Below are 288358 nucleotides of genomic sequence, written 5' to 3' on the forward strand. Positions count from 1 at the left end.
TCCTGTGAAAAACACGTGTGTCCATTTTTTTTTTCAATTTTCGTATTTTTACATGAATGCTGTTTCCGCGTTACAGACATCGCATTAATGTCAAAATTAAAAATGTTTCCAAAATTGGACGTATCTGTAAGGGTTTTTCACTATACTATATATATATATATATATATGTATATATATATATATATATATATATATATATATATATATATATATATATATATGTATATATATATATATATATATATATGTATATATATATATATATATATATATATATATATATGTATATATATATATATATATATATATATATATATATATATATATATATATATGTATATATATATATATATATATATATATATATATATAACGCACAGATTTGTAAAGTTTTGATTGTTGTAGCTGTATGTGAGTGGCATTCAAACATTCATAATGTTGTATGACTGCGCAAGTTGACATTTAATGTCTACTGCCCCCAAGTGGCCGTAAGTGACTCTAACAATTCTAAATGGTTTATTTGCTGTTTACTTCATTTGAAACAAATGTAGCAAATGCAGTGCATATTTTTGAGTGAAAAGTATGGCTTGAAAGTATAAAATTGCATTAAGAAACCAGGCATTAAACATTCACTTAAATGTGGGCACTAAATGGCAGGGCTGTTTGTTACCCCACATTGGCCACATCCCTGGTGCATATGAAACTGCCTATGTAATTACGTTAGCTTCTAATAAAATATCCCCTCAATAAAAGTCCATTCCCTATGAAATTACCTAAACTGTAATGAATGAATGGCAATGTGTGTATACATCATCATGTGTAACAATTTGGTGTTTGCAGCATGTGGTGTGAGAAAGAGTTTTTCATTTACAAAGAAAATAGTACTTATTTATGTGGTTGTTATTATAATAGATGCATATATATGTATAATATTTAAATACATTAATGCATTGCAATTGTAAAATAATATACACACTTTAAACTGTTTGTGTCGATGAGCACATACCATGTTTATTCGATTTGTTTCAGTGGCATGACATGTTGGCATCATTAAGTAACAACTGCTCATAAATGCCAGAATGGCAGGGCCATGTATATTGTGTGTTTTAAGCCTATAGAAACACATAGGTATTGCCATGACAACACTTGCATGTTGGGGTGCTATGCCTATAGAATATAAGCTTCTAGACAGGTAGGCACAAAGTGGGCAGCTCTGCCCGAGGCTTGAAGCCACTCAGCTAATAGGGCATCTGGCACGTCCCCATCTTCAAATCCATCACGCAGACATCAGCACAGCTCTAGAACAAGCCCCATCCTTTTTTCCTCCATCCTTTCTCTTCTTTTTCCTATGCCATTGCTCCAGACAATCATCCCTGCGTGGCATGTAACTGAAACATACATCATGCCCCCCAGAGGGAGGGGCCACCGTTGCTGGCAGCTCTCACACTGATTGACTTGGCAAACATGCTGACTCAGACGCCGGGGGGGAACCGTTTCCAAACGGGCGGCAAGGATGGGCGTGAATGGAGAGAAAGACAGTGGAGGGCGCTTGTTGGCACACGAGGCAAAAGTGCGTTTGTGTGACGAATGTGGGAAATCTTGCATAATGCAGTGTAAAGATACATTTCCCTTCTCCATCTTCTCCGCTTATCGTCGGCAATCGACATCCGTGTCTTTTACTGATAGAAAGTAGATTAGTTTAAGATTGCTTTTCAAAATAAAAAGCACTTGTGTATAGAAATACAGAAAACAAATACTGATGATCATGTGATCTGTTCAAAAGTTCGGGGGCACTTAGACATATTCGGATGAAATTTTTTTTTATCCCTATAAAGATAAATACAAAAATAAATTAGAAATACAGCCTATACATTGTTCATGTGGTAAAATCAACAACAACAAAACAAACCAGTTGTGTTTCTTTAAAATTAATTTTCATTTGTAAGTGGGCCCCAAACCTTTAATGATAAATTATATACACAATTTCCTGTTTTCATAGAAAACAGAAAATTATCTGAGTGATGCCAAACCTTTGGATGTTTAAAAAACATGAGCAAGAATATCGTTTGAAAAAGGTAACACGTAGGCTACATCACATACACAATTACATAATCGCTGAATCTGGGAGACTGATACACATCTAATTTGCCAGTTTGCATGATTTTTTTTTTCATACTTATTTTTCTAGGCAACAACCAAACCAATGGTGCATGATCACCCTCATTCTTTTATCTTGGCCGTCAGCTCTGTCAGATGGAGTTTAAACATTCTGGTCCTTCGGGATATCTGGTTCACCGCAGAGGTTAGAAATGATCTCTGGGACGTGAGGCGAAGGCTGTAAAAGTGATAGAATCTCCATGCAAAAAGTGGTGTATGCCTAATTACAACGAAAAAGTACCCGTGATCTGATCTTACCTTTTATGGGCTATTTCATCTGTTTCCTGCCCGTTTTTCTTTCTCCTCCCCCCAGATAGGCAGACCGCTTATGACACTAAACCATTTACAAATGCTCTCTCGCACAATTACCTTACTTGGTAGTTTTAATATGAGCAAAGCTTTGGGATGATTAAAAAGAAAAGTGAAGTGAATCCTCCATGTGTGCATGTGATAGCTGCTATCAAGAGCACTGATAGTACTGTACAGTACTCTGAGACCATCACTAGCTTTATTGTTTGAAGGAACTTTTCACAGGAATAATCTATGACATTGGCAAACACTAAAAAGGACATTTACAGTATAATGACCATGACACAATGCCCCCCCCCCCCTTTATACACCACAGTGATATCTGAACAATCAAAGCATAGTATAAACTTGGAGTTTTAAGAGGTTTCAAATTAAGGAGCATGTACTGCTTTTCACTTACAGAGCCTTTTCGTCCTTATAGTACTTTGACATTTGATTTTGATTCGTTCTATGATCCCTCTTGTAACACAAAACACTTGTATCTTTAATCATATTCTCTCATTAATATGAGTGGAAATTGCATTAATCAATTTGAGACTTCCAAAAAAAACAAAAAAGATGCAAGTTAGAAGCTAATTAGCATTAAGCTAGTGGGGCATTGCTTAGGCAGTTGTTTGGCTGTTATTAAATACGCAAAGTGTGATTCCCCTTGTCTCTTAAAAGTGTCATTAAAAAGTGCCAAGCCTCTTTTTTGATGATTTGTTCATTATTTGCGAAACTGCCGCATATTGTAAAGTGTGTTGAGTTGAGTTCACTGCCACCTTAAAGCGCTCATATCTCAAGCCTGTGTTCGCAAGTCCAACCACGAAAATTGGTCGAATGATGGCTCACATCTTGACAATTTTTTAAGTGGAGTCACTCGTCTTGACTATGCTTACAATTATATCAGTTGTCCAACTAATACGGAGTCCCTAAACATGGAGGTACAGTATTCCGTGTAAAATATCTATAGGCCTAATTCTAAATTATAGATGGCACATTTTTGTGAAAACTCTTAAAATCGTGCCACTTTTCAATCACATCTTGATTTGCTTATTATACTTGCGGACGTAAGGTCACTGCACAGTGGTCCACGCAACTGTACAGGAGATGCCATTTTTAAATCTTACTTTGTATAGCCGTACAATATGGAGGTCTGATGTAGTAATACAGTGGCCACCCAGAGTTTAAAGGATGGATGGCCTTCCTGTGCCTGTTTGACTGGAAACAGGTGTGTGTCATCTGAAGATGAAGGTCTCACCGATAAACATTATTGGAGTACATCTGCAGCCTGTCACAACACAGGCTGAGCTGGAGCAGCCCCCCGTCCATCCATCACCAACACCAGAGGGAGAATGTGTGGTGATTTCCATCCGCCACTGCTGGGTTGTTCCCCCATCAGTCACCCTCGGGATGCTGGGATGCGTGCACATTCGGCCCAGGCACCTGCCTGCCTCTGCCAGACCGCAACCACCTTTAACCGCTAGCAAAGGGAATGCTCCAGTGCACTTGAAAAATGTCGTATCTCTCCTTTCTCTCGCAAATTCATTGCACACAACGCTGCACACGATTGAAAGACAATTCAAAAGAGGTGTTCACAATTTTCCTTTTTTTTTTTTATTATTACTTGGTTCATTGATCAACATATAGCCATCAATGAGACTTTCACTCAGGACATATAATACAATGCAAAGACACGCTGAACTCTAGTGAATACATTCTACCACAATATAGCACCACCAACATGGCGACTTGCCAGCAGGCAGGGAAAACAGAACACTGGTATAAGTCACCCATGACACCCAAATAAATTTTCTTGTTAAAATTATGTTTTTTTTCATTTTTTAAGACAATATCAATGCTTAAGGTGGTTCAGAACAAATATTTACACCAGTCAATGTTATCATTTACAATAAGTAACAATCTTTACCAGCTGGTAACCCAATTAACACATTCGAGTTTGTGCCTGCATTATTTTTGATCTACCACTCTACCACTACAACAAGGAAGCCTCTAATGTGTTCAGAATGCCCACAGTTTCATTTAGAAATTCAAAACAATTACAACAAATGAATAAAGATATCCTACATATTTCAATCCAATAAACAAAGGCAATCAGATACTGAAAAGTACTTGCAGGAAATAAAATCATCTGAATCTAGATCGATTTTTTCAAGCAGACTATACACCTACTTTAAAAATGTATCTGGATACAGATGATTTTATTTTGTGAAACTACTTGACAAAATAAAATTGAGTAAATTCAACCATTTTTTCAGTGTACTATACATACTATACATCCACTTAAAAATGTATCTAAATCCAGATGATTCTATTGTGTGCAGTAGTGATTGACAAATGAAGCTTTATGAAGCACTTGTGAAAATGTTGGACTCCTCTAGATGGCAGTCTTGGTTTTAAAGATGCAGTGGAAATGTAATAAATTTCCCTTGTACTAGTCTTCATTTTTAACCCATGAGCACCATCTAGAGGAGTTAAAATATCACAAGTGCTTCATGAAGCTTCATTTCCCCATCACTAGTGAGGAGCAACTTAACAAAATAAAAGTGGGTAAATTATATACAATTTTTTTGCAGTGTAAATCTGACTCCATAAATGCTGCATGTCCTGGAATTATTACATCATGCACAGAGTTGTGGGGAGCCAATCATAGCTGATTGGGTAAAAGGAGGGGTCCAGTCTGGACAGATGGCCAAACAATCACAGGGCTTCAAAATGTATTCATTCGATTACTTTCCACTTTGATTAAGCATACATTAAGCTACCCCCCTTATAATGGCTTATCAAGATAAACAGAGCAATTAAATGGGAACAATTTGTGGTACTCTGAGGCCGGCTCACAGGTCAAGTTGATTGGTTGATAGTCTTGAGCTCCAGGCTCAGTGATGGAACACCACTTTCTGATAGACGAGTCACACAATTCCAGATCACGTTATGACCCGTGTGAAGCTTCCAAGAGCCAGCCAAGCCCTGTGTTTTAATCTTGGCGTTTATACAGTTTTACTGCCCACTCTTCCCTTTCTCTGGGACACTGAAAAGTTCAGCTGTCCTTGTGGTTGGTGAAGCAGCGCTGAAAGAGATAAGAAATCGGAAAAAAACAAATCGAAAATCAAAAACAAATGTTCTTTGAGGATGTAAAATGAAGACAGACCCAAGTCTGACTCCATGCTGGGTGCGCATTAAAATAACCGTCAGGAGCAATAAGCAGTTATTGAAAGAGACAGAGTGAGCCAGGGAGGGTCGGTGTGTGTGTGCTGGTGGTGTGTGTGTATGTGCTACCTTCACCACAGGTGGGCCCCAGCCAGGTGAGTGGGCACTGACAGCGTCCAGTCACCGCATCACAGCGGCCCCCATGAGAACACTGGCAAGATAGAGAGCAGTCTGGGCCAAATCGGTCCCCACTACAGTCTGAGACAGAGCAGACAGAACGATGGATGTGAATGATGGAGGAAAAGTTGTTCTTTATTCTAGACACGGTTGTTCGGTATTCTAGACACGTACGAATAAAGAAGATTTTCTGAATGTCTTCTTTGCTTTATCAGTCAATGTACCTTTTTCACACCTCTGTCCAGTCCTTCCTGGAGAACAGAGGCAACGTCCAGTGGATGGGTCACATGAGCCACCTGAACAGTCACATGACCTTTCACACTTTTCGCCAAACTTGCCAGCGTCACAACCTGAGCAGCAAAAAAAAGAAAAGCCAAAAAAACCTCTTTATTTCTTCAGACACAATGTCCTTACTCACACACATATGCGCTAGTGATGGACAAATGAAGCTTCATGAAGCCCTTAAGATCAATCTTGACTCCTCTAGATGGTGCCTGGCTCAACAGCTCCCCAAAACCTAAGGTCGTCTTTGGAATTAACATTGTAAACCTGAAGTTTCCCAGAAATTTAACACCTACAAAATAATTCATATCTCAGCCCCTGCAGCTGACAGAAACATAATTTCCAAATAATTAGAGTGCTTATACATGTGGCTTTCACATAGGCCCAAGTTTATTAATCGTTACTGTTTCAATCGAAGATGTAAAAATAAAGTGACAGTGCAAGAGAAGCACTATTTTTTTTTTTGTGAGACTTGTTCCAAACAATATGAGCCAGAAGGTACGTACATGCAAAAGCAGAACGACTCCAGCATCATAATGCACGTCATCACTTACACTAGTTATGTTAAATTACAATTACACTTTATTGTTTTACTATCAACGGTGTTTAACTTTAAAAAAAAATATTTTGGATGGTTAAGAAAGTCAAAAAAGTGAGGCATAACTTTTCACATCACAACCTCATCATTTGTAAACAAAACTGAGTGCTTTTTTGTTTTGGTGTTTTACTATTAACAATTATGTTTTAATTTCACAATTCATTTTTGTTAATAAAGTTATTATGATGGTGACAGCAAATTGGAGCTCGACAAGCGTCCCAGAAGAGATTTTCCTCGGCGGTTCCACCGTAAATGCAAACACCTGACAGTGTAAATGTAGTAGTAGTGGCAATAACCACAAATGTATCGTCATGAGAAAGAAGTTTTCTTTTCTTTCTTTTTTTTTTTAACTGGTATGTGAGATTTCAATTACACATTTTGTTACTCAACACAAACACACAGGTAGAGCCAGCAATGTTTTTATGCTGGTTGTCCCTCCTGCTGTGACTGAAGTGGCCATTTAAATGCTCACACCGTGTGTGAGATCCTAGCAAGCAGGCAGGAGGGCTCAAAGATGGAAGTGGGACGCATTAAGCAGTGGGGAAACACATGTCTGTCATCAAATAACCAGTCCGTCTAGTCTCCCACCTTTCTCCGGGCTTGTCTGCCCACAGACATTTTAGAACTGTTCTCTTCATGCATGCTCACATCTGCCCATGCAGCATTACAAGTGGGAACCCAGTGGCTATACACTGGTAATCGTAGACATAGGTGGTATTTCTTTAAAGCACATGAAAAATTCATTCAGGCGAATAAAAATACTCTATTTTGAATTACAGAGTAAGAAAGCACTGTGTGCTCGCACGTATAGTTTTACTTAATACGTCTGAAAGGGAGTAGAAAGATGTATGAATTATTTATTCAGAAACTTTTCCACGCTTCAAAATATTACGAGTTGTCAGCTGGCTTTCTAAATATCAAAGAAAATAACAGTGCAGAATCGCCATTCATCACTGAATATGAATTTCATCATCCACCGTTGACGATTGCTTTTACTTAAGCCATTCTGACTTTGTTGTCACAATGTTGCGACCATTGTTTGTTTCTGTTTAGGCATTAAATAATGGCTTTCGTTGAGCTTTTCTGTAGGTAAATCCCATTTGCTTTTGGTGGTTTCTTACAGTTCGGTCACAGACGTTGTCTCCAGTTTCCTCCCATTTGTTCCTCATTTGTTTTGCTCCGCATTTTCATTGCAAAATTGCGTGATGATTTACCTTTGTTTCAATTGACATCTCTTGTGTCGGAGCCATGATTCATGTCAGTCAACTTGGTGCAACAGCTCTCCAACGTGCGATCGCTCCTGTTTTAACTGCAGACCAAAGAACAGATCTAATCTGATGCAGGTGTTAGTTTTGTGAATGGAAATTTACAGGGTGATTCCATATTTTTTCCCCTCAAAATTGGGTGATTCCATAATTTTTTCACTCTGCTTGGCCTTAACAATTAACTGTTACTGATGACCATTTTTTTTTTCTTGATTTCTATTAGTGTTTCTTAAAGCCAGAAAATTGCCAGTTGGAATGACTTTAGTTTTGTGTCATGTCTATGATCTGCTTTTTTTCTACAAAATTAAACAATTGGATGAATATCCTCCGAGATGAGTAAATCTATCATTTTTGCCAGCACTCTCTTATACAGGCCAGGCATTTAACACTAACTAAAACAGCATTTCTAACACACATTATCTTGCAAACCCAATAAAATGACATTGGTTATTAAAAAATAATTAAATAGTGGCACCTTTAATTGTTTAATTTCTAAATGCTTAATGCCAAACCTTACTCAATACATGAGTATAGTACCTCTAATGAGATTACCAAATAACATGAATTCAGTTTTACCCAGATCCCTCTATCCATCCGTTCTTTGTAGAAGTTGCCTTCATTAAGGTTGAATATTTTTGGAATGTGGGAGGAAACTGGAGTATCCGAAGACAACTCAAGCGAGCATATGGTGAATGTGCAGACTCCACATTGGAAGGCCGGGCCAAGATTTGAACCCAGAGCCTCTCGACTGTGTGGCAGAAGGGCTAACCACTCCAGATTTAATGATAATTCTTTTCTTTCAAACATTTCTTTTTTGGCATTCCTTGAAAATCTCTAGCTACTCTGCTAAATTCGGTCATCTGCACTAATTGCAATGATTTTGTACAAAAGCATCAGAGAGGAAATTATTCTCGGGTCTTCGTAATTAATTTTCAAAGTCCAGTAAACAATGTTTTTTAATTGAAATGATCTGAGTTCCATATAGTCATCGACATTGCTTTCAATGTACAAGAACAAATTCTTTCAGTCTGTGTTATAGTTATTCTAAACTTACAGATGAAGTCATCATACCAATTGACTGAGTACTAAAACTCAAGATCCTCAATATTTTTGATTGAGTTCCCATGGAGTGTTCTAGTAAGCGCAAAAGCAAGACTGGAAGAGACAGGTATGCTCCGTATCGACGCTTTTGTAGATATTAATTGTGGTTGCACAATTTTGTTTTGATGAACGTTTGACTTTGGTTTTGGACTCCCTTGGGAGTCTATTTAAAATATAGATCATCCATTTCTTTACTGATATACTGCATATGAGTCACTAAATGTTGCAGTAGTCCTTTGACATCAAACAAGTACTCACGGCTTTGGCACTGAGGCCCGTAGTAGCCTGGAGGACACACACATTCTCCTGTCATGTGATCACAGGTCTGCCCGGCTTTACAGTCACATGTAAGGGCACAGTTTTTGCCAAAATATCCAAGTGGGCATCCTAGAAATGCAATATATTGTATATTACTTTACCAAGAACATTTTTTTTCAGAGTTTAGCTGAGAAAATCACATTTACAACTAAGTTGATAATGGAAAAAACAAGCAGAAGTGTGGTTGCATACTATGTTGACAGGAGTGGCCGTAGTACCCAGTTGTACAGTTGCAGGTGCCAATGAAGCGGTCACATCTACCACCATTGAAGCAAGAACAGTCTTGAGAACAACTATCACCATATTTTCCCTGTGAACAGGCTACACACAGAAATGGATGACAAAACGCATTATTGGCATTCATTCATATATTTTTTAGCCGTGATACAGTGTGAACATACAATGCATGGACATTCAATATATTACGAATGATACAATTGCAATTAATGCATCTGATGCCATTTTGTATTTTGATTTCAAGCGGGCCCATGTTCCAATGTAGCATGAAATACAATCATGGAATAATGATGTTGTTGTTGTAATGATGATGTTTGACTTGGTGTAAAATTTAGAGTGTCTATTAGGGCTGCACAATATATCAAAAAAATATTGTGACTGTGATATTGGCCCGTGCAATAGGTGCGTATCGCAAAAATGTGTAATAAGTTTCAGGGGGAATCGTATGCTTTTATCAGACTTTGACAAAACCTTTAATGTATTTCTTTCATTAGATAATACATGTTATATATCGCTATTGCAACATTCAACAACCATATCACATATCACGTGCTTTTCCAATATCGTGCAGCCCTAGTGTCTATTGTAACTCTAACCTGTATCACAGTTTGGTCCGGTCCAGCCAAGGCCACATTTGCATTTACCATCCTTAGGATCACATTGACCACCATTTTGACATACACATTTGTGTCGGCACTGCAGGCCATAACGCCCCCTAGGACAGACTGGAGAAATATTGAGAAATTGTCAGGACAATGCAACAGCGATCCTGTGTCTGGGTGTGAACCCCCTCCCCCCCCGACCGCAGACAGCTTTATGCTACAAAATTGTCAGATGAGACGGACACATGACAACTCCTTTTGTTGGAATGCCCAGAGAAGCGGCACATCCATTTTTCCACCAAGCACACGGGCAACAGTCTACCAGAATAGGTTCCTCGGAGGCAGTCAAAACAAGGACAATAAAAGGACACCAGAACAATACAACAATCAGAAGATGGAACTTTTCAACAATAATTATAACTGTATCAGAACAACACGACAACTTTAATGACACTCTTTGACTGCAGTTCTCTACCAAGGCCTAACAAGCGTAAACACGCTTGTATGACTCATTTGATCAAAAATATCATGACATGTTGGCCGATAATGTTCCATGATACACAACATGTGCAAAAGAGATCACAAATTGACTTATTGTCTTACATGACTTGCAATAGATAACTATTTCACGGACACCAGGACAAGCAACAAAAATCAGAAGACAGTAGAACAATGCACCAACAATCAGAGGACAACATAAAGCCCTTCTGCAAGCACTCAGAGACAAACCCATTTATGTTTATTTAATCAACAAGTCATTAAAGAGAGGGAAAATAGTCACATTTGGCACTGATATAAAGAATAATCATGTTTCTCTGGGCAATTTAGTTAGAGAAAACAAAAAGGAAGATGTCTTTGATTTCCATGTGTATTTATTTGCTCCCTTGCCAAATCCAGTGACATGGAACACAGAAAACGAGCTACTTATAGGTCTCTGTAAACATTCAACAAGAGACATTTAAAAGTTGGTGAATACACATGTGCAAGAGGATAAAGAAGTGAGTACTGAGTGCATCCTGGGCTGGAAAACCCCGTTTACAATTGCTCAAATGCTGATAAACCAGATTGCATTCTGTTTCCCAGGAAAACAGTCGGTAATCATTAGAGGCCCAACACTAGAATGTGTTACTTAAAGTGTTTACTGAAGAGACTGATAAAATATCCAAGTTCAAGGTCCGACAAAAATCCAATTAGACTGACATTTTCTGTGAGGCAGACTCTCAGTCTTTTATACATTTATGCATTACTAAAACTATTTATTTTTAAAATGGACCAAATTCAATTTGGCCTCATGTCTTTTAACTGACTTGTCCCAGATACTGTTTAGACATACAACATTTCAGACATAAAATTAGGTTTAATCTGGTCTTTGCAGCGTCTAATTATGTAGAAGTACAAAAAAGGTAATGTGAGGATTCATCATTAAAAATCTCTTTGGTCATTAGTGATGGATTTCAGTACCTTGACAGGACTGGCCCATTGTCCCAGTTGCACAAATACATCTTCCATTTGTTGGGTGGCACTGCCCGTCTTCTCCACAAGAACACAATTTAGCACAGTCTTTGCCGTAGTACCCACTTGGGCAGCCTGCAGGGAGGAAAGGATCAATTAGTCATATGGTAACGTGAAAAATTAATCGTCAAATATTTTTTTCAGTGCAGTCATCATCCGCAAATATTTGGTCATTATTTCATATTTTGGAAGCATAGAGCGGGGAGCAATTATGGTTCCACAGACACGGTTACTCTGTCACCTGTCCTCTGTGGCTTAATTTGAGTCATTGTTTTTATTTAGATGATGCGAGGAGGAAGTCTGCATTGTGACTTGTCTGTATTGCTTGTCCTTGTGCAGAAGCAAGAATACAGTGCTCAAGCCTTCCTCTTACACTCATGTATACTGTAGACCAGGAAATGACCGTACCTGAGCAACTCCCCCACAGAAAAGGACAGGCGGTATAGAAAATGGATAAAAAGTGTAGACAAATAGATAAAGCGTAGAAAGGAAGGTGTTAAGGTAACAAACGTACGTGAGCTGCAGTCCGCTCCAATGAAGCCTGGAGGACAGTGGCAAGTCCCCATTCTGAAGTCACAGCGGCCACCATTGAGACAGCCGCATCGAGACTTGCAGTTTGGTCCATAAGTGCCTGAACGACATCCTGACGCGATACAGCCAAAAAAGAATACATGGAAGGAAGCCTATCAAGTCAGGAGTGGTATATGTGTTGAGTACCATAAAATGGGCTCAGACAGATATATGGTTAAAAATATGGCCTGTGACTGAAGGACCATAGGTTAATTCTCCCAATGCAAGGCCATAAAAAGCTATGGAATCCTTGAGCATTGCATTTCAATAGTCAAACACAAATAAAGTGGTCTTAAAAGTGTACTCACGTAACTCACAACTTGTCCCGTAGTAACCAGGTAAACAACTACAGTTCCCCGAAACGGGATGGCACTGCTGATGGTCTCCTGAACACTGGCAGGGCTGACTACAGTTGCTCCCAAACATGCCAGCTGGACAAGCTAACATAATACAACAAATATATATCACCATTTAGCAAAAACCCAAGAGAAACATGATTACTATATTAATCAATAAAACAACATACACTGGGTATAAAAAGTGTATACGTAAGCCCCTGTGCAAATTTAGATGAAAAAGGTTGAACATTTTTAGCTATAATTCCAAAGGTGCTCATTTTTACGTCCCCGTTCATGAGACTTTTTTCCCCCTCCAATTGAGTCGTACAACGTATAGGTCAGATTAATGGTGGAAAAGGTTTTTGAATTATAAATATTGGTCTCATATTTTACACCGCATAACATTGAATTTGAACAGAGGTGTGTAGACTTTTTTATCCATTATCCATTATACAATGTGTATTCAGTAGTGATGTGAAAATGAAGCTTCATCAAGCACTTGTGATATTTTTTACTTTTCTAGATAGTGCTCTTGGTTTAAAGACTGGTGCAAGGGAAATACAATTTCCGCTGCATGTTTATGTCAAGAGTTGCATCTAGAGGAGTTAAAAATGGTCACAAGTGATTCACGAGGCTTCATTTGTCCATTGTTAGTATTCAGTAGATATATTTCTGCAAGTCAAATAAGTTAAAACGTATAATTAGTAGATATTATTAGATACCTCGGGCAGCATTCAAATCCAACTGAGCTGCAATAGTCACATCCTTGTTGTATTTTAGAATCGTTCCATGCAGATGCACATATATACAAAACTGTTCCAAAAAATGTAACCTGCAATAGTTTTGATAAGCTTCTCATTGACCTTGAATGGAATATTTGTCTCATTTTTCAAAGGAAACACTTTGTATTTATTTTGAGAGAGTGTGACCAAGATTTAAAAAAAACATCCTAAGTGTACTCACACAACATCCAGTCATTTAAAAAGTGCAAAAGCAACAAAGAGGACTTCCAAATATCATGTGGTGTGTAGCAACAATAGCAAAAAAGTCTCTCTCACCCGCCTCACTTTACTGTGTGAACATATAGACTTTCAATATCAACGCAAAACTCATCAACAATTTCTGGTGCCCAAACCCAGATTGGGAACACTTGGTAACATTTTTTCACACACCCATTCATGCATTTCTGCCAATAACAAGAATAAATGCAATCCCGCGACCATCAGTCATAGTGCATGAATCTGTGAACTGAACATGTTTGTGGGTGAGATCGCCGCACTCAGTCAGGCAGCAGCAGGCAGCGTGGGGAACAGATAAGAAAGGACTCCAGACTAAAGAGGCAATTACGGAGCTGTCATTATGCATGTCTGCCTTCCAAAAGCCCTTATCCGCTGCTGAGGAGACAAAAACAATGCCTTCTGTTTTACTTGGCAACTGGTGTGTAACATTTATCAGATGTCTGGGGAGTATGTGAGGAGAGGAAAGGAGCAGAGGTGGTGTCGGGGGTGGGTTGGTACGTAAATGGTATGGACCACATGATGAAATATTGCATAAAGCAAAGTAACTGTGAGCATTTGCTGATGGTGTTGGCAAAGGAATACATAAAATAGTTCCCAGGTTTATAATGTAAAAGCATTTTAGTTGGTAATACAATAATGATATTAAAAACACATAGCAGATTGCACTGTTTTCTGAGTTTGGTTTGATGTTTTCAAGCTGAGCCGTGATTGGTCGTTATCTGAGCCCTGAGCAACTGTGATGCCATTTCCAGTTGACAGCAAGTGGCAAAATGGTCCTAAGGACATATCGGTGAAGTTATGGAAGCATCTTGGAGAGGTGTCTGTAAAACCTTTGACCAGGTTGTTTAATATAATTCTAGAGGGTGAGAAGATGACACTATAAGCACACTATAATGCTGAAAATATACAGGATATTGTAAATATGAAAAAAGACACACAATTAAAGTGGTATTAATTAAACAATAAACACATTAATGATCCTAAAGCTGCTTACTTTGTACTGTAATGTACTCATATGTGTCACAGCTATGTGATGTCACATAATGAGGTGCATCCATTTGTCCCTTCAATGCACTTTTCGAGATATGAATTCACGGTTTGGGACCACTATTTTTTGGGGGGGGGGGGGGGGGGGGGAAATAATCAAAACTATTAAGACAAAAAAATGAGAAGTAATAAAAACTGTTTTTACACATTTCACATAAATGTACTTTGTCAGAGAATACCTTGATTAAACCAAATTTGCTCCAGGGTGTTGGCTCCTTTCTCTAAACCAACCCTATTCCTAAAATGTTATTGCTAATGTCTCATTCTTGTGATAATTGAGTTTAAAGAGAGGATGTTCAGCAGTGAGGACCTCCCTCACACCCCATTTTAATTATGTGGCTTACATTACCGAGAATGGCATGAGGTCCTGCCCAGCCTGCGATGCATTGGCAGGCTCCTGTGATGTGGTGGCAGCGGGCACCATTCCTGCACTCACACATCTGGCCACAGTCAAGACCGTAAAACTGTCAGGACACACTATGGGTTGAGTTTAAACATAAAAGAGAAATGGCAACTTCACAGAAAATAAAGAAAGTTTTTTGTTTTTTTATTTGTCAATCCCTTGTCTCATTTGGCTCTTCTGCTACTTGTCTTCACTGTCTTACCACCGTGTGAAAATGGCTAAATCAAATGTCAATGTTAATTAAGCATTAGCGTTTAAGTGAGTTCATGTCACAGACGTGTGGTGAATCTGGGCACATCAAAGTCACCAGCAGCTCCGAGGCTATTCCCTTTTAGGGGCAAGAGACACACCATAATTTCAGCACCTGCTGAGTCTGCAGGCCCCATCAATGCACGACTAAACAGAACCAGGTTCCTGTGCCCACTTACACCTACATGACGGTCTGATGCTTGTTGAAAGCGTCTTTTTCTCATTGTCAAACCAAGAGACAGCGATTGTTCAAGAGTGAAGTTGGTTGACACAACAGTTTGGTCAATCATAGTCCAGGGGTGCCCAAACTTTTTGCAGGGAGGGCCAAATTTGGTGAGGTGAAAGTTGCTTCAATTTTTCACGGCATTTGTCGTGGTTTGCATGTTTCGTCTGGTAGTGACTCTTGATAATGAATTTCTTGAAAACAGCCACAGTCTCTTAGCGCAGACACAGTTGTTTTTTTTATTGCAGTGAAAAAATTTTCCTTGTGTTCCTTTGTCTGTCTCTCGTTAAATTATTGAGTCCACCTGTGCTTGTCATCCCGGTGCCTTGTGTTAGCCAACCAGCTTCCTCCTACCCTCTGTGTCTTGTCCAGGTGTTCCTCGTTGTATCGTCAACTTTAGTTGCCCGCTTTCTTTCAGTCCTTGTTGGTTCATTTGTCTTGTCTTGTCAAAGTCAAGTAACGTCCAGTCCTAGTGTTTGTTTAACTTGTTTTGGTCCGTGTTGGTTTTTTTGGACTTCAACAATTTTTGCTTTGACATTATCCCAGCACCTTGTTTGCCTTTTGTTTTAAATTAAATACTTTACATTGCACACCATTGTGCCTCCTGCGTTTGGGTCCTCCTCCACGAAAACCTGACACATTCTTTTTCTTCGCTATAGTCTCTCTTTCAGAAATGGTGTGGGAAGGGCCACACAAAAGGTTACGCAGTAGGGTGTTCACTCTGAGACCTAACACGACTTTGAGAGTGGCGTTTGCGGAAAGCAAGGAGCGTATTTCCAAAAGCACCCAACAGGTATGCTGCCACCTGGTGGTGAAATATAAAACACCTTTTTTTTTTTGCCTGTATTTGATACTGTGGTAAACACTAGTGACGGGCCACTCATTATTAACTTTAGGCCTGAGGCTGCGGGCTGGTAGAAGTTTGAACAAGGGCCACATCTGGCCCTGGGCCAGACTTTGGATATGCCTGACATAGTATACAGGCCGGTCTGCCTCTACTTTTAAACAGCCGTCCGTCGGCAAGTCCGACTAAACTTCCACTCGCATTACCTCCCGCCCCGGGCTACCGTCAGTGTTTCAAAAACGATAAAAAAAAATAATAATAATTTTCAAAAGACATCCTCCCTGCTACCCCCACGCGGCACATGTGACGAACACACACACATATATATGTGTGTGTGTGTATGTATATATATATATATATATATATATATATATATATATATATATATATATATATATATACATATACATATACACACACACACACACACACACACAATTATATTGTATTGGAAAAGTTGGAGAAAGAGGAGGTTTTGGAAAGAATCTGAACCAATTATCTCAGCGTTGAGCAGTTCTTCAATAGACGACCTCTTCTATCCATAATTGAAACAGTGGACCATGTAACCAAAGGAAGCCACAAATTGGGGCACACCAGAAATGTTGAGTTTTGGTGGTTTCATATACTCAGGGTGTTCCTTTTGGTTTTTACATTTCCTCCTTCCTCTGATGCTGTCCACTCCTACTTTAAACCCGCAGCCTCGGTGTGAGTGAAGTACACATCCCTGCAGGCATGCCCATCAGTGTGTTCCCACGCTGACAGCATGACGTCTTGGAGTGCATCTGCTGTGGTTCGGCTGTGATGTCGTTAAAGCTGTCCCGATGACGATGCTGTCATCATAAATGAGCTCTTAGGTTACACCGTTTCAAAAGTACTTGTTATTGTATGGAGTTTACTGTGACTGAAGTTTGTGGTACCATGGCTATGCGCCTGCCTTTTGGCAGATGCAGTCTTGTTTAGGAGAGCCTGTTCTCACAAGAATTTGGTTCAAAGGGTAATGCACACTAATGAGATCCACTCTTTTGGCATTACTTAAACATGCTCTGTTTTTATTGACCAGTTAGGTTAAAATAATGTTTCTTAATCCAAATTGGCTCTGAAATCATGGCATAAAACTGTTTTTGTGGCAACATTTTCAGCATAGCTGAGTATTTGCACTAGTTTTCCTCTTATATTGCTTAAAAATAGATCAGTTCAAATTTAAAATAGTGCTTAGCTGCACAAGATGCTACAGAGGCTAAAACAGATCCAATCGAATCCTGATGCTTAAGATCCCCTTCAACAAGGCACTGCAATCCCCTCAATATGCTAAAAAAATTTTAAATGCAGGAGGAGGAAAATTTAAATGAAGCTGCAGTGCCTCAAATCTATAGGGTCCATTGATGTACAGTATGTAACTTACATGTATTAATGTGGTCTGGTTTCTCGTTTATTCATACCAAGAGAGGATGACTAGTTTTCATATTAACCACAGAAGCCTGTGCAGAGTCTGCTGTTACTTGTTAGTTTAGAACCATCCCACTTCCTCTCTCAAAGTTTATAGGTAGGCACAGAAGAACTTCTCCACAACGACTACCACACACACTGTGTCATCACCGAAAGACTCCCTCTCTGGGCTAAATGAGCTCTTTAAGACGGGAGGATTATTTCCAGATCCCTGCTTGTGTAAGAAAGAGTGCTGTCAGCCCATAAAGCAGGTCCACACAGGACCACACAGTCGGGAAGAGGGGTCCACAGAAATAGAACAGAAAGAGAGAGAACAGAATAAAACGTCCTGGTGTCATTTAAGGTTGATACACTGAAGACAACAATGACATTGAGCCAGCGTGAGAGTGGACCAATTCTATTTACCACAAACACAAACTGCTTTGAATTGGACATCAAAGTTGCAACAGTTAGGACCAATGTCAGTACAACAGCCTGTTTCCACTGAAAACAAAGGCTCAGTGAAAAAAATGTTTCTGCCATTGTAACAAGCTTTCCGAGTCATGTACTCTTTGTCATGAATCTCATTATTGAATCATGCGTGTGAACTAAAATATCCCACTGAAAGGAAAGGCCATATCTTTCTATTTTGATTCTAGGAAAGCAAATACCCAATGAGATCTGGTCGGTCTCACAGCGCGGGCCTTTTTCTGATTTCTCCTGAAGGGAGAGGCCCGGCAGACTGAGAAACTGAACACCTCTGCTTGAGGGGAAAGGGCCTACAGAAAACAGAACCTAGACAAACTGATAGGCCTATTTCCACAGTAAGGTCCAATCAGAGTGACGTGAATCATTACAATGTTATGACTAGGGACAAGAGGCTCTGCTCTAATGGCGCATGGTCATGATTTTAGGAGGATCAATATCTACCGCTGAAGTGGTATGAAGCGCTGGGCCTCATGGTACATTTACAGTAAAGGTTAGTCAGAAGACCATCATTTGAACAACTCTATCCAATTGTTAAGACAGTTCGAATAATGGCACCAACCTGCCTGATTTCCCTCTGGAATGGATGACAAAATAAATTACAAGTAATGAATAATAATACGCATAATCAATACACATTGTATTGTGGAATTTGTGTGGTTTTGAAATTGTTTTGCCACTGACAAAACAAAGTGGACGTGATGCTAATTTGGGTTGTTTTGTATTCCATTTGAGTCGTGAAACATGAAAACTAAACCCGCAGCGCCCTCTGCTGGAATAAAAAATATTACTGTTACTTGCCAACTGTTTTTAGAGTGCACTGAACCAACATCACTCTTCTTACAGCACCCCTTTTGTTACTACTCTTATACATAATTTCACAATAATCCCATCAGATGAAGATGGGTAAAATTAACATAGAAATGTCCCTATTAATGATGTAATCCAATATGATCAACTCCATCAAACAACCCCGCCGCCACTCCAACACACACACAGAGTGCCCAAGTATCCAGGGGAACAGATGCAAGATGATATGGTCATAAAAGGCTTTTGACATTGTTTGCACATTCTTGCCCATAGATGTCATTCACACATTCCATGAATAGCAGAAAATGTCAAATATGCAAAGTAATAAGCTCAGGTATATGGAAATAAAGAATAGAAAAGTAGTGAATGAACCTTAATGGAAAAGCTGTTATGACTAAATACAAACACATGGTGGCAGCAGTTGCTACCTAAACCTCATAATGCACTGTAGTGATCAGCACGTGTAACTTCTAAAAGGAACTTACTTACTTTCTTCACATTTGGGTCCAGTATAGCCGAGCTCACATATACAGTGACCAGTGAGGGGGTCACAGCCCAGAGAGCTGTTTTGGCACTGGCATTTATTGATGCATCCTTGACCCCACGAACCAGATTCACATGCTGCAGAAGTTAAAAAAAACACACGTAGAGGTTTTAATATGTCAATAATGGCTAAGGATTGAACTTTTTTTTACCCAAACTAAATACTGAGATCTTTACTGCAATCAAGAAACTGTACCAAGATGTTCTTAAATTGACACATTTTAATTATGTCTATCTATATTTGTACTATTTATACTCTTAATTGAAATTCATGTTCTGCATTGAGTTGCTTTTGTAAATTGTGTCACCAAGGCCGAGTTGTTCAAAGGATATCCAAACGGTGTTTGTATAATGGATTCGATCAATTATAGGAAATGTGCTGTTGAAAACCAATACAAGAGCTCATGCTGTAGCAGCTTTAAGAGTCGGTTTAGGAGAATACGAAACCACAGTTTCAGGTGACACAATATTAGCTTGTGCATATGAGCTTAGCTTACTGTTGTGGCTGGTTAATGAATAACTTTGCTCTCAGATTTTATTCAGCAGCACAGAGACAAAAGAAACATAGTGTACATACAGTGCAGCATTTGATTAAAAAAAAAAAATAGAGTGTTGACCTTTCTATGAAGATGTATTCTAGTGGTCGAACACGGTATGGAAATAACACTGGCCAGACTTGCATTCCACAAAATAAATACAGTTAACGCACCAAACGAAACTTTATAGCCTTTCCTTCTCAATCACTTTTCAAACCCATGGGCACATATACAAGCATTTAGGTATGCAAACATTAAGCACACTTGTGGACACATGCGTAAGCAAAATACACATTCTCCCACAGTCAAAGTCTTGTCGCAGGTATTACAGTACTCCTTGATTATGAATCAAAAACACATGGAGGCGCCGTATGGTAATGACCCTGCTCCAGCAATTTTACAGTTTTTTTATTTTATCCAACTTTCGAGCCAAATGTTCAAAGCTAAAACAAAGATCATGTTTCTTTTTTTTTCTTTTTCTTTTTTTTTTACAATTGTGACACCGTTTGCGTTGCATTTGCGAGAAATATGATGAAGTTTGTTGTCTTACCCAGCTGACAACTCTCCCCATGAAGGCCTGCAGGACATTGCTGGCTGCACACCCCAGTCTTGGGGTCACACAACCCTCTATTTGGACAGTCACAAGGCTGTGCACAACCTGCTCCAAAGAAGCCCGGCTCACATTCTACAGTGGGACACACATACATACACAGGGGATAATATTTTGCAGTTTCTTAAAGCAGAAGTCAACCCCATTATTTTTTTCAAGAATATCTTCTATGCAGGCCCACTTGTTGAAACAAGGCATTCTGAGAAATGGTGCATTTGTGGAATAAGAGTTAATCCACCCGTTTTTAGCCATCTCCGGGGGCGGCCATTTTGTCACTTCTGTCGACTGAAATGACAGTGCTCAGGGCTCAGGTAGCGATCAATCACAGATCACCTGTTTTCTGAAGGTGAGCCATGATTGGTCGTTATCTGAGCCCTGAGCATTTGTGATGTCATTTTCAGAAGTGACAAAATGGCCGCCCCCTGAGATGTCTAAAAACGGGTGGATATTGTTGCTTAACTCATATTCCACAAACGTAATATTAATCAGAATGCCGTGTTTCAGGTAGTGGGCCTGCATAGAACATATTTTTGAACATAATATGTTTGGGTTGACTTCCTATGCCATTTTGGAGCAGTATACTATCTCAGTCACAAAGCTTTCTTTCTCTTTCGTCTCATACTGCGACTGAAGCTCTACTACTGCAAATAATGTGGATCTTTTTGACACTTCACAATTGAAAAGGTGATAAAGTAATGTGCTGGAATTCAGGTAATCGACATGTAAAAGTTAATCATGTAAATCTAATGAAGCATGCCTCCAGCATAGAAGGTATTGCTGCTGTGGCCTAACAAAATAATGACATATTGAGAACAGTTTTCCTGTGAAGGGATTATACCTTTCTCACATTGTGAGCCGTGGTATGCAGGCTTACAGATACAGCTCCCCATCTTGGGGTCACAGCCAGTGGAATGTTCTCGAACACAGTCACATTCCTTTGAACAGCCAGGGCCGCGCGTCCACCGAGGACAAGCTGAGGAGCAGAAGACAAGAAAATGTCAAATGTTGGTTTGGAGGATTTCAAGCGTCATCGATCTTCTCACAACGGTGTTTATCAACAAATCTGTAATTATTGATTTCTTGCATGATTTTATCTTGCTCTTGTGTTGCTTGGATGGTTTCAGCCCAAGCTTCATGCTTAACCTTAAATATGACATTAAACTGTAACTGATTCTTAGCAATGGTAGTCAACTTTATTTCAAGTCTAGAGCCACTTGAGGTCCAATATTTGCTTGCATCCAGTGAAAAAGCTGCAAATGTATACATTCCATTCTGGACACATGTTTGTGTTTTATTCATTTTAAGTTCAATGTGCTCTAGGGGAAAATGACCCCACCCACACACAAAACTAACATCTTAGCTATTCTCCCAAAGCAGTCTTGTAATACAAATACGTCCTTAAAGTATTTTAGAATGTTCACGTATCTGGGTAAAGGTTGGTCAGGAGTAAAATCTATGCTAAAGGTTGGTTAAAGGTTGCATGGAGGCACCTTTCCGAAGCATTTTTAGAATTCGTACAAGCTTTCCTCCAAGTACTTTGAGGTCATGTCGCTTGGATAGGAAAGGAAAGGAAGGTTCCTAAGAAAAAACTGAATCCGATGGGGCCTGTTCACTCTCGGGCTTCTCTTTCCAACCCGAAGCCAGAAGATGCCAGCATCACATGATGGGCAGGCTAACTTCACTCATTGGCCAGCAAACCAACCTTTACCTACTACACCACTGAAGTAAATAAAATAATAACACAATCAAAATTTGAACCAGTCTCTTTTCAAATACTCTTAAGTCAATATTTAAAATTACTATTGACACTTATGTACAGCAACTGTCAGCTAGTCAAAAATGTTTTTTACAATAATATGTTCTATGCGACTTCACTAGTCTAAACATGGCATTCTGATTAATATTGTGTTTGTGGAATATGAGTTAAGCAGCAAATCCCATCCGTTTTTACCTATCTCAGGGGGCGGCCAGTTTGTCACTTCTGTCGACTGAAAATGACATCACAGTTGCCCAGGGCTCAGGTAACGACCAATCATGGCTCACCTGTGTTCTGAAGCTGAGCCGCGATTGGTCGTTATCTAAGCCTTAAGCAACAGTGATGTCATTTTCAGTCGACAGAAGTGACAAAATGGCCGCCCCCTGAGATAGCTAAAAACGGATGGGATTTTGGTATTTGAGATGGACAAAAATGGGTCGATTTTGCTGCTTAAAGAAGAAGTCAACGCAAACATTTTTTTTTTCCAGAATACGTTCTATGTGGGTCCACCAGTTGAAACAGGGCATTCTGATAAATATTGCGTTTGTGGGATAAGTGTTAATCCATTCGTTTTTAGCCATCTCCGTGGGCGGCCATTTTGTCTTCTTTCAACTGAAAATGACATCACGACTGCTCACAACGACCAATCACGATTCAGAAAACAGCTCACCATTGCATTTTGCTGCTTAACTTATATTCCACAAACGCAAAATTAATCAGAATGTTTCAACTAGTGGGCCTGCTGGGAGCATATTCTTGAAAAAATATGCTTGGGTTGTCTTCCGCTTTAACTGATATTGCACAAATGCATTATTAATCAGAATGACATTTTTCGACTAGTGGGGCTGCATAGAACATATTATTGTAAAGACAATTTCTGGGTTGACTTCCACCCTAAGAAACGTCTACTACTATAATATACTACTACTACTCACTCAAGTATTGCTTTCAGGAACTTTATACAAGACAGGCCCCAAAGTTAGACCTTTGCAATAAAGTACAATAGATCAGTTAATGTGTTTTATACTAAACAGAAATGTACTGTATTACTAATTTCTACTAGGTTGTAATTACACACTTGAATTGGGACAAGGCTGTCTTTCTGCAGATATTGATTAAAATGTGTGGAAATAAAAGACAGATGCAACAGAATGTTAAATATGCATTGAAACATCCATTTTCATTCTTAGGATTGTGAAATGTACATGCAATCTGCCAAGACCGTCCCAATGCAGCAGCAAAAACTCCACTCCACCCTTGTTCTGCTTGACAGAGGCTTTGTGTGAGGTGCAGCTGGAGTCTCTGGTTACACCCTCTCCACCCTCCAAATGTCGCGCTGCAGGATGGAGCAGGCAGCTGTGGGAATCTGACAATATTTCTCAAGCACATTCTTCCACCATTCCGTTTGGTGCTTGCAGAGTGAGCCACTTTCATACCGAACAAAGAACTCCGGAGAAAGAAGTCTTCACAATGTCGAATCGGGGACTTAGAGGCGATCCTAAAACACTCGGGGGTGTCCACATGGTGACAGAGGAGCTAAGGAATCTTTACTACAAAAGACTGCTGCCGATAGAGAAGTACTATTCCTTCCATCACTATCACTCTCCGAGCTACGAGGATGCAGACTTTGACAACAAACCGATGGTGCTGGTGATGGGTCAGTACTCAACAGGAAAGACAACTTTTATAAGGTAACGCTCGGGATGCTGATGCGGTTAAACAGTATTCAACTCAATATATACAGAAAAGCACGTCGCAATGCCATCTCTCGTTTCAGATATCTAATCGAGCAAGACTTTCTGGGTGGCAGAGTGGGGCCGGAACCAACCACTGACTGCTTCACAGCCCTGATGTACGGCGAGGTGGAGGGAATCATACCAGGGAATGCCCTCACCATGGATCCCCAAAAACCATTTCGCAACCTTGACCCTTTTGGGAATACTTTTCTAAACAGGTGATGGGAAGCAAGAGAGGAGATGGAGGAGGGGTGCCGAATTTGTGTTCATAAAATGGACATTTAACTGTGTTAACAATAAATACTGCCAGGGGCAGTTGTGTGGTTATTGTGTAAATGCTGAGAGGTCAAGCAATTAATATCCATGATATTCTGCAAAAAAACGTAACCATTTTAACAGCCTAATTGCACTTTTACTCAATGGACCTACACAAAAAGAATTTGCAAGCAAAACATGTATTGGATATATATGCAAATATTACTTTTTCCCTGAGAAGATCCAAATCCTTTCCCCAGTGACCACATAAGGGCACCATATACTCTCATCGTATACATATATATATTTTTTTTTAATAAAAAGCCAATATGCTGCAATATTCACTTGGTATCCAGGGATTGATATGATATACACTCATTTACTTAACTCTTTGGACTTTTCACTTAGCAACAGCATCTCTGAGCATTCACATGCATTTCTAGTGGTAAAAATGTATAATCATTTATATGCAGATTTCAGTGTGTGCAGATGCCCAATCAGGTCCTGGAGAGTATCAGTATCATCGATACACCAGGCATCTTAACTGCAGCGAGGAAAAAACTAAGCAGAGGTGAGTTCAGATCCCAAATATTGGCTTCATTGTACAAATGAATACCTACATATCCAGTTTTTATCAAATTTTTAGTAAAAGCAGATGAGGCAAAGCAGGAATGTGAATGATGCAATACTTTAAAATGTTCATTTGATTTGTGACCGCAGAAGAGGAGGACAATTTGACAGAGTTGGAAGGAGATTAGCAGAAAGTACCAAAGCAGCCTCTGCTTTACTTTCTTGACAAATCCATCTGTGGGTGTAACTGAAATAGCTTGCAGATAAGGGCCTCTGGGATATATTACATGTTTCTCACTGTTCCTTGAGGCGCAGGGGCAGACCCCATTAGCATGGACGTTAATCAAAACCCTATGTTCCTGCTCCTAAGGCTACGACTTCCCAGCAGTGCTGCGCTGGTTTGCCGAGCGCGTGGATCGGATCATCCTGCTGTTCGACGCACACAAGCTGGAGTTTTCGGATGAGCTCACTCGGGCCTTTGGGGCTCTGTTTGGCTACGAGGACAAGTTACGTGTGGTTCTGAACAAGGCTGACAGGGTGGACTCGCAGCAGCTCATGAGAGTATATGGTGCCCTCATGTGGTCACTGGGGAAAGTGTTTAAAACCCCTGAAATTTTGCGAGTTTACATTGGATCCTTTTGGTCAGAGCCAAGGCACATGTGTGACCACTACCAGCTGATAGACTTGGAGGAGGAGGATCTGTTGGCCGACATAAGAAACCTCCCACGCAACGCTGCTGTGAGAAAACTGAATGACTTGGTGAAGAGAGCCCGACTCGTGAGGGTAAAATATCTGACAGTGAACGCATTTAATGATGCTCAGTCAGAGTTGATATTGTTTTAGTTAATATATGCTTTGTGGTTCTCTCAGGCTCACGCACACATCATTGGCTATTTGAAGCAGGAGATGCCAACTATTTTTTGCAAAGAGAGCAAGAAGCACAATCTGATCTACCAGCTTCCGGTCATTTTCACCAAGATCCAGCAGCAACACAGAGTTCCAGCGGGAGATTTCCCCGACTGCACCAAGATGCAGGTCACACTCAAATGCTGTAATAATAGAGCTTAACAGAGGCTAACCACTTTTGGAATGGCTAGCTAATGTCCCATTCATGACCTTGACATAAGCTTAAACCTAACCCAAAGCCGGTCAGCTATGAAATGCATTTGGAATATTTGCTGCTGAACAAAAGGTTTGGCCACAACACATGAAAATATACTCAGCCTCAAAGGGGAAGACAACCCAAACATAGTTTTTTCAAGAATATGTTCTATGCTGGCGCACTAGTTGAATGAAACAAGGAATTCTGATAAATATTGCATTTGTGGATAAGAGTTAATCCATCCATTTTTAGCCATCTCTGGGGGGGGGCATTTTGTAATGACAATCATGGCTCAGCTTTAGAAAACGCCTGAGCCGTGATTGGTCGTTACCTGAGCCCTGAGCAACTGTGATGTCATTTTCAGTCGTTAGAACTGACAAAATGGCCGCCCCCTGAGATGTCTAAAAACGGGTGGATATTGTTGCTTAACTCATATTCCACAAACAATATATTAATCAGAATGCCGTGTTTCAGATACTATACTTTTTTTGTAACACTGTATGCTTAGTGATATCCCAAATTTTCATGAGTGCATGTAGGATATGATCCGAAACGATATTATCATTATTAAAAAAAATATTAGATAACATAATCTAGGCTACTCCAACCATTGAACATTTACAATTTTGCTTTTTCAGGAGCAACTTCTGAGTCAAAACTTCTCAAAGTTCAAGAAACTGAAACCAAGTCTGATGGCTACCCTGGACAAACTCCTAAACACTGACATAGCTAAGCTGTTTCCCCTACTTCAGCAACAAGAACTTATACATAAATCCCTCCCTGGAGTTCTAGATGGTGAGTTCCTGGGAACGTTCAGGCGAGAGCATTATAAGAAGCATCCTTTCAAGGAAGTCAAAGACAGCGACGACAGTGAACGAGATTCGATTGAGTGGATAGTGGAGAGGCACAAGCCAAAGTACGATGAGATCTTCTACAACCTCAGCCCAAATGAAGGCAAACTTAGTGGAGCCAAAGTCAAAGAATGGATGACGACAACACTTCTGCCAAGTTCTGTTCTTGCCCATATCTGGAGGCTGTCAGATATCGATGCAGATGGTATGTTGGACAATGAGGAGTTTGCATTGGCTGTCCATCTTATTGAAGGAAAACTGGAGGGCCATTGGCTCCCACGTGAGCTGCCCTCTCACCTGTTACCTCCTTCAAAACGACTACAAATAAATGATGAAGGATCTAAATAACGCGTGCAGTATGGATCTATAAATAAGTACATTATTTGTATATATTGTTAAAAAAAAAAAGCATACACTAACAGTAATAGTTTTGTTCACTTTGAGCAATACATACAGAATCCTGAATGCATTTTATATGACACAGTTGTAATATTGTTGTATTAATGCTATAAATAAAAGATGACTTTAATAGTATTGTAATATTTGATTGCTTCCTGTGAGCTGCAGCACGAAAAGTCGGCGCTATAAAATGAAATTGGTACTCACGCAGATGGCAGTGTCGACCATATAATCCTGGGGAACACAGGCAAGATCCATATAAACGATGGCAGTGTCCATTGTTAGGACAGTTGCACTTTCTCATGCAATTACTTCCGAAATAGCCCCTTGGACAACCTGCAAACATGAATGATAGCAGAGAGCATTGGGATAATCAAGGGATATCATTTTAATGGGAATACAGTGAAACTGATGTTTATGTGAAGCAAAAACGTTTTGTTTGGTGCAGATGTGCGTGAGTTTGTGGACAAATACAAACCAGTCTCGCAGAGCAGACCTTGTACCCCCGGGGGGCATAAACACTTCCCAGACACAGGATCACATGTGCCTCCATTCCTACACTGGCACAGACTGTTACAAGTCTGCCCATAAGTGCCCTGTGGACAAGCTGGAAAATAATGTGGGTCTTGAGAAAAGTACCGGTACTTTGACAACATTGAGTAACGTAATGACAGCTAAATGAAAAACGATCGTATGCGTAAGGAGTTAAATACTGATCAATTAAAAGTACCATCCATTGACCAAAATGCATTTCATCAAATCAGCAGTGACAATCAAAATTTGAGGTTTTATAGTTTCATTTAACTATGCTAATCACAAAAGTGTTATTGTTTTGGTTGCTGTTGGTTTGTATGTTGATTAACTTGCTAGTGGGATTACGCAAAAAATACACAACGAATTTCCACAGAGGAAGTGACACGTTTAAAGGAAGAAACAAATAAAAACAAAATTTGAGGATTGGATAGTATTGCGCATAAGGATTAAAAAAAAAAATGGCATGAGCCTCATGGCTGACGAAATTTGAAGAGCACATTCAGCAAATGTACTTCTCGGGGATTCCATTACTCACACAGAACTGTCTCTAGGTCTAGTTTGGCAACAGATCTGTGACTTTGAATATAGAGAAGTGACGCGTTGGCCAACGAAAACCACATTCAATACTGGTGACAGTCAAGAATAGAGATGCAAATTGATTTACATGGTCAGTCACAAATTCTTCAATGGTGCCATTCATGGTATCTAGAAACATAAGTGGTACCGCCTGCCCGTTCGTGACTATTAGCTTTAGGTATAAACCAGGAAGCAGCCTCTGTGCCCTGCGACTGGCTGGCGACCAGTTCGGGGTGTAGTCTGCCTTCGCCCATTGACGGCTGGGATAGGCTCCAGCAACTCCCCGCGACCCTATATAGGATAAGCGGTTTGGAAGATGACATGACATGGCAGCCTCCTTTGCTTAGAATCACATGTAAGGCACTCGACAAATGTTCACTTTTGTTAACAACTTGGCCTTTGACGTCTTTCCTCTACTAAGTACCATCTTTGGTGTCATTTTTTTTGTATTGAGAACTCCTTGTGTAAGTGTACTGTGCATAAAGTGCCCAATGGCTGTGCATCCAAGCAACAAGAGGCACATTGGGAGTGTGTCTTCTGTAAACAATGTGACATTCTAATGGGCTTATCCCACGTGTCTTTCCCTTCATGAGAACCAGCATGACTCAGGTTCAGACCAGCGACAGCCATTAATCACAGGCGCGCATGGGAAGAGTGGACCCTTGCTTTTAAAGCCAGCAATGAACATCCTTGGACTACGGCTTGCTGTGGGCCATGGCCTTGGAAGGTAGTTCACAGATTGATTCCCCTGGTGCTTTTTTGTTCAGGACTCCATAAACAACCATCCAACCCACGCAGAAGAGCCAACGGTTTTTGATATATGACCCTGGATCGATGCACGAGGTAGGCTGCTCATGCTAAAACTGGACCACACTTCTATAGGTAGCTCAAATAGAACTAACAGATGGATTATCCCAAGAGGTGGGGAAGATGATGTTTTTTTTTTTTTTCGTGTGCGTGTGTACGTGTACATATTCATGGCCAAAACTAACTAGTTAAAGGATATAGGATAGTTAGTCTGGCAAACATGCTGCATATTCTTTGCCTGTTGCTGCTGTGTGTGAACTCCCCAAACAGCCTCTCTTAATCACAAAAGTGATCACTGTCAGACTCGTGTAATTCATAAAAAGTCAATTTTAACTATATTGACATTCCATTGAGAATCAATCCTAATTTGGATCAGGACCAAACTGTGCATGGCTGTGACTTCATGAATGTGAATTATACCATTCATAGTCATATTATCCATCCATTCATTATCTGAACCGTTTATCCTCATTTAGTACGAAATTGTTTTAAAATATATGTTCAAGCTTTGGTAGCGCATTTAAAAACCTCCAAAGCGACAAATGAAAAGAAATCTCTTTAAAGCATTTTGGAAAATATAGAGTGTAGTGCCAATGGTGTGTGATGCAAAAAGCAGATGTGACAGGCACTCTACATACCGAATACAACACACTGTTGAACTTACTCTCATTGCAGATAACGCCAGCCCATCCAGGTGAACATTCACAGCGGTCTTTATTTTCACCGCAGTCTCCATTTACACAGTCTTCACACCGCCAACTGCAGTCTTCCCCAAAAGAGTTATCCAGACACACTGTCAAGAATGTTGTCATATTGTCAGAAAAGTTCAACACCATTGGTGGATAGTCGATCATGTATTTGTTGTACCGATTTGGCTGTCCAATCTGAATTCTTCTCGCCGTTTTATGAAGCTTTCAAACTCTTCATCAGAGTCACCAGCGTCATTATCATCATCATCACTGCCATACGGGGAATGCAATGCTGCTGTGTAATGGAGAAGCTGGGGAACGTTACGGAAGAACAGCTCTGGAAACCTCGAGACTTCCAGCTGCTCTTCATCTTCTTCTTCTTCCTCATCCTCCTCATCTTCCACCAACTCTCCACCATACAAAGCTAACAAAGGCGACACAATGATCATATGTTAGCAATGTGATGTAAATTGTCATTAAATAATCAATTTAAATGTTATTTTTGTATGACTCACTAGAATTCCATGTGGATTGAAATATACACTTTATGGTTATAATCTCACATTGTTGCTATTGCTAATTTAAAGGGAGTCAAGTAGGTCGAAACAAAATCACGCCCTTCCTAGTTGGGCTACTTATAGAAGTAGAATTCATAGAATTAATGGAAATTTTTATTTTAAAATGTATTTATCAAAGAATTAGATCAAGGTTACTGACAAATGCAGGTGTGCTGATCTTGATCCAAGCGGAAACCATTTCGGCAAAAACATTCATATGTTCCCAGGGTGTTGACACAGTCATGGTCACAACCTGAAGTCTCTGCCAGGCACTCATCGATGTCTGATAGGATAATGGAAAAATTAAATTGGAAAAACATTAAGAGAGCGATTGCACCAAACTTAACATAGAAATAAAATGTGAGAGCAGATAACGGATAAATCACAACACATAACACAAACTAATTAATGAACCAATCAGGAGTTTGACTACAACCCTTACTTCCTGTTGAATCTTGACAATTCATCTTAAGATATTTTTTATGCTGGGCAGTTTGAGGAAGACCTTTTTTCTTTTACAGCATGTCTGTGTTCCGGTTCACAAATGCTATTCCATAAAGGTATGAATAGTTGAATTTGGTGTGTTGGGGAAATGGACTGGAATCTGACAATTAAAAACTCTTGAATCTTTGGAAGATTTTCCAGGCACACAAAAATATCTTGTTGAAAGCCTTCCCAAAACAGTTATCTTCTCATGGCTGCAAAGCGAAGACCAACTTTATGGTAGCTCCATAAAGTTTATAATCAGGGGTGTACATAAGTTGTGCGCGGGTGCGCTGATATTAAATTGTGCACCAGATTCAAGTCTGTCACTGCGCATTTGCGTATCAAGCATTTATCTCATTTTGGGGCACAGGGGTGGACGGTTCAAAATCTTGGCCTGAGTGGAAGCGAGAGGAACAGGTGCGCTTGTTTGCAACAAGCCACTTCCGTTCCACACACAAACACAAAACTGTTTTCACCGTCATCCCGCCCACATGAGCTGCGCCAATGACAAGACATTACGGACTATAGTTGTGCTCTTAAGTTAAGTAACAACTGTACTGTATATGCAGGGCAGCGCATTAAGCATTTCCAGGGCAAATATTATTTTCATCCACGTATTGTATTGTATTGTATTGTATAAAAACACATTTGTTTATAGTACTATTAAAAATAATAATAGTAATAGTAATCAATCCCAGAACTGCCACTGCCAGTGAGGTTGTTGGGTCGCAAAAAAATAAGCACCAAGCAACAACCTCTGGTACTCCTTTGAGAACCACAAAAAACAACTGGTATGTACATCATTGTTTAAAATGTGTTGAGGGATGAGATAGCGCTATTGTTTTTTTGTTTTGTTTTTCAATTCAAATTCCAAGTAATACAAGGACTGGGCTCTTGCCTTGAACGCTTAATTGAACAAAGGCCTTTATACAATGGTTTACTTCTTAGCAACCAACATTTTCTGTTATTTGTCACGGGATCTGGAATAGCTTCTGTTATTTAATGTTTTGGGATTTGGAATCACATTTCCACAACATAAAAAAACATAAGAAAGACTAGATAATACGCCAACAATCCAGACCTCTTACCGTCGCAGCCGCAGCCATCTGGGTTTTGTGTGTGGCCGGCTCTGCAGCTGCATTCGTAGCCGCCTGGATAGTTTCTGCAGAAGTGACTGCAGCAGGATTCTCCATTGACACACTCATCACTGTCTGAGGTAGGTACGCAGCAGCACATTGTAAGAGTCTGCAAAAAGTAGATGGTACATGAAGCTAAAAGAGCTTCTCACCTACACAGGTCTTCCTGTCCTGGTCTAGCTGGTAGCCATGATGGCAGGAGCAAAGGGGCCCATTGGTGGTGTGCTCACACTGATGAGAGCAGCCACCATTATTCTTCTCACAGCTGTTAACAATCTCCATCTCTATGCCTGGAGTGTACAAGCATGTTGGACCACAGAAAAGACACAACGTTTTCGGTAAATGAGGACAAATGAGTTTGGTTCGGAACGCTAGCAAAGGAGTCATGCAGTGCACGCGGAATGTCCTTCACCATTCAGAATGTGTGCTCAATGCAATGTTCACTGGCGGTGGATGAGTGTATCAGTTCCGTTGCTGCTACAATGTGTCACTCGTGGAGAAAAGATGTTGTCTTTACTCACGGTAGCACCGTTTTCCATCTGCACCAAGCTCAAAGCCCGGATGACACACACATCGAAAGGAGCCCAGCGTGTTGACGCATCCATGGGAGCACTTGTCATAACCTGAATTGCACTCATCGATATCTGTTAAAGACAGGACATGCACGGAAGTGTGTGGTTGGTAATTTCAAACACATTGGGAATGTGATACAAGTGACAGAAAAGCAAGAGTCACAAAACAGTGTAAGATCCTTGACAAAAACATCTTGAATTATTTAGCAGTGTAATGGACATAAGAATGTATTGGTAGGTCAGACTGGGATTCATGGTCATGTGCATTTCTGCTTGCATGAAATAAAATGTATCTGTCTTGGCAGGACTCAAATAAGCTGTACCTCTTGGCTCAGTTGAATACATTTTACTATGGAACATTTCCACTTACATAGACAGGCATATATAACATGATTACAAATTAAATAGTAGCGGCAAATAGGGCAAAATACGATTATACAGTATTTGTTTGAAGCAGCTTTTTGTAGCGAGAGAGGGAGAGATTAACCCAAACACATCTATTATTGTTCAAAGCTAAAATCGCAATTCTTCATTCACCAGCAACAACACCTGCAAAAATTATTGGGGGAGCGTAAAGTAAAGGTCCAGTACGCTGGAACAGATCATATATCACATCAAATATAGAATATTATTTTTCCACAGGAAGTAAAGGTAATTTACTTCATCATTTTCAGGGTCAATTATTGTATTTGAATTTAGCTAATTCTTAACTGTCATAGGTGCCTGAAAATTAGTTAACTGCTGTCAAATGAGAACATAAAAACGAGAAACTGTGTACTCACGCTTAAAGGGGGAGCATTAATGCAGCAGCCGTGGCTAACGTCGGCTTGTTAACAGTGCTTAAGATATCTTAGTAATGCTAGTTTGCATTGCTAGCACTGGTATATTGTTAAAGTTGGAGAGCGTTCTTAGTTGTTACAACTACGCACTTTCATAATTGCATGCCATATGTATCCGATCTGACAATACGACACTTCTGCATTTTTACAGATAAACCTTGCCAAGGTGTTGTGAGCATGAGGATACTTTCAGACATACTTTTGAACAGGTTCTAGCTATACTGTAGTTCAAGTGTTACAGTAAATCATCACTTTTGCCTTTACAAACATAATAATGATCAATGTTTGAGTGCTTTGTGTGCAATTGTCATGATAAAAAAAATAGACAGACATCTTATACTACGCCTCACTGGATCTACAGATGCACCTTATGTGAAGTGTACGATGAGTGTTTCGTATCTGATTCCTCACCTTCACAGCTCTTGCCATCTTCAGCCATTGTAAAACCAGATCGACAGCTGCATTGAACACGGCTATCCACTGAGACACACAGCTGTGTGCAGCCTCCATTCCTCTCCTCACAGGGGTCCCTCACTGCCACACAAACACACAGAGGATGTGGCCCACACATGCATATTCTATCATGGGTATCTTGTTGATTTACAGATTGTTTTTTCAAGGTCTGGTGGGGGAAATTAGGACTGACGACTTACATTCACAGTGTCTCCCATCCGTCTTGAGCTTGTAGTTCTTTCGACACTCACATTTGTAGTGATTGTTACCCATGTCGAGACATTTGTGCTCACAACCACCATTCAGCACCAAGCAAGAGTTCACAGCTTGAATGCAAAAGAGACATGCGCAAATATTAGCAATAAGAAATACATGTAAAAGAAAACATTTGTATAATACAGTTTGTGTAATAAAAAACATTTGTGGTGCCCTTGAGCGAGGCACAGTTCCCACCCCCACCTCAAATGGCGTAGCACTGTTTGTGCGCCTCATTCACTCTGAATCTCTTCTTGCATGCCTGCATGTGCCTGATCTGGTTTTCCATGTGGTGTGCCACACAAAATATTTGGAAGAGTAGAATAAATGATGAGTATAATAAATTAAATCAAAACAAAATAACATTTTGTTTAAAAGCAGAAAATAATATGTAAGTCAGGTACTGCTGGCAGTCCTAGTGACATTGTAATATTTCCATCCAATAACTGTGTACCAAATATGAAATATCACCTCTGTGCCTGAGATTTTATCGTAAGAAAAATGTTAACACTGATGACTTTAGCAGGCACAAACCTCAAACTCTTGGGCAAAGAGAGTACAGAAAAATGGAGAGAGGATTTCACTAAATTAAAAACTGTCCATGTTTGTTGTCTTCTGTTTAATTTTATAGCATAATACACTCTAAACTTGTGTATGTTGTTTGTCTATTTCCTGGACCTTGAGTCTGTAATGAAGCAAATCAATTCAATAACCGGACCTGTCCTGCACCAAGAAAATATTTGATACTATACATGTTACCCAAGCTTGACAATGTCTAACGGAAATTCCAGGAGTGTACCACGTCTCCTGACGAATTCACCATGTCAATTACTCTGGTAGGTCTATAGTATATTATACTCCTAAGTGCATGGGTTATGCGACCACCGAAACGCTGAACATCTCTTTCAGCCACACCCAAATGTCACCCTCTAAAAACAGTTGGGTTAAAAATAACACAATTACCCCAAAACCTTTTGAGGAAAATTACCACAATCAGATATTTTCTTTGACTCTCAATGAGACTTTTGCACCTGCTGGCAGGTATTCAGGTCTATATCTCATGAGCAAACTGCTCCAAATTGAATGGGTTCCTTCTTCAGACTGCATGTTTCAAGTCCTACCACAAATGTTCAAGAGTCTTTAGATAAGAACTCTTCAAAATAGACCAACGTTTTCCCATTATTGGTACTTTCGCCATATGTTTTCGGTCATTATCCTGTTGAAGGACACATGACCTGCAACTGATCTTTGTGATGCTGGGCAGCACATTAAGCTCCAGAATACCTTGACAATCTTTATTTCATTGTACCATGCACATATTCACGACACTCTCAGCCAGATGGAGCAAAGCAGCCTTAAAACATAACCAAGTCTTGTCCTACTTTCACAGACACTCTTCAAATCTGGTATAGCTAGAGACAATATTAATGAAGTTTGGCAAAATACGTGGTGACAGGTGTGCAAGTCTCCTTGAGGGTTACAGCAATTAATTGATTGTAGTGACTGCCTCAGAAGATTGTGGAACAAAACATTAAGTTCAAGGTACCATTATTTTTGTACATCTACTTTCATTAAGATGTATTTTCTATGCATTGGCAATTGTCTCTTTTTCGTTCTTAAACAGAACTGTACAAATATGGGATTTTTCCCATGTAATATAACGTGTAGTTGTTCTCATTCCCTAAACAATGTTTGAAATGTGTGTGCCAACGTAGCAACACAAGCTAGTGAGGAAAACTGCAAAACCTCTTACCAATGCAGGTCCGACCGTCAGTATGCATGCGGAATCCTTCACCGCACTCACAATGATAAGAGCCCGGTGTGTTGATGCACGTCTGCTGGCATCCCCCATTGAGCTCCGCACATTCATTGACATCTAAACACACACAAATGTACAATAATGATATTAAGAATAATCGGTGTAACTGCTTTGACGGCTGTGTTCCGACAAAAACATCATTTCTCTTTGACCAAACAGAATTTCAGTGAGAGGTTTTACATTTGAATTGATCATGATTTACACTCCAAAACCAGTTGGGTTAAAAATAACACAATTTGCATCAAAAATGGATTAGTCCACTACTTGGATCAATTTGACCCAATTTGTAGGTTGTTTTTTGCAGAAAACCACAAAAATGGGTAGTTTTGAAATCAGGCTGTTTTGTACAAAACAACGTGAGAATGTGGGTCAAATTGACCCAAATAGTGAATCGGTCCATTTTCAACCCAAAATTGTGTTATTTTTAACCCAACTGTTTATAGAGTGTAGAAATGATTGAGCTGTAATACTCAGGTTGCACCCTGCACAGGAGACACTTCTGCAGTAGTCTATTAGACTCATGCTCCTTGAAGACGGCTGTCAGATAGAAAAACAACACTGCATCCAAGCCTTCCTTTATATCTGGACAACATATCAGGGATCCCGAGGTTTTGATAAACCTACCCATTACTAATGTTTCTCTTTTGCGCTTCTTTATGGAGCTGAAGCAGATAGCCTGTATACTTCCCATGTCTGTCTGAATTTATTTGACATGCATTATGAAGTCAAACACAGATTTTGGAGGGGGAAAAAAGCTCACACGTGACAATATTAAATATTTTCTGCTTTTCACCTAAAAATGACAAAGCACGACTCAAAGACCCCTTATGATGAACACAAATTTTGGACTATGCTTTCACTCAACCGGACACGTTTGGAACCAGGCCTAAAGGTGGGGCTCGATGATGAGCCCATGGGGTCCAGCTGGGCTCAACCCGAACAGACAATATGGGTCCCCCTTCTCATGGGCTCACCATCTGTGGGAAGCCCCAAAGGGGTTAGGTGTACATGCACACTAAGGCACCAATTTAACAATACTTGCAGCAGAAAGAAAGCTGACTCGGTTAATAGACGTATCAGTGTCCCCCAGTGAGAGCATAAATGAGAGACAAACTTTTGTCTTGTTTTCAGAAGGCGGTGAGAGGTAAGGTCTGTGTAGCAGTGGCAGTGGTGTCAAAAGTGTCAAAGGGTGAGAGACACAAGGCCTGAATGGGACACTGCAGAGTCGTTTGGCTCTAAGCTGCTGAGCATGCATCAACTGTCATAAAAAAGAGAAACAACAGGTGGTTATTTTGATGGAAGGAAATGAAGTAATAACTCAACATTGGCCAATAAATGATAGCAGCTTCTTTCTGATTAACATAAAGACAATAAGCAGCAGTGTACAAAGACTTGGCTTCAATCATCTCTTAAGATCCCGCAAGCAATGATAACTTCCAAACTCCACAACAAAGATCTGAGAAAGTAGTCAGCGTTCCCCTAAAATAAGCTTTCTATCTCTTCCAAATAAACTTCACCACACATATACCGTTCATATATCACACAAAAAAACAATAAAAGAGGGACTTCACACAAACTGGGGCGTCTTCCGCTTGTCTTCTCCAGTGGTCGGCTATGAGGATTTAAATTATTACTCACGGACAAATATCCTGCCAAAGAGGTTAAAGGTCTGTGGGTACTTGTTCACACCTGGAACGCTGAGAAACAAATGGGCCTCACTCTACATATTTTTTTTCTGCCAGACTAAGAAAGTCAACTAGAATTTAGTTGACAGGTTTACAGAGCATTAGCTGAGTGTGTTTTTCATTCAGCATTTTACGGCCTGAAGTGTAGACAGTTAATCTGCAGCATGTCAATCAAAGATAAAGTGATGTACAGTCATGAATATAATAATTATATTCCATACAGCAAAACAGAAACCATTGTGGTTGGTTACTGTGGAGCATCCTAGTCGTGTACAAAGCTGGCCATTTCTCAAATTATCAATTCACAGATAAAGTCACAGCTGGTCACCTTACCTTACAGGTTGTTGAAATTTGAACAAAAGATATCTGTATGCATATGTGTAGTTCAAGAATGGCAGTGATTGATTGTACATATTATAAAGTGCTGTAATGTCCACTGACAGATTGTTTGCAGTCGTGCAAGAATGGCACAATGTTAGCTCGAATAAGAAACAATGCACATTCTAATGCAAGAAACAAACAAAGGTGCAACTTAAGTAGGGCATGAAATGCATTCACGTGAGTACAGTTGCCTCTATTTCATGTGCCGCCGTAAACTGTTGGTGTAGACTCCAAGTGCAACGTAAGGCAGGGAAAGCGACTGTCAGTGGCAAGAAAGCAAAATAGTAGGCATTAGGTCGTGGGCATGCTGGAGCTTATCCTAGCTGACTATGGGCAGTAGGCAGGGTACACCCTGAACTGGTTGACAGCCAATCGCAGGGCACACAGAGACAAACAAACATTCACACTCTCAATCAAAGGATTCAAATTAATTGTAAGATGTGATCTAACAACACACATATTGCCTTATCCACCACATCATGAACAATTGGAAGATGTCTGTGGTTGTCCATGTCCTCATCTACAGAAAGCCATTCTAAGGGAACCCACAAACAAAGTGAGAACATGCAAGCTAACAAAACTGATATTATTCCAAATGTGGTCCATATATAAATGTACCTAGAAAAAATGTTTAAACCCAACACCTGGATTGTTGATAACTTCAGAAACCAACTATACTTTCATTTTCCATACAACTTGTCCTTATTGAAGGGGAAATAAACACCAAACATTTTTTTTCAAGAATATGTTCCCAGCAGGCCCACTAGTTGGAACACAGCGTTCTGATTAATATTGCATTTGTGGATATGAGTTAAGCAGCAAAATCCACCCTGTTTTTAGCAATCTCCGAGGGCGGCCATTTGGTCACTTCTGCGACTAAAAATGACATCACAACTGTTCAGGGCTCAGGAAACGACCTATCACGGCTCAGCTTCAGAAAACAGGTCAGCCGTGATTGGTCGTTATCTGAGCCCTGAGCAGTTGTGATGTTATTTTCAGTCGACAGAAGTGACCAAATGGCCGCCCCCTGAGATGGCTAAAATCAGGTGGATTAACTCTTATTCCACAAACGCAATATTTATCAGAATTCCTTGTTTCAACTAGTGGGCTTCCATAGAACATATTCTTGAAAAAAATATGTTTGGTTTTCCTTCCACTTTAAGGGCACGGTTCAACAAGAGCCTAAACCCAGCTGATTTGGGGCGAAAGGTGGGGTAACACCCTGAATTAGATACCAGACAATGCAAACTTCACAGCCGAGATTACTGTGAGACACGTAGATGCGCTAACCACTAGAACTTCATCAACAAAGTAACAATTTGTTAATTATTCTGAATGCTCAGATGAGCAGACCTTAGTATAAAATGTGATTGTGCAAATTGGTTGTATCCTAATGTTCTTCTTACCTTGACATGATTTGCCATCAAGCCCCAACTCACTGCCCTCAGGACACTTGCAGTAGTAGCTGCCAATAGTATTGCAACAGTATCCTTCACAGCCTCCTTTGTCCACATCACATTCATTTATATCTGAAAGAAAAACAAATAATGAAAATGGTTTGATTCATTCCATAAGACAATGTGTCATCATTTATTCGTGTTTGCTTCGGAAGAAAAAACAAACAATACATTGCTTACCATTTTGTTAAAGATTTTATAGATAAATGAGATATTGCAAATGTTTTTTTAAGGGGAAAAACAAATACAAAGGAGAAGCATGCAGAAGAAGCATTCCAGATTCTGTAATTAAAGAAAACAAAATTAAATCCTTAACAACAAGACAACGAACTCTACATGAATCATGTTCAAAAGGGATAGAAAGAAGTCATAAAAGCTTTTTTTTAGTTGTACCGCCTACAATTTTAGACTAAGACTAAATGTTACAAGAAGAAAAAAACAAAAAAGAAACAGTCTGTTCTGATTTTGCAGGACATACAAAAGAAATAATCCATACGTCAATAAATAAAGTGGAAAGAGAACAATAAAGAAAAAATAACGTTTTTCTCATAAAACATCAGTACTTGGATTTATTTTTTCAATTTGGTTATTAGAATATGATACAGTCTCACACAGTTTACAGTTGGGTCCTCAACCATGCTAACTCACAGAATTGCTTCGTTTTGTTCGGCCGAATGTGGAGGCCAAACTTATCAGGTTTATCACTTAAAATCGCGTTAAAATTTGAAACGTGTGACGTTAAAATGTGATATCTCATTTTTTCTTTCTGGGGTGGCAGTAATACACTTTTCGTAGTTTTTTTTAACATAGTTTACATGTTAATTACTGATTACATCATATAGAGTTACCATATAGTACTTGTATGATTTAGAATTTGTTGACTTTATCTGCTGAGTGTTGAGGCTGTACCACCCTTTCACCGAGGGAGAGCTAAGAAACCGTTTGCTTAACCGGTAAAATGTACACTGAATAAACAAACAGCCTTGCTCTGTTTTCTAACGCAAAGGGTGATTTAACCCGAGGGGCCTGAATTTTTGTCACATTGCTCCACAGAGTCCTAATGAGTTTTTCATGTAAGCTGAATGGTATTTGTTAACAACGTCAAGGAACCAAACATAGATAAAGTATAGTGCCCCAGTGAAGGCATTTTTTAAATTCAAACCCAGGATAGGGATGATGCAGTTTCACTGACGGAAGACAAAATGGCTCTAAGAGCTAAGCACAAATCGATAATTTCATATCATGCATTGTCATGCAAAAAGACCCAAAACTGATTTTACGTTGGCAAAATACAAAAGGAAAAAAACTGTTAAAATATACAGATATGTATGATAATATTCTGCCAAAACATCAGCAGTCACAATTGCGGGGGCAAAAGAATCCGGTGTAGTGTTGTACAGTAAAGTAAAGTTTTATGGAATGCAAATACTAATGCCAAAATAAATGAGAATGATACTTGGGGCTCTAACTATATTATGCAGAAACGTGGTGCTACATGAAATTGCAGGATGAGATCAGCTAAAAAATAAATACCCTATTCTCAAAAGATTGAGATAAGACTCTGAATGCAGCACATAATTCATACGGTACTTGTTGATCATAAATGAAATTTTTAATTGCATTTTTCCACAGCTAAAAAGACAATGTATCAAAAACTTTGCCAGGCAGTTCTGTTTCTGAGTATCACCTAATGCATGACAACAGAGCTCAGGTATTTATTACTGCATTAATGACCGTAAATCTGATTATTTGAAATGAGCTCCTTCCTTCTTGTAATAAAATGGTTTTATTGAGTCAATCCATTACATTTGTCAGAAAAATGTACAGTCCATGGTACATGCATGCAAAGCACACTTACTGCAGGGGGTCCGCTTTTATGTGTATATTTTTTTTTCTGTATAAAGAATGCCACCCACATCAAATAATTTGGATACGCAAGGCAATGCATGCTAGAATTCGCATAGAAGTCCTCAGGTCACAGCCGCAATTTGGGCCAGTCAGTTCACAATAATTTCATGGGAAACTATGAAAACCAGACCACAGAGAACGTATCAGTTGTTGCGCACACAAAAAGAGGAGACCAAGAGCAGCAAAAAAAGCGGCACGCTGCGACAGTCGAGACTGTAGACATTCATACTGCAGAGTCCAAAAGCAATGCAACTGTGTAAACTGATGTTAGCATGTGACTTTATTTTTGCCATTTCTCGTCATGTATCTTTGAAGATTACAATAGCCCCTATCACACTGGCCATCTAATCAGGCTCTGTGACATCTTTTTCATGGCTCACTATCCTGCGTGTGGCACCAATGCAGGGCAGGAGGCATGAAATCGGCCCGCTAATTTGCCAACTTCTGATGTAGTATTAGAGTTTGTCCCAGATCTAATTTTCCGAATGTGTGAAGCCGCAATGACTGACAGTGTCCCGTTTCAACCAATTCTCTCTGAAAGGCATAGGTAAAAAAAAATGTGCCAGAAATGTAAGGGGCTACAGGCACAACAAAAATGAGGGAACAACATCCTCGTTTGTGGGTTACATAACTTGGTTAAGGGCACGTCAAGAAGTAAATCAAAAACTTGGGATAAAAAAACCTGAGACGCTTCCCCAAAATGAGTTTTTAAAGATCTAGATATAATGATCAGCTGTCACTTCCTTTGATGTAAACACACTAACTAGTGCATGCCATTATTCATGGAATTAAGTGTGTTCCAGACTCAAGTGGAAAGTAATGTTTTCAGCTGCTTTATGAATAGGGGTGATAACAGTTTCCCATCCGGTAACACGGACAACAGACAGCTGTTTAAATGCTCTTATGTTCTCTACAGACAAACTGATTCCAGATCCCTGTGTATATCATTAAGTCTTACTGGCATTCTATGTTCTCTACACTCCACTTCAGAATTTCTCAGAGAATCTCCACTCTTCCTCCATGAAAAACAACCTCAACGATTCAGGCAGCGGATAACTCTAAATGCCATTAGCCAGGTATCATTTCCCAACATGTATATCAGCAGGTCTCTGTGGTGTCTTTTTTCTCAACATTGTTAAGGAACATGGAAAGGATTGAGCTCGCAGATCAGTAGACGTGGGGAATTGCTTACTTTTCCTTAAAAAAAATTTTTAAAAGCAGTCATGAGAAAAATACTGATTCTTGGATCACTATATTGAATATAATAGAATTAACTTGTTTAGATGAACACGTTCAAACCGGCTGGAAGCCTCCAAGTACCTACTTTACAGATCTGTGATCTAAATGTAGTGAATTTTATATCATCCACCCATGGAGGTCTGCTTGCAGTTTCTTAGAAAGATGTCATTTGCGTCTTGACCTGCCACAGTACTCAAACAAATCTGTGTTTTCTTCTGCAATGTCAAGGACTATCAATTCGCCTCTCACACACGGCATTTAAAGGGAATGGGAGGAGCCGCTTCGATTGCTAGTGAAACAAGTCGGCTATGTTCACGTCCACAAAAGCTCAAAATGCCCTTTTTAAAAAGCAAGACACTACACCGGCTTGCACAGGTCTGCAAAAATATCAAAACTTAGTCTAGTCCGTCCCTGCGTAGATTTACACCGCACCTTGAGCCAGACTTGCACTGGACATGAAAAAAGAGCCCTGAATGTGTAATTTCATTTTGGGGACAGATTCAATTAGATTTTTTGATTTTAAATTTAATTTTAAATGTGGCGTACATGGTTAACTGTTCTCCAGAATTTCAACATAGTACACTTTCGCTGCATTTCCCTAAGATCATAATGAACACTCTGGCCCATTTCGGCAGCACACTGCTCCTTCAACGTTCTTATCATATACCAGCTAGCCAATGCATTCATGCGTTTGGAGAGATAACTGGGTGGTAACAGTGTAAAATGTGAGAACCTTCCTTCCATACGGCTGACGTTAAGACCAAAAGGAAGCCAGGAGTATCCAGAAGCAATTTTGACTCTTGCAGTTTCTGACCCATATGGACGGGCCATGATATGCTGGAAACATGTACAGTGGTCACACAAATCCATCTTTTTAAAGAAATCAACTGCTTGTGATATGGACCACAGGTGAAAAGTACCATCCAGTCAGTGACATTTGTACTAAAAGGACAAACATCTTTCTTGACTGACTACTTTTACTAGCACCATCAAAACATCAGCATACTGTCATATTGCACATACAAAGGCATGGCTGAGGAAGATGTTGGTGTAGCTGCTAGATTGGCTTCTATGCAGTCCCAATCCGTCCAATCAATAAATCTTGTATCTATTAAAACAAGGTCTGATGCATTCTCCAAGAAGGGGCTTTTAAGATGATCATTATCTGATAATTATGTGAACATTTCTATAAATAGCACAGTAGCAAACATTCAATTAAAATGACTCCATAATCCTTGCTATTTCGCTTGTGTCATGATTTTAGTAGTAATTAGATTTGAGCAAAGAGGAGCAAAGTGCTGCAGGGCCATACGCCCCTCGTCTATGACCCAACCCCTAAAGTTTATAGAGAATTGGGACACGTCTCGGTTCTCGTGAACGCGCATTTCTAGGGGGAAGGGACAAGACGAGATGTAAGGGGTGGTATTGGGATTGAGCCTGAGCAGTGAGAGACAATAAGTCACTGAAAATCTTCATGCATCTCTACTTCAAAAAGTTTATGAAAGTAGACGCTGCCAAAGTAGTGGTTAGAAGAAGTTTTGAAGACAGACAAAAGAGTCTTGCCATGATCAAAGCCATGTGCCTTCTGTCATTTTACATAATAAAAGAGCCCAAAAGTCTGAATGAGAATGAAAGGAGACAGTGATTTATTCAGAAAAAATAATTGGCACAGAAATATATGTATGATCCCCATAAATGTATGTTTTCATTTGTGTGACATCGGGCTGGGAGATACGAAATCATAGCATTATTTGACATAATATTACCAACAAAACCGAATTACATTTACATACATACACAACAAGATATCAGTTTAAGTTCTGTAGTTTATTATTATTTTTACCTTTTCACATCAGACGAGAACACTAGAACAGGTTTGCATGTACTGTACATACACTCTGCATATAAACAGCAGGTGTGTTTGATTTACTAGCATTGTAAATCAAACCTGTTCAAACATGAACTCTGCAATTGGGGTGAGAGGCGAGTCGATGAGAGACAGCCTAACTATTTAGATACAGAAACTGGATAAATTTAGCTCATGGTGGAAAAACATAAATAGGCCTATAGTTCAGTGTTGCTACATGTAATCAGACGGTATACTTCTTGGCTACTGTCGAGGTTCTCTTGAGCAAGGGACTGTCCCCACCCCACATTCCAAGAGGTGCAGCACCCTTTGTATGACATCTCTTTTTGCAGACCTGCATGTGAGTGATCTGGGTTTTTTTGTGTTCTGTGTTAATTCATCTAGCTCTATATAAGTATATTTTGCCTCTCCAATCACATAAAATGTCCTGATTTGAACCACCATCATGAATACCCTCAAAGGACCTGACTTTGTCCAGGTATTAACTCTAGGTTTTTGCTTGTAGTTTTAATTCGACACATGTCACAAAAGTAGGCCCACATGCAACATGAAGTGTTAAAAGAAGAACGTTGGAGGAGAAGAAGAAAGCAGACACCAAAGTAACACTTTTACACCTCTGGAGTCAAGGGAAAATCTCCACTTAATGTTCATTGTTTTAACACATTTTCATCAGGTGAAAGTTTCACTCTAACAAAAAAAAACATGTCTATTGAATTTACTATAATCTTATATAATATTGCACATAATTATGCATCTAAAGCATATGGACATATAAAATCACATTAACCATAAACTCACTACTACAAACCAAAATGTAAGTGCTATTAAAATATTTGACTATAACTCTACAGTATTTATTTGTAACTATGTGTGTAAATTGCTCTGTGTATAATGAATTTGGCAGAAGAGAGCCTAAATCTGTCCGCAGAGGTGAGAAAGAGAAACATTTATCGCTAAAGGAAGTCAAAAAGTGAGCCGAAACCTTAGAATGTGTGAAAGACAAACTCATAGAACTCCTGATCTAATCTGTCACTCCAATGTGCAAAAAGCAAATAGATTGGGTCAAAACAATCACAGCAGACAGCTGCCTCTACAACACGTGCTTGTGACATGTTGTCATGAAGAAGGTCTTTCGTTTGAAAACAGAAGCAGGCAAGCCCTCGCTCAGGTGAAACTGAGAGGATGGTAAAGGCCTTGTGGTGTGTATATTTTGGAGTGTGTATTTGCACGTGTGGTGGTGTTGTGTAGGGTGGGTGGCGGGGTCAGGGTAATGGGTGGACTAGCAATCGAATATCCTCAGGTCATTTTCAGTATTCCCAAGTACCTATATGTTCCCGGGAAACAAGTATTATACAGTATGTGTTTGTTTTTTGAATGTGGGGGTGCGATATGTTACTAGGCATTTTGTGGTTTAGGGTCCCAAGCAAGCTAAGCATTGTTGCTTTTTATTGCAACAAGACTCAGCAAAACTAAAACCTTCAAAGTAAACCACTAATTCTACAGAATTACTACCACCTTTAACAGCCAAAAGACCCCACAGGGCAACCTCCTAATTAAAACTTAAAGAGGAAGTCAACCCAAACATTTTCTTCCAGAATATGATCTATGCAGGCCCACTAGTTGAAATATGTCATTCTGATTAATATTGCATTTGTGGAATATAAATTAAGCAGCAAAATTCACCCACTTTTAGCCATCTCAGGGGGCGGGCCATTTTGTCACTTCTGTCGACTGTAGATAACATCGAAGTTGCTCAGGGCACAGACAATGACCAGTCATGGCTCACGGATCACCTGCTTTCTGCCGTTGAGCCATGATTGGTCGCTATCTGAGCCCTGGGCAATTTCGATGTCATTTTCAGTCAACAGAAGTGACAAAATGGCTGCCCCCTGAGCTAGCTAAAAACGGGTAGATTTCTCCAAATGCAATATTAATCAGAATTCTGTGTTTAGACTAGTGGGCCTGCATAGAACATATTCTGGGGAAAAAAATGTTTGGGTTGATTTCGTCTTTAAAATTATGCTACAAAAATGATGGTAAACTTCGATGATGAAGTGGTGGAAAAGTGTTGTACATACATTAACACTGATATTGACAACAATAGGAATCATAACTTACCATACTGGCATCTTGTCCCTTTAAAGCCTTTTGGACAATGACATATATGATCCCCACTCTCTGCACATCGACCGCCATTAAAACACATATCAGCACTGCATATCCCTAAAGGCGTGACACATAATAGTTGTTTTTTATTTAGAGTACGGATTGTATGGTTAACGGGTGCAATTATACACTGTATGATTTATTTAGGGGGTCACCGTGAAAATGTTGTATACTGATATTAAAATGCTGATACCCACTATGTAGACAGCCAGGTTCGCCATCCCTTTGAGTCCAACCAGGGCAGCACTTAAAAACTGTGTGAATATCTGTCCTGTACACTTGTCTGTACGTTGTGTAGTACGTTGTTCTGTGGAGGGCAAAATTGATGGTGCTTACTGGTTGAAAATATTAACATTTCACCATAAAGATGATTGGAGCAAGTAGTGACTCTCACCTCCTCTCATAACCTATACACCATCTGTGGCCTGTGCAGCCTTGCCTCCACACCTTCACCATGCGTGTAAAAGCCTGAACACAAGGCTGAGGGACCCCCAAAAGAGACATCTCCTGGTCGGCACAAACATTGGGCCTGAAATGCAGACAAAGATGAACAGATCTGTTGCTGATGCCATTAGTTTCACAAACTGATTAGCCATGACCTTTCACATGCTCAGTCTCAAGAACATCTTGTTGGGCACACATGTACCAATTTTTAACGGACATGATGAGGAAAAAACTGTGTCTGCCTACTGCTTAAATAGTGTTTGGTATAGTGTGTAGATGACCAATGCAGTAGATACCACACACATAACGATATTGTCAATCTATGACAATCGGAGGTTTCCTGACCTGTGAGAAGTCACATGATGTCCCAGGGCATCCAGAATGCCAAAAAATACAAAGGAGAAGAACGATTTTTGGGAGGAATTTTATTTTACAAAAAACGACACCAAGAACAGTAGAGCTTGGGCTCGCACCCAAAATCCCAGAACCGTCGCATTGTTGTCAAAGATAGAACCATGGTCATTTATTGCACCTTTTGGTGCTGTAAATGATAAATCCTTGTTGTGCTGGAAGCCGGATGCTAAGTGAGGTGGCGGTAATGCACCAAGAATATTGGTCAACTACCAAAAGGAAGTAAGAAGAAATCGAAGAAAAGTAGTTATGGCAGCTAATGTGTGACATATTGCTAGTCCAGCATGCGACATCCGCATTTACTATTTCCAGCGCCACTTTGTCGTAAATAGAGGCGGAAGTTTCAAATCCAATCGGGATTCGTTTGCTGCAGTCAACACGATTCGGCAACGGGGATTTTGGATGACAGTCCAAGCTCTAAATTTAAATATAAACAAGTCGTAGGACCAGCCAAATGAAAAAAAAAAGCTACTCTACGCTGTTAGTTTATCAGGTCACTACGTTTTGTTTCCAAACTGTTATTTGTATTTTTTACGTTTGAATGACTTGGAGGACATGTAGTAGAAACACTTCACGTAACCAGTTGCTCCCCTATTTATGTCAGCTAATTGGCTGCCATTCGATTCCATGTCACTATCATGGAATCTGTGCCACAGCCAAACTTGTTGACCCCACACATAAAGATTTGCCATTGTGAACAGAGAACATGTTTGGCATTTACGATTGTCTGTCCGACCATATTCAAAGCAGATCTGGGAAAAACAAAATACTTTTAGCTTGCCTGGTAACTGCAGTACAATGAATTTGCTGACTCTTCTCATCATTGTTTTTGTAGCTAATGACTTGTGAGACGTGTTACATGAACACTCAAGTTGATAAGTTGCTCCTCGATTTGTTTCTGGCAAGGACGGTTTCAGGAGACTTGCTAAATTGGCTATCATTCACACACACACACGCACACACACGCACACACAGCACATAGTTTGTGGCTCGGCTGAATTTCGAAATGACACATAAACAAACATAAAATACACAAACACATAAAAATATTGAACAGGCTTTAAAATGTACGTTAACGATTAGCGGCCTGACCGTTTTACCGGCACATTGGGAAGGAAAAGTCACTCTTACATATGACACCCCACAGTATGTAGTGAGCCCTCAGGATACGCTTTAGAGACTTCATTTAATCTGGCATTTGCTAACTTTGAAAAACATTCAAATTGGGCCCAATTGGTATGTATGCACCCCGCTTAATCCTCATTTAATCAAACAGTACAACACTCTGCAAAATGCAATGCACAAGTACATAAAATAGCAACTCTTAAAATAAATGTACATTTTGTCTAAAATATAAGTTTACATTGCTAATGACATGCATGCACAATTGCAAGTGGTTAATGACATGCATGCACAATTGCAAAATGGTTTGCATTGCCATAAGTAGAAAGCATCAATCCAAGTTATTACACGTTGTCAAGTATTCTTAACTAAGCAGGGACAATGTTCACCTCTACCCATCTGGCTCCAATTCAAAACAGCCTGAAGTTAATTAGAGGAAGTGTTCAGCGTTTCTTGTCATTAAAACGTTTCGTTTAAGCTTGCCTAACACACTATATTTATTTTAATACATGACACGACATAATACTTTCTAAAGGAATTCTGTTGGAAGGCACACAAAAGCCAGTAATTCAAACCGTAAATTTGTCATCAAGTGCGAACTCTAGTGGTCATCGGGTCAATTAAAACAATTGAATTTTCGATCAGTCAACGTGATGCTTGAGTCTAGCATACTGGACAATGGATACATTTACGAACACACGAACTCGCGCACGCGCGCACATCACAACCCCAACCCCACCCCACCCATATATATATATATATATATATATATATATAGAGAGAGAGAGAGAGAGAGAGAGAGAGAGAGAGAGAGAGAGAGAGAGACAGAGAGAGAGAGAGAGAGAGAGAGAGAGAGAGAGAGAATGTAATTGGACATTAAATTACTAATTTATTTAACTATAGTTTTCAGTCAACAACGTTAGCTAATGGATACTGCCCATTCTATTTTGAGACAATGTACTTACATTCCGAGATGCAATTCCAAAGATGACCCGGCGTACAAGGTGCTGAATAATATCAGACACAAAGTGAAAATGTCTGGGAACATATCTAAATAATTGTGCCAAGGAAGCCTAATTAAAAATAAAAAAAACTTTGTCCGTTACGAAGCCAATATAATCTTTGGTTTGCCGTGAAGCATCTGGGTCCATCAAATGAAGAACACGTTGACATTAAAATAATCCTTTCTTGAGACAATTGAGGCTCTAAAAGTCTTTAGTGCTCCGTCATGCGGTCCCGACGTGAGCTCGCGTTCGCTGTGAGAGAGGATGAAGGTCGGCGTCTCATGTCAACAGGTCTGCACGTAAGCGCACCACCCACAGTCACAGAGTGGCTTGCTTACCATAAGACCCAGTAACACTGGCCTGGAAATCGAGTTACACCATGAAGGCGATTACATTCCGTCTAGATAGATAGATGGATAGATAGATAGATAGATAGATAGATAGATAGATAGATAGATAGATAGATAGATAGATAGATAGATAGATAGATAGATAGATAGATAGATAGATAGATAGATAGATAGATAGATAGATAGATCTACATATTAGATATTAAATAATAGTATAATACCGTGGACATTTTTATATTAGTAGTTGAATTGGGGGAAAAAAAAGAGGCATACCACGATTCATGCATTATAACATCTTAACGCAGAGGGGAAATTTCATGATTACATGATGATACGTTGTTTCTGGACAATATAATTTATGTCTACACGGTTAATGAAAAAACTAATATGAATGATTCTTTGAGTTTTACTTTTTGAAATAAAGTGTAGGTACAATGTTATGATTTATAGAGGTGAACCTGGAGATTAATGGGAGTGCACAAAAACTTCAAAGAATATCCAGCTAAATTTGTCCATTAGACATGTTGTGTTTGATGGCATTATGTGACCATTCATAGCAGTTTTGTTTAAACAGATATTACATTGTAGGCTATCGAGATTTTTTTCAAAAAATCTCAGCCAATAAAATGTCAACAACCATATTCAGTCATTCACTTTGTTACTGGTTTTATGATTTGTCATTTTAATAGATGATGTAATACAATATCAATTTATATTGTTCAAAGTGGTCTCGTAATTTTTTGCAAGTGAACCTAATGTTTTGGAAAATTAGTTTACACGTACAACTTTGTTCGTAAAAACGTTTCTGCTTTCGATTTGAGCGGTCGTCTCCGTGACGTCACTTCCCGTGGTGATAAGGCCCTTTCCTGTCCTACTGAGCACGCAGGAGAATGAGAGAAGTTCCTCTTCGACAGCTCCAGTCTTTTGCAATTTTCACTGCTCTGTTTTATTCCCACACATTTGGGGTAAATGTGAAGGCTTTTTCGCGACTCGGGATCTTTATTCAGAAACATTTTGAGGAAATAGCTACCTTCAGCAAATGAGCAAAGGGTGAGAAACTGAACTCTCCGCTTCAATGGCGCTAATGCTAGCTGATCACTTAGCGTCATAAACACAGTTATGTAAAGTTTTTTTCCCTGAATGTGAGCTATTACAAAACTTAACTAAACGAGGGCACATCACTTCAAGCTAATCGCGTTTTATGTAAGTATTTGCGAATAGTGGTGTCAACAATTTGAGGGTGACCGCTATGTAGCAACCAATGCTAATGAGAAGATCATGACTTTTTCGAAATTGCCATCTTTAACTGCCTTGCAAAAGGAATTACCTGTCATTATTGCGATCGGCTTGATCTCTTTCATGAATACTTTCCCTGGCTCTTTATATGTAACTAACAGCTGCATCTAGTTTGTCCTTACAGTCCGTGCACTGTTCTGAAATATTCAGCTGACAATCAGCCTCCGTTTATAGTCTGTCAAGGGACTGTTTTGTTTTCATCATGTGATTTGTTTTTAAATCATACATTTTAAATGGCTCTCAATGACATGAGTACACTATCAGAATGTGAATATTAAATTGTTGCTGTGAGTCATGTGCTATGCATAATGTCAACATTGACTGTATGATAACTAAAGATGTCAGTCAAAAGTTTACTTAATATTTCTGCACAGCCAAATGAGCGGCGCAACATTCCCCTCTCCCATTGCCGAGATGGCAGAAATCAACCGCATCCACTATGATTTGGAGTACACCGAGGGGATCAGCCAGAGGATGCGCATACCTGAGATGCTTAAAGTGGCTCCACAAGGCCAGGAGGACTCCGGTCTTGGCTCGCAGCAGCTTCCTCACAGTGTTATAATGCAGGTCCCGGAAAGAATTGTTGTCTCAGGTCTGTCTACTTTTTTGTATCCTCGATATAACATCCAGGACTTCCTCTTAATTGCTTTGTAGTTGTGGTACAGTTGTTGACATGTACCATCCAGGACTTCCTCTTAATTGCTTTGTAGTTGTGGTACAATTGTACAAATGTACCAGCTACAACATGATGAAAAAATATATTCAAGAGGCAGTGATGGAGTGTTGACTTTGGAATTGTTTTGATACTTTTATTCACTGTTCATACACTAATATTAGGACTGTGATGATAGACCAAGGTTGACCCATTAAGGCCTAAAGCGCCTTTCTCAACAGCTCCCCAAAACTTAAGGTCTCCTTTGGAATTACCCTTGAAAACCTGAAGTTCTCCCAGAAATTCAACGTTTACAAAATGCCCCTGTAGCAGACAGAAACATAATTCCAAAAGAATTAAAGAGCTTAGACATGTGGCTTTCACACAGGCAGAATTTATTATTATTTACTGTTTCAATCAAAGATGTAAAAATAACGTGTCAGTGAGAGAGAAGCACTATTTTAATTAAAAAAAAAAATCGAGTGGTAATTACCATCCTCTATTCTGTTACAAAGACGTCAATATTGTAATTGTCTACAAACCATATCATATGACGTTCGACTGGTTCCACTGGTCCCTGCACGACATTGCATCATTGCAAACACCTGCTTTTACTTTGGAAATCGATTTTGTTCCTATTTTCTGACATGTTATGGACCAAACCAGTAACAGAATCGTGATTAATTTGTTTGTGCATCTGCACAATCAGTTTGGAATGATGTGCTGTTTTGAAAAGGGGAAATTATACCATGGTTTTAATCCAATTCATCAGTTAATTAATTATTAAAATGATTTGTTGTAGCCCTAATTCAATTTGTATCACAATTTCTGACCCACGGTCTTATGCATGATTAAGTGTTTTTTTTTTTGTTAGTTTTTTTTTTTAATTAAAAAAGTGAAAATAAAAATTATAGTATTTATATTATTAATATTTGTGCATTTTATGACATGCATATATATATATCATTTTAGTTACAATATATGTATAATTAATCAAATTAATTCGGTAACAGGACGTTTCTGGGCGCACTTTTGGCAAACAGTCTGTCTCTGGTCGACCACGCAATTTCCATCTCTGCTCTCACCCTGGTAGCTTAAATGTTACCATGCTAATGGCCCAAATTAGCTTGGAGGATCAGTAATTTCAGTTCTATTCATAGTTCTAGCTACATTTCCTCCACTCTTCTGCACTGCGTAGTTGAACTAGCATTAATGGTAGCCTCAGTTTTGCTTAGATGACCATCCCCAGAAAAAAGTCACATGACATGCAGTTGGAGGAGGCTTGCTAAAGAAATGTATCAGTCTAGTCTTAAATTAACTTATATGTGAGCTTCCATGGCTGTATCTGGAATTAAAGTACAAACTCTTGAGATAGAAGGAGCGTTTCGCGGTTCTGCCAAATACTATAGTTTTGAGTCTTAGAGTGTCACAAGTACGGTTTCGATGTCTGTGTTGTTACAGGCTTAAATGAAATACGATAATTCCTTTTTACTTCAGGTGACAATGATGCCAACCAGTTTTCAAGACCGAGAGACCTGGATTTAATCCAGTCAACACCGTTAGAGGCCTTGTCCCTGAAGACCCCACCGAGAGTACTCACACTCAGTGAGCGACCTCTTGACTTCCTGGAGGAGGAGCAGCATAGGGCAGCTCCAGAAAGTGATGCCGCGGTAAGTGAAAGAGCAATCAATCCTGTTCCATTACACGATGGGAAAATCAATTAAGCAAAATAAAACTCTGTCTTACAGTAAATCTTAGTCAGTCATTGATAATTGGCATTTGTTTTAGTTGCGGCCCCAAGGGCGATCGAGACGAGAACGCTCAGCTAGTGAAAATGCAGCTGTCCGGCATAGCAGTCAACTGATGCATAACGATTCAGCGTGAGTATTTGTTTAGTCATTGGTACCACACCCTTCTTTCACGCTGCATCTTTTTCCCGCTTCTTTCTGTTTTCATCTTTTTGCCATAGAGGCATTGTTGTCTTCATTGCCACATTATAATCATTTCAATCCTTTTTTTTTTTTAGTGGCGGGGGGGTCAATAATGCATTAAAACTTGTCTCCTCAATTATTTCTTTTGGGTTAAATAAGAACAAATTGTCAAAAGGTTTGTCATGTGTGGAATGTTTGTAATCGAGAAGGAAAGTGCCCCAGGATCATCATATAGAAGCGTTGAATGAATGCACAGTTGCTACATAATCCCTTTTTCCTAGCTCATGATTGAATGTTTCTTATGTTCTAATTAGGGCTGCCACAAACGATTGTTTTGCTAGTCGGCTATTCACCAACAGGAGTCGCGATTAGTCGACTAATTAGGTATATAAATCGCGGCAAATCGCAGCAGTAGGCTGCTGCTATTATAATAACCATAATTCGCTTAAAGCTTGAATTCTTTATGCACAAACTAATCGTAAAGAAAGTTAAGATGATAGTACATTCAACTTTGATTAAATTTAGTAATTTATACCATAATTCCTGACATTTTTATACAATAGGCAGCAACTTAAATTGATGGCTATACTCTGGCCTTAATTTTTTTGTTGTAATTGTTTAGTGTATTTTAAAATGGAACCAAAATATGAATACAAAAAGAAATACTTGCGTACATATTTCACTCTTCTTGGGCACCACGACTTTTTTTTAACATTGAAGTCATGAAATCAGAGGAGTAAATTGTGAAAATGCACTGTGCTAAAGAAAAGTCAAGTCAAATTTATTTATATAGCCCTTAATCACAGGAAAGTCTCAAAGGGCTTCACATATGCACCATTAAAACTAAAATTAACACTTGCAGTGATTTTTAATTTTGTCTTAATTTAACCTTCATCCAAAAGGTTTTTTTTTTCTTCACTAGTATGCATAATTTAAAAGTGCAAAATTGATTTACACAATCAAAATGTGGTATGCACTTAGAACAAAAAAATATATATATTTTGCACTATAACGTATATTACAGCAAACGCGTCGAGTATTCAAATGAATTGTCGACGTTTTTAATCGTCGGCGACATCGTGATTAGTCGACTAATCTTGGCAGCCCTAGTTGTAGTATGTTTTTCTCTTACTTCGCCGTGTAGGATCAACATTGCCATTTCATTTACCATGGGCACAGCATTCCTAAAAATGAATGCACGTGAGAGCTTGTAATTAGAATCCAATTCATTTGCCTTCTTCAGGCGTCCAATTTGCATGCCATCCTCCTGGCTGTTTTTTGTGTGGTGCTTTGGCTGTCACACAATCTTTTCTCAAAGCTATTCAGCACCGATGCAGAACTGACACATTTGAGGATAGTTCCTTTTCCTCATTTGTCTTCCCTCTCCTTCCCTGTTCCCTTCTCTCTTCCTGTTTCCTTTCCTTATTATTTTCTCTAAATTGGCTGCTCTAAATGGTTGCCTCCAAGCAGTGCAACAGCCTCCCCCCCAGCCACTCTTCACCCCCCTTCCCCTCCCACCGTGGCTGAAGAAGAACACAGCCTGTACAGCGCTAGTGGCGTTTTATCTTTCCTCCAGTGCACTACACGTCGGGCCTACCAGCAGGTCCTTGAGGTCTTGGATGAAAACCCTCGCAGGTGACCTCCCAATTGCCACAATCTATCATTCGGCCAGTAAAGAGAGCTTCACACAGCTAGATGGCGGTCTTATCTACCAGTCAAGCCCCCTCAATATCTCAGTTTTGATTAGTTAGATAGCATAGTAGTTTTTTTTTTTTTTTTTTTAGACATATGTAAAGCTATAGGGTTTTTAGTAATGGACCAATGCGTTAAGCATTTCAGGTGGAAAAGTCAGATGGCATATCAGTTTTCATTGTGTAATAAGTCTATTTAAAGTTAGGTGCTAGTACTGTGAAGTTGAAATGGCATTTGAAGTTTTACTTTTCAAAGGCGACGAGATTGCAGTGCCAACCAACACTGCAGTGTGCCGTAATGTTCAGCGTCAACTCGGTTTTGAGTTTTAACACGTTTCACTGTTGTCAATCATGCCACTTAAAAACAAATGGGGAAGTGCATATTAGTCAATTTTCAGGAACACAATTAGTGTGTACATACATTTTCTCATAATCCTTGAGGCAATAGTTGAAAATATGACTAATCTGGGTAACGTTCACTAACAATATTATGCACTGTGCATTACTGTATATTTATACCAAAATCATTATTAGTTAAGTGTACCTAACAAATAAAAACTGTTACCCGTTTTTTTAACTTCATGATATCCTAATTTGCTAGTTACACATGAACTGTGCCCCAGGGTTCCCTTAAAGTGTACTGTTTATTTACTGTTTGTGCCTTTCGTCGACAAAACTGACGTTCTAAAACTGTTACTGAAAATAAGATGGTCAGCGTACATACGGAAAATATTTATATTCCCACCCAAAAATTACTTGTAACGAATGCCTGAGCTAATCTTTAAGAGATTGGATTACCTTAAATCTTACTTTAGCAAAAGCAAACTCTTCCCAAACGAGGTAAATGTGTTTGGCAGGTGAAATAGATTCAACTAAAATTAAGGCCCACGCACATTGTTTGCAAATTGTCAAAACTAAAAAATATTTTTTGACCACTTTGGAAAGCATTGTCAAGAAATGTATCATTTAATTTGATTGTCTGGCCTTTGGGTGTATAGGTATCCTCATCCTCATTTATTTGCATGCTTTTGGAACTGTGCTTTGTGCAAGTGCTAGCTAGCGCTTATGTTTCCCTTTTTCCCAAACCTGTATTTCCTCCCCCCCTATAGAAAACCATCACTGCGAGGGGGGTCAGCTTCAAGCTCCAACCCCCTGCATGACTCCAGGTAACATCACGTAGCACTCAGTTTTCATCTTGTTCTTCTCCTTTAACCCATCCTTTCCCACCTACTCCTCTCAATTGATGCACCATTTGTCTTGAAACAAATACACAAAATTGCATAGACTGTTTACATGAGGTATGTCAAACATGTTTTAATATAGTCTGTTGTGCAACTGTTGTTTAAGGTTTGCATTATCAACATACGAAGGCTCTCTGGATGGGGGATCTGATGACATGACCGTTGTTGACGCAGCAACCCTTCGACGACAGGTTGGTTTCTTCGCAATGTGATCATCACTATTTTGTGGCTGAGAGAGCTGATCTGGCGAAAATGTACTGATTTCTATTTATTTCTTACTTTCAATCTGTAGCTTATCAAGTTAAATCGACGGCTCCAGCTTCTGGAAGAGGAGAATAAGGAGCGAGCAAAACGGGAGATGATCCTGTACTCTGTCACTGTAGCTTTCTGGCTCGTTAACACGTGGGTGTGGTTAAGACGTTAAAGTACATCTCTATTGCTGGCACCACTGCAAAATAAGTCAACATAATATCTCTATGCTGTGTGTGACATGTTACACTTGCGGCAACCTGAGCAAGACCATAGCCTATTGCACGACGCACTCATGTTTTCTTTGGTTTATTAAATATACAAGTATTGTACAGTTTTTTTATTTTTTATTTTGTGTTTTTGTTAGTTTTCTGTTTGTTTTGCTTTTAAATACAAATGTTGAGCAATGCTAAGCATGACTTGTAAATATGTATCACTTTAGAAAGGAGTAATGCTATATTTTCTTTCTGAATATAAATGTTGAGCAATGCTTGGTGTGTTACTTCTTGTAAATATGTATTGCTTTAGAAAGGTGTATTTCATTAATAAAATACAGCTCTGTTTACCAAAGGAAGAAAATGGAGCCGTGATACTGATGTGTGTACTGATTTGCGCACTTTGTAAAGCTAAATTGAAATACCAATATTAGTTGTACTTTGGCATATCATCTCAGGGCACGGCAGGCAGCTCAAGTTACCTCAACGTGGCCTCGCCGGTGCTGATTTTTGGTGAACAACGAAACATGAAAGCGTGACGTTTTGAGAATAGTTTCTATGAGAATAATACAAGACAGTTTTGATCTTTCTGTTGAATCTGGTTTCACAGAAAATAGTCTGTGAATTGAAATATTCATTCTCTTTGATGATTGGACAATAATTCCAAATTTTACTGAAGTAAATATCTGTTACATGTGTCGTAAAAAAAAGAAGACAGACGTTTTTATTTTCATATCATAGAGGTAGGTCAATGACCCTTAACTGATCCCAAAGATTAAACAGAGATTTCCTCCCCATATTAATCAAACTTTGTAATCAAGAGCAAGACCTAATTTCCATGTCTCTTATTTTATGCAGAATTCTCACGGTAATGGAGCTTAAACAGTCCCTCTAACATTTCTGACAACACTAAAAGGGACGTTTGTACATAATTCAACATAAAATGAGTACAGTACAAGCCAACAAACCTTAAGCTCTCTTTTCGAATCAGTGTTTTCTGTGACATAGTACAATACAAAATACACTCACAAATGTGAGCCACTTATTTTGAATACATTTGTCAATGCACCATTTTTTTTTCTTAATGTATTGTTGCAAAAATGTGTCCAGTACACAGCAATGACAGTCCAGCCAAGCTACGGGAGATGAAACATGCCATCAAGAGAAAGCGCACCCTTCAAACCTGAGACAATTGGAGCAGTTTGCTCATGAAGAGCGAGCCAAAATACCTGCTGAGAGGTGCAAAAGTCTCACTGAAAGTTAAATGACATTTGATTGTAGTGATTGTTTCAAAAGGTTGTGCAACGCAATGACGTACTATAATATTTGTCAAGACCTGTTTCACAAGTTCATTTATTCATATATGTTGAACCACAATTCAATTTGAAAGCAATGTTAATTTTCATTTAATTCTCATTTATTATGAACTTTGTCAGAATCAAGCTATTTCTGTGACCGCTGTGGGTTTTTCTTTCATTAACAGGGGGGTACCAACACTTTTGTCCACGTTTGTATCTGCCACTGGAATCTAGACACTGAGCATCCTACTTAACAACCTAAACGGGTTAATCAGTCAGATTGCGTCCTCAACCAAAGGCCACCTCAATTTTGAAGCTCCTCAATCAGGCAGTGTGGTTTAAAGGGCAGTTGTCTTGTTTTGAATTTTGCATCTGGTTCACAAGTGTCCCTATCTTCTGGATATATCAAAGATGAATCGGGAGCTTTGGTTGACTTGCGTAGACTTGAACACACGGGATTACCTGCACTAAAAGGGTCTACTTTTCTGACTGATTCACTCTCACTGTCATCCCCTGTAATTACTTCTATTCTTGGTCTCACTATCGTATAGGAAGAGATTTCTGAGATGTTTTCTGGCTCCAAATCTTCCAGGTCGGGCAGATCATCAACATGTAGTGGAAGAGTTTGTGGAATGGTTTCCAACTGCTCAGCATCCACTAGTTCGGTCACCAGTGGCCCAGGACTATGTGATGATTCAGGGGAAGTCGCTCTTATCAAAGGAAGTGGCTGACGTGCGATGTTCACTTCTTGCCCTGCGTTGTTGCTTAGAACCACTCTCGCTGGCTCTTCCCGATTATCTTCTTTGCGTGATTCCTCATCATATTCCTTTACTTCAAAGTATTGGTTTGGATGCTTTTCGTGTGGCAGCTGTTTTGTTTTGTTTTGTATAAACTCCTCATGAGCATCTAAGGTGTCCTGAACAAATACTTGCATTTTGTCTGAAGGTGGTTCCCCACAAGAAGCCTCTGGATTGATTAAAGTCTCGGTTTCATCTGAAATTGACCAGAAAGAGAAACATCTTTATATGTACTAAACACAATGATTTTTTTCATGTCACTTGAGTACTAGCATACATTTAAGACACACACAAATGTACCCAATTAAAGAGGGTCATCAGGAACATAAGGTGTGCAATAAGCCAGCAACTCGCGTGTTGAGGCATCGGGTGGGTAACGCTGGGAGTAGTCTAAGACAATGTCGACTGTCCCTATTTTTTCTGAGACCATGCGGTTAAACTAGTAACGTCACCTGTGAGGTAAGCACTAAGCCAAATGTGATGTGCATTTATATGGCTATGACATATTGACGATGCGCTTTGTTGATCTTGTTAAAGGGAAAGTCAACCCCCAAAATATGTTCTATAAGCCTTGACTAGTCTAAACATGGCATTCTGATTAATATTGAATTTGTATAATATGAGTCAGGCAGCAAAATGCACCTGTTTTTAGCCATCTCAGGGTGCGGCCATTTTGTCACTTCTGTCGACTGAAAATGACATCACAGTTGCTCAAGGCTCAGGTAATATTAATCAGAATGCCATCTTTAGAATAGTGGGCCTGCATAGAACATATTCTTGTAAAAAACATTTGGGGGTTGACTTACCTTTAATATTGATGTGCTACTCAAGGTCAAGGTTAACCCCCACCAAAACCTAATCAGCTGTGTACATTTTTTTGTTTAAGTTATGATTTTGTATATTTTAATATGTAGGGGCCACTGGAGATAGAGTCTGGGTCGACCGCACTAAGTATTCTACAAAAACAGGGAAGAAGTACAGCAGTCGACCCTCACACTATTCCTTTCAAACACAAAGAATTCTAAAAAAAAAAAAAAAACACTGATAAAAACATTCCGTATATGTTTTCCCATGAAAAAATGGTGGAAATGTGGGGGGCATCCCGGGATGTGTTTTGTGTGTGTGTGTGAAAAAAATTGAGATTTTATTTTTAGCCAGTATCGCCCATCGCTACCGGTTACTTGGCATACTCCAAACCATGTCTAGTTGAGTAATGACGTCTGATTTTTTGAGCGCTGCAACTTTCACTGTGCATTCAAGACATGTTGGGGTTTGGGGTGCCCCCTATGCTAAAAAAAAAAAGTATTGTCTCCTGTATTTCTTTTTGTTGGCTGTTCTTATTACCAACCTGTCTCATGGCACTTTGGAAAGATGAAAAATGTGCAAATCGACGTATATGAGTATTAAAACTGCCAACCTCTGTCACTATCCACTTTCATGCGTTGTTTCTCCTGGGCTTTCTTTCGAATCATTGCCAAAGCATCCAAGCCTTCTTGAATTTTTCTCCTTTCCCGTGTGTTCCATTGCTCTCTCGCCTTGCGTTCCTCCTCAATTCCACCAAGTGCCCAAGCCTCTGCGCACGCCTTGTCTTTGGGGAAAACAGGCCTGTCGTCGAGGAAGGTAAGCTGCTTGAGGCGGACAATCAGTGTCTTTCTGTAGTTGGGGATCTTTGTCACAACTTCATTTCCCATCAAGTTAAGGACTCTTAGTTCAGGCATGGCTTCAAGCACAACAAGAATACAAGGATCAGTTAATAGGTTGTGAGATAGATCCAGCACACTGATGGATAGACACTGACTCAGGTGCTCTATGTCCCCAATTGACTCCAGTTTGTTATGGGCAATCTGCAGAGTAGTAAGCTGAGGAAGGCAGGAAATGTTCTCAATAGTCTGTATGTAGTTATTGGAGACGTTCAGTGTGCACAAGCTTTTTAGAGGCTCGAGATTTTCCAGCTTGCGGATAAGGTTCTGCTGAAGAAACAGGGAGCGAAGGTCAACCTGTGCATTCAAGTTACCAATCTGTTGTAGCCCATTGCTTTCCAACCAAAGACACTTAAGTCCTGTGTACTCCTCCAAATTTTCAATGCTAGCGAAACCTTTAAAATGCAGATACAAGGTGTCATTCAGGCATGGTGTTGAGTAGAGTTTGTACTGCTTACAGTGCTCTTTTAAAAAAGTCTTGGTCATCCGCGGCCCTGGCTGCTTTCCATGTTCTTTCTTTTCTCCATGTCCATCCTGTATTGTGGCAACTTGAGCAGATGTTTCGCCGTCTTTAAGTTCCATTTGAATGGCTGTTGACGTTGACGTTCTATCATATTTACTTTCACCAACCTCGCCAAGCAACATTGTGCAAAAGGTGTAAGTGAAGAAAGAAATCCTTAGCCAGCTGTAGTTCATTCAATCAGCAAATGACTCAATGAGTAAGTTGATGTTTTTTGTTTCTATGGTAACGCTCTGGCTACCAGCCATTGTCACTTGTTTCCCGTCGGACTAGTTTAGCTGACGCACATCCCTGTCAAAGTAATAAGCATGGCGTCAGGGGTTATTCTTCGTCGAGGCGCGTTGACGTTTGGGACATACTGCCAACATTTGAGTTGGAATGTCACAGTCACGCAGGTTCGAGGGATAAAGCGTTGGATGAGGCCCTACACAAACCTAATGGCAAAAAAACTAAAGCTTGAAGGTCCTCCACCTCCGAAACCAAGGTGAAGCTAACGTCGGCTAAAACAACCTCGTTCGAAATCACATCAGGGGATGGATTAATTGTTACGTATTTACTTAACTCGTATTTATTCAACACGTAATGCTAGTAATGTGCAAATCTTTGTATTGCATTGTGGTTTAATTATCACTTGGTCTCGTGTGGATCGTGAGCATACAATCGTGTTTCCTACTAGCCCAGGTAATAAGTAAGCAATGATGCCCATTCAGAGCAATTTACGAAATTGTACGGAACTTAATCAAAAACGATGTCCAATATATCCCCATAGTCAATGCATAAGCGACAGTGCTCAGCATGAGCATGCTCCCCTTGATAAATTAAGATTTTATTCAATATCTCAATGAACATAACAATTCCAAAATGTGTCCAAAAAGTTTCATCAATTTAATGGATGCAAAAATAATAATACAGCCCGCAACAAAAACGACTATAGCTTGCATTTTGTATGACATCCATAACTTTTATGGACAGCACATGTCTGCTCGGCTTGGAATTAACAAGTTGTCAGTCTTTTCTCGGGGTAGACTTATTTTTGCAACATGGTCTTTAATAAATGCGTTAAGAAAATTACTTTTTTTGTATGTAACAATGAACAAATCTTGTTGGCATTCAATTGTTCATATATGTGGGAGTATTTTGTAGTATACTATCCCATAGAAAATCTTTATTCTGAAAGGAAACTAAAGGTGTTCTTACAAACCTGTTGGGGTGTACTCATTTATGCTCATCAGCACTGTATATGAATAAGCACATGAGTGTGTTTCGAGTGACATGTTTATTGGTGTGACTGTAGTTTGCACTTTTCAGCATTTACAGCTGCCCTGCTTCATTCTAAGAGATGTTGAAGAGTTTGCCCTCCACATTGGGCTAAATGGAGTAAATTGTTATACACATCGCTCAGCATCATGCATTGTACCACTATACCATATAAACGTCTAACAATGACAGGAAAAATCAAACTCAGCATTATAGGTACCAGTTTTTATACAGCTGTTTTATCTTGTATTGGGTCACTTAATACGTCCACTACAAGTATACCTTATTTCGATGGTTAGTGTAATTGTCACCCATATTTTATTTTAATTTGAGGTTAAAGGAATCGTTTAAATTTCTGCTTTTATACCTCATAACAATTTCACATAAAATATTCATTCCATGATTGCTTTTCAAAATACAACACGCTAATCAGCTACACATCTGATTTCTTTCAGATCTCAAAAGCCTAATTGGGATTACCATGCTGAGGTTCAGGCTTTCAGCACCCGCCTCCATGAAAACTTTTCCTTGGAGCAACTGAAAACAGCGTTCATAAATCCCTGTTACCTGCAGGCGGAACTGAAAAGAAGACAAGAGCTGGGCATGGACTCTGAAGTCACAGCTCTTGCTCTGAATGATAATATTGAGTTGAGTGCACAGGGAGATGCCTTCACAAAAAGCTTCCTTACTGATTGGTGCAGGGCTAGCTTTCCCAGCCTGCCAACAGAAGGGGTGGAAAGTGTTGTAAGACACCTTACTAGTGCAGCCCTAGTGAGCAATGTAGCTCGAAATCTTGGCGTTGAAGATCTAACCATGAGTTTACAATTCCCTATCCCGGACAATGTGCTTCATTCTACATTCATGGCAGTGATTGGAGCACTACATGAGAACGGTGGAACAGAGCGGACAGGATATTTCCTCAGGGTGAGAGTTGATCAATCAGTTCAAATAATGAGGTCAGAGATCTGTGTTTAGCTCTGTTGTCTGTTTGAAAACAATGTGTTGAATATAATTCCCTTCTCACGGGTTTATGTATCTTCTCAAACTCAGGATTTCCTAGTTTCCCAGTTAATCGGAAAAGACCTGTTTGATATGTGGACAGTGGTCAATCCTATGGGCCTTCTGGTGGAGGAACTAAATAAGAGGAATGTTCCCCTACCAGAGCCCCGCCTCATCAGGTCTGCTGGGTCCAGCACTGTTCTGCCACTCTATTTTGTTGGTTTATACAGGTATGTAGGTAGGTTTATTTACATATAACATATCTGATTTGTTTTTAGTTATTCTGTTTTCTTCATTTTATACATTTAGTGATAAGAAGCTCCTGGCCCAGGGTCCAGGTGAGACACTTATTGCAGCGGAGGAGGAAGCAGCTCGTGTGGCCCTGCGGGAACTCTATGGCTACACTGAGGACCGCAGACCCTTCGACTTTAGTCCACCACCACAGCATGAGCATCCTTTACTTCAAACAGTCAGAAGCAAATAATAAAACAAGAACACTTGGGTTGCTCCTCGTAACTGGAGAACATGTTCGCTACGTGAAATAATGTACTTATTTGGATCATTGTCTGTTTTGTGGTCTTAAAATGGTGAAAATGTCCCAGGTTTTGTATTCACTTTAAGAATACATGTATGAAAATGTTGTTGAATACATGTATGAAAATGTTTGCCCTGGGTAACTTACAGGAAAAATAATCAATGTTACAAAACTCTCTCCCATTGTACCAATGTAAATATACAATTGCAGTTATAGTCAGTTTGTGGCTTTTCAATAATAAAAAACAGATTTGCTCTATGCCTGTTCTTAAGTGATTAAAATCATGAGAACTTTATCGTGTTGATGATGCAGAAAGAAATCTGTATGCTATTGTCTAGTTTTCTTGCATGATAGTTATTTGAGATGGCATTTATAAGAAAAATGTTACACAGTTTTTGTTTCAGTACTGAATTGCATGCTTTTTGGCATGCAAGTATTGGCTAACTAAAATTACTTATTTCACCAAATATTGATTTAAATTCAATTTAAGTTCCTTTATCAAGCTAATTGTGAATATACAAGATGAAACATTCAAAAGGAATAAATAAATGCCATGGCAATTATTAGTGCACATGGGTGTTTTATTCGATTGGTGTTAGGAATATGAGGGGCCCTTTGGGGGAGGGGGAGGTGGTTAAGGAATTCCTAGACGCCAAAATGTTGAGAACCACTGCTATATTGGCTGTACAGTAAGTACTGTGAAAAAAACCCAAAAAGAACAACTTTCTCTATTGCTGCTGCTATGACGCGTTTACCCGCAAGATGGCACTACTTTGTTCGAGAGACCAAACAGTCGTAAAGGAGACAACAGTGCATGTCATTTAGGAGTAAATTGCTATTGAGTTTTCAATTTCGCTTCAACAAGTCAAGGTATTCAATTATTGATTTGTTAACAAAAGTAAATTAAGTCCACAACAACCCAAATAGCATTTGGGTGTAATAGTTTTTTTCAGGTAAGTGTTGTCAACGAATGCGGAAGTCTACGGAGGTTTCTATCTTGTTCAGACTGATAACTGATTTGACGTCTAGTGCTGCGTTCTCTGTCCTCTGAAGACCTGTTTATTACTGTACCTCCCGCTGTTCCACGGGGGTGGGCGGGGGGGGTGCAGTTCCAGGAGAGGGACCAAAATGGTTTTGTCATTTAAATTAACAGCACGCCAAGGCTATGGCTCAGTAAGTAAAACGATTCCAGTGTGTTGGGGGACCCATGCAGTGAAAGCTATTGAAAACTTTTTCAACATTTGAAAATTTGTCTACTGACTTAACAGTACGTTTAAACAAAAAACGGACGTACTGATGACGCCACAAATCTTGATAAGAGTTTTGCGAGCAAATAAGCAGCCGTTGCCGTTACTTCCCAAGTACATTAAACACACCATCTAAACTCCCAAGAGGAGTCGCCAGGCCGCCCTGTCTACGTCTGCGGAGCCACCCACCTTGCCCTCCCTCTCTGCCTGCCTGCCTCCCTGCCTGCCTGCCTGCCTGCTAAACGGGTTGGCAACCTTTATAAAGCACACACCTTTGTATCCACACATCAGGTCGCCTTATATTTCTTTTTCGTCGACTCGCCTTGTGTAGACGCAATCATGGCGGCGAGTGCGAAACGAAAGCAAGAGGAGAAACACCTGAAGATGCTGAGGGAAATGACGAGTTTGCCTGCTAACAGAAAGTGCTTTGACTGTGACCAGCGCGGCCCAACCTACGCCAACATGACGGTGGGCTCCTTCGTGTGTACCTCCTGTTCCGGCATCCTGTGAGTTACCAAGCCACCTCACCTCATAGTGGCATGGACATGGCGTGCCAACCACACAGCACAATGTTCAATTTAACCCTACATATGGTTGCCAGCAGCGGTTAGCTTACTAGCTACTGGCTAACTACGTCTGCTCGAGCATCATTGGTGTTGCTGAGAGTTGTAAAATAAAATAAAAATAAATGCACGTTGACGTTATATTGTCAATGTTGGTCTGACTGACAGTCGTCCAGTTTGACTTTGGCTTCTCATGGCAGCCGGTTGAACGAAGTGACATTTATACCAGCTAAGTCAACACACAGGGCGCCTGTTACCAGTTGCTTGTCAAACCTACCAACTGATCTTGCCAAATGTAGTACACGTACGTATAAAAAGATACAACCTTAACTGCACCAATCACTCTTTTTGGGTGTTGTCAAACGAATATGTATACAGTCGAGCATGTTTGAGTTAAAAGCTTGACAGTACAGTTGTGTAATCAAGCATCTGTAGCCTGGGATTTGGGATTAGTGAAGCGCTCACCGACGTGCATTGATAGCACTCGTTACTAAGGATGTGTTGTTTGTGGCTCTTAACTATTGTGGTCACGTCTAGCAGAAGTGCAGCATTCCTCTTGGTGGAATGGTTAGGGATTATTTCACGCCATAGTTATAGTTATGACTGCATGTAAAATGAAATAAATATAGCTATTCTTTAGTTAACAAAAGCAGTCGGTGACATTAAATCACCCCTGCAGCAACTCCTCTCTGTTTACCACTACTCAGAGTGGTGCTGAGGCCACAGCACCACAGCATCCATCCACCATCGCCACCACCTCAGCGTTGACAAATTAATTTTGAGGGGCATCAAAAACAGCCATTGACCTCGGGCTTCAAGTGTACGTCGCACACAACTCCCAATATTTTAGCTATATTATCAGTAATAAATCTATTAACGAATTATTTAGTTACATAAATGAATGAAAATAAATACATAGATAAAATCAGATGTAGTAGTTTTAGTACAAACAACAAAAAACACCTAAATAATGCAACAAAACTCGCAGCATTCTTGATGTCATCAGTGCTCGGATTAAAGAACAAAGCGGCTCGTATGTAGCTCACACTTGATTTGACTTGGCGGAAACCAAACTTGGCTTGTGAACATTACTTCTACTTTGTGTAGGTAAAGCTACACAATTTGAGTGTCCAGCAATCTATTTTCTATACCGCTTGTCTTCTTTAGGGTTGAATGTGAGCTGGACCTTCTATCTGCTGACTTGGGGCGAGGGGTTGTGGGTGTTTGAGATACACTCTGGACTGACCTCAAGTCTGTCGCAGGGCACATACGAGGTATAGACAAATAACCATTTTCACTCAAAGTCAAACCTAGGGAAAATTTCGATTCTTTAATTAACTGATTGATTGTGCTTTCTTCACTGTTACTCTGCGCTAGATGACTGTGGGACAATATACTATTTGTTGGCCATTTCATGTAGCAAATAAAGTGAACCAAAACATTAGAAACAACTCTCTTTCTCTCTCTCCTTATGATGAATTGTAGTTTTAAACCACAACAGACAACGATGTTAAACTAATGCCTCTGAGATAGTGTCATGCTATTTTTAATGGTAGAATTTGGGATACAGATGTGTCATGAATTGGATTATATTCGATTCGGGGTGTCCAAACTTTCTCCACCGAGAGACATAAAGAAAAATTGAAGCATATGTTTCGGTATCGACATTCTTCACCTTAAGTTTAGCAGGCAGGTGGTGGCTGGTGGCGCACGAGGTCGGTAGAGAAGACCACTTGTATTCGTTTTGGTTGGACTAGCCCATGTATATATCGTTATTTGTTTCCATGCCAATAATACACAGCCTGTTTCCTGGTTCACTGCTGCCGGTGCAAGTTTCAACTTTCCCTTTCATTTTGGAGCATTGTGCAGACTGCATACATTGTTGACGCTTTGCCAACTGTAGGAAGCTATCATATGAAAAAGGAAAAATAAAAGTGGACAGTGAAAATCAGCAATTCAAAGGACAGACTGAAGATTTGCATGAATTCTTCTTCCAACCAAAACAGGCTCATGTGCTTTATCTGCACAGGGACCATATAGGCCCTGTCCACATGGGGGGAAAAAAGTCGATGTAGTTGGTTTATAAAAAAGTTTCCCGGAAACACAAAATCATTTCAAGAAATTTGTGTCCACATAAGGTTCCATATGGATCAAACCTAGAAATGATAAACCTTTGCAGATATACTTAAAGTCGTTTCTGTTTGTGCAGCGGATTAGAGTGCTGTGTATTTTGGGTACACACAAGAAGCCATTCTCAAATGCAGAAATAATCAAAGAATATCTGGCTGAAGTGATGCACCCACTTATAAGGCAAACAAAAGAGGAAATGACTATGCTAATGTGTAGGAAAAATACGATTAGGTTTACCTGTTTATGACCTATGGAGTGTTGGGAAAGTTCATCTTCAACACAAACTAATTCCAAGTGTTAGGTAAAAAAAAAAAAAAAAAACAGGTTTGCTCAAGGTAACTATTTGGAAATGAACATAAATTGGAGGAAAATAAATTAACTTATTATCAGGCAACTCAATAATCTGTTCATCTGCCCTTCCTGTTCTGTTTATTCACACAGTCACTTGCTTGCACACGTCCTTCCTGTTTCATGGAATCACTTGGATTCCTCTTGACAATTATATGCATCTCTTAATTTCCCAACAGATTTGTTAGTTGCTGATAGAACATCACTTCTTTAACATTTTTTTCTGTACTGCATTTGCACGTGGGTGCTTTTATCCTCTCATTCTGCTCAAAACAGCTGTGACTTTTTTCCCCAAATTATCTTTGTCTCCCTCTAAATTGAAGACACTACATGCTAAAAACTAATTTTCGCTGTTAGCGGCCCGGCCTGGTCCTCATTCACTGTGAATAGCAGGGATCAGCTGTAAAATTTTTGGTTAAAAAAATAACTTTCCTATTCTATTCATAGAATGCATTGTGTGGCACAGTGCATTTAATTAATGAAGATATAAGGACGTTAATCCTTGTTATGTGTGTTTGTGTTACCATTAGTTGAATGTGTTTCGTATTTATCACGTTTTGTCGGATTTGTATTTATTTATTTATTTATTTAAACAAACTGTGACTTTCAGTTGTTCAGTTGTAAAGTAGTAACATCCTTGCACAACTTGCATCGCTCACCTTGCATTGCTTTTACAAAATCATAATTTGTGTTTTCTGGTTTGAATTTTAACAGCAGCATGAAACCACTCACACATAAAGAGCACATACACTCAGCACTTTCAGCCGTATTCAGAATTATACACAGTGTTTCAGTTATGTTTTTCATTCCCAACCTACAATGGAACATCTGAGTTGAGGCTAGTGGATCTCTTATTTGTTTGAATTTTTACACTTTTTCCCCCTCATAGGAGATAATAGAATGAATAATGGGTTCATTCGCGGATTCCAATTGTTACTATCTTAAAACCTTTATGAACTGTTCAGGCACTCTTTAAATATAAATGTAACATGGCTAAAAGTCATACAAATGCAACTTAATGGTCTAGTAAAGCTGACTTTGTAAGGGAATTCTGTAATACAATAAAGTAATACTATCTTAAAATTGAACGTCATAGTTGCGTGTCAGAAGTTATGCACACACTGTCCACTGATTGTCTGAAGCCTGATCTGATTGTAGGTCAAGGAGGCAGAATAGCTTTCTGTGTTGTAACCAGCATGTGATGTGCATGTGCAACAGTGGTGGAGATTGTTTTCTCGCTGAGACTTGCAAAGAAGTTGGCATTTTGCATGCCCCAACTTGATCTTTCGTCTACCGTCTTCGCATAGAGTTTAGCGTAACTTTGAGTAGCTACAGAAACATACATTATCTCGCTTGAATTCCCCTGCAACATAGTGACCAAATGCTGGTTTAATTGGTCTTGTATTGCTCTTGATATTACAGAAGTTGAAACATTGCTGACATGTGTCCAAGTTATGTTTTTGATTTAGTGACCCATATTTTTGGGAACATTATTGACACGTCAAGCCTTATTACAAGGGAACCAGTACCTTCCTCATTTGTTTGGCCCAATAATTGTGGTTGTTCAATGGGTGGAGCTGGAATCCGTTATGTAAACACATTCTTTATAAAGGTGGAGGCTTTTCCATGAGGAACTCCACTCACAATGTCTCTTTCGGGAGATTGGTATTTGGCAGGAAGTAACCCCACTTGAACCATGTATTATAGTTAGATTTACGTGAAAACAAGTGTCTTGTCATCTTGCAAATCCGCTTTGCCAAGCATCAAACTATGATTTTGACTTGTCAAAAAAGGGAAACAAGCAAACCTCTTATAATGGATGGCGAATTTATTGATTGGAAATCAATAGTTTACAGAACAATATTTAACGGATGTGTAACATGATTTGTCAATAGGAAAGTAAACCTATTTTGTGTGAAATTGCCAGGTTTTCTCACCCTATAACAGTGGCAAAATGGGCTGTGATTAAATTGGCCAATTATGGGCCTTAAATTATCGGCTAAATTTATGGGCCATTTGGCTGATGTTTGCAGATCGTTTTGACCTTTTATGTCTAACCATTTACAGCAGTTGTACCCCACTAAAAATGGTTTCATTATTCATTACACAGAAATCTATACCATAGCCTTGTATCCTTAGATTTATGTAATGATTTTGGTTAAGGTCATTCAAAACAAAGTAAATCTTCATTTTTACAAGCAGTGCAAGAAATTTACCTGGATGTCATTACTTTACACACAATCTAAAGTCATGGTCTATTAAAGAAGAAGTCAACTCAAAAATTGTCTTTAAAATATGTTGTATGTGCCCCAACTAGTCTAAACACAACACCTTTAACTTCATTATATAAAAAAAATGTATGCATTGTATATTTTTTTAAATTAATCTCCTGATTAACCATTAATCTGTATTTTTGTCTGCCAAAGTCAGCATTTGCCTAAAAAAATCCTCATCGATTGGGCCCATTACATAACATTGGTCATGGTGAAAGCAAACCATGTGAATGATAACGACAGTAAATAATTTATCAGACCCTTCTAGTATTTCACCAGTTTACATTATGACTCCATTTTGTGTAAAGCATTGTTTGGTATTTTGACAGCGTGTTAGTGTAGATTTCACTCCCTCGAGTACAGTACATCTAAGCATAATTTCAATTTGAAAAACACTTTGATCTTCAATACTCATTTTTCGCCTAGTGTTTTTTTGGTTTTGTGTAGAGTTACAGTATATATCCTTTTCTAGAAAATGTACACAGTATTTCAATAAATCTGATGCGTTACAGTATATATCCTTTTCTAGAAAATGTACACAGTATTTCAATAAATCTGATGCCTGCCATTTTTTTGCCCTACAGGCGGGGACTGAATCCACCCAACAGAGTCAAGTCTATCTCCATGACGACCTTCACACAACAAGAAATAGAATTTCTACAAAAAAACGGCAATGAGGTAGTTTGGCTGTCAAAGTTAAAAAAAAAAAAAAAAAAAAATGTCATGCCATCAGCTAGATTTCCATCCCCTCTTTCAAAAACTGCACATTATTTCAAACTGGCAGTGCACAAACAGATTGTTGCATGAACATCCAAGAGGTCTTTAGCCTTTTTCACACTGCACTTAGCACTGTCGACAAACCAATTCATTGTGTATGCAATGAGGGCACCTCGTAATGGAACGTGCGGTGTCTCAGTGTCCAGAGTTCTGGGCCTCGAGTGATGACATAATGAGGTGTTAAGAAGACACCGCTCCCTGCTTTGTCTTAAATATACCTTGAAGTGGTCTTTGTGGAACTGTAGATTCAACTCTCCCAGTTCCCGCCAAGCCATTAGTAAAGGACGCATCCATGTTGTTTCCATCTGCTTGTCTCCTCCTCCTCCTCCTTAAAAAGAGCAAAGCCAGAGCTTTCTTTTGCAGCAATGAAAGATACCTCTTGTCACGGTCTGGGCTACTCCTCGTCCAAACCAGTAGTAATAGTTTCCGTGTTTACTTCCTGGCAGACTGTTACGTCAGGACTTCCAAATATGGTTACGCTAGCATTGGGCTACATTGTCCTTCCGGGCTGCCGCGTAACCTTTTCTCACTGAGCAGGTGCAGTGTGAAAAGGGCTTTAAAGTAATGCATTTTGCTGTCAGAATAACAAATATTAGAGGAGGAAGAGTTGCGCCATGATCGAGTAAATGCGCACACAGCTGATCACCGTGATCGACCTCAAAATGATCACAATCAATGCTCTCGATCATTTCATTGCCCAGTGCTCATGGAAGGCCACCTTTTAAATAAGGATGAATGAATGTGGGCAAGCGACCTCATTCTTAGACTGATTAGAACCAAATGATCTGGATTTAACCCAAAATCATCATGAACTACAACACTTAACAAATGTTGGCTTGTGCAATTAAACCGCAAGTTTGAGCAGCAAGCCGCACTGTGCAACATGAAATGAGTCTTATCGCTCATTTTCCAACAGCGAGCATCCATTTATTCGTGGCTAGTGGCTACAAGGGACTGAATTTCAGGCTATCAATGCAATGCAGCGTCTGTGTGCCACTAGTGTGCGTTTATCTTATCTATTTGTCATCGTGATGGTGCGCCCATTGCAGTTACCATTGTGGTGTTTACATATGTTGAAAAAAAAAAAAAAAAGAATAGGAAAGTGTTGTCACACTGGTGGCTGAATAAAATTGGCCAACGTAGAATGAACGCAATTGTTACATAGTTGGAGCTGACTCACATAATTCATCACCAGTGACCATTCCCTTCCTCCTTTGTAATATGTGGCAGTCTTGGGGGAATTTAAATGTTTATTACAGAATCTCAAGCGTGCCATTCATACATACACTGTTCCATGCCATTTTACGTTTTTTTTTTAATGGCCATCCCTAACAAGCTACAGTTATTTTTTGTTTCACTCTTGCAATCCTCTGGAGAGCATTTGTATGTGTAAATTAATTTTCAGCACTTTCAGTTAATCATTTGAATCTCTTATCTTCACCCATATTCAAATTACTGATATATCATTTATTCAGCAGCAATTTCTGGAACGGGGAGTATAAAAAACACAGCATTGCCACTTGGGAGGTGGCATCTATTTAAAGCTGTAGCAAAGCAGCAGACTCAAGGTTAAAGCAGAGTCATAAATCCTCCAGAGCTGTTTTATAAATACTACAGCCTTCAAGTGGCCTTCTGTCTGTCCATAGAGACACTTGGCATAGATTGCAGTGGTGTGTCCATGTACACGCATGTGAGCGCACCACCAATATATGGCAGAAGTGTTTCTTTTAATGTGTGCGATATCACATGTGATGTGTGACATGAATTGCTTGATTTACAGTAAAACACCAATTCTGAAGGCACACAAAATGGAATCTGTGAATCTGACTTCACAGGAATTGTAAAAGGATTCTAAGTTAAGGGCTTGTTTAAGTCCTACACAACTAACTGGACAAGTACATATATTTTTGTGCATCAAGCGCCACATAAAATCAAGAGCTATGCCATGCACTGTTGGTCCAATTGTGAGTACACATTTCCTCACCTGCCCCCTAGAAAGGGGTGTTATGGGGTGGCTGCACATTTAGCCCACAACATTGATCATTCTCCCTTATGGAGGCGGCACTTCATCACCAAGACATCAGATTCCACAGATCAGTCTTGTCAGATTGTGCAGATCTGTGTTTGTGGTACATGCAGCTGACACATTGCCAATCAAAAATACAGTACCTGCCAACTTCACAGAGCAATACATTGTGACGCTTATCAGAAGCTAACACTGTTGGCTATTGCTTGTTACCAGGCCATCAAATTACAATTGTTAATTAGTGTGCAGATCTGTGTTTGTGGCGCATGCAGTGGACACACTGCAGAACACAAATTCCCTCCTACTTGACTAAGCAATCGAGTAGGTAACAGTTATCATCTGTGCATCCAGTGAAAGTCAACGCAGCTCTGTCCCCTTTTATATAATATGCTAAAGTAAAGCTAAACTCTGCATCTAGAATTAATTGGTTTTCTATTGTATGGATGTTTCAGGTATGTCGACAGATCTGGCTAGGCCTTCATGATGGGAAAAACTCATCAGCACCAGATTTCAGAGAACCACAGAAAGTCAAGGAGTTTCTTCAAGAAAAATATGAGAAGAAGAGATGGTAAGACACTTATAGACAATTATATCCTTGCATAAGAAGGAACCCTTGTGAGACGTGCACCTGAATTACTAAGAATCTAATTAAGACGACTGGTTCTATGACCAGCCAGTGCCCAGTCACAGCAGGTCACAAGTGCAGTTTAAAAAATGGATGTGTTGCATCTGGCGTAAAAGCTGTGCCGAACAAATCATGCAATTTGATTCGCTGTGGTGACCGCTGATGACACAAGCTTAAAGTGGCAACAATCACGCCATATTTACATCGAAGCATGTATGTGAATATTTCTATTATGTGTTTATGTAGCCAATACTAGTTGGTTTGTTGCATGCTTTGCTTCTCAGGTATGTACCTCCTGAGCAGGCCAAGGTGGTGGCGTCTGTCCACGCGTCTATCTCTGGCTCCTCAAACAGCAGCACCAGCAGCACTCCAGAGGTTAGACCTCTTAAATCTCTCCTCGGGGAATCGGCGCTGACCCTCCATCTCAGCAAGAACACCCCACCTAATCAGGTAAGATTCCTAAAGTACACAAGCTAAATTTGTTAAAGGATACCTTAGGGTCAGTGTCAATCAAAACTGAGCTCCTGTTTTTGTAAAGGATGACTTTGTGGAAAATTAGTGTTGGATTTCATTGAATGCAGGTTTAGTGCAACATTAGGTACACTCGTAGAACTTTTCCGTCAGGCAGGCCTATTTACAATTACATCTCTTGTCTCTTGCCAGTCTCCAGTGGTCAGCCGCGGGCAAACCCATCAACAGCATTACAAGAAGTTTGACCTCCTCAGTGACCTGGGTGGCGACATCTTTGCTGCCCCACCAAAAATGAGTGCAGGCGGCAGCTCAAGTTTTGCAAACTTTGCACATTTCAACAGCCACACAAGTAAGGGATAACATATGTAACTTCAATAAAACACGATTGATGTCGAAACATCTTAGCGGGAATGCCCTTCCAGAAATCATGAAAATTAGTTACATGCAATCATTCCATTTTCCATACTTAATTCTCATCTTTTAATGCTGCTCAGCATTAAAGCTCACATGGCATCCCATCCCTGATTATGGTACATTTATCCCCATAATCCTATATGCTTTTTTTTTTTTTTTTAAATCTCATATATGTTCTGTATTATGTTAAACGTCATTCTCCTCTCATTGTCTTTGTTGGTCTGCCTGTGTGAACATCATCGTGACCCCTCCTCCAGCGGCACAGAATGCCAACACAAATGCAGGCTTTGCTAATTTTGATGCATTCGTGGGCACTCCTGGGTATGTGTGTGGTTTCCCTTCAGCACCCCAAGCCCCATTCACAGCCGCAAGCACAGGTAGAACAAGTTGCCTTCACTGGACACATGCCCAACTGCATAATACCTTTGTAATTTAATCGTATGCAATGCCGTTCATCACATGACTAATGCAATATGTAGCAAAATATGTTTTGTAGCTGCTCTGATTGATTTTGAGACTAGAGTGCGCTTTAAGAATGCAAGTCATATCTTCTTTGTTTGGGCGGGTCTCAAAGCACGTGCTGAATCTTGTAAATAATTATTACGAGAATAAAGTAGCTCTCTTGTAGCATGTTGCATTTGTGATTGCCAAATCTGCCTTACGGTTCTGACGTTACAGGGTTTGAATGGCATTTGTGTATGCTCGTCTTGCTTGCGTGGGCTGTCTTTTGGCACTCTGGCTTTCTCCCACATTCAAAAACATGCATGTTAGGTTAATTGAAGACTCTAGATTTTGCATTTGTGTGAATGAGAGTAGAGTCGACCCTTGCATACTCGCGGGTTCACATATATGGAGACCCCCCCCCCCCCCCCATATTAAAAAAAAAAAAAAAAAATTGAGATTTTCCAGTAATGTTTTCACCATCAAAACCCCGCCTAAAATTATCTAGAATCGGCTCCAGCTCACCCGCAACCCAAATGTGGACAAGCTTTATAGAATATAGATGGATAAAGGAGTTCAATATTAGAATTTAGTACCTCTTGACGTATAACAGCAGCCTCTAGTGGAGATCCCAAACTTGTCATTTTTGCAGGGTGGAGGTCTATCCCAAGCTTGTCATTTTTGCAGGGTGGAGGTCTATGCGATCACTTTGTTGATAAATCTCACCTTTAAAGAGATTTGTTATCTTATCCCTCCCTAACAGTCTTCGACTTTCATTGTGCGTTCTGTTTGCCATCACTTTGTTCTGCCGGTTGGTTTCAGCTGCACTCTATTTGCTTTGACCTCTTAATTTTGTTTGTCTGTGCGCTTCTGGTTCAATTTATGTTTCTCCACCATACGTTTCTCATTGCCCTCATTTTCCTCCTCATTCCTTTTTTGATTTCTATCAATTGCTGCTTTCGGGGCCACCAGCATTCACTGTCCTCTCATCCAGCCGCAGTGCATGTGAGTTAGCAAGTGCTCTGCCTCGCCCGGTTGCATTCAGTAAGTCTTACATTGGGTTTGGCCTCTTTCATTGTCCAGTGTGCAACGTGTTGTCTACTATTTTCTTCCCGTCTTTGCACGGTTGCATGAAAACTTATGTGAACCCTCTGGAATTATCTGGATATCTGCATAGATTGGTCACAAATGATAAGGGTTTACTTTAAACAATACCACACAAACAAAAAATGAAGGGACAGAAGCGCAGACGTGAAGGACGAAGTCAACTTGGGAAAAAAAAATGGAATGACTCTTCATATATTGTAACTTTCTATTTGGACTACAAAACGTATGAAATGATGAATTGGTAAGAGAGATGTTTTCCTGTTGAGACAAAGATGAGATGATCAATTGCACATTTTATGACCAATTTGTGAAGAAAGGTTGATCATTCCTATGGGTTCTCTGACTTTTTTTTTCCGCAAATGTATTTATTTGTTCTAGCTTCAAGCTCTGCATTTAAATTGAAAGGACATTTAACAATTTCGCTGGTGGGAAACTGATAAGCCTGCTACTGTGGACATTGCATCAAATGGCAGCCATGTGAAACAAACTGAAAACCGCCCAAAATTGTTGTGAACTGGCACAGGAGAATAGATAACATTTACATTTATCAGTTTGGATTTGTTTGTGCTTCTCGATTGATTCGCAGTTTGGCGCTCAACCCAGGTATAACGCGCGTATTAGGAACGGTGCTGTTCTGCACATCCGTAACCGAGCGCAGAGAACAGATATACAGTACAATCCACTGTCCCCTCGAGCCTGACTCCTCCCCAACGTAACCAGTGTACTTTTCGCTCTTGTATGTTGTCACCAAGCACCAACAAGCCACGTCCCCTTATGACTCTACAATCTCTCTCTTTCATGCAGGCAGTGCTTCAGGGGGACTAGCAAATGCCAATTTTGCAAATTTTGACAACTTCCCCAAATCATGTAGTGCTGACTTTGGATCCTTCAGTTCGTCCTCCCAGAGTAACTCCACAGGAGCAGTCAGGGACACCGTACAGAGTACGAGTGTCCCTGCCGATAAATACGCAGCCTTCGCTGACCTGGATAACATGTTTAGCTCTGGCAAAACAGAGCAAGGTAAACCTTCCCTGTGTAGCCTGTTTCATAGAGCTCAGTTGTTTGGATTAGCGATTGTTGTCTGTATGAAAAAAGTGCAAATGTCACAACTAAGATAAATTTGGTGGCGAGTCAGGGCTGATGATAATCGCAATCCTGAGCAAGCCTTGTGCACTGGTTTTACTAGCGACTCTCTTTCGTTTGGAAAAGTTGACGTTCGGCGATGGAAAAATATTACATTTCTCATGTTTGCTCTTGTATTCTGCTCTATTTTTAATCAACTAAAATGGCAGGTATTCCCAAACCTTTTACCTTGTGCTTCAAAATGGAAAACACATCTCTTTGATCGGTTGGAATTTGTCATGCTAAATTGAGCCCACTGAGCCCTGCTGTTGTGTGCGTTTTCCTTCCAGGGGGCGCTATTCCTCCTGGGGTGAGTTCAGTTTCTACAGTGTCTCATAACCAACCGACACCGGGAACAGGAAGGGACCGCTACGCTGCTTTAGTTGAACTTGATACAGTTTTTGGCCCCCAAGCTCCCACCTCTGGTGTTTACAACAACAACAGCAGCAGCAACACACAGGGGTGAGACACCACGCTGCTTCTCAGTTACCATTCTGGCAAAATTTAACAACAATGTTTTCTTGGCCAGGGTTTCATTTAGCTCAGAGACTGGAGTATCCACAACACAAGCACAACAAGTACTACCTGGTATGGCTCAAACATTTGCGGGTGAGTAAAAATCGCAATTGCAATTGAAACCTTAAGAAATGTCATTAACCTCATTGTTGAAATCCTGTAAGCAGGATTCAGATGTGTTAACATAAAGGATATACAGACTACAAGTCTGCACTAATAGGAGATAACATCTGCTCCTTATTTTGGCTCTGTATGTATAATGTGGTTGCACTCTGGACACATCTTTATTTTAACACAGAGAAAGGGAATTGTTGTTCAACTTAATTCATTATGTCCTGGGTGTTGAGATCAGGGGATGTCGTGTATATGATCTGGTGCATATGTGAAGCCCTTTGAGACTTCCCTGTGATTAAGGGCTATATAAATAAATTTCACTTGACTTGACGTGTCCTGAAATTTGAAATTGTGGCAGGGTTGAAAAGGGAGGTACTACGTATTTTCAGGTTTCTGTTGTCAATGCTTTTGCCATGTACGTAATATTGATTACCTGTTATGCATCCTGACGATACTTCTTCGTAGCGGCCCAGCCAAATAATCCCTTTGCGACCGCTGGAGTCGCAGCCCCACCGACCAACCCATTCCAGAACAACAGCAGAGCCGCCACTGTGGCGGCGGCGGCGGCGGCAGCGGCAGCAGCAGCAGCAGGTTAGTCACCTTGTCCAGCAGAAGTGAAAAACCTCAAGTTCAATTCTGTTCCCTGCTCAGTTTCACAGCACACAATTGCCAATATGGCAACTGTTAGTTTCGAGTGTGGACAATTTGTCCTACACTTCAAGGTAAAAAGTCATTTACTTTCTCCTCATTTGATGTAATGTACGTAGATATTTCTTGACAATTTTCATTGCTTCCGGCTAATCATCAGTGTTACTAGCCAGAAAAACCTTTTAAAGTTATGAATGTTTTGCTTTTGAACCCTTCAGCAATATTTGCTATGTATTTAAACACTCGCAAACTTTCTGAATGAGTGATCGCCGTAGTAAGGAGCAATGTTCCCTCTACTTCTCTGACCCTCTCCGAACACGATGACGCTGGCGTGCACCACACACACACACACACACACACACACACACACACACACACACACACACACACACACACACACATTTCTACACTTATTCCTCATTTCCACCCAAGTTTAATCTACAAGCAGGACACCGCACCATTCCCACTTCCCATACAGTTGCAGTAGCGCAACCGAGGGTGCACACTCAGTTCTCTACTATAGTTTACTTTGACAGTGTTTAACCTGCTGCTATCTTGCTGTGTTGCAGCCTCATTTGGCACCGCCTCCATGAGTATGCCTGCTGGTTTTGGCAACAGTGCTGCCTTCAACCTCCCCACCAGCTTTAGTGGAACCTTTCAGCAGCCGTTTCCTGGCCAGGTGCCCTATTCGCAACCTACAGCGTATCCCCAGCAACTGAATGGTGTGTGTTCGTGTGTGTGTGTGGATAATGATGTATTAAGAGCCACTAAAGCTAAAGAATGACAGTGTCTGAAGGTTGCATTTTGTTCCGAAGAAGAAAGTGGATCCAACAACTGGAATATTTACTTGTTGTGCAGGTGGAGGATTTCCAGTCTTTGGCCAGGGCAAGCCAGCGGTGACTCCTTTTGGGCATACGATGGCTGGACCAGTGGTCTCCAATAACCCTTTTCTGGTTAGTAAAACAAATTAGTGTTACAGTGTGTTTTGTCTAAATATAGTTGTTCACATACAGTTGTAATAATAGTATTTGCCAATCATGTCACAAGACTCCGCATCATCTCAACACATTTAATATAATTGTGATGTGATTTTACATGAAAGAAATTACTAATATAATTTATCCCTACTTCAGTGTCGGTCAATAGCTTGTGCTCACATCTAGTCCCAGGCCTCCCAATGGTGCTTGAAATAGGTTTGAGGGGGAAGTCAACCTAAACTTTTTTTTTTTTTTTTTTTTTTTCAAGAATCTATGTTCTATGCGGACCCACTGGTTGAAACAAGGAATTCTGATTCATTTTGTGTTTGTGTAATATGAGTTAAGCAGCAAAATCCACCCATTTTTAGCCGTATCAGGGAGCAACCATTTTGTCACTTCTGTCGACTGAAAATTACACCACAGTTGCTCAGGGATCAGGTAACGACCAATCACAGCTCACCTGTTTTCTGAAGCTGAGCTGATTGGTCGTTAATAGAGCCCTGAGCGACTGTGATGTCATTTTCAGTCGACAGAAGTGGAAAAAATGGCTGCCCCCTGAGATGGCTAAAAACGGGTGGATTTCCCTCTTTAAAGAGTGTTGTGTTTGGGATTAGGTGCAGTGTTCAACATAAATGACTTCAAACCTGAAAGATTTGTTTATAAAACCTGTTATACTTCGATGCAAAAATGAGTGCAGAATTTTAGATTTAAACATTTCTGATTTACTAGACTTCAAACCATGTCTCTAAGCAACATTTTGAGAACTGCTCTTCAAAGTACTTCAAGGCTTTATATCTGACCTTGGTAAAAGTGTATGAACGCTGCAATTGATAATTGGGGACACTACACTGTCACTTGCACTTTTTGGATTGATTATTTTAGTAAAGAGTTATTGATTTGTGTGCATGTGTTTGTTCTAGGGTGCGGGTCCAACGCCGCAATATCCAACAGGAGGCTCTTCAACAAATCCCTTCTTATAGCATTCCATCACATCAGCTCCTCTTCAGGGTTGACGATGGGGCTTGCACCTATTTCACTGTTTTGTTTCACAGGTAGCTTTAAAATGCAACGTTTGTATAGATTTGTATTGCAGGTTGACACAAATGGACCATCCTGAGGTGTGACAGTCATGACACTGTGTAGGGTGACAAAATGTGATGGCGAGTGCCGAGGGAGAGGTTGATCCCCTCCTCCCCATTCAAAAAGAGAATGGCTCATCAAACTGGCTGAAAAGTATGGTTTTGCAAGGGTAGTCAATCTTTACGCTAAAATTCCGTGAATATTGTTTCCTTCAGCAAATCCACTCTTTGTGCATATCAGTATTTGTACACAAGGTTTGTTATAACGGAACTATTGCTTGGAAAAGCCAATGGATACTGCCATCGACATTGTTTGTTTTTGCAAAATACTTCTCGGTTAAGCGGACAAATATTGCATGTTCTCTTCACGATATGTGGAGAGAGAAAGAATGCTCTCTGCCAGGCCACGCCCCCACAATGTAGGCCTGGCTAACATTGTCATCCACATCCATGGCGGGATGGCATACGTATGAACTGACAACCACTTATATCGGGTATAAAGACAATTTTAAGTTAAGTTAATGTGTGTATATATAAAATATATATATATTAAAATGAGTTTTAAGAATTGACCAAATCATTGATTTATATTGATGTATGAAAATATTTGTGCTGTTTATATGAATATAAATATATAAAACGTTCATTTCTAATGGTGTTGCACTGAGGGTTTTTTTTTGTTTTCTTTTTTAATGTGCTTGACGACCTGATTTCTTGTCCATGGTAAGAATGACACACACGTAGAAAGAAAAAAAATCACATTTTATGCATATCCAGTTAGACTTATTATTGATCCCGTAGGAAATTCTGGATTTGAATTCTGAATCTTTTTGTGTAATTAAGTGAGGCAAGCAAAATATTAGAAGCACCTCTCAGTGGAAGGTGCTACTGTACTAAACAACAGCAAACTATAACCACACTAATAATCGTTGCTCAGTGTCAACCAAATGTAGGCATTTCCGTGTCCACAAGAGTACAAGTGTACCTTTTAATTGTAGTAGAAAGACATTCCTTGGTTTAAAAAACAAAAACAAAATGTGATCCTTGGTTTAAAAAACAAAAACAAAATGTGACCCACAATTCAATATTTTTCCCCCTTGTATTTCTCTTGATCAGCTCTATGCTTCTTTCTTACACAACAGGTTGGACATTACCTCTACCCCAGCATAGTAATTATGCTGATGTTCTCAGACGGTTGCACGTGCTCCAAACGGCACCTGGCACTGGCAGTATGTTGTGAACTTTAGTCAATCTATATTTAACCTGCAGTCACTGGAATACTTTGTATATGCACTTGGTCAAAGGTAAAGATTTTTTTTTTCCCAGCAGTGAAGGAGACAATAATTAGAATTTAATTACCGGGTATGTGTGGAATGACTGACTGTGCAGAAACATGTATTTAATTTTTTTATGTTTGTTCTAACAGCAGGCATTTTGAACACATTAAAACAAAAAGGGCAGACAGTGCAAGCAGAATTACCAGACTATATTAAAGAAATGCAAATCAAATTACATGAAGTTGGTGGTGAATGGGCCAAGTTAGAACCCATAAATGTTGATGTGGATTAAGATTTAAAAAAAAAAAAAAAACATTAAGAAAAACTAATTTCACTCTTTGACTCACTGGTTGTTAGTGGTACATGAGTAGCAGGACAATGCAACTAAAAGTCCAACAGTAGCATCACAAAAATTCAGTAAAACATCATTGTCTGTAAGCTTGCTAGACACAAAATGGAAAGGAGGTGGTAACGTTTTGAACAATTTCTTTAAAAATATTATTTCTCTGGCTACTGTTGTGTTTTAAGCAAAACAAGACTTCCTCTGAAGAAAATCCTCTGAAGTCCTGATCACATGACACTACAGTCAATAATTCCTAAATAAGTAGTTTTCATAATCAAAATATGTGGATGCAAACACGAAGATACAGTATATTTACTGGCGTATGTCACAAAGAATATCAGTCCAATTAAATTGTTCTTTAAAGTGAGCATATGCTTTTAGCCATGAACCAATTTAAATACTTAATTGGAATACATTATGAACAAAAAATAAAAACTTTAAATCAGACCTTTTACTTACGTAGCACATATATTTCAAAACTTGGATTCTATGTGCTCCCAACCAATCACAGCTTTAGGATTTAGACACAGCAAATATACTATCCAATTACAAGTGCTTGTTATATTGTAGTATGCAAGTTTGAAAAATGTGTGCAAACCAGCAAGCACAAAGTCTATGCATAATGATAGGTTCTAGCATTAAAATCGACTATTTATCTTCCAACACATATGGTGTATGAAAATGCTTGTAACTTTTGATCTGAAAAAGTTGGATGATAATTATGATGATAATAATAATAATAGACTCATTCTACATTAATCCTTAAAGTTTACATTACTTTTCCATTTCTTACAAATTAGGTACAGTACACTTGTCAACAATTTTTACATTTTTTTTAATCAGATGCAAGAACACTTTTTTTGAAGTTTTTCATAGCATAATGTACAGTAATATAATAATAATATATCGTCAATGTCCTGTGAAAATTTTTAATGTTCACATTAATGCGATGTCTGTAATGCGGAAACACCATTTATGTAAAAAATTTTTTTTAAATGGATAAGTGTTTTTCACAGGACAGCGACGATTTATTTAGTCACATTCATGATTTTAGGGTTAGGTTCAGCAACAGGTGACATTTTTTCCCCTGAAACTTCATAGTTATACAATGCATGATAAAATCTGTATTGTGCAAGATGTTATAGGTCATACTGAAGAACAAAAAAATGAAAATAAGTCAAAGACCTGATGTGCTAGAAAAAAAAGTAGACACTTTTGAAATCAGTGTCAAAAATAAGTTTATGGACGCAAAGCCACCTCTGATTAAAATTTACTGTTAATCAACTTGTATTTTTTGACTCCTATAGATGGCATTGTTGGTTTGAACGGGGTTAGAGAAATGGGAAGTCATTGTGCTTTCAGCCCTGTGTTGAACAAAGGGTGCCATCTATAGGGCTCAGTAAACACAACTGGTTCATGAAGCATCTTGAAGCTTCATTTCCCATCACTAAATAACATAAACCAAAAAAATTCTCATTTCAAAGAAATAAAAACTGTCCTTGAGACTACTATTCTGGGTTTCAATTTTGTTTTTTCACTGTTATTCAATAAAAGCATGTCATGTTTAATTGTTAAACATGTATATGGGAAACACACTGCTGTCAAAAGAGTCAAAATAAAATAACGCTGTAATAATTATCCACCCGTTCAATTACTATTACAATACATCAACTGGTTGACCTTGATCAGAAAAATTCATCATGTATCACCTCCGCAGTGATCTCCCGCTCCTTTTGCATGTTATCTGGTGGCTCTGGAGTGCTTCGCTTTGTACAAGCAGTGTAGGTCCCTCGAATCAAAAACAGCACAGAGATGACAGCATGGTAGATCCCGTAAATGATGAACTAGAGAGGGAGAAATATTTTTCACAGCACTGAACAAAAACAAAACTCCATTTTGGCTCTGTGTGCAATGGTACATGACAGCCACTAGGTGACAGTGTGTTTGCATCAGTGCCTCTCATTCTTGCATTGAATGATGCCATTTGAATACATGCCATGCATGTCTTCTTATTTTAGATGGATGAGTCTGCTTCTATTTTATTAGCCGTCCAAACATACCTGTGTCACAATGTCCAGTCCTAATGTAGATCCATCAACAACAATAAGTGTCATAACGGTCTGCAGCGAGAGGGCCACAAATGTGTTGATCCCGAATGTCAGAGCGTAGCACTCCATGGAGAGATTGGCGGCAATCTGAAATCTGAATTGCACTGTGGCTGTGACGTTTCATCTAAACTTTTTCAAGAACTCTGTTGTGTGGCTGCAGTCAACTTACGTTGTGATGGTGATGAGCAGCATGTAGCATGATTTAAATATGGCATAGCCGGCATAGCAGGCCCAGATATTGCTGGTGATTACTATCAGGAACACAGCGCCTGCACCAATGGCTGAAAACAAACCTAATGCCAGCTCTCCCCACACAGACCAGTTCACCTTGACGTAACCCACTGAGAAAGCTGCTGCAGCACCTGCCCCACAAAATAGAGACATGAATAGCATGGTTGCATGGTATGGCTATCCATTTAGCTAGCTATCTAGCTATATTGATGTCAACCAATTAGAGGACAGAAAAATTCAGACATCACTCTAAACCTGCATTAAGGCTGAGAGTGATTAATCTGAAATCGGATTGGTTAAAAAAAAAAAAAAACTGCCATTGCTAATAGTGTGTATGTGTCAGGGCCGCCAGCACTTGTGGCATTGACCCTGGGCAGATTTCATTGGCATGGTAACACAGAAGCCTAACTCTGAATGGAAAAAAAGACAATCCATCACACACATTAATGGAAGAGAATGTCTATGAAATGATGATAATAGTCCATTGAAATGAAATGAATACAATTTCATTTAAGTTGTAAATGTAGGTCAGTGCTTCTGATAGTGTTGAGGCCAGACGGAAGGCCTCATTGCACACCACTGTGTGCAACTCACAATTTTTGTATTCAACTCTTATGTAACCAAAGTCGAGTCAAAGTTAAGGCGTCATTGATTTTTTTTTTTTTTTTTTTTTCAGTACAGTACAACGGTCTCCTAACTTTTTTGTGCCGCACACATTTTTTTTGAAGAGACATATTTTGATGGAGTGATTAAAAATACAATTCACCATTACGCTGAATGTAGTTGTAATTAGCCCTGCGGTTGTTTCTTGCCAAAGAGGCAATACTGGAAGTGTTTTGATTTATGATGCATAAACTACTGAAATAAGTCTATCAACTGTCTATTTGCAATCTAATGATTGTATGGCTAAGTGCAGTTTGTTTGCAAAAGATGTACACGCACACTCATTCCAAAAAAACAGTCTTACCAACAAGAGAGCATGCAGCTTCTACACCACCATTGTAAACAGACGATGTGGCAGATGGCTCGATATGGTCCCACATTAGTTGGATGTAATTAACTATTTGTGTATATCCAGCTGTGGCCAGAGCCCACCACAGGGACCAATAGATCAAATCCCTGCATGTGGATCATTAGGAAAAAAAAATATGTTTATTGATGGTACCAAGTCACTGTAATGAAACAAGTTCAAATGATGTGAAATGTGTTGAATGGCACATGTGCATGCATGTAAGATGAGTGTAGATGGATAAAGAACAGAAGAAAATGCCTTGACGAGTAGGACTCCCTGAAGCTTTGCCAAAGTAAATGACCTGCGCCGAGCACATTTTTCCTGCTGCACCAGCCAGCGTTGTCATCACGCTCCGTCATCTGTTTCCCGGAGCTAGCGTCCTCCTCATCCAATGCCGTTTCATCAGGTCTGTCCGTTCTCCTCTGCACCTCCTGCTGGGACTGTCCGCCCAAAGCTGCTGTTTTTCTCCCTTTGAAGAATACGCTCCTCTGAGGCATCGGCAACCATAAGGAGATGAGAAAAGCCACGCTTACAACGCCCAGAGTGATGGCATTGATATAGAAGTAGTTCAACCCTGTTGATTAGAATTCATATTTTCATATCGCCAAAGCAAGGTGTCAAATAATTTAAGTTTCTTTCATAATTCCCTTTGCAGTGAATCATGCCGTAAAGATACATCTAAGTGTTTTTGATGTGCGTAAAATGAACCTAATCAACTTTTAGAAGTTCTATCGCAAGATTTGAAACACCACCTGCCGCTGAGACGAGAACTTGGCCCAGGCCGGCACCAATCGTGTACCCAAAAAGCATGGCGCTGCGAAGGTAGCTGGTGGCTCTCTGGTAATTCTCAAGGGGAATCACACTGTATATGTAGGAAAAGTAGGCCACCTCTGTCGCAGTCACAACAGCATAATGAATCTGAAAAGAAAGAGCTGTTTCAAAATGGCTGAAATGTAACCGGTGATAACTGTAATCCATCATCTTCAAAGTATTGGGAATGAGAGGTTGGATTCATTGACCCCTGTCGGCAGTCTCTCCCGGCCCCTTCGGCTGTGGGCAATTATTCTGGATTGCCTGCCCTGTTGCGAAATCTCTGATAAAGGGACGTAATTTACGATCATTGTCTGTAAAATATTTTTCATAACTTGCAAACCTCAAGGAAGACCATGGCAAGCAGTCCTGGGACAAAGCAGAGCAGAACATAATTGGAAACCAGAAAGAGCCCCTGCACCACAATGAGTGGCTTATATCTCAGAAAGTCAGTCATCAGGAAAACAGGGAAAAGGAAGGCCAGGTAGGAATATGTCCATATGGGAAATAGGTAGTTGGTCACCTAAGAGAAAACAATAAACAAGGAACACGATTGCTGGTGTCGTACTCTGGAGTGACACACACTGCTAGCTGGTGGGTGAGATCTCAGATCATCTTACCACTTCTTCAGAGATGTTCTTATAAGGTCCAATTAAGTATGGCGTGAGGAAAGGCTCTGCTATTCTGCAGTTGGCAAAAAAACCATAGAGTGACAAGACTGCAGTAGGGAAAGCCCAGTTTAAGGACTTCATCTTGACCCAGCAGCCCATGGTTTCCCCCCCCCAATAGAATCCCTCTGTCGTCTCGTTAGTCACCACCACTAGCTGGAATAATCTAATGAGTTAGATGTGCACGTGTCACGCTTTATGAGTTTAGACTTTCACCTGTTAGGAAACAGAATGATATCCGTGCAGACCAGTTCTGGAGTGAAGGCAAAAAGCATAACGTTTCTTTTTCGTTATATTAAAACGATTATTTGAATGAAATGTACTTGTCTTAATACAACATGAATTGTTGAGAGAGAAAAAAATTGCTTACATCACGCGTGGTTTTTATTTTATTTTTGAAAGTCCCGACTGAGCATGCGTCACGGCCACATGCAGACCGTTACCATAGCAACGGTTTGTTGACGGGACGTGGCTTGCTTGCGCAAAATGAGACTCAAGAGGTTTCTTCTCAGATATTACCCACCAGGTAACACAAATTATTATTCTTGAAAGTGAGTTGTGGCTCTCTTCATAGAAGATAAGCATACCAAAGTGTCGATAAGCTATCATTTTTATTAGCATTCAGTCTAATAATAACTTTTTTCTCCCATCAGGTATAATCCTGGAGTATGACAAAGCAGGGCTTCTGAGGACCAAATCAATCGACCTTTTGGATTTGACATTAGAGTACGTCCTTTGTTTATTACATATGCAGTATCATTTTCCATATACTTTATGTATTGGGTATTTGTTAAGTAATAGACTACATGTGTCAAAACAGACTAGTAAATACTGATTTAACTCTCTTTATTTAAGTAAACGCAAACAATACAGACAAAAACAACTTAAAATAGTTTTCTTTTTTATTATTATTACTTTGCATATATAGTGCTCACACTGAATTAGAAGGTAAAAGAAGGTAAAAATCACAAATCATCAAAACAATGTTCTCTTAGCTTTGCCTCCAGATTTGACAAATATTTTTTTAAAGTCAGAGTCTGGTTGTTTTATAGTAGCCTAATCATGATAATGACTGCATTTATTATACTTATGAAGTTGTTCTTTTATTTTTTTCATGCTGTTCTTTTATTTTTTTTTCATGCAGAACCAACCCAGATGAGTTATTAAAAGAGATCATGCAATCAGAGCCTCTGATCACAGAATCTCGAGCTGAGCAAGTAAAAAAGCTCATCATTCGACTCCAACAGAAACAGAACCAAGAGGACCACGACAGTTTCACTTTTTCCAAGGTTAGTCCATCTGCACGTCTGCCTGCCTGTCTGTCTGTTCCCCTTCCCCAATTCCCTCCCACCCTTCTATCCATCCAAATCCAAACAAAAGACTTGGCTTCACAGGATAAATACGTGCATGCTTCAGCCAGAACCCAGACCTAAATTCATTGTTCAAGAGATTCACAGGTTTGGAGTGATTACCAAGCAAAGTTGTGCCGTGTTGATAGATTCTTGCCCAATTAAGACTAATGTTGTTATTAAAGCAAGATAACGTTAACTAAATATTTCTATTTGGGTGTGGCCACATGTAACCTGTGTATTGTATGTGCTGTATATATTGTTTTACAAGTGCTCCCAAAAAAAAAGGGTTAAAGTTGAAGAAATTCCTGCATATGCACTTTTTATGTCGTTTTTACAGGAGCTGAAGGCACACATACTGCCTCTGACTAATGTCGCATTTGACAAATCGGGGTCAAGGTGATGCGCAAAATTCTGCCGCCTCATGAAAATCTCCTGTGTTTGTTGCTATCATCATCTTGTTCTCTCTGCAGGTTTCTAACTGGGAGCTACGACAGAACATGTCGTATTTGGGACACCGCCTCGGGCACTGAGCTGCACACACTGGAGGGTCACCGAAACGTGGTGTATGCCATCGCATTCAACAACCCCTTCGGGTACTCAGCTTATCTAGCATTGTGATGCAGTATGTGAGAGGCGGAATTATTGCCAACTCTTCTAATGAGTTTCCACATTTAAGTGCAATTCTGTCTTCATGCAATTTAGAGACAAGATTGCCACTGGTTCTTTTGATAAGACCTGTAAGCTGTGGTGCGCTGAGACGGGCAAATGCTTCTATACGTTTCGAGGCCACATGGCTGAAATAGTGAGTATTTCGTTCTGTTTTGAACCAAAAAAATGTTAGCAGTAATCATTTGACATACTGAGACTATATCACAGATATCTTACCCTTACCTTGAAGTGCATTTAAGGCAGGCAACACACATTGTTTACACCTCAGCGGATGCTGGCTGTTTCATCAGCTCTAACTCTTGCTGTGTTACATTCAGTCCGAGACAAGAGAGTCTCTGAGAAGTATTTCCTCTAGGATCCAACTGTAAGTGTGATAAGAAAATGTGTTTTGTGTAGGTGTGTCTGGCGTTCAACCCTCAGAGTACGCTCGTGGCCACAGGCAGCATGGATGCCACCGCCAAGCTGTGGGAAGTGGCGACTGGGTGGGAGGTGGCCACTCTCACGGTGAGTCATCTTTTCTTTTTCCTCTCGCTTTCCTAGCGTTAGGCTTTTGGTACATCAATACAATTCTCCTGCGCCATTGTAAATTGAACCCTGTTACACCTGCAAGCAGTCCCTCTCAACCTCACACAGCCACTTATGATCTGAGTATCATTGTTAGATTTTAATAACGCAAAGAAATCTATTCAGAGGGGAAATGCCGTATCGGGAATGTGCTGCTTTTGCTGCTCTCACCATGAGAACAATCAATTTTACGGACAGAAGTCAATTAACTCATTCACTGCCATTGACGAATGTACTTGTCTTTTTCACAGTCCAGCCATCCCAGGAATGATATGTTTTGCAATTTTTTTCTAACGTTAAGGTGAAAGAGGGTCGGAAAATGTCTGGCAGCGAATGAGCTAAGCTGTTATTTGAAATGTATTTATTTCAAGCAAAAAGAATCAACCCTTATTGGTTGTTAAAGTGTTTTGTAAATCTCTCTGCTTGATTGTATTCAAGGGCCATACCGCAGAGGTCCTCTCCTTGTGCTTTAACTCACTCGGCAGTCAGCTTGTGACTGGCTCCTTTGACCACACCGTTATTATTTGGGATGTCGCTTCAGGAAGGTCAGACACGCTTGCTGCGACACGGTCATGCACCATCGTGGGCAAGAGCGCACCGCTGACCCACGACTGTTTCCTCTTGTATACTAAGGCGTGTCTACACGTTGATGGGCCACCAGGCAGAGATCAGCAATGTGCAGTTTAACTGGGATTGCTCACTTATAGTCACAGGCTCCATGGATAAAACGGCCAAGGTGAGAAAATGGATATTCTGCTATTTAGTGATTGTTTAAAGAAATAACAACATACAAGGATATTTCACCAGGGCTCGAAATAAGTGGTTTCGTATCGCAGTTTGCGAGGGCAAGACTGAGAATCACAGATTTTTTTTTTTTTTTTTTAGTACCCGTTTATAGGCCGGTCCGCCTCTACTTTTAAAGGGCCGAGTCCGACTAAACTTTCACTCGCAAGATTAGATAACTTCCCTTTACACAAAAAAACAAAAATGTGTCATAATAATCTATGAAATTACTATGGGGATAACGCTTCAAATTTTGAGAATGGATCAGAGCAAATCTGGAGAATGCATAATGCATGAGAACATATAAACTTGGCATTTGAAGGATGATTTTGGGGGTGCGTATAATAGACGAGCGTGCATTATACTCAAGAAATTACGGTAATGCAATGGAAGCACTTTACCATTAGATTTCTACTTATGTCTTAATTTTACTGTTAAACGGTGTTTACAGTGACTATATTGTGCTGCAATTATTTTTTCAGATTTGGAATGCTGGCAATGGCAATTGTGTGGCCACCCTCATTGGACACAAAGAGGAGGTGTTGGATGTGTGTTTTGATTTACGGGGGCAACTCATTGCTACAGCCTCTGCTGATGGTGAGACCCTTCGGTGTTGTGTTAAACTGCATTGTTTTAGCACACACTAATGAGATGTATTTACAGTCCTGAAAAAAAAAATTAGACCACCTTGTTTTCTTCCATTTCTTGTTCATTTTAACACCATGTACCACTTAACGTTTATCATGTGACTAATAGAAAACATAGAATGCCTAAAACAATGTGTTGCTCAGTATGTCATATAATTTGCTCTTCAATTGAATTCTTATGAGTTATTATTTGTTGTCATCATTATTTTTTCCAAGCAAATACCTTCAGTTGTACATGGCATTTAAAATGTATAAGAATCTGAAGAAAGACGCGTGATCATAAGTGGCTTCCGCTCGAATAAAAGCGGTGTCCCAGATAATCTATTTGAATAAAGAATTATGCACCTCAAGTAGATTCCTTTTTTCATTACAGGATAAAAAAAATGGTGGTGTCACTCAGTGATACAATTAACTTAAAAATGACACATGATTCCTCCATCAATTTCACAGCATGGTACCTGCACATAAGATGAAGCTTAAAGTGGTCTTCAAAGAGAGCGTGTTGAGCATTCTCCAACAAAAGCTGCTAAACATTTCACCGTTGACTATAAAGAATGATATCATAGATTAAGTTAGACTACATCAATCTAATGATTGCTTGTCTTTGGACATACACGACCAGTTAAAACTTTGGACGTGGTTCCTTAACATGAGAAGATTTGTCCAAAGTATTGACTAGTGGTGTGTACTGGTTCTTTTTTAGTAAAGAACATTTTTGTAAAGGACCTTTTTGGACTACTCACCGATCTCATTGCATGCACATTGGCGAATGCTGATCCTATTTTATTTTTTTTCAGGCACAGCCAGAGTGTTCAGTGCAACCACACACCATTCTCTGACAACATTGGAAGGCCATGAGGGAGAGATTTCTAAGGTAAGAAATGCACAATGCTGTTGACAGGAAGGTATGGAGGAATTCCTTTCCTTCTTTCTTTCTTTCTTTCTTTCTTTCTTTCTTTCTTTCTTTCTGGCCTTATACTGTGTGCTTATAGTTGGTGTCACTCAAAACCCTTTCATCAGTACCAACTGTTGGAAGCCTTTCATTTTTGTGCTCAAATCATAATAGTTGCCACAAGGAGGCGCTCAATCAAAACTCAAAATCTAGGCCGGTTTTGTGTCACACAAATATATCATTCTGTTGTAACAATTGAAAAAAAAAGAGCGAAATTAAATTGAGGGAAACTATATAATTTCCCATGGCGCACACTTGATGATTTCTCACATTAGTGTGTGTTTGGGAGTCACTGAATGCATGTGAGATCAAGTGAGTTGTCTTCATTGTCACACTACCTCCACCGTGCCACGCATGACTAGGGCAGAAATGATTTTGCTGTGTTTACATAATATCTTACCCATACCTGCACTGTAGCTAACTGTTTGCTTTCTTTTAGTTTCTCTTTTTCAAATTTCATAACAAAAGACAGTTTCTTGGGCACATGGGTGATATCGACAAAATGAATAATGCACGGCTGGTTCGAACTAGAAACATTACACAAGGCCTCATGAAATATGAACAAACATTCAATATTGAATTATTCACCACTTGTGTTTGGGACTCTATGAGAAATCCTCACCAGGATCACAGCTAACAGGTTTTTTTGAGCTTTTGCAATTGTGCAACTTTAAGCCTCAATCCGTGGCTCCAACTCTCCTGGACTGCTGTAAATAGACATTTAATTGTAAACATGCTGATGTTGAAGTGGGAGGACAAGAGGCCTGGTTCCAGGCTGTTGGTATGCTCAGTGTGTCCAGTCGAGGAGCTTGGCAAGTCAGTATAAATTTGCGTATGTTTTTTTTCAATTGTCCGTTGTTATGCTTCTGCAGGAAATACTTGAGGTAATACTCTTATAGCCTCGTCTTTCCCCTCACATAATGTAGAGGAAAGGTCAACTGCCTTTTATAGTGGTTGCTGTTTTTAAGCACAAGTAAATGAATGCACCGGAGTGGTCTGGGTGAGAAGGTCCCTCTGTTTATCTGTCAGTTATAAATAGACTGGTGGGGGATCAATCCAGAGGATTATGACTCTTATCTGTCTTTAACAGGACACCTTTTCTACCTTCCACAATGCTTTTTAACTGTGACTTTTTCCTATTTTTATTTGTCCTAGTCCCCTTTTTCTGTCTGTGCACCTGCCCTTTTAGTTTTTTCTACTTATACTTTTCTACTTATATCAATCACTGTTTAGAGCGGGGGTGTCAAACTCATTTTTGTCGCAGGACACATAGTTGTGGGGTCTCTCGGAGGGCCGTTACAACTGTATCAACCCATACAAATGTATGATCGCCTTGTATTATCACATACCGTATACCTAACAAATTGATGGATAACTAGTTTTGAAATCAGACGCCAGTAAATAGTTTGTTCAACTGTTTTTCAATGTATTTTAAAGGAGGCATTTGGAACAGATGCTTGCAATATCTCATATGTTGTGTTAACGGTGAAGGCAATTTCAAAGAAACACATCAAGTCATTACACATGATTTGCCTTAGCGGGCCACATAAAAAGATATCGCAAGCCGTATCTGGCCCCCAGGCCTTGAGTTTGACACCTGTGGTTTAGAGTAAAATGATTTTTTTTAATAGTCTCCATTACTACTTTTATTTTGCATTCATTTCCATCTTCTCCCTCTGGCCTTATTTTAAGTCACATCCTAGACATTTTCCATTTCCTGTCTGGGTTTACTCCTTGGTGCTCTATTTATGTCTCTAATAAAACCATACTTAAATTTTCATGGGTATCTAGGGAAGCGCTATTTAATCATCTCTTCCGTCTTGTCCCTTCTGTGTATGATATAAAACCATTCAGAGGACGACACGCCTGTGTCTAACACAATTGTCTTTGAGCGTGATTTTCCAAATGGTCTCTATCCTTCTTAAGTATTTAAAGTAAAATTCCTCCTATGGGATATTGAAAGTGTTCAATACTGTTCACCTCCTTTTGTCCTTTTAACTACCTCTGCTTGAATCTTTTATTCAGTTTACACTGACTGAATGACTAGGCCCCTCTTGTTAGATCTGCTTCAGTCCTCAGGGCAGCAGGGTTCTGACTGCCAGCTCAGATAAAACTGCTCGCTTATGGGATGTCCAGTCCGGAGTCTGTCTTCAGGTCCTACAGGGCCACACTGACGAGATCTTCTCCTGCGCATTTAACTACGAAGGCGACACCATCATCACAGGTACAGCACACCCACAAATGTCCTACATTTGGCAAGCATTCACTTGTCTGATGACGACCGTTGCCTTGAGCGGCGAATCAAGCAGTCCTTGCTAGCCCGTCACAAATTGTTAATTGCACATGTCCCAGCTGTGCAGCCACCTGCTCGTGTTTGTGTTCGACTGCAGGCAGCAAGGATAACACGTGCCGGATCTGGTGCTGACCCTTCGCGGGAGCCAGTTGACGTCCACATGTCACAACACTCCCAATTGCGCATATATGCTGCTGTAGACAGCTTCATTTGAGGATGAGCAGCTCAATGACAGGCATTGTTGACAGTATCTGTGTGACATTGAAATGTTCATGCTGGTGTTTGCCACTCATTTTCAGTCTTGTGATCTTCTGGTTGCAATTCTTGATGTAAATCCTCAGCTTTTTCTCTTGACCATTCTATTTGTATCAATCAAAGAAGGATCCCCCTTCCCCCCCTCTTGAGCTCAAGGTCATATTGTTGTTTCCACCCTACTATGCTAAAGTAGCTTAAGCTAATTTCCGCCAAGATTTAACTTTCGGCATGGAGTGCACAGATATGAGACTTACAGACTTATGTGTGCGCTCAGGGAGACCATAAAGATGATTGGAAGTTTGTTTTGTGTCATCTGAGAGTACAATTGCAACCTCAAATTTGCTGTTTTACTGATTGCTGCTCTGTTTGACATCTTTCCACTTTGTAATGCACTTTCAAAGTCTTAACATCGGAATGCTTTCATTAGAATGAGGACTTTATGGAGGAGACACATGTATTTTTGGATGCTTTTCCGTTTGAAACTCGTGCTAAGAAATCGAACGTGTCCCAATGACAATCTCAACATCCTTTTACTCAAAAGTCAAATGCTCCTGAAGTCTTGCACTTTGGTGTTCAACCAAATATTTCTGGAAAATTTTGCTCGCACAAAAACTCAAGCGGTAAAGCTAGCATAGATCATCAAATAAGTTCGTCGTTTGTAGTTTTACAAATGTGGGGTTGACTCATTTACACATTCTGACTGCTAAGCCTTCGTCTTGCGTCTTCAGTTGGTGAGCAATTTCATTTTAGATGAGTCTTTTGTCTTAGTGCCAAATAGATAATTACAGAAGGGGATGTCAGAGGTCATAGATTTGCTTCACATCACAGGATTTTTTTTTATTGATGTCAAAAGATAAATACATTCACTTATATATAATGACACTTGACAGCTGAATCTTGTGCTTCTGTTAACACAAGAGTACCACAAAAAAAGTGAAACAAACACACCAATTTCACATACAAATTCAACATTACGAACCTTACTTGGTCTTCCTGACCATAAATGCTAGAGTCCATAACTCCAAGGTCCTGCAGGTCCAAACGGTCAATATATACAAGACAACAATCTAAGATCTGCTCTCAAGTCACATATTAGATCTTAAAACAAAACTTTAAGATCACAACAAGGACGTTTTGTTAGCTAATGAAAACAAACAGCATAATGTGCATTTTCTTTTCAATTTAAATGAATGCGTGACGCGATCTTATGTAAACAGCCATGTCCTTCAAACCGGTAAGAAGCCTACTGAACAGGAACGGTGCACCTGATATTCCTATTATCTAATGGTACATTTTGAAATAAATGAACCAATGCATTATTTGGTTGTGAAAATCTGTAAATATACTGTAATTACTGTGTCTTGGAGCAGTTGAAACCTGCTAACTATAATCTCTTAATGGCTTGTTCACTCCCAATAGGAATGGCCAACCCGTGTTCCTTTGGGGTGTATGTGAGCAGTGACAGAGAGAAAACAAAACCTCTGTGGACAGAAGGTGACAGCAGTGAGGGGAGGAGCATTTGTCAAGTTGGCTGATCACTTTGTGCTCTCGGCTTTGGAAGCAGACAAGTGTGAGGAAGTGAGCATGCAAACTTGTATGCAGACTGGGGAAACGAATCCACTTCACAGGACTTCTAAGAGCCAGTCAAACAGGCTAGACAGAGACTCGTCCTCACTCTCCTCATGAAGTTTACAGAACTGAACCACAGCACTGAACAAGTCCGCAATCCGCCACGACTTCTGGGACATCAGATGAACAACCTTCTGTAACTGAGACAACAGATGCGCCAACGTCAAATGTACAGTAACAAACGATTGTTTCGGCAGACAAGGAAGGTTACAGACCATGGCAACCCTTTTTTCTTTGGACTTCTTGAAGTAGAGAGCTGGAAGGCCCAGCTCTGAAGCAGCAATCCACTGCAGAGCCATTGTCACCTCCGAGTCCATGCAGTCCGCTTGCAGGTCACAGTTGACTACGAGGAGCTCCCTAACATGACCGCCACCTGCTGTCCTGGCTGAGCCTCTCTCTGAAATGTCAGTCATAAATTAGTCACAGCAATTCCCTAGTAGGATCTTTGAATCATATTTACAGTCGGTCTCCGGTTCACCAACTGAGGTAAAGGCAACACACAGTGAATGAATCGGAGGGTTAATCCTAGAAAGCAAACACATCCAGTCCAGCTCTAATCTAACCTTCTGCATTTTTGAGGAACAAAGCGTCCATAAGAAGTTTTCAACACCAAGTTTGTACTTACCTAAGTAACTGTCTTTGGTTGCTGACTGGTCACCTTTCTCTGACCCTGCACTGCGAACACAAAAGAAACCAGCCTAAACAAAGTAGTCTTAGTCAAGGTAGTTTTCTAGTAAAATACAACCAACAGCAGCCAGTAGAAGTTGTATAGACAAAGCTACATCAATGAACATTGCTTTTCAAAACCATGACTTTGACTTTGGACTTCAGGACTGCAGGACTGATGAACTATAATAGCAACGGAGCAACTTTCCGCATAACTCATACTTAGTGAGTGATTTGAAGTGGATTGAAAAAAAGTAGATAAACTCATCAGTTCAGGACAATGACATTATGCCACCATCTGCATTCAGAGTATGCTCTGTCCTGAGACTACTTGGGTCATGTTTAATCATTTTTAGTTTAACATCAAGACAAACAGTTAAAAATCATTTCGTAATGAATTATTAGAGGATACAGTTCCTTAAAGAGGAAGTTGAATGAAAAGATGGGCATCCGTCAGAGGCAGATAGACGGACCGGTCCGTTATATAGCCCAGCTCTGACAGTTACCTTATTTCTATGCTATGAGATGGCACATCAGTGAAAGTCTCGAGATCGGCCATGCCAACGCTTGAGCCGCTACTGGTCCCATTCCTGTAAAGCATTATGGAAACAAAAGGACAACGTTTACATCTTAGTTCCACTCATCCTGCCTCATCACTGACGACAATATGCAGTTGGTGAAATCATACTGCCAGTTAGCTGAAGATTTCCATGCATACAGCAGTTGCAGCAGAATCTAACACTCATTATTGGACAGCTGGTGATATTTGAAGCCTGTCTGAAAATGAGATTTGGAGATAGTTGCCGTGGAATTGATGGACGAGCCGGGCTGGTAACCATGCCATTGTGTGGCATGGTTTGGACATGACGTGTTAAAATAAAACTGCTGATGGAGAAGTTGGACAGAGCGACGTGTGGTATGACGGTGGGTGCAATTGAGTAAACATCACAAGAAATAATTCTCACGGAACACAGAAAGCCAAGGACGATCAGCGATTGGCCATCAAGCAAGAGGCTTTTGGTTTGACAAGTCAGACGTTCTCCAACGACGAAAGCTGAGCACTATTGAAGGTGGGTCACGCCTTGTACAGGGACTTTGTGGAACTCGCTGTCCGAGCAAGCTGGCATGAAATCAGCAGCAGCAGCGTAAAGCAGGGAGTAAATTTAGGGTTGCCACAAGGGAGCACAAGAGTCAGCAGCGATGGGCCAATGACAGTGAGGTGACAGTAGGAGCAGCAGCTTGTATTAGCATTTATCGGGAAGCAGCAGTTACTGACCCCTCACTCAGCTGGACAAAACTACTGGTCTCATCGGGGGGGTCATCCTCCGTGTTTATGTGGGACCAGCTTCCCATGCTCTCTTCACTGCTAGCGCTCATTGAACGCGTGTCCCTCTTCACTACTTTCGCCGCAACCACGGCTGACCTGTCCCTTTCGCTGCTGAGAGAGCAAAATTGATCATAGATTAAAGTACCTTGGTGCCCTGATGTCTTCCCAGTGTGCATTACACAAAAAGGTAGCTAATTCATCAGCATATTTAACGCCTCAACAAACTCCCATTTCCTCCAAGGGTATACCTGTATTTTCAGTGCTTTCTAGCAAACAGATCAAATTAACTAAATCAAACGATAGAGGGATGTCAACCTTGACAATGCAGGGGAGAAATCAACTGTTATGGTCTCTGAGTGACTGTGTGTCACTCTTTCGTTCGGGACGGAGACTGACTCAGATTGCATGACTTATTGCGCAACACAAACAGGAGCATGTTTCCACCCTTAATTCATTATTCAGCACATATTAATTTGAGGATTAGCATTCCATTAAAATTGTCAAAATATCTCAACCAATGCTCTCTATAGACTGTAGTGTAAAAGCCACTCACTGTTTGTTAGTGTTGTGTTTAGCAATGCAGTAATGTAATACAATACAATTTTATTTATATAGCGCATTTCACAACAGCTACAGTTGTAACAAAGCACTTTACATACAACAACAAAATAGCCATAATGCAACAACTAGTTTTGAAATCAGAAGCCTCTAAAAAAAATGTCAACTACTGTATTTTTCAATTCATATTAAATGGGGGAGTGGTTCAAAAAAAGTATCATGAGGTCGACACATGATTTGCCTTCGCAGGTCACAACAAATGATCTGGTGGGCCAGATCTGACCCATGTGCATTGAGTTTTGACACCTGCGTTTTAAACCATCAAAAATTTGTTACTTTAGCATAGCTGTCAAACATATAAAAACAACGTTCAACAAGACTCAGATGTATACATTCTCTCCGTTCTGTGGGGTTTAGCTTTAACTTAGTTTGTTAACTGTCGCCTTATTGTTGGAAGCATCAATCAACTCCACCTGTGTCACATTATTGCCATTGTCAGGCTTATGTGTGCACTTCAGAGGGGGAATCTTAGTGTGTGTAATATTTCCATCTATCCATCCATGCAGCATATGAAACAGTGCGCTCAACTCAAAATGTGCACTTGTGAAAAAGATTACTTAAAACAAAACTATTGGTGGCCTGATACTTTTGCACAGTACAATACTGTATGTTTTTTTTCTTTCTCTAACTACATTCATTAGCACCTCTTTTCAGGTTCATTTGAGACTGAGATGCACAAAGTATAGTGACATCCTTCATTAACTGCAAAACATTAAAATGCTGTTAAAACATCTGTCTATGCCCCATTACCTCTTTGGGAAGCCATTCAGAAACACTGTTGGGTTTTTTTGTATTTTGTAACTGTAGCTGTCCTTGTCTTTCAAAAGATGAAATGAGCTAAATTGCTTTATTACAAGAGCTCGGACTTGCACCCAAAATCCTGATTCGTTTTTATATATTTTGTATGTGTTGACAGTTACGAATGACTTTTAAATGGAATTGAGTCATTGCACTTTTCCAAAAGAAAACAAGTCATTGTCCAAATGAAAAATCCAATTTGGTCAAAGTGGTAATTGGTAATGGAGTGCACTGAAAAGCACTTTATCTACAGTGCTGTACACAGTTCCCAAAGCGATTTACAAAGCCTGACAATCACTTATTTGAAAACGTATTTTTATTCAACCAGCGAGTATGGCTTTAGATGTGGCAGCCACCAGCATACAACCACTTCTAACTCTGTTTAAGTTTTTCCTTTCAGTTTAAAATGTACTTAACCAGGGTCCTGACTGTATAGTAGCCAAAGGGAGAATCTGGATCGTTATTGCGCCTCTCGGTGTTGTCAATAATAAATCCTCCTTGCTGCAGCTTAGCTGCATCCTATAGCTAAGATAGCTAGCTGTAATTGGCTAAACACCCTTCGTTTGTTGCTGTGCGTGACGGAGTGAGAGAGTGCGGCAGCAAACCAATGACAAAGGCATTGATACACTGCTGAGATTGGCCTGATTACTGCTTAGCAGTTTATTTAATGTTCATTAGCTTGCTAACTATTTCCATAGACGTGCATACACTTCCAAGTGTATCGTTCAAAAGGAGCCCGCCTTCCTCCACACGACGCAAGTGTCAGTGTGGTACAGTGTCCATTGGAGTGTGACTCCAACCATGTAAATGTTCGTCAAGCTGTAGAGACTGCTTCATTTTATTTTACATTATTTCTTCAGTGTGCTTGCTATTAGATCAAATGTTTAAAAAATAATCAGCCTCTCAATACCACACTTATTCATGTACATTTCTTCACATTCTTTTATAATGTGTTTTTCACACTAAAGGTTTCATCTCCTACCTGTTGGCGTTGGCTGTAATCCTCTCAGTACGCTTGGTACCTGCCATCTCTGGTGGTCGATCCAGAGGTCCATCTCTCCTTTCATGGGCATCCCCCTCAATGTGGATCACTGGCACATCCCTGGGGGCTCTTAAACGGGACGTAATGCTGTCACCTGCCCCTGATATAAACCCACTTTGTTCTTGACTTGACCTACCACGACTACAGTTTAAATGGGATTGTTTGAACCCCCTCCTTCTCTCACCAACAGGCATGTGTACTTGGGAGTGTGGCCCATTCGTGCTCCCAGCAACCTCTTGCTGATCGCCAGCAGATGATTTGCCAATTTCTACAATGTCAGCTGCCAGGCGGTTGGCAAATTGCTGTACGACATGTGGCTGGGAGTCTCCCGCAGTCTCCAGGTCGATACTGTCCTCTGGATTATCAATGATCTTGTTCTTTCGCATCAAAGACTCAATAGAACTGGACCAGGTATCGTGGATCAGCATATCAGTGATCTGGTCAGTCTTACCTCTTTGATAGAGACATGAGTCTGACTTGCACAGTCCTGTTGCTGCAACTGAGTTGGTTGGGTAGATATTCAGTGTATCTCCATGCACATTTCGGGCAAACCCATCAAATGAATTGGCCTTAATGGGTGAGTTGACGGTCAGTCTTGAATCTGAAGAGCGCCTGTCTGGGACTGATGATTGTCGTATGCAAAAGGGAGTCCTTGGAGATGGCGGGAACAAGCTGTTGCTCCAGTCTTTAGTCTTAGTAATGCCGTACTCTTTGTTTTCTTTATCCATGTCCCGGAGCATAAACCTGTAGAACTCCTCTGTGATGCTCTCAGTGCTGGACTGTTTGGACAGGCAGGATGTAGTCCTGACATTGAGGTGACCATTTTTCTTGGATGCAGCCTGTTGCACAGCTGCAGCCAGGATGCTGCTGGCATTTTTCCCTGCATAATAGTCCAGAAGAAGGTCAAAGCCTCTGCCCTCAGTCTCCATCTGGTTTACCATGAACCGTGAAAATTCATCTGTGATGCTCTCACAACTTGACTGCTTGGAAATTGAGCTACCGCGACTCAGGTTCTGGCCTAAACGACTACCAGGGCCCAGGGTATTTGGTGTACCCGAGGGGTCTGCATCTTCCTCTGGAATGCTTTCATAACTAGAGGCCTTCCCACGGCTCCACCTCTCACACTGCAATCTGCTACGTGGCTGGCCTGTTTTGGACGTGTCCACCACGTTAAGCTCTGGGCAGTTCATGATCCGGGCAGTGACTTCCGAGGCAAAAAGGGCAAATGGGTCCTGCGATTCATCAGGGTTGACGGACTCTTCTACCACACGGTTCACCAGGCGCTCCATCAACTCTGGTTGCTCCTCTGTTTTCTTTTTGATCTCACTGAGGCGTGGTGCTCGATGTTTCTTTGAGGAGACATTGTTGCTTTGACCCTCTTTCCTTCTGAATACAGTTCTGCAAGCAGGGATAAAGAAAGCCTCTGGGCCCTCTGTAGATGTCCCTTTAAGGGCACAGAACCAGGGCTGCTTTCCAGTTGAATTTTCAAGACATATGGCAGCTAGCTCTGTGGCCATAGACACCACTGTGGCAGCCAAGTCATCGGCATAGCAAGTAATGGGTGTCCTGCTCTCTGAGTCCATTCTCCAAGAGAAGAGTGAACTGCAAGAGTTGACTGAAGATTGTGGGGTGAGAGAAGACTGTCTGCTGTCATTCCCTGTCACAAATCGGCCCCGCCTCTCTGTGCAATGAACAGGGATTTCATTGAAGGGGACTCTGACAGCAGTTGTGTCCTGGTGGCCAGACCAGTCTTTTGTATGTACAGCAGACCTTGACTGACTTTGTGCAAAGCATGAGGGCTGTGGTTGCTCTTTGCTGTAAGCTGTATGAAGAGATGCACTGACATCACTTTCTTCAAGTACATTTGTGCTAATTCCAGGAACCATGGTAATTCTATCTGTGCTTTGACACATTCCACTATGTTTGTCAGTGTTAGTGGGTTGCCTATAACTTGCCAAACCCTGTAAATGACTTAATGGATCATTTCTTCCCTTTGTGGGAACATGCTGCTTGCAACAAGTATCAAGGTCCTGCATCTCAAATGTTTCTTTATCACTTCTTGAAATGTGACTAATCTTTTTTTGTGCCTGGCAAAGTATCTCAAACAGCAAGTTGTTTACACTGTCCTGCAGAAGAACCTGGAGGCTTGGTGCATCTTTCCCAGTCCCCTCCAGTTCTTTTTTCTTTTTGGCTTTTTCTAAAGCATGCTTAAAAAGACTGTCGGCCACCTCATCGATTAATTCACTCACCTCTCTTTCTTCAGTGTACAATTTTTTCGGGCAAGTAATGCCATCAACTATCTTGTTATGTGTGGACTCCAAGAGGTCAGCTACAGTCCGGAAGCCATGTGGATAGGTCAGCACCTCAGATGCTTCCCTATGAAGGACTTCAGCAATGTTTGCACGGAACGTTTCAACACTGGTACCTTCTGCAACACTACAATGTAACGTGAAGGCTGCAGATGTTTGGGCAGCAGCTATTAAACCCTGTGATGTTGTGTAAACTGCACTTAAATCTCTGTCACTATTGCCACAATCCCCTGACATCTCTGTAAGCTCCAATGCTGCAACAGCACCAGCAACCTGAGCCATACCGCACAAGGCTGAGGAGAAGGAGTAGTCACCTTTCTCCTCCGGTTTCTCTAGCTCCTCTCCTGTGTCTTCTTCTAAAGTGGAATCCTGGGCGAGATGTCCTGCTAGCTGTGGAGAAGTTATGGTGCCAATAACATTGGCAGCACAGGCCAAAGCCACCTCAACAGGTTTAGATGGAAGTCCTCCGTTGTGGTGAGGAATGTGAGCTTTGTTTTCTGGTATATCAATGGCTTTGGTGGTAATATCCTGGTGGGACACATTTAACACCTGATTCTCTGGCCACTCTGCAGTTCCATCTGCACTGTCTGGGCTTTGAACAATGACAATTTTGGGGAGTTCAAAGGAGCAGGTGTGCTGTTGGGATGGCTGTTTTCTTTGTGTGAGTGCAGTGTTGGAGTGGCATCGAGAGTGTGACATACTGACTGCAGCCTCAGAGATAAAGGAGGTTTCATCTTGAGAAAGGCGTATGAAGGCATCTTGCAGTACTGACTCTGCCAGATTGGTGGCGTAGTGGCCAGCTGATTCCTTCGTGTCTCGGCTGACCCGCTGTTGTGCTTCCCTTTTCACTTCTGCATCCTCCCTGCTCTGATGATGAGCCAGCTGTCCCCTCTGACCCGTGACACTACCATTGTGTTTCTGTGCAACCTCTACCAAGCTCTCTGACTGTTCACCAACATCTGCCTCTGTAGAGAGAAAGAAAGAGAGTGATAGAATAGGGAAAGGCCAGCAGATGTCCAACATTACATTACATTTCGGGAGGTATGACTTAACAATATGTTCAATATGTATTATTCTGGTTGTAGTCCACAGTGGTGTAGAACTGTAAACAGTCCGGTCAGGGTATAACAATTAGTATACAAATTGTTTCTGTCAACAGATTTCACTGACAAGACCTAGCGCATAATGACAAAAATATTGTTGTGTAACAATTTGTTTTACACTATCAAGTAAAATGAGGAACTACTTTGGCTTTCTCTTGTTTGCATACAATTTTTGAATTTTGAGGTGCTGACATTTTCTTATACGTGTATATGTAACCAGCTTTTCAAGTGAAAAATGGCATGACTTTGGAATGTGTCCAATGATACGATACATCTAAATATTTCTTCCTTAACTTACCCATCCTAAATTGTCATGTTCAGAAGGGAGTTATTTTATTTATGTAAATGGACAGTGTCATTGAAATAAAACAAAAAACAGCAGAACAGCACATCTGTCTCACAGTCCAGAGGTTCTGGGCTCAAATCTCAAGTGTGGAATTTGGACGTTCATAGTTTGGATGGGTGTTTGTCTATATGTCCCCACAACCAGTTGTGGTTGTGGGGACATATCAGTCCAGGGTGTAGCCTGCCTCTCACCAAAAGTCATCTAGGATAGGCTCCAGTTACCCGCGACGAGGGCAAGTGGTAAAGAAAATGGATGGATGGATGGAAGACAAAAACACACTAATGGTGTTAAAAAGTGGGACAGCAGAAAGCATATTTGAAATGACATATTCAGTCAAAATGTACCATTTCTAAAACCGTCATCCTCACTATCATCTCCCATGTGTTCTGAAGCTGTCAGGAAGTCTTCCTCGATGGATGAAACTGAACGATTGGTGTCATCATCAACCCGTTGTCTTATTTGCCCTTGATGAAGTTGTCTTTCTTTTCCCCACTGGAAACCTGCAAGGAACCTGTTGATCTCAAAGATAATGCTGCTTGGTTGGATGTAGCGCCTCTGCCCTGACCGCTGAAGAAGGCACACACCCGTGCTTCTCTGCTGCTGTTTAGGACGAGAATAAAAGAAATAGAATATAGGGCATAGATTAAAGTTTATTTTCTCAGACAAATGTTTTTTCTCCAGTAAAAAGAAAAATCTCTTACCTTGCTAACGGTTTCAACTGTCATTTGAGCCTTCATCAGAGCGGTCACTGCTTCTTGGTGTGATGTGTCTAAAAACAGCTGATCCTATTGGGGAACCTTCAAAATAAGGCTCCCCGACTTGATCAAAGCTGCGCAGTCACACCAGGAAGCAGTGACGAAGACTGACGTGATAGCTGAAACTAGATAGATAGATTTTTCTCTTGACTGGAGAAAAAACGTTTTGCCTGAAAAAAATAAATTTTTTAACCTATCTTTAAAAACAAGAAGACAAGATGAGCGCCATAGCACCTGACAATATACGGTATGTCACTACGGTAATAGGCAGAGCTGGACATTGTCTATCCGTCTATAACTTCTGGGCGGTATTTCCAGCCGACCCACGTGGCCCCAGTCCGTCCATCGTCAGCGAGAGCCAATTGGTGGCGAGAACATAATTTTCACGTCACACGCAGGCGCCGCACAAGCAGACGTTGCCAAATAAAGAAAAAAAAATCAACTAGAAACAACAGACACACACATGCACAGCGTGGTGATCTGTGAAATCAAAACAAAATTGGGCATATGTCATTGCGTCTGTGGGACGGCAAGGTTGACAACATTGTTTGATTTTTTATTTGTTTGGCTGCGTGTCAGGAGTGCATGTGACGTGGTACCAGTAAAAGTCTGTTCTCGGGTCATTAGCTGATTCGGACCAACCGGGCGGGTCGGAAATATATACGGAAACTCACGTGAACGGACTAAAGCATAGACGAATGCCCACCTCTGTTTATAGTTCAACAATGGTAAATGTTCTGTTTTAGAAAGATTTCACTGACAGAATGTTTCATGGTTCAATTCTCTCTGATCTCGAACTCAAACACTTTGGCCACAGAAACACCCAAAGTCACCTGAGAAGGAGTTGTTGGGCATGTTTGGCAAGTGTCGGATCCCTCAAGGCCATTGAGGAGGAGAATCTCATTTTCTCTTGGCTGGTGAGAAGTTAGTAATTCAACAAGTTTTGGCAGGTCTGGAGACACCAGTGCCAGTTTCTGTGGAGAAGAGCATGAAATATGGGTTCTCAGTAGTACCAGTGCATTGTCTCTTAATTAGTAACCCTCAAGATGATAGGAGATCAACGCCCATTGGGACCAGCTACCAAATCTACACATTATACAAACAAATCGACCATGATAATGACCCGATATCCGTAGCACATTGCCAGTGTTATGTAGCGCTAATGTTGGATTAAAATTAGTTTTTTATTGATTCATGTTTTAAAGGGGAAATACATGTGAGAGGAGCAAAAGAAAATAAGGTTTTTGCTCACCTTAATGATTTTGTCATCTCGACAATCTGTTTTCTGAGGGTCCAGATTCACAAAACACATCTGGAAAACACAGACAGAGAAGTTAAGAAATATGTTTGTTTACATCTTATGCTTACGCACATTTCAGCATTCATCCGTTGCTGCATCCAGGATTATAATTTTTTTGCAATGTGATTTGAGATTAAAATAAAAAAATCTGTCATGGCTGACAAAGGGGCTGTAAGGCAGTGGTCCCCTCCTTCATTTCCTTCTCTCCCGTTCTGTCACACTTGCTTCATCCTTTATTTCCCATCCCACCCAACTTCGTCTGTAGCTACAGCCTTAATGGTCTATGATGGAGTCCTCATGTCAGCGTGGGGAGCCTGGGACTGTTCACACAGCTGCAGTTTCATTCTCCAGCACACAGCCACTGATCTAAGTTGGCATAGTCAAGTACCTGCATGGCTAAATGGATGAAGCGGAGCTCCATTTGCAGAGGAGGAGGAATTAGATGGGAGGGGGCTCCCAGCTGAGCTTGTATACGCAACATGAATCGGTTGGGGGAGTGGGGGAGTGTCGTTTTTGAGTCACAGTCACGACATTTCTATATGTGTCTAATATCTAAGTGCTGCCATTCTTGTCAAACTTGCAGAGAAGTGAGTCATGGAGTCTTTCCTATGCAAAACACGCACAGGTGGAATCCTGCTGTCTCTCGTTTACTTCAACCATCACATTCACCACCTGCTGCAACCACCTCCTCTCCTCTAGATGTGCCAAAATAGATATATAATTTCAAATAATTACGGCTTGACATATCACCAGTTTGAGGAAGTCTTGTTTCAACTTTTCAACTGAACTTCAGAAGCTGTTAAAAACAACAATTAAAGAACAGCCTAAAAATAACTGAACTAATCAGTAAAATCTATTCATCACCCGGCCCTATATACGGTACACAAGTTTTTTTTGTCTCCTTACAAGTTCCTACTGCTAAGAACCAGAATTCATTTTGAATTCCATCCATCCATCCATTTTCTATAGTGCTTGCTTTCCCTCATTCGGGTCGAGGGTGAATTAAAGTTGATCAAAAATGGGTTTTTGGGGGATTCTGGATGACAATTAATTACACCTTTAGACAATTTAGACAATCGATGAACGTAATGCATGTTTTAGAATGCTGGAGGAAAGTGGATTACACAGGAAAAACGCATACAAGCTACGGAAGAACATTCAAATTCCACACAGGAAGGCCAGAGCCCAGATTCGAACCCTGAAAATCAGAACAACGAGGCCAATGCGTGACCCACTCATTCATTGTGCCATCTTTGAATTATACGGGTGGACAAAATTGTTGGTACCCCTCTGTTCATTTTTGTGTTTGTGAACATGGGGCTGATCTGTTTTGCCAAAAAGTTCTAGTTTTGCCTCATCTGCCCATAGGATAATCTCCCAGAAGCTTAGTGTGTTGTCAACATGCAGTTTGGCAAATATCAGTTTCACTTTTTGATCTGTTTTCAACAATTCGGTCCACCTTGTTCATTTCCCAAGAAGTCCACTTTGGCTTTAACAACAGCAGATGGTGCGATCTAACACTGATGTACCCTGAATTTGGAGTCCACCTTCAATTTCTTTGGAGGTTATTGTTCAGGGTTCTTTTGTTCCCATCCCTATTATCCGTCTCTTAATTTTGTCATTAATTTTCCTCCTGCGGCCACATTAAGGGAGGCTGGCTACAGTACCGTGGGTCTTATATTTCAGAATAGGTGAAATTTTAGTCACGGGAGCATCAAGCTGCTCGGAGATGGTCTCATAGCCTTTAGCTTTAAATAACCTGTCTTTAACTTTGTTCCTAATCTCCATTTAGACAATTCTCTTCTTCACTTCCTCTGGTCCATGTTTTTAGTGTGCTACACACCATGTCACCACCAACTCAGTGACTACGTATCACCCTTTAAATAGGCCCATTGACTGATTACAAGTTTGAAAACACCTGTGATGCTACACTCTAAAAACAGTAGGGATAAAACTAACACAATTTGGGGTTAAAAAATGGACTGATCCACTACTTGAGTCAATTTTACCCAACTTTCTGGTTGTTTTTTTGCAGAAAACAACCCAAGCAGTGGGTAGATTTTGTATAAAACAACCTAAGAAATTGGGCTGTTTTGTACAAAGCAACACAAGAAGGTGGGTCAAATTGACCCAATTAGTGGATCGGTCCACTTTTGAGCTCAAAATGTGTTATTTTTAACACAAATATTTTTGGGTGTAATTAGAAGACACAACAATTTTTTTTCTTTAAGAATTCATTTGAACCACAACTCAAAAGCAATCTGATTTCCATTTGTTAATATTCATGTTTTTTTTTTTAATTAACAGAAGGGTACCAACACTTTTGCCCATGTGTGTATCTAAAGGAAGAAAAAAAAATAACTGAGGTTAAAAGGTCAAATTATAACATGTTTTGCCAGAGCTTGACTTTGATTTGATGTGAAAGCTTTACGAATTTTGCATGCTAGCATCCCTCCCGAAGCTGTTATATTAATGCATAATGTATGTACAAGCAGCAGCAGCAGACGTCAGGAACCTCCGCTGGCCCACGTAATAATTGTAAGAGACGTTCTCATCTGCGCTGCGCAGCACAAAACGGAGCATTATTTGGAGGGAAAGAACAGATGGTGACTAGCGCAAAAAAATTGTGTTATGCAGTGAGGTGAAAGGCAAAATGTTTTGGACACTCTCGCTGTAGGAAATCAATGCCAGCATAAAGTGTCGGGTTAGATGTAGTCTCACAGAACTAAAACAAACACTCAAAAAGAAACATCAATTTTCTCCTTTGTCTTAGTGTTCCTACTCGAAGGGAGAGGGTCCGATTTTAGCGCTGTAAAATGTTACACACCTTTTTCAAATAATCTCGCCTGCTCACTGTATGTGCACTATTTGATGTGTTCAATGGTGATGAAAGACCTGCCCTTCTGCCCGTTAGAGTCATACCACAATACATTTAAAGCAGCCATATTTAGGGAAATATATACATAGTTTGGCTTTAATATGAACACATTATTCTTCCTGTCATAACCCCATCACCTCAGTTGAAAAAAATGCGGGTGAATAATTCATGTTTGACTTTGTGGAGGGTAGTGGGGGTATATTTGACCTCATCAAACAATGAGGGCCCCAGGCAGTTGATAGGAGGAGTCAAGGGAGATGCTCTGATTCGATCAGTTTGACACCACACGTAGCAGACAAAAATAAGAACATTTGTGTCAGACTGTCTCTGATTTAAGAAGGGACCATGTTGTTTTGTATGCAGTTGCTGTGGATGGAAATAGTCCACAAGCCCATGTAAAATGTCTGTCCTTGATGACGTAAAACTGTTGAATGATAAGGTTAATCGCAAATTACAATGAGGACCAAAATTTCAAAATTCGTCAATGTGGACAGACAGAGTTAACGAATATGTGGCAACGGACAAGCCACCCACGATGAGCAACTGAAACGCTGAACGGCACTATATAAGTTGCACCCCCATGCTCCAGTGTGCCATTTCACTCTTGAGTGGATTTGTCAAATGCAGAAGACGCTGTACATTTAGTGAATCCACATGCTCACATGCTGGATGTGAATTTTTGAAGATAACATTTTCTTTTAAAATATGGAGTGGAAAGCCGTTGGGGTTTCCCCTGTCTGCGGCCATTGGCATTGCAAATGAAAATCTCTCAGTTCTCAGTTGCATTTACCAGGATGAATCAAGGTTAAACAAATAAGTACATGAGTAAATAGATAAAAAAAAGGAGCAGAAGTGAAAAAAATGCATGTTGCAGTCGAAGTCAGGGGAGAGAAAGAATTTCCTAGAAATCCCATTTAACTTTTTCAAAGTAAAGAATATGGACAAAATATGACACAATATTGACAGTGGACAGGGATCTGGTTACGTGGTGCAAATATTAAAAAAATGAAATTAATAATAATAAAAAAATGTATGTAAGTGTCTGTGTGTGTAAAGCTCTTTTGGCAGTCACCGTATGATGTAGATACACTAATATATAGTGTAATAATAATAATTCATCAGATTTATAGCGCTTTTCTGGACAACCGGGCAGTCAAAGCACTCACAATGGATACATTATTCATGCACTCACGCATTCACACTCTGGCCTGGGACAGGCTGATGGAAGCGTGGCTTCCAGTTCGCGCCTACGGATGCTCCGACAACCACCAAACATTCACACCCAGCCGTACACCAGTGTGAGTGGCACTGGGGGCAAGGTGGGTGAGGTGAAAAGTGAACTCTCAGTGAACCGGTTACTGAAGGACCCGCTCTTACCTCTGAGCCACAGCCGCACCGTTTACCATTTTAATCAAATTGGATTTTTCTTCTGTCGGACTGTGACGTCTTTTTGTAATAGTTTTTTGTTGTTGTTTTTTTACAGATTGGCAATTGACAGACAGGTGGACCTGGACTGATTGACTGACGGACAGGTTCACAAGCCGGTGATGAATGATAATGAAGTCGACTAACCGAAATTAAGAAGTTGTAGAAGCCTTAGCTGCAATTGAATATTGCATTCCCCTACATTGCGATGTCGATATTGACTAATTCAGGGGTCACCAACTCCGGTCCTCGAGGGCACCTGTCCTGCAGGTTTTCAATCTCTCCCTGCTGCAACACACCTGTTAAAATGATCAGCTCATCAGCAAGCTCTTGAGAAGCCTGATAACGGTCCTGATCATTTTAACAGTTGTGTTACAGCAGGGAGAGATTGAAAACCTGCAGGACAGGTGCCCTCGAGGACCGGAGTTGGTGACCCCTGGACTAATTGTTCAGCCCTAACTACTACACCAACGAAAAAAGAGCTGAAAAGTAAAATGTTATGGGTCGGAAACCTTGGGAAATTTACTATGGAAACATAAAAAAAAACATCTGACTAAATTGAATGGAAAGTCACTGCATGGTAGAATCTGGGCCAATGCTCAAGTAATTGAGCCTACCATAAGCCTGAGTGCTGAACAGAATTTTACATCCTGCATGTGTGTACCATACGCGTGTCCCAGACTGCAGCAGCTGAGGAAAACACAGACTGGTTCTTATTGTCCTGGGATATTTACACATAAATCCCAATTTGCATAAAATCTTATACGAATGTACAGTGACCAGCTGCCAGTTTGCTTTCATCACTTGCCCACAAATAAATCTTATGTTCCTATACAATAATTTCTGCATAGACTTGGACAATATACAAAACCATTACTAAATATTTCAGGCTCATTTAACGATCAAAGATTTGTCCTGCTCTCTCTGGCTCTCTCTCTCTCTCCCTCTCTCTCTCATACTCCCACACACAGCTGCTGCTCTGATTCTTTCCTTCTTGCTTTTGCTTTTACTGTGACTCCTGTTTCGTTTCAGATTGACTCTTGAATTCAATGTGCACTTGTGATATGCATGCCCTTCTTTTGCCAGCTCAAATATAAACCTATAACCCAAATGAAATCACTCAGTAATGCAGGTATTGGCAGCTTGCGAAAACGATTATAGAAGATGAGAGCACAACATCTGAAATGATTTTTTTTTTAAACAGACTTATTTATGGGCTCCAACAGTCACAGCCCAATTTTCTTTGCTTTCTTCTTCTTCCTGCATTTACTAGCTGGATCCTTAGTGTCCTAGATTTGCTAATTTGAGTTGAAATGGCATTCTCGATCAATATGAAGATCGACTGTTTTTTGTTTTTGTTTTTTTTATTAAAAAAATAATAAGATGGCTTTGCAGATGAAGAAAAAATCCTCATTAGTACACATGTTTTAACAGTCAGTGTAGTAAACTGGGGATGAATTATGCACAAATCAACACAAACATGCGCGCACACATGCACACGCATTTGCACACGCATACACTCACAGACTCTTTAAACCAAGAGTCTTAAAGCTGTCAGTTATTAATGAAAACAGCATTTAATTTGGCTTGGATTGATTACGTTGCTCTTCTATGCAAACAGTTTTTACCTGCCGCATTATTTTACACATCTCATGCAGCTGCCTGTCAGATTTGATTTCTGATTTGTGTCCCAGTAACAAGCCAATGCAGGTCCCAAGAATTGAGTGATTAAAAAACGGGTGAGTTTAGGGCAGTCATCTTGGGAAAAAGATCCAATGTTTTTTTCGGAAGCCGATCCTTGGATCCCAATTATTTGCGCGTACGACGAATGGTCTGAGGAGGTTGGAAATCGTTTGCAGAGTACGCAGATATTCCGCTACGAACATACTGATGAATTGCAGATTAGCGTGTCATAGTTGCGTAAACACAGTTTAAGTACAAATTTGAGCAATTGCGCTTGTTAGTGAACGAGCCCCATTGTGCGTAGCACCTTGAACTCACTTGCAATTATTTTTGTCAGTAATTTGCTATGCTTAATATAAATACAACATCAATAAGCTTTTAATGTCCCAGCTTGCCCATATATGCATAATGCATGCATAATTAAACACATGAAAACATTAGATGAGTGTTCTTCGGGTATCTTCAGTGCAAGAATGTTTATCTTCACTGAAGCATTGTGCTTTTAGAGGCTCGACAACTTTGAATACCTTTCAAGACGCCAATTCTCAAATTGTCCACAAGAATGTCCAAGTAGGTCCATGTGCATTTTCAGAGATAAAAAAATAATAATATCACACAACGGCAGTGGAAAAAGCTCACAGCAGGTTATGCACAGCTCCACAGAGGTGGGTGTAGAATGGGGTTTTGGTGTTAGAAATGTTCTGTCTTCACATTTGAAGAAGTGCTAAGATGTTTCCTCACGCAGCTGTCAAAATGTTTACCATTGGAAATGCAACCATTTATAATTATTACTATTCATTTCGTGCTCTTTATCATACTGAGAGGTATGACGTGGCTTCAGAGACTTGACCTTGGTATGATGCAGCTTAGTTGTAGATCACTGCCAGCAAAACAGTTGAACATTGTAGATTGCGTGTAGTGTTGGCTACAGTTTTAAATATGGTGGAGACGGATGTATTTCAAAGAGGTTTTTGCGCTTTAGCTACCTCTGACGGTTTTCACCATGGAAAATTTGGGAGAGCACCGCAAGCGTAAAATGAAGTTTGAAGTGATGGAATTGGAATCGCTAGTGGAAGACAAACAAACATACTACGGCAAATTTGGTTGTCTTCCACAAGAGAAATCTTTGGCTCCCATGGTTTTGGAGAATCCGGCAACCGCATGAAAAAGCATATTTTGTTTGTATTAATCATCCTGAGCGCATGGCAACTGGAGGTGTCAGCCCTTATTAATTAAAGGAGAAATCAACCCAAACATATTTTTTTCAAGAATATGTTCCTAGCAGACCCACTATTTGAAACTTAACGATTTATATTGTGTTTGTAGAATATGAGTTAAGCAGCAAAATCCACCCGTTTTTAGCCATCTCAGGAGGCGGCCATTTTGTCACTTCTGTCGACTGAAAATGACATCACAACTACTCGGGGCTCAGGTAACGACCAATCACGGCTCAGCTTCAGAAAACAGGTCAACCGTGATTGGTCGTTATCTGAGTCCTGAGCACTTGTGATATCATTTTCAATCGACAGAAGTGACAAAATGGCCGCCCCCAGAGATGGCTAAAGGCAGGTATATTAACTCTTATTCCACAAACTCCAATATTCATCAGAATACCTTGTTTCAACTAGTTGACTTGCAAAGAACATATTCTTGAAAAAAATATGTTTGGGTTGACTTCCCCTTGCATTGCAATTAAAATTTGAGAGAGGCTAGTCCCAATCATCACCGTGTACAGATATGACCCAGATGCAGTGAAATCTAATATTTCATAAAGAAACCCTAGGTCTTCACCTGATCTTACTAGACTGGCTTGTTTCATAACAAAGCAGTGATTTAATCGGATCACAACTCATCTCATACTGTACAACTGTGTTTAGCGTGAAGACAGGCGTTAAGAGTGAGGTTACAGTCAAAGATGATCATGTTTAAAATAACAAGCTTTGTCTTCCTGTCGTAAGTCAACGCTCCAGCTGTGGCTGATGGCATATTTATTCTGCTCTCTGGGCAGGGAAAGGATATGTCACAATGTGGAAACATGCTTGAATCTAATGACAAATGGATTGCTATCTAGCTTCCAAGAAGGAGGCCAATTGGTGTGAGCAATGGACTGTTAGGATAGAAAATTCTGTCAATGGCAAGAATTTAAAAAACAGGAAAGTCCAAAATTCACTTTTATATGTTAGATAATCAAGTGCCGTATCATAATAATATAAATCCAGAATTAGATCAAATGTAATTAAGTTCACTTTCTCTCTACCAAACAGTACAATATGTCATTGTCAAAATTCTCATGTCAAATATCTCTGGGTTGAGATGAGGTTCAGTGTGGTAAAATGTGAGTGACTGATTAAAGCTGACAACATCCTGCTGCCAGAGGTGGGTGAGGGAAAAAATGAAGATTGGATTGGATTGTTTTCATATTTTATGAATCCCATACTTTTTGCTTTCCCTATTTTGGGAATATTTTTTTTAACAACTAAAAATATATGAAGATTGAAGTTGTATCAAAAGTGTATCAAATTCAATAAAACAAACAAACAAACAAAATCACTGCATTCACTGATTCAGAGCGATGGCAGCTGATGGAATTTTAATGGGATCAATGCTCTAAAACACGTTGGCTGCCGTGTCACTGAAAATCATGATGCGCCGCCATAACCATGCACGGGGGAGGGGGGAAAAAAGAAAAAGTTGTGCGAACGGACTGAGTAGACAAACCGAACCAAAAAGTTGAGTTGGGGTGAGTGTTCACTTTGGCGGAAGCTATTGTAATATATTTTATTAGGTGCAGTATTCTAGGACCAAAAACTGAAATAACACAGGAACACGTACTCGGACCCTTGTGATTTTTTAAGACGTTAAAACTTTGATTGGAGGCTACAATTCACCCTATTTTGCAGCTGAATACTAGAGGTTTCAATCACATGTGATAGTGTTTGATCCAAATATTCAAACAACAATTAAAGAAAATGCAATCTCAGCGCAAGCACCTATTCGACAAACAAATCAAAGGCAACCATCAAAGCAATTGTGCCAATGATTGCTTTGATCCATTATCAAGAGCACCGTTAGCAATGCTTTGTCACTACAAAGAAAACAGTGTAATTTCTTTTTGAAGTAAAACTGCGGTTTAGGTGCCACACTCAAATTCATTTCACAATCCATCTCTGACAATTTCTTTGTGTTTTCCACTTTGCCGTCTTTTTGCTTCCGTATACAGTTCCGTTTGTGAGTGAAAAGCTATCGTCTCAGAGGCGGTATCATCAATTGCATGCCCCCGTTTGATTGACTGATTGGCCTCGTAATGTGTGGAAAGCCCAATCGAGAATTAAGTCGGAGGAGCAATTTGTCACTTCAAATTCTGAGAGTGATGCTGTGGGAGGATGGGTTGCATCTGTTTATGTTCACATGACAAGAATTCTGTTAATAAAGAAAACAAATGACCGTGGACTGAAGTTCTACATCTTCAAATTGAAGGTGGGAGTATTTGAAGAAGAAGCACCTTGTTCTGCTGACATTGCTGTCTGTCTTGTTTTGCATTGAATGACCTAACAAAAGTGTCCCTTTTGGTAATTAATTGCTTAACACGCAACTGCCCTTCACGTAAGTCGTGGGGCCCTATTTTTGTGCCCATTGCAGGTGTAGCGTAAAACACAGTCTAACATGTGCACACGAGTGGAGTTTTTTTGTTTTTTTGGTATTTGGATGGACGGGTGCAGGTAGAAGGGGGTGTTTGCGCCGTAGAGGGAGGGAAACGCAGCCGATTCGTTTGCCATCCAATGCAGGCGGCTCCCCTCATTGCCTTTAAATTCAGCGCAGAGAGAGCTGCACGGCATGTAGTGTAGATGCAATAGATCAGCGTGAGCAAAGTAGATTTAAAAGTAACTGCAAGAAGATCTCCACTTGCAGAAGATGTAAAGTTGGCCACTGTGGATGGGACTTGGAGACCAGACCATCCGTGTGTGACCACCTGAACCCATAGATGTGCCGCACGGTCATTAGGATGCTATTAAAAAAATCTTAAAAGGATATTGATAATAATTCATCCAATGAATTTATTTCTACAGTGATTCACAGTGATTGCCCCATGCTGTTGTCATATTTATGAATGAAATATGATGACATCCACCACACGTCCGCAGAGCTCAGAATATGTCTGCTTGCACCTCGATCAAGTTAACAAAAATGGTGTTACACTACCTGCGCCACAACTTAGACCTGATTTGAGCTAGTCTAGAATGTACTCTACTTTTGGTCACCGAATCGTCAGATGCTCTGACGGCATGAAATAGAATACGGCGGTTTGCCTATCAAGGCATAGCGAGGTCTACCTATTTCACAAACACACACACCCCAGCAGGAAAATGAAGATGCGCCCGTATTTACGCCAGTCTATTTTTTGTCACCAAATAGTCAGGTGCGCTAGGGGCGCGCTAAGCTAGGTGCAATGCGGTCATAAACATGATAAACTAGACTTCTCCCTGCACGAAAAATGAAGATGCAGCCATTTTTACGCCGAGCGCGCCTGCCTACCGAAATAGGGCCCGTAGTGTGTAACCCCCCTGAGCTAGTAGTTAAGTGGTAACTCATGATGCTCTCATGCGAGGCTTTCTCCTGAGACTTCAGCGCAGCGCGTATCCAAAGTATTAACTTCACAATATTGTTTTGCTTTTTCACTGGCAGGATAATAGTACAGTTATGGCAAAATGGGAAAATGTGATGACACTAGGACTAAAAATGGAATTCAAAGCGACATACTAAATTCACATTGCGATCAATCCAGATGCGATCTTAGGGCCTCATTTTGGAGAAAAAGAGGAGAGTATGAGTTTTCGGGGCTAAAGGTGAGCAACTTGATTTCACCTCGAGGAGATGAAATGCAGTCTTATTATCAGGCTGCCGCTGATGCGTGGGTCTTTTTCATTAAGACTACATTTCACATCATGTTCTGAGAGACAGTGGCCTCTCTATTTCTGAAGTTCTATTTAAACTTTAACCTACAAAGAGAATCAAATTGAGTCCTTTGTTAAAAAGGTCTTGAATATAGCACTATGATGAAACATCTTCTGTGATGAAACAATATGAACCACAGATATTTTGTTGTTATTACGTTTTGCAACTCAGTTGGATCCCTTTAGTTTCTATTGTTATGCCTCTATTCGATTCCCTTTTTTTTTCCTTTGTGAGTGAAACCATTGCGGCAAATGGTTGCATTGCACTGCTTGGTTTTTGCACTACAGGCAAAGCATGAGTCCTTTGCGAACAAAAGACAGCCATGCCGACAGTGAGCATCAACAATATGTTTTCACGACTATCGAGAGTGCGCGCGGCCAGTGAAGCATCAAATCTTAGTTTTCACAGTGAGAGTTCAAACTGTTGCCCCGCTGTCGTTTCAGGCTTCTGGAACTTGAGGATTCTATACAAGAAGTGACAAGGTTCATCTATGTTGCCAAAGGGTGCACATGTTTCATCATCCACAGTCTGCTACTCACCATGGTGCAGCTGCCCTCTGTGTTGTCATCCAGCAGGCCCAGTCGGCACAGAGCTTTGTCATTCCTCAGCCAATAGTCTGACGAGTCCAGCACGCTGTTACTGCACAGAACCTGCCGCGCAATGAATCACCTCTGAGGTACAACACACACGTATGTGCACAAACACTTTAGGAATCACCCATTTATTTTCAAAAGTTTCCTTGAGGTCAATGGGATCAATTGACCTTTCTAAAGGGCCTCTGGTTCTCCAAAGCCCACAATCAATAACCTTTCAGCTAACCAGACAATGCACATTCAATATGTAATTGCAATAGTGATTATCTTATCCCAGGAGATACATGTCAATGAAGATGATAAAAGTTGCCTTTGTCAAGATTGTCCCGGCTGGCTAATGTTAAGGACTACCAGTTCGATACACAATCCTGAAATAACACCACCTTTGCGCCTGCTAGCTTTTCTCCACTCTCAATATGGCATAGTCATGTGTCATTATATTAAGGATTTTTTTGGGGAAGAACTGGTACAATTATATTTCTGTTTTTCGCTTCACACATTTCTTTCCTGTGAGATTTGTCACATTGTTGGAAGATTTGCCTGAAAAAAAAAGAACAACTCAACTAATGGAGAGTATTATAGGATTCCAGATATGTAGCCCATTAAGGTTTATTTATTTATTTATTTATTTATTTATTTTAATTTAACTAATTCACTGCCAGACATTTTCAGACCCTCTTTTACCCTCATGTTTGAAAAATATTGAAAAAAATATAAATAGGTTCCTGGGGTTGAATGGCTGGACTGTGAAAAGACAAATAAATACGTCAATGGCAGTGAATGAGTGAAAAAGATCCCTGCAAATATTATTTTGCGCCTTGCTTTTTCTCACTGTGTGTTTTTAGTTGACATACCATGTCCCCTTATGATTCCAATGCACCCTCAAGAGTAAACCATCTGTGCAGATCCTTAGCCAGTTAATGGTGACATAGACTAGGCTGAATGAATGCAATCGCATATTAAAAGCATGATCAGAACCTGCAGCCCAATAATTAGACACCTTGCATCTTTACAGAACATTCAAGTAAGTGGAAAGCGGTTTAGATGGAGCTGCAGGCAAATGTGCACAGTAAGTGTGAGGGTAACTGCACACAAATGTACAGAGGAAGGCACAACTAAACCCACACACACTTTAAAAGGAAATTCAATTTGGTATTCACCCCAGTCCAATGATCTGTTCTAGTTCTCCTCCTTTCCACCTGGACGAGGGAAACGACAAATCTTCGTGTCTACCTGAAGGCCTGGCAGTTGCGCCTATTGCGCTACCTCACAAGAAATGGAAACTGGTATACACATGTCAAGAACCCATGCAGCAGACAAATGTAGGGCCCCACTTAGATGAGGATATATTATTTCCCTCCGTGACTCCATTTTTTTTTTCTTACCTTCTTACAAGCACTGATGGTGGAGGCCACTGTGCTTTCTGTGCTGCTTCCCTCTACCTCCACAGACTCAGAGTCTTCAAACATGGCAGACGATTGGAAGTTACTGTCAGACAAAATACAAGGATAGTCTTTGTCGGAGCAAATTCTTGTCAAATCTTCCACACCTTGCTTTTGATAAGTCTTGGAACACGAGGACAGGTTTAGTGTGGCGCTGGCTTGAGTCGCAAACTGCCTGACACTTGTGTTCAAACTTCCGATGAGAAAATTGAAGATGGGGCCGAAACCTTCAGCCCCACCAAGACAAGATCTGATTGTTGTTATTTTGTTTTAATGAAACAAGTGCCAGAAAACTTGGATAATGATTATAACCTTTTAAACAGATGAGTGATAATAAGTCCCTTCAAATCTGACTGATGATTGCGGGTCGAAAACTGGTGGATAATTAAAGATTAAACTCTGATTTCAATGTGTTCAGCACTGATGACTCAAAAAAAAAAAAACCACCTCATACCGTGAATGGAAAGTTTTAGCGGTTTTGAGACCTTGAAACAGGCAACAGGCCCATGCCTAGCCCCAAGTTTTTAGCGAGTACAAAGAACTGAAAACAAAACAGCATTCCATTGAACTTTCAGTTGAGAAGGCAGTACTTCATCACCAAGCAACCAAAGTAATGTGTAATTTGCCACTTAGAGCGAAGCCTCATTATTTGATAGGTTGACCCATCCCACATGCTTAAAACAAAGTTCAACTGATTAAAACACATGGGTTTAACTGTTTTCCCGGCGTTTGACAAACAGCTGAAAATTCAAGCGCAACTCCCACCTTGAAGGACATTACATGCAGTCAGGAAGTATATTGTAAAAACTCATGAAAAAAAAGAACGATTGTTTAATGACGAAACACAATAGCATGGCAACACTGCAGTATGCGTCTCGGTGAATGAATTGCGACATCACAAGTCATGTTTGCCCGTGTGCCGCATGCAGAGGACATACAGGCAAACGTGATTTGTGATGTCACAATTCATGCTTGCTCGCAAGCATATTTTTAGAAATGCGTAGCTCACAGAAGATTTACTTGGTTGTGTAACTTCACATTTGATGGGACTCAGCTATTTGTTTATAAGCAATTAAAAAGTCAATTCTCCATCACATATCGCATAACATTGGCTTCTTGCTCGCTTTGCTAGACTTGACTTTGACAAATCGTGTGGGGGGGAAAAGCAAAAATATCAGTTAGGAATACTTTATCTCTCAATGGCAGCTATAAAATAACAGAACAACCAAAGCTTGTTTGCAATTGCAGTGACATGGATCAATTTCACGAAGAAATAAGATACAGGTGCAGATGGAAGAGAGAGCAGTTGTCTTTTTGTGCCTTACATATTTCAAAGCTGATTATAAGCTTTTCCTTTTAAAAGCCTGAGGATCACCAACCCCTTATTTGATCTTAATGAACATTGCCCAGAGTAAACGGTGGTGTCAAGGGAAAAGTGAGTAAACTGGGAATGGAGGGACAAGACGATGTACGGGAGGGGAGATAAGTGGATCTGATGGGCTATTAAGTGCTATCTCGAAGGCGCACATCAAAACACCTGACAACAAGTGTGCCCAATTTTGCCGAGATTGGTGCTAGGAATCTGTAACTATGCCAAAGAAGCAGTGACGTGTCTGCCATTCATATTTTACACAGAGCAGATTATTGTAGGGACAGTTGCTGTTGTTTCTTTTCATTCTAATCTGTTTTTTATCGAATCATTTCCTTACTTGTGTCGGACTTCCTGTTCCCGACTTTTTAATGAAGGGGCACTGTCTGACCCATGTTTATCTTTCAAGAAGCCAAGCGAGAGTGGGTGTCAATTTCTGGGCAGTTTTCATTGAGTTCTAAGAACTTTGCATGGTAACAAGTGGATAAATGTGATCTAAAGAGGAAAAACACTCAGTCCTAGTGATCGTTCAACAAATTTCACTTGCAATGTTTTAGAATTAATAGAAGATTATTTGTTTTAAATGTATTTATTGATTCAGTTTGTGGATTTATTCACTGTGCAGAAGACACAATTGAACAATTATTTCAAGGTCAGTCCTTGTGCCCACTGCCCAGTATTTTCTTTTTTTTTGTTTTTTGTCACATGAAGACAACTTAGTGAGAGTGCTGAAATTTTATTTCTGTAGCTAAACCAGCCACCACTGCATATTTTCTCCATTTGAAAGTGGAGCTTTTCAAATAGAACAAGCAAGGTACCACGCAGGCACAAGCCTTTTTTCATACACAGGAAAATAAGGTTAATTTTCAATCTAAAGAATAGAGAAGGAACATTTCATCCATCAGACCAGCTCTATAACATCTTGTTAAATGCCCCAGTGGTGCTGGCTTTGAACACTTTGCATCATCAAACAACAAGACACAACACGCACAGAACGGGATTTAAAAGACTTCACCCCAGTTTACACGCCAATTAGGCGCCATCGCGTCATTAATTTGAATGCCAGCATTAATGCGACAAAATGCTGCACAGGGGAAGCCATGCCAGTTAATAGCCTGCATTTTGGGATGTTTTTAGAGCATCTATATTACCTTGGTGTTTTCAGAAGGCACTTTGCATCCGTCATGGTGTCTAAATGGGCAAATCGTCCTCCGCTGCTGAGAATATTTCCTCCGAGAGATTGGCCAAAATGCACAGCGGAGAGCGCCAAAGCGTGACGGTGCCCGGGTCACTCTCCGGTCCTCATGCGCGTCCCCGTGCGTCTAACAAGTCAAAGTGTGAATCTCGTACCGCCTCGTAACAGACCGAGCCCGGCGGTGTCAGCCGCACTAGTGCTGTTCTAGCATCACACCAAGTGCACGCGAGCGAGCCACACACGCGTCCTCAGGCGCGCGTCACGGCTCCAAGAGTGCGCGCGCACCTTGACGCACACGAGTTGAGAACAAGAGCCACGTAATGGATGACCTTAAAATGAATCGAATGTAAAGACTAACGTACCATTGTGAGTTTGATGAGTCACGTGGAAGAATTCGTGCCAATACATTATGTACATTTTGCAGTGGTCATGTACTAGTCTAGTTTATTTAATGAACTAACTTACGTGATACTGCCAGGGTGAGCAAATGCATTTATCTACTCTTAAATATATATAAATTATATACATTATATATTTATCCATGTATATAATTGACCAAACAAATAACTATAAACCAGGCAAGGATGTACCATGCCTCTCAATCATTCACCTAATTAGGATAAGTGAATGATGGATGTATGATTTATTACTGCCTCAGTCACTGAGCAATTCTAAAATAATAAACTTCATCCGAGCTTGCCAATGTCCACTTTATGAAAAAGCTCAAAATAAAAAAAAAAAAACACCAGCTAAAGTCCAACAGTTCTACAAAAGGAGAAGTGGCACAAAGTTGTTTTGATTCAAAGCATCTTTTCTACTCAGCAACAGGGAACATTCCGATTTTGTTTAGTGAAGGTTAATTTAATGGGCTCTAACTACTCAATGTTGTTTCCTAATATTGTTTCACTGCCCCCATCAGAAACCTATATAATTACTTTTGCGGTTTTACAGCAAAATAGGAGAAATCATTTAATAATGTCAGAGGTACAGACATTACTGTGCTGCTCTGCCCTGAATCGACTTTGGTTACTTACACAGTTTGTGCAGAGGCATTTTGCTCTTTAACAGAAGGCTTCTTTTCAATAAAGTCATCACCCACTTGATCAGGCACACCTACTCAACAGCTTGGTAATGCAATTACCCATCAACCAAACATGCTAGCTCAAGATGAGCCGATGGCATTCCAAATGAGCATCAGAATGGTGAGAAAAGATGATTTTGGTGTCTAATAGGACGTTCTTGTCCAGTCAGTTCTATACTGTATCAAATTGAGTTATAGTAAGAGTATATTCCTCCTCTTCGAGGTACACCATTGAGCTCATTGCCGGACTCCTAAATGAAGCAAATATTCCACGGCTAGAACATAAACAAAACTGCAAAGGAACCTCACTATCCAGTCACGATCCATTCTAGGATGCTGGTTGACCATTGAAGGTCAAGTTGTGTAAAAAGTCTCACGATCATAGACATCCATCCAGGTTCAAATGAGATCTTCGTCACAATCACTTGAAGTTGTAAGACAAAGTCATATTAAAGTTTTCTGCAGTGTCTCTGGTCAGGCACAATTTCTCTCCTTGGTCCATTAGGAAGGCTTGTAAAAAATCAAAAGGGACCGAAAACTGCTGCGACCTTCAGTTTCTCTATTTCTGTGATGGAAATTAGTGAAAGAGATGTTTATTCAGAATAAGAAGGTAGCGACAACAGGGGTGTTGTGTGTGTGCATGTGTGTGCATGAATGTGTGTGTATCCATGTGTGTTGTATGTGTATGAGGTAGGGTTGAATTGATTAGTCAACCAGTCAATGACTCGACTTTACTGCAATGGACATTTGTGTGCTGTGATTGCAGCATTTTTTTCTTGCGTTTGTGTGTTGTTGTTTTTTTTTCTTGCTTTTGTTTTTTGTTTACATCATTCCTGTGTTTGCAGCGTTTGGCCGTTTGCAGCATTTGTTACTTGCAGCATTTTTGTTTTACAGGGTTTTTTTTGTGTGTGTGTGTTTTTTAGTTTGGCTTGAGTGTTTATCTTCTTCTTTTTTTTTTTTTGCAGCATTGCAGTGTTTGCCCCTGTCAGCCACCTTAGGATAAAGACTCTGATACTCTCATTTAGTAACATGCACCAAATCAAATAATTTTATGAGGAAAATACCCCCAAAAATCCAGCTGTTAGAATTACTGTCTCGTTAACTGCCAGTAGCAAAGCAAGCATCAGGGAGGAATAGGGAGGAAACATGGAACTGCCAATGTTGATTTGTCAAAAAAGTTTATTCTATATTGGCAGTTCCATGCTTCCATTGAACAATGATTAAGAGGGTTTATCCAACATCCAAAGTGACCATCAAATATTGCAGGAATGTCCTTCACCAGCAATGTCTAAAAATAAGTAGCGTCAGCGTGAGAGTTAGAGCAAGAGCAGGCAGGATTAGCGCAAAGCTAGAGTATTCATTTGAATTTCTTTGAGACTTTGGGTTAAATTACATATGGTTAAAGAGGTTTGGGAAAATAACTAATGAGTACAATGTATTCTAATCTCACTGAAATGGTCTGCAGATATAGAACATGCAGCATCAAGTGCAGATGATAGCGACATACATGGAGATTACAAGGTTTGTTATGTTTGACTGTGACTGTGAGTTTTTGACAGATATACTGCTGCTGTTTTTTGGGGGGGTTTTTTTTCTAAGAAAGGATATGGATGGATGGCAGGTTATATATCCTGATATGACTTCCAAAGGGTTGAATGTATAATGCCACTGATGACAAATGTGAATGAGCGTTCCACTGACAGGTGTTGAAGTGCTAACCTTTCTGCCCACACGAGTAGCAGTGCGTGCCCTTGTTTCTGGCAAAAAGCTCAGTGTGCTGCTTGTGTTTTAAGCGCTCGAGTTGGAATCAAAACAGCAAAAGATCTAAAGGCTCCAAACTGATGTAAACTTAAAGTCTCATAGCAACAGTGACTCTCTTCTAATGCTATTCCCAAACTAAAGACAGACAAGTAAAGAGTGGCGAATAAATACCGGAGGTGGGCATTCCATTACTGATGGACGCCCGGTTTGCTAACGATTGACAAATGACGGGATACCTTTTAAAATAGACGGACTGACCAATGACGGTAGTAGGGTTTCATCCATCATTGTAATTGTTGCTAACCACGTCCGTCAGTCCGTCACTGATGGACCGTGACGGACTGACTGCTCGTTTTTCAGATGTTTTTTGGGGGGAACCAACTGATGGATGAACGGATTTTTGACGGACTAACTGATGGAGTTAAATGAAAGACTGACTGATGGATTGACGGACTGGCAATTACAATTCAATTCCTCATGAAAAATGACGAACTGACAAATGACGGACGGGTACCCTGGCCACTGACGAATGACGAATGATAGGCCAGCAAAATTGAGTAAAAGGCCAACCTCTGATAAATACAATATGATTTATACATACAATATGAACACACACACACACACACACACACACACACACACACATTTTCCCCCTTTATCCTTTTTCCTCTTAATCGTGTTCCTCCTTTCATCACTCTCTTTTTTGCACTCTACACTTCTTAATCCAAAGGCTTTTCAGAGGCAAGAACTAATCCATTGCACACTTTCTTGAAATAAAAGATAGAAGGACAATTATAGTGGAGATGAAAGGCCAGAACATCTGAGGGAGCTGGAGCGTTTAAAAAAAGAAACAAAACAAGGGAGAATCAGCGGCAAAGTCGAACTCACAGTCAATGTCTTGTCACTGTCAGACTATTTTTAAATGATTGTATGCAAATAGGAAAACACATCATGAAAAAGCAGAAAAGTCAGGCAGACGAAAGGATGCACTCACGAGTCTGAGTGGCTGTGTCATGACAATGGTATTTATAGAACATCAAAAGAGCAAAGAGTGCGATGTGCTTGCAGGCCTGTGAATTCTCTCGATTGGTCAATAAATAAATAAAAAGCCGGATTGATTGAGTTCGTATGCTCCAGCTGCAGTTTACATTTTGAGAAATTGTCTCTCTTGCAGTCATGAAAGTAACAGGCTGTTAATTGAACACGGTTCATTTCTTAAATGAGGTCACGTTTTAGAACGTGACATCTTTTCAATTGTAAATACCATTTGGTGTCATATACAATGTTCAAGGGAATCATTTATTTGAGACGATTTCTTTTTATAGCCACAAATTACAATAAAATAAAAGGCAGTTTAAACACAGTTTCTTATGTCAGGGAAATATTAAACATGATAGAAGAGTAAAATTGCTACCTTTAATTGTACATTTTGAGGTGGCGTGTTGCTTTATGACAGACTTGGGAGCAAAAAAAAAACAGCGATGTCTGGATGCATGCAGATCTATGACATAGCATGCAGATCTAAGACCGGGGTGCTCTCCTTGGGGGGGCAACAGAGGTGCACTGCATCATCCTGGATGACACAGCCCTAGAGGAGGTCAAAATCTTCCGCTATTTTAGGTCGAGATAACTGAGATCGACAATCCAATCAGTCATGCCCATGCTGCATTAGCATGGCTGCAAACTCGCCTTTAGAACTGTCACGAAATTTCGCTCAGGATGAAGAGTAGGATCTATGTGGGGATGGTGAGGATGATGCTACTGTACAGTTGTGAAACCCTGCCAATGAGAGTGCAGCTCCTCAGTTGACCGCCCTCCCAGCAAGCGGAGTCTCATTGAAAGGGACAAAAGTGTAATCGTAAAAAAATTGAATATTATAATGGAAAATTTTGAAGAAACCGTTTTTATATGAGCAGGATGAATAGTATACAATTATTGATGAGTAAAATTGACTCTGGTTAAAATTGTGACATAGAAATGAGTCCTCATACATTACTCGCTGGGCGCTGGATTCCACCGCCAAAGCAAACATTCAGACGGAGTAACTGCTTAAGCCTAAATAAATTCCTGTCCGGCTCAGAGTGACTGGAACTTTCCACATCCAGAATAGCCACCACGTTAGGGTCGATTACAGAGATGGACGAAAACCCACTTCCGTCCTTGCTTAGTCTTTAAAAAAAAAAACTTCTTGTCCTCCATCCTTTGTCCCCAAAAATGGGCGTCCGTCCCTCCATGGGACGGATTGCTCATATCTGGCAATCGGTCCCTGAAGTCTTCACATGAGGTTTATAATGTCACGCGATGTGGACTGGGGTGATGACTCAAAAGCGCTCGCTTGATTCCAAAGCCTGGAGGAAATGCTGAAACACATTTGCAGTCACAAACAGATAAGATGCTCTACTCAATCTCTGGGGTGTATATGATGTTGATCACTTGGGGGATGCATCTATTATTCATCATAGCATGTCAATTTAGCTAGAAAATGAGGTGTAGTCACGTACTGTACTTTTCTGATACTGGAATTTGACCAAATCTTCCATCAACATATTATAGGGCCTCAGTGCAGATATCAGAAAATGAATTGGGTGGGTGTGTGTTTAGTTTTTTTTTTATTTAGATTTTTGCCTAAATCCTCCCTAAAGGACGAACCTCAACAATAGGTTTGAAGAGGAAAAAGTGGACCCTCATTCGAAGCATTTGAGGCTCCACCGTCATCACACTGTTATCAAAGTTAAGGCTATTTTCTTGATTTATTTTTCATAGGGGTTAACTTGTTAAAATCTGCAGTACAGTGGGCTTTCATTGTGGTCAACAATGTGGTCAAAGTCAAACAATGATAGCGCAGCAAGTTCTGAAAAGAAAAATCCAGGGACAAAGAGCTGAAGGTGGATGTAGCATCAACTCCATTTGGCTTTGCTGTGTAAATTGCAAGATTTGCAGGGACATGTGAGTGGGTTGAGAGTAGGTTAAGGCCTTATTTTACCCACATGAATTACGAAGTCAATTTACAGCCAAAAGAGGACACAGTCAATAACAGATGGCGCTCCTGCAAGCCATCCATACAGGGAACTTTCTGTGAAGGCTCTCCAGCTTTCACCTGATTGCTTCTTGTCAGTGCTTATCTCTCACTGAATATGTGTGTGCGTCTGTGCGCATGTGTGTATGTGCCTGCGAGAGAGAGGGGGAACGTGACAGAGAGAGTGAGAGAGAGTGAGAGAGAAACAGAGTGAAAATGCTGTATGTGTGAGTTGCCAGCTTCGGTTCAGGCATGTTTGTGTCCTTAAAAAAATAAAACATGTCATGTTTTTCAAAGGGACAGTCAATCCCCAACAGAAGGATATAGTCTTATGTTGAAGCTGTTGTGGTGTACACCAACACGCGCAGGCCTCACAGATCAAATTCTGGCGCGATCATTAGACACTGAGCCTCATTCAGCATTTTGTTTACAAAAAAAAGGTCTACATTTGAAGACTTGAACTCAAGTCTGTGTGGGTGCCTGATTACAATTAGCAAAGGTAATATGTCTTTGTGGATCTACAAGCACTCATTGTCATTGTTATGAATACAATTGACAATTTTGTTAACTTTCATTTTTAAAACCTAGTTGTTGCGGGAAAGTTGAGGTGTTCAAACAAAGTTGTGGGAAAGTGCAATTTTGTGGTATTTTCTTGATTTTGCATTCATAGTTGCGATCGCCTCAAACCTCCACTGCTGGTTAGTCGACGCTCGATCACACGCTCAGCTGCTGCCCAAAAGCACCGGGACACGGTTGCTATCATTGGCACAAATGGTTCTGAAGACAGTCGCTGACTCCATCTGTTCAGCCATCGTCAAAGCCAAGCAACATTAGAAACCAGCCAAGCATTTCGTCCCCTTTTATCAAGGCAGGAGAGAGGACCAAGGTACAGCAAAGAAGCAGGCAATGACTGGCAACAAACAAGAACTGGGCTGATGGTCGAATTGGGGGGGGGCAACTCTACTTCCCACAGACCATTACAATAACATCCTTGACACCAGACATGATCCCCCTGTCAGAAGAGACAAGAAGGGTGGTCGTGCTGGAGCTCTCTATCCGAGACATAAGAGGCAACTGAATGTAACAGAGCCGAGTATGTCCAGCTGGTGGGGCACTGCCATTGTAAGGGTGGAAGACTTGGTACCTGCCCATTAAAGTTGCTCTATTAAGTCAACCATCCCTTGGGCATGCCTGCAAAAGACAGTAAAAAAGGTGTTTCAAAATAGTGATGGACAAATGAAGCTTCATGAAGCACTTGTGATCATTTTTGACTCCTCTAGATGGCAACGTTGGTTGAAAGATGCATTGGAATTGTAATAACTTTCTTTTGCGCTAGCCTTTATCTTTAAACCAAGAGCACCGTCTAGAGAAGTTAAAAATATTTTTTTAAAAAGTGCTTCATGAAGCTTCATTTTTGCCATCGCTGGCTCAAGGTGCCTGTGACTGAGGAGGAGTTCACTATGGAGCAGTGCTACTCAAACATTTCAGAGCCTGGTCGCCTGGAGAGTGTGTATGATGTTCAAGAAAACCCACAATGATTACATCAAGGGTTACATCACTGATGATGTGTATGAGTCAAACATAAGATTTAAAAAAAACAACAGTTTTCAACAGTTGTAGGTCTCGGTCAATAATTCAAAAGAAATTCTCGGAATAATCAATGTGAATTTATAGCATTTGGTAAAAGAGCTCTTCAACTCATTGTTCTTACAATGACAAAACAGATTGTACCGAAATCGTTGAAACATACATAGACGTGATTTAACAATAGAGATCATCTGTGATTATAAAGCTCCATATTTACCAGCAGACAATCAATTCTTGGAAGCAATTAGAGATAATGGTCTTGTTAATCAGCACAATCACAACCCCCGCTCATCTCAGTTATTCTCGATTCATTTTTGTTGAACATTTCCATCCAGCTCTCTCCCCACCTGTCCGTTCAGCATAATGAAAGTTTATGATGACTGGATGTGATCATCATAAGTGTATGAAAAGGTTCATGGTGGTCAGAGTGATTGGTTTTCTCAGTATCATCACTGATTAGCACGACGGTGGCTCTGTTTCCGGTAAGGATTCATTTGGAAATCAAGAGAGACACCAAATAAATACGTGTACCAATCCGTTTCTCATTACAGTATGATTACGCGAACAAATATTTCATATGACATGTATGAGGAAGAAGAGCACTTGCGTATACAGCGGGTGAGGGCGGCGGGGGTCATCGTTGGGGACAGATTGTGATTCAGTTGACTGCTGAGAGGAAACCAGCAGGTTTGGCCTGGAACATCTTTGTATAAGCCAAGCCGGGTTGTGAGGAGCTTGTATTACAACCGACCGGCGACAGATAACCCAGGTTGAATAAAATATGGATAGGACGAAAATCTTTCCATATAGGTCGAGTTCTGAGCTTGACCTTTAGTTGGTCATGATATTATACCGCTCTGTTCTCATTTGCCCGGCCGAATCTTTGTATTTTTTATAATTCTGAGCATTAGTGGAGGTTCATTGAAACAGCGAGTGTTCACACTCAACAGTAAAAACTCAAGTTTGGTTGGCTCGCTGACCAGTGGAGTGATTTATTTTTTTACCTTGAAAAAACACTCCCCGAAAATATTACACATTTTATGAAAATGAGAAAAAGAAAGAAAGAAAGAACAGCTCAGAAATGTAGTTGGTATTTATCAGTATGATGAGAAATACAATATTTTTTCATGTTACTCTTACATTAAGGTTTGTACAAAAAAAATGCCTGAATATTATTCTCACAAAGCATCATGTTCCTTTGTTCACCTTCTTGACCTTTTTCACCGTGCTGAATGTATGAACAACAGTGTGTGTGATCAACACCGCAGCCGCTTATAATGAAGCCGCTTGTTCACTCGGGGCACAATCGACAGCAGCCATTGGCTGTATGACTCCAGACAAAAGTGGAAACGGTGCCAACGTGAAGTGGGGACTTCATTAACCTTCACAATGAACATGAAGAGCAAATGTACCAGGTGCTTTTACTCACAGCTCAATTACCAGCTCCTACAGGCAAGAGACTTAGTGGAAAGGTTGAGGCCAGGACTCATTTGTGCAGTATATATAATAACAGCTCTGAGGATTATTGTAAAACAGAGATCTCTTTTAAAGGTTAAATATCCCTAAATTAGGAGTTAATTTGTGGCGATAAATTGAAACATGTGTAATTAGGTAACGGTGACAATGATGGAGGCGATAATGCTTGTAGCACCTTTCAGTGAATTAACAAACGGGTCATGAGAAGTTTTCTACAATGGTTGAGTGCTCCACAGCTTTTGTGACAATGTGGTGGAATTGAATTATTTACATAATTAACTGCATGACTGTGACGGATTCTAATTGGTCCAAGTGTATATTGCCGGCTAGAGAATGATGTCACCAGTTGACACTACGGTTTCATGTCTTTTCATTTTGAATTTGGGGTGGCAATAGCTCAAGTGTAACGACTTGGGCTTTGGAAATGGACAGTCACGGTACATTTTGGGTATAATGTAAAAATGGCAGCCGGTCTGCCTCCTGACTATTGTCGAGACGCCAGTGAGCAAGACACGGTCCTCGCCCCCCCGAGCTCAAGAACACTGAAAAAAAAGATCCTTTGGATTTACTTAATTCCACAGATGGGCACTTAATCCTATTTTGCCGGGCTGTCCACCGTCCTCCATCCGGATTCATAAAACCTGGACACCCTTCCGTCATCGTCCCTCCATCTTAATTCATAAAAATAATCCATCCTCCATCCTCATCCATCCTCGTCCTTTTAAAGCGCTTTCGTCCTTACATTTCACCAGATTTTGTTGCTTAACTCATATTCCACAAACACAATATTAATCAGAATGCTGTGTTACAACTAGTGGCCCTGCATAGAACATATTCTTGAAAAAAAACACGTTTGGGTTGACTTCCACTTTAAGTTGCGCTACTTCAGTGCCGCTAACTGAAATTATGAAATCTGTCAGTCATGCGCCCCTAGAATCTTCACTTTTCTCCCCCTTTCAGTGCCACTGGTCAACGTTGTGTCCGGTCTGTGCGTACAGTTTCTCATAGTGCATTGCTTAGACAGGGAATAGGACACTGTAGCCTTGAAGCCAGAAGATAATTAAGGCCGATAAATAAATAAACACAGATGAAGAACTGCGGTCACAATGACTGTAATTGCAAAATAAAGACCTTGATGGAAATCAGTCTTCACTCAATCGAATTAACTTACAATCTACTATCTTATTGTCCATTGCTAGCTTAAGACACCAGTTTAATGTTACAGCTGGTAACAACGGTGTCCCCAGCGGCCATGAATGAGTGATGACTGACTGGTCTGGCATTGGCAAGGATTTCCACTATTCAAACATTCATTATAAAATGGAAAAGGCATGAATGGCACGTGGCGCCTGTAAACACTCTGATAAATACTTGCACACTGCACAGAGCTAAATTTAGCGCAGCCTCATAACCTGTCCCATAAGCCCGGTTTATCAGTATCATTCATTAAGATCTGAGACAGGCTGAACATTACAGCGGCAGGAGAAAGGAGCCTTTTCTGGAGGCTCAGAAAGCGTGAAACCACCGGGTGACTGTGGGAATGATCCAGACGAATAAACCCTGAGTTTGAATTTTAATCTCTGCGAAACATCTGTCCTTTGAGATGGAGAAAGCGCACATAAGAGGGTGTTAAACGCTGACTCATTCTCTCCTTCGTCACACGTTCAGCCTCTTTTCTCATCACCTTTTGTTTTTGCATATTTCACCAATTTTTTTCATCCGTTCCCATCTGTGAATGTGCATTCGTGTCCATTCAAGTGATAGCCGGGTATACAAAATTCCTCACCCCAGTCAGAGACCAATACAACAGGGATCCCTTGTTTGTTTTGGAATATCATAACAATTCCCCCTGCAGTTTTAAAACTCACACCTGTGAGAAGGGGGAGGACTCATTTTCAATTCAAATTTCATGCCCGCATAATAATTGCTAATCTTTAGAAGAAAAGAAAAGAAACAGACACGTTAGCACATTTTGAAACTACGGGTGCATTCTTTCCACTTGATTTTTTTAAATCAAAAATATATATGAATGGGAATATGTTTGCCACTTCTCTTGATGTTTAAATCATTTATTCTTGAAAAATAATATACAACAATAATAAAATGATTTATAATGGATAAAACCACATCAGTGGGTAGCCATCACCTTCATACAGCTGATAGTTTACATGGAATAAAAAGGTTTAATATACATCATAATTCTCATATCAAATGTCTTCCAAATTATCTACAATATGTATCACAATTCAGACTAATATATCATTCATTTTATTGGACATGGTGATGAACAATGGGACATGATGGGCATGAACTACACAGAAAACACCGGCAACAAATAACATCTCTAAAAACTACTAATGAACATCTTAAATTATACCAAGACTAAAGTGTAAAAAAAAAAAAAAAATCCAAAATAGAACTTTTGATGCAAAGAGGATAAACTAACATGAATAACTATGACACAAATTACATAGTAAGTGACATTAGCATCCTGTGCTGGCAGCGATTCTGGAACAAAATCCAACTCTTATTGCATGTAAAATAAGAAGTATGACGACGTGATTTACATGAAATTATCTGTTTATAAGCAGACTCACACTCATGTATCTGGCAGGCGGTGAGTAATTACTGCCAAGCTGATGTGAAGGAGACAATGTCATCATCAGTGTGTGTGTGCGTGTGTGTGTGTGTATCGAGGGGGGCTTAGGGGAAAGAAATTGTATACGCACGTTGCGTTTGTTTATGAGAATGTTTTCGTCGTTTGAACTACGATAATAAAAAAAAAGATTTGCGTCACAAGGTGAAAAGATGCATGTCAAAAAGCAACAATGGGACTGCTGTCCTTTCATGAATACATTCTCAATTCTATATTGCATTAGGTTACGCGGCAGGACTGAAAGAACATGCTTGCTAAATGTAACAAGATTTCATGAGAATTTTGTTGGAAATTGTACGATAAAGGCTTCATGTTAACACAGGGGCAGGCAGAGTGGTTTGCCAGTGACTGGCGAGGAGCCAGTAGCACCCTCCGGGTCCACCAGTCCCTTTTTGAGACTATTTGACCCCTTAAACCAGGGGTGTCAAACACTTTTTCATTGCTGGCCACAGTGTAGTAACGGTTTCCCTCAGATGGTCATTAGGACTGTGTTTTAGCATGTAAATTTTGGGTTGTCTCGTTATATTATTCCATATATACACGACAAATTTGAGGGACAACTCGTTTTGAAATCAGACGTCAAGGATGATAATTGTTGACCTTACTGCGGTTTGGTAATAAAACATTGTTGCAATATCTCGACATTATAGACGTACATGATTTGCTTTGACAGGCCACTTAAAATGATGTGGCCAGCCGGATCTGGGTCCCCAGGACTTGAGTTTGGCACTTGTGCGTTACGAACTGCCCTGTTTTTTAGGCTACATTTACGCCATATGATTCAAGTGACTTTTTTTTTTTCTCAAGTTGCACGGATTGCTGTCAATCAGAAAAAAAAAAGTTCAACCATCCACCTAACCATTCATTTTCTATACTGCTTCCCCTCATGGTCAAAGGTGAGCTGGAGCCTATCCCAGACGACTACAGTCAAGAGGCCAAACTTGCAAACTCCACAGATGAGTCGAGAGCCAAGATTCAAAAACCAGAACCTCTCGACTATGTGGCTGACGCGCTAACTCACAACCAAAAACAATCTCAGTGTGCTGTCCCGAAGCAGAAAATTGTCAAATTTATGACAGTTTTAGTGCCACTTCTGGTACTAAATTCAAGCACCACAAAGACTGTGAAATAAATGCCTCTGTCTGTTCTCCCCGAGTACCACTGACTTTCTTCCTCACCACTTTAATACAATAATGCAGTTATCAAGACATTGAGCACATTTATTACCACATACTGTATGTTCACTGAGAAATAATTTCAGCATGCATCAGCACATGGATCAGCAAGCGTCATCCAATGAAACAAGCACCATCTTTAATGTCGAAACTTCTGACCTTACGTGGCAGTATTGCCCTTGTGGTTAATGAGGTAATTTGGCTCATGTCTCCCCCGTTTGGCAGTGCAAATTGCCAGTCCGATCCAGGTTGATTTTTACTGTGTCACGACTGACCTCCAGGAGTCGACGGAAAACGATCAAATGATCAAATTATTTTCTTCAGACAGATTGAGTAGTTTAAAATATTTCCAATCTTATTTTAATCAACGACCCCATCACTTATATGAATGTTTTTCCTCCCACAAAGGAAATCACATCATGATTCATAGGAAAACGTATGCCTGGTATTACGTTTGGGGCTGTGATGAATCCGCTGTGCTCAATCCAACAAAAAATATTTTTCAATTGCACTGGCGCTTTACGTTGATAATGGCTTCATATTACAGCACCGAACGTTCTGCGAGCCACCGTGTCTGCAGAGATGCTCAGACAGATGGCTGTGGGAGAAACGCTGTGGCGCCCTGCAGTCTTCAACCGCATCACTGTCTCCTTCCGCACACACACGAGTCTATAAAACCTCTGAGGCTTCCAACCGTGCCACATCTGCTCAAGTGTGTGTGTCCATGTCCAGCGGACACCTGATCAAGTCCACTTACACTAATTGCTGAGACCAAGTAAAATTAAATGATTAATTTAATTAATAGCAACAGCAAAAATCTGAACGTTATTTATTACACATGACAATTTGAAATTTTGGTACAGATTTTGTTGATTCATATGGTTTGCTTTCGCAGGCCACATAAAATGATGCGGCGGGCCAGATATGGCCCCGGCCCGCGCCTTGGGTTTCACACCTGTGCTTTAAAGATAAAATTATGGGTATAATATTAATGAAATGTTATTGGCGTTGCCTGATTTCTGATCAATACAGGACTGTTACACACCTCAACTCTTGGCGGGATTGCTGGAAACAGTTGTGTCCCGCAAAAGATGGTGGTAAAGCCTTATCTTTTTGTCTCCAATGCTCTGTGACGAGCCAAGTCCAAAACTGTAAGATATTGCATGTCACAGTGTAGTAAGTGAACAAGCTGTGAAATGAGAATACTTTCAACATCCCACTGATCTGGCAAGAGCACAGTATCACCACTTGGATGGAGATGCGCGAGGACACGCACGCTGACACACACGCACACACACGCACACACACTTTACAGTGTGTGTCTTATCTGTTACTCCAAATAGATCCCTTGACCCTGGGGGTAAAATCAGAGGTGTAATATTGGCACGCAACTCAGAAGAGAGCATTTCTCACTTCCCACAATCAGATTGCATAGCCAACTACATTCTTTTTGGTCTTCTTCTAAAAAAAATATACAAATATATGACTTATAACAATAATAATAACAACAATAATAATAATGATAATAATAATAAGAAGAAGAAGAAGAAAAAGAAAAAAAAAAGAAAAAAAAGACGACAAAAAGAAAAAGAAGAAAAAAAGAGAGTGAAGCACTGTCATTTGGATGAAGTCATGCCTACAAACCACTCTGCAGGCATGACCAATCTTAAATTGGGAAATAAAACATCAGGAACTGTGCACAGGCACAACATAATGCGAGTCATTTTCATAAAGGGACCACTCAATTATCAACCATTTGAGCATGAACCCAGTTTTTTCCTCATTTTAATCCAAATACTTAACAGTTCAATCTAAACCTAGCTAGACATAGAATCTATCATTATATACAGTGTTTCTATTTACAACCCGGGATTGGTGGTATATAAATAGAATAAACAGGTTATATTACACTTTATAGTGTTGTAAAATGACGAAAATAGTGATTAAAATGTGTGAGCAGTGGGGATGTAATGATTCACTCAAGTCCCGATTCGATTTTAGATTTTTAGTTCACGATTTTTCGATTCGATTCAAAGTTTTTTTAAATAAAATTAATGACTCATTTCATAACCACAATATGTTTTTATTTTAAGATCTGCAATTTGTCCTTGTTACAAACAGGAACCTTTTTTAACTTTACACAAAAACAAAACTTGAAAATGCCCGAAGTAATCATGAAAATAAATAAATGTACAATAGATTTGACTGCAATCATTATAAATCCTTTTGTGATCATTTCCATGTCGATTTTTTTTTTTATGTCGATGCATATGTTAAGCAGTTTAAATTGATTTTAAATCGATTTTGGATTAATCACTACATCCCAAGTGAGCACTAATGTAAAATTCATTTTTTTGTCATTGTACTGTTTAAATATGCTTTACTTGCTACTGTACTGCAGCAGTTTTGGGAAACTCGTCAAATATGTTGTAGTGTTTGCAGATTTTAATCTGTATACAGGATGAAAGCAAGAAGAGAGAGAGAGACTGAGAGACATGAATAGAAAGAAAAGCAAGGGACATCTCGGTAGGGAGACGTGCAAGGGGTAATTAGCATTGTTCTGCTCCATGGTGGCTGAATCCACGCAGAGAGAACAAGATAGATGGAGAGGGAAGGTGAGAGAAAATGACAAGAAAAATCACTGCTGATTTACCTGCTGCCTGAAGCCTCTTACACTCTCTGATTGGTCGACACACAGAAATATTATCAATGCTTGTTAGCTGTTATGTCATATTGAACCGACCTGCTACCCAACTGCTATCAGTCCCAAATGACGGAACCAGAATATTTTCAGCGTGAATTTTTGACAGTGGCCTTCACTATTTTTCATCTAGAAGCCTTTGAATGCTCCACTGAATCTGATCGGAACAGCTGCACCATGCTGTGTATATTTTGCAAGGAAAGGTCAAGGTTGTTGCTATTTAAATGATGTGTGCGCATGGTATCAACTCGACCTTAATTTGAATAAAGGTGGGTGATGTGTGATGACGAGCTGCGGCAGAGATGATGGATTGTTTGGAATGTTCACACATGTATGCACAAATAAAGAGATGCATGTGCCCCCCACCCCTCTCCTTTTGAGGCATGTATTTCTAAAAATAAAAATTGTTTTGATTATTATCATTTCATTTTATCATAGTAGCTATTTTTGTATTGTGAAATACTAATGTTGAATTTCAAGGCATGTCTGTATATGTCACAGGTGTGAAACTCAAGGCCCGGGAGCCACATCTGGCCCGCCACATCATTTTACGTGGCTCGCGAAAGCAAATCTAGCATGTCAACTTCCATAATGCTTGATGAAATCTGTAGCAAAATTCAAAATTGTCATTTGAAATAACAAATGTTGTGAGCATTTTCTTGTCACGTTGTTAGAGTAACTTGAACAAACTATTATTCTGGACTTCTGATTTTGGAACTAGTTATCTATCAATTTGTTTTGTACTGTATGTAATAAAATGAGGAGATGATTAACCATGTATATGGTTTCAAACTGAGGGAATCTATGACTACAATGTGTCCCGCGACAAAAATGAATTTGACACGCCTGGTATATGTCTTTGTAGAGGACATTGCATTAGATTGCCAGCAGTCTAAAACTCAACATGAGCTAAAAAAAAAAAAATGTCAGGAAACTATATATTTATGGACGAAGCGTTTCTCTCATTGACATAAACTTTGTAGTGATGGCCTCTAAAGAGAGGAAAATGCCATAAATTCAGTAACATTAGGGCAATCGTTCTAATACTTTCGGAGGTTGATGTGCGCGTAAATAGAGATGTCAACATAAATTGTGGTGACTATTTTTCGGACATTAGGCGACGTTTAGTTTCCTACATTTTGCGTTTAGACTGTTGTCGCGCGTCACAGCTTGGCAAATGAGGAAGGACGTATTACATTACTGTGAAATGAAGAAAACGAAGAAATGAAGATTGATTTTCTTTTCCTTTTTGTCTTTTTAATTTCTGCTGCACTGCAGACACCCGTTGAACTGGGTGGCCCGTACGATGTGATATGTCACTGCATTGGCCATGGATGTGTCTATTGTATTCGCCATAAAATTGGCAAATAATATTTGTAAAATTAAGTTAGAGTGACATAATGCAATCAAAAGCAATGGTTCGGTATTAATCCAGTGAGTTGCTTGCTGATTTGCCAATTGGCCGGATCTTCATGGCAACGAGGGAGGGGCGTGGGAGAACATCGCTGTTCGGGTTAATATCAACGCAAGTTTCCCAATAATATAACAGAAGAAAACTACTTGCTTCCTCCTATTAACTTATTTCATTTAGGTGCCATCTCGTGGGAGAACAGCTGATGAAATATAAAACCATTGTTCAAACAGTTAAGACTTCGACATAATCTCATGGGTATACACCGAAAAAAAATGATGGTTGAATTTACTCAATTATATTTAAACTATAACTCTAAACGGAGCCCTTTGACTTGCCTTATTTAGAACTACCAGTACTTTGTCCCATAAAAACCTTTAACTGTACAGGCAATGTTATAGATTTTAATGTTATTTTTAAAAAGCAGAGCTGTCAACTAGTAAAACGTCAAAATAAACTGCAACCTTAATTTTGAGGACAAGTGAAGTCTTTGGCACGTCATAATGTTTGACACTCACTGACAACAAAACAACATGACTAATAAAAACTGAACATGTGTAACCTGCATGGGACAGACAATGGTTTGCCACAATAAGAAAATCAAGAATTTCACTTACAGCTCAGTGAAGGTGCGCAGCGCTGAAAAGAGTGATGACAGCATTGTGTTTCTCCACAGTGTTGACCTGAAAGACATTTGCATTGTTTGGTTGTTGAGTTGCTGATTCACCAAATTCCGATATTCCCGTGTCTTCTTGTAAACAGAATTCACAGAAATATGGAGTAGAAGCATCTCAACGGTGCCCAAGAGTCAAATAGCCAAAAATGCTATAGTTATCCTGCTTCTAGATTTGCAACTAATAACATGTAGAGGTCATCAATAGGAGGACTGTATGGAGGTAAATTTAGTGCAAAAGTAACTTGTACTTGTACCAAGGAAATTTGTACTGTAACAAGGAAATGGTAAAAAAAAAATTATATTCGTAGAGAAAACAATTTTAAGGCGTGTGAAATAATTTTATATCAGAAAAAAAAAATTGTACTTGTAAAACAAGGAAAGTTTGTACCTGTAGAAAAGACAACTTGTATGTGTGAAAAAAAAAATTCTCCTCGGTAGGAAAATCAACTTGTAGTTGTGGAAATAAATGTTGTACTTGAAGCAAAATTTAATGTGTACTTGTGGGTAAATAATGATTTGTACCTGCATGGATGGCAATTTGTAGTTGAAGAAGTCGCCACTAGGAGTCACGAGTGGTTTTCCTGCTGCTGTATGCACATGTGACTTTTGCACCACATTTACCACTACCATATGGAGCAAAACAGATTTGTACTTGTAGAGACTCATGATTTGTACTTGTACATTTAGAGGCGGGTTCTAGGTAAATTCCGCCAACGTTAACGGTTTAACGTTATTGTCCCTTGAGACAAGAGGCAGTTTTTTTCTTCCGGTTTCTCCCCACTTCTTAGTTACGATTGGATAGTAAACAGCCAATCAGAATTAGCCCTACTGTCCGACTCCTGATTGGTTAAGAATTGTGGTACAATTATAACGCCTGAATCGCAACCGTGAATCTGCGTCTTGTACGTGTATTAGAGAGAAGAAGCAAGTCTTGTGCGTTTGTGTGCACGGTTTTGTACGTGTGAAACACATTTTTGAACCCACAAAACATGATTTTTGTACACGGGAGACACTTTTGTGCGTGATAATTCACATTGCATACACGCGAAACACATTTTTGTACGCGGTATTTGACATTACGCTTACGTAATTGTGGCATCGATCTAACGCCATATGCTTCGACCTCGCCTTGTTATTTTCTTATTTTGAAAACGGTTCATAATCAACTTTTTCCACCAATACAGTACTTTATGGTTGTTGTATTTTACCCTCTGCAACTTTTCTGGCCATTTGTAGTCAGTGGCTTAGCTGGGCTGTAGTTTTGAGGTCAAAAGGGCCCAATATGTATATATATTTTTTCTTGGGAAAAAAAAAACGTCAATAAACTGGCAACAAGCATGTTCCAAGAAAAATGTTTCCTTCAGGTCATTTCTGTGCTTGTTAGATGAAACCTTGGTCCCTCAGCTCTCTAAAAGTACATGAAAAAAAAAGACATTTCTGAAATAAATCTCATTTTACCTCTGAATTGATGGCACCAACGAGGGTAATTAGAAGATGAAAATTGTGGGTTTATTGCCTATGTTAACTGCAGGTAATTGACAGTAAATTGCTTGCCAAGATGGAGCTCCCTGCTCTGTAAACACAGCCAGCTCAACAGTTTAGTCTAGATTACGTTTTGAGCACCCTCATCTCGCCTTGACCCTCATCTCACTTTGCCTGCCTCCAATTTTCATATATACTGAATGCCATGTGTTCATTGTTCATTCCAGCAGCTTGCTTTGTTCAATTTCTTAGCTCAGTCCCCTGTCATCATGGCAATAGCGCTTGTGAATTGGTTCAGCCGTTCAGCTGGCTGGGTTACTGGTCTCCCACTTTCACGGCACAGGACCACCACCTCAAAACAGGCTAAATTGCTCTCAAAAATATCTTAGATCCTTGCTGCACATACTTTACTTGTTTTTTTATTAGACAGCAATAGGAACACGGTTGAATGCTGCTACAGTGCTATTGTGCGTGTATGTCAAGTAGCAATACGTACAGTACTGCCAAAGTTTGGCACTCGAAAAAGACAGCGCAAATCAACAATGTGACAAGAGAAGTCAAGTGATAAGGAAAAAGATGGACGAGCGATAGATGGAGAGGTGAGGATAGGCGCGTTGACATTTACTACCCATTACCATGGTCCACAGATTGTGTGCTCTCTCTGCCCATAGGCACCACTGCTTCTGGCTTTTTCGGAGCACTGGTGTGGAATATATGCCTGCCTGTGACTAGGCACATATTTATTTACAAAGGAACCTGAGGTAACACAGGCAAACTTTTCAAGAATTCGAAGCACAGCCTGGGGCAGGATTTTGATTTCTCGGCCGAATCAGGAATGACAGCACATGCTTGAATGGCTGCGAGGTCGGATAAAATGCAAGCGCCAACGCAATTTGTGTACATGCACCTACCTGTGATGGGCATAAGGAGATTAAAATTGTCCGAGTTAAGTAAAGATGGAAGTGGAAGACATTTGAAGACATGGATTTAGATTCAATGCTTGATGTGTAGCTACCACGGTTGAGCAAAAAAGGCCACGCTTCAAGCTGACGTCAATATTTTCTATTTCTATTTCTCCTTTGTCCTCGATGACGTTACAAACTCAGGTGAAAACTAAGTAAAACATAGGCTCGAATGAGTCATTGAGGCTGATGCTAAACACTGTACAATAAATAACACATGGAGTGTCAACTATATGCCCCCCCTCACCAAAGCAGATTGTAGTTAACCAAACTTGAAATACAAATACCAAAAACCTTTATACCCTTATAACACATCAGTTTCAAAAACAGTTGTTGCCAATCAACTGGCAGAATGTAAATATAACACAGTACTATTTAAAGCAGTTCCCTGCTGTCCATAATCTGACAATAGATGGGAAAAAAATAATCCAGTTACGGTGATTACGGTGATTTTGAGCCCTCGAGTTTGTCTGTGACAGTTTACAACGGAACTTAACCTTATGCTTCCAATGTACTTAACCTTACACTTCTACTTTGAAAAGTGCAACCGGAAGTTCAACGGTTTCATTTAAAAATTCTGTGTTCACATGTCTTTTTTTCGTTATCTGTCTGCCTGCGCCACAATCAAATGCAGCAAAATCGTGTTGGACCAGCTGTCGTCCCTGCAGCAGGACTTAGTTGTGGTCTAAGCAGGTATAACTTTAGACCAAATTTTTGCACGGTCATCTCCAATGACACTCCCTACGCTGCACCGGCACACCCAACTTGACGGAGACGGATCCGCCAGCGCTTGTTCCCTACGGCAGAAGCACAGTCTGTGAAAATAGAGACCTATAGCATATCCAGTATGTGCAGGTGCAACCAATGGATTGGCTTTTGAGTTCATGTTCAACGTAAAGCGTTAAATGAGAAATGGCCTTACTTGTTATTCAGCCTATATGATTTGCTTTTAATTTACTATGTACAAATTAAAAATGTCCATGCGGTACCTGCCTCGTGTTAATTTTGTAACCTTAAGATATATTTCACATTTCAGTTGTCGTCAGCCTCATTCCCCGCTCTCTTCAGTGCCCTGGCAAGCGTGTCTCTTGCCTCCTCCCTGCTGTGTACGTTTTACATATTTCATAACCTAGTGTGTAATTGTATTCTCATGCCAAGCCTGCCTGTCTGATCCACTGAATGTACTGCGATGGAAAAGAGATCTATTTCTCTCCCTCTCTTCCTATACAGTGTAATATATATCCATCCATTATCTATACCGCTTATCCTCACAAGGGTTGCGGGCAGTAGGCGGAGGACACCCCGAATTGGTTGCCAGCCAATCGCAGGGCACACAGAGACAAACAAACATTCACAATCACACTTAAGGGCAATTTAGCGATTTAGAGTGTCCAATCAAACTAACGTGTATGTTTTTGGAATGTGGGGGGAAACCGGAGTACCCGGAGAAAACCCACGCAGGCATGGGGAGAACTGTGTATATATATATATATATATATATATATATATATATATATTGGGATGTCACAGTATAGGCAATATCGTGATATTGCGATATCAGAATTGCCACGATATGCCGTCATCGTCATCTCACTATATTAATAGCAGATTAATAGCAAATATGTTTAAAAGCCCAAGTTGTTTTTTGTCATTTGTGCCATTTGCTTTCTTTTAGAGACACTGTTCACCAACGATTCCCAAACAGTGCGCCATAGTAGAGATCATCAGGTTTTATCTAATTTCGTTTAATTGGTCAGAAAATTATAATACGAATAGTGTATCCTGCTTCATCTATGCCAGTGGCTTATAGCGGCAGATAGAAGAATGAAATGCATGAGCATTTCATTTTCAATTTAGACAGACAGGAGGTACAAACTGTAACTGACGTGAATCCACTTTTTGTGACAATTTTGTTAGCGTGCTGTGAGATTTTGTTAAATATATGTTAGTAATGTCAATGAGAGAATAGGATCATGATGTCGTTGTCCTTAAGTCTCTTTTGTACTTGACTCACAAAAACATTAGCCTTGCAGCTGCCACAATGAAAACGTGCTTATTCATCACCGACGCGAGAGTATTTTGCCTCGTGTCTTACGCCGTCATACCCGCATGTGCTCGTCTGTATTAGAACCAACGACACAATCGCAGATCATTTGCTAGCGCCGTGACTCACACACACGGCTCATATTTGCTTCTTTGTCTGTTATTCTGTGTCGCTCTGCTATCGTATCTCATCTCCCACTTGTGTTTCACTCCCAGCCCACTCAGCCAGCAGGGAGGAGGCACAGACGCTGCTGAGCTAATGCTCCTGCTGGCTCCGTGTTACTTTCATTTTCCCTGACTGCAAACGGCCAAGATGTGACCGGCGACTCACGGCGACTCTGTCACAATGCGCAATGTCTGGAGAAGGTGACGCTTGGTAAGAGAGTTATTCAAGAAGGTACAGAGGCTGAACATTTGTTTTCATGACATGATGTCCCAGCTCGCTTGTTAACTTTCTACTGTTACTTTTGCAAAGTGTGTCAGGAACGATATTTAAACCCAAAGTACAAGTTTTCTCCTTCAATGGGGTGGTGTGGCAGATGATCAATCAGCACTTCCACAAAGAGCGCTTGTTGTCTTAGCTTTGATCAGTGAAGAAGCAAGAGTTGTGGCGGGAAAACTTGTGGCTTCACAATGACAACACGCCTGCTCATAATGAGCTGAGCATCTGACAGTTCCTGGCAGAGAGGAATAGCTCCTTGCTTGAGTAACCTCCCTATGACACTCGTCCTGACACACCTCGTATGTAAGGAATATAATATACATACATTATTTTTTCCTCCTCTTATCCCGCATGTTAAAAATATGTAGTCAAACAAATAATCAGAACATGTTTTACCATTCCATGTTTACATCTCCATTCACTGCATACTTTCACACTCTAACATATTGTACTCTTTTCTTCCTTCAACAACATTTGCAAGGCCTATGGTTATGTCTTATCTGCTTTTTGCTTGGTCTTAATCATGATGGTTATGGTACACGGTTGGTAAAAGTGCTACATGAAATTTATTTAGTACCTTATTACAGTATTACATTATTAATTCAATGCATCCCAAACGGTTCACTATTGGAACCAAAGCTAACTACAGTATTTGTACCTTTTCCGAAGGCTCTTTGTGTCCTCGCTGTGGAATGTAGATATAAAGAGCTCTCAAATGAGGGGAAAGAAAAAGAAATCAATCAATCTTGCTATGTTGGTTGAATACACACGCGCACACGCATAGACCGAGCCAATGAATTGTTTTAACAGAATATGTGTGTCATGGCTCAACCAAAATTTATATGTATAATTTTTGAAAAGAACTCTAACTACAAGTACTGCATGTAAGCAATTACAGTATCTTCTAATACAATTTTTTCTATATGGTATACTCACCAGGGGGGTGCAAATTTGTTCTGCTAGAGGAAACCACAACAATAACAAGGCATTGTACATCTAAATAAAATGCTGCACTATCTGTAATGCTGTAGATCACAAATTGGCCTTCTCACAAGCAAAAGAAACATGTACACATGATTGTTGGTACCTTCCAGTTAAAGGATGAAACACCAGCAGGATTTGCTGAAATAATTTGCAATTGATGCGACTGGGATTTGCCGAAATGCATATCGACATGCCACAAGCTTTTGGGAGAATTTGCTCCGGATAGATGTTTACAGACAGAAAAATGCAACCGCTGTGCCTCGAGTAAAATATGGAGGAGACCTGGGTATGTTCTGGGGCTGCTCTGCTGAATCCATCACAGGGTGTCATGAATCTGTGCAAGGAACAATGAACTCTCAGGGCTATTGATTTATTCTGGAACTTAATGTGCCGCCCAGTGTCAGAAAGCTTGGTCTCAACCATAGGTCATGGGTCCTCTGACAGGAGGCCAAAAATGTCTACTCTAAGTACAAACATTGGGCTATGAGCCTGGATGTGCACCCTATTGAACTTCGGTGACAGGGAGATGAAACATGCAGCCTGGATGAGGTACCATTGAAACCTGAGACAGTGTAAATGGGCTGAGATCATCTGTATACTGTATATTATTATTCAATATTTTATTAAGTGTTATTTTTGTTCATTTTAAGTTGTTTCAGTGACCATTGTGGGCTTTTCTTCTACGATATCTGTCAACAATTTTGTACGTATACGTACAAGCTCATCTCTCTACCATTTTCTCAATTATGTGATGTGAAAAGTCCTCTTAGAGGACAATGTGTCATGAGTAGGGGTTTTCGTAGCATTAAGTTGGAACAAAATTCAGGGAAGAAGGGAGGTAAAAGATTTATTTTTAAAAGAACAAAAAAAACAAAAATAAATATGTGGAATTATAAAAAAAATAAAATAAAAAAAAATACATTAACAAAAGTCCCAAAAACAACATATAAAGTAACAAACCAACACTGGGTGCAGAATCAACAAAATCAGGAACATGACATGATGATCACTTGAGACCAGACACAGAAGCAAAAGCAACGATTGGACAAAGACAGAAAGAAACCAGGGAACTAAATACAAGCAAACCGATGAGACAACGAGCAACACCTGGGCAAGACACGAGGCAGCTGTTTGGAAGACACAAGGGACCAGGCTGATGAGAACAGGTGGACACATAAACCCAACGAGACAGACGAGACATGAAAAAAGGGACAAAGGTAAAAAGTGACAAAACTTATTTTTCTAGGTTACAGAGTGTCCTTACCCCAACTTGGGAATTTTTCAAATACCGAGCCATCATTTGGTCGATTTTTTTTTTTTTTGTCTTGTATTGCAAGCAAAAAACAACCAAAAAATGGACAGCCACAGTTCCTGATGCACTTTCAAACACCAAAATACAAAATGAGAACAACTTCAAGCAGCCGCAGTCGGCAAAAACTCACGGCCAAACGCTCACATGCAGGCTAACCGGCCAAATTGGGCCAACCCCAATTTCGACAATGTGCGTACTGTACGTGTGCGTGTCTGAGGGTGTGCCCAATGCACATGTGTGTGTCACAAATACTAACTTGAAAATGCGCGCGCACACAATCAAGTACTTGTTTATTTGTAATGGAATGTGTGTGTCGATGGATTGGTGGGTGAGTGTCTCTGTGCCTGATGTGGCCTGTCAGGTGTGACTGCGGGGCCCAGCGGGAGATACTTTGGGGTGACTCAGATGGTAACACTGAATGGTTTTGTGTGTGTGTGTGCTGTGTGTACGCGGGTGTGTAAGTGTGCTCGCGCACACTCACATAGAACCTAAGGACCTCCATCAGACACACCAGTACATCGTCTAGCCTTTTACTCATTGTGTATACGGAAAAATACAAATGCACTTGACACATGGCTGGACAAGTATGGCATAATGGTGCTGTGGTTTTGTATTGTATGAGAGTTGCAAGCAGGCTTTGGTCTATTTAGCACAACCTGATGATATATTATACTGCCAGCTCTGGTCACGAGGCTCAAAACAGCTGAGCTCTGTGAGTCAGACTGGAGAGAAACATTCGATTTTTAGTCTTTCCTCTGCCGCGGAACAAAGATGTATTTCTTTTCATTTTTTGTGCTTAACAGCACCCGGGTTCTCATAGAGAAAATGGCCTACATGTTATTTCATTTTTTCGATTTTGACAGATCCATGTATCATTGTTAAATTGATGAAGCTTAAATCGAATTGGGGGAAATTCCAGGTGAAACCTAATTGTATACATTGGAGTTGTTTGTGTCAACGAATTTTGATGGAGCTCTTGTTTTGGCTCTTATAGTATTATACTTGATGTGACTTGAGTTAAGCAAGCGTCTGTATCTCACTGTGAGTGTGGTGACGCAGCATGACAATGTGTAGCGAAACACAACAATAAATAGGTTTGTGTTGTTCCTTAAAACTACTATATTCATCTATCCGTCCATTCTCTGTGACGCTTATCCTCATTGGGGTCATGGATGCGCAGTACCCAATCCCAGCTAACTTTGGGTGAGAGTGAGGCGGGCTCCACCCCGGACTGGTCACCGGGTAATCGCAGGACACATGTGGATAACCATTCACACCAAATTATAGGAAAATTAAATGAAAATTACCCATGTAAATGTATACATTTATATACAGTACACACATTCAAGTTGTGACAAGGGAATGGATTTTCACTCCCATCCCACTCCCACAGAAAAAAATCGCGTCCGTGCACGGGCAAATTTGCATTCTAAAAATTATAGGAATTAGTCAGTTAGTTAGTTAGTTAGTTAGTTAGAGGAAATCAAAAAATAACATGCAAGAGAAGACATTCGTACAAGAAGCACATTGCACAAAACCAAAACACAAACTATTGTATTGTGAATAAACTCCCCGATTTATCCATTCCAATCTATCCGACTATCCAACGAGTCGGTTGAATACTCTGACAGCTGCAGGCAGGATTCTCTCCTTCACACAGTGCACGTGGAAAATTTCTGTTGCTGAAAGAGTTGTTCAGTGTTGAAGGATTTGTCCAATATTAGCATCAGGCTGGTAATTACTGACTCTAGATGGATGGCTGAATATTAGCCATATGTTGATCAGACGGTAATTGCATTACACATTTTTGGTCATCACACACAAACCTCTAAAAAAACCTCTAAAAAAACCTCTAAAAAAAAAAAAGGGAAGAAAGAAAATAATTTGTGTCTTATATAACACACACACACCAACAGGCCTTCACATAACTTCACGCATACAGCTTTGCCTAATGTAATGGAATGTGGCTTTGAGGGATATCTGACAGAGCTAGAAGTCCTTGTGACCAAGGATGTCTCCGGGCCAGACGACCTGGTCCTTGAAGTGATTAACCATAGATGGAAAAGATCAGAACCGACGTTTTTGATTCGACTTATCTGACAGGACGACACCATATATGTGAGGATTGCATCTTAGACAGCTTAGTTTCTTCATTTTTCATATTCTTGTATTGCGAGATACAGTTCTAACAGCTGTGACTTTTTGAAGTAATGTAAATTTCTGATATACACTGTTGTCTGCTACTTTCATCTCTTAACAGATGTGCACCTTTTATCTGCATCATTTCACATTTAAACATTGAGTAGTAAGTGGGCCTAAAATGAGATTTAAAAAAAAAAAAAAAAAGAAAAGCTGAGGTACTTGAATTTAAGTAGGCCGTTTTCAAATCAATTAACCAGAGACTTTAGTGCTGTTTGCCAACATTCTGCTGCACATTTCAAATCTTGTGAGTTCTAATGAGGTGAGTATAAAGACGATAAAATCATGATGCATTAAATTGGCTTAAGTGCTGAAATAGAGGAAGTGTCCAGCGACAAAGGTGGTTTTATAGAGAGTAAAAATAGGTGTGAGAGACTTAAACAGAAGAAATAAACATAAGTGTGATAATTAATTCTACTGCAAACGAAAAAGCTCAAGCAAATCCATACTAATGAGTGACGTCACGTAATGGCTTGTTGGGGGTAGAAGAAGGACATGAGGGCTCATTCAGGGGAGGCGAAAAAGATTCAAATTAGGCTAAGCAAGTCTATCATGCAAAATGAGGATATTTACATAAACCCACTGCTACAGTATTATACAAAAAGTTATGTGTTTTTATTTCTATGCCGGATAAATCCTGTATTAGATTTCCCAGTGATAAAATAATAATAGTCTAATAATCCAATTAGACGTCCATGTCGTAGAGGCTGGAAATGAGCAACTATGTAGGATCTGCCAGGGCAAAACTGAACAAGCCATCACGTGTCCTACAGAAATCAGACAGACGTTCACTCAATCCTTCATTTCAGTACTTCAAAAAGCCTGTTTTTTTTTCCCCTCTCCCTTGATCAAAAGGATCAATTCATTGCACAGAGTAGAGCTAGCTCATTAGGTTTAAAGAGCAATGAATATGAGAGGGTTCATTCAAAAGCTCGTTAAGGCTTGTCAAGGCCTCGTCGTTGCTCCAATCACGTGATTTGTCTTGTTTGTGTTTGTGCACCTCCTTAGTGGCCCGACGTGATGTCACATTTGCTACAGCGTCAATAATTCGGTGTGTTACATAGCGTGACGCCAACAGGCTCAAAAGTGTTTCATTTAAAACTGTAGTGGGATGGGTTATGGTCCGAGGAATTTCTGCAGGTAAATGTTTGTATCCTGCCATACTGTGGAAACTCTCAGGTCCAACACAATCCCTTCCGAGACCCTGGTTGAGCTCCACTTGAGTCAGATGACAAAATAATTTTAGGGGAAATGATAGTAATAAAATAATCAATTCCATCATAAAACGCCAACCATCTGTATTGGCACTTTTTTAAAGTCCATCTTAAACTGCCTCTTCCTCGTGTGCTGATACACCCCTCGTTGAGACTCATCCTTCTTTCAGAATAATTTTCTAAAAAAACACAGAAAAAGCCAATCACGCGCCTAGCGTTAATCCTTTAATACTTGCGAAATTGAGAGCTCTTTTGGATTGCTGTCAATAAGATATTAAAAGATTCAGACTTGTTAAAAGGCTGGACCAGTAACATGGATCAGTGATGATTAAATGAGGTTGAATTAGTTCTGATTGATGCTTCCTGAAATTAGCTATTGTGAGGTGTTACACAAGGTACTGTATCACATTGACAACATGCATGAGTGCTGTTTGAAGTTTGAAGGTAGTGATGTTTTGTGTGTATTTTTCATAACTGAGCGTTTAACAATTTCATTGTGTTTTTTTATAACATATTAGAGATAACAAATTGCATTAGTTTTTTTGTTTTTTTTACAAAGATACATAAAAAAGAAAACTTCCTTTTTTCTTTTTTTTCAAGAATATGTTCCATGCAAGCCTACTATTGGAAACAAGGCATTCTGATAAATATTGCGTATGTGGAATAAGAGTTAATCCACTCGTTTTGAGCCATCTCTGGGGGCGGCCATTTTGTCATTTTCGTTGATATGAAAATGATATCAAAGCTACTCAGGGCTTAGGTAACGACCAATCATGGCTGACCTGTTTTCTGAAGCTGAGCCGTGAGTAGTTGTGATGTCATTTTCAGTCGACAGAAATTACAAAATGGCCGCCCCTGAGATGGCTAATAACGGGTGGCTTTTGCTGCTTAACTCATATTCCACAAACGCAATATTAATCAGAATGCCGCATTTCAATCAGTGGGCCTGCTAGGAACATATTCTTGACAAACATATGTTTGGGTTGATTTCCACTTTAAGAACTCAGAATAAAAAGGCATTTCCTCTATAATCTATATAAAACAAAACAGTAATAGTAATAGTAAAAGTATGGAAATAAATATAAAATAAAAGAATAAAAAATCTCCCTGAATATACCAATGGCTATATTGTAATTGCAATGTTATTTACTGACAAAAGTATTTTGTCTAACTAGTGCTTCAACTTCTAAAGCTCAGATCACATTGTCACTATGAGAAAATACTGCAATCATTTGCTTAAATCTAGTGTGACAAATTAAGGCAGTAAACATGCTGCTCTATTTTGAAGCAGGTTGTACTAATGTGCTTTTCAAAACATGCACCTGCGCTTCGGTGTTGGTGCTCTAATTTGATCAAGTGCAAAATTGTCACTGAGAGTCGAAAAGCTTTGAGCTTTTCATTTGCCATTTGATCCATTTTCTGCCCTGCCAAATGCTGTTAGACAGTCTCGGCCTCTTCCGTGGTTGTCACGAAAGAGACGAGACACTGAAAGACATCACGCAACACCGATGGGTACACCAATCCCGATATGTGAAAGTGGTGCGGCACAGCCACAGAAAACCGGAACGCAGACATGTGATGACTCAATTAGTTTAAAAAAGCAGTCTAACGGCAGGATTCTTGTACTACCATGGTCACTCGGACGCCACTGCCACGGCATCGTTGCCCTTCTTCTGATGCAAATTTCAGTTGATTAATGAAACGTTGCATCAAGTCGACAGATAGGTCACGTGGGCCATTTCGGGTGCTATTAAAATCCTGTGTACTTATTGCAATTCCTTCTTCAGCAGGTATACTCAACTGTTGGTTCAAAGTTGGTCATGGACCCATTAAGGGTTAGTTGCAGGCAAGTAGTAAAAGCCACGCGACACGTGTTCCTGGCTAGCAATATGCTGGCCAACAGCATTTAAATACCCTCTCACATAACAAATAACGCCACCCTGAAAAAAATGATGGTTGAATTTACTCCATTTCATTTCTCAAGCGGTTGCACAAAATAAAATCATCTGTATCCAGATGCATTTTTAAAGTAGATGTATAGTCCGCTTAAAAAAATCGATCTAGATTCAGATGATTTTATTTAGTGCAACCGTGACGAAATAAAATTGAATAAGTGATACCCTTTTTTTTTCAGTGCAGTGTTCATTATAATTTAGACAACTCAAACTTTAATAATTGCAGTTTTCAGATGACTTCCTTCCGTAAAAAAATGAACCATTGATTCCTAAAAAGATGAGATCAGCGCAAAGATACGTATAACTGAAATTTTGTGTAGTTGGGAATTTAATGTTACTACATTGATACATGCAGGTGTCATGTTCATCCTTAGTTTCATAACAAGTTGCTCTGAAAGGGAATTGGAACATGTCAGCATGTGCAGTACATTCGCTTGTTAATTTCCATGAAATTGTGTCATGGTTTAGCAGCAATAGGAGACACACTGTGGGTCGATTCTGAAAGCCTTTCCCTAGAAAGCCCGTAGAGCACGTTTCGAGAATCTTTCTTTGCGGAAGAATATAATGACAATCTACCTAATGAGGTACCTTTTCAAAGTAATGAGCAGAGATTGCCGCAGCATTAATCAGATGCTACTTTAATTGCCCAGTCACCCTAACGAGACAGGAGATAGAGCAATGACTATAACAAAGACAAATTGGAGTGTCAAGCGTTATCCTCAATGACAAGGTTAGAGCAGTACAGCGGAAGGTCCTCATCTCTCGTTCCAGTTGCGTTTCTTATTTGAGGTCATCATTTTCTTTCCTATATGCAAACATGAAGCACTGTTTACACGTTGGCACTGCAGGCAATTGACTCACTTTTGTCTGCTTATCGGTGTGCTCACTGCGGAAAAGGCTGTTTTTCAACATTCCTTGTTGATTCATACAGTCTTGTCTTTCTCTTTGCAGAATGGGTGACAACGTGCATCATTCTGATCTATGATGGCAGTTCATGTCTTGAGCAGACTAAAAATACAAATCTAACAGAGCGTCAAATTTTCATGTACAGTCAATGAAAGGATAATTGTAGGAATTCTTGAAAGGCAGCAAAGCAAACTTTAGAGTATGATTGCCATAGATTAATACATATGATTAAAGATAAATTTAGATTCAATATTCTTTGAGCTAAGCTTTTAGCTAAGTGAAACAAGGTTTTACTCATTGAGAGTGCTTGAATTATATTTAAAAAAAATGTACTGTCCTGGGTTTGGATTTAATTACCCACTTGTTAAAAATATTAAAGACTAACATCCATCCATCCATACATTATCTATACATTCTTCCAATATTAAGTTAGCATAACAGAAGAGGCAAGCAATTACTGAATAAATCATATCCACTTCACTGCAGCATCTTTTTTTTTTTTTTTTTTTTAAACAAACGTGCCAAAAATATATTATTGGCTGCTAACTTGCTCAGTAAAATGGATCCAGTCTTTTGGAGTTTGCAGGTTGGCGAATTCTATTAGTCCTGAATTCTCAGCATTGCATTTGTCACGGCAGATTTGGGTGACCCGAAGTTAGAAATGTCAATACCACAGTCTCCACACATTCTTCCTTGGTGTTGTGGCACTTCTGCTTGAGCGCCAAGTTTCCACAGAGTATGACTAACACACATTTGTCAGCCTTTTGAAGTCACTGTTCATATGGCCGTTAGACAGTCCCCAAGTCAGTCATTAAGCGCACAGCCGTGATCCTCAACCAGATAATCGTAGAAAATGGAGGAATCAATGATTATTTGTTGGATGGACACGGGCTCCCTGAGCCACGATTGCAGTTGAAGTCAAAAGTAGGCACGTGATTGCATCAAATCGACTTTGCTTGCGAGTGTGTGTGCCCGTGTGTCCGTGTGTATGTGATGGCATTGACCTATCATGACAATTACATGGAGGTGAATTGCTGGGATCATTTTAACTTACTGCTACCAAATCAATAAAAAAAAAAACACCAACGCGCCGGCTAATTTTTCTTGTTGTTTTCCGAAACGGCAACTACATGTATGTTATTAAGATAACGAGATCTCGTTTCATGGGCGAGAGAGGATCTGCGGCACCATCGCTGTCCAAGCCTGTTCTATAAATGACCTAAACCGCAGCGTGTGAAAGTTGAGAAGCGCAAGTCAAAACCATGCATTAGCATTCCCCACAAATCGATAGGGCCCTGTCTCCTGTTGAGAGGTGACTGGAGTATGTATTATTATTCCCCCAGGATATTCACGTTTGAAATAGCAGTCCACTATAGCTCTGGGTCAAAAAAAAAATCTTCTTCTGTACTGTAAGAAATGTACAGGGAGAACTGCTATATCTAGCTGATTGCATCGGTTTTGATGTTTGATGCAATTCACCCAGAATGTGTGTGTGTAGGTGCGCGTGTATGTGTGTGATGTTCATTTGTATGGCAGTAAAACACGTCAGCCGGCTTTATCCCTGAATGCAGCTAAATAGCCTCAGCTATATTTTTTATCCCGCCTGCATTATTTACGTTATATGTACTGTGCACGTGTTCTCTGGGCTGTGCATGCCACAACCAGGATCTTAATCTGCATTGAGTGGGCAAGTTTGGCAGGGCCGCGCACACAATTTTTTTCTGCTCATGTCTTCATACAAAGATCAAAACACAAGATTTTGGCAGATCAAATCTGTTTGGTCTGTTTAAATACTATGTAATTAAAAGACCTAATTAGGGTTGGCACTGATGACATGTTGTTAGATGAAAGCAGGACTTTGTGGGCGTATGGGAGGAAAGCAGAGACGTCAAAATGAGCAACTACGGAAGTATCAGCAACGTGAAATTTATATTTCATGCATCTTAACACTGTTCACATTTTAGAAATCAACTTCCACTCCCGGTGGGGTAACCTTGTTCGTTCTTTTGCTCTCTCTTTCTGCTGTTTTTTTTTTTAAACCCATTACTACAAGTATTTGCAGGAAAGGGGACCCTAATGGAAAATCACCTTTCTTTTGAAAATAATGCAGAGAATAAGAGAGAATGACATGATTATTCATCATAATGTTGTTTGCTCTTAAATATGTAGGATAATGTTTCGAAAGGGGTTATTGAAGAAAGTGGGTTGCCCGAGAGGATAAGAAATTAGCCTTCCGTCGCCCCTCGGAAGTGCATCGTTTTTCTTTAACGTCCCATTAAATCTAGTAGCATAACATTTGCAAGCAGAACATAAATAATAATGATGATAGCAATGATAATAAAATATTTTATGTTGACAATGATCCACCTCGGTTCACAAACATCCCACATGACTTTGGGCAGGGACACACCCTGGACTGATCGCCAGCTAATCACACGGCTCGAAAGCAATTAGCGTTGCGTCAAACAAAAGTATTTTTTGATTGAGCCGCTCTCACAATAACCAATGCGAATAGAGTAGCAGAGAAGAAGAGAATTGTAAAGATCATATAGTTCTTATCAAAAATCCAATAAAGCTTTACTACTCGCGCAGAGGCAGTCAAAAGCACTCTGTGTTCATACTAATAGTAATAAAGCCTCCCTCCTCGATTGATGTGACGGTGGGTGGGTCAGGTTGACTCGTGCTTTGTGGTGTGCAGAGCATGTATCATAGACATCTGACTCAAATGGGGAGAAAAAGAAATTAAAATGGCCCATTTTCTGTGTCACAGCTGACTCATCAACTGTGGGAGCTGGTAGCTGTGGAGCAGACACTGTCAGCGAGCACTCAATTGAGAAGCCTGGGATGTTACAAATGGTGTGATCACACTCATTGTCTGATCTCTAAAACAGCCTCCTGTGTATAGTCGGTAATCTTAATGGGATTGAGAGGGCAAGGGGAAATTTCATTACAGGAGGAACATTTGCAAAACAAAATGCATTTAGCACAATAAAATGAGAGTGACGGGATAACCTGCATAGTGTGTGTGTTTGTGTATTTTGTCCACATCAAAGAAACTAAAGGCATCACTTTATTATTACCTCCACTGAGCCTGAAAGTCTAAGGCCAAGAGGCAATTTAACAAATCCGCACAACCAGTTTCCAAAGACATTTTGTCATGGTGCGCTATATGAGCCAATTTGTTTTTAAAGTATATACAGTAGTTCCATAAATCAGAAAGTAGCCTATAATGTATCATACGACAAGATTTTACTGTATTCATGTCTTTTTTCAGTTGTCTGGGGCTTTATGCCTCTGACAAACACGTCGAGTGAGAAACCAGATAAAGCATGGCTCCTAAAACGCCTAAAGATGCTCAATGGCATCAATGGCGAGCGCTTAGTAGCTGGATTTACAGTCATGGGCCGGACCAGGCACAACCCGAAGAAGTAACACGGGTCCCAATTCCCATGAGCTCACCACTTGTGGAAGGTGTCGCTTCTCTGGATTGGAAGGAACCTGATTTGGTGTACGAGGTCAAGAAGTTCCAACTAGATATAGTCCGATTGTTCTCGATACACAGCTTGGGCTTTGGCACCTGCTCTACTCTGGAGTTGTCTCCAGTAGGAGGCATAATTACTGCCTGTAAATTGGGGTTCACCCTAGTTTGCGAGGGGGCAGCCTCCAGCTACCTTCAGATGTGGGGACGGGGCCTGAGTATTGTTTGTGCCATTCCACCAAAAAGTACCCAACCCTTTTTGGAGTGTTTGTAAGGAGAGTGCTCCCGCTGGGGACGCCTCTGTTCTACTGAGGAACTTCAGTGCTCGCATGGGCAATGACAGTGAGACCTGGAAGGGCGTGATTAGGAGGAACGCCCTCCCAGCCAGGAACCGAGTACTGTCCTGTTACTGGAATTCTGTGCTCGTCGCGGACTATCCGAAATGAACCACATTTTCAAACATAAGGGTGTCCGAATTTCCACTTGGCACTTGGACACCATCGGCTGCAGTCTGATGATCGACCTTGTGTTTTTGATGTGCCGTCGGATTTGCGTCCGTACGTCTTGGGCACTCAAGTGAAAAAAGGGTTAAACTGTCAAATCTTGGGAGGGGTGCTAAATGAGTATGGCGTACTGGAAAGAGGCCTAATTTAACACCATGATATGTTTGGTCCAGGAGGTTTGAACGTTGTTTGGTCCCCACTGCAGGTAGCTGGATTAGTTTCTAGGAATGGTTGGTCTTTGCCAAGGCTGCTCGTTGTAACCTATTCTGTTCAGAACCTTTACAGATGGAATATCTATGCACAGCAAAGGCATTGAGGGGTCCAGTTTGTTAGTCTTAGTATGATATCGCTGCATTTTGCAGATTATGTGGTTCGGTTTGATTTCATCAAGCTGTGATCGGTAACTTGACCAATGATCAGTCCACTTCGCCTCTCACCTGGGATAGGCTTCGGCTTCTGTTAGGCTGAACAGGATAAGTAATGTAGAACTATTTGGTACAAATGAAATTTAGTATTTTATGCTTTGTGTGATATCATTTGTAGGAATCATGCACAACGGAATGAATAACCCTCAACTTGACACCAAAAGTTGTCGCATTTAAACGCACAATCCTAAAATAATGATTGAAATCACATTCTGCGGAAACCCCAACGATGGACTGATTGTCACCACTTATAATCATGGTCTGATCGACCTGTTGATGTTCCAAATGCACTTACGAAAGGGCGACAGACAGACAGACAGACAGACAGAACTTGACAGATGCAAAGGGAGGGGAGGACACCAGAGCATCTGTCTAGTTTGCCCCTTGTGGAAAAAAGTTTGTCCATGCAAGCTGCTCAAGACGGAGCTAGAAGCCAATTATAGTTAATGGCAAAATGAGGCATATGCTAGGATTACATTCCTTTTCCTTCTCTCCCAAACACGCCACCCCAGAGGCAGAAGCAGAGTGGAAATGAATTGATTTAAATATCACATGGTTTACCTGCACATCGTAACTTACATGATACTATTTCCATTCCAGGCAGGAATAAAAAAAAGGGAAAAAAGTGATAGGTCATCTAATGTCAGCTGGGAGTGATTCCAGCTGCTCCTTCACAGGTTATGCAGTCTCATGGAAGATGCAACATTATTTAAAACCATTGCAGTTAAAATAAACCATTACAATGGTAGAATAAATGTATAGAATCACTTGTTGCATCGTCCTCTTTATTGAAACACATTCATTCATGTGTAACGTGTCGGGAGATAAAATCCATTAGCTGTATGCTGCATTTATTTATTTATTTATTTTTGTTTCAAGTATGAGACAATTACTGTAATTAAATGATGGCAGGGGCTCAAATAAAACCACCCATTAACTCAGCTCAAACACTTCCTCCCCATCATATACAGTCTGTAAACATGTCAGAATTAATTACGTTGCACAATCAAAACAGTCGACAAAACATGGTGTCACCGATACATTGTCGCATTATTAATTCCAGTGTTTTTGCTTGTTAGACATCAGACAATAACAATTGAACCCGTGTGTTTCATTACTAGATTTAATTCAGTGAGACGGACCGAACTGAAAATGCTGTCCAGTAATTTTACATGCTCATAAAGGCTATTCAGCCCTAAAATAGCATAGTCGCAATATTGTGTATATCTAAAAAATAAAGTTAAATGCTTTGTACTAATTTTTAGACCATATTACATTTAAATTTGGATTGATTAATATGCCATTTCCGCCCTATTTAACTAGTCTATGTTAGCATGTTTTTACTTGGTTAATTCTGATCGGTCAAGGGGGAATTCATATATGTAGGTCAGGTGGGCTATGTGGCGGAGCATCTCGGACTTACTGCAGAGCTTCCGCGCCAGGGGGAAGTGGGCGTTGCGCTCTGGCACACGCTCGCGGTTCCCCCCCCCACGGGAGAATAACCCGCAGAACGGAGGAGCAGTCCACCCCATCATCCCATCCGAGAGTATGTCATGTTTGCCATTTGGTGTGGTGGTAGCAGTGACCGGGATGAGTTTCATTTTAGGTCCCTTTAGGAAAAGTATTCAAATTATAATCATTTTGGGTGTTTTTATATCAAATGTCAAATTCGACCCAAACCGTATGTAAAGGTTAAAAGATGTCACTCAGACTTTTGATCAAGTGTGATTACAAAACACCTTGAAATTCAAGTTTGGACATGACCGTGAAACAACTTAATAGAACAGATAATGGATGGATGAGTGGGCCAGTTTTTGCAGGAGAGGAAGGAGGAAGCTATAGTGAGAGGGCTTCTGTCAAACTATGCACAACATGAGCCGTGAAATAAGCAATCTGAAGGGTGTTTTTAAAATGCCCTCTGCCTTCGAGGAGGCTGATTGATTTTAAAATAAGAGGGGGAAAACACAACATGATACACCAGTCAAAAATCATTCAGTGTATCTACTGTCCCACATATACAGTCTTCACGGGGATAACAAGTAATGGTCAAGGGATGCCCCTGCTGCTTGTACATTAGCACAATACGTACTCCATTTTACAAAGACATTCTCAAAAATACGTGATGGCAAACTAGAAGATTTCCATCTTATTAAAATATGGCCTCCTGCCAACTAGAAGAGATGATGTCTTCACCACGGGTAATTTTATGACCATGTACTGGATCTGTAGGGAGATAGCCCCATTACTTGCCGAGTGGGGAATTTTAAAGCATGGTGAGTCACTCGAGGAATGGTTGTTGTTTTCTCCATTCTTGAGTGGGAAGGCAAATCAACTGGGAGCCGGAAAAGACCGTTTTGACCTTTCGTCATTTAGTTTTTCTCTGTTGCGAGCACTCACACAATCCCCTACTCCGGTTCAGAGAAAGGTCTTAATAAAAGGGACAATAAAGCTTTGGTATTTCGTTTGCTGATTGACTCTTTCGGTAGGTGGTAAATATTCTCTGCTGCTGCATGCTAATATTAGACAGGATTGGGAAACAAATAGACAACAACAAAGTAGAAAGCTTAGTGTCAGGGTTCCGGGAGGACCCGGAACCAAAGCAGACTCCAAAAGCGTGGACTCAGATGGTGTTTTGAGCAAAAAGGGTTTATTAGAAAAAATACGCAAGACCGACAAAGTGCAACTAAAGGCGCTGGTATGACAAAACCAGGAAAACGACAACAACCAAAAACGCTTGCAAAAGGCAAGAAAAGAAATAACGAAAATTGCTGGTCGTAAAAGGACAAGATCACACCAATTCCAAAAAGTTCAACCGAGGGTAGCTTTAATAACGCAAGATACAATACTTACTATGGCGAAAACCTTGAGTCAACAAAAGGAGCAAAATACATGGCAAAAACATGAGAGGACATCTGGAAAATTCAATACTTGGTGCTATGGTCATGAGCAAGCAGAGGAATAATCCAACAAGGAGTTGTCTACTTGGCAGTCCTTAAATAGTCCATTGATTAAGATTACGAACAGTTGCGCTGCAGGGGATCCACCTACTGCCCCTACTGGAGCAACTGGGAACAACAAAAACAAAACATGACCACAACAAGAACAGACCATGACACTTAGAAGTTTAGACGGATAGACCAAAATGCACAATTCAAATGGATCCAACTTGAGAGTCAAGAAATTGGTAACAAGTAACAAGGGGACCCAAAAAGGATGATTTGCACTGGATTTTAAACAAGTCTGCCATTTGATGAGCTCAAGGGACGAAATAATGTCCCTTTCAGAGCGCTGATTAGCTGCCATTTATCAGGTTCTGTGACCAATCTTCATTTAAAAATCAAGTCTTCTATTCTATTTGTACTTAATCAACAATTCCATTTTCTGAATAACCATGCTTGGAGTAAAATGTTGTTTTCACCAAAAAAGATCACAATAGTTTGAACCCTGGGAGGAGTGGGAAGTGAAAGTGCTCTACCATGTCACTGTTGGTACAATTGAGGATTCAGCTTGACATTTCAGCTCAGCTTGTCACAAAGCAGAGGCATGACATTGGGCGACAGAAGTAGTCACATTTACCATGTCTTATCCATCCTTTTCCGGTACCATTTATCCTATTTAGGGTCACCACAAAGCTGGGAACTTTTACTGTCATTTTGAATTTGCCATTTTTTATAACCGCTTTTATTGAAGCAAAATAGCGACGGTAGAAGGTGGCTGTGACCAACAATGAAAAACAAACAATGAAAAACATTATTTTGATGCTAATAACACAAATTGTGTTGTCTTCTGACATAAAAAGAGATTTGAGAACCTTGAGAAACTCAAGAAAGCCAGTGCAGTTAACTCATTCACTGCCATTGACGAATTTATTTGTCTTTTCATTTGTCCAGCCATTCAATCCCAGGAATTTATTTATATATATTTTTTTCAACTTTTTTCGAACGTTAGGGTAAAAGAGGGTCTGAAAATGTCTGGCAGTGAATGAGTTAATAAGGAAAAGATATTTCTGAATGCGATTTAAACTTTTCTAGACGCACTCTCAACCTAAGGTTTTAGTCTTACACAGCTATTTGTACAGAGCTGACAAAGTCAATTGCAAGCAATCTCATGCAACAAGTGGAGCTTACTAGGTCGGGCCCTGGCTGCAAAAAAAACATGACGGATGCCAGTAGCATTACGATCCTGAATTGAAGGAAAGATTGAGCCATAGTTCATATAGATTGAATATACCCTGGAGGGGAAATCGGGTATTCATGACATTTTTTTTCTTTTTCGTGTTGCTGTGTCATTTTTGCCTTTTAACTGATGGCAAATCGACCATCCCCCCAGTTTTCTTTTCTTTTTTTCTTTTTTTTTAAATTTTCTAAACAAGACTTTCTCCATCCAAATGCAATTCTGATTGAGTTGTGGTTGGAGGGCATTTGAAATTAACTCCTCAAAGGCTCTGCTTAGAAAATGAAATTGCTTTGGCTTGGTCTTTTTTCACCTTGCATAGTGTAGTTCCACAGTGCATATTAATGAGCAGCAACATGCAGTCGAACAGTGAGCAAGAACTCACAACTAATCACCCATGCAACTTCCATTCATCTAATATTTACAATGCATATTTAGAGTTATTGATTTATTTTTTTATTATTTTTATTTTTTTGGCGAGGGGGACTTCCAAATTATTATCTCAATATTATATATCAAAAATATTTTAGTGCCTAACACTAGACTATATACTTTTTTTTTTAGATAGGCAAGTTGTTTAAACATCAGTGTTATCCCATTCAAGAACATTAAGAGATCTTGTTGAATATTATGGTTGCAATGTGATCCACATAAGTGTACATGAAAATTGTCTACTGCAATTATGTAAGGATAAATAATATTTAAGACATTAAATAGTGCACAATATGTGTGGTAATACACCGGGTCCCCCAACCCCCCAAAAAAAAAAAATTAGCCTAACTAGAAGAAGAAGATGAAGAATGGTATTGTCACGACATACAGTACATCACTAACAACGGAATATTTCTTCTCTCGGGTAGTAGGAAACCTGTCAGAGTAAAAATAGAGGGATGAAAGAAAATTTAGTTGTGGAACAAGACAATCCTAACCCTCCCCACCAAACTTCTACCCCCCAAAAAAGCAATTTGATGTCAGCCTAGAGGCCACGACCTTTCCCCGTGCAATATATTTGGAAGCAGTCAGTAGGAGACAGAGCATTCTCCATCAAGGGAGATTAAAAATCCAATTCGAGGTAAAGACTCGTTTTGAGAGAGCAAATGAACAGTAAAATAAGGTTATTTAGTGTTTCACAAAGTAGGAATTAGGTGATTCGTCTGCAAATTTGAGGACCTCGCTTGTGTCTATGTCACACCGTTTGACAACAAACTCAGGTAAAAGCTAATGTTTGTGATAAAAGCCTAATTAAGAAGAATCACTATTGAATGATGGCTAGTTTATTTATTACAGTTGTGTTGTCTTTCCAGAAACGTGATACACAAAATCAATTGACAAACTTGGTCCTCTCACCATGCTGCACAGTGCCCAGTCGCCAGAGGTGGGTAGAGTAGCCAAAAATTGTACTCAAGCAAAAGTACTGTTACTTCAGAATAGTATGACGCAAGTAGAAGTAAAAAGTAATCATCCTGAATAACTGAAGAAAATGTCATTTGGCTTCTTTTCATGTACCATTTAAGTCACCACTTCACACTGCCTCCCAAAGGGTGTGGGGTCAGGCATTCTCAAGTTGTCTGTGTAACTCACAGTGTTGGCATTAAAAGTGGAGTGCGCAAATTTCTGGCCCTGTTTTGTGCATACACCTGAAATCAATTTTAATTAAGCACAAATTGAAATAAATCAATGCATGACGAAGATGTGATTATAATCGGTATTTATGAACTTTGGACAAAAGTCACGTTATTTTCCAAGAAACAAGGCTATCCATCAGCACTGATTCAAGACAATAAATCATCCAGGCTTGGCGCCAAGTGGATCTTTTTATGAAAGTTTCGACTTTCCAACACTTTTATCATTGCACACCCCTCCGTGAGTCAGGAAACAAAGAAGAGATTAAGGAAGAAGGTAATCTGCTTCCTGGTGATGAGCCAGGGGATCCAGGGGCTCCTCGGCTGGCTATGATAAGGCCACAGTTATCCCAAAACACCCACTGATGGCGTCCATGAAGGCTGAAACACTGACTTCTCGTGGAAATACATTTGTCTTCATATGAAGAGAGCGTGCCAACTCACAAAATTAGAATTTTCTCAGAAACCATCCCTTCGGCAGTATTGCATACACAGACACATTTTTTAAGCGCCGAAAGAAATGAATGGTGAAAAGACAAATAGAGAGAAATGGGGGTTTGGAAACCAATTACCAAAACAACACTCCATTAACCCTAATGTTCTGCGATCATATCCCTTGGAGACTACTTTATAGAAATGTTTTGGGCTGCTGATTTTTGGTTGGTGTGAGGTGTTTCGGGGTAGAGGGGGAGTGAACTGTTTCATGTCAGCTTCAGTTTTCCTGATCTACTGTGGATGAGTTTAAAGTTGAGTTGCTGTGTAAGTTATGACCCTAACTTTTGTGAACTTATGACACTTTAAATCCATGGGTGCAGCCATTCACAAGATATTCATTGATTAAAGGGTAGCGACACCTTTGCATAAATGCTAATCGTTAGCTCATGTGCCTATAGAGTTTCCCATTGTGTATTAGCATTAAGGTAGCGTTGGCTATGTGGTTGTTGGACTGTAACCTTCAGCTGAGAGTAGCAATAAACAGCTTGGAGACTAGTCCAAAATGTTTCGCTTGTTTTCCTCCAGAAATAGTGTATTTCCATATCGGCAAACCAATAAATTAATTTTAAAGTAAATTACCTGAGTAATGCGGGCGCGGAAGAAGCAGGTCGACTCCGACAGCGAAAAAGGATTCAATTAGAGGAACTTTAAGGTGTGTTGCAGGCCTTTTCATAAGCATGGAGAAAAATCTCCTCAGAGGTGGAAGCATCAATGCCAACTTGATCTGGGCCACTCTAACAGGATTACAAGTGGGACACCTCTCCTCCCAGCTTCTCTATTCCTCCTGATTTCTCACACACTACAGACTCACCTCTGTCTTCTTCACCTGTCTTATCACCCTCTTTCCTTTCCCCAGTGTGAAGCGCTTTGAGTACCCAAGGTAGAAAAGCTCTATACAAGTGACAGCCTATTCATCAGTGACCCCCTCCAACTACACACCCTTACACTTGGCGCATTATCACTCTTGTCTACATGGGTTTTAGCATCTCCTGAGAGTAGATAAGATGTCTGGGCCACAAAAGAACTGAAGCAAACACATGGTTGGGGGAGGGGGTGGGCATGGGCGGGTGACCCTTGCAGTTACAAGCAGACTCAAAAATCTTGGGACCACACTACACATGACCAGATCTTATATGTTGCACAATCTTCATAGACCACTTACCCATGATGGGATATACTGTAGTATATAGTAAGACTACATTTGACTTTCTTGCAAACAATAACTGTATTTTTAATGTGTATATCACCACTGGCCGATACAAATTGTTTCTACGTTATGATTTGGATTTTCGAAAGTTACAGTCTCAGACTTGAGTTTGATAAGTGACAGACAAATGACAAATCGACAGCTGACAACGAACTGACACGGACTGATAGCAGGGAACTAAATACAGAAAAATTGACGAGGCAACGCGGAACACTTGGACAAGACACCAACGGTGTCTCAATAACCTAACGAGACAGACAAACAAAGGAACACAAGGAAAAACATGAAACTAAAGTCAAAAAAGAAACCTAAAAGATGGACCATGACACTCCTGTACAAATCATTTAAAAAACTACCGTTTTTGGGGAGCACCACATATAGTAATGAAACTGTGGTTTTATTAAAAGTGGCCAAACATTTGCACACTTACCAGTATAATGATGAGTTTCTTAAAATGTGCATTTCATTTTATATTCCAAGTGTTTTAAGCGGAAGAAGAATATTTTTTAGCCATCTCCGGGGGCGGCCATTTTGTCACTTCTGTCGACTGAAAATGACATCACAGTGTCTCAGGGCTCAGCTAACGACCAATCACGGCTGACCTGTTGTCTGAAGCTGAGCCGTGAATGGTTGTTACCTCAGCCCTGAGCAGTTGTGATGTCATTTTCAGTCGGTCAAATGTGACAAAATTGCCGCCCCCTGAGATGGCGGAAAAGGGGTGGATTTTGCTGCTTAACTCATATTCCACAAACGCAACATTAATCAGAATGCCGTGTTTCAACTAGTGGGTTCGCATAGAACATATTCTAGAAAAAAATATGTTTGGGTTGATTTCCCTCTTTAACTTTGCAATTTCAAGTTCAATGGAAAGTCTCAACTTTTTTGATGAACGTTTATGTGGTCAATGTGGAAGTCTCAAAGGCACCCTAGTGTGACTCATATGGGTCATCTCACTTCATTTGTAGACTACTTGACAAGGAAGACAGTCAAGTGTCAATCTTCACAACCTCCAGGAATTCATTATTGTTGTATTGTACAGAATAAAGCCAGTAGCCTCGCGAGACTGTAATCTTCCACCAGCGGACGGACAGAAATACACATTTTATTGACATGCTTGCGACCTCACTCACATACTGCTTGAGTTTGTGTTTGAGTGAAAGTTTGAATAGTCACTTAAGAGACCGTGACACCTCAGAGTTCAATCTCAGCACCATCCTCAGATGATGGCACATGTCATGTGTGATTTGCCAAAGTCAATGAACTAAAGTATCTCAAAATCATGTTTGTCTGCTTGGACAGCAGCACTATTGGGATTAACGGTCCGATAACCTAAAAATCAATACAAGATGAAGTCAGGCCCTAGGTAACTATTGATATAAACCAATCCCATTTGTAAAAAAAAAAATCAATAGCTGTCAGAAAGATAGTGTGTGTGATACATTTGCATTGACAGGTGATCCCACAGCTTTGATAGGAATAAACCTGTGTCAACACCATCTGGTCAACGTTCACAACAAAATACATTATATTCTATTTTTAAGAGTGTCATTTGTTTCTAGGTTAAATAAAAGATTTCGCCTCCTCTTGTTGACCATATGGATGCCCTCGTAATTAGGTGATTATGAGAGCATCAGTGGGCAATTTTAACACAGAGAGACAAAACATAGTTTTGACAAAAAAAACAAAAAAAAATCCTCGATATTACATTTAGTGTTACAAGAGCATTGAAAGCAGGAATCATATTATGGTCAGATAGTGGACTTTGATGACGTAGATGTCATTGTTGCCTCGGCTATTAATAACCAAGCTCTGGAAGGGGAATACAATGGTTTGATATTGGCCTGCTGGGTAATTTCTCTCTCCTCTGTAATTATGCTCACGAAGCAACTCGCTTAATGCTGCCTGTGGAGATTGACGCGACAACTAGTAATTGAGGGAAAGGGTGAGAAAAACACAAAGAAAAATGTGGGCTTTGTACTATGTTTCACTCCCTGGTTGTGTCTGCATCACTGTATTGTTTGAGGGTCATAACTTCTCAAATATTGTGAATTGCTTCATGTTAAGGCGGATCTAATGTTGGTGTTTTGAGGTGTGGACTTCTGCATATTGCCGGATGCATACAGCTGCAATCACCTGCGCCAACGTGACCATTCTCATTGGCTGATTAGCTAAGTTTCCCCAAAACATTTCTACCTCCTCCCATCTCATTGATTGTCATCCTCTCGCTCCTCGATGGGATTTCTGGTTGGAGGTGCTAACATGTAAACAGAGGTGCAAGGACCATGGAACTGGCAATAGAGGAATGAGATGAGCCCATAGTCAATGCAGTAAGCAATCCTGGTGTATATTTGTTTGTTTGTTTTTATGGCAGTTCAAACGTGAGGGCAATGATGATTTCTGTACTGTAGAAATTGTATTTTGTGCAGACTTTGTCTCTAAATTTTGAAAAAAAACTCTAGAGTAAAATCAGTCCAAACGTCACAAAATGATAGTATTCCTCTATAGAAAGATAAATCTTTTTTTTTTTCTTTTTGAATTTGAATGATTTTCTCCCTATTGGAGGAATGTTTTTTATGGCAGTTCCAACTTGAGGGATTATGTACTGTATGTTGTGCCCAGTGGTGACATGCGGGAAAGCATTTACCGTAAGGTTTAGAATATGTGCGTACTCAACAATTAAGGAGCGGATAGTTTGACCACGGAAAAACCAAAGCGTGATAGCTTGACCGCAGTCAATAGAGCTTACCGGTAGCTGTACAACATTGACAAAACCCGGCCAATACTACCAGTATTGACTGCATGTACACGTAGTCAATGAGTCACCAAACTCACTTCCACAGCAACACTAAACCCTTTAATGTATGAATGAAGTATTTACTTTGCAAGTAATCATGATGCTATGTCATCAAAATAAAGAGCCAGGATCTGTATTCTACGGAGCCCCTAAGGTGACATGGAAGTAAAAACAAAATGCATTCCCTCGCAAAAACTTTGCATTCTCTCTCAAAGATTGTGTTCCCTCAAAAAAATTACGAGATAACGCATAGGTTTTTGCGAGGGAATGCATTTTGTTTTTGTGTGTTTATGTACTTTCGGGTCAGTTTGGCAGCTAGCCTAGCCTAGACGGCCGGCAAGAATAATGGAGGACTTGGAATTCTCCTTGCGGTCAAGAGATGTCTTCTATTGTTTAGCACTCGCTTCAGATGTCCATCCATCCATCCATTATCGATACCGCTTATCCTCACAAGGGTCGCGGGGCGTGCTGGAGCCTATCCCAGCAGTCTTCGGGCAGTAGGCGGGGGACACCCTGAATTGGTCGCCAGCCAATCGCAGGGCACATAGAGACAAACAAACATACGCACTCACAATCACACCTCGGGGCAATTTAGAGTGTTCAATCAACATACCATGCATGATTTTGGAATGTGGGAGGAAACCGGAGTACCCGGAGAAAACCCACACAGGCACGGGGAGAACATGCAAACTCCACACAGGGAGGCCGGACGTGCTAACCAGTCGACCACCGTGTCGCCCCGCTTCAGATGTCTTTTGCTTATTTGGAAACCATGCTTAATATCAAAAACTGATTGTATGTCTTTTGTACTTCAAGTGAATTTCAAAGCAATTCAATTGCCCATGGCTGAAAACGCTCCCTTTGTTGCTTTTGTTTATCCGGAAAACGACCCCGTAATTACATAAACACGCATTTAAAAAAAAAAACTTTTTTTTTTTTTTTGCGAGGGAACGAAAAGTGTTTTTTTTTTTTTTTACTTCCATGTCAGCTTAGAGGCTCTATAGTATTCCATATGGTACTACTGCCATGAAACCGGAGCTACTAATGCAAAACATCAACACTCGCCAGACACTTCATTGGAAACACCGTCAACAGCTTTGACATTATGTAGAAAAAGAGAACCTAAACCATCACAGACATTTGCAGACACTTGCAAATCTTTACGCTATAACAAGAGGAACAGTAAAAGTACTCACCAACTGTCATGAGGAACAAGATCGTTTCCTTTGTGGAGGGAGTCCGGTTGAGACTGCCTCTTCACCTCAGCAAATTGCTCACTTGCTGCTTCGATTGCATTTCATTGTGTGCCTGTGTACGTTTGTGTGTATGTCTTGGTGTGTCTAATCCCCACTGAGTAGAGCGGGTGCTAAGCAGCAACTGCTCACTAGAGAGTAAGTCACATTCAACTGTGATGTGCTGTGTGTCGCAGTCAGTCACAGTATTGTTTTCTTGAGGTATGGTGGTGGCCTTTTCTAGGCCCCGTACATCTTTTAAAGTTTTTAGTATCATTAGTGGAATTTTTAGTGCATGTGTGTAGTCTTTTTTGTCTGTCATCGTGTGTTGCCGGAGGTGGCATATTAATTTGAAAAAGTCTTACGATGCAAAGTGATTACACGAAGAACCTGAATATCCAAGGACATTCCCACAATATCCTCGACCACAATACGCGGATCAATACAATGTATGAGTTCTCAGACACACTGGAAAGCAATAAAGCGCTAGGATTTGTTTTGGTGAAACTGTGGGAAGCTATTTTCTCATTTTAACAGCAACAGAAGACATTTGTGTAAGCAACGGTGAAGGCCATCTCTTTTGGTCTCGTTTTTTTGTAAATGAATGCTTAGTTCTCTACGGTGCATCTACAATAAGCAGATTACGAGGCTGTATGGTGAGCTCTTAACAAGACTACCACAGAGGCCAAAGAAGCTTTTACTTTTCAACCGACTGACAGAAACTGAGAAGCTGGCACCTTTTATCAATGCTTATTCTAGTACATCTGATCATAGAAATTATGATTGGGATTATTATTGAGATGAATTATTTGGTTATTGATGAATTTAACAAAACAATCAGTTAGAATGTTGAGACTATTTACATTTTATTATAGTAAATTAAAACAATAGCAATAATAATAATGATAACAATAAAAAAACAATAATAATAATACATTTTAAACTAAATCAACAAGGATGTGACTGAATGAAGTGTTTTCTCATATTTTTTTTAATCTATTTAGCTGTTGTGGACTGACATAGAGTGAATATTATAAATAGGTCGCTACATTTGTGTGGAATGTAACCCACTTGGGGAACATTGGGGTGAGACAGTGAGTGGAGGAAGGTTAATCACATCCACGCATATTGCTGATAACCTCAAGCTACTAGCAACTGTTACATATCCTCAGAGCAGCTGGGCTTTGTGAGTATCAAGGATCCTCAGCTGCTGCTCAAAATGCTGTCGTCGTTTGCGGGAATTAAATAATGCAATCAAATTCTATTGTCTGCATGCTTTTACTGTTGGTGTATGTAAAAACTGATTGTGGCCAATAGAAGGACACAGAACGCATGATGACAGGCTTGACCTGGAAGAATCCGGCATCTTTGGTCATTATCGGGGAAAAAGAGACATAATCAGACCAATCGCTCCTTAAATCCCAAATCTCACACTTCATCTGCTGCCGCTGCCGCTCCCGCCCGTGTTAATGAAACCATTATGCATCTGTCTTCATTTGCCTCAGGCAACAAAACAATAAATTACGGACCTAAGTTTAGGAATTTAAGGAGTAGATAAATATGTAAAAAATATAACATTTCAAACTCATTTAAATGTTCTAATTTCACGTTACAGTTTAATTTTAGGAAGCGGGGACAGGCAACAAATGTTGGTTTTTTTTGGAGTGGTCACTATATTTAACCCATTAAAGCCTAAAGCAGCCTAAAGTTTTCCAAGAAATTGAACACCTACAAAATAATTAATATCTTAGCCTCTGTAGCAGACAGAAACATAATTGCAAAAAATGTTGAGACCTTACACATGTGGCTTGCACACAGGCCCGAGTTTATTAATCTTTACTGTTTCAATCGAAGATGTAAAAATAAAGTGTCAGTGTAAGAGAAGCACTATTTTTAACTTGAAAAATCGAGTGGTAATTACCATCCTCTATTTTGTTACAAAGACGTCAATATTGTCATTGTCTACAGACATATATCTTAAACATATACCACATTCGACTGGGTCTACCGGTTCAAAGTCCACAAGCGCATCGTCTATACCACTGCCGTTACTCATTTCAAAGCTCCCGCGATCGATGGCGTCCGCCATTATGACTCGAAAGAATTCCAGAACATCCTCTGCGGGCTCACGACACCGTCACGGGTATATTCTGATGCATTTCATTGGTTAAGAGAACAAAAATTGGATAAAAAAAGGAAAATGACGTATATGCTCTCCAGAGTTTAAGGGTACAATGACGCAACAGCGCTCCAGGCTTTAAGGGTAGAGAGCCGTACAGTTATGCACTCCCATCCTTAATGGGTTAAACCGATCTTTTAAATAATGTAATCCAATCAATGCACAGGACAATTTTTTTCACCATACCCACCAATTCGGTGGAATGGCCAACACATGACATAAAGCAAAAGTATCGGATTATGTCAAGACCCCTTTTTTTTTTTTTTTTCAGAGCCTGCCCGAGTGTGGTTTTGAATGCATTGGGGAACACTCCTCGCTGAGTCGAGTGATTAAATGATATAAGGATGTCCTCGGGGAATAAAGATCAAACGTTTCTTTGAAGGAGGTCAGTATTGGGCCAAGGGTGCAAGTGGAGGACTTGAATGTTATTACCACTTGCCTGGGCATTGCTGGTTCAACCAGGCTGAAAGTACAGCAGGGCTTTACACTCTGCTATCTGCCTTTTTTACCTTTTGTGATGGTGTATAGTCAATCTTGACATTTTGATTAATTTTCGGTTAATTTGGTTAATTAGTAGTTTAATTGTATTTTAATGCACTGTGGTTACTTTGAATCTAATTATAATGATACAATTACCTGGCCGGTTCAGGCACATGAAAGTCAGTTTGATGTAATCAGTGAATAATCCCTTCAATCAAAAATGATTTATGATTCTCACATGACATGTTCCTCTTTTAAATTGTTTTTCAAATTCTGAGTCGTGTAAACAAATCAGTGCCTTATGCCAATTATGATTAGAATTGATTTAAATGCATTAGGAAGATCATTGAAGAGAGAGAAGATGTAATTTGGTTTCTGGCAAACTGTATCCAAATGTGTTTCCCCGCAGCGATAGCAGCATCAACCTCGTTATAAATGACATTACTTCAATCATTGATGTAAATGTATTCATGGAACCTCTATTTGTCCAGGTATGGCAATTGAAAAACAGATTCTCATTGGCAATGCAGACCCGGGACAGCACAAAGTAAAATAGAAGCAAAAAAGTGCAATGTTTCAGACCGACCAAGTCAATCTCGAGATGTAAAACCCTAAAGAGCATGTATTTTACCTACTAAAGAGAGTGAACACCTGAATCAAATAATTGATAGAGTCTGTGATGAAAGATCCTTAAAGGGAATTCAACCCAACATTTTTTTTTCCGGAATATGTTCTATGCAGGTCCACTAGTTGAAACAAGGCATTCTGATTAATATTGCGTTTGTGGAATAAGAGTTAATACACCCGTTTTTCGCCATCTCTGTGGTCGGCCATTTTGTCACTTCTGTCGACTGAAGATGTTGCTCAGGGCTCAGATAACGACCAATCATGGATCAGCTTCAGAAAACATCTGAGCTGTGAAGTCATTTTCAGCCGACAGAAGAGACAAAATGGCCGGCCCCTGAGATGGCTAAAAGCGGGTGCATTTTGCTACTTAGCTAATATTCCACAAACGCAATATTAATCAGAATGCCTTGTTTCAACTATTGGGCCTGCATAGAACATATTCTGGAAAAAATATGTTGGGTTGAATATTCAGTTTTCACTCTATTGTCCATCTCTATTGTATGTTCCAATACTTTTGCTCACCTAAATATTTGGAGTTCTGTTACAAATAATGTTATATTCTAAGTTGAGTATCAAATGTAGAAGGCGAAATTTTGAGCTTGTCTCGATTTGAGTCTTTTGATGTCAAACCCCAAGCTGTAACAAAAAATGACTTTGGCAAAGGCATACTTTGATTCAGCTCCAATCAAGGAAATTTGCACAATAAAGAGAGTCATAATACTGTACTCTTCAGCATCTCGTATTCTTATCACTACGTTTGACTCGTTCATGAATACACATACCAAACAGATTTCTGAGTCACTTTATATAAAACTGAGTCATTGCTTCTGAGATTTGAAGGGACTCAACAATTGTCTTTTGAAAGCAAAAGCGCATAATGATGTCATGTTTGGCAATATTGACCCGATTTGAACCTACATTTTACCGTGCAACATTTTACCGATCAAAATAATGTGCCTCAGAGAGACTCGTCTTAACTTTTCGAAATATTTGCTTTTGGGTCTTTCCGCATATCTCTTTCTACCACACTTTGCTATCTTTCCTTCCAAGCCAGCAGCTATGCATGATTTCTCTTGGCTCAGATAGGATGAGCGCGGGATCACCATGATGCTCTCTCGACTGGAGGCAAAGGAGGAACTTTTAAAATTTTGACTTTCTCAAAATTAAATGACTTAGCTCAAGTGAATTTCAAAGCGTGTTTGTGAGGAATGAGAGGCTCCTGTCAGGTGCTCTACACCCCCACCCTCCCCCCGTCTCCCAGATCCCTCCCCAATTTGTTTCAGCTTTGCCCTTCATTATCCTTATCAAGGCCACATACGGTGCACAATAAAAGTCAGGCCTCTGGTACAGCTTTGGAGAGAAGAGTAAAATTGAACAGATTTTTTTTTTTTCTTTGTTATTGAATCACACTCATGTTCGCCGAAAATGAAGGAGCCTACATTAAAGCACTTTTTGAATCTGGGTGGTCACTGAGAGAAATAGGCACAGGTTGACTCATAAATTTGTTCAGCAATATATGAGTGTGTGTGGTGAATGGCTCTCCAAGAAAACTGAAGATGTCAGAAATTCTGTGTAAAGATTGCGCCTACATCTGGTTCACACTGCAGCCTGTCATCATTTCAATCTTGTGTCTATGTACACATGCATTTCATTTTTATCCAACTCTTATAACTGATTTGAGTTTTTTTTTTGTTGTTGTTTTTTTAACTTTGGTGCCAATCCACAATTGAAAACAGTTCTTTAACTGATTGACTGATTCTCTAAATAAGACATGGTTCCATTTCTCCATTTGTCTGGCTGGATAATAGGTTATGTGCTATGGAATGAAAGGAATTTTCTTGCATAGGTTTTGGGTCAAAAATGGACAGATTCAATAAGTGCGTCAATTCGACCCACCTTCTTGTATTGTTTTTTACAAAACTATGCATTTTGGGGGTTGTTTTACAGAAAGTTGGGTCAAATTGACCCAAGAAGTGGATCAGTCCATTTTTGCCTCAAAATCGTGTTATTAATTTTAACCCAACTATAAGTGTGGGCCATGAGCTATACATTTTATAGGTACCGATATTTGATGCGTCACATGCACAGTGCATTTCATTGTGAGCAGACTATTCGCAAGTTATTTTCACAATCAAGGCTTTGGATTCCATATGCGGGTGCTTAGGCAGAAAAGACCTATGGCATTGATTTTGTTGTCTTTTGTATCATATTCAGTATTGAAGTAGTCGTCTATTCATTCATTACATAGACGGAAAAATATGGGCTTCCGACTATGCCTAACCGGACTAATCTTTTTAATTTTCCCGTCCATCGTTTATCGCCTACAAAATGGGCGTCCGTCATAGGCGGAATGCCCAGCTCTGTAAATCATATATTATAGTGTATCAGAATACATTTTTGAAGTAACCTTTCCAACTCTGTGTATATAAATAAATACAAATCTCCTCTGTTCTCAACAAGCCTCTCCGAGATCAGAGCTGGGCTGGCCTGAGACATGTTGATAGGCAAGTTTGATTAACCCCGACGTGGATGGTCCAGAACTACGTAAACACATTATGTAAAGACACACATAAGATACACACAAGCCCTTGAATAAAGGACAAAGACAACTGACAGGGTGGCTCATTACGGACCAGCAGAATCTCCTTCCTGGTGACAGCTCACATGACCAACTTGGAAACATTCTCTTTAAAAAGAAATAATTGAATGAATGAATAAATAATAATAACAGCACACCCCCCACCACCACCACCACACACACACAATTCCCCCAGTAGACATAAATGTATTTGGTGCATGTTGATCGTCTGATCAATAATAGATTAATGTGCATGTTGATGAGCCATTTTGCTGGGATCGAGGGGGCTTATACTTTGAGAAAGGTCCCGAATATGAAAATGTATAACGGATGCCAGCTTCACTTTTACCTTCCATTGCGTTTATAAGGCAATTTGGTGAGCTGGCAGGCCAGAGTTTCTGTTCAGCGGTTAGTGCTCCGCGCTTCCAAGCCGATGGCCCACGTACAATTCCCAAATTGGGTGTTTTTTTGTTTCCGCAATGTCACGCACGGCATACTCGGGTTCGCGCTTCGACCGCCCTGATTTTGATGCAAATGAGGGACGCCGCGCGGATTGCCTGGGAAAAGTCTACTTCCATCCCACAGCAGCGAACAAAGGCACAAATGCCCCATTACATCCAATTCTACCAGCGCAAAGTCTAGCAAAATACCAAAAGCAAGAAAAGACATGCTTACAGTTAGACTACATCCATTCAGTTACTCCAGCTTCTTGTGTTGTCAGGTCGAAAGTATACACTTTTCTTCATCTTAGCATTTCAGGCATTCGTTAATCAATCAGACTGTGGGAGACTCATTCTGTCTGGAAATGTGCTCACACATTTGGAAAAGACTTCTGCCGTGCTATGCAGTGTAATACTTCACTAACATTCTATTAGAGGGAACCATACATAGCCTAGGAATGTCAGACATGCATCCAGATTCTACGTTTTGATGCTTTAGTAGTAAGAATACAAGGATATAACACTGGCGTTGGGAGGAATCCAAAACCATCACGTCACAGGAAACAAACAAGCAAACAAAAAAGACATTTGTTGAGCCACTAAAATTGCATCGTCAAAGAGAGCAAGCCATTGTCAAAACTTGATCTTGGTCAATAATTTGTAAAAATAACCGGACCCACGCGGGACTGAGCATTAGCATTGATTTGTGAAAAATACATCCAACAACATGGGCGATTTGCCGGGGAACAGTGAATAGAAATGCACACGGAGGTGGGGTCACTATCTACATTCAAGATCACACACCTATGAAAACAAAAAGGAATATGTCAAATGACAACAAAGTAGCTAACTATGCTAATGAACTGTAGCTCCTTGGAGACCTTAACATACCAGTAAATTGGTCCTCGACGGACTCCTCATTATCACAGATGCCTGTAGTTTCAAGAAAATAGTTGCTAAGCTAACTAGTGTGTGGTTAAAAAGGGACGGATGTATAAACTCAACCTGCATAGAGTACATCTTTATTTGCTCAGTCTCAGCTGAGCTGAGTTATTTCTATACCAATGGGTTGCGGTGATCACAACTTAGTGGAAATGTCGAGAACAGCAAAAGCTCCTAAAACCGAAGCCAAAATCATTTTGGGAAGCTCATTTCAATTAAAACCATTTTATTGAAGATGTTACAGATATTTCTTGTGACAGAGTGTTAGAGGAAAATGATCCAGATGCATCCAGTACAAAAATGTAACAAACTAATTAAGAAAGTAATTAAAAAACATCCACCTGCGAAAAAAAAAATCTGTTAGAAACGTTTAATCTTTGATAATGAATTAAAGGTGAGAGATAAAGCAAAGAGATTGTTAATTAGCTCCAACCGTGAATCTGAATGGCAAGTTTCGCACAAGCTAATAAATTATGTAATCATGTTGTGTTGAGTATAAAGGTAAAACAAAATGCACTATGTAAACATAAATTAATAATAAGATACTGTAAAACATGACTGCAAGAAAATATGGAATGCTTTAAATAATCTAAAGTGCAGAAAATCTAAATCTACTCCAGCACCAGGAGAATTTTATACCAAAGCCTTTGGATATTGCTTATCCATGCATGCGTCCTTTTTCTATAATGCTTGTCCTCACTCTATGTGGGTGAGCTGGAGCCTAACCCTAACCCTAACCCTAACCCTAACCCTAACCCTAACCCTAACCCTAACCCTAACCCTAAACTCATCTGACTTTGGGCGAGAGGCGGATTATACACTCCAGACTGGTTGCCAGCCAGTTGCCGGCCACATCTAGACAAGTAGCCATTCGTTTCAGCATTCATATTGTGCTTGTGGAATATGAATTAAGCAGCAAAATCCACTCGTTTTTATCCATCTCAGCTTGCGAACGTCACATGACCAAACTCAGAAAACAGGTGAGCTGTGACCGGTTCTTACTTTATCCCTGATTTACTGTGATGCCATTTTCAGTCGACAGCAAGTGACAAAATGGCCGCCCCTTGAGATGAATAAAAACGGGTAGATTTTGCATCTTAATTCATATTCCACAAACGCAATATTAATCATGGTTAGACAATTAAATTGCTCGATGACCGTCACATACCGTACATATTTTATAAATGTAAAATACTGGGATTATGTTTCATGTACGTTGACACACTTTTAACCATTGTCGATTTGAACTCGGTTCTGTCCTAGATGGAAGTTCTACAATTTTGTTCTTTTGCAATCATTGTTGTGTTTTTGTTATGGTGTACTACAGTGCAAAGATAACAATAGTGCATGTGCACCCCATAAAGATTGGTGATGACCTCAGCCAAAGTTTATGGAGACCCACATGAAGGTTAAATGATAAATTATTGATGCGGAGCCGCTGACAAAAACCAAAATGTTTACAAGCACGATTGAATGATTGGGCTGGATTAATCCTCCTTTTCTTTCTAACAGGCAGTGTCACACTTCGCTATGTTTCTATGTGTATATACACCGTATATCCATCTTATCGCTGATGACAGCTTTTTTTTTTTTTTTTAAACTCTTATCTTATACTACCCAGTAGTTCAGATCCACACATGACCACATGTGAGACTTTACGATAGCATGGTGCTCTGAAGTCTGTCTGTGAAGTTTTGGTGATTTCCTTGACGATAACATGCCAGTGGCTTTAGGATTAAAGGCAGCTAGCCCACTGCTTCAAAATGCTATGACAGAATGTCATGGCCACAATGCCATCCCCTCTCCTCCTTTTATGTCACCACAGAAGGGTAGCAGACATGTCAAAGAGGAAAAGTGTGATGATAACATGAGAGCTAAAAATGGAACTAACAGAGACATAGGAAAGGGTCTGGCTTCTCAGTACGATGCAAGGAATGCACTTACGGAAATGTCACTTTCAGCCATCCGTCAATCTTGAACACTGCTTATCCTCGGTCATAGTCACAGCTAACTAGAAGCTATCCCAGCTTACTTCAGACAAGAAGTAGGGCGCATCGTCATTGGTGCTCATTGGTTAATGGTGTCCAGTTAACGAAGCATGCATAAGTATAAGAACTTAAAGTGAAAGTCAGCACAAACATATATATTTTTTAAGAATATGTTGTATGCAGGCCCACTAGTTGAAACACGGCATTCTGATTAATATTGTGTTTTTGGAATATGAGTTAAACAGCAAAATCTGCCCCTTTTTAGCGCTCTCAGGGGGCGGCCATTTTGTCACTTCTGTCGACTGAAAATGACATCACACACCCTGAGGGCTCAGATAACGACCAATCATAGCTCAGCTTCAGATAACAGGTGAGCCGTGATTGGTCGTTATCTGAGCCCTGATGTCATTTTCAGTCGACAGAAGTGACAAAATGGCTGCCCCCTGAGATGGCTAAAAACTGGTATATTAGATTTATTCCACAAATGCAATTTTTTTATCAGAATGCCTTGTTTCAACTAGTGTTCTTGCATAGAACATATTCTTGAAATGTTTGGGGTAACGTCCCTTTAAGCATGTTTTGGGAGATATGGGAGGGGACTAGAAAACCACCCAGAGAGTAGGGATGAAATGGTTTATGCTTTTCTATTAACATTTTAAATGGTTCATTATTTGACTTTTATTTTATGATGATTCGGTTAACTTATTTATATGTGCATGACAGCTAAGAATGTTTATTCAAATGTTGTTGTTTGTAGGCTTCACGATGGTAAAGGTTAAAAGCCTGGAGTAAATTAATTCATTTTTCATTACATTCTGTTCCAAAAGATCAGGGGGAGCTAATAGAACAACTTTGAAATCAACTAGCGTCACGGAATGGACTGTTTTGACTCTGGAAATTCCCATGCCTCTGCCATATTGTGGTCTGCCATGATGTCGAGTTTGACACCCAATGACCTCATCCCTGCGCTTAGGCAAAGACTTTGGCATATGCAGATTCATGCAGATGTGCAAACGCGTCCATCCGGAATTCATTCACACGCGTCAGTGACACTTGGACATCCCTCAGTTGAATCCAGGTTGACAGCCTTTCACATCACACTTCAGTAATGGCAAGATGGTGACGCAACTGGATGTAGTGGGATCCAATACGCTGTGCTGTGATGACACCAAGTGGACACATTTCTTCTCTACTGTGCAGTAGAAGCCACACGTTGAAGCTTTTTTTCCACTCTGTTTTTGTCAAAGAAAGACTGTTTTTTCACAGGAGAGACATGTGTGACCCTGTGTTTATTGTTTGGACCAGCCAGCCGGACATGGCAAAGGTGGATAACCCAAACATGTTATAAACATCTGGATGCAAGATGTTCAACCAGATGAGCTGTGACTTCACCCGTGTCACTGTTTTTTTTTTTTTGTTTTTTTTTTTCCTTTCTCTCACCACACAGAGGACATTCATTTTCACTGGCCCTGTGGTAAAACTGATGTGCAGAAAAGTGAGCCTGTTATTTTCAACTACAGCTTTTCCTTTCAGAAATCCATTGTGTTTGGAAGTTTACCAAACACCAGTGTAGGAAATTGTGCGAAATGTTGAGCGTGCGCTATGTCGAATATGAACTGAACCTTTTCCTCATAACATGAGTGTCAGTCGCTAAGCAGGCAAGACTGATAGTGAGTCTGGAGTTTAGTCCGCTTTTTGCCCTATCCCTATTGAACACGGGAAGGGGTATAGAAAATTGATTGGATGGATTGGCAGGGTCACGATTTAGAGCCACCGGTTAATTTAACATGCATGTTTTTGGACTGAGTGGAAGCACAAGCACACAGATAATAATGGAGGGCGTTAGTTTTGGTTAGTTTAGTAGAAAAAGACACTTCCTTCAATAATGTAAGGCTACTGTAAACCAAAATAGTACACGTGGAAGGAACATTTGAGGTCAAACACAATCCATTCTGGGATGCTGGAAGACCAAAACAATGGATTATGGTCATTCCATAATTGGAGGACATTTTGAAAAATTGACCATTTATTTATTGTTACTTATATTGTTTATTAACCTTTTGAAATTAAACAAGGATGAATCTTTTCTAATTGCTCATTTAATTCTAGAATGACTCTAATTATGTAACAGGGTTGCATATCCTTATTTCAGCAAGGGTTTTTTTACACGCAAGAGTACATGCTAGCAATGTTAGCTGCTAGGCTGACTGGTCAAGAACAAACCTAACCAAAAAAAAAAATCTTTTTCTGATAATATGGCTAGGTTTCATTGGTTTGAGTGACACACTTCATTAAAAACATTGATGAAAAATTGATCCCAAAATAGATGCAAGGATTTATGGTTACAAGTATGTAAAGAGACAACTTTAAAGCCGAACTACTACTGATTAAAATATGTGTGATTAAAAACAAAATTTTTTCACAATTACAAGAAAGCCATATCAACAAGTTCATGACAAAGGATTTAAAGCGGAAGTGAACTCAACAATGTTCTTGACAATAATGTGTTCTATGCGGCCCCACTAGTGTAAAAAAGTAATTAGTTAAGTAATATTACTAGCAATACAAAAATAAAAGAGTAACCATTGGTTAATGTAAAGAATATAACAAACAATACAACATTCAAGGCACATTGCAAAGGTGACTGATGTTGCAGACGCTTTTCACACATCTGACTTTCTTACCTGTCATACTAGTGTAAAAAGAAATCAACCACTATGAAAAGTGAATTTGATCAAATATTCTGCTTTAACTTTGCTAAAAGTGTGATGATGGTGGAGTCTCAAATGCTTTGAATGAGAGTCCACTTCCATCACATGTTCTCCTCTTCTTCAACTCTATTGTTGAGGATAGCCTTTCTTTAGGAAAGATTTAGACAAAAATCCAAATTAAAAAAAAAAAGACACACCCACAATCAATTCTGTGATATCTGAACTGAGGTCCTACAATATGCTGATGGACAAATTTGGTCAAATTCAAGCATCGGAGAAGTACAGTAACTTTTTATTTTCCAGCTAAGTTGACATGCTATGATGAATATGGGCGCAAGTTAAACACATTATATACACCGCCGAGATTGAGCAGAGCATCTTATCTGTACGTGACTGCAACTGTGTTTCAGCACACCCTCCAGGCTTTGGAATTAAGAGAGAGCTTTTGAGTCATCACCCCAGTCCACATCACGTGACATTATAAACCTCATGTGAAGACATCAGGGGCCGATTGCCTACACAGGATGTGTGAGTGGAGATCTGCTCCTGATCACAGGAAATACTTTGCGTGTCAGAACGCAAGAAGCCAAGGCTGTCGTTCTCTGGGGTAAACACTAACAAAGCATATATTTTTTTTCTCATTTTATGACCTCCAGCATGTTTCAGCATTGTGAGTTCATCTGTTTAGTACTAGTTCTTTTGAAGAAGAAGGAAAAATGCTGTAGCACTCCAGTAAGTCTGTTTTCTGTTTCAGTACAGGCTGAAAAGAGAAAGAATCTGTTTGATCCCCAGTCCACTTTACACATGTTACACACACATTACGTTGCTTCACCAGTCACCGCTCACTGAGCAACCTTGAGGAGTAGACTAAAGCTGAGATAGGGAGTGCTAGACAGTCAACAAACACTGCGCTCATCCGCATCTCTGGGTCTTAAAATGTTTGCGCCGTTGACCGGGAGGATCTTCTGGCATCGTGCGGGAGGGAGAGCATCCAGCTGGATCAGTAACAGAGTTATATTGTGAGCTGACTGACGCCTCAGTGGAGAGGCAGATACACAGGCGTCAGGGTGGCCTCTTTCTGGGGCCCCCCCAGTGCTGATGCTGGAACTGGGTCAGCAAGACAGAGGGGCACAGTGGAGGGCGAGCATACAGTCTAAAGAGGAATCTAAACAGGAAGTTGTGTACGGTGAGCTGGAAGAGACTGGGACACAAGGCTTTGTTTACCCGCAGTTATAAAACCTCTGGTATTGTGCTCAAATTATCGGCTGGATTTGTGATTGATGCAACTTTTATTCTGTTTCCACAGAACAATGTTGCAACTGTTTTTTTTAGTGGATTGAAGATTATTGTGACACATTCAATTGTGGTTATGTTTTATCTTTTCATTTTTAGTTGTCCAAATGAGCAAATAATAAATGTACAATACACCCACCAGATGCTTTTAGGTATTTAATTGAATTGGTCAACATTTTGCAATCTAAAAAGCCAATATGTGACGATGGGTGTTTGCGTAGGGCAATGTAGTATAAATCAATTATTATAAAGGATTTCAGTATGTGTGTTATTGTGGTTGTAACTTGTAATTTACAGTAGCATAAAAATACATACTGATTTGTTGAAGTGACGGTGTCAATCAAAACGATCGAAACCTTGCCACCTCTGTAAAGGCAAACATTAATCTCATTATACGATCAACCCAATAACACTAGCGAGTATGCACAATTGTTAAAAAGTTTTAAAAAAAAACAACAACAAAAAAGCATAATAGAGGAGCGTTTGCACAAGTTGCCAGAAGGAGGCAGTGTTTTTCTTTGACGGACATCATCACACCAGCATCCATTTTGCCTCCAATTCTCTGCTGCTGCTGCTTTTAAGCTGCAAAATGATGGCCAGCAGCGAGCAGCTTGTTATTTAGTTTTTGATGTGGCCGCTTTGAAAGAGAAACAGAGGGCTGTCACACTCTGGCAGACGAGAACAGGAAGCACAACAACAACACAATAAAATGATGGAATGGAAGGAATGAGTAACAGCCTCATAGTGTTGACTAAACTGACAGTCTTTAACCTAAAACATGCTGGGAAAAACCCCATGAGGTTATGAGCTAGTCGGGGCACTGAGACCACCTAAACATTCACGGTGGTTGCCACGAGGTGCTCAGACCGTTGAACTTGATAAATTCCCTCCGGCATTCAACCACTGACATGGTTTCTTATGCATTCTCATAAATATTGCGTTTGTGGAATAAGAGTTAATCTACCCGTTTAGCCATCTCTAGGGGCGGCCATTTTGTCACTTCTGTTGACTGAAAATGACATCACAGTGTCTCAGGGCTCAGGTAACGGCTGACCTGTTGTCTGAAACTGAATTCTGAATGGTTTGAATCCATGATGGGAGGACTCAGCCCTGAGCAGTTGTGATGTCATTTTCAGTCGACAGAAATGACAAAATGGCCGCCCCCTGAGATAGCTAAAAAGGGGTGAATTTTGCTGCTTAATTTATATTCCACGAACGCAATATTAATCAGAATGCCGTGTTTCAACTAGTGAGCCTGCTGGTAACATATTCTTGAAAAAAATGTTTGGGTTGATTTCACTTTAAAGACAGGGAAGCCCACAGGTATATAGACAGTGAGGCTTTTTTTTAATGCGCCACGACAATGGATTTGAAACATACTTTCAGCTTTAATTTAAGAGCTTTCACCCAAAATGTATGTATTTTATGTAGTATTTTATTTTATGTAGAGTACATCTGTCAGTATTTGGATAGATGAAGGAGGCAAAAGAGGTCTTCATTAGGCTGGAAAAAAACAGCATACATGTGTCAATGACAGCCAAATTAACAGTGCAGCTGTCTGTGAACATGATGAAAACCAAAGGCAATACTCATGCACAAGCCAGAAAGCCAGACTAGACTTTGCCAGAAAACAGCTGAAGAAATCTACAATTTTCTGGACTCAAGGAAGGAACATCTTATGGTCCAAAGGATTACCAAACAGGGTGCAACCAGTATTACGGCGCACGGGTGTTCATGTAACAGAAGTAACAACTCAACTCAACGACACAAGATTTTGAAGGAAAAAATTCATTCAATATTTTTTAGTGTTCAAGTCAAAAGAGATTATTCTTTTCACTTCACGTGGTGTTTTATATTAAATCAATTGCAGTGATGTATCAAGGGGACAAAACAAACAACGATATGCAAACATATTACTAGAATAATGACGCTGATCAGTGATGATGTACATTTAACGTGGCAGAATATTGGCTTGCTCTAAAAGGGAAGATAATTTGTTTTTGTCCTCCTCCACACCAGACAAAAAGATGATTAAGAAGGTCAGACAGATGTGTGGTTGGGGCGGGAAAAAAAAGCAGAACACGTCACACAACTGGTCTTTGTAAATGCTTTATACGCAACTGTTTCTTGATCTTTGCAGACACTGTATAGAAAACACTTGTAACATTTGTCAAACATTTAAAGCAAGTCGGAGCTTTCAAACAGACATGACTAATCTAGTTTTCTCCCCTTTGAACATGCACACATCTCTTCCAACCATTCAAACTCATTCAACACTGACAAACATTCGCAAACGCACCCACACACACACACCACTTGTATCAGGCTCTCCACTTACGATTCACAGTTGGATTTATAACACTGTTTCTGTATCGTACGATATTTCTCAGCTTTTTTTTTTTTATTTAAAATATTTATCAACATTTATGCTGTAATATTTGAAAAGTGATACATACATTTTATTTACATAGGCTTATTAAGTGGGAGCCCAATGCAATGTGCATGTACATACATTATGTAGAATTAGATGTATGGCTGAGTGTGTGCACGTTAGCCTTGATTCACCCAACCGTTTGTAAGAGCCTCATTTTAGCCAGGCCCGGTTTCCACGCTACTCGTGTGGCCTGTGTACCAACACTGTTGTCATTCTGTTGGAATCCATGGTGGGAGGACCAAATCCACTGATCTTCTGTTCAATACAGTCCCATCAGAGTAGCAGAGAGGTCTAATGATTCTCAGTACTGCAGATGGGTAGCTTTAAACAGGCTTGCTGTCTTTTGTCGCTCCCTCAGAACTACTACGATGGCAGAAAGAAATTGTCGGGAAGCGAGGTGGCCGCGGATGGTGTGAAGCAGCATTCGTGGCCGTTCGGACGATTCAAACATTCAAAGGCCAGGAGATCAGAGCCGTTATCTCTGAGGGCTCGCTGGTTGCATGGTCACACTCATACAGGGCCACAATTGGTCACAGTACCTTGCTTGCTTGAGTGCCTGTTGAAAATCCTCACCTCAATCTGTTTACGCAGTATCCTTTTAGCTTCTACTCCTGCGTCTATCTTTTTCTACTTTACACAGGCTACGAGCACTTGTGTAGTTTACACAATCGTCCCTAACCACAGAAAATGAAACAAAATAAGTGGCCGCACACGCTCAGCCAGACGTACTAATCGGGTCCTAGACAAAACAAATGTTGGTGAAGTTGAGGCACATAATCTGACAGGCACTGTTAAGCCTGAATTTTGGTATGTTTGAAACAAAAATCAGACAAGGATGATTAACAAAAATGCTATCGGCACAATCAGAACATGTGAAACATCGACATAGTGTATGTTTCTATAGATGTCCTACATGTACTGGCATACCTAAGTACCATATGAGTTGATACCTGTAGTTTGGGGAGGCGGAAGAATGTACCATGAAGATGATATGGTGAACCTACAGAGTACCCTTGTTTGCTTTTACTAAAGATGAAAGCATTGTAGCCATTACGCAAGCACAAAATCAATGCGCGCCAACAGTTTCATAAACTCTGGATTGGGGCCCAAAATAGTCAAGAAGCCTGGGTCCCTACAATGTCATAATGGGCTTTCTTGAGACGGAGTCTGAACATCAGGCATTGCAGTTTGTGGTTCCATTGATAGAAAAGCTTTAATAACCACAGATACACCTGTGCCGGGTGCAGGATGACCCTTGTGGAAAATGGGAATGCTAATATCTGGCCAATCTCTTTAGGGTGACTTCACCGACAAAGACCCAAAGGGGTCTTTTTTTAAAAAATTTTTATGGACTATAAATCTTTAAAGTATTATTATAGCAGTCGAGTTGATTCTTAGAGTCTGCTAATGGTCAGAGTGAAAGTAAAAGGGGAGAATGAGAGAGAGCAGCTAATCTGTCCATCCTTCCCTTCACCCCTTGTTTTGTAAGAATGGGGATCAGGAGTTTTCGATCAGCGTCAGTTCAACCGTCGTCTGGGGTCGAGTCTTCTGGAGTGGAAGAATCCTCAGCAAACTCATCTGAAGAGCCACTCTTGTGGATGCGCCCATCGCAGCGCATGCTATGGAAAGTCTTGCGGAAGGCCTCCATCATGGAGTGCGCCAGCTTCTTGGCCTCCAGCTTGCTCTCGCACTCCACAGCGTGGCAGTCCATCTGGAAGGTCAGGTCGTCGTTGATCTCACGGTAGATCCACGCAAATACGTTGGGCCGGACGCTGTGATCGGCTGTGCAATATGCGATCCGCGCCACCTGGTAGGTGTCCATGGTTACCGAGGCCTCGCCGTGCCCATCCAGGTGGTGGAGACGTACCTGGAAGGGCCGTATCTCCAGTAGAGAGTTGCCTGGGGGGCACGTGCCCTGCTGCTGAGCGAGAGCGCGATGCTCCACCAGACCGACCACCGCTGACTCTGTGCAGCCGGACAAGAAGTCGGTCCCGGAAATAGTCACCTTCCCCAGGTAGGTCACCTGCAGGAAATGCTGCATTAATAAGGTGAATCATTTCCAAGAAGACGACAGATTTGCTATTTTTGAAACCAAGTATACCTCAGGTTTATTCAATTTTATTTCATCAAGTGGTTGCGCGAAATAAAATCATCTGGATCCAGGTGCATTTTTTAAGTAGACTATACATCTACTTGTGTAAATTCAACACAACATTTTTTTTTCAGTGCAGACAGCTTGGGAGGCTTGGCACACATTAAAACTGCTGCAAGTCACCATAAGCTGTTTGGAATGTTGGAAACATAAATCGGTCACGAAACATAAGGAATCAATCAACTTGAGGTTAATTAACTTAAAATACGAAAATCCCTTTATTGTATGGCGATTAAAAAAAACGGTCTTTGGTAAGAGTGCAGAGACATTGAAGGCTGTTTGCACGGTATTTTGCTCAACAGCGGCGGAAACGGCCTCCGCAGAGCAACATGAAAAACAACATAGCATGCCAGGACCGCGACAGACTGAGGAGATTGAGATGGATAAGATGTGAAGTTCTTCACACAGTTCTTGATGGGAACTCAGCCAGTCTTAGAACAGCCCAGCAATAATGGCTCACTTGTGCCCTTTCGCTACACTACTCTTTAGGGCTTTATAAAAATACACAGAGGAGGAGCTTTTGACCAGCCAAATACTCAAATAGTTTTCACTCCCGTCTGTGTTTATAATGGAACTCTCTCAAAATGTTATTACATTTAACACATTGCTGCAGATGATGTGAGCATATTCTGTCCTTAAAGGTTATGAACAGAATTGGTGACAAAGGGAAGCTTTGGCAGAGTCCATCCCTGACTGGAAACAAATCTGACTTACTGCCGGCAATGCGGACCAAACTCTGATACCGGTGGAAACAGCCTGTACTCGGGCGTCCGATACACCATACTCCCAAAGCACCCTTCACAATATCCCCCCGTGTACACGGTCAAATGTTTTCTCCAAGTTTACAAAACATCTAGACTGGTTGGGCGAACTCCCATGCACCCTCAAGGACCCTGCCGGGGGTGTAGACTTGGTCCACTGTTCCACTGCCTGGATGAAAAACACGCTGCTTCTGCTGAATCTGTGATTCGACAACCCGACGGACCCTCGTCTGCAACAACCCCGAATAGACCTTACCGGGACGCTGAGAAGTGTGATCCCTTTCTAGTTGGAACACACCATTCGCACACCATTTAGTAAACAACTAAACATGCAAAAAAATGACAATTCTACCTTCAAGGGGGGAAATGAAGATTAAAGAAGTGTGTGTGTGGATTATAAGTAGCTGCCTGTCAGTTTGTGTATGCATGATTTGAAAGTTGTACATCAAATATGAAAACTCAGGTATAATGTCTCACAATTGGTGAAAAACAATAATTTGCCTTATCGACACGCCAATGGATTTCTCACGGCCCATTGAAATTATAATGCTCTGCAGCTCTGATTCACAAATCGTGATGACACATCCAATGATCAAGTGAGCCAAAAAAAACATCAGACTTTAAATGGAGACTTCAGATTGAAATTAACAGCACCCATGCTAAGCGCCAAGGGTTGAAATTGGCCAGCAAAGCGGAGCTTTACAATATCACCGTAATTCCTTTGAAGGAAATATATGCGACACACTGCAAAGTGGTATGCACAGCATGTCAACACAATGATTCTGCACCTATTGTGTGCAAGTCTTTCCAAGAGTGAGCATGTCAGGAATTTTCAAAAAGAAGCAAAAGATTCAGAGTTGAAAACAACAGTCACTTCTGCTGGAGGAGTTTGTGTGAGTCAAACCACAAAGTCTGAAGCTGAACTGGAGCTTTCATGACACGTTCTGGCTACAATTGATACCCTAAATCCATCAGCAACCAGCACACATCTGCAGTCCTCCAAGTGATTGAAAACCAGGCAGGCGTCTTTAAATCATCTCAGAGAGCTACAAAGTCCTCCACTTTCTTTCAACTTTCCATGTGTTTCTCCTCTGTTGCCTCCTCTTCTTATAACTTTTCCCACTCTCTCTTTTATTAGTTCCTTTAGTTTACACCTCACTCCTCTCTCTCATCTCTCCTCCTTCACCTCATTTCTCATCACGTCCCCTCTATTGTTTTGCACTCCCTCATTCAGCTAATTGTTAACCTTTCGCAGCCAATCACGTATAAACATAGCAGGAAAAATACATTACTGCCTGTGCCGTGTTTTTATACTTATGATTTAAGGTCTGTTTCAACGCACCCTGTGAATATTGAATAAATTGATCCAACCAGCTATTTCACATTGAACATTGTGAATGGCATTCAAATTAAAACTAGAGTTAGGGTTTCAAAGTAGGGTTTTAAACTAGGATTTGGGTTCCAAATTGGGGTTTTGAACAAGGGTTAGGGTTTCAAATTTGGGTATTAAACTAGGGTGAGGATTTCAAAATAGGGTTTTAAACTAGGGTTAGGGTTTCAAAGTAGGGTTGGGGTTTCATATCTCGGTTTTAAACTGGAGTTAGGGTTTCAAAATATGGTTTTAAATTAGGGTTAGAGTTTCAAAGTAGGGTTTCAAATGAGCGTTAGGGTTTCAAATTTGGGTTTCAAAATAGGGATTTAAACTAGGGTTAGGGTTTCAAAGTAGGCTTAGGGTTTCACTATATGGTTTCAAACTTGGATCAGGGTTTCAAATTTGGGTATTAAACTTGTGCTAGTGTTTCAAATTTGGGTATTAAACCATGGTTTCAAAGGGTTAGGGTTAGGGAATACCCAATTATTCGATTTGAAATTTCAGGAAGCTATCCAAATACCAAAATATTCGACAGCTGCAGCCCTAAAAATACTCTACTATTTCTATCTAGCAGGCATAGCATAATAGATTTTCACATTTCCATGGACCATGTGAAGTCTGAGAAGAAGTAAATGTTTCTTTAGCAAAAATGAACTAAGGCGGTCCTGTCACACTCGGATGCAGGGAGGGAAGGGCACTGAGCGAAGGTTGTTATTTCAAGATGGGAAGTGAAGATGATGAGTACAGTAAATGCAAAGCATGACACAAGAAAGCAACGGATACACAGAGGGAGACAAAGCAAACATCCGCAGTCCTGTGAGCTGCCTGCTAGGAGGACAGACAGGAACAGTTTGGCCTTTTCACTTGAACGCTTTGTGGGTGTCTGCTGATATGTGCGCATGGGAGGTGCAGCACTGGGGCACAGCTGTTTCAGTTATCAATGGAGAAGGAACAGAGGAAATGATGGGGGGGGGGGGGAGTATGGGAAGCAATGTGGAGATATCTGACCCTGAAGAGAGGCTTGGGAACAGAGCAAAGGAGGGAAAAAGAGTAGAAGGACTGAGATGAGAAAAGAGCAGAGAGAGATTTTGAGGAAAACATATATAGGACCAGGTCTGGGAACATGATACGATATGAAGGACGTTTTAACACTGGCAATTTCCCCACAGTGGCCAGAGAAGAAACAACTATTTAGTATCAAGACAGTATCTGATATTTTATCACTATTATGTCATCATGTACGCACTTTTCCAAAAGGCAATGTGCAATGTAAACATGTTGAAAGTCTTGAAACACAAATGTGTTGGTGGACGCCTGAACAGCTGACAGCTTACACACATCCAAAATGGTTATGGTAATAAAAAGGCGCATGGTATGTTTTATATTTACTGAATCATAAGAAGAAAATATTTGTGTTCTTCCCATTGCCCAAAAGTGGTATAGTATGGACATTTAGAAAAGTATAATTTTTTATTTTTTGATAATGGAATAAATAGAAACATTTGAAATGCTGTTTTTTTTTTTATTAATTTTTTTGCTGACAGCAACTAGCATCATAGAGATGATGGTCAAGAAAAATGCAGAAAGCAACTACTGTACATGAAGACGAAATACCTGTAGACAAGACCAAATTGACACGTGTATACTATTTAAACAACCTAAACTACTAACTGACTATCTTAACAGAAAATTTCCATGACCGGTGTACGTGACTGTCAAAACACAAATGTTGCACTGTCACAGACTGAGGCTCTCTTGACATTTTCCCTCAGAAGGCCCCCGTGTCTGGATCCCCCCACATGACTGGGAATCCACGGCTTGGGAATGCAGCATTCCTGAGGAGGTTGTTAACATTCCTCCAAACTTATTGAATCAGCACAGCACAGCTGGCTCCACTTGCCAGGGCATGCGAAGATGGGGGAGCGGTGTGTGCGTGCGTGCGTGTGTGCGCACGTTGCATGGAGTTTGTGTGTAAAGAGCAAAACTTAGTCGGGGTGTTTTGGTTTCGGTCAAATCAGTCGTAGCCCAGTCTGAATGAAAGAAGCTTTTATATGTACATCTTAAATGCAAGCAGCTACAGAACAGGGAATCACTATATATTCCAGTCATACGTGTATGTAATTTGTACGTCTGTTATTAAGTTGACGCCTGACCGGGTACAGACAACATTTTACAATTAACTCCCACGCCATGTCCTCTACTGCTTACATTTCCTCCTGTTTGCGTCTTTCACATTCGTGGACAAATAGTCTGTTGCGGAATTGATTACACACTAACACAGAGGAAACCTAATGTCGCATTATGGCTATTATCATATCTGCAAGATATTGGGAGTTCTAGTTATCGCAGCCTCAAAAAAAACGTTTGTAAACTAATAACAGTGGTTTAAATTCAGCTGCTTGACAAGCAAATGGTGATGTGTCAAAACAAAATATTCAATACCCACCACTGGACTTTGTTTACGGTGTGTTGCTCCTTCATTGAAATAATTGACAGGTTATTTAGTGTCACGCTGGTTTGATGTCACACTATTTACAATGTGTAGCTGACACAGCTATCACATCTGGTCTACACATGGTGCAAACACCAACCAGATCAGGATTTAACATTCTGAATGGGCAACTAAACCAAACTTTCTCATGGAATAACTGGGCCTGCCATAGACTATTTTACTTGACACAGTGACAGAGATCCACTTGTTCAAAGAAATGAGGAAAAAGCTTTTTTGAGGTGTGACACAATGATGTGAAAATTGAACTAGTAGTTTTGAGGAATTCAATTCTGATCTGACAAATGTACAAAAGAAACTGAGAAAAACTGTGAGACCCAGAGTCAAGGGTAACGGAGTAAGGGAGTGTTCAAGAAATGATTAATTAAAATTAATCTCAGGCTGATGCAACTCCGGCGTAGCTGCAAAGCGAAAACGAGCACATTGTCCCAATGGATGTGAAGTGGACTGCTTTAACAGCACCAACCCAGGCAGGGAAATGAGAGGTGGCCTTTCATCCATGCTAGCTGTTAGCTTTGGCAATATGTCAGCAGTCCTCAGCCAGCCTTACTGTTTGCAAACTGAGACTGCGGGCGCGAAGGGAACTAAAGTGGAGGAGGGGGTGACTGAAGCCTAAGAGAGAATATAAAACATTGAGGATAATAAATGGTGTCATATTGTACTGTTGCATATAAAGTCAGCAGGGCGGATGGCAGTGAGAGCAAAGCCGCTATTGTTTCGTCGGTTTTCTCTCATTACAGCATTGAGGGGAAAATGTCTGGGAGTGGAGACACTCTGGCAGATGGGCAGACAGACAGGTTGTGAGTCAGACAGGATGTTACACCTGCCAGCAGATGGAGACAGTGAGGACTACCAGTTCACGTTTCAGGAGGTTTCGCTTTACAGATGGGAGAGATTACTTTTATGTGGCTGGTGCTCTGCTAAATAGTGGTAGTGGTATCCACGGCGATGTGGCTTGGCATCCTCTACAATGCTGGAAAGAGAAGTGAGCTAAGAGGCTACAAGTGGATGTTGGGATTCACACCAGGAAGAGAGGCCTATCAAGTCCAGCTATGTTCAGCCTTCACCTAGGTGACATGTCAATATTTATCTACTTTTGTGGCAATGAGTCAGCTGTGTGATACAATGTGCCCACTACCATGACTTTGCATCAACAGTTTGAATTGCTGAGTCATAAAACGACTGCTAATCAAAAACATTATTTAGATGTGGCACATTTGACAGATTACATCACTGAATAATGCTGAATAATGTTGAGCATTCAAAGTGCCAAATAATAATCTTGAACTGTTCCCCTTTTTATCCATCTCTGGAGGCGGCCATTTTGTCACATCTGTCCACTAAAAATAACATCACACACCCCCGGGGCTCAGGTACTGACCAAACACGGCTCAGCTTCAGAAAACAGGGCCACAAGGGTCCGTGATGTCACTTTCAGTCGACAGAAGTGACAAAATGGCCGCCCCCAGAGCTGGCTAAAAATGGGTGGATTCATTCTTATTCCACAAACGCAATACTTATTAGAATGCCTTGTTTTAACTAGTGGGCTTACATAGAACATATTCTTTTTATAAAAAAAGTTTGGGTTGACTTCCGCTTCAAGCTTAAAACTTACTCACTCAAAAATTGAGCAGACGCTACTCGATAGCGAATGTGGTTACCAAATTATAGGCCAAACTGGTTTAATAAAATGAGAGTTCAAAGAGTTCAAAGAATATTGAATGTCTTTTATTTCTTAAAGCGGAAGTCAACCCAAACATATTTATATATGAATATATATAAATATAAATATATTTATGATTATATATAAATATATATGAAAAGAATATGTTCCTAGCAGGCCCACTAGTTGAAACACGGTGTTCTGATTAATATTGAGTTCGTGGAATATAAATTAAGCAGCAAAATGCACTCGTTTTTAGCCATCTCCGGGGGCGGCCATTTTGTCTTCTGTTGACTGAAAATGACATCACAACTGCTCACAACGACCAATCACGGCTCAGATTCAGAAAACAGGTCAGCCGTACTTTTGTTTGGTAATCTAATCAAGATATTTTGTGAAGTCAAGACATCGAGAGAAGAGTTTCCATTGCATATATTGAGAAGATTTTTAAAAAATCAGTTTCTAATATTAAATATGAAGTAATATTTTTGCAGAGATTGAGAATTAAAAATCACAAAGACAGTCTGTGTGCATGCATAAGTGAGCGTTATCCATGGAAACGTGTGCCAATCAAGGGCTTTTCTACTGACTTTCACTTCATGTCCACATTTGAATTTAAGGAAGTCTGAGATTCTGTTGTTTGAACTCTCGTCTATTTTGGCCTCTGAATTGCTGTTTGTTTGTACACATTGTTGAGTCAGACTCACGTGTGTGCAACATTTTGTCCACCCAGCAAGAACGCACATTTCAACACCAAAGCATCTTAACTATCAGGCTGTAATAGTCAGGTACAGTAGCAGGTTCGGTAAAGCACATTGTGGAAATGAATAGAACTTGTGTATCCAGAAGAATAGTTGGATTATGACTGTCGTACAAAGTAATACTATTATAGAATTAGTATTCAGGGGAAAGACAGGATTTGGGGATTATAAGGGTTCATGTGATTGTACCTTGTATCCAGCATGGGTTTTGTTCTTGGTAAGTGGTGTGGTGGAGCAAAGTTCAATGGCCTCAGGCTCATGGAAGATCACCGTGGGCAACGGCTCCTTTCTCAGCGTCAGCACATTCAACTTGGTCTTCAGCATGCTCTGAAAGTGCTGAGGAGAAAGAGGAGGAAGCTTAAGGTTATTTACAAACTTTCAGTGGAGACCAGACTGTCTGTCTGTTTGCTCCCCCAACTTGAGGCCAAATAAACATAGCTTCCATAACACAGTTGAGTCCGTTACATGGGTTAAAAACTTCAAGCTGAAATGTTCACGGACGGGAATCCAGAGGCCAAATCATCGGATCGAAAACAACCTTTTTGTTTCCTCCGGTGATAAGGCCAACAGGAAAATGGTCCTGACAATAGACCTAAAAACGATGGATAATCTGTATACATCAGAGGTGGGCATTTGACTTAAAAATTTGCTGGTCCGTCATTCATCATGCGTCAGCAGCCAGGGTACCCGTCCATCATCCGTCAATTCTGAATGAATTAATGTTTTTACGCTAGTGGTAGTTTGTCGAAGTTGGTAGTCGAAAAACGCTAACTGAAGCCCGTTTAAAATTATAGACGGACCATCATATAGGCGATTACTATCTGGTCCGACAAAATGGCCAATAAACGAATAGCAGAATGTTACCCCGCCTGTAGGTGGAAGGCGATAAACGGACAGTGAATTTTTGATAAAATGCCCAGTTTTGAATATTTGTATTCATCTGCTGCACTGGGAATTGTGTTTAGCACCTTTACCACCTCATAACAAATATAATATCCTGCAAGCACTACTGGGGCTATAGCTACGTTCATTGCGCGAGGACTTTATTGAGAAAAGAAAACAAAAAGGTTTGCATGTCATAACGGCGGTATATAAGGCAAGAAAAAAGACGTGCAAGGAGCAGATGGAGAAAAAGGAGAAAAAAGTGGACAAGAGTTGTGAAAGTAAAGCCACATGTGTGTAAACGCTTGCTGACCTCCGCGTCAGCACTTTACAGCTTCCTGACAGCGGCTCACATTCCAGCGGTCGGGCTGGGCACCGAGCGAAGGCGGGAGAGCTTGCCCACCCCTTACCTGGAGCAAAAGGCATGAGTGGAGGGCCACTCTGAATTGTTTCCATATTATTTGACCGTTTTTAACTGTATTTCTCATCCTCTCGTCAAGTAATGACATTTATTGATTCTATTTTGGATTTAGACTTTGAGACAGCGGCAGACTCCATGATCAGACCAGTGGTGGACTGGTTGTGAGACAAGAGTCTTGTCTGCACGCTACAATACACAATGGCTGGCGTCACAAGGAAACCGCAGGAACCACAGCCAAGATTAGAAAACACAAAAGCTCTCTTTTGAGATTTACATTTCAGCAACTATTTTGTGTAATCTGAATTCGTTTCAGGTGCCTAATCCACACTGATCAACGTGTCGGTGGGAAACAAAAATGTGAGGCCTAAAGTAACTTACTCAACACTATATATCCCTGAGGAAATATAATGGGAGGAACTTAAAAATATTTCACAACTCTGAAGTATAATGGTGGCGAAAACTCTCTGGGCTCTCTCTGGTCCTCCATCCATACATGAATTTATAATTAGGCTGTTTTGCAATTCGGAAACGTACCCAACATTTACAGATCCCATTCAACTTGCTAGTTTAATGGGAAAGCGAGTCTGAATAGCAATGAAGCTATCCAAACTGCTACAGAATGACCAAACACAGTCAGTATAAGATTATCAATTTGAAGATCCATCTGTCAAAGCATCCAAATATGGTTATTTATAATTCATTCATTATTATTGTGATTTATTCATTTCTAATTTTACCAAAAATATTTAGAAAAACTAATAACTAGAACCTGTACTGCCATCTGCTGTCATCTGAAATTGACATCAAAGTGCTTAATCCATAGTCCACAAACGCAATATTAATTAAAATACAGCGTTTAGACTAGTTGGGGCACATATCTGAACATATCACTGCAAAGTATTTTTTTAATAGACTTCCACTTTAAAATGGCACCACAGAATCATAGTGAAGTGAAATGAGAGAGCCCATTTGAATGAATAATACCAAATTTATGTATTATTTATTGTAAATGATTTAGGCATCTTTCAAGTTTAGCCATCAAACATTGACAAATGGTTGAGCACATCAAATATCATGTCTGACATAACTGATGTAAATGATATTTGACTTTTCACACTGACTAACTGTTGCCTATTCCATGTGAATGTGAATCTTTGGAACTCTGAAATATTAATCCAGGCTTTGAAGTGCCAAACGATGTGCACTTCCAAATCATTCAGTCATTCATATTTTATGACTACGCAGGCGCCTATATTTTACTTATCCTCTAAACAGCTAATAAGTTACACCCCACGCTATTTGGCTAATAATACTTTTTTTCAAAACTAACAAACAAGCTCGTGCTGTGAGACTTCTCTAACTAGAGAAATCCAAGAGTCAACAATACACGCATTATTTAAAATATGTCTAATGTAGGAATACTGTACATACTAATAAAGGAAATTGGTCAGCTAAAATGCGTGCACTTAAAGCTGATTAAATTATTCAAAGAAGGAACAGGCATGCAGTCTATGAAGAGTGTCTAGTTCGCCCTCCTGCAGTGATGACTTTAACAGGTAACAGATGGTAAGTTTATCTTTTATCCCCCGAAGGGAACAGTACAGGAAAGAGTTTCACAGGTCAACCTGAAGGTATGGAAGAGTGGTGTTGTAACCCTCCGCTACCAAAAATGACTGAATATGTTGTAATCACTGTTCAAAAACGGTTTTGCTAAACCTAGTGGTCCCACGTCTCATGAGAATATAAAACAATATGGTTGTTTTTAGCTGATTCATGTTAAAGGTGTCTTTTTACAATAGTTACATATTAATATCACACACTTTCACTGATACTAAATCCTCGCTGCGTTTGTCTATAAAAGTCAATGAGATACCCACGGGCACCACACGGGCCTGTTCCAAAACAGCTGTTTTGGTTTTCTAGAAATGTTGTACAAGTAATCATTTGAGAATGTAAACACTGGTGTAGATTTATAGAAGTAACGTGTTGCATATTGATATTTATCTGTTTCCTAATTATTCGGAGAGATCATGAATATGATCAGTTTAATAATAACCGCATTAAAGGTGATCCCTGCCGTCCTTTGCATGGGAGAAATCGACAGTGCCATAATCTAATCTGTCCCTCTGTGCATTTACATGTCCAATTGACAGTTTACAAGGGGAAAATAGCTTGGAAACTGCGGGAGATCAACTGTATCCTGGTTCTGGCATCATCGGAGGCTCGTCATTTTGTCAGGGAAAAGTGCTGGATGTAATGAAAGTAACCACATCTCAGCAAAAGCGTGACTTATTAACATAACAAATCTTTGGAGCAAACTAAAATCCCAATGAACCTTGTGAACTACCCTACAGCAGACCAGAAGCAGAAACACATTTTTTATGTTGACTGTGACTGTAAACTGTAACAAGGAAGCGGAGACAGCGCTGTGCCAGTGCTGCCGAGCAACATACCAATAGCTGACCTTAAAATTACATTTTAAGCAGAGCGCCTTATTATTTTATACTGAGACAAGACCGCGATGATATCAAGGCACTTTTAATACCGCAATACTGTGATATTGTGAAGATTGTGCGTTTGTGGAATAAGAGTTAATCCGCCCGTTTTTAGCCACCGCCGAGGGGCGTCCATTTTGTTACTTCTGTCGACTGAAAATGACATCACAACTACTCAGGGATCAGGTAACGACCAATCACGGCTCAGCTTCAGAAAACCGGTCAGCCGTGATTGCTCGTTCCCTGAGCAGTTGTGATGTCATTTTCAGTCGACAGAAGTGACAAAATGGACGCCCCCCGGTGGTGGCTAAAAACGGGCGGATTAACTCTTATTCCACAAACGCAATATTTACCAGAATGCCTTGTTTCAACTAGTGGACTTGCGTAGAACATATTCTGGAAAAAAATATGTTTGGGTTGACTTGAAAAAAAGTTAACTACACCAGTGGGAACAAGTCAAAATGTTCTGTTTCCTAGTTTTTTAATACGACGACGGGGTGCTTCGATTTGGGAGTGTAAAATACACAAATACAATACGCAAAACGAGTGAGTGGTGTCAGTCACAAGACAAGTACACTCATTTGCAGTGTGGAGTTTGCATGTTCTCCCTGTGCTTACGTGTTTGTTTTTTTCAAAACTATGTTAGGTTAATTGAAGACTCTAAATCGTCCTTTGGTGTGTGAATGTAAACGTCAACTGTTTGTTTCTCTACATGTCTACAACTGGCTGGTGACCAGTCCAGGATTTACTCCAACGCTGGCCTGACGTTCGATGGGATAGGCACCAGCACACCTGTGACACTAGTGAGGATAAGCAGTAGGCTATAAAAGATGGATGGATGGATAACTGAATCCGCCGCCATGCTTACTGTGTGTCTAGTGAGTAGCACAACAAAAGGGTGCCGAAAAGTGCTCCAGAACAGATTGTTTTTAGTACCGTTTAACAATGAGACTTCAACACCACACATAACAACAACTTGCACTGGTTAAGTTTCATCCTTCCAGTTTTGTTACGTTTGCAAATATTATGTCATACCGCACAGTATTGAAGGCGCGGAGTAAAAGCTCTGACCAAAACCTTTAACTGAAGGTTCTTCTTTCTGATTCATCATCATGTGGAGAAAATTAGAGATGGATTACTGGCAATGACAGACACGTCGCCAGTGGCCCAATGTGAAAATATGTTTTTATTTAAAGGGAAACTGCCGTTGCATGTGTATAGTTAGTCGCGTCCCATTTTATGATCGTTTCAAATCGCTTTCATCAAAACTACAACATCCACAATTGATGGGCAAATAAAGACAAAGAAGCGCGCACAAATGCAGGCATGGGTAACAATAGGAACCGGTCACGTATTTCGGAAAAGTCAAGTCCACGGGTTTTCTTCAGCAAATGCCTCTTTGTCAAGTGCCACACGTAGTTAAGTGTCAAAACGTGGAAACCGAGGCTAAAGAAAGAGCTGCTGACACAGGAAAAGACATACTTGCACGCCAAAGGGATTTTCAAAAAAGAACATTGTCTGTGTGTTTGTTTGAGTGTGCACTTGTGCCAATAGCAGTCAGTGGAGGTTAGCAGGAGGTTGATGAGAAGAAAGAAAGACGCAAAGAAATCAAAAGACAAAAAGAGACCTGAGGGAAATGCAAAAGATTCATGTAAACATGCCGAATTTCATTTTTGCTGTAAGAGCTTTCTGTCTTTTCTCAGAAACTCTTGCCACAACCTGTATCTCCTTTACCCCGGCTGCTGCCATCTATCGCTTCTTCTTGCCTAAACATGAGACTCTTATGCAGCAAGACATCAGGTGTTGCCATGGCAACAGAGGATCCACCATGCCATGGCCGATGAAAACAAGAAAAAAGACAAAAATGTAAATACAATAAAATCGAGGCCAAGCAGCTGTTTGCTGGCGCTGCAGAAATCCGCAACCCTGACTCAACTGACGTGAAGGACAGCAATGTAAAGAGGTCCGTCGCTATGGTTACGCAGCAGGCGAGAGACTTCTACTGCACTTAGTTGTAATGCGGCTCTAATGGTTCTTCCCTTCTTTTGATGCTGTTAATTAGAAATATAACTTCCTATTTATCACTGCCACTCTTGTATAGGCATGTTTTAGACAGGCCGTCACAATGACTGAATCTGCGGTAGTTCCTCAAATAGTCCAGAAAATTTGAAGAGCCATTTTTAAAAATGCTATGAATTCAAATTTGGATTATTCTGGGGGGAATGGCATTTTTGCTGGGACCTGCATACCTTTTAAACATTAATTTCATCATGTTACAAAAAAAACGTTGATTCAGTCTGACAGTGTTCCATAGCTGACATATACCACAATGTGGTTGATTATAAAAACGTGTTTGTATTTTTTCATAATAAATCCAACAATTCATTTGTTTTTGTTTTTCATTTTGACTTAAGAACATACAGAGGTTGTTTGCCAAACCACTTGATCAAAACACATTGCATAATGAGTTTAGTCAAGTCGCCATCATTTTATTGAGTGCTCACTCTTGTTTCTACAAACTCGTTTCCTACTCAAATTGACTGGGTAAAAGAGAACACAGCGGGACAATACCATAACAAGCTAAGGCGTGGTGTGGAGGTGTGGCCTTTATTTTATGTGCCAGACAAATAGTTGGTGCACAAAATTTTGTGAGATGGGAGGCGTGCTCTATCGTAGGTCTCCTTCATACTTTCACATTTTCTGTGAGTCATGTAGGTAAAAATAAAAATGGATTTAATCCCGTGACGTCATTCGTACGAAACACTTTAAAATCAATCATCTTTCCCCATCGAAATAAATAATATAAATACAGACAAAGAGACACACATGAAGAGTTTCACACCCGACTCAGTAAGATACAGTGATATTGGTCGTTTTTTACAGATGATAAAGAATACGTGCCTTTGACTATACAGCAGTTATATTGTTTGTCTGTATGTTTCGCTGGATCGTTTGTGTTCAAAGATCCTTAGTTAAAGGGTTAAAACAATGCAACTATTGATTATATATATATATATATTATCCAATTATGGCTTTTGCATTGTGTGTTTGCATTAAGCTAGCGTGCATTCAAAGTGATGTGGTTGTTTTAAATACACAACTTATAATTTGCTTTGTTTTATACTTAGTTTGACAGTAAACCTCAACTGGGAGTGGCAATAAACAGCTTGAAACCTCTTTTATAAATAACCACTCACTATCTGTCAAACAGCTGCTTGTTGTGAAGTGACTTCATTGAGTTTTCTGCCACCATCTATAGCACTCGTATCTCAAATTTTTGCAAAAAGAGCTTGTATCTCGAGCAACTCGTAAATCTGGTCACTTTTTAGTCAAGGCAGCTCTGGAAAAAAAAAAGCACTAGACCTTTATTGGTATTTTGACCGTTATTATTATTATTATTATTAGTAGTAGTAGTAGTAGTAGCAGTAGTAGTAGTCGTAGTAGTAGTATATGCAAATAGATGCTCTAAATGGCAATATTTGTAATTAGACTATGAGATTTACGTTGCTGGTGAGAATGGTGGTGATAGAATAAAACATAAATTGTTCATTTTACTCAAACATGTACCTTTAAATGGCAAAATCTGTGAAAGTAAATTTTTGCAGTTGGCTCTTTTTTTTCAGTTGTAGCAATACTAGTATTCAAAATAGCTTCAGTCAGTGTCTTTAAAAATGATGATTTCATCTAAACATGGCGTACCGCAACAATATAGCTTATAGCGAAGTTATAGAACTTTATCCACTGGATGATTCGTAAGAGAATGCGGTTGCTAGGCGACGTATGTCTCGCTGGTTGTGTAACTACTTGGAGCGCCTATATAGTCATAAATTTAGGGAGATGAGTGTCGATGTGCGTAATGGTGTAATTTACAGCGGCCACATAGTGCAGCTCATCCTGGAATACAAAAATAACGGAACTCGTAATAATTCGTCATTCTATCTTGTTGACGTCTGGGCAGAAGAGAGGATTGTGCAAGTTCACTTGGCAGCCATGCTGTCCACAGGCAGGCGCACATCTGGAGAGCATTATGTCTGCAGGAGACTCGAAGAAAGGCCCCCGCTTATCAAACTACGTGTCATTAACGAGCATTTTTGACATTTCCAAACAGGCACCTCGCTGCCATTTCACACAGGAAGAGAAAAACAAACCAAACATCCTGGCGTTTTGAGGGTGGAATGGAAGGCCCGTGTTTGCACACTTGAGGTTAACGTTCATTTGAGGGGGGGATTTGGGACCGATGTCACTATTTTGGGCATTAGTGAAACGTTTGTCTTGGGTGGCGGGGGGTATAAAACGACCACTGTGGGTTGTGGGTAAAATATGCGCACACTTGACGTACTGTGAATAGCACGTAAACGTACCACCAAATACAAAGCGGCGTAGAAGCGGCGAGTGGGAAAATTGGTCATGATTTTGCATCTCATTTCAAACGTTTAAAGGATGACTGTCGATATTCATTCGTATGTTGAGTCATTCAAAAACATCTGTATCAAGTCAAAGTGCATCAAGTCTCTCCAGCAGGACGAAACCAGCGTACACATACATCACAGTGGGTATCCGCCTACGTAAAAAGACAGCACAATCTTGAATTTACGGCTGTCTACAGTAAACGCAATCGCCGGCCGTCGTTTCCTACCTGCAGTCGCTCCGACGCTGGTTGCCACATATTAGCAGTGTGAAAGGGTCTCCGTCCTGACGACAGCTTGTACTCTGGTCGTAGTCCGGTTCACATCTGTTCGCTGTCGCGGTTCGCCTCTCTGCCCTCCTTCAGCCTGGACCAGTCGGCGACCAACGCGGTGTTGCTCCGCCTGGTGACAGTTACTTTTTTTACCAGCAGGTGGCGGTCGCCGCTCGTCTGTCGCGTTACCTCAAAAGTGCTGCGTTCACAGACGAACGAAAATTACTGACTTCCTTACGGTGTCAGGCTGAATCCCTACTGCACTGTAGTTTTCTATACCTGTTTGTCAGGGGTGAGAAGTAACGGAATACAAACAGTTACTGTACGTAAATTATACAATTACAATACAATGTATGCACTTTACTGGGGTGTATATTTTCCTGAAAACATTTTACTCGTACTTCCTAGATTTGAAAACGTGAGGTATATCTTCATCTTCTTTATTTCTACCCCTTACTTGATCAAAATAGACCCATTCAACATGCACCAATTCTCTCATTTAAGAGAATTGTTTGTTGTTGTCAGCTCCAAAATACTTTACGTGACGAATATGGGTTGTGTCTTGTGTGTGCCAGTCTAAAAAGCACAAGCTTCTAGCGTTAAAAACACATACATATGGTGTATTTTGTGCTGTATAAGCATTCGGGGGTTAGTCAGTCAGAAAATGTTTTGATAACGCATCAAGTGCTGTTGGGTTTTTTGCCTTCTAAGTGCAACCACTGTGCAAGTTCATAAAATTGTAAATAACTGACAACAATGTAGTTACTTTTGTACTTAACTATATTACAGAGCCTGTGCTACTTTATTCTTACTAAATAAATGACTTGAATCAGTACTTCGACTTTTACCAGCAACTTTTCGTTTCAAACACATATCTGTACTTGTAATTCAGTATTGAGCGAGAGTACTTTTTTGTGCTAAATACTTAGGTTAAAGTGGAAGTCAACCCCAAACCTTTCATTACAATAGAAGAAGACTCACATATCTGCAAAAACTAGTTGCCATTTCACGTTTGTCCACAGGCACTGGGGTTCCCATTCCCGTACCAGGAGTTCAATCCAGACTGCATGGGTGAAAACCACGTATGGCTCCAGGATTTTTTTTTTCTCTCACGGTGCTAAAAGGAGGCTTGAGTGTTACTTGGGGGGGGGGGGGGGGGGAAAGTAGTTCATCAATCTATTTTAAAATATCAAATAAAATGCTGTTGGTTCCAAAATGGGGCTAGAGCGCTAGAATCCAAACCACTTATTTTCACTTGTATTGATTGTGGCTATTAGCCTTTACGGACATTTTGACAAACTCACATCATCTGGTTACATATAGTACTAAAGTTAGTGGTAAAGAGGTGAATCTCTTTACGCATGTTGCTAACTTGTTGGTCAAAGGACAGAAAATATTTGACCAATGGACTGTTCGCCACATCTGCTGGGTTTGTTTGCAGCTTTTTCTGCTGACTCAAAATTAAACCTACACAAACGAGTTTGTAAAAATGAACAACACTAATGCTGCTTATAGATTTTCATCATTTCTACATTTTGTGGATGCACCAAATGTCAACTAAAAAAATCAAGACCACATAGAGTATTTATTTGAATCTTCTCGAAATGTGGCCCGACTCACACAACACATGCAATAGGCCAAGTCCAAGGCCATTGACAGGGCCTCTGACTCTGATAATAAGCCAAGGTCAAACCGGCCAATAACATGCTGCAGTGTTGTGTGGAAACATAATAGTTTGTAGGTGTCTTGTGTGATGTGTGTGAAGCAGCAGTCTGTCTGTGTTGAGAGCTGTTTACGCAGGAAACATCTGGATCAAGCCTGAGGTCGCTGAGGCTGTTCACATTACTAACACTCCATAAAAGGTCTTTCCCACAGCCGACTGTTGAGTCTGGTTTGTATGACCTTGTTACGTAGCAGAGAGACGTTCACTACGGCTAATTTCATATTCACATTAACCAGTAGCCTTCTCCTCACGTGTACAAAATGAAACCGCAAAGTTTGTTTGCAAAATGCTTCAGTGAATGTAAAAACTTGCTTTTGTTTGAGTGTGCCGAGTGACTCAAGACATCAGGTTTGACGAACATGGTTCACTTTAATCTTTACATTATATAACATAGGGAATATAATTAATAAGTGTTTAATGCACATCTACGGGTCATTTCAGCAGAAGAAACTAAACTGTGCAATCAATACGCGGTGTGAGTTTGTGTTCTATAACAGAAACAGGTACAGTACACTGAATAAATTGTGCAGTTACAATCATACCAACCGTCTACCCTACAGTTCACTAACGTACACGCAGCAGGATGGTTGGATCACAGTAGTCTAGCAGATGCACATTCTTGACAATTAATACGCCAGTGAGAAACTTGCACGTAAGGAACAAAGACAATAGATATTACTAAAAGAAACAAAAATCTCCCTTAAATCTGTAATATTCTTACACATGTATGTATTCGCCTATAACAACCACAAAAGAATATTTGGCACAATCTTTATAGAGTAATACATCGGCGGGGGAAAACAGCAATGAAAGGAGGGAGCTCCCAAATCTTACAGAGATGAACAACAAATCTAAGCATGCATGAAAGTAAGGCAACCTACTGCAGAATTGACTTTAGATATAAAAATATTCAGCATATGCAGTGAAATCTATTTCCTGCAACAACCCGGCTGACTGTTGTCAGGTTTGTGGCGCTGCTGAGTTGCAGGCCCGGACAGCCGACAGACAGAAAGAGAGTTGTGTGCAGACATCATTATTTTGTAGCAGAGGTTACTGGTACTGTTGGTCCTCATCAGTATACTGTGCCAGTGCTGCTCTTATGCTACAGTCAAGCCTTAGCGTGAACATTAACAGGAAAATAGATATATCAAATTCCAGAATTGTTCTTTTTAAACTATAGATTACATCATTGGGGATGTTTTTTCTCACATTTTACATTCAGATTGACTTTTCCTAAATAAGCCTGTGTGTATGTGTACGTGGGCGCACCGATGTTTTACAAATCCTTTGTTTTAATGAGGGTAACCAAAGGTTTGTCATCCGGACTGTAGTCTTCATAGCTGATTGGAGTGGCATCATACATGGCAGGCCGAGACTTCTTGCCAAATCTGCAGGAAAAAAAAAAAACATCAATATCGCGTCATCAGAGATAGTGTTGCCGTAGAGACCATCCACAGTTTAGGCTGGGATTGATGTGATACGGGCGCAAAAGGGTGTGTAACCTCACAGAGACCTCCGAAAAGTGATGTGGGTTTAGTCTTATTGTGAGTATGCATGTATGACTCCAATGTTTTTATTTATTTACTATTTTTATTTTTTTTTGTAATTACATCTGAGGTCGACCATGTGTTGGACCTTGGTGGTTCAAATGTTATCTACGAGTAATTAAAAAGGTAACTAGGTAATTGAATGCTTCAATTACAGTTCCTAGCTACATGGAGCCTCAAAGGGGAAGTCAACCCCCAAATTTTCTGTACAATAATGTGTTCTATGCACATCCATTAGTCTAAACACGACATTCTGATTAATATTGCATTTGTGAAATATGAGTTAAGCAGCAAAATCCACCTGTTTTTAGCCATCTCAGGAGGCGGACATTTTGTTACTTGCCGTCTACTGAAAATGACATCACAGTTGCTCAGGGCTCAGGTAACAACCAATCACGGCTCACCTGTTTTCTGAAACTGAGCCATGATTGGTTGTTACCTGAGCAACTGTGATGTCATTTTCAGTTGACAGCAAGTGACAAAATGGCCGCCCCACGAGATGGACAAAAACGGGTGGATTTTACTACTTAACTCATATTCCACAAACACAATACTGTATCAATCAGAATGCTAGTGGTGCTGCATGGAACATATTATTGTCAAGAAAATTTTGGGGTTGACTACCCCTTGAAAGCCTTTTGTGACACTGAGTGATACGCTTTTACAGTTGAATCCCTTCTCGGCAAAAGTGCAATGACTGGCCTGGCATGGCGGATGGAGGCGATGGCGTTGCTGAACTCGCTGTCGATGCTGCGGCAGTTGTAAAACTCCTGGTAGGCGTGGCGCGAGGAGCCCTGGTACTCGATGCGGCTAATGCGACAGATGCCCACGATGAGGATGATGAGCATGAGGACAAAGGCCACACACAACGCTCCGATGATGATGTAAAGGGAGTGGCGGGGCATGTTAGTCAGAGGTTCCTCCGAGTGTGACGGCTTCCATTGCAGGTCTGCAACACACACACCAATTCAAGTTATGTTTGGTGTTTTTTTTTTTTTTTAGTTATGTAATATTTGAACATGGGAATTGTTGACAAGCTGACTTACGGATCTCACAGCCAGGCCCCACCCACCCAGGGAGACAGTGACAGGTGTAGCCATGTGATTGGTCAATACAAGTGCCGCCATGATGACAAGGGTTGCTCTCACACTCGTTGATGTCGACCTCACATCGCCCCCCTGGATGGATTGACAGGAAAGTTGTTGTGTTCAGAGTTCCATTATTTAATCAATGAAACTTCGCATTACTAGTAATTGTATCTTTTGAGTAATCACATAACCAGGATCCACACATACGGACAATTGGGACAGATTAGAGCATTGCTCCTTTTATTGGGTACCATTAAAGATTTTACTGGATGCTTTGGAACATTAACATGTTTTATTTTTGTCCCATTATATTTATTAACTATATTTAATCAGCCCTATGGCAGTGACATCTTCCCTCCAGTTTTTAAAAGCTAACCCCCGAGCAGATGTGAAACGTTAATTTTAGTCGACAGAAGTGACAAAATGGTCGTCGTCCCTGAGATTGCTAAAACAAGTGGATTTTGTTGCTTAACTCATTCCACAAATGCAATATCCAGAATGCCTTTTTTCAACTTTTTCAACTTTTTTCAACTAGTATTTTCAAAAAATATGGTTGGGGTTGACTTCACCTTTAAATATATATTTTTTTTTTTAACCTCATATTACGTCTGGGTATCCGCATGTGGGGGTTAACTGTTGCTTGCTAACAGTACCAACCAGTTGCAGCACTCACCTGTGTATCCAGGTGGGCAGGTACAGGAAGCATTCAGACCTGCACTCTCGCAGTGACCTCCGTTGAGGCAGCGCATTTTCAAACACGGGTCCTTGTAAATTTCACAGTGTCTGCCTGCTCAAACACATAAATAAAGTCTTAATGTGATGCTATTAATGGAATAAAATCAATAATGTGCAATGGCATACCTGCAAACTGTGGCGTGCAGACACACTCGTAGGCATTGATGAGGTCCCGGCAGGTGGCATAGTTCTGGCAGGGCGCGGACAGACACTCATTGTACTCTTCCTCACAGTACAAGCCATGGTAGCCTTAGTAGGACACAAAATACAAAACAATACTTATTACGTCTGTATTTCAGGGTTTTAAAGTTAATAAAATAGCATAAATTGTTCCCAAAAAGTCAGAGCCAAAGACTGTCCATTATGAATCAATACACAAAAAAGTCCTGTCATTTTCAAATACGGTACTTGAATTTTATGACACTTTTCAGGTCTCACAGTACAAATATAGCGTAAAAGGGCCAAAACAATATGTTTCAATGCATTTTCAGTTTGTGTGAACAGCCCCTGGAGGTTTGTGCAAAGCCTCCCAAGATGATGACAAACATATTTTTTGGAAAGGGGCTGAATTAATGAGGAGCCCAGTTAGGGCCTCTTAAGTCGTTTCAGTGAAATGCCAGTGAAATGTCAATTGCTTTTTTAAGACTTTCTACTTTCACTGGGGGATCTTGGGGGCTGTATGCCATTACCTGAAATAGATTACAGGAAGCTGGAGGATGGATCCTTCCACGTATCACGTCCGCATTAGCTTTCTCTTAATCACAACACAACCATGTACCAAAGATGTGTGTGCGTGTGCATGTGTGTTTCTATACTTGAGTGTTCACGGGATGTCTAGCATGCTAATTTTTACACACATCTTTTGTAAGGCTGCTTCACCCTAGCAACCAGACAACTAAGGGTGGCGGGGAAATGAGGTGAGGTAAATGGCTTGAAGGTAAAGAGGATGAAGGTCAAAAGAACAAGCTGAAATACAAAGGACTAGATTGATGAATTTGAACTACTGCATATACAGTGGAAGTCAACTTTTTGCTGGATTTAATAATTGAAGGGGGGGAAAAAACACTTGAAATATTTTTCAAAATTGTTATCGAGGCATCTCTACTGTAAATCCATCCAGAAATATCCGACTTTTTGCTGGGCTTCTCAACCCCCAGACCGCATGCCTTCCCTCTAAATCAGAGTTGACTCGAGTTGTCAAAAAGTGGCTACTGCGACAGGCAAACCACTGCATTTGACTCTTGGGAATGCACCTCACCTGGGACGCAAAGACACCTGTAGCTGTTGCCGGCGCTGCGACACACTCCATGGGCACATGGGTTCAAAGCACAGAAATCCACCAACTGGGCACAGGTGGGGCCGGTGAAACCTGATGTGCAGCTGCAGCCAAAGCCCAGAGGGCTCGGACCCTGAGGGTAGCAGGTTCCATTGTTGTGGCAAGGCCGCGAAGCGCACGGATCCACCTTCAGCTCACATGTGGCCCCTTGATATCCTGCATGAAAGGTTTTAAGGAGATGGGAGGGATGAAAAGCGGGGTAGAGGCAAAAAGGCATTTAAAGTAATTATGCGGCATCTTGCATCAATGACTGACAAAACGATCATTTATTGATAGGTTATTTAATGTCAACATTTGATAAGCATATAATTTGTCAACAACCACTCAAATATCTCACATTATAGCCTTTTTGAGTGCTTCTGGTTCTGCAATCATTTTGAAAAGAATGGTAATCTTAACGGACAGTATTATGTATGGATGCTAAAATAAATTTTAAAAAAGGCTTAAAAGGAGACGCCAAGTCGAACATTTTCTTTACAATGGCGGGTTCAATGGGGCCACTATCTTAAACACTGATTAATATTGCGTTTGTGAATTATGAATGAAGATGAAAAATCCACCCGTTTTTATCCATCTCCATCTCTGTCGACTGAAAATGACATCACAGTCCCTTTGGACTCAGCTTGCAAAAGTCACATGACCAAACCCAGACAACAGATGAGTCTTGACAGTCGTTAGCTGAGCCCTTAGGCACTGTGATGTCATTTTCAGTTGACAGCAAGTGGCAGTACAAGACTAAATGGCTGCCCCTGAGATGGACAAAAATAGGTGGATAATAAATAATTCATATTTCACAAATACAATAGTAATCAAAATACTGTGTTTACACGACACTGAGTGCATAGAACATATTATTGTAAAGGACATTTTTGACTTGACTTAAAATACATGAATTTGACAAATACTGTGCAGTAGTTAGTGGGACATCCAGAATGGATATTTTCAGACAGTGTGCGACTCCTTGCTCCAACGAGCAACGTGATACAATGTGTGCCGAGATTTATGGTGAACAACACAGTAAATCCCGACACTGGCATCTCTGAAGTGCACATTTCATTGCGCTAATGAAGCAGTTCCTCTTTCATGCATTTATTGATCTGTAAAGTCTATAATTTCCTGCATGTGGAGGATATTTATTGTCGACCAAAACGGGCAAAAAAAATTTACAGCACCCAAATGAAGCTCCCTCTTTTCAGTCAGTCATCATAAACCCCATCCTCCTGCTTTTTCTTTGCCCGTCACCCTCACACATACAGTCTTTGTCCTTGCTGTTTTCTCACAACCCTCACACACACTTGCAGACGCTCTTTACACGCTTGCTTTTTTCGTTTTGCCTTTGTTCCAAGTGAGCTATTTTCTCAACAACCTTGAGATCAAGTGAATTTGATGTATGTCTCACTTAATCCGTAGGTCGCTTATCATCTGAAAAAGTCATAGCATGCGCGGAACATTGTGTGTCTTCCTGCTGCTGGCAGTCGAACCGGCCTACATTAAAGGAAGTTAACAGTTTAAATATAGCTGGAACGTTCACTCCCCCGCCCTCCTGGTTCTGACTAGAGGCATCATCATCATCACAGCGGCCCACATTTTGTCCTCTGGCCTTGCGCATGTGTGATAGAAGGAAGGTAGAGCAGGTAAACATTACATGAACAATTTAAGCAAGCTATGCTGAAAAAGGTTGAAAAAAAGTAACTCAAAGATAAACACAGCAACACAGTATATGCAAATTGATTATTACAGATTAGAAAACAATCTGATCAAAATCAACCTTACCCAAGACTTTAGGCTTAGCATGTCAGAGTAAAAATGCTGAGTCTGGAGAGAAATGAACATTCCAGAAGCTTGAGGTCGGTGGTGAAGGTAAGCGTTAATTTTGGGACTCAAATGACTTGAGGTTGTAAGGAAACAGTTTTAAATGGTCAACTTGGCTGTCGTTTCATGTCTTGTAACGTATTTTGTCTGCTTGTATCTCATTCTTGAGTTGAGCCTTAATCACATCACAGTGTATTCTTGAGAACTGCTGTTTCAGCAAAAGCTTTGCAGTCACAGATTTCCTCGGAGAGTCTGATGCAGGTCATTAAGGGTATGAAACCTAATTAGAATGGAGGAAGGAGGTTTAAATTAAGTATCTCAGTGGCACAGATATGCAGCGCATACTAGCTGGGAACAGCAGAGAATCTTTCAAAAAGTAACTGATATCTTCCCCTATTTCTTAATTTCACAAAAGAAAGACTTGGTCAAGTGTAAAATTCAATGAACAGTATGACACTATCACACATGGGATAATTGTTAGCTTTCTAATACTGGGGAGCAAGTTTGAGAGTTAAACGTAATTGCCAATCAAAAACGTTCACTCCACATGAAGCGTCAGTTCCACGTTTCCACAAGAAATAGTAGTAGTGGCATTATGGGGGAAAATGCCGAAAAGAAAATATGCAATGCAAACATATTAATAAATCATGAAAAATACAAACAATGTTTACTTACTTAACTTTCAAATGTATTGGTATAATGTAGACCAAATAAAAAATAGGGTTTTTTAAACTTGCGCATAAGTAAGTCAATACCCTGTTGCTAGCATTATGGGGGAAAAAAATGCTATGTTATTAGCATTTAGCATACAAGTACATGCGAACGTATTTGCAAGTATTTTCAAACCTACTTGCAAATACGTTCAACCGTATCTAAATACGGTTGAACGTAACGTACTTGCAAATACACGCAAATGTGTTTTCCAGTCAAAAATCAAAAATGTTTACTTCGTATTAGTATTTCACATGCTGCCTCTGACAGGTCAGCCTTGGTACTACAACAGACATTATTATTTGTGGGGTGCCGTATTGGTCACAAACTGTAACGCACACATACACATTTCTTACTCATAGGGTCACTCACATTTGAAAAAAATTAAGGCTTTTTGACAGTAAGTTAATATCTCTCCCCCCACACAGCAAAAAATAGTTGTGATTTACTTTTTCTGCTGCGCGAATCAAACTGTGACCCTGTGGTTCCGAATCCCAGGCCCTAACAGAGAAGTTACTGCCTTCTCACATTTTTTGGCTCACCTAACATGTGTCCCAAAAAACACATGTCCGCATGCAGCTGAGCTTACCTTCAGGACAGAAACACCTTGGCCCGGCCAGGCTGCTGGAGCAGGTGGCTCCATTCTCACAGGGCAGAGAGAGGCAGTGGTTCACCAGCAATTGGCAACGTTCCCCTTCATAACCTAATAGACACCCAGTCAGCTCAACAATTTACAGCAATACTTGAGCTGGTATTGTTGTTAAATAATAGTGTTAATAGAGCCAGTCTTTACAAGAGTCACTAATAGCTAAGAGTGTTTGCATGGTGAGTTATTGAAATTGATGTATTTGCATGCATACATATATATCCATCCATTATCCATACCGCTTATCCTCACAAGGGTCACGGGGAGTGCTGGAGCCTATCCCAGCAGTCTTGGGGCAGTAGGCGGGGGACACCCTGAATTGGTTGCCAGCCAATCGCAGGGCACACAGAGACAAACATCCACACTCACAATCACACCTAGGGGCAATTTAGAGTGTCCAATCAACTTACCACGCATGTTTTAGGAATGTGGGAGGAAACCGGAGTACCCGGAGAAAACCCACGCAGACACAGGGAGAACATGCAAACTCCACACAGGGTTGCCGGAGCCGGGATCGAACCCACGACCTCTGAACTGTGAGGCGGACGTGCTAACCAGTCGACCACCGTGCCGCCCCAGGGGGAATATATGTATATTTTTCATTAAAAAAACTCTCCCCTGTTATTTTCAATACTGTGTATCAAATAATGAGTTTCAGCACAAATAAACAATTACGTAAAAAAAAAAAAAACTTGTATGAAATGGGCCACAACACATTTTGAGTAATTGTAAAAGGTAAAAGGTGTACCAGTATAGAGTTGATAAAAAGGCCAAATTTTTGTTTATTTTGAATGAGTTAGAACAACCAAATGGCAAAGATTCGGTGGAATGGCCATATAAAATGAACTCATGCTTTGGCATGTAGTTCTTTTAGGCCTTAGTTTAGTCCGTTTTTTTCTTTTAATACAATTCAGCTACCTCTTTTGACCATATAGGTTTCTCACTATAGTAGACAACATCCTAAAATGGAAACACACACATAAGCATGCACGCCCACACCTGGTTGACAGGTACACGTGAAGTTGTGTCCTTCGCCACCCTGCCTAACATCAGCACAGGTGGCATTGTTTTGACAAGGGCGGTGGTGACAGGAATCAAATTCCTCACAGAAGATTCCTGTGTAGCTGTCATCACACTCGCAAAAGAAGGTACTCTGCAAACATAATTCATTTAACAGAAATTGAATGTCCTGTATTTTTTTTTCAACATGTCTGTGGCATGCGTTTACCACAAAGATCAAGAACTATTGACATATTTTAACAGCCTATTTCTTGACACTGTGAAATTGTCTCATTTACGGAGAGAATTTCTGCTTATGCAGCAAAACTGCTATCACACAGCCAGTGTATTTCTGAAATTGGTCAGGAACAGAAACATAAGCCATCCATCGGGGGAAGAAAAAAAAGCATTTTGGAACTTTTTTTAGAAGAAACATTTTTCAGCCTGGAACATATCCCTTGATAACGTGGAATAAAATTGAAAGACAATCTACTGTAAATGAAAGTGTTATATTTTCTGTCTTACCTCAGATGGCTGTGTGACACATTTGCCTTTGCCCGAGCACTGGGGGTCACTGAAGCTGCTGCCAGGCTCCACACAACTGCTAGCTTTCACTGTGAGGTTGAGACGCAGGGTGACCTCTGGTGCTGTGGCGGCATCCACCTGGATCATACCTACCAAAGAGAAATATAGTTACATTGTCCAATGGATTTGCTTGAGCATGTTTTTGTTTTTGGTTGGATACCCATGATCTATAGACAAAAATACCTGCGTTAAGGTAGAAAGTCAACCCAAACATTTTTTAAGAATATGTTCTATGCAGACCCACTAGTTGAAACAAGGCCATATGATGAAATATGAAATAGGAGTTAAGCAGCAACATCCACCCGTTTTTTGCCATTTCAGGGGGTGGCCATTTTGTCACTTCTGTTGACTGAAAATGACATCACATATGCTCAGGGCTCAGATAATGATCAATCATGTCTCACCTGTTTTCTGAAGCTGAGCTATGATTGGTCGTGATCTGAGCCCTGAGCAGTTGTGATGTCATTTTCAGTTGACAGAAGTGGCAAAATGGCCACCCCGCGAAATGGCAAAAAAAGGGTGAATTTTGTCGCTTAACTCATATTCCACAAACATAATATTAATTGGAATGCTGTGTTTCAACTAGTGGGCCTGCATAAAACATATTCTTTAGAAAAACATTTTTGCGTTGACTTCCTCTTTTAGGAGATGCCTCTGTATGAACCAAAATAGAGTGGGTGCCTTATCTCTCTCAAAGCATTTAAGTTGAAGACATATCTTACAGCTCCTTCAGTCACAACTGACAGCAACTCGGACGCTTGGATAAAAATAGCCCCTTAGTGCACATCAATGGCCTTTTTAGAGCCAATCAACTGTGAGAACACCAATGACGGAATGTAAGCTCCAACAAATTAGAGCTTAGTAACGTTCGCTTCTGATTTAATGATTGTCAACCCAGATGACCGTGTTGAACGTGTACAGTCACAACAAATCACACTCACAGACAAATTGAAATACAATGACGTGGGACGGAAATGCATTGTCATCGCGCCTAGTTCTTTGCTGACTTTGCACACATTTTTCCACTCAACATGTCTGTGTGTGATTTATATTTGATGATGCACACTTGAATTGATATTTAAAGCATTCATTTGGTCGTTTGCAAATGCCTCCTCCTCCATCCAGCTTTTTGTCAAATCAAACCAGATCATTATTTTTGTCCTCTTAACGTCACATCTACTTATTAAAAAATATATGATTGACTAATTCGTAAAAAGACATAAAATTGAGATTAGCATGTTGGCGTGGCCCGCGACAACCATTTCATTGACTTACATGATCCCTTCGAATGAGATGGTGCAAATTTGCCCTCATCATCTTATGACTTCATAATAAAACAATGAGGTTTTCCATGTTTTAAGAGAAAAGGGCCTCTTACTGAGAAAGTAGTTTTGTCCCAGAGGCAACGCATGGTCGGGGAGCACCAGCCCATTAGAGGCCTGCAGGAACCACATTTTAGACCCATTTATAAAAGAAGAATGCAGGAAGCCTTCTTCGTTCACACGCCACAGCACTGGAGCTCCAGCGGCATTCACCACCAACCTGTCGGAGCGGGAAAATGTTTGTGAGCAATTTAGAAAAGGAAATAGGACAGCTTTGCAGTGTTCAGCCTGATGAATGAATGTATTGTACATAGAGTCTTTGCACAAAGTACCGTAATAGAGTCAAACACATGGTTAATTGTTAATTGATTGACTCAACAAGAGACATATGCTCTTGTTTTCAGTTTCAGAGGGAGAACAGATTTATGGTGCAGTCATATGGAAACATGAACCCATGAACACATAGGTGTACTCATGTCTGTGTTGTCAGGTTGCTTACATTTGCTAGGAACCGATCTCGACATACAGTATGAACTGACATCTTGCCACGTCTAATGTGAAGTGAACTGGCACAATCACAATGACATGACATTACATTACAGATACATGATCTAAACAATTTGAAATAACTCGTAGCATTTCAAAATGTAAACAACACAGAATCGAAATGAATTGTTTCAGTGGGGGGTTTCGCTTTAACCTCAAACTTAAAAAATAAGATAGCTAGAATTGCGCTGAACCGCATTGCACAATAACAAAGCAGTCCCCAGATGATTAGCCCTCACTTCATAGCTCCCTGTCTCCAACCATGAACTGACTCACGATCGGTAATGAGGGGCAACATCAAGTACATCTCCTCATCTCCTTGACTCTTCTGCATAATTTATTGACCTTACTCACAGAACATAACGCTTTTTAAGAGCAAGCATGCTGAAAAGATGGAATAGTCTTGAATGAGTAATAATACAGTGGAACATCCAAAGTTGAATACAACATTGTACAGTAAGCTGCTTAAGATGTTACAGGCTCAAACTGTCATAAAATATCTATTAGGTGTACGGTATTTACTGCCATACATGTATACAGAAAATGTAACCACTGTAAATTAAACAAAATAAAACTATTTGAGGTGAACACACAATGGGGCGCAGGGGGGGCCTTTGGTTTACTGAGAATACCTTTGACGTATAATGTTTCATGGTCACAACTTATAACAAGTACAAATAGTTGGAAATACTACTATAATGTTTCTTTTTTTGTTCTTCAAGTATGTACTTTTGTAATCATGTCCATGTGGATTATCATGTTTCCTTAGAGACTACAGTGTGTTCTGTCAAGGAATTGAGGACAGCAAGTGCTACTACCAGTCATCTACTAATGTTTTACAGCTATTGCAGGCAGCTATTTATTTATTTATTTACTGATCTATTGCTCTATCGTCCATCTAAACACCTATCAAGACAAATGATTCGGTTTTGCTTTTATTTTATTCACCGTGGATATTACTTATGCGACTATTGTTGTCGGTATGCTTGACAAACAAGACTGAATAATATTATTAAAATTGAAATCATATTCTTGAATGTAGTGTTTCACATTTATTGCCTCCTTTTTAGCCTATATATAGCACATAACTCATATTTAGAAACGTTTGATGTCACATTTCTTGGCTTTGAGGCAGGGGCGGAGCCATGGGTGGGCCTGGGTGTGCACAGGCCCACCCGGTGAGATTCATGAAAAAATGTATACTTTAAAATTTTTTGTAAATTATTATGAAATTATTTTTGAATTTGTGTTTCATTGTGTTTTTTATTGTATTGATTGATTGTATTTTTATTAAAATTGTATTTTAAAATACGATGTGTCGGGACAGGAGGATTGTGCTCAGTGAGACAAATATTCAGGCCCACCCTGATTTTTCCGGGCCCACCCATTATCCACGTTCTGGCTCCGCCCCTGCTTTGAGGATAAAAGGAAAAGTCAAAAAGCTAACTACTGTACTTTAAGGCACCCTTACTTGACAACCGTTTCCTCTGGCACCTCCAGAGATAAAGTCAATGTTGCTGTCAGCTCACACAGCTCTGGGCTCACACAGTGCAGACCCTCGGTCACCTAAATCACAAACACGGCCACTTAATGTTCTGTTTATAGACCCTAAAGTTAACTGTAAAAGTAACAATTGCGCGTAAAAGTTGTCTCACCCTGTCTGCCTCCCATGGCACCATCAGAAGCCGCTGCCCACTTTTGGGTTGCCATGACGGTAGGGTGGGCATTGCTGAAGTCGTGCTGGGGGAAACGTCGGTTGGGTGTGGTGGCTGAGTGGCGGCTGAAGTTGTGGAGGTGACAGGGGTGGCCAGTTCAGGAGCTGATGGGGAGACAGGTTCCCATTCGGCCACAGCCAGCACGATTTGATCGCACCTCGGCCCCTCGTAGCCTTCGTTACAGTCACAGGTGTGAGTCGGCTCCCCCTCCTTTTCTCGATGGTGCAGGCTGCAGTTTCCATGGAGACAGGGACTGCTGGAACACGGGTCTGCGAAAAACTGAAATAAGAAGGAATAAATAGACAGAAGGAGAATTGTTGGTGAGAGGCAGAACAAAAATCATCTGCAGCTTCGTCACTTTGCCTACCAAGCTGTACGTTTGGTCAGTTTTTCCAGTAAAAGTTTAAATAGCATTATTGTAGCTTGACTGCAAAAGAGGTCCCTAAATATAGCAGAGAACAAGAATGCTTGTGGTCCAGTCTGTCACACATCATTATCCTCACCGATGTTATCAAGCTACTATTGATTTTAGTTTTATTTTTTTTCCTTTCGTTTGTCCTGTTCAGCTGCTTGAGCATGCAGAATGGCGGATCTGTATGCCTTTTCATGACAAAACTGTTTTTCCTGTGCACCGGGGAGTTTGTTATACTTCCCCTGTCGTTGTTTCTGTTGTGATGGATATTTATTTAAAATGCAGTCAGACAGAACAAGTTTTCAGAGGGGACAGAAAGCAAAACAGTGGGGATGGGGGATGGTGGGCGACTCATGAAGCTACTTATTGTATTCTACTTAAATTTATCTTGTACACTCTGATCTGATTTTTTTTCGTACTGCTATCACCTCAGTGTACTTCCCGTGGCATGCATAATTCACTTTAATTACTACAAATTTGAATAACAATGAATAAGTCTTGAAACCCAGCAGTACAATATACTGTTTGCGACTATTATCAATTAGTGATTAAATTATTTGTTTCTGTTGATTTCAATGCTCGTGTTTGTGGCGTCCCAACAGATGATAACACACCGGCTGGATCAAAAGTCAAGTAATGGGTACACACACGCACGCACACGCACACACACACAGCAATGATATAGATGCCTCCTGACAGCCATCATGCTGGTTCCCTTCATCAATATTTAAGCACATTTGAAGAAAAATATTCTTGTAAGGATGTTGAAGGTGAAAGAGGACAAAGTGGTGCTTAAAAAGCTGCCTGACAGCATGCTGCCTGTGCTTCTTTGGCTTAACGTATCCCAAACTGCAATCTCTTGTTTGTTGTTTTATAAAGCATTTTAGTGAAGTAACTTTTGATGCTCTGTGATTTAAAAACCAAACAGATTTAATACCACCACGAGAGAAACAAAGTGTGTTCCTGAGAAGGGGCTGAACAGACGGATGGTAATGATGCTTGAACCATGTCCCCTGGCAACTGTACTGAAAACCATTTTTATTTATTTCAATTGTCTTATGTGTGTGGTGTGGATTTAAAACAAAGCTAGTTTTCACCACATGAGATAAAAAAAAAGATGATAACCTAACCTCGTTATCTCTCTTGTGGAACATTCAAAATACATTAATGAGGGTGAATTACCCCCCCAAAAAAACACATTTTTCCACAGAAAATATCTGAATATTTTCATGTGCTCCATGTCATGATTTATACATTATATAAACTTTAATTTAATTATATATGCATTTTTGTTACATACAATGGTGCTGACTACATAGGGCCCTATTTTCACACCGAGTGCAAGTCTAGCATAAAGCGCAGTGGGTGGAGTCTTCTTTCTTTTGGTATTTTGCTTTTTCGATTCTATTCCCAAACACACTTCAAATACAATTCTACTGAGGGATTTTTTCCACCCCTAAGGGCACAGTATCGATAAAGCTACAATGAGACTGTGTAGATTAGCTCTATTGGCAGTAAGTTGGATGTTAATTGAAGAAACTAGTGATGCCTTAAGCAACTTTAAAATAAGCAATGTTGTTCGGGAGGGATATAACACCACTTGCGAAGTAATTGACTTGCAACCACCATTTGTGCAATTTCCACTTGTGCTTTACCATTACCCTTACACAAGATTAAAGATGAGCTCAAATAAAGTGACTGGCCTAAAATTGTCCTAAATATAATTAACTTCTTGCCTGTGTGTTTGCTGAATGTATTCTGCTTGCAGTAAAACAATGATGGCTTCATTTTACTTTTGTGTTGCTCAATGGTTGTTTGGACCATTACTGACATTAACATATATTTTTTAAATCTTTTATTGTATTACTTCAAATTATTTAATCAGTTGGTATGTACTGGAGTTTGAATTAACTTTATGAAAACTGTCATTTCAAAGCTGTATTATCATCTGCAAAAACAGTCATTTAATGATATTTCTATTGTGCTATTGGTGCTTGTAAATTATCGAATGATTACTGCTCATTACTCCCTCATAGCTGGCAGCCTCAGGCTCCAACAAATCATGTGAATGAATTTATTTCTCAGCAACTGATAATGACGTATATTAACCTCTTTATGTTTATTCCCATGGAGCAACAATCAGAGGAATTAGATACCAGTACTCCGAAGGAAAGTTAATTGCTTCACAATGTGAGTGTCATCTGTCTTGAGGAAAGGAGTGAAGATGGAGTGTAAATTCCAAATTGAATTAAGAGGCATAAACATCATATTTTGTCAACATATGGATAGCGAATCACTTTCGTGAAGAAATGATCAAGCATATCCATGTAGGATGGTAATGATGAATAATTCAATCGAAACATGTTTTGTGTAATATTAATGTAATCTTCGAATGTTTGTTGTCCAAATACAGCATGTATTCCAAAGTTTGTGTTTTGAATGAGCGTTTAATAAAAACAAAAATAGATGCCTGCTTTATAATTTCTATTTTAAATTTGTTTCTTTAAGTATGTACGCAACTAACTCAAAGAATGACAGAAGTTATATCTTAAGTGCTACAAGAGATGTGAATAATGGGAAAACAGCATAGAAACAACATTATTTTTTCTGATATTTAAAAAAAAAACTTGTATTACAGTAAAATATTACTTAAAATGTTGTCAGATGATTTTTTTTTTTTTTAATGGGTGCGACCAACTTGACCATGATGGAGCACCATGTAATATTTCAGTTCTAAAGCTACATTACCAGATTAATGAGCCAGTTCCAAGGTGTGCTGCCTGAGGAGGAAACGTGCATGCTGAGCCAATGGCTTTGATTTATTGTTGTCTGCTTGGTCATTGTTTCAATTATCAGATATTATGTAATGCTTTTGCCTTTTCTGTCCTTTTTGGTGTGACCGTATCAAAACAGGTCAACCTGTGATTTCTGTCCCTAATAGAATTTGTATCAGACATGTCCAGCTGCGGTCCTCAAGGGCCGCTTTCCTGCCTGTTTTCTATCTGTCCCTGCTGCAACACACCTGATTCAAATGATCAGCTCATCAGAAAGCTCTGAAGAAGCTTGATAACGATCATGATGTTTTGAATCAGGTGAGTTAAGGAGAGAAACTTCTAAAACTTGTGTCAGCTTGCATTATGTCATGGTTGTTACCAGAGGGCTGTGAGCTGCTGTCAGTAGTTCAGGTCAGCCCAGTTCGCCCAAGTTGTCAGCGACAGCCACACGGCGCTGAGAACGGACTGACCAGTACTAAGTCACACGCAGGTGCCGCACACCTGACATGCAGCCAAATCCATCCATCCATCCATCCATTATCCAAACCGCTAATCCTCACAAGGGTCGCGGGCATGCTGGAGCCTATCCCAGCTGTCTTCGGGCAGTAGGCGGGGCACACACAGACAAACAAACATTCACACTCACAATCATACCTAGCAATTTATAGAGTCCAATTAACCTACCATGCATGTTTTGGGAATGTGGGAGAACACCGAAATACCCGGAGAAAACCCACACAGGCACGGGGAGAACATGCAAACTCTACACAGGAAGGCCAGGGCCGGATTCGAACCCACGACCTCTGCACTGCGAGGCGGATGTGCTAGCCGGTCGAGCACCGTGCTGCCAGCAGACAAATACAGAAAAAATAAAGCAAGACGTGTGTTCGCAAGACATGCTGTTTCTCAGCAGCGGTAAATAGAGTGCTTCATTTCGGCACTTTCATAGCCATTCACAGAATTAGCATGACTCATTTGAGCTGAATGTGATTAAACTGCAGGGGTATCGTGTAATGATTATCTTTCAGCTAATTGCACAGAAATCAGTTGGAAGGGAATAGATTATTTAAAATTCACCAACAGCAAATCAAAATTGGGCTTCCTTGGAGCACCAATACAAACATTTTAAAAAGACAGTTAGGTGCAATATTTTATTTGGACAAAGAGTTTTTATGATTTTCCCCTGACACGCCACCAGAGTGGATTTGAAAATGAAACAATCAAGATGGGATAGACGTTTGACTTGCATTTTTCAGTTTAGAGGTTCCAGAAAAACGTGGCATTTACAGTTTAGAATTACAGCCATTTTATGCAGATAGCCCCCGCTTTCCCGTGCTCATTAGTATTCCGAGAAGCCTGGCCCCCAAGGACATTGCCAAACTCCTCTCTGGAGATGCTTTGCTACAGCCACCTACACTTGCCTCTTACCTTCACTTTTTGCAGGAAGAAAACTAAAGTGGACAAGGCATAATGATGTGATTGGTGAACAAATAAAAAAAATATTATCATAACATTGTCAATGCTTAAAATCAAGAGATGCTTGCATGGATGTACTGTAAATACAGATGGTAAACAACAAGGTTCAACTCAAGAACAGTAAAGCCATATTAGATTTGTCCCAAAACATTTAAAATTGCCTCCAATGTTCTAGATTAAGATTCTTTGGACAGACCAAAGAACAAAAAATGCCTCAGAATGATGGGGAGACAAAAGTAGGTTTATAATCCAAAGCATACCACATCAAAAAAAGCACATTGTTGTGCAAATGGTTTGTGTATCTGTTTATTCAACAGGCTCATTAGATGAATTAAGATGAATTGTGACGAGTTCTACTGTGATACCATGTGAGAAGCAAGAAAAGCCAAAGCATCCCCAAAGAAGAAACTCAGAATCTGGTGATGTGCATGGGCTCCACATATACAAAATTACTTGGCTATATTCAGAATTATGTCAACATAATTCAAAACATAAAAGAAATCCTTGTCCAACTACTTTTGGATTTACACTAACTGTAAGTCGGTACATTTGTCTTTGTAAAAATACCAAAAATCAACAGAGGCAGCCCATCCCCAGGTGAGTTCTGCATATGTTGAAGCTGAGTGAGGCTCTTGAAATCTTTTTTCAGGTTGCCTTAAACTGTTCTACACCCCCATTATTGCAACCAAGTTACCATAGTTACAGACCAAGTGGGAACAATTAGCCCACAGCACAACAGGCAATGTGTTGTTATCCCGCCCTCACCCCATCTGCTTCCGGCAATATTTGCCAGAGTCCCATCATGCTGTGAAAAGAGATATGTTATACAACACTTTCCTTTCATCATCTGGGATTACAACTCTGCCTCGAAGTGTCAACAGGCAACAGCCATGACAGCTGATAATAATAAACGCCAACAAAAAATTGAATGCTTCGTTTTAATTGACACTGTCAAAGAGGTATCCATGAATTTAAAAAGATTCCTCCCATGTTGAGAACACGCATCTTATCTAAACTTTAAAAGGATGCGCCACACTTTATATGTATATATTGTATATATAGATATATAAAGATGAATGAAAGAGTTACTCATCATCATAATAATAATAATAATAATAATAATAATACTCTGGACAAGTGTCAAATTCTACACCCAAAACGTTACCAGTAGAACTATGCGATTACATCGTATTAGTAACATACAGACATACATACATACATACATACATTTCAGTCAGTGAGGAATTTGTTGGATTATGTTAATTAAACTTTCATATCGCTGGTAGTAATTTGCATCTGAAATGTGCACTGCATAATGAGTTCTCTGTAATTCAGCTGAAACGAAATATTTTATTCATAATAATGCCAAAATCACTCTGAGAAATAATCCTTCAAAGTTGTCATTTGTGCTCTTATGAGGTTTAAGGCCTGAATCTGAAATGCTGAAAACAAAGCGAACCAAAGCAAACATACGTGGAAGCAAGATCTTTGCCACATTGCTAATCAAGTTAAACATGTACCGTATCTTGCTCCCAACACACCAACAATTTGAATGTTTAGCTGAATTTAAATGATTGAAATTGCTTTTCTGCTGGCTCGTATTTCAGCCCATATTTAAGTGTCATTCATATTTGTCAAAGAGGGAAGTTTGAAGTGAACTTCTAAAAAGAAAATAGGTTTCACTTCATTCTTCATCAGTATACTGAGTAAAGTATTGTTTTGAAGTTTACCATTCAGGAAATATCCTGACAATATATCAGGCTTGCATTCATATTAAAATGATATATTGGATCTGTCAGTTAGAAAGCCGCCCGGCAATAAATGCCTCGGCATGCAGTGCCATCCCTTTTGTCGACACAGTCTAGTAGTTCATCACTCAATTTAGCCCACTTCTATCGCAGTCGTGATTTGGTGACTGACATCAGCTCCTCAGAGTGACTCAATGCACATTATTAGAAGTGTTCGGAACTATATTGCGCTGCTATCTACCAGTACAGTGAAAACCAACTCGTGAATAAAAATGAGCAATTTGGGTTATTGTTGTGAGACTTGCTCTACTCCCTTGAGTGAGGTGGTCCCTTTCCAACAGCAGATAAACTATTGTTGTAAATGTAATTGGTATTTTTCCTTACTATCATATTGTTCTTTCAATGGCCAGACCATTTCCTATTTCAAAAACGTCAAAAGTATATTATGTCATTTTTACCATCACTGGTGTGGTGGCATCTAATGAAAAGGCTAAATGAAAACACGTGTTGAGTTAATCCTATAAGTGATTGCTAAGATGATCTCATGTGAAATTTTCTGATGTCTTGCATGAAATCCCCAAAATTTTGTTGGACTTTTGACCAACTTTTTTTCACAAAATCTTGGTTGAAATTCCAACTAATATCCTTCACTTTCTTTGTTTCACCACTCCCAAGTGACAGAAAAAGCGGGGAACCTTCATAATCCACTAGTTTCAGCACATAACTTCTTTTTCACTAATGTTTGAATAAATTTGAAAAAATGTAAATAAGATCTGGGATTGAATGGCTGGACTGTGAAAAGACAAGTAAATCCGTCAATGGCAGTAAATGAGTTAAATGATTTGAATCGAAGAGTCAATGAATAACTGCTGGCAGCTAAAATCACTGCCATGCAGAAATGAGTCAGATACTAAATACACAGTCATCCTTTTCTAAAGTGTTCCTCCTCAATCTGCTATCATCTGCTTTATATTCATCCTTGTTGTGGTACCTTAGAGGAACACGGTGCAATGCTTATATAAAAGGGAAAAGAGCCTTTAATGTCTGTCTCTATTTAAAGTCTATTTCTACATCAAAGCATCCATTCGCTGGCACACTCCTTTGCCTCCCAGCCCACTGGCTTCAAGGAGTAACTCCTCTTTTCAAAAAGTGCTTCCATGGAGCGCACATAAACATTGCAGAGCACCTTGATAGGTTTCAATCTTGCCTCAAATTGTTAATAAATGAAAATGAGGCAACAGCAGAGTGATAAGACCAAACAAACACGCTTGAGAAGTCGTTCCTCGTCTTCTCAACTTTGCTAAATGTTTTCATGTCTTTGGATGTGTCATTCATAATTTAGTACACAGCCCGGGGACGCTTTAAAGTCCTCCAGCAAGGTCCCTGTGCTGTCGTCGAACAAACAGGCAATAAACGGGTGCGACTGCCAGACATCATCCGTCACAAGACAACGAACACACCGTTATGTGAAAAGCTCAACTTGACACGGGGACACTGATGTGAGATAATGAGACGGAGAGGAGAGAAGCAAGGAGAATGCTAAATGATAGGGGAGCGATTTAAGAGGAGACTTCTATTTATAACCTCTCTAATAAGGCTGTGGGGCTGCGGACCACCGTCGCACCTGGAGGGATTTGGACAAACGTGTCAGTCCTATTCACATAACGCATGGCAACCAACACGGTTGTGTTTGAACATGCTCTTGAATTGCCGATACATACCAGGGTGCTACATCTCCCAGACGCAGCCTGGTCACATTACGGTGACAGCTCATCTGTCCACATGATGCATCGATTCTCCACGGTGAGGACACTCAGCGGCTGCACCTATTCTTTACTAGCCGGGCCTCTAATATCGCCACTGTTGCAATGGAGATAACAAGCACGACACGCCTCCGCTAAGTGCTACATAAACATAAGCGTGAAATACGACCGGTTTTACTCTCTTCATACTGCATTAACGTCCAACCATCCAATTTCTAGCGCTGCAGTCTCATCTCGGCTGACTTTACGCGAAAGGCACGGACGGTACGTCCTGGATTAGTCGCCAGCAAGGCCTTCTTTGCTGGTTTAAAACTCTGTCAGAGGTACTGACCCACATTTACAACCTGAATTCTAATTCGATGAAAATGAATTAATTTATTCCATCAGTCTTTTCTCTTCATTCCGTAGCTTTCCTTTTCACTGCACTACTTTGAGTACATGTGGTTGTTAAGATTTTTTTTTTTTTTGTCCAGTCATACTTCAACCTCCATGGAACTGGTGTCAAAATCAAGGCCCGGGGGACAGATCCGGCCCGCCACATCATTTTATGTGATGAAAATTATGTGTATTGACCTCATGTGTCTTGCTACAATAGTAACATTGTAAAATGTTTTCACTTTTGAAAACATTGAGATATTGCAAGCATTTTTTCATTACCAGTCACCCTGCTAACCAATCAGAGTTCAAATTGGTCCTCACCAAGCTTCAACAACAACAAAAATACCTACAAGTAAAACTGTAAAAACATTGCTCAGAAAAGGAATAAAATAAAAACAAAAATGCTTTAAAAAAAATAAATTAACTGAAACTGCTTCTTACATATATGAAACTAACTAAAAGTTGAAACTGCGTCTTACATTTGTGAAACTAACGTTTCACACATAATAATAACGTAACTATAATTACAGCGAAAATGTCTTTTGTTTTCATTTTTGTAGATTAATATCATGCATGAGTTTTCGGTGTTCATTTTACAATAAATGTATTTATTGTGGTATTGCTGTGCTCAGAGGTCCAAGGCTGGCCCCTTAATGACGTCAACAATAATTCTGTTTTCTGATTGGTTGGACCAAAACCTGAAACAGCCAACATCGACTAGCAAAAAATGTCTATAGCGATTTAGCGATTTGCACACATTTAAGTACATTTATTCATCAGAATCTCAAATGAGTAGTCAGTATTGTTCTGTATTTTATTTAGACTTATTGTTTATGTCATGTTACCTTCACTGTTACAATTTGTCACAAGAGATGTCTTAAGCACAAAACACACTGCCTGCAGAACAGACATGGCATCTGTAAAGCTGAAGTTTACAGTCAAAGAGCTAACTAATGTTTCAGATTTACTCCAAAAAGGATTAAATTACAAACAAAAAATATTACGGTACGAGACAGACTTAGAAGTCCCTCGCAAAACAGGACTCTTTGAAAAACCTCGTGGAGCGAAAAGAGGATGCTGGCTGCTGACGTGATTCAACATGTGCTGGCTCAAGAGAAAAAGATGTTTGGCGCATACTGAAAGAGCTTTCTTATCTTTTTCCCATGTTTGTTTTATGGCATGCATTCAGATCAGAAAGAATCCTTCACTGTCATAAAAACAGCTTTTAAGATGCTCCTACTGCCACTTTGAGTTAGTCTCAGATACACACTGGGGGAGTGAAACATCCTGTTCAACCATTGTCAGACGAAACGGGATAAGACTCATCTCTTTTTGTACGTTCTCATTAAGTGGTCAGGCAACCACAGGGAGGCCAATCTGCACATGCAGCAAAATTTGGGGGAAAACTGCATCGTAAAAAAAACAGACTTGCTGACCTGCCAATGAGTTAAATACGGACATATCCATTGTTATTCTGCAGCACGGGGGAGGGGACACATCATGCTCTACCATTTCCTGCTTGGTGTTACGTACTCCCCACCTGTCGATCTTTTGGCTTCGAGCTCATCATCACTCTGTTGCCATGGAGATCTTGGAAGGAGAACAGAGGCACGGTGCTCCAAATTGGGCCTCATATTGCGAGAGTGCACTGGACACGTACTGTGTCTCTCATCCAACAGCTTTCTGCCTGAAGAGTTGCAAATTGTTGATTTAAAGGTCAACACACAGTTTAATTGTGTTTGTGACTCCCAGAGACTCTTAACCAAGTTTACGTCACGTGCCCAGGATGAGTAAGCGCAGTCGTATGAGTGGTTGGTGCAAAATTAAACAAATTAAATGAGAAAGACTTAAAGCTGAAGTCAACCCAAATGTTTTTTTTAAGTATATGTTCTATGCAGGCCCACTAGTTGAAACACAGAATTGTGATTAATATTGTGTTCATGGAATATGAGTTAAGCAACAAAATCCACCCATTTTTAGCCATCTCTGGGGGCAGCCATTTTGTCACTTCTGACTGAAAATGACATCACACACCCTCAGGGCTCAGGTAACGACCAATCATAGCTCAGCTTCAGAAAACAGGTGAACCGTGATTGGTTGTTACCTGAGCAACTCTGATGTCATCTTCAGTCGACAGAAGTGACAAAATGGCCGCCCCCTGAGATGGACAAAAACGGGTGGATTTTGCTGCTTGACTCATATTTCATATTAATCATATTGCCTTGTTTCAACTAGTAGGCCTGCATACAACATATTCTTGAAAAAAATATGTTTGGGTGACTTCCACTTTAAGTATCCATCAATTTTCTGAAAACACTTCGGTGTTTAACTTAGCTATTTTGTATAATAACGCTGGCGTCGGGCAGAATCCTCACATCTCCAAAACCATCACTTCGGCGGCGAGGCTGCTCCATGTGCCGGCATGCCCAGGAAGGTGCAACCCTGCCCCAAACAGCTAGATGACATGACATGCGCTGGCACGAAAATGAAGTTACGCCCGTTTTTACGCTAAGCACATGAGGGCCAGTCTACCAAAATAGGGCCCAAGAAGTTTCCGCAGATTAGTAACGTTTTCATATTTAAATTCGTTGAAGTGTAAATCTAAGTTTCCGCAATTACCACTGTTGATTGTATACAGTAACGGATGGGTGGACGACCACAGGGGCATTGACCTTTAACTTCTCAGCTGCTTTCTGATATATTGTGACGTTGTTGTATTCGTCTGTTTTGGTTTTGTCTGCTGTCTTCCGAGTGTCGCTAATGTTGTTTTCTTTTTAATACAACTCCATACTGGATCTCTGCACTTTTTGATAAGTATATTTCCAACCCCCAACAGACTTCTTCCCACATAGGCGCATGTGTTAATACGAGCTAATCGTCGTGTCTGCAGCAGCACCCCAGGCTGAAGACAACTCGCTGCTCGGCTCTCTGCTGGAGCTGCTCTGTTGGTCCTAAAGGGATTTGATGGATTTATCTGGCATTTATTGTCTGCAGCAAAGAGATATTCGGGACACATAGCAGTAGACCAAACATAGTGTGCTGGCTTGTCTCCCAGTTGGCTTCATTAAAGTAATACATTGTAAGATGGTCTTTACAGACAAGCTGTGAATTTGAGAACCAGCCCACTGGAGACAGCTACGCATCCGCTACTGAGGATTGCTTTTGGAAATAGCTCTGTGTTTATCCAGATACCACATGAAACCTGCAAGAATCTGCTAGTAAAGTTGAAAAGGTATTTCACCTTTTCACAACAACATCTTAAAGCACACAAACGAATGCACAAACAGCATCAGCAGCCTCGTCGGAAAATTATGAAATGTTTGGAGCAACCCAGCTAGACAAGACATGTCAATCCAAGGTCATTGTTATAAGTGAAGACTCTTGTTGTTGTATCTTTGTAGAACTACACAAATAAATATATATTTACAATACCAGTAGAGGGAAAGAAAATACAGTTTGTATTTAGTTGTTTGTCGGGGGAAAGGGGCTTTGAGGTAAGTGCTAATGTCAGCTTGTTACATGTTTAATGTCTGAACCAAATTCAACTTCTAAAAAAAAGGACACTTTTAACCCCCTCGGGTAAATACCAATCGACAGCAATAACATGCATTTTGTTGTGGTTCCATGAAAACCAATTATCTCCACTTGTAGGACAAAATTGCAAGCTCTAACACAATTTGAGATGTATCCTGGTTGTTCCACCAATATTATAGCGCACTAAAGTAGGTGATATATGATCACCATAGCAACGATACAGCATGTAGTCTCTAGTAAGTGTATATATACAGGATATACTGTAAACACACACACACACACACACACACAGGCACACGCCCACACCTACACACACACACACCGATTTTACATCAAACCAACTCCTCCTCTTGAACTTCTTACAGATCAAAAGCGTAGCTTATGTGTGAAATGTAAATGATTATCCACAAGTTCGCTCCTCTATAAAGCAAATACATACGGCAGTGCAACAGTAATAGCAGTGAGAGCTCAAAGCGTTTCCTACAATTTGAATGCTCTATCAAAGGTACTGTTATGACTAGAAACAACAACCATCCCATTTATTGCACCACCTCTCGCTCATTACAGGACAGCTTTGCTTCACTTTGTTTTGTCGTACAATACAAGACAAGCATATTGTCGATGTCCTGTGGAAAACAATTATCTCCAATTTGGGAAACTTTTTTAATTTTCACTTTAATGTGATGTCTGAAACGCGGAAGCATGATTTATGTAAAAATAAGAAAACAAAAAAAAATGGGGATAAGTGTTTTTCACATGACAGCGACGATATATCTGTTTAAGGTGAACCATCTGCAAGAAACTGACACCCACCCAAAATGTTTGTAATTAATTGCCTATAAATGTCACAAGATGACAGCACTTTTTTTCTATTGGCTAAAGGCTGTAATAAATGAAGCTCCTCATCACAGTTAACAATAGTTGCATGGCACCAGGATGCCACCAGATGGCACAGAAACACTTTTTTTGTATAAGACATCAGCAAATAATGGAAGATGGGTAAAAAAAAAAATCAAATTCATGAATGCCAAATGTTGAAAATCTTCAAGCTAATTTCCATTGCCGTAGGTCAACCTACAGTTTGCCATGTTTTTTATTTTTCATATTTTTTCAATGCTTGTAGCTGTCATGTAGCGTGTCACATATCCAGGGCAACACTTACACATACTATCAGAAAAAGTAAACATCACAATATTTTATTATATAACAAAGTTTAGTCTTGACCCTTTTTTGTGGGGGGGAAAAAACAAGTTTAGAGTGAAGAAAACAAGTCCCGCAACTAAATGATGCACAGTATTTTGTGTTTTCCTTATTCTAGAGTTTTACTCCGCTCACTAACGAGCAAAGAGTTTCAAAGAGACCGCAGGACTATGAACTTCACTTAATTGGATGCAGCTCTATGTACTGCCACACACACACACACACTTACACACACACACACAAGCATGCCGCAATTAAAATGAAGACTCAACTTCAGGACTTGGCTTGGTTTATCACAAGAGTCTCATCAGGATGGGGAGCAAATTTTACAGTGGAAATCGCCAACCAAATGACAAACCACTTGCTCTATTTGTGCGCCCAGTGCACGTCTGGCATGAGGCGCTGTCTACATCTGCACAGGGGCACGAGACAACATTAAAGTGAAAATCAACCCAAACAAATTTTTTTCAAGAATATGTTCCCAGCAGGCCCACTAGTTGAAACACGGCATTCTGATTAATATTGCGTTTGTGGAACACGAGTTAAGCAGCAAAATCCACCCGTTTTTAACCGTCTCAGGGGACGCCCATTTTGTCACTTCTGTCGACTGAAAATGACATCACAACTGCTCAGGGCTCGGGTTATAACCAATCACAGCTCAGCTTCAGAAAACAGGCCAGCCTTGATTGGTCGTTACCGGAGCCCTGAGCAGTTGTGATGTCATTTCCAGTCGACAGAAGTAACAAAATGGCCGCCCCCAGAGATGGCTAAAAACGGGTGGATTAACTCTTATCCGACGAACACAATATTTATCAGAATGCCTTGTTTCAACTAGTGGGCTTGCATAGAACATCCATCCATCCATCATCTATACCGCTTCTCCTCACAAGGGTCGCGGGCATGCCGGAGCCTATCCCAGCTGTCATCGAGCAATAGGCGGGGGACACCCTGAACTGGTTGCCAGCCAATCGCAGAGCACACAGAGACAAACTAACATCCGCACACCTAGGGCCAATTTAGAGTGATCAATTAACCTACTATGCATGTTTTGAATGTGGGAGGAAACCTGAGTACCCTGAGAAAACCCACGCAGGCACGGGGAGAACATGCAAACTCCACACAGGAAGGCCGAGGCCGGAATCAAACCCACGACCTCTGAACTGTGAGGCGGACGTGCTAACCAGTCGACCAACGTGCCTGCATAGAATATATTGAAAAACATATGTTTGGGGTGACTTCCCTCTTTAAGTAGTAAGTAAGCACAGTTTAGTGTTATCCAACACAAAATCTGTATAAATACATCACAAATCCAACAGAAATGCAAATATGCTGCTGTGAGCGTGACAAGGGTGATGAATGGCGAGGCACTAATTGTTGAAAAAAAACATTTAGTTGTGAGGATAAGCGGCTTGTATAATTGATGAATGGAAATTTGATTGGGCATATTGTGGTGGTCTATGTCCATGCATTTCAAGTTTAGCAAAATGTTTATTGCAGTGGTTTTGGACCTCAATGAATTAATAACATGAAAATGTCATGTGATTGCATGATTCAAGCTTTCATAATAGTACTTGCTTGTTGTGAGTGTACGCATTTAAGTGGCGGTGTTTTTCTGTTGATAAGAACCTTTCTTCAAATAGCAGCACTTTTCAAGTTGTCAATAATTAATAATGTAACTCTAGAAAAAAGTGCAACCTTATTGTGATGATGTAGCCAAACGGTACGGTACTTTGTTACGTAAATCCTGCAATTTAAATTCAACTCTTTCTGGCACTAAGAGACACATTTTACCCCCAAAATCGGACTCCCTGTACAAAACATGATGAGTTAATTAGATATTAACTCAATCACTGGCAGACATTTTCAGATCCTCTTTTAGCCTAACGTTTGAAAAAATTGGAAAAAAAAATATCAATCAATTCCTGGGATTGAATGGCTGGACTGTGAAAAGACAAGTAAATTCGTCAATGGCAGTGAATGAGTTAATAACATTAGCGGTGACGTGTGACTTTAAATAGTGCCGCAGCTCTCATAATGAAAAAATGACAGAGTGACGTTAACAGCTCCCTGGAATTGATTCTTGATTGACAGCTGTTATGTTTGTCAGAAAACCTATCATGTCATTTTCATAATCAATAAAGTGGAGACTGAGGAGTGGACCGAGGTCAGTGTGAACACGCAACAGCAAGGCCTCATTCTAACCAGAAAACAAACATGGAAATAAGATAACAAATCAAAACGTAAGTTGAAGACAAACACTATCAGCCTGCTCCCTAGTTTTGCTTCTGTTCTCCATCTTTGGCTCTCTTCTCATCCTCCCTCATTGAACCGTCCATCAAGGAATAGGAAGAAAGGATGCAAAGCAGCACCGAGCTCTTCCAATCAGGTCATTCAGCAAATCTCAATTGACTGCTGTTCCAGTTTCCATGGTGAAGGAGTAAGCAGAGGGATAGAAAGAGAGCAGAGAGGAAGGCAAAAATCAATGATTCCTAATGAGCTCAACTTGAGGTCTGTGTTGGCCATGAGCTCGAGAGCAATAAAAGCTGAATGAATGGATTTTGTTGCACCATGTTACAGAAGCGGACTACTGGTAGCCACCTGCTTTATGGAACAATATCTTTGATGTGCCATAACTTGTCGAAACACGGCATTCTAATATTGCGTTTGTGGACTATGAGTTAAGAAGCAAAATCCACATGTTCTTGTCTATCTCAGGGGGCAGCCATTTTGTCACTTCTGTCATTTTTGTCACTGAAAATGATAATCACGTCTCACCTGTTTTCTGAAGCTGAGCCATGATTTATCGTTACCCGAGCCCTGAGCAACTGTGATGTCATTTTCAGTCGACAGAAGTGACACAATGGCCGCCCCCTGAGATAGATAAAAACTGAAACATGCAACAGAACAACTGTATTTTATAACAACTGTACTGTACTGGATTTTTTTAAGTTGAAGCCATTGTATTATGCAGTTTGATTTAATTAGCACTAGTGGTAGCCCGCATACCACTAGTACTGCTATCACTTTTCTTCTCGAAAATTAGTCTCGAAAGTTATGGCGTACCACACTCACTGTGTTCGATTCAAACCAAATAGCAAAATCACTTTTTTTTTTTTTTTTTACTTTTAAATGTCAATTGAAATTGAAATCGTGACTGATACATGAATTGTTCTACATTAGACATGATTTTCTTTGGTTTGCATGGTGCAGAGAAGCAGGCCGCAAAGGTACCAAACCTAACTGCAGCTGCTGCTTCTATTCTAAGAAATGAAACCATGACGACGGGAAAAAACGCTTGACATCTGCTTGCTTTTTAAATGCACCATTTTGCAGGTGTCAGTAATAGACAAGCATGTGGACACCTTCTACTAAAAAAAGACGCCGCATGCATTAGCTCAAGGAAATCCGAGGGGGCTTATGGCTGCCACCTGTTGGCGAGTCAGCTAAAGTTCACCCATTCACCTTGCAGCTTCCCTCTGTCACGCTGCAGCAGACTCATTTATCCTCTGTGCTGCGAGTGGGTGCTCTCTTTGGCCCCGGCATGACTCATAGACGCGGATGACGACTGAATTGAGCTCACTGCCTCCGTGGTCCGTTCTCATTGTGAGCTCAAGGGGACAGCAGCAATTCAGAAGAAGAGCAAGCCTATTTGGACAACAGCTCAATGGCATCAACATGCTTTGACAATTGAGTCACATTTTTCACTGGTAAGGACACTGCAATGGCACGGGGTCCACTCTTGGCCAATACCCCCATTCACAATCACCTTGTGAGTGACAGGTGGACAATCAAGGGCGCCACTCAGTGTGGCCCGCGGGCCGCCAGTTGCCTAGCCCTGGTCAAGAGTGTCCCTTTTACTTTAACGTAATAATAGTCATGTTACTCAGGGTGTTTAAACTATAATTTGTGGCTTACTGTCTATTTCAAACAATTCCAACCAATATGTACAGTGATGCAATGCAATCAGTTTTCTCCACACACGCACTCACACACACATGCAAACAACTCGAGTGAGTATGTGTGCTAGCGCTCTTCCCTCCTGTTGCCACAGCAACGCAGTCCTTGTCTGCACGTCTCAGTAAGGGCACATGCTCCCACTATAAAAAGCTATGCCTACAGTACGCATGCAAATTTCGCTTTTGTTTTTCACAAATTAAGGCACACACATCCCCACATCACAATAACAATATATATATACATATATATATATATATATATATATATATATACTTGAATACTGTCTATACTGTCTATTCAAGTTTCCTGATGAATGGATTTTTCTATTTTTAAATTGATTTTTTTCTCCGCTTTATATGAATATTGCAAATATTAAATGTTATTTCCCCCTTCTCCCCACCATATCTCTTCTTAACACAAATTGAACAGTTGGATATTTGCTTGTCATTATTTTCCATTACTTCTAAATTTCAAATTCAATTTGTTGTAACGACAATGAAATGCAGGGCCAACTGTGTATAGGTCAGGGATCAAACAAAAAATTGTAGTTATACATTCCCTCAGGGGGCCGTTATGACTGTGGAACCATATAAATGTTCAATACAATATTATTACATATACAGAACACAACAAATTGATGGATGCTAGTTTTGAAATCAGAAGTCCAGAATAATAGTTTGTTCAACTATTGTTCATGTTACTTCCATCGTGTAACAAGAAAAATATATCTGCATTTTTATGAGAATTTACGATTTTGGTCTAGATTTGAGCAAGCACCATGGAAGTTGACATGCTTAAATTGCTTTTGCAGGCCACATAAAATGATATGGTGGGCCAGAACTGGCCCCCGGTCCTTGAGTTTGATACCGATGTCGTATTATAATGTGGTGATTAGGCATTTATATGATTTCTCACAAGTCATAATGGACCTCTCAGGGAAAACTGCGATGTGGTCCATTATGAAAATGAGTTTGACACCGCTGCTGATTACTTTTAACCTCTGGGGAGCAAGATAAGATCGCTAAATGAGGAACGCAGGATGATTCTCTTTTGTCTGACGATACTACAAACATCCGCCTCCTTCCCCATTGCTTCCCCTAAAAATGAAGACACGTTCGTGACTGACCTCACAGTTACGTCCGGTGAAGCCCTGACTGCACGTGCAGGTGTACTCCCAGGTGTCCTCTGGCCTGCTCGGGGACGGGAGGGCCAGGCAGAACCCCCCGTTGAGACAGGGTCGACCTTCGCAAGGGTCCGGCCGAGGCGCGGCCCGCGTTGGCGTGGGCTCGGCCGGGGCCGGGGTGTCCGGGGCCAGCTGGAACGGGGAGGGGACGGCGTCAATGCCGCAGTTGAGGAGCGAGGGGAGAAGGAAGAGGAGGGACAGGAGAGGCGTGAAGCTCAAGCTCATCCTGATGCTCGTACTCGTCTGTGTCGGCTCTGCAGAGCATGCGTGAGGAAGCTCGCTGCCAGAATGTGGAGCCTGTGCTGGGCTCAGGCAGGCAACACTGAAAGCCGGCTGAGTGGGACAGTTGGGATGCAGGAGGGGAACAGAAGGAGCGTGAGAGAGGGTGGGCGCTCTGTTCTGCACTGTGTGTGAGGCAGTGACGACACACGGAGCCACACTCACACCCCGCCCGTCCTCGTACACGCTCCCTCTCTTGGCGGACAGTCACAGTGATGCTTTCCCCTCTCATTAAGTGTGGCCTCTGATTGGAGGCGGCCTTCCAAGGAGGCTGCAGTGAGAGGATTACAGTCTCGCTTTGAAGAAGATGACGCGCCACGGAATCAAAGAAGTTGGTTCAATCAGTCTTAAAGTGATACAATCTGAAATAGAAAAAAAAACAAGGAAAAGGTTTTTAGCACAAATAATACAACCAATACTGTGAATCCATTGACTTGTTTAATTATGGTTCATTTTAAAAAGAACTCTGCAATTCATTTGCCTTGTACATGTGTTGTTAAAGGGAAAGTCAAATTTAAAAAAATTCTTCTAATATGTTCTATATACGCAAAGGTGGGTATTTTACTAAAGTTTGCCGGTCGGTCATTCATCGTTCGTCATCCGTCATCCATCAATCCGTCTATTTTTCAAGCCGGACCCAAGCTGTAATCGTCTGTCGGTCAGTCCGTCACGTTATTTTAACTGCGCTTCCGTCAGTAAACATCAAAGATCCGCCAGTCCATCTATCGTCAATCCGGAAAAAAAAAAGGTCCAACAGATGAAAAATGCATCCATCATCCATTATTTGAAACGATTCGATTAAAATGGTAAAGCTTTTCTTACCTTAACCAAAATCCCATGTCACATTGTTGCCAGAGGTACAATTCTGGTGGATTAATAATTTTTGTACTTGCAAACCGAAATAAAGCATAAATTACAATTTTTTTTTTCTTCGACTTCATCATCTTCCTCTTCTTCTGTTATTTAGCGGTTCTGTCAATATAGGCTTGCAATTAAGAGTCCAAACTGTCCATATGTGATGTGAGTGTGAATGGTTGTTTTTTAACAGTGATATAAAGGGCTATATATTTTTGTCTAGTGCAAGTTTGGCGCAAAACGCAATCTGTGTCTACTGTACACAGCGACACGCAGCTCGACAGTTAGAAATGGGCGGTTTGCACCATCGTGGGTGTGAACACAGCGAACTTGATTCACAGCCAATCAAAGCAGCTCCTCCCAGTCTCATTTCATGAAAAAAATGACATCCACCACACGTCTGCGGATGCCTGCACCTCGATCAAGATCACCAAAATTGTATCACACAATACGTAGACGTGGCTCACGCAGGTGTAAAGTTTAGCCTACTTTCAGCCAATAAACTATCAGGTGTGCTAGTAAAAGAAATGGCTTCGTTACACGGAGCACCCAGCATGGCGCAGAGCCATCTGCCAAATTCCCAAACACCCTGAACGAGGTCTAGACCAGCACGAAAATGTGCCAGTTTTGAATAGACAGCTCAAAAACATCCACATGCATGAGTAGACTTTTTAGACTTTGAAATGCCGAGTATTTGGTGTAAAAAACAAATTTACAAAAAAGTACTCACCCTTTAGATGCCTTGAGAAGTAGGAATGTGAGCGATACCGTTATTTAGGAGAGTAAATCCCAACTCTTTTTGGCTAAACTGTACCCCTGAAATTTTTTGTCATGCCATGAGTATCCACTCACATGTTGATTCGCCAAAATAACATAACTGATCATTAAAAGAAAATCATTTTGTTTCCTGAATTCAAAAATTTCTTAGGCATTGCCTTCATTTTGATTTAAAATAAACAAAATTAAAAACTCAATCAATATTTTTGTCAAGAATATGATCAATGCAGGCCCACTAGTTGAAACAAGGCCATCTGATAAATGCATTTATGGAATAAGAGTTAATCCATCCGTTTTTAGCCATTTCCGTGGGCGGCCATGTTGTCATTTCTGTCGAGTGAAAATGACATCACAGTTGCTCAGGTCTCAGGTAACGACCATTCACAGCTCACCTGTTTTCTGAAGCTGAGTCATGATTGGTGTTTATCTGAGCAACTGTGATGTCATTTCCAGTCGACAGAAGTGACAAAACGGCCACCCCCTGAGATGGCTAAAAACGGGTGGATTTTGCTGCTTAACACATATTCCACAAACGCAATATTAATCAGAGTGCCTTGTTTCAACTAGTGGGCCTGCATAGCACATATTATAGAAAAAAATGTTTGGGTTCACTTCTTTAATGTTGCCTTGAAAATAAGAATAAATTTAAAAAAGCAAAATAAGAATAAACCTGCCTTTATGTACAGTGAGCGGGGTATCGAAATTGCCGCGACAGACAAAAAACACGACTCTAACGCAAACACTAAGTATCTATATTTTGCCCACCCCTGGTTAAAATAATTGAAAAAGTCATCTTTGAAACACTTCTTGGGCGGTAAACATGTGCAGTTTGATGGCAATATTTTCACCAGAGATTTGGTGACGAGTTATGTAACACTGACTTGACTGTTCAATCGCCATGTCATCTCTTGACTTGTCCCACTTCAGGGGCATTCGACTTTTCGAAGGTTTCACTGATACATTAAGTGAAGAGCAGGAAAACAAGCAATGACCAAACATGAGTCAAACAGTTACTTTATTTATGTTCAGGTAAAAACATGAACCTGATGCAGTAAATTATTGCAGATCTTAGAAACCAGCACATGAACGATTGGGCCAGGAAAGCAGAGAGTGGCGCCTTCCCCTGGCCACGGACTGCAGGTGCACACCAGTTTTTTTTTTCCAAGCCAGCAGTGCAAGAAAAAAAATAAAATACTACAGCAAGAAATAGAGACCATAGAAAATGAAAAGAACAGAAAAGCAGACATTCTCACCTCAAACAGGGTGTGAAACTGCATATAAATTTAACTCCATAAATGAACTTGAAATGCTATCTGGCCATGAAACATTAAATGAGACCAGTCAAAATTTTGTGCCCGGCTACATTGTGTGTTGAGGGTTGTTCGAGATAACCCTATAAATCTGATAGGGCTCAACAGAAAGACGCCAACGCTAGCAAAATAAGAGCAAAACACCTGAACCAGATCAACACATTGGTAACAACTTTTCTTCTGAGCTGAAGCTCTACAATGGTGGAGGCCAGAACACAATCCAACTTAGGAACGGAGAGGAAAATGGTCATATGCGTTCATCACTACCAACATTCAACCAACTGTAATTGAAGCAAGGACGAATGGGAGGGAAAGCTAACCAAGAGTGAACACACACACACAAACGGGTTTGGAAGGGTGGCAACAAAATAAGAGAACGCAGACGGATAAATGGAGGAAGATGACAAGAACAAGGAGCTATTCTATCAAATGTATAGAATGAGCAAAGTCTGCAAATTTGTCTGTACAAATGATCTTTGGAGCTAAAGTAAACCTAGCTTGCTTGATGGACCCTCCCCACCCTCCCATCGCACCCACATTGTCCACTTTGGAGTGGAGACATCCCTTTTTTTGTTTAGCTTTTTTTTTCGTTTTTCTTTTTTTAAATATCACACAGCAATGCAATTTAAAATATCACCCAGATGTTTTCATCATTTTTAACATTACTCAACTACTGATATAGGTTTAACTCTCTTTTTATGTTTTAACATCTGTGTCATGGAACAACTTTCTATTTTTTTTATTCTTTTAAATATTTTTTGAGAGTCGGGGCAGCAAATATATATTTAAAGTTTTTCTGCAAGCTGCTTCTCTAAACAAGAAGGCTGTACTTGAAGCCTTAATGTATGTGATTACAAAAAAAAAAAACTGAAAAGTGAAGTCATGATTTCAGTCGCTGAAGAAGGCATCTGAATGTGAGATGTGGAGAGATCAGGAAAGGTGGAACGACTGTTGGCCCTCGCGAGCTGCCGTCAACAGTTTCTCTCGCATGATCTCAATGCTGGAGTAGTCAGGCAGCTTCAGGTAGTTGACGCAGGTCATAACTGAAGGGAGGAACTCGTCTGGGTTCTCCGTCGACTCGAATGTCTTCCTCACAATCGTCAGAGGGGGGTTCAGGCTGCGGAAACCTGAGCGACACAGTGCGGTCTCGTGAGTGGTGCTGACATAGTACAGATATACCCTGCATTTTTTGGCCCCAGAGGCCCAAGACGGGACGTGTATGTGAGTGAACGTGTGCGCGCCGACTCACCGCCAACAGGCAGTCTTGGACTTCCCGTGACAAACTGAAGAAAAAGTCTCTGTTGCTCGGCGTCAAAGCTGCTCAACACTTCAAACAGGAACCGCACTGCACGGCTGTAGAGGTCAAATATCACGTTTGAAATTCACCATCTCATATCGCATGCTGTGAGTGTTGAATTAAAAATGAGGGCAAAATTAATGAACTAGCAAGTCCACCTGTCGTGTGTGTAGCCATGATCCGGCCGACAGCACTCCATCAGCGTCTTGACGTCCCACGTCTCTGATTTACTGCCGCACAGCAACTGGTCAAGCTGCAGAGAGGCGAGCACAGTTAAAGGTGAGATGGTGCTTAAAGTTTACCGACATGACAAAATGGGGGGTGGGCTTACCTCTTCTGGATAGAAATACTGCAGGTGATGTAATGGGAAGACTGACTCGAAGCCTTCCCGAAAGGACTCAAACTGTCTTGACACTCCTTCATTGAGAGTCCAGTACACCACCAACTAGCAGAGAAAAAGTATTTTATTTCAACTGCACATCCCCCCACCAAAACAACAGCATTTCATAGCAGTCCCAAGACCCCATGCAAATAATACCCCAAGGGAAATTATGCAGCAATGGGGTGACTGAGAAATCATGTTTTTCTTCAGTAAGTGTTTCTCACTGTTCTCGAATGAGCCAGACTTTTGTTATTGCTTTTATCCACTGAAAAGGACAACAAAAAAATAGTGATGCCTTACCCTGAGATACTCCTCAAGGTTATAGATCGTGACAGGCACGTCTTTCCCACCCTTTTTCAGCTCGATGTTTGGGAATCCTGGGAGTGTGAAATCCAAACCCAGGTCTTCTACTGAGCAACCGTTCATATTCAGGCTTTCCAGCGCCTGCTGTAATGTCTCCCTCGTCTACACACAAAAACATGAAAAGGTTACTCATTTGTGAATATAGAATACTTTGGAAAGCCAGCAGCTGCTGCGATCAAGGGCTAATCAAAAGGCTACCAACTCGTACAAAACAAAATGTCCATATTAGAAGATGAACGGTGATGCAAACAGACATCAAGAGTCTCAAGTGCCAAAGCTTTGTCATGGAAGATTCAACAGAGCAAAAATCACTTTAACCGGATTATTCTTCAAAAAAATAAAAATAAGCAAGTCCACCTGTGAGCGATCCTGTTCAAGCCTCTTCTTCTGGCGAATAATATCCTCCAAGTGCAGGATGGATTTTGCAACATCAGGGTCAATGTTGACCAAGTCATGAGAGTTTATAGACATCTCATGCCGCAACATCCACTTATAAAATGGCAGCCCCAGCGGCAGGTCCAGCTGGTAATAACAATACAAGGATTAATTTATTTGAGCAACACGTTTCATTCCACAACAATTTAGGTGCTAAGAGTGGCACGTTTGAACCCTTACAAACCGTTCAACTTTCATGCAGACATATGTTCCGAGTCAATTTTGACATTGGCCAAGAATTTCCTCATCATAATTGTCTATGTATAGCGAATGTTGAGATAGAAAGCTTTTTTTATGGTTAACTTTTTATTAATTATTTTACATTTTTATTTTTTTAAGGGGGGGGGGGCGGTGGGGATTTATCCCTCTATTACACCATTGCCATGGTGCCATGGTTAAAAATGCAAAATGAAGAATAAATACCAAGCTGCAGGCACTGAGAGGAACGTGCGCGTTGGCTAATAACTAGGTTAAAAGGACAATGTGTAGAATTTAGCGGCATCTAGTGGTCAACTAATAGAATGCAACGACCTAAGGAGGAAACGCGTGCATTTTGAAGCACACACTACGTTGCCTCCAAGAGACCACAATCGCAAGCCTACCAACAGTTTCTTCAGCAGAGGTGCAAGCAAAATCTCATCACAAACGACTTCTAGTATTCCCTCAAGTCATGAAGTAAGTGTATTGCATTCTTTACACATGCAGTAGTCACGATGCTCAGGAACTATGTTCGCTCGTCTCCTTCGGTTATCCGTAGCACAAAGATGGCAGCGAAACATGGCAGACTCCTGTAGAGGAGGCGTGCCCTATGTAATATAATTAGAGATTACTTCACCTACGATTATATAAAAACGAATAGTGGGTTTTTAAAATGAATGATCATTGAAAAATGAAAACATCTACACAAGTTTTAATTTTTATTCTAAAATCCTGGTGGATGAATGCACTTTTAACCCCTTGTTGTTGTGCAAAGTGAAAGTTCGTGTCATTGCTTCTGCTCGTTGCTGCTGCTGCTTCTTCGTTGCCGTCTTCTCTCTTCCCTCTTAGGACCACAAAGAAGCACTGACGCCGGAAGTAGTCATGGCAACTTAACTTTCTCTTTGCACAATAACATTAACAAGGACCTTTCGATAAAATGCAATGTGGGATTCTAGCTGATGCGCAGCCAATATGATCACACGAAAAATCCACTTGTGTGCTCATTGGTCGATCTCACGTCGGGAGCCAATCACACGCCTTGTATGTGTGCCCGTGGGTATGTAAAAAGCCTCTGAGTCAACGCATCTGTTTGGCATGCTGGGGAACCTCTCTCACACACCAACATTGAGATGCACTGAGGCTGCAAAACGTGAAGTGGCGAGGGATTACTGCAATTCTTTTTTTTTTTTTTTTTTCCATTTGGGCAGAATTCCCCACGCAGCATGCCCATAACGACAAGGTGAAAAAAGCATTGTTTTTTAAAAATTTTTTTACAAATGTAATTCAAAATTATTAAACAAAAACAGACAGTTCATGTATACATAAGTATTCAATACTTTTTGATGCACCTTCGGCATTAATTACAGCCTCAAGTCTTTTTGAATATGATGTCACAAGCTTGGCAAAGCTATCTTTAGGCAGTTTTTGTTCATTCCTCTTTGCAGCACCTCTCAAGCCCCATCAGGTTGTATGAATTTATTCTATTTATGAATGAGGCTGTAAAATAAAATGTGGAAAAGATGAAGCGTTGTGAATACTTTCCGGAGGCAATTTAAATTCAACCCAAACAGTATGTAGGGGGTAAAGGAGTCAGAAAACCCAGAAGAACTTATTTCTCACCAGTCTGAAGTCCATGATGGCTTTAGCCATAAGCTTCCCCAAGAAGCGGAACTTCATTTTGATTTTGGCTATGTGTGCTGGTTTGGTTGTCCTGCCAAACGGAACAGCAAAGAGCCCTCTGGTACTGAACATGTACTTCGTTCCTTCTTGGCTTCCTATTCCAACAGAAACATGGAAAAGGAGTGAGGTAAAAGCAACTGCATATTTTGCATTACTAGCAGCGGTTTCACTAACTGGTGACCTGCAATTGCAGTTTGACACAATGCATTACAGAAAAGAAGTATCGTGTGATACCTTTAGGATTTGTCAGAGTCACCTCTTCACCCCTCCACAAACCGAGGTCAGCTCGCTGGAGCTCTTGAGAAACGAGAGCGTAGAACTCCAGAGTGGGACCAAGACCGGTGCCCACCTGGAGGACAAGGACAGTTACTACTCGTATTCACCCTCCTTTTAATAATGCAATAGAAAAGCAGTTATTGATGTGCGGGTACATAATAATTGCAAAAAAGAGCAGGGTTTCTCCTGTTCTTGTTTGATCTTTTGCACACTGTAAACATCATTCATTACGTAGCACAAGAACACGTGCTCAGTTATTGCTTTAATTAATGTTTTTCATTTGATTGTTTTGTATTTATGCCATACAAGTTCTTTCATTTAAAATATTTACTGTACTACTACTAACACAACCACATTAGCACGGGTGAGTGAGAGACTACGGAGTGCTTGGGCGTACGTATCCGTATAAATTCAGGTTGCATCACACCCGTAACTAAACAGAGAACTCCTCGTAAACCAACATCCTCACATATAATCAACACTGATTGATTTACAGGCCAATTGTAGCATCATAAAGTTCAAGTACCTCGTTCTCGTACTGAATCTCCAACATGGCACGTGAACTACCTAGGTCCTGCATCACAGACTCCGCCTGTTTGAGCAGCTCATCTCGGTTTATCGTCCTCTGAAAGACACAAAATTACATTTTAAAGAAGAGACAAGAAAAGTTTACATGGAGCTGAATTTGAAAATATAGTAAGTTAATGTAGCACAAGGTCACAAACAATGCGAAGTTTGTTCGTTTTTAAGGCCAAATGTGACAATGGTTACAAGGTGTTAGGTACAACAAATTACAAGATGAAAGAAAAGAACACCTTTTTCCTGTCAAGACGTGGTGCAACTCTGCTATCCTGAGAATCTGATTGGTTAATCTCAGGGTTTGTGTCCAGTAAGCGCTGCATGGCTCTGTCGCGATCAAAAGCAGTGACGTAGAACAACATCTGCCGTGTATCAAAGGGGAAGAAGAAAGGGCTGCAGAGAGAACACAACATGAAAAAATGGTCAGATACCAATTTGCAACTAGTACGAGATGGACAACGGAAGAAATATTTACCAAGTCTTTCCGAGCTCTATGAGCCAAGTTGGGATGTTCCCTGTCATAATAACAAGGGGATCTTGGAGCTGTCGGTTGGCTTTGGCGGTCAGCTTACTGTTAATGAATTCACTGGTGGGGATGATTTCCTTACACACAGCATTCTGCAAAAACAATTTTTATTAAAGCATGTAAAAATATATTTTGTTAGTGATTTGAAGGATTCCTGTGTAAAATCAACTTTTTAATGTTTGTATACAGTCTCTGGAGTGCCTGCCAGCCCATCAAGCGTGAAATTCCAACAACATTCTGCATTACCGTTACGAAAATATGGAGCTGATTAACATGACCGCCCCCAAATGCACATATTAGCATTTGTATACAGTGGGTGATCCCAACAATAGCTTCCAAATATGTTTTAATCAGAGCTGGGCAGTCCGTCCCTGGGCTGGACCGGTCGGACCCTCTGGCCCGGCCGGTTGGCGATTTTTGGGGCGGGGGGTGGGGGCTGACACCACACAGCTCATTGCTGCTACAAAGCAAACTTGTTTGAAGGGTGATAATTTTTCATGAAGGGCGGGGGGTCGAGGCTGGAAGGGTACACAGGTCAAGGGTGGAGGGTTGCGGCAAAAAAAGGGTCAAGTGTCCAGCTCTGGTTATATAATAATGTTTGGCTAAGTTGAGTTGTGTTTGGCATTGCGATGAGTCACACTGCTACACTAATTGACTAGTATATTTCAGTGGTTTGGTGATGAAATGCTGCATTTGTGAGGGATAATGCAATGGAATCTTTTCTGGCTCTCACTTACTTGTGGATTATGATTACATTTGGTGGTTTCGCGCGAGGTGCACAGACATGCATTAATAAGTGTTGTTGACTTGACAGATTAGCTTCAGAAATGTGGCTTGATTGCTTTGTGAAGAAGTGGAATGGTGTTTGTGTTTGGAGATGTGCCCATGCATCACATATAGAGGTTACTGTGGCATCCTCAAGTCAACATGCTTTCGTTATCTTTAAGATACAGCTAAGGCTCTAGCTGAGAAGACATCTCCTCATAATTCCTGGGGACTTACGTCATACAAGTAGAACCAGTATCTACTGATTGAGTGCAGGACCCTCAGCAGCAGGTTGACATCTAAAGAGGGGTCATCAAAGGTTATGCTCTCTGGAGGCTCTGAAATGAGGTATGTCTCTAAGGGATTGATGACGCTGGGACACACACCATCTGGAAATAATAGATAACGGTACTGTTATATTTACATGTTAACTCGCGTAATGTTTGCCCTTGTAAACCATGTCGTGATTTCCAAGCCATTGGTCAAGTGCAGATTAAATCTAACAGACAGAGGCAAATGCCCTGCACTGTAAAGCAGTGGAGATCCATACCATGCCACAGCTCATCCTGCTTCTTGGCATTGCGAGGGGATGTTTTCGTGGGTGCAGTCTGGGCTCTGCCCCTCTTGCCCCCTACAGTGTCTTTGCTGCCGTCCTCATCCTCTCTAACGGGCTTATACCTAAGAGTGGAATCAAATCACATATTTTTTTGCTTGAGCAATTTTAAACTCCATCCCAGGCCACATACGAAGAAAATGGAGGATGCTGGCACTACAGCGAACAATTTTCACTTTTTTTTTTTTTTTTTTTAACTAAAGTGTAAGTAAACCCCCAAAAATGAAAATGTTATATGCAGCCTCACTAGTCAAAACACAGCATAGTGATTGATATTGTGTTTGTGGAATATGAGTTAAGTAGTAAAATCCACACGTTTTTGTCCATCTCAGGAGGCGGCCATTTTGTCACACAGTTGCTTAAGGCTCAGGTAACAACCAATCATGGCTCAGCTTCAGAAAACAGGTGAGCCGTGATTGATCGTTACCAGAGCCCTGAAAAATTATGATGTAATTTTCATTAGACAGAAATTGGCAAAATGGCCGACCCCTAAAATGGCTAAAAACAGGTGAATTTTGCCGCTTAACTCATATTCCACAAATGCAATATTAATCAGGATGCCTTATTTAGACCTTGTTTAGACCTACCATATTGTGTGCGTTTTGGTCCAGATGCCTGCTCGCCCGAGTGGGTTTGCTTCATCATCTGTGGACTCCCTTTCTTCTTCTGCCTGTAGGCTGTATTGTCGCACAGCCTGGTAAACTGTCATGTTGTATGGCAGCAAATGGTCACCAATGTAGAACTGCAGTCTGTGACGTACACTGCCCGAATTCAGGAACTGCGCAGCCTGCATAATCAATAGGATTACATTAGGGTCAACACCAAAACAACTGTATAGGGTTTTGCCAAAAAAAAAAAAAAAAAAGTTAAAAAAATGCATGCACATTTTGTATCCAGTTGTTCACATACCAGTGACTCATCTATTTCATCATCCGAGCCATCATCATCACTATCTTCATCCTCTTCTCTGATTCGGCCATACCCTGTAAACAAGAGAGCAAAAAAATGGTTACAGTTCAATTACACAACAGAGGACCCTTGAAAGAATGTATAAATCATCTACTGGTCTGCTCGTCACCAAGTGTGGAGGCAAAGATGGGCACTCACCTCTGACGACGAGGTATCGCTCAATGGCTTGCACCAGGGCCAGAGGGTCTATCTTGACAGGGCCTCCTTTCCACTGTTTAACATTAGTACAGTCTGGATGCCTCTGCAGCTGACACTTGAGCTGATGTGTGTTGAAGAACTTAAGTGCTTGTGAGCCTCTAGAGAAGCATATTCACTTGATTAAACTCATGTATACACATGAAATGAAATGGTGATCCAAAGATCAACCAACTGACCTGCTCCCATTGCCATTGCCACTGGGGAAATCATGTACTTTGACAGGGAACTGCTCCATTTGACTCAGACAGCTGTTCATTTTGTGAACCAGTGCCAGGAAAGGCCCATTCTCTGTTGGGTCCAGACAACTTACAGGCTCTGTACCTGGAACCTGTTAATTGCAAGGCAGAAGGACACAGGGTTAATTCCCCCCAAAAAAAGATCCATATTAAATCCAGCATCTGTATAAATTACACCAAGGTTTATTGAAAAAAAAAAAATAATAATAATAATAACAAAAATAAAAGTAAACCAAGAAACATCTTGTTGCATGCTGTTATCGTTCGTAAAGTAAGTCGACTTTTCTTACCGGGCAGCCGATAAAGACATGGAGGAACCGTTTGAGCCGCAAGGCTCGACTAAGCAAGTCCCTGTCTGTGTGGGACGTTAAGTAAAGCAGGAGCTGCTTCACCAGCCCACTGTGCTGGATCTCAAAAGAGGACACATCAGATTCTGACACAATACTGGAGATCTCCGAAAGACACTCCAAACCACCATCCACCTATGAAACAGAACATAAAATATCAGACATTACCCGTGGCTAAATAACATACGTGATAAAACGCTTGCAGTACCTGCAGGTTGAGCTGCTCGGTGGCTGTGCAAAGCCTCTGAAGTACATTCAATGCAGGATTGCTGCCATCTACTTTTTCAGAGTTGAAGTACCGCTCTACAAACTTGTTGGCCTGTTCTTTGATCCAGGCCTTGATTTTATCTCTGCCAAAACAAGGAAATCAGTTCAAAAATTAAAAAAAAAACACATTTGCACACATACATTCAAATGCATGAATCCACATTACACCATTGAATATTTTTTGGGGATCATACCTATTATTTGAAACTGAGTCCTTGGGAGGCGCCCTTGCCAGGCCACTCACCCCCGCTGTACGTGAGGGCTCAGAGTTGGCATTATTGGTTTGGGCACCCAGTTTACCCCAGGTTTTAGGATTGAGGCTGGCCAAGAAGGATGATTTGGGTGACTGAGTACTTGTGGGGCTTTTAGCTGTTGAGAAAACATAAATTTATGAACACGCACAAAAGCTCAGAATTTGACTGAATCACAAATATTCTATTATTTTTGACAAACGCTCCAGCTTTTGTGGTGCATGCATTGCAATACTAACGAGATAAATGGACAGACTCTTACACTCAGACAAGGTTGTAAGAGTAGTACATCTCAGCCAAACTTTACAAATACAGCAACTTACCCTGATTGTCTACTTTATCATCATCCCTTGGTGGTGAGTATTTGGGCCTTCTGGGCCCCCTTTTCGGTAATCGTTTTCGCTTCAGAACATCACTTAACCTCCTGAGAATAGGCAATAGGAGCACGGTACATATGGTACGGATGTAAAAGAACACACATTCAAATCCTGTCACCTTGCTACTGATAACTCTTTAATCATGTAAAGATGCAAAACGTCTCACTTAAGTAAAAGCTGCTCTTACAAAAAAAAAAATCTCTGGTCGTGATTTATTACATCAGGCCAATCCACTGATCATTTAAAAATATAATTTAAAAATATACAGTATATTGCAAAGAACATCAAACTGTACTCACCCTTGTGGACTGAGGTCCAGTGAGTCATCCATGCTGTGCTGGAAGCTAGGAGAACCCAAGTCAGGAGTCGCATTATTGGCGGTTGTGGTGGATGTAGTGCTGATAGTAGTAGTACACAGACTGGTACTACTACTGGGGCAAGCCTTGGGGGGACTAGTAACTAGAAAGCACTCAGATTCTGCCAAGTTTTTAACCTGATGCATTACACCTGTAAAGTACAAAAAGAGGCCTTGACTATCCATACACCCTTGCAACACAGCAGAAATGAACACACATAGCACAATATGTATAAAATGAGCCACTATGAGTTGTAGGTTTTGAGAAAACTGTCACAGTCTAAAAAAAGATAATTTGGTAAATCATGTTACTGGGATTTTGTCATAAGTAAACAATGTGAAATAATCCTGTTCATGTTGTCTGTTTCTTAGCAGGGCCTTTCACTCCTGTGTCGCAAACAGAACAGCATTTGCTGCCATGTGTCTGTTTTACATGCTGAAATAATTTGATCGTGCTATTCGCATTGGTTTCAACAGCCTTTAAACAATTTGCCGCAGTGCTGGTTGCTCACTGTCTGACATTGCAAACTCAAACCAACTACAAATGACTGACAATACAGTGCCTTTGTTCACAGTGGCAAACCAGCTCTTCAACAAAATAAATGTTTAATGATACTAATTTAAAAACGAGCAAATTTACTGGTCACACGAGAACATGAAAAATTTACTAGAATTGTCTCAAGTTTTAGGGGCAACGTGACCATTTTGGGGCAGTCCGGAGACATGCAAAGAAAACAATATTTGTGACAATGATTCTGAGGGAATGCAAAGTATTTTTTTCTTTCACATTACCTTGGGGGCTCTGTAATAAGTTACTACACTAGCCGTGATTTTCGTTTTAAAGGTCTATAGGCTTGTAATTTCCAAAACAGTCAAAATGAGATTAGCTGCATTAAAACATTGTGCAAAATAGCATATTACAGAGAAATGTAAGACTAATTAATTACCTTCTCTCCTGAAATACACACTGAAGACATCAGGCAGCTTCTGCATGAGGATCTCAGCCATCTGTAGAGAACCAACTACAATCTTCAGGTCTTGGCTGGATAGCATGGAGGCAATGTGACTGGGGGGAATAAAATACAAAAACCTAAGTCAATTGTCTTACAAAAAACTAAACAAAACACAATAACAATAACACACAATAAATGAGGTACTTTTTATGGCATCTTCTAAATTGAGCTTAATCATAAATTAAACGACCAGCCCAGATAGTTACCTGGACACTGCATGGTTCCTCAACACATCCTTCAGCAGCTCTGCGTCAGCAAAGTAAATGATCCTGAGGATGGCTCTAAGGCACTTGTGTCTAACTGCAGGTCCAGCAGAGGAGCTGTACACTTCATACAAGACCCCAAATAGAGTTTTGATAAAACATTTGGCCAACTCAGGATCTTCCTTCATCAGCTGGGCTCGTGCATCTTCTCGCCGAACTTCCTGGTGGCTCCCTGGAGAAAGGGGATACCATTTTATAATAGGTTTGAAAAACACACATCATGACGCGCTAATATATGGAACAATTTTCCTTACATGGCCGAAAGCCATGGGAAGCTAACCAACATGACAAAGCATGTCTATAAAAGGCTTGTTTTAGAACTACCGTGGCTCGAGGTGGTTTTGTTAGTTTTAATTTTGCTGCTTTGAGATTTTTGTCGCTGTACCTTTTCGGTACCGGTATCGAGGTATTTTATGCAGGTATAGTATCGAAGTCAAAATTTTGGTATCGTGACAACACTGCTACAGACATTTCAGTCTGATGCTCATGCAGCTCAAATGGACTACTTAACATAACTGAAATAAATGCACGTGTTTATTTTAGATAAAATACAGTACACTGTTCGTTTTGGTTTAGAATGATAATCAAGACCATTACCGGAGTTGGGATTTGCAAGTGGATTTGGCTTCCTCTGGATACCACGTGCTGTGCCAGTGTCTTCATTGATCTGCTGCATAGAGTTAAAGTCAATTGTATACACACGACCCAGAGTTGATAAGCTGATCTCATCTTCCCCATTCTGGTGGGCTGTCTGTAGGACAAGACAATCACCAAACACAACCATAATTACAAGTGTATTCAAATAATTATGGGATTTGATCACGATTCACTATGCTATCAATACTTCAAACTGTAAATGTACCAGGGTCCCACAATGACAATATAATAACACTTTCAACACTTCTCGGTATACTTATAATAGATCAATACCTCAATAATGCGGCTGTCAATGCGATTGTAAGGGTGCCACAGCCCTCTATCGTCCCTCCATTGCCATATCACTCCTTCTGTCGTTTGGGCGCTGCCCTTCTTCAGCATTACATCTACTGCAAAGATGCCCTCTCGAGGAAGGCAGGGCATCAGCTCACTAGATGGGGAACAAGGTGGAGCGTTGCGGAACTATTTTAAGTTTTTCTGAGGTGTCATGTATAGATCAGTGGAGTTGAGGATATTAAAACTATATGTATGCTTGTTTATCTCTGTTTTGCGTATTTGTCTAAGGCAGGGTACACACGCTGAAGGATTTTTCGAATTTTAAAGATCGAGAATTGAAACAATTTGGTCGTATTGTGTGTGGGGTGCTCCAATAATCTCAACACAGAACAACCCACACAAAGATTCTATTCCACCACCAACGTCCTCAGAGGCAAAATTCTCACGTGATCACACGTGACCTCAAAATCGAAGAAGGGGAGGTAGCTCCCGGATATACACTGATGTCTTCCTTGGTCAGGAAGGGGCAAAATCGGGAGAAAAACAGCCCAACTACCTTTGTGTGTACCCGGTGAGCTCAACAGGAATGATGTGGGAAATTAATCAAATTTCACTCTATTTGTCAGAAAATCCTTTCTCATTACCGCTAATAACAAATATCAATTTGTTTATCTATCTATGGCAGTGACACAGGCGGAATAAATAAATGCACTTCTATTAGATGGCAGATGTTTCAATAATCTTGTGTATTCACCAGCTGCTATTCATAAAACAGAATGAGTCATGGATTCTTGCAAGTATATCATACATCTAAACATTATTTAGTTGTGTGATATACATATCATTATTTCAGTATTCGTACTTTGTTCATTTTTTGATTAGTGGTGTGGTGTGAGATTTTTGTAATGTAAAATTAGTGCCTTCACTCAGCAAAGGTTGCGAGTCACTTTTCTAATCATCATTGTTCAGAAACAAGCATGTACCAGTAAATGTGTTCATATGGAAAAAGAAGAGAAAATGTCACACTATGGAGAAAATCAGTGCTACCATATGAGGGAGGTCAGCTCGTAAAGCTCTTGAGGGCTCCGTGGTACAAGTTCAATCTGTTCCTGGCAGCTGCCATTTGATGCCCCACACAAGAGGAAGCGCAGTGTTTCTGCTATGTCTGTTGAAAGGATACAAATAAAACCAAAAGACATCTGTGTTTAGCAGCCAACACATACTATTGCAATTAGAAATGCTCCGATTGATCGGGCACTGATAATGATCGGCCAATTTTCGTGAAAAACGAGGTGATCGGCACATTTGATCAAAGCCTTTTATTGCAGATCAAAGAATCCGATCACCGGCAGCTCATGCGGTGTGTAGTTTGAGTCTTGTAATATATGCCATGAAAAGATACCTCACGGGGGGAGCATGGCCACAGGTTTCAACACAACCAACTTAATCCGACATGGAGAACAAGAAAATTTGCGAGGCTCACTGCATTGTAGCAGCAGTAACAATGAAACGGCAGCTAACGCAGCTCATGCTGACCAACTCAAACCCATATCAGCGCGACAGGCAAAAGGCAACGCAAATAGCCAGGAAAATAATGAAATTTATCGGACTTGATGACCAACCATTCTCTGTGGTGGAAGACACCGGATTCCGCTGTCTGCTCGCCCACTTCGAGCCTCGCTAGCTACGTGCTACCGTGACGCAACTACTTCACAGACGTAGCCCCACCAGAGAGTGTATTGTCGCATCGAAAGTTACCTAAAAGGAGGCCTATTATCCTGTTTAAGTTTTACAAGTGTTAAATGGAGCTCGGATGTCAGTCCTGTGTCGATGTTGAGTCTAACAAGGGGGGTTTTCGTTTGCGTACTGCTTTTAATGACAATGAACAAGGCATATGTATTACAAAATGTGTTATGCATGATGCGTTACTTTTTTCCCGGTGACAAATGCACAAGATAGTTTGTTTGGGCACAAGACAAGAAATCAAGTTCCTGAGTCGTTCCAATTGAGGAACTCATTGAATAGTTTATTCAAGTGAAGCCTGTGACTATTTTTTCTACTTTGATTATATTCCGAACCATGCAATGTTTAGGTGGCATGTTATTTATTTGACTTTTTGCATAAATAAGTATTTTGAGACTGCTGATTCTTTTGATCTATTAAAAACTGTGTTACTAAAAGCTGTTTTTTCAATTATCTTTGAGACTGAGTAATTGTTGTATTGTGCCAGCTACAATTTTGTATTTCTTCAGGCTTTTGAAAATGTATATAGATTTTTGTCAAAATTACGGCAATAATACGGCTGGTTTTTTTTTTCAGATTATATTGCATAATAGCAGTCACCAGAAATAAATGGAAAAATATACAGGTATTCCATGTGATCGGAATTGGATGATCTCACTCATGCATGATCGGTATCAGTGTCATAAAACCTGATTGGAACATCCCTAATTGCAATACTTCTTTATAAAATGATGCAAGTTCTTGACAAGTATTACAGTGTGCTCATTATGTTTGTGTTTTACTCTTCTTGCGTCATTCAATAAATGGCTGAAAAGTGCATCGGCGATTGATTCTCCTTTTTCCCTTCGCAATGCAATTAACCACTGTAAATCCCCGCAACAAACAATTTCTTTAAAAAAAAAAATTGGAATCAAGTGCGGGGGTCAAACAATGCACCAAAATAAATGCTGTATAACTAAGATGAGCAAAATCTGAATATCTATATCTGAAAATTGTGATGGAAGGAAAATATGGCAGAGATGTTATGGCGGTGTGCAAATACATAATGTGTGAAATATGCACATTTACAGAAAACTGCGCTGTACTCAAGATAAGTTGTATGCAAACATTTACAGTATATATAATATAACCCTTCTGTTGAACAGTGTGAACCGACAGACTGCTGAGCAAACCTGCCACCGATTTACAGGTTCAAGTGTATATCAGTGAAGAAATGAAAGTCTGGACCATTGGGGTTAGAGGGTTAAGGGCACTGTTACTCACTTTGTTTCATGAGCTGAACTGCCAAGCAGGGACAGTTGGAACACATGAGGGAAAACATGCGCACAACCATGATGAACATCCCAGAGCTAAGTATAGGTGGTGTCACTACCAGCAGCTGCTGAATGTTGGTCAAAAGGTCTCGTGATGCCACTTCTTGCAGCAAGTTCTGTTGATTCAAACATAAAAATTGGCTTTGAATAAAATAGGTTAGAGAGACATGGCAGTCAAAAATATTTTGAAAATAAAATAAACCACAAAAGGTTTTGCACAAACCTCCTCATGTTGAAAATTGTCCACCAGTCTAGCAAAACAGAGGCAAGTGCTCTCAACAGACTTTTTGTCCTACAGGGGGATTAAAAGAGTACAATTTACAAAATTTTTACACCAATGTGTACAAAAACAGATTGCATTCTTGTCATATTTTCAACTAAATGACAAATCCTCATGAATAAAAAAGATGTGACATGAATGTAGCTTTGTCATTTTTCTCAGTCGCTTTGCGAAGCAGTTCATTTCATAATACAGTCTTTTTCGTAATATAAATCGCTCATACATACAAGTCGCATGAGTCTAAAAATGCATCACGAAGAAGAGAAAAAAACACAAGACTATCCGGATTAAAGTCGCATTTTTTGGAGAAATGTTTGTCACAAAAACCGAGACCAAGAACAGTAGAACTTGGACTCACACTCAAAATCCCTGTTCCCTAATCAAGGGTGCATCAGAATTATGCTCCGAGAGCGCACTGCTTCACTCCAACCATTCGGAAAGTCAGAGAGCGTTGTTCAATTGTGTCTTTTGGTTATTCAGTGCGGCCCAAAAAAGTAGTGCCGGAGCCCAGTGCGCCAGGCATTACAAATCGGAACGGTTCAAGTACGAGCTGCTGTTTATAACATAGATTGCATTCAGAAATTAATAGGAGGGGAGCGAGCTCTGCCTATCCAAACACACACTCTCAGATTAATGTGCAGGTGCCGGAGCAAATTACCAAACCCACCCCGTTTCGACGACAGCGAACGAGTTCCGGTTGGACGAAACTTCCGTTTCTAATTATGGAAACGTTCTTTTTAGTTTAAAATCGCTTACCTAACTACAAACGTGCGTCACATTGTGGCCAAAGGTATAATTGTGGTCGACTATAGTACTCTCCTATTCTGTTTTTTTGGCGGGTGTTAACCCTATTATTGCCAACATTTGGGTTTCGAAAGGTTATTGAATGCATGTAAATGTCATTGTGAAACTTGTTGAGAGACATGTTTGATGAAAATAGGAATTAAGTACCTGATGTGCAAGTCTCTGAGTCAACAGAGGTAGAGAATCAGCAACAAAGTGGAACTCATCAGGTGTAATGCTCTGGCAGCAGTTGGCTGCTATGGCCAAGGCATTCCTCTGTGCATTGATGCTGAAAAACTCTAGGTAGAGTAGGCAGTCAGCAAGGCCACCCTGTGAGGAAGGACATGATCATGTACGGTAGTTTGGAAATAGTTGTGAACACAGACAAGATGCCTTACGGTACACACTTACAGCCTGCAAAATTGCTTTGCTGTGTCGCCTTGACAGCATTTCCAGGGCGGTCAGGGCCTGCTCAGCTACGTCAATAAACTGGATCACCTGAAGCTGCAGACATGACATTCCGTATAAGAGTGTATGTACAAAGGTCCTTACCTATCGCGAGACAGTTAGCCCCGTGTCTTACCTTCTCCAGGAAGACAGGAATAGCGTCTACCACTACAGCTGAGGACCGGGGGAGGGCCTCCATCATATAAGTGAGTGCACGGGAGGCATGATTCATCTGGGGGCATAGATAATCACATTAAAAGAAGAAAACCACTGAAAAAAATAGTGATCAAGTTTAGAAATACTTACAATGTCAAAGTTATGCTCCATTTGTAACAATGTAATCTGTGTAAGGAAGTTGAACAAATAGAAGAATTTGGTCAAATTGGTAATAAGTGCCATCATTTCATGTGAAAAGGTTGTCACTTTGTCGGTGCAGAAGTGTCACGAGACAAACAGAATAAAACGCACCAAAGCAGGCACAACGCTCTTGACAGGGAATCCACCAAGTGTTTCTTCATTGCCCATTACCAACAGCTGGCACATCTCAATGGCAGCTTGGAGCTGCTGAGACTCGTCACCAGTGGCCTGCAGGCCTTGCAGTAACTGCTGAGCCTTGGAGCCTGTACGAAGACAAAAGTCACAATTCTTTAAACTAATTCTTCAGAGCTTACTAAAGTAACAGCAATGCAAAGGTAAGAAGGTGCTACTAACTGGCACCACTGCCTATGGTCCTGTGAAACAGCTGTGACATCCGGGGTCCAAGGGGGCCAAACAGATGTGGGGGGAGACCCCTGGCCTCCAGTAAAGCTATAAAAAGGACACAAAGTGACAGGTTAAGACAATACTTACGCATATGCATCATGACTATATGAAAATATGTTTTAAACTAATGATGAGGATATGTAGCGCTGAGATACCTTGAAGCCTTCCCATTTCTGAGTCATCAGATTCACTCTCTCCAGAGGTGGTCATGCCAACTGCTCCAGTAACTGAACTCGAAGCTGGAACAGTAGATCAGATTTATTTAATTTTTTGAGGAAAGCAATGAAGTTATGACTACACTTAATTTCTAAGTTTAGTTTCGCAATGCAGTGATTGTAAATAAAATCTTTAAGGAGGTACCTGAGGCGCCCTGTGATGCCTCATCAGTGCGAGCAGCCGACGAGTTTGCCCCATCCTGGTTGTTGTCAGAGTCAGCCATTTTCTCCTGTCGGCGAGCGTCAGCCGCCCCACGCTTGCCCAGGCCTGAGCCCCGCCGACTGTACGTAAGAAGCAGAATCAATATGAGCGGAGCAAAATAATTAAACACTGTCTGTTATTGTCAAAGTTAAAACAGATAAAGGATTTCTTTCTTTTTTTTAACGAGGACATTTGATGCAGTTCTTGCTCGGGTTGTTTATGGTTGGAGTTTAAATGATGGGTTACTTGTACAATACAGTAAGGCATATACAGTCAGAAAATTTCACATTTTTTCACAAATTTATACTATTGATCAGTCCTCTCACTGCTAAGTATTTATTCATTTTTACAAAGCGTTGGCCATTCTAAGGTGTTGAAAATGGATTGCTATCTTTGACGATGCAATGTCGATGGCTCAATATACATGGCGTTTTTAAATGTAACTGTAACCACAGCAAAGCTTGCTGTTAAACGGCTGTTCCTCGATTCTCTCACATAATGGCGCAATGTAAAGTGCTTATGACAAACTACAAATTCCATAATGCAGCCAGCAGCTGCCATATCAAACAATAGGCTCCTGTTTTCAATCTGCTGTAATAAACGTAATTAATATTTGATCTTATGAAAAAGCAGTTTTCTTTACATTTTCAATGGTTTTGCAGCATGATCATATTCCAAATTTGTATAATCTTGACATAAATGCTGTGAATTCATGTTCTCTTGATGTAACATGACCAAGAAAATGATCTTCACAATGTACCAAGCACACTTATTCAAATACATTTTCTCCAGTCTAATTCAAGATGGAGGTGTATAAATATAAATATATATATACCTGGTGCTGGCACAGGAGCCCGTGGTCTTCTGGCGTGTGCTCCGCCGAAAGCTGGGGAGCTCTGCTGGAGGAGACTCGCTGCGCTTTTTAGTGGATTCTCTCAAACCTTAGGTAAACAATGGTGACATAAAAACAGGTGAACCACTATGCAAGTATGCAGGGATTTGAAGACTTATAGCAAAGGTACCACAACTGCAAATGTATTTTCAGTGGTTTAAAGTCTCTTTCAATGCTTGTACCACTGGCTAGACAAGCTAGCGGTATTAATAGCACCCGTGGCACCATGACAGGGCACGCTTCATTGCTACATGGTAAGACGGTAGACCTAAGAGTCATTCTTAATTTCCTCAAAAAGATTACACATCAGATAATACTAAATCCTTAAAAAAAAAAAAAAAAAAAAAAAAAGACCAGTCCTTTGTGTTCTTTGCAAATGACAAAACTAAAATATTGAATGAAAATGACAACAGTCAAAACAAAATGCCTCCCAGAACAAGGCGAACACAGGGATTTGTGCTGGTTTACTTACCATTAATGCTGTGAATACGGTACAGTGATGAGGTATCGGATGATGAGAGATGAACAAATTGGGTGAGGTGCAGTTCTTCTAAACAGAGTGGTGTGTCTCTGCCTGCCTAACCGAGTCAAGTGATAGGCTGATAACCAAGCCAACTTAGGAGGAGTCTCCCTTTTTGGGCCCAAAGCCCAAGACACTGAGGCCCTTTACTAAGAACAGTGTGACCCAACAATCATTTTCACAGGTACTATTCACTTAAATGCCAAAGTTTTCATGGGGAAAAAAAAAGCTTGTCTGACTGCACTGGGTCAGACTGCTGTGAATTTTGAAAATAACCTTTAAAATACAGTAAAACCTCCCATTCAGTAGCCTATTCCTTCATGTAATAAATCTGTAGTATTTACAGTAGAAAAAAAAAAGTAACCGCAAGTACACTTTGAAACTGCAAATTTCAAAGTGTGTGTGTGTGTGTGGGTGGGGAGGGGCGGGTGTATAACTGATGTTATACAGTAAACATCTTCACAGCAATGTCCGACTTAATCACACTATTGTTTCATGTATTTCCCTCCAATTTGCTTCAGTCAAGACTTGATCAGCGTGAAAAGAAAGAATGAAATATGTATTACTTCCAAAACCAATTTCTACAAAATCATCTTGACTTTCACACCTAATTCTATACAAGGCAATGAAGAATGCACTACCATTAGCTAAACCATTACATGACGCTTAGATAAAACAATCAGTCAATGAAACTTCAGTTAGGTCTAACCTCGAAAAAAAACCAACTTCTGATTCAGGTGTGTGCTTCAACTATTGAGCTACATGCACTCATCAGGGGCATGAACGGCCCATGATAAATAGGTCCTTGGAATTTCCATTTGTTCTAAGCCTTCAAACAAACTGGTCCCCAACCTTTTTTCCGCCGCGGACCGGTTCATAAAAGACCATACTTTTCACGGATGGGCAACCATTCACCAACATTCACCGTAAGGGTAACAATGCTTTAATATGGTCACTATGGTAAAGCTTAAACGTGCAACAGACACCGCAGAACAAATATAAATGCATGAAAAATATATACCGTATTTTTCGGACTATAAGCTACATCTTAATATAATATAAGTCACACAGACTATTCAAAAATAAATAAATACATAATGAAAAAAGACTACTACAACAAATACTAGTCTGCTTCCTGGCTATTGCTGAGGTGTCCTTGAGCAAGGCACTGTTCCCACGCAGCTCTCCTTGCATCCCCCTTTAATCTGACATCTCTCCTTATATGCCTGCTTGCGTGTGGTTTGGTGGTGGTGGTGGTGGTGGTGGTGGTGGTGGTGTGCAGCACAAAGAATATGCAGCATGTGCAAGTTGAATTTCCCCTTGAGGCATTATAACATGGATGCAAAGTTAAATTCAAATATTAAATATTTCAATATGCCAACCACATAACTGAGGCAAAACCCCAGACCATCCAAATTAAAAACTATATGCCAACCACATAACTGAGGCAAAACCCCCGGACCATCCAAGTTAAAAACTATCAAAACATTTCTCTCAAGTTTGGTCTGTCTGAGGCTTTGTGGTATGTAACCACCTCACACATCAGTGATGTCATATCACAGCACGAGGGAACTCAGCTTTATGCAACGTGAACATGCACATGAGACTGAAGTGCTAAGATCACACCACAAGATAAACTATTCTCCTAAGTACAAAACATTTTTACATTCACATGCAGTTTGGACAAGCAGAGCTTTCAAAATAATTTTACGAGATCTTCCAAACACCACAAAAAAGGTATTGAAAACCTTGTTTAAGAATAGTTAAGGTTTACACAAAGTTTCTGCAAAAGCCGCCTTGTCATCTTACACAGGAAAAGGACATATAAAACAGATGGCATGTGAGAGCCCAACATAAACCTGATGGGTCATACTAAGAATTGTTGCAAACGGATCGTACGCTGACCATATAACCATGGAGAATAAAAGTTAAAATTTGCCATCTTTGTTGCCTGGTAAGTGTCAAAAATCTGTAACAAGCATCACGGTTCTGAAAAAAAAAAAAGCCAGCCAGGTTTGTTACATTATATATCGTATACATTCAGGAAGCATATCCAAGTATTACGGAGGACATAGAGTTGGACTGAACCTTAAAATGACACTAGGACGGCCACGATTAGTTACCGTATGTTCCGGGCCATAAGCCGCACCGCTTTATAAGCCGCATTCACTCGATTTTGTTTTTTTGTTTTTTTTAAAGAAAATTTGGGGAAAAAACGTAAATAAGCCGCACTGATCTATGTTGAAAACATTTATATTTACTTTTTAAAGTTTGACTGTAAATGTACATGTATGTACCTGAGCAGATTCTTTCCTAACAGTGCCTTTTAACAGCAACGTTGCTGATTAAAACAGAACAGAACCAAGAAAAGATAAACAGTACTTATCGTCATTTCACTGCCGGCTGACGCTCCAGTTTGTCAGCTAAATGACCACCATCTATTGTTCTATTACATTCTACATATGCACCTGTCTTGTTTTATGTTAATAAAGTCAGCCAATCTAACACACGACATGCTGCCAACTGTACTAAAGCAACAATAGCAACAGAACAGACGTTACATTAGCCAATCGCATTCATGTGCACTTCAGGAACCTCTAGGAAAACATAAATTCAAAGCATTACAGCACCTAATGCAATAACCTAGTATTCTATTTGTGTATTTATTTAATGGCCACTTAGTTTTTCTCGCGAAACTGCCTCGTCTCCCGTTGAGTGTATGCCTGTCTGTGACACGTGTGGAGTAATGGTAATCCGGGGCATCCCTGATGTAAACAGAAGCATTGTGGGTAATGCAGTTTCATGGCTTGGCCCATGTTAGCAACAGAGTCCGACGATTCGGTTGGCCGGTACTGGATGGTATGACGCTCTCAAGGTACTTAACATTTGTTGACAAATCAGTTTTAAAGGCTTCTTTGAATCATTGGAGCGCCGCTCACCGCATATTGTGCAGGGAAGGCTTTGTTCGTGCCCGGGAATAACCTTTTCAAGTGTGTCTTCTAGTATTGTGTGTGAAATGAACCTTTCTTTTCTTCTTGGTCATATGCTCATGTTGAATTTTCAATGGGCCTTTTCCCCTGTATAATGATTTTACTCAGTTTGCTCGCTTGCGGATTTAATATTAGCGTTACACAGCCGAGACAACTTAACAAGCATCCAGACTCAGTCACGAATGTAACGGAGACAGTCACTTTCAGTCACGAATGTAACGGAGACAGTCACTTTTCAAAATAAAAGATTTTTCAGCCTCAAATAATAAATACACCAGAAGTACTATAAGTTTTTTTTTTCCTTTCATCTGTGCAGCCCGGTTGAAAGTGGCCCGCAGACCGGTGGTTGGGGATCCCTGCCTTTAAGAATTCAAGATGCAAGCTAATGATGGTTCTATAAGAGCAGCTGCTTTACGTATGATCCGATTCGGCGACTAACCGTGACTACAGTTGGTGATTAGTCGAATAGCAAAATAATCGTTTGTGGCAGCCCTATAGCCCTGCATGGAACTTGTACTGCCAAGTCAGTTCTGTATTATCATAAGCATTTCAATAATGATAACTCACGTGCTAGTTTAGCTTGTAATCCAGACGGTCCTGGTTTGGATGTCTCAGTTTTGGATGATCCAGTGAGAGAAAGTTTGGGTTTTGGCAGGTTGACTTTTGGGTTGAAGCGTGTTGCCCACTCAAACTTTGAAGAGCTTGACTTGGCCTGCTCCTTGTCACGGGTACTTCGGCGAGGAGAGGGACTGGAGGCGGAGCGAGAGCGGCGTGCCTTAGTCTGGTCTTTTCCCTGTTTAACTCGGGCGCCTGGCGCCGTAGCACTGTTTGTGCCTGTAGTGGAAGAGGAGGAGGAAGTTGAGGCAGAAGAGGAGGAGTCTGTCACGTTGCTGCACCCAGCTTTGGCTGAGGCGGCCGATTTTGACGCCAGCTTGGTGGGTTTAACAGTTCTGCCCTCGGTACGATTGGGGAGGGACACGGTGGTGCTACTTAGACCAGGGTGAGACTCCGCTTTCTTCCGTTTCTGGACCGGTGAGGCCCCAGCGGCCCCACTTTTCTTACTTTGTCCTCTACCTGATGATGCAGGTGCTTCTACAGCAAGTGACCTCTTCTTAGCTGGGCCTTTCCTGGTCTCTGAGGTATTATCTCTGGGTAACGACAGGGATTTGGGCTTTTTTGATGGTGTCGGTCCTAAGGTGCTAATTTGGTCTGGAGCTTCACTTCGCTTAAGTCCTCGGGTGCCTTCGCTCTTGGACTGGTGGCTTTGTCGCTCTTGTTCAGATGTCCCTGCAGCTTCTGGGTCGTCTTGCAGTACAAAAGATGCCGGGGACAGAGCAAGTCCGCTTCTATGAAGGAAAACAACAAAATGTGATCTAAGAAACTAGGTGCTTACAAATGTCACTCACAGCAAAGCGTACATCATATGTTCAAACAAACTCAAGCAATGAAGTACCAAGTATAGAGGATGGGTACCTTTTTGAGCTCTGCCCTCTGGTCTGGCCAGTGGCTGAGCTGCTTGTGGCTTTGGAAGCCTTAGATATAGGCCTTCTACTTTCAGGTGGGGAATTTGCTTTTTGTTTGACCTGCTCTGACTGCAACCTGTAAGGTTGGAAATTCAAGTGCAAGGAACAGTGTGGGTGGTTGTACTTAGGCCACATAGATGTTATTTAAGCCAAACAAATCATTTTTGACAACTGCCTTCGAGCAGACAAGCATGGCAAACTTAAAACTACCGGTATATCGGTCATATTCAAGACAAGATACATGTAAAGTGGAACCTCTAATGCTGAACACAATCTACTCGGGCAAGCTGGTCAACCTCAGCTTTTGTTTTTTTTCCCCCCTCATAGGTTCATATTTTAAAACCAAGGAAACAAAAATCAATTGTAGAGTCAAACTATCGGCATAACGGATACTGATTAATGCGAACGCTACCAGTTTGAGTGTAAATAGTTGTTAACTGGTCCAAACAAAAATGTGTTCTCAACCTTAACTATGATGAGTGTGATAGGAAAGCGAGGATGCAAGTCGTCCTGCATAATATTGACTTGCATAATATTGTCAGCGTATTGTTGCATTAGCAATGTCATACTAAGCTGCAAGACAGTGGCAGAAGTTCTAAGCAGTTGTGTAGTAAATTCGGGTAAGAGGCCACCACAATGCTTCTGTGGTGGTGTCACAACAAATGTCAAATGTTGTGTCGGTTCTGCTCACATCACACGTATGATTTGTGACGTCATGCTCCTTGACCACATTAAGACTTTGCAAACCAGCCTTTTTACGGGTAGTCAACAAAAGCCAAGAAAAGGATGAATTTGTTGTGAAAATAGGAAGTGGCACTAGCGAGGTCGCCATTGCAGAAGAGAATCTTAACTTTTTTCTGTAAGCGCCACTGCATACTGAACTACACTGAATACTTGCAGTGGCGAAGTCGCAAATTATAGCCAATCAAAATGCACAGAAGCATTGACACAGGCAACAAAGTTACCGGTTTTATGCAGGCATGTCTGTTTGCCTGCCGCGCGCCTCTAAGCTGTCCATCTATGCCAAGCACATATAGTAACAGACAGAAATACAGAAAAATGCTGTGCCACTAGATGAGAACAGGTACATAATTAACCGGTGTATCCACTTTTTGTGAGTCGTTTTGCTTAGTGTTGTGCCGTTAGATTTTTGTTTTCATAAAATATGTGCCTTGGCTCAATAAAGGTTGGCAAACACTGGCCTATGTAGTTCACAATACTGTGTTCAGTTTAAGCGGGTGAAAAGTAATGTTTTTTGCAGGAGATGTGCTGATTTGCCGTCGATCATGATGGGCTGATTTCCGTAGAAAGGTTTGTGATCGGCATATGTTGATCAATGACTTTCATTGCCAATCACAAAAACTCAAATCACATCGAAGGTTTTTCTTAAAGGTGTCTCCTCCTCTGTGATTTTTCCGCTCTATATTACAATCTTACAAACCTCTCAACAGTAAATATTCTCATCTCTCTGTATTCCTCCTTGAAGCATACGGGTTATCTTTGTTTAATCAAATTAAGTCATTTGCAAACATATGCTTTTACTTAGGTAAACAAGGATCAACATTTTCACCTATTTTCTGACATGTTGCAGCCCAAACCATTAACTGAATCTTCATATGTTTGTACATTTTCAGTGTTGTCAATTGGAAAGAATGTCATATTTTGTATAGTAAAGGGTGAAAATTTGGATATAATGTACTTTCAATATACTATATCCCCATTTTTCATCTTTATTCTCACCCACATGCTTTCTGTAGCTACACACATCTTTCTTGACAGAGTAGGTTATAATGGATTAAATAATATGATAAAGTTCAACATATTGTAAGGCGAGGGTCAAAACATGATCCAAGCTCGCGCAGTTCACATCGCAGGGAATCTACAAGAGAAATCACCCAATGCGCAGGGTTGAGTGGCTAACTGTCATTTTTTGCAATGGGTCTGGTCCTAGATGGATTTAGAAGCATCGCGCAATGTGCGCCAGCCCTAAGGCAATGTCGAAAGGCACACTGATCAGCAGTGAACACTCATTGATTTTTTGGGAAACTTTTTTGTTTTTGTTTTTCTTCTTTGACCACATTGGTTTTCTATGCAACTGATGTATGTTTAAATTTGTGCATTGATAGAATACACGCCTATGTTTTGAATTTGCAAAAAATTAATTCATTTTTACAATTACAAAGGTTTTGGTGAACGCACATATGAAACTGCGGGGTTTAGTACCGCGAACCAGGTTAAGAAGCACTGCTTTAGATGCGCACAGAGCTCAAGACTCATGAGATGCCGTTCAAACTCCATGTTTGTGGGTGAATGATTTGGCTCATTTTTCCAGAAACTTGTGGTTGAACTAAATATTGTGACCTCAGGGGCATTCAACTTTAGAGATTCCATTTTAGGTATAGAAAAAAAAACATCAATTCAAGTTACATACTACTTAAACGAGAACCTTGTTAACAAAAAGTATTATGATGTATTCACAATGAAACTGACCTTCCTGCGACTGTGTGGTCTTGTGGCTGGGCCGCAGCAGTGTTCCTCTGTGAACGGCGCAGTGACCCCCCTGGATTGGAATTAGGCCGGTTGGACATTGGCACCTCTCTCCTGAAGGGACATACCCTTTCTAGACACTACCATTCACTGCAATCAAAAAGGGCATTGGAGAAAATAAGATACATAAGAATACTTATGTTAATGTGATACTATTACTATAGATTATGTATTGGCATTTGGCTAGTATTTGGGAAATCAATATATCACTTGGCTATAATTACAACTTGATTTAAATATAATCAGAGAGCAAAAAGGGCAATCATTATGGGATTATATAATTGAATGTTATATTTTAACAAACTAGATGACTCTTGTTTCATGTTTTTTTTCATCTTAACATTTACATTAACTACTGTAATGTTGGACTCATGTGGTGAAGAATTTCATATACAGTAAATGCTTCCATTCATTAATGAATACAAGCTTGTTGATCATAAGCATGTCATTTACAGAGAATAAAACTTTAGTAAACTTGATTGGATTATATGTAAAACCAGTTTATAAAAACAATCAGGGCAAATAATGACATCTGCCTCTACAAAGGAATTTTAAAATTGATGTGGTTAGTATTGTAAGGGAATCAATCAAATGTACAGCTTTCACGTGTTTCATGTTTTGAACACACAGACATTATCAACTGATACAAAAACACACCTCAAAACAACTTTAACAGTCATCTGAGACTAAAGACAAAAACACTGACTTTGAATGGAAAAATCATTAAATAAGTGATCATCAAAATACGCCATAGTTTTAGTAAGCTCACAGGGCCATTTTAGGCCCTCGCTGACAGTGCATCCTGGTCTTTGTTTATTCGTCCAGTCGGATGGACCACGCTCACCTTGTCCGTTAAGTTCCAACGCTGTCGGCAACACGAAACGAACCGGAGTTAACGCTGATGCACCACTAATAAAACACAACGGAGTCTATTTGTTCAAGCCCCGATAATAGAGGTCTGAATTTCTGACGTAGATCTCTACAGTCACCGACTAGCATGTTAAGCTAGTACCTTAAATTTATCACGGAATTTTCCCCTTTTGTACACTGTATGCACGTTAAGAACCCCAACCGAAACTGATTAACGACTGGATAGTGGCTATTATTAGGACACGTTGTTAGTAAACGCATACACGACACTCAAATCGGCTAAGTACAGCAGCTAATGGAGCAATGGGTTGGTTAAATGCGTAGTTGGCGTACCGGTGTGTCAACCTTTCACGTTGAAGCTCTCATCTAAACTCACTTATCTTTTTCTTTGCTTGTATTTTTTCCGTGCAATCTAGCTCGTGCGCGACATTAAAGGTTATTTTTAAGCACTGTCGAGACAGGGCCCTTTTGATAGGATACACATTCGATCGCCAAAGAATCCTGTTAGCGTCATATATCGAACACGGTAGCATCGAAGGCGATTAATGAGACACGGCTAGCGAGCAAGCTACAATCAAACAAGCGCCAGCTAACTTGTTATACCGACTAGTACGACTACCGTGCCAATTTTAGTCCTTATGCTCTGGCTAAAAACTACCAACAGCCGCCAGACTCTCGCGCAAGTTTAGCTTACAGGACGTGCTGTTGTATGGGATGATTAAAACAACCAGACAAACAAGTCGAATTGATAAGAAATCAGTTACCAGGCATATCCAGCATCTCTTCCGCGAGTGTCGATGTGTACGTAGAACTCACAAGTATGGCTAACTAAGGTTAGCAAGCTAAGGATCACTAATGTTTTCCGAGCTGATAGAAGGCCAATGTCCTACTCTCAGTGACGCCAACTCGCGTTTGTCTTTAATGTTTCAGAGGCAGACACAAGTTGACCGAACACGCGACATCTGACACTTAAAACCGTGAAAACTACTGTCCTGTGCCAACACAATATTTAAGCACCTTAGCACGGACGACCAGGTTTTGTTAACGTATTATTCGAAAGCTAACGCTAGCATAGCCAGATACGATGGCAAACGCTTCCAATTTGTTTACTTACAAACAGTAGACTGACATAATGGCTTACCATAGCCCCGATATCGTTTTACCGGCTAAGATAGTCACTCAGTTCAAAATAAAAATACTGACCTTAACATCGAATTAGGTTCAACAGGAGACAATCGTATGCGGTGGTTAACGCTGAACGTTGGCAAATCAAACAAGAGGGTTACAGCTAACACTGGCACTGAAGCTAATTTATATTAGCATGTCTTGTTGTCGCGAGCTTGCTTTTTGTCAGCAAGACGAGATGTGATTCTCTAAACTGCGGGTCCCCTGCACCAGTCAAACGATGTACATTAGGCAACTGAGTCGCACTGAACTAAGTGTACGGTCTCGTTTTCTAGGTGGTAGCCACCAGCACGTTCACGTAGGCTAGCAAAACGAAATGGCCTCTGATACCTATTAGACACAAAAACAGGAAAGCACAGACGGGATTCGAGACCTTAAACAAAGAGTAGACCATCATTTCCTCATATCAATTTCGGATATTGGATATTTTCGACAGGTCTTAAGGCTGTTGACCCAAGTGTCACTGAAAACCGATACATTTGTCTTCATGGTGTTACCTATTTCTTCCAGTGTTGTAGTTGTAACAGACAGTGCACGAGCTCCTCTATTTTCTCTCTCGGTCCCTCTCTAGCCCTTGCTGCTAGTTTCACATCAGCTGAGAGACCAACAACAGTGATGTGCATCCGCCTGATTATTCCGCGCAGGGACTAGATTCTTCTGACGTTAGCTTCCGGTTTTAGCCGCATTAGAAAGCTGTTGTTGTGAACTGGACCCCTTCCTTTTCTAATTTAAAACAAAAACGACTTGGCACTTATGTGATGGCGTCTGCCGTCACACGACATATCTCATATATATATATATATATATATATATATATATATATATATATATATACCTACCTCTGTTTTTTATTTATATATATATATATATATATATATATATATATATATATATATATATATGGGGGTGGGCGTGTGTGTGAGTGTATGTGTGTTGGGGTGTTTGTGTGCGTGTGTACACGTGAAAGTATGAATTTAATTTAATATCAGGAATATTAGAAAAAATCAATTATAACACGACATTCTTTCACTACTTACAAATGCTGAAATGTGATATATGGGGGAACCTGGCAACTATAAATAAAACCTTAAAAGGAGTGTGACTTCATAACAAGGTCAATGGTCAATTGTCGCACTTTCTTCCTGTTTATGTTTATTAGAAAGGAACTCTTGCGATCTCTGCTGGAAGTAATCAGCACTGCGGTCTCAGTGTGTTCTCCCGGGTAGCCAGCAGAGGACGCAACACGGCAAAGTAAAGTGCTAGCCCGTCAGATGGCGAGAGGAGGCGAGTAGGCGGGGGATCAAGTAGGTAACGTGTGCAAAACAAGTGCTGTCATTTTGTTTGCCATTTCAGGCCTACAGACTACAACACATTTCAGACACATCAGTAAACGTCATACACCTGAAACCTGCACAGGCAAGGAACATTACCGTCAGACAGAGGTAGGCCTATTTCGTATTGTTTTTCGTTCCCACAAGGGACTCTTATTACCAGTTGAACAGATGGGGTACAAAAAACAACAAAAAAAACGCCTGGAAATATAAACAGCTATATGATCAGGTAGGGCATGTGCTTGTTTTATAACTTCCATTGTGTAGTGTTATACGTAATGATAAAGATTATGTCATTTTCCAGTGCAGAGTATGTCTAAATTCAGGGCAAGCACTTTACATGTCAAGTTCAGCTAGCTAGCTTGCTATGTTGAATGATCTGCTGTGACATGACCACACAGAATTTGACTGGAAAGTATTGGTCTATTATTAGACTCTAAACACCGGATTCTGCCTTCTCAGCTACCCCGCCAATGACAAAAAAAATATTTTTATTACATAACAATAAAGGATCTATCTGCCACACCACTTCTGGAATACTAAAGAGCTAGGCCTCAATCTGAGGCAGAATGGTGGCCTATCTATCCTGTCTTTGCTGGAATGGCATCGTAAAGTGCCGCTTTTTTTCCACCCCTCATCCCCAGCCTCGAGCTCGTCTTTGTGGGTCAGTGATGCAATGAGAGTGACGCAGCTGAGGCTGCAGCTCTCACAAGGCTACTAACTATACATGGCAATGCAAGAATCATGGATCTGGTGCCAGCTGTTTGTGACACAGAAAGCTACTAGACAACAGTGAAGAAAGAAGATGGTAAACACTTGATCCAGGGAAAAAGCAGGACAACACTCCAGTGGTCTCAAACTCAACAAGGCTTTCCAAGGCTGCACATTTCAGGAACCTCTGCACCTTTGGGTAAGCAACTGAGAAATTGTGCTTGTTGTGGTGACATGGGAAGATCTCAGGGATGCGTGTAAAGAGTGTTAATGGTTTCTCAGAGAAGATTAGGCCGAGCCTGTTTTTTTTTAACTTGCTGCCTAGATAGTCTTTTAGTATCAGTTAAATTACAGACCTTAAATTAGTTGTGTTGGATACATTTAATTTGAGAAACAGAAACATTTAAATGGTTTAATTTTTATCATATTTTAAGTCCTTGTTAAATGAAAATAATTGTCTTCTAAATTTGACACACCAGGGAGAAGAGTGTTATTGTCCCCCATTGCTTATTTCACCATGCTTTGCGTGCATGTGAGAGAGAGACATAGTAAGTACATTCTCGACATCGATTGGCTGTTGGCGACGTGATGCGGCTTCATGTTCAAATTTTAAAACTCCAGCAAATTGACAAATAAGCAAGTTTGTGGGTCCTCGCCCCCACTCCTGTTGCATATCGTCAAACGCATCATCCACGCCGCCTGGCACGCATTCCTTTCTATCGCAAACTGCATTGACTTTACATCCAAACGCACTGCAAGAAACAATCAATTCATGATCAATCTGACCGCAGCACTGACTTTTAGAGGAGCGGCTGCTGTTAAGCCGCCACGCTAGCTAGCCAGCCGCCGCTGCGGACTCGAGGAGCTGTGAACCTCTTTTTGTACATGCAGATGATGTGTTGACATCAACAAACATTATTGCGATGGGTTGGTAGAGGCCAAATTTTATGTCAGCCGCAGTACTTACAGACTCACTTGCAAACTCCAAGTTAAAGTAGAAGTCAACCCAAACATATATATTTTTTTAAGAATATGTTCTATGTAGGCCCACTAGTTGAAACAGGGTATTCTGATAAATATTGGGTATGTATGTATATGTATAGGAGTTAATCCACTCGTTTTTAACCATCTCTGGGGGCGGCCATTTTGTCACTTCTTTTGACTGAAAATTACATCGCAGTTGCTCAGGTAATGACCAATCACAGATCACTTGTTTTGTGAAGTTGAGCCATGATTGGCATTCTGATTAATATTGCTTTTGTCTAATATAAATTAAGCAACAAAATCCACCCCTTTTTAGCCATCTCAGAGGGCGGCCATTTTGTCATTTCTGTCGACTGAAAATGACATCACAAATGCTCAGGGCTCAGCTAATGACCAATCATGGCTCAGCTTCAGAAAACAGGTGAGTTGTGACTGGTCGTTACCTGAGCCCTGAGCAACTGTGATGTCATTTTCAGTCGACAGAAGTGACAAAATGGCCGCCCCAAGAGATGGCAAAGAACAGGTGGATTAACTCTTATTCCACAAACGCAATATTTATCAGAATGCCTTGTTTCAACTAGTGGGCCTGCATAGAACATATTCTTGAAAAAAATATGTTTGGGTTGACTTCTGCTTTTAATGAGACAAATTTCACTGGCGAGTACATTAAAGACGGCAAGGAAACGGACAGCTTCCAAAGATTTGGCAGGCTAAGTTACATTCTCAAATGTTAAAAGACCTGGAAACAACAAATCTATTTGACCATTGAGCAAGCAGCAGTGGTTAACGTCATATGGTATGGACACATTTGGAACCTTAGATAGATTTGGAATAATATTTTGAAGCGCCTGTGTAAAAGCTAGCAAGTAGAGCCATCGTGTGAGTGAGTACTAGCTACCTTACAGTGAAAAAGCACAAACTAGTTTACTGGCTGCTCCTCTGGCTAATGTAATGGGCATCATGTGTTTGGGTAGCTGTATTTATGACATATACATCAGTAATTTCTGAACTGTAGTATATACAATGTGTTTGGGTGATCAGTCCATACGTTTGACTGGCTGTTTTTTTTTGAAGAACAGTAGATCAGAGTTTCTCTGAGCCATCTTGAGGAGACGGAATAGAGTGTCATGTGACAACCCCTCCCACACCGAATTGTGGAAATAAAAGCCCCGTTTTCATCCTCAGAGGCTCAGAGTGCCATGGTGGGTTCAGCTTCAGCCCCTCCCCCCCATCGTCTGCAGTGCTGACGCATCTGCTGCTTGTGCATCAGTCAACAGCCTCTATGTCGGCATACATGTATATCGCACCAGTATCAGAACTGTTTTACCCCAAGCATTCAGTTGCCATGCTCACTGAAACTGCGAGTGAGAAGATTTAGAGTCGTCTGTTCTTTGCTTGCAGTGATAGAAATTAGGACTAGTGTTGCCGCCATCTTCTCTCCGGTTCTGCATTACCAACCACTGCCTCTGTATAAGCACAGGCAAAGAAGGGCTTGTGTGTAACATTCTGTTGCACTGGGTGAAACTGTTCATGAAATAACCAATGTGCATTATTATTTTTGCTGTGGGGGTTTAATGAAGCATTTATGTATTGCAGTGTATTCCTGCTATCAGTGGTGTATTTGCTCCGGCTCTTGTATCGGGCAAAGAGCTTGTGTGGTGTAGTGCCCAGCATCGCTCAGTTTTCGACAACCCTCTGCCATGTTTGATGAAAGTTGCTGTTTCCTGCAAAGAATGTGTCGGTTGCCCAGCTAGCACTAAGGCGAGCCCGTCCTCTAGTATAGCTACACGCTGTGGAAGGACAGGAGATGGACAGCCTGAGAAGAGAAAATCAGGGCAAATCCACTTTTGGACCTGGGCTGCACAGATGGAGGCGAAGGACAAGGAAGCTGGAGTCATGACCACGCAGAAGGGGAGAGAAGCAAAGATGCTTGAAAAGACTCTGCTTTTGACAGCCTCGCTGTTCACCGACTATAAAAAAAAAGACTTCAGTCTTATTCCCCCCAAATAGTTTTTTTTGTAAAGTAGGTTTGAGATGTACAGTAAAGTGACACTGCGTTGCCCTCTATCATTTTCTCTGAGTTGCTAAGGTATGTTTTGCATGATTAGTCTCAATTTACATTTGTCAGTGAAGCACGCGTTAGAGGTGTGTGGCATTTGCGTAGTTGATGTTTTTATCGTTTTTTTTTATAAGAAAGTATATAGGCATTTCTAAGTTTGGGGGGGTGCGGATTTTATATCATGCTGTAATGACATGAAAAATATTCCCTTAAGTGCTCATACTGTATGTAGCTAGGTGTTTGAAATTATGAGCTCTGAGGATGAATGTACAATTTTCCGTTGTAAACCTGTGGGTTTAAAGACTTGTATCCAAATGTGTATTTTTTTACTAGGTGAGGAATGGCAACCTTAAAATGTAAAGTTGAAACTTGAGAGTAAACATAAGCTATTACACCCATGGCACATCACATGCTGTCACAAGGAATTCAGTTTGGTAGAATGTCCGCTGCAGATAAAGTAAAAGATACAAAGAAGCTTCAGGCAGAGACAAAAATGACGTCTCTTACTAGGCTACTGTGAGTTTGGGGCTCTCAAAACACAAAATGTTTGTGGGAAAAATTGACAACAATAGATCATAGTGTTGCTTGCAATCCAGCTTCATCCCAATACATACTGTGCAATAGTCGGTTGCCATAACAACAGATGTCTGAGAAAGTGGACAAGGAGGCTGGTTGTATTTTCTGCAATACGAGTGTTTAAAAAAATGGTGGCCATAATTGTATTACTTGCACTACTGCAAATTTGACAACAAAAATATAATGTCACATATTTTACTTAAGTTATGAAGTTGAAGCAAATGTTCATGCATGCGAATGTTATGATGACGATGGTGATGTTAGCCCAAAAGAAAGCAATCCAAGTGAGAAATGCTAAATAATTCAGTAGGACTCAGACCAGTGTCATTTGCATGGTTAGGCCACATAGTAACAACTTCATGCTGTGAATCCGCTTTCAAAGTGGCAGTGAATGAACTGTAACTTCCTTAATGTCTTCATATAAATTCTGTTTTGTAACCATTTCCACACATTTTAACAGTGAAAACTTAGAGCACACCCACCATGAGTGTTGTTGTTTTTTAAACTAGGTCACAGTCATGTTTTGATTTGTTGATTATCTCTGAAAGAATCAGTGATTTACATAAGTATGTTGACCTGCTGGCACGGATGCTTATCTGTCCAGACATTGCTGCCATCTAGTGTTGTGATATGAGCTAAATTTTGTCAAGGGTTTTTATATTGTTGTGGATGTATATTTTCATAGTTAATTTGTAGCACTAACGTAAATTGTTCTTTTTTTTTTTTTTTTTAGATGGCTGCGATTTGTTGCTTCAGTTAGAACCTGATGGATAGTTTTCACCCTCACAGCGTGCTCAGCAAGCTTAATGAGCAGCGCTCACAAGGCCTTTTCTGTGATGTGACTATTGTAGTGGATGATGTGAAGTTTCGTGCCCACAAGAACATCCTGGCAGCTTGCAGTGGCTACTTCAAGAATGCTCTGACAAATGAGACATGGAGTTCTAGCCGTGTGCTAGAACTGATGGATCTTAAGTCTGATGTTTTTGCCTGCGTCCTCAACTTTATCTACTCCGCAAAGGTGACATCGCCTTGTGTCGAGGACAAGAAGGAGCTAATAGCAGCAGGGAAAAGACTTGGCATTCCCTTTTTAGAGAAGCTTGCAGGGCAAGGGAAGCGGGACAAGACTCAAAACCAACCGGATTGTGTTAAATCCATAGACTGGAGCACTAAAAAAACCAAGGAGGAGGCCACCAGACCTGAGGAGCTTGATGGTTCTAGAGGACCACGAATCACCAATGCCTTCTCTATCACTGAAGTGTGTCCTGGGAACAATCCATTCACCCCACTGGAAGAGGGTAGGCAGTCGCCAGATGAGGGGCAGCTCCCATCAAGTCGCCCGAAGTCCTCCTGCCTTGATGGGATCAATGAAATCCCCACCTTCTTAGACCACTCATATGCTGTGAACAAAGTACCTGAAGAAAAAGGTCAGTGGGACGGCAAGAGGTTGTTTAAGTCAGCGGCAATGCAGCAAAAGCAAACTACATACCGGAATTCAGGCCCACTCAAAAAGCGCCACAGGCTTAGAGGTGCTTTGTTTAGAAATGCGTTTCCATCACATACTGAAGCACACACAGAAAAAAATAATACGTTAACTCCAATATTGGCTGAGGGAGCGACTTCAGCACATCCACCCTTTGCACAGAATGAACAAGACAAGCCCAGCGATGCAGAATTTGCTTTTTCCAACAGCTATGTCCAGACAGCATCAAGTCCTCTGCCCTCTCCCACAGAGGACAGCGTTTCAATCTTTGGATGTAAACGCTGTCCAGAGGTATTTAGAAGTGAATTTCTCCTTGCAATTCACTCCAAGGTACATAAAACGTGTTCTGATGGTCATCTGTTTTGCAAGTTTTGTGACAAAAAATTTATTCATCAGAAACGGCTGCGCAATCACGAGCAAAACTGTCCTAAGGCTGTGAAGACCGAGCAAGATTCCGATGACATGGCTGCCAACGAGGGGGACCTTGATTCAGATTGCGCTTTGAGCAAGGAGACCATCAGAACAAAGTTTCCTCCCGTTGACCAACCGGTGACAGGCCCCCTTGTTGTTGATCAATTAGAGCCCCCAAAAGATGGAAATAAAAAAAGGTCAGGTGTCAGTCAGAGAAGATACAACTGCAGTGTATGTAAACGGGTGTATATCACACTCTCCAGTCTGAAGCGGCATGAAAATGTACATTCCTGGCAGAGAGCCTATCCCTGTCATTACTGTAATAAAGTGTTTGCATTGGCAGAGTACCGTACCAAGCATGAAATCTGGCATACAGGCGAACGCCGCTATCAGTGTATTTTCTGCCTGGAAACATTCATGACATATTATATCTTAAAAAACCATCAGAAGTCTTTTCACGGGATTGATCCCACACTAGCCATTAAGCGAAAATCTGCCAATGGCGGTCTGAAAGCCAGTGTTTATCCAATTAAGCTGTACAGGCTTTTGCCTATGAAGTTTAGAAAAAGACGATATAAGACATACAGTCAGACATATTCGGAGGGGGATGAAACAGACTACCAAGGACAACTTGACAACAATCCTCTCTGCCCTCAGTTTGAGGGAAATAGTGCGAGCGGCTGCCCTGACGGTGGTTCGTTGCCTTTGACTTTTATGGCAACAACAAAGATGGTGGCTCCTGTCATGCCCCGCATCAGCTTCGACAAGCCCTGTAAAACAGATATTGACCAAAGTTTGCGCCACAATTATCACCAGAGAGCAACAGGAAAAGATGCCGAGCATAGTTCACCTTTCATTAACTTTGACTGTCCATTCCCGAATTCTGACCCAGCGAATTGCCCTGTGGATAATAAAGGCAGCCCTCTTGACCTAATGAACTCACATCACATCAGTCAAAATGTGACATTCCTAAACTCAATGAACACTGTTGAAAAGCTCAGTGAGCTATCTGCTTCTGCAAAACGAGTGGAGAAAATGACTAAGGAAATGCTTCAGTCGAATACAGAGATCGTGAGTCTCGATAAAACAGCGGGCTTAAAGACCGAAACCTACATTGCCAAACCCGTGTGCCCGGGTCCATCTGCAGATGGACCTGCAATGCCATTATGCCAGATAACTGTAAAAATAGGGGACGAAGCCATCATCCGCCGCAGTATCAAAGGGTCCAAGCTCTTTCCGAGAAGAAAAAAGAGAGAAATGAGAAAACTGGGGGAGTTGGAGAGCCAAACTCAATTCCATCCAGATGACAAGTTGGACAGCTCCAGGCGCCGCTTTAGACCAGACATTTCAGGTTTAATATCTGAGACTCATGAGGATCCCAATGATTGTGACATGGCTGATGAGCTTTGGCGTCCCTACTATTCTTACAAATCTAAAAAGAAGAAAAAGAAGCTGAGATTCAAGCACAGGCGAGCTTTGTTTCACGATTACAATGAGGCAGTTAGAACTGACACCGGTGCCAGTGAGGCTCGACTGGACAGTTGGCAAACAAGAGACAATATCTCAGGTGGGGGAGATGTGAAACGTAGTCTTCACAGAAGTTGTAGCCCAAGGACAACTTACAACTGTGACATTTGCGACAGCTCTTATATCACTGAGACAGGTTTAAGAGCACACATTATCGGTTCTCACCCATATTTCTGTCACACTTGTGGTAAGCAGGGTCCCCCAGGGGAAACACCTAGTGGCAATGATTACATTTGCAACAGTTGTATGGAAAATGGCTCCTGCTTTGATAATTCAACCTGGAACACCAACCCGGAGAAGAAGTTCCGCTGTTCCTTCTGTCCCCAGCGGTTTCTCTACCTTGCCACCAAGAAAAGCCATGAGAAAAAGCACCAGGAGACAGCTGGAGAGAGTTGCACCATCCAACCATGCTTGGAGTACTTCGATAGCTTGAGTGTGGAAAACAAAAAAGACATCAAAACGGAGGAGGATGACAATCAAGAAAGTTCTGACATGCAGTGTGAGCAAGGAGGACATTTCCCCTTCAAGAAGCCTAAAACTGAGGATACCACCGAGTTAATGATTCCATGCCAGGACATTACATACACGCACATTAAAAGTTCTTTATCTCCCCCGACTGAGACACTGTTCACTTTGACTTCGCCCTCAAAAAAACATAAAATGAAACATAAAATGAAAAAAATAATCAATCCATCACATTCTTTAGATCTAGCTTTAAAACCTCAAGCTCAAAAGGGAGATTCCAATAGGCATAAGGACAGTTTGGAAGTAAAAAGTGAAAATGATCACGAGAAGTCCTGCAAACTGTCAACGAAGAATGCATTGGACTTTCAAGACAACCACATTTCTTCACACAAGCCAGAGAAAAGGATGTGTAAAGATGAAACGTTTTTCTAAACCATGGAAACCTACAGGAGGTGAGATAAAAATGATTAAAAAAAAAAAAAGTTCTAGTCACTTCTGTGATTAGAAAATGTACTAAAGTTGTCTTTGCAGCAGAGCTTAACAAAATGTTTCTAAAGAACACACTGAATATGAAGGTCTAACATCTGCTGGAATTTTATCCTATTGTCAACAGGGATGACTTTATAATGTAATTTATATAGGTTGTGATGACCTGACAGACGTTTTGTTTTATTGTTTATCCATCACTTTGCAAAGCAGTTTGTATCAGCTGACTGGAGGATCCAAAAAGAAAAAGCTGTTTCCCGAAAGTAGGTTGAAATTGTGTTTTTGAAACGTTGGCTTTTCTGAAGATGAACTCAATTGGATACATTTTAAAATTGAGGGCAATGCTTTGACTGTTGGTGGAAAAAAAAAAAAAACTTGATCAGATTTCTTTCCCATGCCATTATAATTGAACATCATGGGTTGCACTTTATACTGTCATACTTCTGTTAAAATAATTAAATTTACAAATTGATGGAATAGGGAATCTTTTTTGTTTTGAACACACAGCACTGTTAAGTCCCAACATTGTGTTTGATATATTCGGTATATACTATAAACCATATAAAATGTAAATAAAATATTATTCATGTACTAAACAGTTACATCCTGTTGTTTGTTTGCTGAGTAAAGAGACATGATATTACTGTTACAAAAAGTATAGTAAATAACTTTCCTAACTAGAAGACTATAGAATTATGGCTATATTGCAGGAAATTGAACTTGTTGCGATGTAGCAGCAGCAAAGAATCAGATTACTTCTGTACATATTATTCTCTGTCTTGACTACTCAGTACAATATGGCTAAATCCTCAACAAGGCAGGACTAGAATAACATAATGCAAGATGTGTATGTATTCGTGTAGTCTTACCGAACTAAAGTTCTCCCTGGACTCGTATCATCACTGTGTCCTGTTATGCAGATTCAAAAAGTGATTATACACTTTTTGGTTATTGTTTGTTTGGAGAATTTACTACATACCGGTTAACAAAATGATAAAGCATTTATGATGGCACAGGTTATTTGCATCGACATTATTTTCTATCGGGATTTTTTTTCATCTAGACATCCTGGGAAGGTAGTGTGAAAGATACAATAAGCACCTTTCAGAAAAGTATGTAGCAAATATCGTTTTAAACATTTGATGAGTCTAATGTCACATCTTGAAAAATTGTACAGTACACGTATCTTGCGTTCTGCTTGTACTGTATATAACTCATCCACCAGATGCCACTATTTTCCGTCTCTCCAATATGCATTTTATATTTAATATGGAGAAGTGGTTTAATTGAAATTACGATTGCAGTCATATATAATTAAAGTTCTGCTTTTAGTGTGATTTTCTCAGTGTGTTGTCTGACTTCCTGTTGGCTCCAGTGACAGCACCATTTTTTAAATAGTACTGTCAATGATTGAGCACTCCACTGTGGCTGGCAACAAGTGGGGCAAACATTTATCTAAACAGACAACAGAACATGCTCCGTAAATCCACATAACTGCGTTCATTAGCTTTCTCAAAGTTTTAAAAACGAACACAGAGTTTACATGCAGCACCTGGATTAATACTACAGTATGTGTCAAGTGCAAAAGTGTTGGCTACCATGTTGTTGCGACTTTCGGTTTATCCCATCCTGGTTCGCATCTTGTCTTAAAATGACAGTCAATCGCGGCTGTTTAGCATGTAAACACGCGAAGAGAAAATCATCAACGTTGTCTTGGCCCCGCTTGTGGGGAAGTTCTCTTCCAAAAGACAGCAGCCCGTGTGCATGCTGTGTTAGGGAGCCTGACGTAACGCGGCAGTGGGGCTGGTTCTCTCCCACTCTGCCTGCCTGCATTCATAAACGGATATGATAAAGCCGCGCTGAACACACCGGAGCAGCGACAACGGTCAGCTCTCACCATGGCGGAAGAGGACGACGCGAGGATTCGGATTCTACAGAGCCTTCGTGGTAAAATATGTAAGTTTGGCCTCGCAGCTGATATATTTTCTCCTGTCGGACCGAGTGAGTGACCGCGGGGAACAAGCTAGCAGTAGCGAGAGCCAAAGCCGGAGGGGCGCGGCGTGCTATCTCCAGTCGGGGGACATAGACTGCCAGTTCATCGGCTACTTCTGCCGGCTGCTGGTTCCCGTCAATGTAGCTGCGGCTACTAGCTGCGGATCATTTCATTCATGAAGCGCATTCTCATTGAGATGTTGGAGCCAGGGCAGCTGTTCAAATAGCGCATTTGAAAACGCAACTCCGCTTGCTTTTATTTGGCCTCTGGTCTTGACTTCAGGTGCTCCATTGGGCAAATCACATTTGGAGGAAACACTCATGCTAGCCACCTTTTAAGTTACCATGGCAGTAGCCAGCGTTAGCACTCACCATTGACAATAATTAGAGCAATCATATTGAAAACAAACGACTGACGTGCGTATCGTGGAGTCACTCAACCGATTATTTCTGAGTACACCCACTCAGTGTTTTCATGACTGTAGTTCACATACCTAACCTGGTAATTAGGTTTTCGACACCCTTGGTATTTTATTTCCCTACTTTGTGATCCCCTTGTTATAAACATCCTTCAACGTCTTTAGAGTACACTAGTACTTAGTTGCTTTATGGTGAGATTGGAAAGACTGACCTGAAAATAAGCCATATAGTCAATGTACGGTGGCTGAGAAGTACTGTTTAAAATGAAGTTACATAGAAGTGGGTGCGTGTCTGTGTATAAAAACACGATTGCATCAATTCTAAAAACTATCAATCACTTTTATAATTGAATAGAATACATTTTACATCTGTTTTTTTTAAAAAGTAAAATCCTAATGAAATGGGTAGGTAGGTACAGGAAGTGTAACCATTCGATCAATGAAATATTTGACAATGGTTGAAAGTCTATGAAGTTCAGGCTAAAAAGTGATAAAAGGTTTTTCTCTCTTCCTTTATAAGCTTTGGAGAATATGGAGAATGTGATGACTGTTTGCACACTTTCACATTTCAATGGAGAGGGGCAAAATGCACACCCTCACAGTTCAATGAAAACCTTTCGAATTTATTTTTCAGGAGCATTAAATAAAGCATCATCAACACGCATAAAAGGACAGGAAGGTTTAGACATTCGATCTCAGAAATGTCAGTTTTAATTTTTACAACGCTACACAATTTTGACGTGCGCGCATCATTCAGGGTGTACTGTTCACCTTTTATAGTATATTCATCAGGCTGGCTACACAGTACACGGTTTTACTGAGGTCTTTTGCTCTATAGCATATTTGATCAAAGTACAGTGATGCCTTGAGACAAGAGTTTTATTCGGTCTGTGACCAAATACCAACTAAAAAATCTTGGATCTCAAATCATATTTCCCCACTGAAATGAATAGAAATGCCATTACTCTGTTCCAGCCTCCCGCCAAAAATAACACAAACATGTTGTAATGTATTATTTTATTGAGAAAAATAGCACTCTATAATATTGTACTTAAACAGCAGAGATGGGCACTTGACCTTATTTTGCCGGTCATACTCCGTCCGTGACCTGGGCACCCTTCTGTCGTTGTCCCTCCATCCTTATGCATAAAAAACAATTGTCCTCTGACCCCGTCCGTCCTCGTCCTTTTAAAGCGCTTGTGTCCTTACATTACGTCAGTCTGACCCCCAATAGGTCATAGATTTAAGTGTACGGAGGTGCTTGCATGAGCATGAATGACGGCTAGGAGAGATTTTTACACTGTTAATATGTCCCAGACAAGGACATACTTCGCATGCAAAGGGATAAGGTATGTACTAAATGTTGACAAAACAAAATTGCTATCCGTTTTTTTCCTATGTACCAGTTTATCCTGGATTACACACGCAAAACAGGCATGCCACGTCTATAACAGGGGCATGTTATAAACGTGGCATTATAAGAATGATGTCCTTTTTGATACTTTTAACTGGAAAATCATTGTTAGTTTCAAGCCTTTCTATTAAATTTGTGAAGTTCAAATTTTGAGGAGTTTGAAAATTAAAAGTAAACTTAAATTATTGTGAATTTAAGTACCGGTAGATTTGTTTTGTGATTTTTCTCCCTCTACATTTTCAATTTGGTAAAAGTGCTTCACAAGTTGTAAATTTAGTTCAGAAATTGTGTTTTTACCCCTTAGCCACTATATCATTAGCTTGGTGTATTGCATTTGGACACCTCTCTACAAGATTCCTTTTAGTTTCAATAGATGCAAGCTCTTATTTTGATGTCTGTCTTATCACAGCCCTGTGATGTTTATGTGGACCTTATGTAATAAGAAAGTCTCATAAGCATAGGACTAAAACAAGAAAGCGAGCAAGTGTCGGTTTCACTACTATGAATTAATCAGCTAAGCAGAACAAAATAGAGGAACTATAATGTCATGTAACTCACTTTGCCATCTTATGAAACGGCATTCTTCCACATTGACCCATTGTTCGTTTTCCTCTTTCATACACAATTCTTTTTTTATAATCCGTGATAGTGTATTTCAGATCAGGCGTTACGCTTTGTGGGCGACATTGTGCAACCAAACGCTGTGCAAAAATAATGAATGACTTGAGGAATAGCTTACGTGCCGTTTTCTACAGATTGATGTGTTAGGCTTGCGAAGCTGTCGGTTTACTGGATGATCAACGTTCATACCCTCACCTATAGTCACGAGGTGTGGGTCGTGAGCGAAAGAATGAGACACAAGCGGCCGAAATGAGTTTCTTCCGCCGGGGTGTTTGGGCCCTCCCTTAGCGAGGTACTCAGAGTTGAGGAGCCAGATGAGGTGGCTTTGGCATCTGGTTTGGATGCCACCTGGACGCCTGTCTGGTGAGGTCTTCTGGGCATGTCCCACCGGCAATTGGCCCCGGGGGGCGACCCAGGACATGCTGGAGAGACTATTCTAATGGCTGGCCTGGAAACTCCATGGGGTCCCCCGGGGTGGAAGAAGTGGCTAGGGAGAGAGAAGTCTGGGCTTCCCTGCTAAAGCTGCTGCCTCTGCGACCCAACCCCGGATAAGTGGTAGAGAATGGATGGACATGTTCATGTCTTGTGATGTCGACAAGAACGCATGATAATCCAAATTGGAATTAAAGGACCTGGTACCAGTCATTCCTAAACTGACTGTGAACTACAGTATAACCTTATTAGCTTGTCAATTGACTGACTAAATCGTAACTTCCCTACCAGTGTTTAAGATTAGTGCAGAAGGACCAATTTAGACATCATTTTCTGTTCCTCTAATCCCTTTAGTCCAAATCTGACTTGTTGCGAAGGTAATGACAGTATTCTACCTTTATGGTTTTCACCTTTTCATCCTCACCTCTTCCATCACCATGTGGCACCCTGGTGCTACTGCCAGGGACAAGCACAGACTGCAGTTCACTGTGCATGCTGCTGAGAAGGTGATCAGATGTAAAATCCCGTCCATTCGGAACCTGTACGTCTCCATTACCCGGGGCTGTGCAGGTCAGATTACATCTGACCCTACTTACCCTAGACACAGCCAATTAGTCTCGTGGATGGATGTAGTATTTTCGACTAGCAATGTACCACAGAGCATTGAGACTGTTGGAAAATAAAAGGTAGCAACAGCCAGGTTGCATGTTGTTTAGTATGATTCTACTTTTGTGTATCGCTATCTGATTGGCTAGCGTTGCATTCCACATAACATCACACAACAAAACTGAGTTCCATGAGTTGGACATCCTCAGTATTGACCTACCACAATAAGATATTGAACATGATTAACATTTACGATTGTTTACCATTTTCCGATGAGATTGGGGAGGGTCAAATCACTCAAAAGACACCACAAGATAATTTGTCATCATCCTCTTCTCTAGCCATCAGCTAATTAGAATTTTTTTTTTCTAATTACAAGGGGCCAATTTGCTTCAACATTGTTTTTGTGTGTACCCTGCTTTGTGAAGCCTGAATTAACAGGGCCTCTGTTTGCAGGCAAGTACTGCACTAAATTTTGCCTCAGTCTCTTCAAGACGTGACGAATCAATTCCACACATTTAATTACTTAAGAGTACAATAAATCTACTATTTCCTCGTCTCATACATACCCATGTTATTACTCACCATAGACATGTTTTAATTACAGAAAGACATACAATAATAAATAATAGAAGAAGTTAGCGGTGGTAACTATGCGCTTCTTAATGTGATGCAGGTGAAGCTAAAAACCTGGGTCCAGTCTCAGGCCCAAACCGACAAAGGGATCTTTGTACCTTTTGCACCATCAGCCTGGATCAGGAGGAGGTCTTCCGAACCAAGGTGTTTGACAAAAGTGTCAGGTAAGCAGGTTAAATTCTGTATGCTGAGAGTTCAAACATTAACCTTGGCCACAGTTTTCCATGATGCCTATGTTTTACATGATTATGGGTTTTTTTTACCCTGAATTTGTTGTCATCTATGTGAGTGTTTAGTGATTACCGTATTTTTCGGACTATTAGTCGCTCCGGCGTATTTGTGGGACCAGTTCAAAAAAATGGATCATGAAGAAGAAGAAAAAAAAGTTTTAAAAGGAGTTACCCAGGCACGATATTCTGAATTTTGAAAACCTGAATAAGTGCATAATCAGGTTATTGCGTGCGTTTACATAGCTTTTAAAAACCTGATACTGTCAATATTTGAGTTTTAAAATGGTTATTGACTACTAGCTGCATGTAAACGTAGTCATTGACAGCAATATTAAAGTTACGGTCAAGCTTGTGATTTCTGAAACATTTGTAAAAACCCGTTTACGTGTTTTACGTGAGTGGACAGAGGTACACATGCATTTCAATAAACCGATTGAAACGGCGACGCACGGAAATCGTGACGCAAATAGACATAATTTCCCCTTACTTGATACCGTCAATAAAACATATATTCATGACACTCACCACAGGAATAAAGCAGTTGGTTTCCTCCCCATTCCGTGCCACCGTGTTACACTTGTGAGTTTCACCATTGTCATTTACCTCTAGGGTTGTGTATTTCCAACGAGTAGCACGCCAGACATACGGACTTTACACGCGTATTTATTTGTCTATGTACACGCTGTGTCTTTTTTGCCGTAGATACAGAAAATACAGTGAAAACACCGCAAAGGAATAATTTTATTCAAGTTGGGCTTGCTACGGCGAGGACGCCGCGCTTACAAGCACTTCCTGTTCTACAATATAAGGGCATATTCGGCTTATCGCACACGTTTGCATGGCTTTTAAAAACCCGAATACTGCCAATTATTCAGGTTTTAAAAACTTTATTGACTACATGACCGAATGAAAACCGTTACTGTTACAGTGCACATACAGTATATCCAGAGGGGATTTACAAAAAAAGTGTTGGAGCATACATCTTTCATTGCATGCTTAATGTAACATGGGTCTTCTAGGTGTTTTACATCAGCTGGTTTTTCTCTTCTAATTTCCGTGCTGGTTAAAAGATTTTTACACTCTCTGAGGAAGTGTGTCCTCCCACGCTCACCCCTGTGTTTCTCTCTCCACTACCTCTGCCTCTGTTAAAGCAGTTAATATTCACTCTTAAGCATCCCTCTGTGTATTTTAGTTTTTGTTTCCTCACTGTCGTTATTGTATTTGGCTCGTACTTCTGATGTTCTAAAGTTTGCTGGGAAGCAACTGTTGGCAATAGTCGTACTCTTATCTTCTATTTGTTTAATTACTTTGAAGCCCGTATGACAACATTGATGATGGTGCAGTGCTAGTATGTATAATGTGTAGGGGGTGTAATGGTTCACAAAAGTCACGGTTCGGTACGTACCTCGGTATGGGGGTATAGTATTGATGTTATGTTCTTCTTTACCGCAAACTAGTTGAGACCGAAATGAACAGTGAATGCAGCCAGGGACTATCTTCCATGTTGGCTCGGTTGCTGATCGATGATCAGTTCCGCACAACAGATCAATTATTCAATTAATATGCCAATCCCTAGTTGTATGTTTTTACTGAATGGTATTGGCCAGTTGAATGAAGAACTTTGTTGGGGGGAAAAAAGCATTACAATCCCTATTTATATTGCTCTTCAAGCTAAAGCTAACTTGGCTACAACCTCCAACACATCACATCTTTCACTGCACTCATTTGTACACGTTAATTTCCTTTTCACACCAAAGCTGGAATCATGTTTGTATATGGATTCTCTGCCTTTCCTCGCAGCCCTTTCTATGGTGAAGACTTCTACTTTGAGATTCCACGGCCATTTCAGTGTTTATCATTTTATGTTTATGCCAAGAGCGTTTTCCAGAGGGATTTACCAGTTGGTAAGTCACAATATCATCCTATCTTAGTTTAGTGGCGTTATAGTTAAATGCATTTTTGTTTGTCTTTTCAGGTAAGGTGCCAATTCGAAAGGATGAATTGTGTAAATACAAAGGGAAGGAGCACTGGTTTAGCCTTCAGCCTGTGGACCCAAACTCGGAGGTTCAGGTAAATGTCTTTTTCAGAATTGCAGCACACATGTTTTTCATGTAGCATCATGTTTTTCTAACCGTGGGCCCTAGATAATTAAATTTCAAGCTCACATATTGTTTTATTGACAGTCGAAGCATGCCATACCATACCACAATGATAATAAGTTTCCTCCTTGGGACGCATACAGACCGCTGCGCTGCAACTACACAAGGAGGAAGTCACTCATTTGCAACATTTGCAAACATTTCCATTAAGTTTTTATAGGCTGTCATTTTTTTTTTTTTTTTTTTGGTAATTAAAAGGCCGTTGTTCTAGTTCTTATGATACAGTTACTACAGTATATAGGCCATGCATGCAAGTTGCTCTGTTTTACGGTATATTGTATTTCTTTTTTATCAAAGCAAATGGTTATTGTGGTCTGTACACCACCACTACTGTACTGCTGTTCGTATCGTGTTGACTCAAGCTGCCACTAGCCCACGCTAGACTATTCTGGGTATGTGCTGCTTCACTGTTTCACTTACAGACACGCTCAACTGCACAGGTCCATTGGAAAGTGATCAAGGTGTTATTTTAATGCCTCCTCTTAGTTTGGATCTTCGGGCATGAAACCTGGTTGATGTGTTTGCTCAGATTCAAATAAGTTCATCCATCACTTATCCTCTGAAAATGAAAATAATGTGAGGGACGAGCAGTTTGAAACAAACTATCTTTCCATGACAGTCTCCAAAAGCAGTTATGAATGAGTGATTTATTTTGCTTGTCATTTACTTGTTTGAATACTTAGAGCGTGCTTTAACGTTATGCAGGCTCCAATTTTGATCATGCAATAAATTAACTTCCCAAACATTGCTCAGAGCTGAACTGCAAAGACGGTGCACATGTGTGGGCGTCTTGTTTCTCTCTATCTCTCACTCTTATCATTCGCTCTCTCACTCTTTTTTTTATTTTTATTTTTTAAACTTGTTGTCTTGCACTCTGGCACTTCCGAAAGCCTTCACCACATCCGATCTCTGTGAGTGATGACAAAATCCACAGCTGTGGTGGATCTTATCACACACACTGTACCTTCTGTAACCTTAAAGGGGAAGTCAACACAATTTTTTTTTCCAGAATATGTTCTAAGCAAGCCCACTAGTTGAATGGGCATTCTGATAAATATTGAATTTGTGGAATAAGTGTTAACCCACACGGTTTTAGCCATGTCTGGGGGCGGACATTTTGTCCTCTGTCGACTGAAAATGATATCACAACTGCTCACAACGACCAATCACGGCTGACCTGTTTTCTGAATCCGAGCCGTGATTGGTCGTTGTGAGCAGTTGTGATGTCATTTTCAGTTTCAGCCCCAGACATGGCTAAAAACGAGTGCATTTTGCTGCTTAACTTATATTCCACAAATGGAAAATGAATCAGTATGCCGTGTTTCAACGAGTGGGTCTGCAGGGAACATATTCTTGAAAAAAAATATGTTTGGGTTGACTTCCACTTTAAATGCTGTGACATGAAACAGGAGGTAGTGCTGTATTACAGGTCAAACACTTAGTGAAGGAAAAACAATAATAGTTACTCAAATAAAATAAATATACGAAAGAAAGCTTTGAGAACCCTATTCAACAATTTAACTACTTCTCTACTGTCTGTCGGGTATGGTCAGTGGATACAGGTGACATTTGAATAATTGTGTCCATT

General features: G+C 40.4%; 14 protein-coding genes across 37 annotated transcripts in view; 7 read left to right on the forward strand and 7 right to left on the reverse strand.

Annotated features, from left to right (window-relative positions):
* Window positions 1-4121: 4121 nt before the first annotated feature.
* egfem1 (EGF-like and EMI domain containing 1) lies at window positions 4122-50191 on the reverse strand. 2 transcript variants are annotated; one of them, XM_086036157.1, is made up of 28 exons: window positions 49849-50191; window positions 47301-47435; window positions 47104-47213; window positions 46859-46963; window positions 39676-39798; window positions 36138-36260; window positions 34330-34455; window positions 34088-34210; window positions 32787-32909; window positions 32418-32555; window positions 32218-32340; window positions 30804-30926; window positions 30265-30510; window positions 30062-30190; window positions 27959-28087; window positions 27688-27816; window positions 21650-21784; window positions 20752-20886; window positions 19612-19743; window positions 12587-12718; window positions 12223-12351; window positions 11658-11783; window positions 10191-10319; window positions 9550-9678; window positions 9298-9426; window positions 6018-6143; window positions 5746-5874; window positions 4122-5536 (listed from the first exon to the last, which is right to left on the reverse strand). In XM_086036157.1, exons 1-28 carry the CDS (start codon window positions 49929-49931, stop codon window positions 5457-5459), a joined length of 3579 nt encoding a protein of 1192 aa, XP_085892283.1. In that variant the 5' UTR covers window positions 49932-50191; the 3' UTR covers window positions 4122-5456. The 2 variants fall into 2 exon arrangements, with proteins under 2 accessions (XP_085892283.1, XP_085892284.1); XM_086036158.1 differs by lacking the exon at window positions 49849-50191 and having other exon boundaries at window positions 47100-47213; window positions 47301-47430.
* LOC147144599 (EH domain-containing protein 2-like) lies at window positions 16243-27615 on the forward strand. Its single transcript, XM_086036159.1, has 7 exons — window positions 16243-16350; window positions 23841-24258; window positions 24345-24521; window positions 25032-25129; window positions 25499-25911; window positions 25999-26163; window positions 26869-27615. Exons 2-7 carry the CDS (start codon window positions 24038-24040, stop codon window positions 27427-27429), a joined length of 1635 nt encoding a protein of 544 aa, XP_085892285.1. The 5' UTR covers window positions 16243-16350; window positions 23841-24037; the 3' UTR covers window positions 27430-27615.
* An 872-nt stretch (window positions 50192-51063) lies between the features above and the next one.
* Window positions 51064-57887, forward strand: mffa (mitochondrial fission factor a). Of its 2 annotated transcripts, XM_086035896.1 has the most exons (8): window positions 51064-51287; window positions 51908-52125; window positions 53683-53855; window positions 53974-54065; window positions 55587-55751; window positions 56917-56973; window positions 57155-57239; window positions 57341-57887. In XM_086035896.1, the coding sequence occupies exons 1-8, from the start codon at window positions 51277-51279 to the stop codon at window positions 57470-57472; spliced, it is 933 nt and encodes a 310-aa protein (XP_085892022.1). In that variant the 5' UTR covers window positions 51064-51276; the 3' UTR covers window positions 57473-57887. The 2 variants fall into 2 exon arrangements, with proteins under 2 accessions (XP_085892022.1, XP_085892023.1); XM_086035897.1 differs by lacking the exon at window positions 55587-55751 and having other exon boundaries at window positions 51066-51287.
* A 948-nt stretch (window positions 57888-58835) lies between these two features.
* Window positions 58836-62086, reverse strand: dnaaf1 (dynein axonemal assembly factor 1). Of its 2 annotated transcripts, XM_086035893.1 has the most exons (3): window positions 61766-62086; window positions 61025-61327; window positions 58836-59803 (listed from the first exon to the last, which is right to left on the reverse strand). In XM_086035893.1, exons 1-3 carry the CDS (start codon window positions 62001-62003, stop codon window positions 59115-59117), a joined length of 1230 nt encoding a protein of 409 aa, XP_085892019.1. In that variant the 5' UTR covers window positions 62004-62086; the 3' UTR covers window positions 58836-59114. The 2 variants fall into 2 exon arrangements, with proteins under 2 accessions (XP_085892019.1, XP_085892018.1); XM_086035892.1 differs by having other exon boundaries at window positions 61025-62082.
* Window positions 62066-64876, forward strand: mrpl44 (mitochondrial ribosomal protein L44). Its single transcript, XM_086035895.1, has 4 exons — window positions 62066-62311; window positions 63540-64008; window positions 64135-64313; window positions 64393-64876. Exons 1-4 carry the CDS (start codon window positions 62136-62138, stop codon window positions 64565-64567), a joined length of 999 nt encoding a protein of 332 aa, XP_085892021.1. The 5' UTR covers window positions 62066-62135; the 3' UTR covers window positions 64568-64876.
* An 857-nt stretch (window positions 64877-65733) lies between these two features.
* On the forward strand, window positions 65734-82149 carry agfg1a (ArfGAP with FG repeats 1a). 6 transcript variants are annotated; one of them, XM_086036487.1, is made up of 15 exons: window positions 65734-66111; window positions 66197-66371; window positions 71764-71857; window positions 74435-74550; window positions 74892-75057; window positions 75271-75427; window positions 75750-75869; window positions 76906-76977; window positions 77845-78060; window positions 78453-78624; window positions 78692-78771; window positions 79258-79383; window positions 80010-80162; window positions 80299-80393; window positions 81338-82149. In XM_086036487.1, exons 2-15 carry the CDS (start codon window positions 66205-66207, stop codon window positions 81395-81397), a joined length of 1794 nt encoding a protein of 597 aa, XP_085892613.1. In that variant the 5' UTR covers window positions 65734-66111; window positions 66197-66204; the 3' UTR covers window positions 81398-82149. The 6 variants fall into 6 exon arrangements, with proteins under 6 accessions (XP_085892613.1, XP_085892612.1, XP_085892614.1 ...); XM_086036486.1 differs by having other exon boundaries at window positions 65734-66371; XM_086036488.1 differs by lacking the exon at window positions 76906-76977 and having other exon boundaries at window positions 65736-66371.
* A 2645-nt stretch (window positions 82150-84794) lies between these two features.
* slc19a3b (solute carrier family 19 member 3b) lies at window positions 84795-88047 on the reverse strand. Its single transcript, XM_086036256.1, has 8 exons — window positions 87898-88047; window positions 87621-87800; window positions 87220-87385; window positions 86714-87041; window positions 86423-86574; window positions 85394-85586; window positions 85177-85318; window positions 84795-84960 (listed from the first exon to the last, which is right to left on the reverse strand). The coding sequence occupies exons 1-8, from the start codon at window positions 88045-88047 to the stop codon at window positions 84802-84804; spliced, it is 1470 nt and encodes a 489-aa protein (XP_085892382.1). The 3' UTR covers window positions 84795-84801.
* Window positions 88048-88397: 350 nt separating this feature from the next.
* daw1 (dynein assembly factor with WDR repeat domains 1) lies at window positions 88398-96779 on the forward strand. Its single transcript, XM_086035550.1, has 13 exons — window positions 88398-88471; window positions 88599-88671; window positions 89090-89234; window positions 89635-89693; window positions 89768-89890; window positions 90000-90099; window positions 90363-90470; window positions 90969-91075; window positions 91164-91266; window positions 91796-91910; window positions 92758-92834; window positions 94974-95136; window positions 95303-96779. Exons 1-13 carry the CDS (start codon window positions 88432-88434, stop codon window positions 95335-95337), a joined length of 1248 nt encoding a protein of 415 aa, XP_085891676.1. The 5' UTR covers window positions 88398-88431; the 3' UTR covers window positions 95338-96779.
* Window positions 96272-169962, reverse strand: sphkap (SPHK1 interactor, AKAP domain containing). Of its 5 annotated transcripts, none has more exons than XM_086035546.1 (13): window positions 169824-169962; window positions 140373-140438; window positions 120271-120373; window positions 118832-118942; window positions 107306-107365; window positions 106887-107027; window positions 105643-105895; window positions 101481-104814; window positions 99032-99193; window positions 98262-98345; window positions 97715-97764; window positions 97305-97486; window positions 96272-97229 (listed from the first exon to the last, which is right to left on the reverse strand). In XM_086035546.1, exons 2-13 carry the CDS (start codon window positions 140414-140416, stop codon window positions 97083-97085), a joined length of 4671 nt encoding a protein of 1556 aa, XP_085891672.1. In that variant the 5' UTR covers window positions 140417-140438; window positions 169824-169962; the 3' UTR covers window positions 96272-97082. The 5 variants fall into 5 exon arrangements, with proteins under 5 accessions (XP_085891672.1, XP_085891671.1, XP_085891675.1 ...); XM_086035545.1 differs by having other exon boundaries at window positions 105643-105898; XM_086035549.1 differs by lacking the exon at window positions 99032-99193 and having other exon boundaries at window positions 105643-105898.
* Window positions 169963-185190: 15228 nt separating this feature from the next.
* Window positions 185191-204299, reverse strand: pid1 (phosphotyrosine interaction domain containing 1). 2 transcript variants are annotated; one of them, XM_086036840.1, is made up of 5 exons: window positions 204207-204299; window positions 203415-203504; window positions 203184-203368; window positions 194939-195085; window positions 185191-187554 (listed from the first exon to the last, which is right to left on the reverse strand). In XM_086036840.1, the coding sequence occupies exons 3-5, from the start codon at window positions 203211-203213 to the stop codon at window positions 187054-187056; spliced, it is 678 nt and encodes a 225-aa protein (XP_085892966.1). In that variant the 5' UTR covers window positions 203214-203368; window positions 203415-203504; window positions 204207-204299; the 3' UTR covers window positions 185191-187053. The 2 variants fall into 2 exon arrangements, with proteins under 2 accessions (XP_085892966.1, XP_085892965.1); XM_086036839.1 differs by having other exon boundaries at window positions 203184-203504.
* Window positions 204300-205297: 998 nt separating this feature from the next.
* Window positions 205298-238641, reverse strand: dner (delta/notch-like EGF repeat containing). The gene is made up of 14 exons (XM_086036089.1): window positions 238280-238641; window positions 236359-237056; window positions 217931-218269; window positions 217747-217841; window positions 215786-215949; window positions 214348-214496; window positions 213823-213976; window positions 212767-212880; window positions 209577-209810; window positions 208445-208567; window positions 208257-208370; window positions 207542-207673; window positions 207198-207444; window positions 205298-206336 (listed from the first exon to the last, which is right to left on the reverse strand). The coding sequence occupies exons 2-14, from the start codon at window positions 236638-236640 to the stop codon at window positions 206225-206227; spliced, it is 2259 nt and encodes a 752-aa protein (XP_085892215.1). The 5' UTR covers window positions 236641-237056; window positions 238280-238641; the 3' UTR covers window positions 205298-206224.
* A 683-nt stretch (window positions 238642-239324) lies between these two features.
* Window positions 239325-268888, reverse strand: trip12 (thyroid hormone receptor interactor 12). 8 transcript variants are annotated; one of them, XM_086035618.1, is made up of 42 exons: window positions 268729-268888; window positions 266120-266266; window positions 263580-263705; window positions 262674-263452; window positions 258540-258645; window positions 257648-257784; window positions 257443-257526; window positions 257237-257332; window positions 256994-257145; window positions 256832-256867; window positions 256662-256757; window positions 256490-256582; window positions 256247-256408; window positions 255239-255307; window positions 254966-255131; window positions 253007-253124; window positions 251957-252113; window positions 251624-251696; window positions 250970-251198; window positions 250698-250816; window positions 249695-249902; window positions 249342-249442; window positions 248962-249136; window positions 248709-248850; window positions 248444-248635; window positions 248094-248245; window positions 247858-248015; window positions 247660-247733; window positions 247338-247537; window positions 246688-246815; window positions 246375-246526; window positions 245322-245464; window positions 245083-245239; window positions 244794-244892; window positions 244226-244340; window positions 243932-244086; window positions 242036-242200; window positions 241616-241780; window positions 241265-241378; window positions 241092-241186; window positions 240886-240989; window positions 239325-240763 (listed from the first exon to the last, which is right to left on the reverse strand). In XM_086035618.1, exons 2-42 carry the CDS (start codon window positions 266215-266217, stop codon window positions 240567-240569), a joined length of 6087 nt encoding a protein of 2028 aa, XP_085891744.1. In that variant the 5' UTR covers window positions 266218-266266; window positions 268729-268888; the 3' UTR covers window positions 239325-240566. The 8 variants fall into 8 exon arrangements, with proteins under 8 accessions (XP_085891744.1, XP_085891739.1, XP_085891743.1 ...); XM_086035613.1 differs by having other exon boundaries at window positions 251624-251777; XM_086035617.1 differs by lacking the exon at window positions 268729-268888 and adding an exon at window positions 268605-268623 and having other exon boundaries at window positions 251624-251777.
* Window positions 268889-269504: 616 nt separating this feature from the next.
* Window positions 269505-278863, forward strand: zbtb38 (zinc finger and BTB domain containing 38). 4 transcript variants are annotated; one of them, XM_086036619.1, is made up of 4 exons: window positions 269505-269673; window positions 270207-270472; window positions 274626-275702; window positions 275769-278863. In XM_086036619.1, exons 3-4 carry the CDS (start codon window positions 274659-274661, stop codon window positions 278205-278207), a joined length of 3483 nt encoding a protein of 1160 aa, XP_085892745.1. In that variant the 5' UTR covers window positions 269505-269673; window positions 270207-270472; window positions 274626-274658; the 3' UTR covers window positions 278208-278863. The 4 variants fall into 4 exon arrangements, with proteins under 4 accessions (XP_085892745.1, XP_085892743.1, XP_085892744.1 ...); XM_086036617.1 differs by having other exon boundaries at window positions 274626-278863; XM_086036618.1 differs by having other exon boundaries at window positions 269664-269791; window positions 274626-278863.
* Window positions 278864-279936: 1073 nt separating this feature from the next.
* Window positions 279937-288358, forward strand: part of rasa2 (RAS p21 protein activator 2) — a 26517-nt gene continuing 18095 nt past the window's right edge. Inside the window, exons 1-4 of the mRNA XM_086036271.1 lie at window positions 279937-280217; window positions 284422-284545; window positions 286412-286515; window positions 286587-286681. Coding sequence (XP_085892397.1) covers window positions 280160-280217; window positions 284422-284545; window positions 286412-286515; window positions 286587-286681 — 381 coding nt within the window. The 5' untranslated portion in view covers window positions 279937-280159. The remainder of the gene's footprint in view (window positions 280218-284421; window positions 284546-286411; window positions 286516-286586; window positions 286682-288358) is intronic.

The sequence above is a fragment of the Filicampus tigris genome, chromosome 7 (assembly GCF_054856515.1).
Source record: "Filicampus tigris isolate MCC_2025a chromosome 7, RoL_Ftig_1.0, whole genome shotgun sequence".
Taxonomy (NCBI): domain Eukaryota; kingdom Metazoa; phylum Chordata; class Actinopteri; order Syngnathiformes; family Syngnathidae; genus Filicampus; species Filicampus tigris.

Bases quoted from the DNA above. Each gene is read 5' to 3' on its own strand.
- LOC147144599 (XM_086036159.1), top strand. From the start codon at position 24,038: ATGTCGAATCGGGGACTTAGAGGCGATCCTAAAACACTCGGGGGTGTC. The intron at 24,259-24,344 runs GTAACGCTCGGG...CTCTCGTTTCAG, and splicing joins GGAAAGACAACTTTTATAAG to ATATCTAATCGAGCAAGACT. The intron at 24,522-25,031 runs GTGATGGGAAGC...ATTTATATGCAG, and splicing joins GGGAATACTTTTCTAAACAG to ATTTCAGTGTGTGCAGATGC.
- egfem1 (XM_086036157.1), bottom strand. From the start codon at position 49,931: ATGTTCCCAGACATTTTCACTTTGTGTCTGATATTATTCAGCACCTTG. The intron at 32,556-32,786 runs GTGAGTAAAGAC...TGTACACTCCAG, and splicing joins AGATGGAAAACGGTGCTACC to GCATAGAGATGGAGATTGTT. The intron at 12,352-12,586 runs GTGAGTACACTT...GTATCGCGTCAG, and splicing joins CGGGACAAGTTGTGAGTTAC to GATGTCGTTCAGGCACTTAT.
- mffa (XM_086035896.1), top strand. The intron at 52,126-53,682 runs GTCTGTCTACTT...TTTTTACTTCAG, and splicing joins GGAAAGAATTGTTGTCTCAG to GTGACAATGATGCCAACCAG. The intron at 54,066-55,586 runs GTGAGTATTTGT...GCCTCCAAGCAG, and splicing joins CTGATGCATAACGATTCAGC to TGCAACAGCCTCCCCCCCAG.
- dnaaf1 (XM_086035892.1), bottom strand. From the start codon at position 62,003: ATGAACTACAGCTGGCTAAGGATTTCTTTCTTCACTTACACCTTTTGC. The intron at 59,804-61,024 runs GTTGGCAGTTTT...GGTCAATTTCAG, and splicing joins GAAAGTGGATAGTGACAGAG to ATGAAACCGAGACTTTAATC.
- mrpl44 (XM_086035895.1), top strand. From the start codon at position 62,136: ATGGCGTCAGGGGTTATTCTTCGTCGAGGCGCGTTGACGTTTGGGACA. The intron at 62,312-63,539 runs GTGAAGCTAACG...GATTTCTTTCAG, and splicing joins CCTCCACCTCCGAAACCAAG to ATCTCAAAAGCCTAATTGGG. The intron at 64,314-64,392 runs GTATGTAGGTAG...TTATACATTTAG, and splicing joins TATTTTGTTGGTTTATACAG to TGATAAGAAGCTCCTGGCCC.
- agfg1a (XM_086036486.1), top strand. From the start codon at position 66,205: ATGGCGGCGAGTGCGAAACGAAAGCAAGAGGAGAAACACCTGAAGATG. The intron at 66,372-71,763 runs GTGAGTTACCAA...TTTGCCCTACAG, and splicing joins ACCTCCTGTTCCGGCATCCT to GCGGGGACTGAATCCACCCA. The intron at 76,978-77,844 runs GTAAGTCTTACA...TCTTTCATGCAG, and splicing joins GCCTCGCCCGGTTGCATTCA to GCAGTGCTTCAGGGGGACTA.
- slc19a3b (XM_086036256.1), bottom strand. From the start codon at position 88,047: ATGGGCTGCTGGGTCAAGATGAAGTCCTTAAACTGGGCTTTCCCTACT. The intron at 87,386-87,620 runs GTTTGCAAGTTA...CTTTCTTTTCAG, and splicing joins TTGCCATGGTCTTCCTTGAG to ATTCATTATGCTGTTGTGAC. The intron at 85,587-86,422 runs GTAAGACTGTTT...TTTGTGGGGCAG, and splicing joins AGCTGCATGCTCTCTTGTTG to GTGCTGCAGCAGCTTTCTCA.
- daw1 (XM_086035550.1), top strand. From the start codon at position 88,432: ATGAGACTCAAGAGGTTTCTTCTCAGATATTACCCACCAG. The intron at 91,267-91,795 runs GTGAGAAAATGG...TTATTTTTTCAG, and splicing joins CCATGGATAAAACGGCCAAG to ATTTGGAATGCTGGCAATGG. The intron at 91,911-92,757 runs GTGAGACCCTTC...ATTTTTTTTCAG, and splicing joins TGCTACAGCCTCTGCTGATG to GCACAGCCAGAGTGTTCAGT.
- sphkap (XM_086035545.1), bottom strand. From the start codon at position 140,416: ATGCTGTCATCACTCTTTTCAGCGCTGCGCACCTTCACTGAGCT. The intron at 120,374-140,372 runs GTAAGTGAAATT...TTTGTCTGACAG, and splicing joins CTGCGCACCTTCACTGAGCT to TAACTTCCAATCGTCTGCCA. The intron at 97,765-98,261 runs GTAACTGTCAGA...TTGTGTTCGCAG, and splicing joins TCTCATAGCATAGAAATAAG to TGCAGGGTCAGAGAAAGGTG.
- pid1 (XM_086036840.1), bottom strand. From the start codon at position 203,213: ATGTGGCAACCAGCGTCGGAGCGACTGCAG. The intron at 195,086-203,183 runs GTAGGAAACGAC...CTTTCTCCTCAG, and splicing joins CAGCGTCGGAGCGACTGCAG to CACTTTCAGAGCATGCTGAA. The intron at 187,555-194,938 runs GTACAATCACAT...CATTTCCTGCAG, and splicing joins AAACCCATGCTGGATACAAG to GTGACCTACCTGGGGAAGGT.
- dner (XM_086036089.1), bottom strand. From the start codon at position 236,640: ATGAGCTTGAGCTTCACGCCTCTCCTGTCCCTCCTCTTCCTTCTCCCC. The intron at 217,842-217,930 runs GTGAGACAACTT...TTTGTGATTTAG, and splicing joins TGCCATGGGAGGCAGACAGG to GTGACCGAGGGTCTGCACTG. The intron at 212,881-213,822 runs GTGTGGGCGTGC...GGTGTCTATTAG, and splicing joins CACGTGTACCTGTCAACCAG to GTTATGAAGGGGAACGTTGC.
- trip12 (XM_086035613.1), bottom strand. From the start codon at position 266,217: ATGTCCAACCGGCCTAATTCCAATCCAGGGGGGTCACTGCGCCGTTCA. The intron at 245,465-246,374 runs GTAAGTCCCCAG...TTGTTTTTGCAG, and splicing joins ACTGGTTCTACTTGTATGAC to AATGCTGTGTGTAAGGAAAT. The intron at 242,201-243,931 runs GTGAGAAATAAG...TGTTATTACCAG, and splicing joins CCATCATGGACTTCAGACTG to CTGGACCTGCCGCTGGGGCT.
- zbtb38 (XM_086036617.1), top strand. From the start codon at position 274,659: ATGGATAGTTTTCACCCTCACAGCGTGCTCAGCAAGCTTAATGAGCAG.